Raw genomic sequence first — 288,358 nt, forward strand, 5'->3', positions numbered from 1 at the left:
TAATTTTCATCTCTTAGAGACTTGCACACTAAAATGATGCTAGCTCAGCTCTGTAGTATTTACATTTTTTCTGGTTTTTTACTTTTTAAAGTATTTGTTTTTATCATTTTATCTTAACCTAGTTTACAGTATCATATACAAAATACTTTATATTGGGATTTCAATAAATACTTTAAATATAATAGAACCATAGTATCAATAAGGCTGGAAAGATCATCAAGTCTAACCATTGCCTTAGCACTGCCAAGTCCACAACTAAACCATGTTCCTAAGTGCCACATAGATAGGTCTTTTAAATACCTCCAGTGATGGTGACTTAACCCCTTCCCTGGGAAGCCTGTTCCAGTGCTTGACTGTGCTCAGTGAAGAAATTTTAGTGATATAATGAGAGTCCAAGTTTTGGGGCACAGCCATAAAAATAGATAAAATAAATAGCGTATTTATCAAGGAGAAAGTAACATACTAAGCTTACTTTAAAACACTGACCTAAAATTAAAAAAAAAAAACAAACCAAAATTTAACAAAAGGGAGAAAATAAGTGAGTAATGCTTAATTATATTTACTATATTTTTAACCTATAGACAAAATAGTAACATGTCAGCAACTAGCTTTACAGCTTGGATTCTTCCATTTTTCATAATCAACATTAAATAATCAACTGGCATTACAGTTCATAATAAATGGAGGCCTACTATAGAAACACTGCATGCCTCGGGGCAATGTATTATGTTGTGATCCTGTACCCAAGTTCATAGCAACCTTATACTTTCTAAAGCAACTGTATCTGCCACACTGAAGTTGCATGAAACATTGGACAAGTTAAGGTAAAATCAAAATATCCAAAACCAGCTGCAGTCAAAACTTTATAAAGGCACAAGTGATAGAAATGCAAGAACATTATGCTTCATTTACTAAATACCAAGTTTAAAAGAGCTCATTCCATTTAATCTGAGCACATGTGCACAAACTGCCACCAAAAGCACAGAAAATGAGAGAGTCCCTTGTCAAATAGGGTCTGAACAGGGACTTTTTGAGGTGAGTTTTTCAAGGAATACTGAAGATAGATGGTGAACAGAGCTCTTGTAACCAGGTCACAGTTGCCTGTTATTCCAGTACTAGAATGAAAGATAATTTATGAAAAGCTTAAGGAATATTTCTTCTGACTTGGCATGAATGTGAGGTAAGGAACAACTGACGAACTTGGGATGCTGCTCAAAAGCAAAAGCTTAAGGTCAGCCTTTTTATTAGCTTTTTCTGAAGCAAAAATATTTCTTGACTTTAGTGAGGTTTGTATGAGTAAAGATTACAGAGTTTGTGACAAAACACAGATACCTTTGGCTAATGGTGCCAGAGTTTTTGGGACTGACACATTTTCTAAAAGTTGTCTTTCTTCAGTGTACTGACTATTATTTTAAATTCCCATGTAGCATAATCCTTCAGAAAGGTTCAGTCTCCAGTAGATATCCAGTCTAAGAGATCTAGGCAAACACTTAACATTTACTAACTCCCATTTTCCCTCAGACTAAGTGCTGAGGTTTTGAAAATCTGTGTGCTTCAGGGTACAAATGGGAGCTGCTGGATGCAGACATATTTAGGAAAGAACTTACCCTAATACACTGATCACCTAATTAGCTTTTTACAAGGGAGACAAAGGAATGAGGGGCAACTATTTTGCCTCTCTAAAACTTTGGTGCACCCAAATCTTGAGTACAGTGCAGGTCTGGGCTCTGTGTGTCAAGACCAAAGTAGGATGTGGGATGTATGGAGGGCAACTGAAATTATCAATTGGGTAAAGTGGCAGCTTTATAACAACATGAAAAAGCTGAAACTTCCTAACTGAGAGAGAAGGCTGAGGTGACGATATGATGAAAGCTAATAAACATAAAGGTGGAGGTTTTTAAACAGAACTGGTAATCACCCCCTGCCATACTATTAGAACTACTCTAGAAAGCTACTAGATCCATTCAAAACAGGTAAAAATGTGGCCAGGTTCAGGTGCTCTCCCTCAGCAGCACTCCTACAGCTGCTTTTAGAGATGGTCCATCAGCAGGGTACTTCCCACACCCCCTCACCTTCTGTTGCCTGCTTGCATTTTATGTAGGCTGGAGGATAGGACAACAGGGAAACAGAAATAGAAGCCAGTCTCTCACAGCTGCATTCCTCCATGCAGTAAATTTAAAAATGAAAAATGCAAGAAACATTATATCTTTTTTTCTTGTTTGTGTTGCAACAGAAGTCCAACCATACAATCTTCAGGCACTAAAATTAACTTACAGGAGCTGTCAGTCCATTCCTTACCAAACATTTGAAGGGAATTTCACAGGAGAATCAAATCTGATAGGATAATGAAGCATCTTTGTCCTAGTAACCACAGAATAAATCTGAATGGCTCTTCTTTGAGCCCGTTCACAATAAGGCAAACCAGTACTCTATCAGGAATTACACCTTACTCCTTCATATTTGATTGTCACAAATATGCACGTATTTCTTTGGATTTTGGTGATATTAGTATGTATACATTATTTAAAAATGCAATTTGCATACATGAGAAAGGTGAGCATACAGGTATGCTTCAAAAAAGAAAACCAAACAAGATAGGGGGAAGTTCAAACACAATTCAGCATTTTCAGCATTCTGTAATTTTAATATGTTGACAAATACTGTTAGATGAAGAAATTATTTGTGTTCATTAAGATTTTTATTTATATGGAATGTAAAAGGCACTCAGTATTTTGGAATGCATGCTTGTCTCAAAAAATCTTACCATGTGTACGTGCTTTAGTACTTCCTGCATTACTGATATTTGGCACTCATTTGCATAAACTAATTTCTAAATAAAAAATGGGTGCAAATAGGGAAGAATAAATTGATGTATTTGTTAGTACACAACATGTATTGTGCTCAAGAATACCCTTATTACTAATATTTTTGAAGTCTCACAACTGCTTGGTAGAATTAAGGCATCTATCCGTTAATCTCCATTGTTCAGGGTACACTTGTTTGTGTGTGTGAATGGGGATGACTCCTTTGTGGTAATGATCTTCAATGCATGGAATTCTGATCTCAGAATTTGGAATAACACTAGCATTAAAAATGGCTGATCACAGACAAAGGCCCCATTATTCTGGTTCCTGAACAATGCAGAAAGGATCCTGGGCAGGCCACAGGTACAGCCCCACTACACATATAATTTCAAACTGAGTTAGAACACCGTATGCTCAGCAAGTAACAAGACATGCAACTCAATGGACAACTCTTCACATGAGCATTAAAACATCACCATTCATATCACTATAGTTTATAAAACAACTTGGTATTTTTAAATAAGCCATCTGTGACTACAAAACATTGGGTGTGAGCCTACAGGCAAAAAATGTTCAGTTCACTGCTATCACAAACAAGGACAGTTTAAATAGTCATAGACTAATACAAGATTAAACTGTTACTTTATATTTTAGGTAGATACAAGGTGTGCAAAACTTTTGGATCATGTTATGCAAAGAGAATTCTACGAAGTAGCAATGGAAATACCTATTAGGAAATATAACCTATCTCACAAAAGCAGGGTACTTCTTTGCATAAACACACATTGACTGGGACAATGGCTGTGTGCTAAATTTGAAGTCTCAAACACCTGTGGAAGAAAATTAAGTAAGAAGAGTAACTGGCCAGGTACACTTGCTGTGTCTTCCTTGAACTTAAAAGAAACTGCTGTGCACTTACGTACTGTGCTTGTTTGTACGGAAGTCTACTGGTGCAACTTCCAAGAAAATAAATAGCTTTGACTATTAAAATACCACAGCTTTCTTCTCCTGACTCCTCCCCACTGCCACTATCATGCTGAAAGAAGAATGAAACTGTTCTTCTATCAAACTGCACATCTGATAATTATCTCAAATTTACTAGCTACAATTAAACATATTTTTCCTACAGAGTTGGATGCTGCTGCTTTAAAACTCTTGATGAACTTCTCCTTCAGGGTATTTGCATTTCCCTGCTGAATTACAAATTTTCATTGTATAACTTGCATCTTAACTTCAAATGCATTGGAATCTGTTGGGATGAAAAGGCCTAAATGAGTAATAGCTATTAAAATTTCCAGACCAAAACAAAAACAAAACCCACATCAAGGCAGAGCTAAGGCTGAAAAGGAGTATCAGTTACTTAAGGTAGAGAGCATAATGGCATATTGTATAAAGCATAAATTATCCTAAAAGTAAACATTCCAAAACCCCCAGGAAACTCAGGATTAAGAATGAAAACTTAAAAGAAATCCAAACATCTTGTATTATTAAAATGCAGTATGAAAGCCTCCAAAACAAACTTAGATCAGCCCTGCAGCAGCACCATGTCGTAAGCCAGAAATTATGATTAATGCATTTATTATCTGTGGCCTGAAATTAGCCTAATGCGTATTTCAAAGGTAATTTTTCATTTTGTTCTTTTGTATGCAATAAGTGACAATGAGAAGCAATACAAGGTGAGTAGGAGAAAAATAATGGTATATAACCATATTATGAGTTTCACTGCAGAACTGGTCAATAGTTGATTATGTAGAAATACAAAATGTCCATCATGAGTATGAAGCTGTAAGCAAAATACTGTTGTACCATGCATAAATGTTTCATTACTGTGAAAAGAAACCATTTCTGGCTGGACCAGTAAACCTAAATCAAGAAAAGCTCCACTAGATTTAATAACTAATAAAATTACTAACAAAAGAGAAACAAGTGGGATTTCAATTCTTAAAATTAAGCACATATATTAAAATCTGAGAAACAAACTTCTTACACTGCATAGGTTACCTATCTCATCTGAGTAGACAGAACTTTTCTATGGAACAATAAGAAAAAGAGTAACAGAAGATAAAAGTGTGCCAAAAATATCAAGGCCCAAAATGCACATTTAGTTTCAAAATTCTTTTATTGCAGTTGGATAATAGAGATAAATATCTAAGAGCAAAATCCAGTAAGTCACATTTATTTTCCTTTGGAACAATTCTGCAAACTGGTTTTATGATAAAGAACAAAAAGTTGTACTACATTTTGGAACATTTTGTTCTTTAAAACTGGTCAGACAGGTGGGAAATATTAAAAGTACTACAAATTAGATGAATAATTTTCCACTTCAGCTTCATTTCCCAAATTGAACAAGTCCAAGCAAAAGAAACTATGATATTTTCTGCTTTGGAGATCCATATCAACTGGTGATACACTTCAAGCTATATTAATTTGATTGAAAAGTTTATCCTTAATAACCTGAGACATCAATCCATGTATAGCTTCTATGGTGGTCTTGCAGCTGAAAAACAAGCATAAATTCAATGTTGGACAAAAACTGAACTGAACTGTCGTTTTCCTTGAAGATATCCAGCTGTTTTGGAAGTTCAGGGTGCCCATAACCCCATGAATCTTAAAAACTGTCCAGAAAGGAACAGTCACACGCAGCAGTTTAGCCATTGTTGCCAATACCTTTTTGTAACTTAAAAAGCAAACTGACTATACACACAAAGACCAGTTCCAGAAAACTTCTTTGTCTTGCCATTTAGGACATCTTATATTGACAATAGCAAGCGGGCTCTGGGGTCATCTGAACCAAAAAATAATAAAAAAAAAAATCCTTAGGGGAATGGAGCTATCAGCTAGTGTTATCAATACCTGCAGGCTCTCACTGTTCTCTACCTTATCTCCTTTGCCCACTACCAGAATGGTAGTGCACAGTAATCATGGTCCCCTGAGAAACTTTACTGGGAACATTAAAGGAAGAATTCATAGAATAAATCAGTTATTGGTCAAAATATGTAATGTGCAAAACCCCTGAACAGCTGAGAGGATTCTTATTGATCCAAGTTTTCCCCAGTGTCTGCCTTAGGGTAATGTAGTGTCAAACCAATAAATAAAACCAGAATATACAAATGCAAAAGATGAATCAGGACTGAAGACATGGAAAATAGGGACAAATTACTACTAGACAGATAAAGGAATCCTAGGGAAAGGAAGCTGACTTGGAGCACAATTTGGTGAATGCGTATGTCCCCTCAGAAAATGGCTTAGAGATGTGCATGGACAGTAACAGAAGTTATCACACAGCCCAGTGTAAGCATCTTTATGCTAATGCTTTACAGCACTGTTTTCCTAAACCAGGTATGTCCCACAATCGTTTAGTAAACTTCGCAACCTTATTTCTGCAAAGTACTTTAGCTGACACTAAATTAATTGTCATATGTCTGCATAGGTCTTCTATTGTCTTTTCTCTTAGGCAAGATCACTAAGTGAAGAAAAACATGCATGTGTAGAAGTGTTACAGTCCATTTTGGGAACTACGGGAGCTTTTGTTGCACAGGAAAGCAGAATTCATGACAAAAACAATCCCTTCCAATCCCTTCCAATTTATAAACTAACTACTGATGAAGACTAAATAAAAACAGAAAAGAAAAATACCTAGAACTGCTGCAAGAAATATTATAATAGGATGATCAGAGAAGGAGTTATTTCTTAGAATAACCACAAGCATGTGAGAGTAAGGGGAAAATAAAGTGTGGTCAGTGTTATGGGACTCCAAACAGAGATCAAAATCAATGCAAACTTGTCAGCAACTCTATCCTTCTCATGTCTTTAAAGCATTGCTATTCTGTTGCCCTACAGGAACTGGGAGGTACCACTTAACCTGGCTGCTATGGCCTAGCAACAGCATTAACTCCACTGCAAATGTATTCTGCAATTGAAATAGGCTAAATGAGTATTAATTTTTATAAAGTCAACCCGCCTCCAACTCGATGATGTTTGTTAGAAAACTTGTAAGCTGTTAACTTTCCATAAGAAGGAAACAAACACACAGAAGACACCAGCACAAGAGCAGCTCTGATTCTGTTTAGCAATGACCATATTACATTTGCAGGTATTCCCCCACTGCTTACTGGGGAACAAAGGATTGTCCAAAACAGGCGGACTCCTCTCTTTATTAAGGCAAAGCCTGTGTTCACTGAGTCACAGTGAGCAAGATGTAAGTAGTTATTTCTGTTCACACAAGAGCTCCTTTTTGTCTCTTGATTTTTTTTACCTACATAAGTCACCACTCCTCTGGTATCTCAAAAATCTGTTTCTTAGTCAACTTTGTACTATGGCACAGTATGCTAGCATGGAGGTGTGTCAGGGGGAGAGAATACCAGGAAACTGTTCTATTATCAAGATAAACTGATGGGGAAGAGGGACAGAAAGCCTCAAAATCTGAAAACATACAAATGCAAACATCCCAGATTTTGTTCAATTTTTGCACTCTGTTCCAAGGGATTCTACAGAATTGTTCCTTATTAAATGGAATTACTACATCTCGCTCAGGACACTCCTAAGGTGCATGCAGGTGCCTTCTTCACAGATGGACCTGAGTTTGTACCAGCACATACAGTGCAGTATTTCTTGGTTTTCAAAGTCTTAAATTTGCCAAATACGATGTCTTTGAACAACCCAGCTGTATGACCTGTTGGATACTATTACCCTCTGTTAAAAGATTTTACTTGGAAAAATGGTGACTCTAATATGGTATAGTCTAAGCACACATATAATTCTTAAGACTATTGGGAAAGAGACGTGAGTATTACCAAGAAGCAACTTGTGTACTTCAAAGCTCAAAATTAACAGAGCTGATCGCCAATAAACATACGGAAAACTGAGGGAAAATATTACAACTTCCTTGAAATAATTTTGTAGATCTAGTGGTAAGAAGTTTATTAACTTATAATACCAGCTGTTTGCTGTGAGGGAGGGTGGCTAAATATAAAGGCCAGAATATCTGTAAGCTACTTCTTAAAAACAAAAAACAACAAAACCCCAACCTCTTCTTAAAAAGATACATTAATTAAGAACTATGAAAAAAAGGAGTTCATAATTTTTAAGTTAGTTAAAGTATTAGACAAGTATAAACTAAACTTACTGGACTGTGAACACTAGTTCTTAAAATCATGTTCTATACCATAATTTTATTTACTGTTAATTTTAACCTGATTAACCACAAAAATGTGCTTACTTCTAACAAAGTTACAATTTTGCATGACAGAAAACATTTTTTTTGTTTGCTAGATACTGATGGAATTGTACAGCAATTTTTTGTTTAATAAACTAGAGCTGAATTTATTCCAAACCTAAAAAAAATCATTGTAGGTTTAACAGTGGCAAGATTTTCTTTAACTTTCAAAAATAACTAAAATAACTAGTGACTTCTGGAGTCTCTCATTCCTATCTATAATCTAATAATTCTTATCTCTAATCTTGTCAGGTTCCAATTACAGGCATGATAAAAGTTTAAAACCAAATAATACTTTTTACAGGGAAGAACACATGGATGTGTTATTTTACCTGTCTCTTGTTGCTTTTGCAAGTTTGTCTTCTGATTTCTTGTCATGAGTCTCTAAACCCAGCATGAAACTGCCCCTTCCAAGCTGAGCTTCTGACTGTTCTAATTTTTCAGACAAATCAAAGACTTGGCCGGTGGTGTAGTCAGCATTCTTAGGAGAAAGAAGGTAACAAACATATTGAATTTAAGCTATAAATTCAAGGGTTTATACACAAAATAAACCAAATCTATAAACCAAATCTGAGAAAAGTTTTTAAAAGTGTAGTGCTGCATATTTTAATCTAAATCTGCAACTGAAGTGATATAGAACATGAGTGGTGGTTAAGAGAACAGAAACTGAACATCTGACAAATGCTCAATCCCTAAAGCCTGAATTGGGTACTTTTTATTACTTTCAGCTCATGCCCTAAGTTATGAGAGAGTAAAATTCAGTTGGTTTTGACCAAGAGAAAAAAAATAAAATTGCCTTCTGCACAGGGAAGGTTTTGATGCTCAGCTGTTACACTGAAGGTCTACCTGCAGTATTTCTGCTGTAAGCTTGTTTTAACAGTACCACTGTTTACTTTTTAAAAAGTATTTACTTATTAAACTGAATTATTCATTACAGTGCTCTACAGAGATACAAGGTTAAAAAGTATTTAAGACAAAATCTAAGTGTACGGAGAGAACTCAGTAAAATTAAGCACGTTATTCCCACCTTCTACTTTTACAGAGCAGATATGAGGAACATTTCAGTATTTATGATTAAGAAAACCTTCCTTTCTTGTTTTATCTTACAGATTCTTAATGTGGGATCTGTATCTCCCAGGGTCCTATTAAGCATTTTACAGCAGAGGGCCTGGCTTTCAGCACTCATGAATGAATCAATGCACACAACTGTGGTACTTACAGTAAGCAAACTAGAAGAACTGAGAGTGTTCACCCAGTACTTGTTCCATAAAAGCTCAAGCAATTTACGATCCAAAGATGATTTAAAGTATGAGACTTCTAAAGCATAATACCTTTAAAAACAAACATGAAAACAAAATAAGTTTCCATCTGTCTTGCTTGACTGTCAGAACCAAAGTACATACAACTCAAAAAATCCTTATCAATGGCAAATATCTTCAAAAATTCAAAGCACCTAAAGATACTCCCAGTTCCAAATCTCTGTACAATTTTCCATAAGTAATTCATATATAGATTTAATACATAATCCCTACACATACTGCTGTGCTCTGTTTAATGAGACTGCAAGGCATTTTTAATTATTCTCTTAACAACCTGTTCCATGCTTGGGTTCTTCAATACTGTAATAATTTACACATTATTGTAGTTTTGCATACATCACCTCTAATTCCTTTAGGAACGCTTCGTAGCAGTAAATGTTACAAACAGGCAAACAACCTTACCTTCTACCACACCGATTTTGAAAGCCAGGCTTTAGTGGTGTTATAAATTAACACTCCCAGTAAGGCAAGAAAAGGAGCTGCACAGCACTTGCCCCTAACTCAGAAGAGCAGTGGGATTACAGCCTCCCCGGTCCTGCTGACCAATCGACATCTGACCCTTTCCTTCCTGCCCTAACAAGATATCACTGCTTAAAGGTGTTCAGAAATCAACTGCTAAAGCTTTTAACCAGGTTCCTCTTAATTTTTGCAGCAGTTCTCCCCTAAAACATCTCCTGATAAATGACAGTAACACTTTTTGCACAAAAGCAGGAGTATTAAAGCAACAGTGAACTTCAGGATTTGAAACACTACAAGAAATTTACTTTTCCATACTGAATCACTAACCTAAACATACAAAAAATAAAAAAGTTAGTAGTTTTTATGTTACTTACTGTTTACAATGTACACCAAAGTCTTCTATTTTATTGAGTGGGATAGTCTGGTATTCAGAGGGACCTTCATCTGGAGGTTTATAGCCCTAAAAATGTTACAAATGGCAAAGATGACACAGGAATTCTGAGGCTTTTTAAGATGCCTAAACGTCACAAAAAAAAATTCTAGTTTATGAAATTATAGTTTATTTTTGTCTATAGAAAATGACATTTCCCCTGGTAGCCTGAAATTAGGAATTTTCTGGAATCTCAGGTTTACATTTGGCTTTACTAGCTGTACTAGTCATTACATTTGCAGATTTATGAAAAGGAAACTAGTGGTCATAGTTGAGTTTTTTCACGAGTAACGTGACAAGCTATGATTAGATAATTTCTTAGATCAAAGAAAGGGCGAACTTCTTCTTAGACAGTATTTCTCTACCTATTCTTTGAAATTTTGAGTGAAGATAGGAGACGTGAGAAGAGGGAAGAAATGTCCATGGATATGCCTTAGGGAAACCTAAAACATTCAGTTACTTGTTTAGCCAAGCTGGTGCCACTCACAGCTACTAAGCAAGAACTGCCCACAGTACACTGTGAGAAGCCCCTAAAAATATGCTTTTATCATGCATTTTCCAGATGTGATTTGGTTTTCAGGTGCAGGATTCTTCTCCCTGTTCAAAATTCTCCAAGTATTTATGAAGTGGTTTTGCCCACAGAAGTGAATATTTTCCTGAATCACAAACTGTTCTCTCATGTTTTTGTCAACACAAACCTAATGCTTGGACTTCTCACAAACATTTTTGTTAATTAAAAAAATTGACTTCTATTAAACAATTAATTTTGGTAATTGTTTTACTGGATGGCTGCCTGAAGTTCTTGATGAGTTACTAATAACTGGGTATTTAAAAGATATACCTGAGCTTTATTGGATTGAAATTAAATAGCACAGCCAGAAGTATACTTAAGAGGATGCATTTGGAGACCTAGATCTCCAATACTGATGTGATTTTCTAGTTTTAAGCCGAACCCATACTGTTTAATTAACTTTTTTGTACATTAGTTTGTGAAGATTCATAATATTTATTTGAAAAAGTTAAGTAGGTAGTTTTGAACCTTCCTTTTCTAAAATGAAAAGTGACTTACAACATATTAAACATGCTACTAACATTTGGTTTTAGGTATAAAAAATAAACAGAGAAGAACTAACATAAAATTATTTTGATGAATGCTACCTACAACTATATCTGTTAAAAAATGGCTATATGGAGCTACACAGTTTTGGGACAGCTCCACAATCTGGACAGTGTAATTGATTTAACACTGCCAAAACTTTATGAAAACCAATTTAGAAGTCAACCTTTATAAATGTAATCGACATCCGAAGGCGTGCAGTAACCAGTGTATGGGCACATCTTCCTTTGGAATGAACAATGACATTCAGTACAGCACAGCAGACCAAACTCAAACAATCACTGCAATAATCTTTAGAACCAATCCATTGTTATTTAAAGACAGTTCAGTGATCACACACTAGATAATTTTAACTATTTACCTTAGGATATGTCCTAAAAGCTCCAAGATTTACTTTTCCTGCAGATATTGTTCTTGTTGGATCAATCTGTAGAAATACAGGTAATACTCATTACCTACATTTTATTTATTATTACAGGCTTAAATTAAGTTTATAGTAATTTTATCTCAGAAATGTAATTCACACAAATTGTATTAGTTTTGTCATAAACAGTACTTTTTCTGTTGGTATGAGACTCTCTAAAAAGATGGGAATATCAATAGCCTTCAGTGGATCATTTTTTCAAACTAATTTTCCTTATTTCCAAAATACTTAAAACCCCCTTATTCTTAAGAACTATACCATAAATGAAACAATGCAGTGAAAATGGTCTAGGCAAGCAACACTACCAGTTTGGCCAGTATGTGGCCAGCAAAGCAAAAGGAGTGGCACCCTTTTAAGGTGTGGATCTAACACTTCCTTCATACAAAGTACACACTACCAGAATCCTAATAGACAGAAATCCAAGAAGTATTCCCTGTTCAACGTGATTTGCTATGCAGCACTATCACCCGTCAGCCAGTACTTACAACCACTGCTACGAAGGGTTCCTGAAATTGCTGATTAAGCATCTGGGTGCTGACGTCGATCCCCGAGAGCCAGCAGCCGTAGCCTGGGTGACTGTGGTACCAGCCGATGGCATTTTCCAGGCGTCCGACCTAAGTAAGAGCAGGGAAGGGAAACAGCCCTAGCGTTTAGCACCATTCCCAAAGCACCGGCTGCCCTCCAGCGGCACTTCCAGCACACTGCAAGGCGCGGCAGGATAAACAGGAATTTCCACTCGTGCTAAACTGTTCCCTACGAACACTACAATGAGTAGTACTGGCATTCTCTGCTACCGCTGCTGCCACAGAACGAAGGCCTTCAAGGAGCCTGGAGCTCCTTCTTCAGTGACATCTGAAGTACAGAAGAGGTTCCACAAAGCTGGATGGTGAGCTGGGGCTCCTCAGCAGGGCTGAGAAATTTCTTAGGAATATAACACAAGTATATATAATCTCATATAACGCAGGGAATATCAGTAGAGAATGAATTATTTAGTATGGTAACGTATCTTACAGGCATTTACTATTATATTAGTGATAGGTTTAAAAAATGACTTCAAAGGCACGTTTTCAAACACCAGAAGTGACAGAAATTACTGCCTGAAGCCAGGTTTAAAAGCCAAAAGATGAATTTTTGGCAACTTGTCATCAGATAAAACCTCAAAATAGGTGTTTCCAAATAATACACCTGGCTATCTCTAAAAACACTGGAAGAGAAAGGAGCAAAGCCAAAAAAACCCAAGACAATAAACACCTAATGGATCTATCTAATTTTTGTGATCCTCTCTAAGGAATCGTTTACTGGCTGCTCTGGTTATGATGAGACAGAACACACAGACTGCCTACTTTATTTTTTAACTGGTGAATAATAATTGTATTTTCTCTAAAACTCACATGGGAGAGACCAACGAAACACTAAAGGATGTGTGTTATTTTTCAAAGCCAAATAACACGTTTGGCTACATTAAGACCAGATCCTGTCCATGGAGAATCAAGTAACTGGAACATCAGCACGTATGAAGCACTTATATACAGAGATATATTAACAAGCAACCTAATGATAAAAAGAGCTATTCCAGGAACAAGTGCTTGCCAAAATCAAATATGAAACAGCCAGCATGAAAACTCCTCCAGCGCACCAGGAAAGCTGAGATTTTTTATTTCCACACAAGTTCAGTTTCAAAATTGTGAAACCAACTACAGACAAAACTGAACAGTATGAACTATGGGGAAAAACTATTTCCTATCACATAAGAACTCCTACAGAAACCTGGACTGTTTTAAACATAAGACAAGCTGTTTATAATTTTATGCTATATACTTACTATTTTGAAATTCAGTAGTTCTACCTAAGAATGGGATTGTATGAATATATCTTTATTGAAAGATATGATGACTGTATCTTTAGGCAAAGATATCTCTTTAAGTTACCTACGGACAAAGACATCCCTTCAAGTTACCTACTTTTTGCAATAAGAGAATTAGCACCATGACATTGTTTTCAGATAAACTAGATTAAATGAATTATTTCTAAATTTTCTCACAGAGATGAATTATTAAAAAAAAGTCCCAGAATGTAACTGTGTCTGCATTATGTTTACTCTTTGCTGATGTTACGATTCAGCCTAATGCACATCCATTTCTGTATCTCCAGCTGTATGTAAGGCTGTGAATATAGGTACAACTCTGCAAAATAACCCAAATACTCCTGTTACATCCACTTAGTAGGTAAGGGGCTTTTAATTTTAGCTGGTTTAAATATCAAAGGGTCAACAGGGTCTCAAAACTGTTTGAGCTTGAAGAGTTAAAGTTATTTCAGCTCTTATTTGTAGTATAAGATTGTCCTGTATTGGAAGAAGCACATCAGCAAGTGCTCTGATGTGCTGTTATGATTTCCACATCAGCCACAGAGCAGAGTTGTATTTCTGTTATCCTTCTGCATATGAGAACTTTATTGTATAGTTAGCTTTAATATGACATAGATCTCTGAATAGAAAGTGACAAAGACGAGAAACAGACAAGTGAGTCTCTCCATCTAATTTTCCAAATGGTAAATATGAATAATTAAGTTGCACTGAAACTTACTGATTCCTTCATTAGCATTTTCTTCACAAATATGTCTTTTATATTTTATGGAAAAGAGCAGCATACAATATAGAAAGACCTCAGAAGAAAGTAAGAATAAATGTCATAATACTGATCTACAAATACTAAATATGTCCAATACACACATATGTTTAATTTTGCATATTGTTTTTACAAAGATGTATCAGTTATTTTAGAAACACACTCCCTCACACAGCCAGCAGCCTCAGCCATAAAAACACTTCCTCAGCAATGACAATAGTTTACAAAGGGAAGGAGAATGCACTACTTTTCATAGAATCATTAAGGTCGGAAAAGACCTCCAAGATCATCGTGTCCAACCTTTGATGATCTACTGTAAGTCAGGAAAATATGTATGTGAAGATGTTTACATGGTCCTGCGTTCCCTACTGCTGACAGTTCTACTGTCATGTTTGAGTAGAGACAGGACAATCGGGTAGGCGCCAGAGGGACGGGGGAAGCCTGCAACCCCCCGAGATGTTTTGTAGCTCACAAGAGGCACAGGACCTCCACGGAGGCGGTCAGACACCCCCTGCCACTTCTCCTTACCTGCTTGGCGTTCTCGATGTAGGCAGCCATGTACTCGTAGGCGGCGGCCTGCGCGTTGACGCGGGTCTCGGTGCCCTCCACAGGCAGGGCGAAGCTGTCCATGATGATCATGGTCTCCCCGTCCACTTTGCCCAGCATGAGCCCCATCACCTCCAGGTTACCGCCGGACCTGGCGTGCATCACCATCTTCAGCAGCGCCAGGGCAGAGATCTTGCAGTACTTGAAGTAATGGTGGCTGCAACATCGCAGAGGCCGCGGAAGGGAAGGCAGAGCCATCAGATCAGGCCGGTCCTCACCGCCCGCCCGCCCGCCCGGCCCGCCGCCCCTCTCCCACTCACTCCTTGGTCCAGGGCTTGGCCGCCAGGATCTCCTGCTGCTGCTTGCGGTCGTACTTGTAGATCTCGTCGATGCTCTGCGCCTCCTGCATGTTATTCGCCAGCTCCCACGTCTTCTGCGCCATCCCGCTCCCGGAGGCGCCGCTCCCCGCCGCCGCCATGGCCCCCGCTCCCCGCCCCGGCCCCGCACCGCCTCACCGGGCCGCCGGCGGAACCAAGCGCCGGGCAGAGGGTACGGACGGAGGGTGGTACGGTCCGCGCAGGCCCGGGGCGGGCGGCGCTGCGCCCCCAGCGGCTGCGCTCGGCTCTGCACGCGGCCGGCCTCGACCCGATGGCGCCGTGAAGCGGCACCGCAGGAACCCGACCCCGGCCGGGCCGAGGCCTTTCTCACTATTTGCCCATTTATTTATTTACTTATACTTTTTAAATTACTGTAACCAGTCCTGGGCTGCTCAGTACGAGAGAGACACGGAACTTCTGCAGCGGGCCCAGCTGAGGGCAACAAAGATGTTTAAGGGACTGGAGCATCTCTTTCATGAGGAAAGGTTGAGAGAGCTGGACCTGTTCAGCCTCGAGAAGAGACGACTGAGAGGGGGCCTTATCAATGTGTATAAGTATCTAAAGTGGGAGGCGTCAAGAGGATGGAGCCAGGCTCTGCTCGGAGGTGCCAAGCAATAGGACAAGAGGCAAGAAAACTGATGCACAGGAATTTCCCCCTGAAATTGAGGAAGAACTTCTTTACTGTGCAGGTGACCGACCACTGGAATAGATTGCCCAGAAAGGTTGTGGAGTCTCAAGAGCCGTCTGGATGCGATCCTGTGCCATGTGCTCCAGGGTGACCCTGCTCGAGCAGGGAGGTTGGACCAGGTGACCGACTGTGGTCCTTTCCAACCTGCCCCATTCCGTGATGCTGGGAAGCCCGCCCGCCGCCGCCTCCCCTCCCGCTCCGTTTCCCCGCCCGGGAGGAGGTGGCGGCCGGCTCGCACCGCCCTCCGGGGCAGCGGGGGGCGCTGCGCGGCGCCGCCCGCTGGGTTCCGGGGCGGTGGTAGCGCGCGGGGCGCGGACGGAGCCGCGGCCGCCGGTACCGGTGAGCGGGCGGCGGGGGCGGCGCGGCACCCGGGGACCCTCCTCGCAGCCCCGCCGGGCGGTTCCATCGCCCGCATCGCTCACAGCCCGGAGCAGGCGGCGGCAGGAGAGGGGGGGTTCGCTGGGCAGCGGGACGGGCTCCAGAGCGGGACGGGGCGGGGGCGCACCCGGGGCGTACCGCTGGGTCTGGGGGTCCCCGCGGGGGCGGCGGGGCTCGGCTCGGCTTGGCTCGGCTGGCCCCGGCCCTCCTGCGGGGCCGCTTGTTGTGCGGCCGTTGCCAGACAACGGCGCCGCGATCCGGAAAGGGGCCGAGCCCCGAGTGCCGCTTCCCCGCCCCGCAGCTGCTCCCTGAGGGGTCGGAGCCTTGCGGGGTGCCCCAGAGGTGCTGCCATGGAGGGAAGGAGGGAGGCTGGGACGCGGGTGCTGCAGGCCGGGGGAGAGGCGCGTACCCGAGCTATCGCTCTTGGAGAAATAAACCTGATCTCCTGGGTCTGAAAGTTTTTCGAAATTAGTGTCTTTTTGGATCGAATCACGTGCTCTGCAAAGTAGATAGGCCCTGTATTGGAGGGAAGGTAACTCGCGAAACTTGTTGCTTGGTTGTTCAGAGGATGGATTGCCTTCTCAGTTGCGAAAAAGTCGCATTGCTTTAGTCAAGAGTTTATTATTTGTGAGTGGCCAGACCCTAGAACCTGTGCTTTTTAGCAGTGAATTTGAAAGAAAAGTGCAGGGAGCGCATCTCTGGCAGCAGTAGCTTAATCTAAGTGCCATTCACAAGGGTACAGAAGCAGGCAATACTAATTCCTTAGGAAGTTTGGGTTAAACTTTGAACAGTGTTTCTTAATGACACAATTAGTGGCCATGTAACCTGTAAGTACAATTACTAAACGTGGCATATAGCTGCTCTTTCAACTAAACGTGGCATGTAGTTGCATTTCCCTCTTTGACACCCGTGCTGCAGTTCATGTGGATGGGAATTATTATTTTGCTGGTGCTTCTGATGAAATTTTAATACTATGGTAGCATAGAAGAGACAAAATCTTCTTCCACATGCTGGTTTTAAATTTTGTCCATTTTCCTGAACAATTAGGAGGGGAAGGGAAAGATTAAAATGGAATGCAGTAAACATTGCTTTAGGTGATAAAGTAGCTACACAATACGTAGGTAAATATAGTACATACAATACATATGCACATAGATGTTTTGAATACCCTGAATAGAGAGACATGCATTATTAACTCTGTTTGGGCATAGATCCAATAAAAATCTCATGTTCAGACTTGACTTACTGTTCTTGAATACCTATATGCTCTCTATTGCTTGTTATGTTTGCTTAAGCTGAAGTTTACCTGGGTGACTGTAATTATTCAGGGTTGCTTTTGTAAAAACTCTGAATAAGGAAAAGAGGCTATGAAAATCTAACATCATCTTGAAAGAAAAAATGTGTAAAAATATTTTTATGGGACATTTTCAGACAGTACTTGAATTTATAGCAGACGTATGTTTAATTGAATTTTACTTTGAATAATGCATTGTTTTGGGAATGGAAATTATCCAAGATTTAAAGTTGCAAGAGCTAAAGGAAAGCTGATAGATAAGTGCTATCAAACATTTTTTAGAAACAGCATTTGCAAAATACTCTGTTTTACAAAAAGCTTGAAAAATATGTTTATGCCTCATGATTTTTAGGGCCTATGGATGGATTTTTAAGTGTTTACAGCATATTTTGACTTTCCCTTTGCGCTCTGCACGTGCCCATAGAGCAATGTATCCCAGTTTTTGGTTTTGAATCTGCTACTTTTAGTAGTGATTACAAGAATCTAGAAACGCTCAAAAAGAATTCAGATGCATCGCTAAACTGAAAATAAATTCTTTTGTTCTGAACTGGTGTTATAGTGCCAGGCTGTGCCTCAGTGTGTTTGTGCAGCCATGGGAAGCCAGTTTGAAGTTGACAGTTCCCTGTGAGTTCGATGCTGTCACCTCCAATGTAGTTCACTGCATGCTTGTGGGCTGTAGTAGGCCTCATCTCAGATAGAAATGTGTTATTTCTTTATTTTTTTGTGATTAGTCATAATCTCTTCATGAGGTAGATGATAAAATTGATTAATATTCAGTAATATATTTGCTTACATGCTGGTATATTTTTGGAACTTAACAGTGTATGTGTCACATTGAAGTTGTCACTCTTTTGCTTAGAACAACTAAGGAATTTTTCATTTTTGGTATAATATATTCTTTTTGCCTGTCTCATAAAGTTTGCATTCATGTATATTTTAAGAAGATCAACTCAAGTAGAAGGATGTTAAGATGTAAAATGTCTAGATATTTCTAAGAAGGATTTGGCTACTCTTCTGGCAATTATGCTGTGTTAAAGGTATGCTGAATTAGCAGTGCTGTAGCTTAGTGTTCTCCAAGGCCTGGAGTTGGCAGCTTTCTTCACACCAGTTGAAGTGCCTGTGGAGTTCAACTGTTCAACTGTAACTGTTTTGTCTTTGGTTTTTAATTTATTATATTGGCCTTTTGAGCAATATGATAGGAGTGCAGAATGCTGGAATATTCATTGTCTTCCTTGTGCTAGTTAGAAAATACACTGCAAAGACTCCTTTCCTTATGCCAGCTCTCAGAATAAGTTTGGTACCATTCCCATACAGTGATTCGGAAACAGTGCTAGAGTTTATAAATGCTGTTGTTAATAGAGGTAGGAAATATAGATGTTCCAGTCAGTGAGCTTTTAGAAAGGCTTCTCACAGTGCCTCCTACATGTGGTAATTTTCCTCTTGATGACTGTGCAGCACGGGGTAGGTGATGAGACCAACTTCTAAAATCTTTAGTATGACAAGTTGTTTCACCCTTTCTGAACAGTTTTTTCATTATTGTTACGTAACCTAATAGGCTGAATAAAATTTACCATGCTTGGAAACTTATCCTCTTTCAGATTTCTTTTATCCTTTATCAGTGTGCAAAACTAATGAGATTAAAGATTTAGGACAAATCAGATGGGGGTATTTATTTTTGGCATTGATTGTCCTGTGTTACTACTAGGAATTTTAAGTGGGTTGGCCTAGTTCTGCCTCCTTTATAACAATATTACACTTTTATATTATGAATCAAAAAAGAAAAAGTTTAAAGGAGTACGTTCTAAGGAATACATCAAGCAAATGTATTCTTTAAATTAAGTTATCATGCAGTTACTTCACATTAGAATTTGTGCATTTATTATTTCCATTTTGCTTCTACTGAGAATTTATCTCAGTCTCTCTGGACACATTATTTTTATTTTTACCTGTGTGCTCCCTTATTGTCTTTGAGATGATGGTTTGGGGTTTTTTGTTGCTGTTGTTTTTGAGTTCTTTGATCCTCTTCCTGAAACTGTTTTCTAAAATATCTTTATCATTGGCCTATTGTTTACTTCATACAATCTTACAAAGATGCTGAATTAGCCTCAAAAAAACTGCTGTCTTAGTTTAGATACTGGATCTGATGGCATTTTTCAGGAACCTGCATAAGCAATCCTTTTGCTTATGCTGCATGGAGTGATTTGAGGGTCATAATATTCTTCTCAGTTTCATGCTTCTTTTAAGCATGGAATATAACTTAAGGATTTTTTTTTTATTGATAGGCTTGGTTTTGTAAAACTCCTCCTCCAGTGGAGTTGGTGAAGATGCTGAGTGGAGATTAGAATGTGTAGGCTTGTATGCAGTTATTCTTTTTGGTTTTGTCTTTTTTTTTCCAAAAGTAGTTAATACGCAGCTTTGCAGTATTTTCAGTTCTGATAGGACTATTCTAACTCAACTTCAGTACAGTTCCATTGATAGGAACTTGATTGGTTTTAGTTTTCATTATGAGGTTGTTGAAAGCAGCAATATATGCTAAATTTTACAAATAAGATGCTAAAATTTCTGCTCTGAAGGACTTTCAGTTAAATATGCAAGGCACACAACTAATGGAAGAGAGGTAATTAGCTCTTCCTCAGATCTGTTTTCTTACAGATCAGTGTCTGATTCTCAGTCAATGCTTTCTCGTATCCCTGATTTTAGGATTATTGCAGACTTGTAGCTGTTCTTATTGCCTCTACTATTTTAGTGGTCCAGGAGGTAGGTACTGTTGTCTCCGACTCCAGAAACACTATGCATGTATTTTGTGAGGGTTTTTTTTAAAAAATAATGTTTTATAAGCTCAATTATTTTCAAGACTTCTCATGGTAGTAAGTTAAGCACAAAATTAATTGTATGATTTGGTCTTTATTTTAGACTGTGCATATCTTTTGCATCTTTTGTACTTTTTTCCTAATGATTCCTTCATCCTGTTTACTTTTCTATGTTTTCTAATTTTGATTTTATAGTTCACTAAGAGTAAGCTTGTGCTAGTGTGTAGTGAAGGTAGACTTGCAGTTTAAAAAAACAACCCCAAAACCCTTCAGCCGTGTTAGGAAAAAAAAATAGGGAAGTATCTTCAGTCTTGTAATCTGAAATCTTTGAATTTTCTTTCTGGTGAAGCCTCAAGTAGACTCCCCCATGGATGGGTTTCCCAAGTCAGTTGTTTTGTTGACCCAGCAAACATCTTAAGACTTGTCATTCTGAGGGAGAAATTTGATTATTTTTAACTGCTGTCTTAAGCAACAGTAATTGAGCTTTACATTTTTGAGGTTCTAATGTAAATGCCATGTTCTACATCTTTTCTGTAACTTTAGAAATGATGGCGGATGATTTAGAAAAATTTATTGAAGACCAGAAGGCCAAGTTGGCACAAGATAAGGCAGAACTTGAAAATGATCCACCTTACATGGAAATGAGGGTAAGAGTATTAAAAAGCTTTCCTGAATTTAAATAATTCTGTTGCCAAAGTCTTGATTGAAGCTTGCTTTTACTACACTCTTAAAACTGTATTTGTTGTTAAAGAGTATGTTAAAGATTTATCTATTCCAAGTAATTTCCAACTTCAGTGCTTCATATCTATATGTAGATTTTTAAAAACTTGTTTGCCACCAGGCATACGCAGTAAGATTTATGTTTTACAAGTGAGAAAAGTCTTGTACCTGGCTTTTCTTACTCCTTTGGCCCTCCCTAGGGAAGCTGATTAGCAGGGATCTGTCCTCTGTCCACTCCAGAGCTTGGGTGTTGGGGTGGGGACGGAAGGTATAAATATCCTCAAAATTTCAGTTCCAGAAACGATGAAATATAAAAGGCAAATAACAATTAAAAAACATCTGTTCCTGTCACAGTTTTCCTATTAGTAATTTTAATGTGTTAGTCCAGCATTACTTTCAATCCCTCTGTTCTCCAGTGCTAATAATTACATTACTAACGTTGTTCTTTCATGTGGTATTTCCTTTACTTTGTGATGCAGTAAGGCATTTTGTTTTGTTTTCAGAATAAGGAATCAGAGAAGCGTTCTGAAACTAGCAAGATGTTAATCTCCATGGCTAAAGAAAATATACCTCCAAATAGTCAACAGAACTATCCTTTAGGTATAGTATATATTTTTTAATGTCTTCTAGATTTAAGTACCATTTCATTATCTTTGACAATTTTTGGAAGGGAATTACTGCTTTGTATTTTTAATCATTAGGGTGATCATTGTAATTCAAGTGCATAATAATTCCCCAGTCTTCCAAAAGTCTTGGGATTGTATGCAATTTTTTTTTGTAGTTAGGTTTTCTTTTTTTGTTTTGTTTTAATCAGGAAAATATGCCAAAAGCTTTTTCTTTCTTCTTGCAAGGTAGTGCCATTAAAAATACCCCAAATGAACCAAACAAAAAAAGAACAACCCAAAAAACCTGCTTGCCAGTCCTTGATAGGTGATGTGTCCTTTCCTATTCTATTGGGGTGCAGCAAAATCTTCAAATTTCATCTTTCATCTGAACTTTATTGCAAAAGAGTACATTCCCTGTATGTGGGAAGTAGGGCTTCTTTCCTTCAGCCTCTTAGCTTAGGAGTCCTGGTCCAGCTTGGCTAAGATGCACACAGTTAAACTAATTTTTCTTTATTAAATAGTGTCTTTCAAACGTTTAGACAGTTTAAACTGTTTTTATTCCTTTTGTAATTTTATTTCAATGTAGTCATTTGTTGTACAAGGAAAGAACAAGAACTTCATTTTGGTTGAAATCTTAACCAAGTGAAATGGTTAGATTTATTTTGGTGTGGCTACCAAAAGCTTAATATCTGTTTTCTTTATATATTGTCCTTTTTCTTCTTTTCTCTGTGTTCTTTGTGATGTTTGATTGAAAATGTGTGATCGTGTTCTTTTCTCCATTTTCCTGTTTCTGCAATGTGCCACCTTTCCTTAGTTGTTGTATCATCTCCCTTCTGTAGGCACTACTGTTTTTTCTCAGCTACATTTGTGCAGCTCAGGTTTGTCCTGAGAGCTTTAGAGCTTTTCTGTGTCCTGTTTCTTTTTGATAGGTAACTCTTTTCTTTGATGTGTAGACACTGGGTTTGTACATCATTAATTTTCGTACTGTGCCTACTCTTTCTGGTGTCATTCTGCAGCTTCCAGTGGGATGGAGCCCGAGCTTGTGAATCTGTATGTCTGAACTGATCTTAGCTGCATAAGTAAAAACATGGTTTTTATAGGGATGTTGTATAAACTTCCAGCCATCAGCAAGGCAAGCTCCTCAAAGACCTTTAGAGGAAAACTTCACAGAAAAATACTCGAAATGATAATTGAATATTCCTTGCTTCCAGAAGTCATAATGGATAAGCTTGGTTAGAGGGCTGCACTTGAATCAGTATTTGTCACACATTTTTGGCAGTTTTATTTGGTGCCACAGGTTACTCCTGGTGCTGGTAATTCTTTGCTTAACTGAGGAAACATATGATACAAAAACCAGAACACAATAGGTAGTACCCCACTGGCTGTGACAGACCATTACCAAACAGTTAAACTTTATTAATATTAAAATAGTTTTATCTCTTGTTGGAGAGCTATAAAAGCATGTAATGTTGTGTTTGTTACTGTAAATTTGACTTAACTGTTGACACCTGAATATAGTAACAATGAAGTATTACAGATGAGGGGCATTCAGCTGAGCTTAAATGAAAAGAAAAAGGAGCAATTGCCATGTTGTGGTTTAACCCCATCTGGCAACTCAGGACAGCCACTCACTCACTCCCTCCCTCCACACTAGGGGGGTGGGGGCAGAGAACTGGAAGAGTGAAAGTGAAAAAATTCATGGGCTGAAATAAAAACTCAGTAATAATTGAAAAAAAAAAAAGTAATGAAAATGAAAATAACAAAGAGAAAAAAGTAAAACTCAAGAAGAACCAAGTGGTGCAAATGTAAAACAATTTTCAACACTGCTTCCAGCACAAATCCAAAACACAGCCCCACACCAGCTACTATGAAGAAAATTAACTCTATCCCAGCCAAACTCAGCACTTTCTATAATAATCATTTGGGTGCTGAAATGGGTGGTTGCTGATATTAATGGCTTGATCTGCTTTAAAGCACTGTAATTTCCTGTGGATTAAGTCAGATGGGGACTTGTTCCTTGGTAGCTTTTGAGTATATTCTATAGTTCTAGCAGTAATGTTGAGATTCAGACTGAATAAAGTTGCAGTTATTTCTCAACATTGCATACATGGAAATATTTATGTAAAAATGCATTTAAAATCTTAACATTTTTTTAAAAATCATTGTCAGTGTGATTCTATGTGGTTAATAGAATGTGAAATGGCAAATAAATACAGAAAATACAGAATAAACATAAGTGACAAAACCAAAAGGTTATCTCTTATTCTGTCAGAAGAATTCGGACAAATTTTGCATGACACTAGGTTGAACATATGTTGACTGGAGTAATTTTACTCTGCTAGGCTCTCCTAGAGTAGGTTTTTGAAATGGGTAGTTTTCAAATATCCCCCAGATCACTACCCATAATTGTTATCTCAGTGCTTTTTTGGTGGCCAAAAAAAGTCCTCTGTAACAAAATTAATTTTAAACCATCTTTTGTTTGAATACTTCACGTATTTGAATCAAAGCACTAGATTCTCACTTTTCTCTCTTTTTTTGATACTGAATTTCAGTAGCACCTGTGAAATTACTAAATGAATCTTTCCTTCAACTTTTTAGTTGCTTTTGATCTTTTTCTTGATTTTCTAGAATTAATTCAACAGTACTTAGGCATAAAATAAAAGGCAAGAGCAAGCAGCTGAAACAAAGCATTTCTTCTTCTGTATTCTATTCCATTTTATAACCCCTTTTCTGAAGTTTGAAATGGTACATTATTTTTTTAATGAAACTCACACTTACCTTATGTGCAAAATTAGGAGAAAAGTGAGCTGGAGAAGAAGTCCTCGTGCAGATTTTGGCTAGTAGTTGAACCCTGCAGGCTGTTTCAGAATAGCATAGGAGACACTTAATCAGGTATTGGGTCCTTTGGTTCTGCAGAGGGTCAGGCTGACTCTTGTTTGCTACTTCTTCCCTGTTACACTGTTTCCCTGGCTCATGGGGATAGGATAAGTCCGAATGTATCTCGAGCCAGGCCAAACAAACTACCCTAAAACAAATTTGGACTGATCTAAGAGTAAGTCTTGAATATCCCTCTCTTTCCTCTTACTCCTTGCTGCTAATTTTACATAGATCACAAGATGTAGAAATGCTTTTAGAGAAACAATATGAAATAGTAATAATACACACACACAGAGTTGTAATCTTTATCACTAGTTGTGTGATTTTGTGGAATTAGCTGGTCTGTGGAGAGTGGTGAAAGTGACTACAGAGATGGGCTTCTTGGGTAGAGGATGTTTCTTATAAAGTACTTTGAAATGTATTTTGGGAACAGCAAACAGCTTGCATAGCATAATATTTTCTTATAGTTTAAGGGTGCAGCTGTTATGAGACCTGATAGTAATCTCAGAAAGGTACTAATGTGTTTTGGGTCCACTACGATTAAAAACACTGAGGTGGAAAGAAAAATGATTATTATTTTTATCATATAGTCAGATTCCCTCTAGTTGTGTAGGAACAAACAAGTGTTTCACATGCTAAACAAATAGCTTGCTGCTTTCATTTGGAAAGTATGTTTTCTATTGTGTGGTAAACACAGCTTAAAATATCAGAATAATTTAGAAGCTCACATGTCAAAGGAGATTTCTTTGGAAACATACATTGACAAAAGAAATACGTAAAAGATTCAATTAAATTCAGCTTATGTTGCTTTTTTTTTATATGGGAAGAAAAAGTCAAAGGATGAGAGGAAAACTACTATCCAAATACCAGTCTATTTTCCTATGCTTTTCACCCAACTACTCATACAGAGAAGGTGGTTATTTTATTACTGGTTGCATAGTTAATTTTTTTTTTTTTTATTGCTTGTGTCTAATAAGAATCCAGATGTAGCTTTTGCTTTGTATTGATGCAAAGTAGTAAATAATGATATTTAGTGGTGTTAAACTTTCAGGTGACTATGGCTTGAGTTTACCTCTTGGAGAAGAATATGAACGAAAAAAACATAAACTCAAAGAGGAACTTCGACAAGATTACAGGCGCTATCTTTCTCAGGTAAAGCTGCTTGTCTGGTTGCTTGACTTTAGTGAGTCTCTTAAAATTATTCTCTCATTTAATTGAATGAAAATTAATATCTGTAGACAATTTTTTAAGGAGGCATTCATTATAAGCAATGGCTGTTTTTGAAGACTTGAGTGAAAGTAGTTTCAAAATATTTCCTAGGAAGGGTTATATATTTTAGGCTTCTGCAGATCTTGTTGCCCTGTGACTTAGTACACTTCATTCTGAATATTTTAATTATTTGTTTTTGCTTCTTCCTTAGTTTTTTTCTTAAGAATTTAAAAGCTGTTACTTCCTGAAGTACTTATGTGTTCTATGGTCTGTAATTGGGGTAAGAATATCCGTATACTTACTGTGATTCCATTTGACAGCTTCTTTTCAATTTTAGAAAGAAAAAACCTTTGATGTTCTGCTTAACATGATTTACTAAATGTCACAGTAAATTTAAAATTGAAACGATATGTATGAAATGTCATCATCTTGGGGATATTCTGTAGCTGCTCTTTATGAGTCAGAAAAAAATGAGAAATCAAATAATTTTTGTTTTATGAAAATACTATTTAACAGTGTCTTTAATTCTTAAAACGTATTAATGGATTTGCTTTAAGAAAGGAAGTATTTTTTGTTAAGTCAAATATTTTTGACTCGAATCCTTTTGAATAGTATCTTTTCCCTGATTTTTAGGGTATTTCACAGGCAAAAAGAAAGGTAGGGTGCCTTCAATATTATTTTTTTTCTTTCAAATCAGTTGCTTTTTGCTTTGTTTGAAAACTTTATGCTCTTGGAATTTAAAAAATCATTACTTTTTTTTTTGTGCTTTGTGCATTTATGCATGCTGTAGTGATTAGTTGTGACTAACAGCATTGCTTGCTTTGTGCAAAATGATTACTTATATATATATTATTTTCCATTTGTAAGTTTTTAAAACACTTGCTGATTTCCTTTTCCCTTTGCAGTTGCCATTGTTGCTGTTCAATGCTGGCTCTACAGTAGTTTTTATTTTAGTAGACATTTGCTTCACGGATTATCAGTTCTGTAGATATGAAGAGTTCACATACTTTTTTTCTTGCTATACATTCTTTATAAAGCTGGAATAAAATACTAACCTATGTAAATATTATAATATATCATCACAACCAGAGTCAGGGCTTTTTTCTTTCCTGTCTCTATGAAGTCTCATCAGTGGTGCTTAGGGAAGCAGTAGAGCCAGTTATTTAGCACCTACTGGCCAGAATGCAAGAATACAAAGAAGTATTGTGAGGACAAAATAACACCTCTGGTGTTATTTTTGCAAGCTTTTTAAAATTAATTTTAATTTAAAAAATATTTTTATACTTTTGTGAATCTGTAATTTTGAAATTTAGCTCTCCATCCAAATTGTTCAGATTGAGCAACTTCAGTAAAGGACCAGGAGGTAATGTGGTAGAAACACAGTCTGCTGGGGTTTTTTTTGGGGCTTTTGAATAACATGCATATGATACAAATTGTCTATATTAGCATGCACTAGAATTCTTGAATAGCAATAGCAACAGCAGAATAAACTGCCTTCTTAACCTCTAACCAAAATTATCCTTATATAATTTTTGTTTCTTGTTTAATTTAAGACTCCAGATTATTTTCAATTAGAATATTGTGTTAAAATTTACTGTTTCATAATTATCACTGAAGTACCCAAATAATATAATCTTTACATTAACTTCTAGTGTTTTTTCTCAACTGGGCTTCAGTTTTACAAATTTAGGTTTACAAGGCTTTTTGTTTGTTTGTGTGTTTGGTCTAGTACATGTTAGCTGTATTAAGCTGGTAAGGACTGAGGAAGAGCTAAGATAACAATCTCTAATTTCTTCTTCCCACCTAAAGAGATGGTGGAACTTTTAGCAGTTCTCACTGTCATAACTTTTTGTTAATAACTTGCTTAGTCTTGCTTATCTAGAAAAATGCAGCTTCCATATCAGATTCTGATTTTGGAAAATAAGTTTTTAAGATCAGAGGTAACCTCTAGAGATGTCTTCAAAACATGTGTAAAGAATTTCTTAATAATGAGGATTACAATTTATTTACCTTTTCTAGTAGAAATAACTTGGTTTTCCATATAAATCTAGTTGTTGTGGTGCTTGAATATTTGCGTGATTATTAAATGCATTAAATCTTTTAATGTCTGGTTTGAAATATCATTTATAATGATGGGGGTGTTTCTAATGATGTGGCTTTGTACTGGAACAGGTGGAGCTCTTACTTTTTGACTTTCCTCTAAGCTTTTAGGCTACATTGCAATATAGATAATGAAAGGAAACAATGCTAGTGAAATACTGTATTTCACCCATTCCCCTCTTCAGCCCATGACACACAAATAGATGATCTTTTTATTAAAGATAATCAGGTTTATAAAACATATGATTGACTGAGAATGGCCTGGGGATGCTTTTAATAAAGGAGTGATGTATGACACATCTAGACCTGGAATCTAAGGACCTGCTCCAGCACTGGTGTTTGGTTTGAAGAGCAGGTACTTTGATTTGTTGCACTGCCCAGTTCCCAAGCTGTGGCCCAGGGATCTATATGGAACAAAAGATACTGGTTTGATGGGAAGTTCTGTTCTGAAAGTGACTGACGTTCACAAGGAATTACAAGTTTTGGTGATGGGTCATTATCCTGAAAAATTTGGGTACTGCTGGTATGGAAAACATTGTTGAGATAAAGAGGTGTGCTACTGTTAGCATGAATTCCGTCTGTTAAAATAAGAGGTAAACATATGTTTTCTGCTGTTAGAAAAAGCAATTTTTCATCTTAAGTAAGGAAGCGTCTTGGAAAACTCCTTGTATGCTTGTACAGATGCTTATGCTTTTGCTACAGAAGAACTGAGTGGGGTTTCTTTGAATAAAAATAGGGGTTTTTTAATATCGAGACTAACATATGTAATACTGGAAATAGTGTAACATGGAAGAAGTGACAAATACTTTCAAACTCAAGCTTAAAACTTGACAAAGACATTTACTTCCTGCATTCCTTCACTTCATTCATGTGTTTCAAGAACATCTGATGTTTTCAAAATGTGAAGGTTGTCTTCAGTCTTTAGTTCATTAAATTGCTCAAATTAATTTCAGAAAATATAATTCCTAACGGCTCTTTAGTGAGTAAGGTTTGGTATTTTAAAATGTATTGAATGGTTTTAAATTTTCTTTTGATGTAGAAAAATTATCTGACTACTGGTGAAGTAGATCCATATACTCAGGGATTATCTCTTCCTATTGATGAGCGAAGATCTGCCAAGGTAAATATATGAAGTAAATTAAGTAAATGGAGTCTAACTTGAAAATGTACCTGGGTGTTGAAACTGCTATGGAAAAAATATTACCACTTAAGTTTTTTTGTTTGGTTGTGTTTTTTTCTTTTTTTTTCTTACACAAATGAATGTTTTTTGAGGTGGTAATTAGTAATCATTTTCAGAAAAGTCTGGTCCTCGAATTTTTTTTTTTTTAATTTTTAATCCTAGATTACCTGTACTCTTAAATTTTAGATATTTGGTTTTTATTATATAGATATAATTCTGTACTGATATTAGTTTGTGGTTTGCTACCTCTGATCCACACATTTAGAGCACTTGGTCTGTTCAAGACCTCTAGTGGTTGTGCTTGGGTTTTGTTCAGCAATTAATATTGATCTGATCTCCTGCCCTCATGCTGTTGGCCTTATAGTCCCACTTTCTTTCTTGTGTTTGCTTGTAAATTGATCCATGAAGTTGAATCAGCAGAAACATTGTAATTTATCAGTAATTTATCAATATTTTTTCTGATCAACACCACTGGTTGGTTGTTAAGATTGGTCAAAGCACAGCAGAGATTCAAGGCAAAAAGATAACGTGTTGCTGGAAGAGGAGCAGACATTTGCAATCCTGGGAGTTTTGTTTGGTTTTGATTTTATTTTTAACCTTTGTTGCCTTCAAGTTGCACTGTTGATCTGTGTTTGTGGCTATGCTATCACTGCAATCTGATGCAAGGCTTCTGCTGTTGCATGGGTTGGCTTTGCCTTTGTGCTTACCTTAAACTTTCTGCCCCTCCTGTGCTCTTGGTTTGGATGTAGGAGGAGCCAGGTGAGAACTCAAAGTGAAAATTGCTTTTATGAAAAAGCCCTATACTCCAAGTTATACAAGTGTAAAAAGGAGGCAGAAAGAATGAAACACCCAGAAAGGGGGAGAGGACTCCTCAGGAGCACCATGCACTTGTACTGAGTTTATGTTTGCTTCAGGTTCTTGTGAACTTTGTATTAACCTTTGCAAGTATGTGTGCTGAAACAGTGAAAAATAAAGTATGTTTGATTAATTCTGTGGAAATTAAAGATGTATTTGTACTGGAAACATGTCTTATCATTGATGGATTTATATTGTGTCAGCTCTGTATAGGTGTGTTGTATCCTTTTTACCCATCTATTTGTTGCTCTTGCAGAACCCAAAAGCTGCCAGGAGATGTCACACTGTGCCCTGTTAATCAGTTGGCCTCTGGGCAGAATAATGAGAGGTTAACATTTGCATTTTGGTTTCCTTTATTAGGTCAAATGTGCAGTCACATAGCATATTGAATTTCCTGCTGAGTGTTTTGCCACCTGTTAAAGATAATGCTGGTTTCTCAGCTTTGCAAAATGCATCTCAGGCAGCTTTCATGGCTGTCTGCATGTTTTAAATTGTCGCTGTTAGAAAACCTATAGGAAACTTTTTTGGGGGGGAAAAAAACCAAAAACTGAAACCGTTTTGGAGAGCATTAGTCTAATCTGCTAAACTTTTAGTAATCTGGTATTTATGTGGTGGTTGATGTATAAATTATTTTTGTTTGAAATTTGCTCATGAGAAAGTAAATTTATGTAATGTTCAGAATTTTTTAATACTTTTACTTTTTAATTGGAAAATGCTGCAGCGGAAAAGAGCCTGATTCATAACACTGTAGTATAATTCTCTTTTTTTCCTGTTTATGATTGTTGGAATTGGATATTGTAAGAGATATCTCATGCTCTAAACGTAAGGGACTGATATCAAGAAATAATGCAAATTAGAGTTTGCTTTATCTGGAGACTTTTGTATTTCATATTATGTTATTAAACTATTGAAGTACAATTCATGTATATTTTTAGACCTGAGAAAGCTGGTTATAAATGTTATCTCCTTGTAAAAGCAGCTAGGACAACAAGCATAGATCCTGTTTTTCTTGGTTTTCCTTGCATTCATTGCACTTTGGACTTTTTGCAGTCAGTTTAACTGTTTGTTTGAATTTAAAAGTTCAAGTTATACCCTAAGCTGTAATTGATACATCTTGTCTACAATTGTATTTCTTCTCCTGTTTTAATTGTGAGAGGGGCAAGTCACAACTAGCCTTAACACAAAGAAAGAAATTGTATGTTTGAAAATCAACTGTAAATACGTTCAGATTGGAAATGAGAAGGCAATTCCTAATTGTTGGAGAGCGGCTTTGGTAAATTTTGGAAAAAGCTTAGCAGAAGGAAACCTACCTGTTTTTATAGATGGACCTTGATATACTGTAGTGTCTCTGGGGACTAGACTTCATGCCCAAGAAGCTGACTTCTGCTTACAGATTTCAGAGTAAGAGAAAGTGCTATGCTAAGAGAAAATGAACTAAAACCTCAAAGTAATTCAAGCCTTATCACAAAAAATGAGAAGGGGGAGGGGGGGCAAACACACAGTTTGCATTTATTCATTTAGTACTGCTGTTCTATGAAGTTAAAAGCTACAAAAAATGCAAAATTATGATGCCTTTTTCAATGCCTATTTTAGGAGAGATTACGGCTTGAAAGAAACAAGGAGTACAATCAATATCTCAGGGATAAAGAAGAATGGAATGAAAGGCTAAGGAAATTAGGGAAGAAAAACAGAGAGGTAATACAGTTTTACAGTCTTATTATTGACTCAGACATACAAAGTAAGACAAAATATACAAATAAGGTTGTTCAATTAGGCCACAGTTTTATTAATGCATCTAAGCAAGTCCTGGTTACGACTCTCACACAGTGCAGTTCTTGATTCCTGCTTCTGTCATGTCTGTCTGGTAGAAGGATGCTTTAATTCATCTATGTGCCTGAAGCAATTCTGTGGGTTGTTCTTGGTAATAAAAGTGGTATCCAAAAAAACTGTCTATTTGAACAAAATGTTGAACTCCACATAGGGTTCCTTAGCTTTTATTTGTAGATGCTTTTTTCCTCTCTCGTGTAGAAAGCCAGGCAAGTGTAGCAGCCATGCAGAATATGGTGCTGTGCATTTGTGAATAAAGATCAAAAAGTCTTTACTGCTGAATGTGAACTAGACATATGCATAATTGAGTTCCAGTTCTGAGCTGAGGCCTTTGATTTGTATGGCAGTAAGCAGCTGGGACCACATACACACTCACCTCTGTTGGATGGGGGAGAGAATCAGAAGGGTGAAAGTAAGAAAAAGTGTAGGTTGAGTTAAAGACTGTTTAATAGGTAAAGCACAAGCTGCTGACACTAGCAAAGCCAACTGAGGAATTCATTCACGTCTCATGGGCAGGCTGGTGTTCAGCCATCCTCAGGAAAGCTGGGCTCTGCCACATGTAACTGTGACTTGGGAAGACAAATGCCATCACTCAGAATGTCCCCCGTCCTTCATGTTGAGCATGACCCTCTCTAGTGTGGAATATTGCTTTGGTCAGTTGGGATCATCTATCCTGGCTGTGTCCCCTCCCAGCTTCCCATGTACCCACAGCCTCCTTGGTGGTGGGGCAGTGTAAGAAGCAGAAAAGCCCTTGACATTGTGTTAGTGCTGTTCAGTAGGAATTAAATTATCCTGGTATTATCAACACTGTTTTCATCACATATCTAAAACATAGCCTCATACAAGCTACTATGAAGAAATTTGTCCCAACCAAAACTAGTGCAACAGCCAATCGGATTTTTAGGTTTGATTAGCATTGTTGGGAGACTCTTAGTTTGAGTAATCTGGAAGCAGTATATTGATCCATAAACTCTTTTCAACTTTAAAATCTTGTCTAGAATAGGTAGATTTCCTTTTTAAAATATTTTTGCCTCAGTTTAGTGATGGACTGTAATAATTTGGAACTTTCATCTAATGAAAGTTTCATTTCAGAAGTCCTTCCACTTCTTTTTAATAGGGAAATTTTAAAGTGTACAGTAGTGTGAGAGCTAGATTGTTCTATGAAGGACCTTGTATTTGTACCTAAAACAGCTGAAAGTTTATTGTCTTCCTTATAGCAGCTGGCAAGTGCAAATCCCCCTGTATTTGTAATTTCTGTCTAGAAGAATGTTTCTTGTCTGTCTCTAGAAAGATTGTTTGCTTATGAGAAACATCTTTTCCTTCAAGTGCATTGGAGTGTCAAATAGTTGAAAACTATTTTAATCTGCGAAGGCATCTATAAGGCAGCATTCAGGCTTCCTGTAGATGTTGAAATTGAGTATCTCATTCTTACTGCCTTCTTCAAGGTTTGGAGTGCTACACAGCAGTGACCTCTAGGAAATACTGGCAAAAATGCAGCTTGTTTTTTGTGCAACTGAACTAAGTCTCTAAAATTTTTCTAAGTGTTTGGGCACTTAAGTTTCCTAAGCTGACTTACATAATGAAATCTATTTAGGGACTCAAGGGATTTTCTTTTTGCTTTATTTGTCAGCCACTTGGACCTTTAAGTAGTATTTTTATTACTCTTGTGTAGAAACAATTTTGCTGTCAGAAAAGAACAAACAGGAAAAAAAACCTGGTCAGGATTTGTTGAGGTTATGCGATCTCTGAGGGATATTTAACTTGGAGTGAGAGTCAAATTACATGTGACCTCCAAAGTCTGATCCAACAGTTTAGATAGTCACAGGATAAATCCTGCTCAGAGTAGTGTTAACTTCACAATTTAGGTTAGGTTGGTCTGGCTTTATTTGGTTGAGGTTAGAAAGGGTGGAGAATCCACAGTTCCTCTGGGCAACCCATTCCACCGCTTTAACTGCTTGATCTGACTTCTGTCCTTCTGTATCCCATTGGAATTTTCCTTTGCTGCAATTCTTTGAAAACCATGAATACTGGTGTCTCTGTAACCACCTTTTACATAGGGACTGCAATTATTAGTTCCTCCTGCCCCATACATACCCTCCTTAATCATTTTCCAGGCTGAATAAACCCAGCTCTGTCAGCTTCTCCTTGAGGAGCTCAAATACCTTAACCATCTCAGTAGCCACCCTCTGCTCTTCCTTCAGTTTATCAGTATCTGTGGGGAGGGGAGGCAGAGATTGGGCACACTACACCAGAACCTAAATACTGAATAAATACGGAGCAGAGAAGGGTCACTTACCTTGACCTGCACAGATACTGCAGCCCAGGGTGTGGTTAGCATTCATCACTGCAAGAGTGCTCTGCTGCCTCATGTTCAGCTCCTCGCCCACAACTAACCCAGGCGTTTTTCTGCAGAACTGCTCTCTAGGTGGTCAGTGCCCAGCCTGTCCTGGTGCATGGCACTGTTCTCTCTGAGATACAGAGTTTTGCCTTTGCCTTTGTTGATCTTCATGAGCTTTTTGTCAGCATGTTTCTCCAGCTTGTCAAGATCCTTCTGAGTGGCAGTCATACCCTCTAGTGTATTGATCCTTCTTCCCAGTTTTGTGTCATTTACATCCTTAATTTATTTTTTCATTAAATTTTGTAAAGTATGAGTTACTGTTATCTTTATTCCATTGAGGAAAGATTAGATCAAAGATAAGTACACAGAAATACTACAGGATTTATGCAAAACCATGGTTTTTATTAGGACTTCGTATTGAACACTAGTCCAGAGTGTCATAGGGTTTTTTATCTACTTAACTATCCTTTCTGATAATGACATTTCCTGAGGAGCAGAGACATTGAGTAAGAAATGCTCAGGTTAAAAGGTTGTGCTCATAGGTAAGAAGTATTGCAGACTTGCCTGAATCTGGATAGAATGAAGATACCCAGTCTCTTGAGGAAGTAAAGTTTGAAGTGTTTTTTTGATTCTTTGCACCTAAAAAACTGGAGGTCATATTGGAGTTCATAAAAGACCTGTCCAGTATTGATAGCCATTCTTCTGAAAGACATTAGATAAGAGGAACAGTACTCTCTTTTTCCTCAAGAAAAATGAATAAACTCCTAGTTTTTAAGCACTTCTTGAGGTATTTTCCTTGCTCACCTCTTACCTTTCTTCTTGATGAGGGTTTATTCGAAGAAATACAGAACTAAGGTTTTACTCAATGTGATTTGTTTATATTCAACCCTTTCAATATTGTTTCCATTAAACAGAATGAGATGCACAGGAATAAAACACCTATTGCTGTTACCAGGCTCCAGCCAGAACTACATAGAGAAGTCCAGCCCTGTAACACAGGTGCAGAACCTCCCAAGAAGGATGCCTTTACTTCCACAGAAGGTTGCGAAGAGGTGCTAAGTAAGAGATGGTTGGAGGAAGACAGGTACCACAGGTTAGATGATGAGGTTGAATTAAGAAGTCGACTATTAAATAAAAGACTTGATGAAGAAGTTCACAATCAAAGACATCGTGGATTTGCTAGCCAATCTGTAATGTCTACTAGGAAGCATCACAGACTTGATGAAGATGGTGATTTTGGGAGAAGATACTACAGAGGGGAATATGATCCTGAGACAAATGCAGAAATGGACCATAGATTTAGATGTGAAAGCACCTATGACAGAAAAACTCCCCGGAGTTTTTATTCTGAAAGGTATTCTTAGCTCCATTTTCTCCTTTATTTCTGTAGTGCTTGTTGACAGCCATGGTTTACTCTCTTTCAATATTAGAGAAAATTCCCTTGTGAAAGCAGGATTGTTGTACTTACTTACAAAAAGGACCTTTGCAATAATTTATAGAAAAAGTGTTGAAAAATTGGACCAGTACCTTTATACATCATACATTAAGAAACATTTTATATATTATAGCAAACCAAGGGTACTAGAAAAATTACCCCAGAAGCAGCAGTTCACAATTCATTTTTATGAAGAATGGTTTGCCAGAAAACATATTTGAGAGCAAACCCCTGCACTGGGAACCCAGTGTTACCTGTGTTTCCTTTCTCTGTAATAGTTCCCACAAGTCAGTTTTCAGTTCAGATTCCAAAACTGGTTTGAGCTTCAATTTTTTATACATGTGACTATGTGTATAAAATGTAAAAGTCTATGTTTTAAAAATCCTCTTTTTTACTCCATGTCTTCCTAAATGACAGGCTTTAAACATCTGTGTAGTTGATGGTTTTAATAGGTGCTAATCTCTCTAATAACTACACAGATTGAATAAACATTTGCGAAAGCCCAAACCGAACAAAAGAGGGTGTCTTATATAAATCATTCACCAGGAAAACTAATATTATGTACTGTTCAGTATTAAGTAGTCTTTACTGTGTTAACTGATACATCAGTTGGGTTACTTTGACATAAATTGTTAATCTTTCTCTTCTAGCTTACCTGTTTAAAAGAAAATAAAAATAAGTACAGCCTTCTTAATCATTCAGGGTTTGGCATTCTGGACACCTTTAGTGATTCCATTGCAAGAACTGGTTGCTTTCAAAACCAGATGGGTTGTGGTGGGAGACAGTACCAAACTTGAAACTGATTTGTTTATATAGGTAAATAAAGCGGTGAAGTTTATTGTAAATAAATTTTCAAATGATACTTTAAAGGTGTTAATTTGTTCCCTTTCCAGGTCTTGGGAACATGAGTGTTGTAATTATTTTTATTTGTGTTAAGCCTGTTGCCAGAATTATTTTCCTGCAGTTGCTTCAATGAAGGAACCACCAGTGTTCTTCCTTTGCAAGGCAAAATAAACACTTTTTCTTTTTTCTAGAAATAATACTTCTATGAAAAACAAAGGCATATTGTACTGCTCTGAACAGTGTTAAATATTACTATTCTTTTTTGTTGGTAGTGGCTGGTGGATGGGTTACATGATCTTTTGAGTCATTGTTTACAGGGATAACTTTCTGGATAGCAAATTAATAACTGGGGTGAGAGGAAATGCTCTTCTACTGTAAAAGCATTTTCTGAATTCAATGAACTCATATTTCTTTTCCAGTTTCAAATGCCAAGAGAGTTATAAAATTTTTTCTCCAAAAATAGCTCTTGATATTCTTTCTCAGCCTTAAAAAAAAGTAGAGGAAGTAAGTCTGTGGAAAAAATGAAATGTCTGGAAGTATTTGGGAGAGGCAGACTCTAATAAATGGGTTATTACAAAGTTTCAGACTGTGTGTTCTGGTGTGCTTCTAAAAAGTGTGTATTTATTCATACAGTGTTTCTGAAAAAGACTAGCAATGGAAACAGTGGTTAAATAGATGAGAGGAACAAGATTGCCCGTTTTCTGCTGAGATTCAGAGAAGAGAATGCAAAATTCAAAATCTGTTCCATTCTGTGGTATATTATTGGTAGAAATGAGCAAATGAGGTTGTAGGATAAAGTGGACTTGTCCTATAGCTTTTCAGAAAGAAAATTATTAGAAGCTGAATTTGATGTCTAAGAAAGACAACCAAAATATTTTTCAAACTAACAGCAATGTTTAATTCTGTCAGAGAATTAAAGTGAGTCAGTTAATGCTCAGGATGAGTGTCCTCTTTTTATTAGGTAGCTGTTTGCCACTGTCCAATGCAGCTGGACACAGAGTCTAATATTTAAATAAAAGTAACCATTTGATAATGTTTGAGGGTTTACTTTGTTTCTCAAAGAATTTATACAGAATTATATAGATAAACTACCAGCAAGTATGGTGTTTGAACCAACCGTAGACATCATGTTGAATATTAGTATACTAGTTTTTAGTTATTCCAGAAAATGTGGATGGTGCTTATATGAATATCTGTGACTAATATATCACCAGGCAATTCATGGGTTATTTGGAGAGACCTCTGAAACTGGTTTAGCACCAGTTTTCTTTTAAAAGAGAATAGAGATGAGAGTCTTACCTTTGCTGTTGGCAGACGTGGTGCATCTTCTTAAAATAATCTTCTGGACCATCACCTGAATTACCTGAACTTAATTTTGTACATAAGATTGTTTATGGGTTTTTGTGTATATTTTCTACTAATGAATTTTTATTGAGAATTAATTTTCAGTATATCTTTATTAAATGTGTTTTTTAATCTGGTACTTTTTTCTCCTTTGCAAGGAGCTCCACTTAACCTCCTATGAAGTGCATTCAGTCTCTTCAAGGAGAAATACATCTCTTAGTTAGTTACAGATCAGCTTCTGAAGAGTTAGCATTTTTTTTCTACATTTCGGGCAAAGTCAACTTTTCCCAAATACATTTGATTCATGATGGAAGCTAAGTTTGAAAGGAGACATGTTTTTATTTGCTCTACTAAAGTTCTTAGGTTTTTATATGGGGGTTATTAGTTTGGAGAGGCAGATGGTCGTAACAGGACTTTCCAGAAGGGTTTCTGTTTTGATGGAGTCACAAGGTCTGTGGCATATTTCAGCAAACAGAAATTGTGACCGGGAAGTGAGAAGAATTGCAAAATGTTTTAGTTCTTAGGAGTGGAATGACCCAGCTGTCACGTCTGTCCTGTAAACAGGAGACAACAGCTTCTTGATTGAATTGGGCCAACATGTCTGGCCCTGCTGTGCTAAGCTGGCTGCTTTTTACAAAAAAAGGCTGCTTCTTGAATTCCAAGGTTTGTTTCTTTGCTTCCTTCCTGCATCGTTTCATTACACTGGGGACTTGGCTTTCTGTTTCCTGACTGTGTTTCAGTCTTACGTGACCAGCCTTGTAAGGAGCAGATTGATTGTTGTCATAAAGATGATCTTGATCATGAAAGGAGATCATGTTATACCAAGAGGGTGAATGTTCTTTCATGTTGTTCTGGTGGGTTGTTAAGATGCAGATCAATGTTTAATAAACTGCTTGCATCCTTTTGCCTTTGGTTATTGACTTCTATTTAAATTAGAGATAGGCAGAGCTGTGGTTCTTTTTATGTAAAAGAATGAGGTTTTTTCCCACATTTACCTTGGTTTTGAGGTTTTTTTTGTTTGCTTAATAGGAATTCCATGCCTCTGTTCAGCTCTGGAAAATATATAACTTTGTTAGCATTTGTTGGGTACTTTATTTTTCATTGAATACCTATTTTTGCCCTGTTTTGTCATGATAACTTGAAGTCCTCATTAAAGAGTTGTTACTTTGCAAGTCAAGAAAACCTTGTAAATTCTACCACCCCAGATCTTTTCAGGAATAGTTCCCTTGTGTCCATACAGTATTTGGCATCTTTGAAGTTACTTGAAGTTTCAATGATATGATTTCACTTCTTATGTAGATGACTCAAATTTTAGCTCCTGAATTTTTGTATTTATGGTTTTGCCTGTCTCTTGTCTTGATGAAAAGTCACTTTACCCTTTCAAATTCTATTGGGTGGGCAGTGAAGTGTAGATTGTCTTTAAAGAAGCTTTTCATATCTGAATTGGCTGTTTCACCAGCCTTACCCAATAGCTGTGTGCCAAAACCTGCTGAAGACTTTGCTGGCTCCTGGGGATTAGGAGCAGCAAGATCTGTTTCAATTAATACAGTGTGAGTGTCAGAAGCCCTTTAATGCTCAAAACTCTTAACCAGGCTCATTATATAAAGGCTGCAGGAAAGCAAGCTTGGGAATTCACACTCCAGACAAATAGCTGCCCTGACAGTGCTAGCAAAGTGAATTATTTCTAGAAAATTGGGGTGATATTTTCAGAACTGGTTCTGCTGTCCAGTGTGCATTCAGGCAGCAGATCCATTTGCATGAAACTGCTGAACCTTCCATTTCAGATTGGCTGTTTCTAGGCAAGCATAGCTGAGTATTTTCTATTTCTTTAAGGCCCTATCTGAATGGAATGGTAAGAGATGTACCTGCAGATTATGAAGCTGAATTAAAGGAGAGAGCACGTGTGCGGCCGATCTCAAGAACTGCAGATTCTAGGTGCGGTATACTGTGTATTTTTCTGATAATTGCACTGCAAAATTGTGGTGAGAGGAAAATGTTGCTTGAAATCCCAAAACATCGTCTGAAATGCCTGGTAGTTTTTTTCCTGCAGCTACAATATAGTATAACAAGAAAAACATGTTTCCTCTGAAAACTGCCATTGAAGCTTGCATGCCAGTTTTCCTATTGAATTAATAGAGCACCTATTCTCCAACTGATGACTTTTATTGAGTCAAATAGTGTGGAATCCTGTTCTGATAGTAGTTTTAAAATTCCTTTTCTTCCTCTTGTCTTGGTTTTGCACGTCCTGACGTGATCGAAGTGGGTGAGGCAGAAGCAGAACACTTGTAAAGTCCTTACGTAAACTCTTGACTGGCACCATTCAGTCTGTCAGCATGGTTGAAGTGCTCAACTGAGTCAGTTTTTCTGATGGCTTCAGAAACCACAGGCAAATGGGAATTGTGAGAAATGCCTTTTTGCCAGGCAGTTTCTTCTTTTGCTTGGGATATTTCTTTGGATTGTAGGAAAACTGTTTGTCATAAATGTGTCACATAGTGATGTAAGTGAATCTGTCATGTTTCCCACAGACTGTGCAGGAGTTTGAGTTTGATCATTCCATTTTCTTTTTCTGTCTTTGCCAGAAATCAGGTACAGATTAGTTCTTCAGCTAATGAACAGGCCAAGTCTGCAGCTGAAATGCGGTATGCAACAGGCCTTGTTCTTGGTATGTATAAAAACCTAACTAAAAACACCAAGTTAGACTTCCTTTGCATATATTATTTCTCCATGTGAATGGTTAAAAACTAGAAAAATGAGCTTTTCTTTTTCCTTGTGCTAGTTGTCTCCAAGATTGGTAAATGAGTATTATTTACATAGAGAAACTAAAGCAAAACATATTCCTTTTCCCCCTTAATGTTACAGGACTTACTAATTAATTTTGAAGAGCCCGAGTTTCTTCTTAGATTTCATTAACTTTTTAAGGCTCAGATAAACAATTAAATTATTTTTACAAAATGAAATATGGGAGAAATCTTAACCTCTGTATTGTTAAAGACACAGCTTTATAGTGAATTTTAATTGCAGAAATATGGAAAATGGTACTGTTCACAACCCTGGGCGAGAACAAATTATTCTTATTATCTCTCCTGTAGTCATAAATTTTAGCAGGAAACACTAGTATTGAGTGTAATAGAGAGAAATACTGGTGAAGACATAGACATTCTTAGCTGAATTCAGGAAACTATAAGGTAAGAATAAAAACTCTAGTAGTTCTTCAGATGGGAGCTTTTGAAGGCAAGCTAGCTTTGAAATGTGGAAAAATAGATTAACAGTTGTCAGAATAATATCTGTTTATTTTTTCATTTGAATTTACCTGATCTTCAATGCTATATGTGGCAGGTCAGGTTTTTGGAACTGTTTAAAGGCAGCAATGAACCATTGGTGTTGTAGCAGTCAGTCTCTGGTCTGCCCAGTCATCTCATTTATAGTAACCTGAGGACACAGAGGTGTGAATTTGTACTCCTAGCAGTCCTAGTTAGAAGAGTATTGTAAACTATGTTGTGAAAAGATTAAGTAAATGGAAACTTGAATTTTTTGAAAATGAGAAGTGATTTCAGACTCCCCTAAACTCACAAACCATGAGGTTATCTTGAGCATTTTGGTCAATTTGTAGTCCCAGCACAACAGTTAAATAAAAAAAATCAATCAGTCATGCATCAGATTTTGTTGCTGTTGATTATTTGGCTTTTGTTTTAGTTTCCAGCTTCCTTCTCTTTATTATTCAGGTCTGCTTCACCAGAAGTCCACAGTTGCTTTGTGTACAGAGTATGTTAGGAGTCTTTGTGTCCCATAGTCATACTATAGAAAGTGCTGCTGATGTTTTTTGGGGGTTGTTTTTAAAATAAGAGAAGACCTCTGCACATATTGTGGGGGAACCACCACAAACAAAGTTTTTGGTGTTCCTTAAGGTCTACATGAGCTGTTACCATTATTTCCTTTTACATACATCCTTTTACATCTGTCGGTACTTTGCTAATTCTTAGTAGTCATGGGAACCATCCTAAAAGTGGAGCAACTTGCTTTCCTCCCCATGGGTTTGACTCCCTTCAGTTTTAATTTTCATTTTTATCCAGAGCAGTGCTTCATAATTTTGGAGTGCTGTAGTGTATCTTCCTTAGGTGAACATTAGAAAAAAAAAAAAAAAAAGTTACTTTTTTTAGTTGCTTTTGTATCAAATAGCTTTGAAACTATAGAAAACCAGGCAAACTAGAAAAGTAATAATGAAAATTCTAGTAATTTTGATCATCATACTCCAAACAAATTGTCTGTTAAAACCAGAGATCTATTTTTTTAAAGTCAGTAAAGATCCAGTGTTCGTACAGTCTGCTGTGCTTCAGTTTTTAAATTGACTGAAAGACAATGTTTTTGTCCAGTACCTTTTGTGTATTTTGTGGAGCATTTACACAAATGTGTGGTCATTTCCTTTAGGTGGTCAGGACCAAGAACTTCTCCAGAGGAGAAAGGAGAAATACAGACAAGAACTGATGGAACAGATGGCTGAGCAGCAGCGAAATAAGAGACGGTAATGGAAAGTTACTGTATTTTTTAAAGACAATGGCTGAAATTTAAAGGCATTCCATTAATTCAGTGCAGTAAGAAGTAATTTCATAACTAAGGGATTCCAGGAAGCTGAGTAATACTGCATTTAATTAAACTCATTGTCATGAGAGATTTAGTTTATAATGAACATATTTACAAGCTTTCAGTGAAACAAAGAAAAGCCAAATACTTTTTCATTTTTAAAACTGATTTTTAGTTTCTTAAGGGTAAAGAAGATTTAACTAAAGTTATCTTTTTTTGCTGGTACAGGAGTGCTTAACTAGTTGGCAAAGTTGAAAATTCGTTTTGTTTTTGCCCTCCAATTTAGGAAAGTAACCTTTCATTTTTAAAGCATTTGATCATCTGGCTTATGCAGAATAATAAAAAATTAATTTCTTCCTTACCTATTAGTAGGTATCTACTGAATAATAGTATGGATACATAAAAACACACAGCAATATTAGAGAAGGGATAAGGAATTAAAAATTGCTCACTATTGACAGTCCCACTGTGACAAAAATTGTACATGCAGGACAAGACTGAGCCCAGAAATTACCAAACAGTATTTATTGCTGCACTTTCAAATCATTCATTTCAATGTGTTTAATATTAACTTCTTGAATGTGAATAAAGACAAATTTTTTAGAAATGTCCTGAAAAGTTGTAGTAAAAAAGAATTGTGGTGGTTTCTCCTTTTATGGCAGTTGGATCTTTACTAGGTGAAATAGCTGATAGCCAGATACTTCTTGAGAGTTCTGTTTATTTACCAGTATTATATTACTTCCTTCCCTGACTCCAGAAGAAATCAAGTGGAATCATTGTCTTCTGTTATCCTGTATTTTCAGAGCTCTTTGAGCTACAGAGTTGTGAATTTGTGTTTTGAAAGAATGAATATAGTTGTTATTGCTTTCTGATTTGATCCTTTTTTTAAAAAAAACCAAAACAGTGAGAAGGAACTTGAGCTCTCAGTTGCTGCTTCTGGAGCTCGAGACCCAGAAAAGAAGGTAAGAAACTTGGATTTTCTTTCATCTATGTAGCCTCTTCTTTTTTTCTTACATGCACACTGTGATTGTTCAGTCACAAAACTCTGTAAAGTTGTGACTGAGCTGCTATAAAATGATAAATGTTGGGCTATTTTCTTTTTAATAGGGCATCAGTATATAAGAAAATTGAAGTCAAGGATGATGAGGCTGTGTGGTGGTTTAACCCCATCCAGCAGCTGAGCCCCACAAGCAGCCGCTTGCTCACTTCCCCACCAGTGGGATCAGGGAGGGAATAGGAAGGGTAGAAGCTGCAAAACTCATGGGTTGAGATAAAGACAGTTTAATAGGGAAAGCAAAAGCTGCACACACCAGCAAAGCAAAACAAGGAATTAATTCAGTGCTTCCCATTGGTAGCCAGGTGTTCAGCTATCACATGTCTTGGGAAGACAAACATCCCTCCAAACATCCCCCTCTTTCTCCTTCTTCCCCCCACTTTATCTACTGAGCATGATGAGCATGGTCTGGAATATCCCTTTGGTCAGCTGGGGTCATCTGTCCCAGCTGTGTCTCCTCCCACCCTCCCAGGCACCTCCAGTTCCCTCACCAGCATGGCAGCACGAAAAGCAGAAAAGGCCTTGGCCCTGCTCAGCAATAACAAAACCATCTCTGTATTACCAGTCCTGTGTTCAGCACAAATCCAAAGCACAGCCTCATACAGCCACTGTGAAGAAAATTCACTCTTCCCCAGCCAAAAGCAGCACAGGCTGTAAGTCATTACACATGCTTTCAGTTTAAGAGGAAAATACTTTCATGGAAGTTACTGAACATTTTCTTTTGCTGTGTCCAAATGGAAATTTGTACCAACAGTGGGTATCATGGAAAGAATACTTAGTGTCCAATGGTAGCCTCTTCCTCTTCCATACACACAGTAGTAAACTTTCTTTGGGAATGCAAAGTATGCTTTTGTCTTTCTCAGTTAAAAAAATGTTGTTTTGCAGATGAGTTGATCGCATTATAGCAGTTTTTAATTTAAAATTTGTAAATTTTTAAAAGTGATCCCATATAGTATTTAGGATTACAAGCATTTTTACAGGATTTTGTAAAAAGCAAGATGTTTAGTATTGTGTTGTTCATAAAGACTTAATGCAGAGTTACTACTGTCTTCAATTCCTTAGTAAGGTGATGATTACATTAAGAATTTTGATTAATATGTATCCAGGAGTAGGTCATCAGCACAAGTAACGTCAGGAGACTGACAGTCTTGCAGAGGCTGACAGAACTTGTATGATTTGCATGTACATGCTAAGTGCCCAAAGGCATTACAGGTTGGGTATGGTGGAGATGTGCTGTTTAAGATGTAGGGTGGTAACTTTTGTGCAAGAATAGACTGGTTATTCATTTAACTGGTTACTGGTTTAAATTATCAATAGTGCTGGTTTGGGGGATGCTACGACACTGAATGAAACTTGGGCCATTTCTGGGAGTTCAGTAGAGGAGAAAGAAGGCCCTATTTGCTAGAAAATGTAGATGAATGAATAGCTGTAAAATGCTATTAGTCACGTCCTTGTGGGTCCCTTCCAACTCTGAATATTCTGTGAAAGCATTTCTTTCTTTCTGTGAAGCTTGTGAGACAGGAGACTAAGAACGCACAAAGACAAGCAATGAAGCTGAATCAAAATTCTTACTCCTAAATGGGGAGAGTGAATACCTGTCTGGTTGCATGTTCCTGCCCTCCCTGCTTAAAGTGTCTGTCATGCTTGTTCGGTCTCAAACTGATTCAGCTTGGTTATCTGACAAAAATCTGAATCTTTTTTGCTGCTTAGTTTGTATGGAGAGGTCAGCTGGTTGATCAGGGATTCAGATGATGAAAGGGAGAGGGATGGAGTTTACAGCTGGGAGGCAGGCAGGAGAGGAGGCAGAACTGAGCAGAGGATGCCGGCTCTTCTGGCTCAGCAGGCTGCAAGGTCAGTATAAACAGTACTGTGTAATCAAAGCTGACTGTGCAGAAGCCTGCTGTGCTGCAGCACTCAATATACCATACACATCTCAGTCAGAGTCTGCAAAGTGCCTGTCGTAGGAGCAAAATTATATCTAGAGTAAGTATAGGGCATGCATAGTGTTTTAAAAGCACTAATTTAGCTGAAAGCCTTCAATTAAGTTGAATTGCTACATTCATTAAGCATCAGTCACTGTTAGCTTTAAATTGGCTCTCAGGGAGAGATTCTAATTAGGTGGATTTCTTGATTAATTACAGGTTGGTTAAATAGCAATGCCTAATTAAGAATCTATAAATGTAGACTGTTGTATATGCTGCTTGTTTAAAGTGAAACGATCCGTAGGATGAACTGAGTACTGAAGTCACATCTGAAATCAGCTCTAGAGCTGAAATCTGGGGCACTTTGGGAACAGTTCAGATTAAAGTGTTTAGTGAGAAAGGCTGTTTTAAATGTTCTGCTGCTCAAGACACTGGATTTGAAAAGACAACAAGTCTGTAGACCGCTTTATGAAGTTCAGTTGCTTTAGCTAATATCTGTTATCTGATTCTGTATTCACATCTAGAAATTTGAAGTTGAATGTTATAAACAAATATTCATGTCTAGTAGATTTTGAGAATTTTTATCCAAACGCTGTAGTCCATGATTGGTGAGTACTAACTGCCTTGCATACACTGTCTTGCAGCTAAGAGATGCGGAGGTAAAGATTTAATATTTTGTTGAAATATTTCCATATTGTAGGGTATATGATTTTCTGATAGATATTTAATATGTAGCTTATTTCAGGTCTTACTTTCTCCAAATGCATGTTAGTTGAAGAACTTCAATATTAGGACCAATAAATTCAGAACAAAATCTCTTCTACTTGTACACTGTATGATTCGTTTCAATTTTCCTATTATATTGCCTTATTTAAACAAACATTAGAATAGTTATGCAGAGCAGTTGCTATAATGGCTTTCTGGGTGTGATAGGATAATTCTGAAACTAACTGACTTGCATGCCTTCACATTATTTGCATGTTGCTTTTGACTCTCTTCTGAGGCTGCCAGTTATCAATAAACATTTGCTACTTCTGTTTTAAAAGGAACTCCCCCCAAAAATTCATAATTGTTGTGGTTGAAAAAATCATTAAGATCAAAGGAATTTAAAAAATAAAATAATGGTATTGCAAGGAAATGTTTATTGGAAAAAGTCTCAGTGTGTATTTGATTTTAGTTTTAACTGACTATGAGCTATTTCAATCTTGGGGTGGAGGGGAGGGATTTCAGAAAATTCTCCTATGCATTATATGAGAATACTATCACTGTAGAAAATTGGCAGCTGTAGATAAACTGTTCTACAGACAGCTGTGGAAATGTTCTTTTTTCTGGACATTAACTAGATTTCTGAAACCTGTGATAAGGTTGCTTTTTGTAAATCTCTGATAAAAGTTCATCAGAGATTGACAGAGATTTCCTTGTAGGGTTAGACTCCCAGTAGATCACTGGGAGGAAAAAATGCAGTTTCTAGAAATTTGAACAGCTAGTTGTGATCCTGTGTTTAACCCAACATAAATGGAGGTTCAGAATATTTCCTAGTAATAAGGTAACTGTTTTGGTTTGTTTTTTTCCCTCTCTCTTTTTCTCTTACTTCTTTTTTTTTCCTTCAGCCAAATAGATTGAAGCAATTTGGCTTCACAGCAAGAGCTTTTGAAGAGAAAGTACCTCCTGAAAGGCCCAGGGTGGCTTTCCAAACTCCAATGCCTGCCCGTTCAGCCTCTCCAGTGAATGAAGACTCTCAGAGTGATAAAGACTTTCAGAGGAGTCTAGTCAGCAGTCTTGGGGAAATGGCAGCTCCCAGGTGCTTCATCATCATGTTCATTTTGCATGTTAAAGGAGATTGTTGTTTAGCATGTTATAACTGCTGAGGTAGAGCTCAGTGGCGCTGCTGATCATTCTCCAAGGAACTGATGAAGGTAGAAATAGTATTTTGACAAGTAACGGAAAACTAACTGCTTTGAACTGGAATAAACTTTTAATGTCAGTTTCTTTACAGTTTATTTGAAAAAATCCATGGAGGCTGGATTATCTCTGCAGGCAGCTCTCTTCTAGCGGATGTTTGTGTAGATAAGGATTGTAGAAATTATGTCCATGCCTGTAATATTGAATCACGTTGTGAGGATGCTTGGGCACATGCCCAGCAGAGTCCGTGTTTTCAGAAGGCTGGTATGGCATGAGTTTGGCCCCTGCTAATTAAGCAATCTCCCAGGGCTGAGCTCAGGAATGCACTGTAGGCAAGGACAGTTTACACTAGATGGTGTGATTGTGACTAAACTATTCAGGGAGAGAAGGAGATTCAGGCATGTGGCTGAAGCTGTGCTGTGCTACTCACCCTTTGACCAGATTTTGCCTTGTTTTCTTTATTAATGTAGCCAGGAAGTACCATTAACTGAGCCACTTAAAGAAGGTGTGCTTGTTTTCTGTTCCTTAGATCCCTGGAATAGTCTGAGATCATGTACTACTCCCTCAGGGAAGATTAATTCCCTACTGAAACTTACTGCATCTTGTTCCTGCATGCCACTAATGAGAGGTCTTCAGCTGAACTGAATCTGGAATTTTTCCATAATTACTTTTCTTTCTATTCCTGTCCCCACTCCATTCTCTTTCTCTCCTTCTCTCCTCCACCCACTTCTTTTGATGACATCTTTTCAGTTGTACAACAAACCAAGGAATTGTGTTCCTTTTTTCTTTAAGGCTTGCACCGTTGCCACCGCCTCCACCACCAGTTTTGACAGACAACTATAAAACACCTTATGATGATGCTTATTACTTTTATGGGGCTAGGAATCCTTTGGATCCTGCTCTTGCATATTGTAAGTTGATGATTTTAGGTGGATTGGTTGTTACAGTGATTCATATGACTGCTTTTAATCTAGTTAAATGATGGGTAGTGTAGAACTTGTAACAGCAAATTAAACCCATTTTTTAGATGCATATTGAATGAAAAGGGCTTTTTTTCAAATACTGTTTTTGAATGAAGTAATTCTCTCCAGCAACAAAAAGGGCTGTGACTTCCAGAAATCTTGTTCATCACTTGGACAAGATCTAATCTCAGATTCTTTGCTGTTACTCCTTCCAGATTATTTTCTTTATAATTTTGATAATTAAAACATTATTTCCTAAAATCACTTAAATAATGATTAATTACATGCTTAGGCATTGTTACGATTTCAGATATAATTGTCAATATTTTAAAGATATTTATTAATACATTAAAATATTAAAATAATGTCTGAAGTAATCTACTTTTATATTTTAAGAACTTCTTTTTTGTCTGTCCTTTGACTGCTTCATGATGATCTCATGATTGAAACAATTGTGATGTGTGTAGGGAGGGACTGGATTATGTGGTGTTTGCTTTTCTCTTTTTTTCTTCTTCTTTCTTTTTTAGAGAAAAATCCAGAAATACTTAAAAAAATTTTTTGTGCTACCTTCATAGCAAAGGTAAAAAATAAGGAGAAAAAAACCTTAGAAAAATAACTCTTTTACTAATTTATTTGAATGACATTTGGAAAGAATGAGGACGAGTGTCACCATTAAGCGAGTAATTTAATTTTAGAATATTTTAATGAAGTAATTTGTAAAATTTAAAGAGGTTAAAGTTGAATTTAAGAAATGGACTTGTACCTTGGCATTGTATTTCTTGCTTTAGAGGGCATTCAGGATTAGCTAAGTTTGTTACAGAAGCTGAGAATTCTGTTTGTTCTGCACTCACAGAGTTTGAGCAGTGAACTCTGTTCTTTTAAATAATGAAAAATATTTATATCTGAGCATTCAAAATTTAAAATAGGGTTTATTTTTTCACTTGCAGATGGTACAGGTATGATGGGAGTGCAACCCACACCTAGTCTGGATCCTCCTTTAGGCCAAGCCCCAGTAGAGCAGTCCATGTAAGTATTATCTGTATCATATTCTTTGTGTGTATTTTTCTGTATTGATATACTTTTTGTGTTGGTAATATTTTGCTGAGAACAGATATGCCTTTGAAATAAAATGTGTTAAAGACAACTCTTCAAACTTCTAATAAAAGATTTTTATCTAGACAGTAGAAGAGTTATTCAGTGAACTGCTATTTTCATATGGATATAAGAAAATGTTTGGGATTATAAACTGCCAGACTGTGGGAAAGAACAGCTCTTAACTTCAGGAAGGGATTTTTTTTAATTACCCCACTTTGGATCCTGTGATGTTTTCCTTTTATATGTGTGATTTTTCGATTTAGAAATAACATTGGACAGAGGAATACAGGAGACAGACAAAGAAGCATGGGAGTGTATTCTGAAGAAAAAACAAAGCCTTCCAAAGAGGCAACATTATCTTATCAACAAGAATTACAACAGCAGGTACTGAGTGATAAAGTTTCTGACTCTTTATTCTTCTATTTTTTGACATAAAATGGTGGCAACTCTAGTACTCTTTAAGACAATTTTATTTAGCTTACAAGTAAAAAGCTTTCTAAACTCTTCTTCCGTTCATGACTTTCTTCCTCTGACGCTGCTTTAGCTCATTTTAGCTCTTCAGGTGGACAGTAAGCTCTTCAAATTTTTTGTCAGAGGTAGAGAGAATGTTAAGAATGTTACAGCAAACACATTAGTTCCAGCCATGTAGCTTTATATTATTATTTTCATGAGCATAAGCACCTGCATCTTAAAAGGAATGGCTTGTATTGCTCTGATATTCCATTATTGCTACAATAATTAGGAACAGTCTAATTTCAGTAAGTTCTTCATGATCATTTGGGCACTAATTTAAAGGCTTGCCTCATGTTATTTCCAGTGTGTTTGTAGGTGGTGTCTTAATTCTTTTCAGCTTCTTTTTTGAAAGACTAAACAAAATATTCAGGTCTCCTGTTCCAGTAGACATCCAAGTCCTATATTCATTTTAGTGGCCTTTTGCTGCTGTACCTTGTGGGAGTTTATAGTTATAAAATGTATTTGACCATGATGAGACATGTCTCTTTGGAAGAAATTTTGCTAGAACCCAGTTCAGTGGCACTTAACATTTTCTTGTTTTATTTTTTCTGTATTTCTTTGGTAGCGGTGAATAATAGGTATAAAAATATTGTAGTTCTAATTACGATTGTGCATAAGGAATAAATGAGAGGCTGCCAACCAAGGTCGAATAAAGAATAGAATAACCATTTAGGAATAGTGTCAGATACTGTACATGTGGTCCTCTGAAGGCATTTTCTCACTATAGTCTCAAGTAAGTTTTACCTCCCTGTATGAGAGACTGCACAGATCTAATAAATGTGGCATGATACAGTCTTTCAAAGTTATTATGGTTCAAAGCAAACAGAGGGTATTCTTTTTTTTCCTATAGACAAACCTGACTGATGATTTTTATAAACACTTGAAGGGGCTAGATGGGTCTTTGTTGACTCATTATATCTCTTACAAAATTGTGATTACGTGGTAAATGGAAATTATAGAATCATAGAATGGCCTAGGTTGGAAGGAAGCTTAAAAATCATCCTGTTCCAATCCCCCTGCCATGGACACCTTCCACTAGACCAGGCAGTGTGAAGCCCCATCCAACCTGGCCTTGAACACTTCCAGGGATGGGGCATCCACAGCTTCTCTGGGCAACCTGTTCTAAAGCCTCACCACCCTCATAGTGTTTTATTTAATTATATTTATCTAATGAAACGTTTATCTGATGCACATGAGAAATAAACTTAAGAAAATTACAGCAATGTATTTCAACTACATAAATAATGTTTTAAAAGCTTTGAGTAGAAGATGGACTTTTTAACGGCTGTTCACGTTATAAATGCTACAGTTTTTAGGAGACTTAGTTCCATAGGTGATTTTGAAGAAAAAGAAGAGCAAAGCATATGAACATTCCTGTGTTATATACATGGATCATAATGTATTACTGCTGAAAACTATTTTATGAATGATTATAGAATTGTGGAACATTCTGTTAAAGCATTTATTATTAGGAGTCATCTCCAGTCTAAGTTTTGGTTAAACAAAACATACCAGATTGAGAGAAGCAAGTGCAGTAATATTGTAGAATTTTGCCTTTTTAATTTTCAGGCAGTATAAAAATTTGTATCAAAGATCCAAAGATAAGGAACTTTTGATCTAGTGCAAATGTCAGATGTGAACATTTCTGGAACTTGGAAGTCTGTAGTGGTTTGGTTCAAAATATCTATTACTTACTTATTTTATTTCTGTGAGATAAGAATTCGGAGAAAGCAAAGCAGGCACAAAACTTAAAAGAATATAAAGAAGTTTTTTAACAGACCTAAAAGAAAGAAAAATAGTCAGACTAAACCTTCAGGCTACTTCTCCTCCCCCCACCTTTCTCCCTTCTCCCACTGACAGTGTAAAAAGACAATCCTTGAGATTTCCAGTCAGTTTACCACTTCTATAATAACCTTTTTTCAGTTCACTTAGGGAGAGGAGTCTCTCTTGCTCATGCTATGGAGACATCTCCACAAGAAACAGTTATCTCTTGGCTTCAATATCACAGCGAGACAGCCACCCGGGTTGGTTCTCTGCTCGCATGTGGAAGTCCCTTCCCTCGACTTCCAGCTTTCCCCACAGCTGCTTTTGAGGGTTCAGTCTTGAGCTACTGGGGTACCATTTTAAGGATGAGCTGTTCAGAAGCAAAGGTTCTCTTCACCTATCTCTGGGAGCATCTTCATCTCTAGGAATAGAGGCCCTCCTCCTCCCTGGGAGCAAGGGTCCTCATCACTTTCATCTCTAGGAACAGAGGTATTCTCCTTCCCTGGGAGCAAGGGTCCTCATCAAATTACGCTACTGTCATTTGCTTATTTCAGCACAAGTACTTTTGCTCACAATTACAGCTACAGTCATTTGCTTATTTCAGCACAGATACTTTTGCTCACAATTACAGCTACTGTCATTTGCTTATTTCAGTACAGGTACTTTTGCTCTGAATTGCAGTTTGAACTCTTCACCCCCCCATGCTTTCATGAAATTACAATGGGTACTCTGATGTATCATAGTCCATCACCACCATAGCTTTACAACAGAATTTCAGCTTCTAAGCTTGAAGCATCTCCTCTTTCTCCTCTCTCAGGGTTTCAGCTCTTCCTTCTTTACTGACTTTGGTGTCTCTATGGTGTTTTCTTCACTTGCCTCCACCTTTCCTCTTCCTCTGGCTCAGGAGAGGATTGATGTCTGCGGCTTCATCTGTTCTGGAGGAAACTTACAGCCCTAAAGGTTTACTCTCACCCGGCCCCACAGCTGGAATTCGCTTATCGCTGTTGGTCACATGATCTTTGCCGGGCAGGGGGCAGCAGTCCCAGATGAGCCCCGACTGCACCAGGGGCTGCCCGCACGGAGCAGGGGCAGGGGCTGCCGCATGGAGCAGGGGCTGCCCGCACGGAGCAGGGGCTGCCGCACGGAGCAGGGGCAGGGGCTGCCCGCACGGAGCAGGGGCAGGGGCTGCCCGCACGGAGCAGGGGCTGCCCGCACGGAGCAGGAGCAGGGGCTGCCGCACGGAGCAGGGCCGTGGGGGGGCCGCAGGTGGAACAGGGCTGTGCCTCGGCCCGGCCCCACTGGGCCGCCTGTAGGGCCCCCCACTACCTGTTCGAAAGCCAGAAGACAAGAGAGCTTTCCCGGGGTTGGTTCGTTCTTTAATGTGGATCACAGAGGTGTGTCAAGCTGCTTAAGTGGCTTAAAAAGTGGCCAATATTCAAACTAGCCAATTGATTGGTTCTGTCAGGTCATAGAGGAAGCTGTAAGCACCTCTTTGCAAGAGAATCACTTCCATGGCTGATGCCCTCTTTACTAAAAACCCAATCTATACTAAACCATGACTAAGTCTTATAATGTGTAGTATGTTTCTCTGATTATGCACAACTGGACATGCATGTTTTGACAACAGAATTCAATGCACTGTCTGGAGTATAGGCAGCGAACTGTTTGGATTTGCTTGATGTAGAAGAGGGAAATAGATAATGAGAGCATTCAGTTTGCTCTGTTAACTTTTTATGAAATTTCTACTTAATGTGATACTATTGTGGAACTAACTTTGGTTGGTTTGTTTTTAGATAAGAGAGAGAGAAGAGCGACGCAGACAAGAGAGAGAGGAGAAGGAGAAGTTAGAAGCAGAAATGAGGAATTACAATCCCTGGGGAAGAGGTGGTGGTGGTGCTCCTCTCAGAGATGCAGAAGGAAATCTTATAAGTATGTTTGTGAGAATTATGGGTTTTCTTTTCAAGGCTGATGTTTCCTTGCTCTCGTAAGGGCTCTATTCAGCCATATTATTGCTTGTTTTGTAACACTGGTAGCCCTTGACAAATAAGACTTATTTGTTTCAAGGAGATGCACTCTAGGAGTAGTTATTATTTTGATTTCTGTAGAATCATTCAAAGAATGCAATCCGAACAAAATGGGAAACACAGGATATGTCAACTGTAAGTGAAGACACAATGCAGTTGTAAAGGGAGAAGGAGGAAAACAAGCTGTCAGAATCATCTGCAATACAAATATGCTAAAGTCTGTTGTGAAGACTTTTATTTAAACATGTACTAGGAACAGGTTTAAAATTCTTTTTCATTTTAAAAATAATTTCTAGGCTTAGAAATCTCTACTTGTGATATGAAAAATGGAAGCATGTTTATATAAATATACAAAGCTAAGTGGAATATTTAGATTTCCCAAATTAACACTGCTGGTAAATGGCTATATAAAGAGCGCTCAGCAGTAATGGTTTTTAAGTCTTACTTTTTCCAAGTGCTGTTTTGTACAAGATGGGAGCACTGAGCTGGAAGATAGCTATGATCACGATCCAGGTTGTTCATCTGCCTTTCCAGTAAATCATGAAATACTTACTGGATAACAGTTTATGTATAAAAGTAATTAGTTTCAGTTGTATGACAGCTGAGCAACATGTGCCAAAATTAGTAGTATATTTTGAGAGTAGTGAGTAAAGTTTAAATGCTTTTTAAAGATTTTGTGGCCAAATTACAAGTTTAGAAGCTTGTATTAAGGATCTAAGCTTCTGTTTATCCTCAGCCAGATAGAGGTGTTCATACTGCCTGACTTCAGGCACTGTATTTATATGTTTGGCTTCTTCCTCTAGGCTTTAACAGTGGTGTGACTGGAAATGTAAAGGTCTCACACTGACCTGAGCTCTGCATGTAACTGCTGAGAAGTTTATCTCCGTCTGTAAATGAGAAACCAAGAGAAAGAAGCTTCTTACCCTGTTTTCCTGGATTACATATGTAAAATACTTTTCCCACCATAGCTTGGCAGCATGATGGATAAGCTATGAGTCAAGTGTCGTGAAACAGAACATGCTTTCTGACGTCTCTTTTTTATGCAGTGTGACTTGTCCTTTTATCCTCTTAAAAATGTCTGTAAATAGCATTTGAGACTCTGATATATGCAAAGGCGGCTTTACAGAGAGGCATGTAATTTAAAGTTCTTGGAATCTGTGTGCTTAAATGACTACAGTAATTAATAATTATCAGAAACACTATTTTAGAAGGTAATCTGAAAACTATGCAGTACTTTTTTGCTTTGAAATGAGCCTTCTAAGTGTAGTACAGTAACGCTTCAAAATGAGCTGAAATTAACATCTTTGATCAAGCACCATGTAAATTTTGATGAAAATGTTGGATCATGTTGCTTTGCTTACATATAGAAATCTGCTCCTGGATTATTACTCAAGACATGAAGGCCAAAATATGCTTCAGTGCTTCAATTTCACTCATTTCCCTCAACAGTAATTAAAGAGAGATTCAGCACTTAAAATATCAATACTAAACTCAAAAGTATTTTACAGCTTTAGGGAGATAGAAGAAAGGGTGGTTTCTAAATATGTGCTTATCAACACAAACTTGTGAGTCAATTTTGTCTTTGAGTTCTTTATCTTTCCATTTAATAGCATTTTGAGGCAGGGGAGAAGGGAGGTTTGTTGCGAATAATTGTTCCTGACAAAAGAAAAGCAACAAAATAAATCTTTTAATCTGTTAATTAATAGGACGTAATTATTAGTATTTCACCCTTAGCCTCTATATTCTTGTCTTTGCCTGAATTTTTTGTTCCCATGGCTGATATGCCCAGGAAAAGTGGAATCTGATCAAAACTCTCTGTGTTTTGGAGAATCTACAGTGAACATGCCTTTATGAGATTAAAACACTATAAACAGTTATTTCCCCTTTCCTTTAGCGGACTTGAATATCATGCACAAGCGAAATGAAGAGGTATATCATAATCCAGAGGCAAGACTATATGAAGATAAAAGGGGTATTGTTGACCTATCTTTGGCCTCCTCAAGACCTGAGAACTCAGAAGCATCTACAAATAAAATAGCAGGTTTTTAAGAATACTGTATTGCTCCTCTAACTATCCATAAGTCTTAGCGATCAAAATTCCATAGTTCTTTACCTCTTTCTGGCAGTCCTATGGTAGTGTTAGTGCTATCTGCCTGTGAAGTCAGTATCATGCTTCTTTCCCAAATTTCTTCATTGCTGTCACTGTGTGCTCTTAAAATCTTATCTGTCTTGTCAGTAATAACTAAAGCTGTTTTAGCCCTGAAGAGTCAAGATCAGTATATTAGTTTTCCAGATTTGGTGTTTTCTAATCCAGTCTTCATACACGTTTGTCTTATTTTTAAATGACATAGTAAAAATACAGCTGTGTGGTAGGTGAGAATATGGAATAAAAGGAAATGGAAGGTCTTTAGGTGTATGATGTTAGAGGTTAAGGTGAAATTGGCACAGTAACTAGGTTAACAAGTTCTAAAAAGTTACAGGTAAATTGGGTACATATGGAGCCCTGTGCACTGCCTCCGAGTTTTAGGGATTTTGTTTTATTTTCATATTTTAAAACTAAGGCATCTTTATCTCCTTATGTTTTGTGAGACATCTGAATGAGAGCACTGTGTTACTCCAGACCTGTCCTTAGTTTAGGATGGGCAAAGGCCAGGATTAGTGATGATCTTCTCAACTCAGATTAGATGCTACTTTTCCTTCTCCTGGTTGAATTGTTGCACTTCTGAATAAAGAATTACATGGTATTTGGGGCATGAATCTGTTTTGCACTATTGCAATTCAGCATCCTTACCACTGACTTTTGTTCCTTCTGTCCCACCTCTCTTTATCCCCAACAGAGTGTATATTTAACCATTCAGTAAGAAGTGAAACAGGAAGGCTGATAAAGTAATAATGTAAAACAGCCAAGAGCCCCCTGGTTAGCTCACTTACTTTGGATTAGGAGGTGGTGAACGTCAGTGATGGGAACATTATAGTCTTGCACCGTGAATTTGATCAGCCACGCAGTAGAGTGGCTTTGTGTATGTTTTGGTGGATTTGCTCACTTGGTTTTGTGGGTTTTTTTTTGTACACTGCCCTATTAAAAGAGGAACTTGCAGGATAGTAGCTGGTACACAGCAAGTGTTTTCCTTGATACTTTCCATAGTAACTTGCCTGTCTTGTACCCATGCCTTCTAAATGGTATATAAAACTTATTCTGCTTTTTTATATGGAAGTAACTCCATCATGAAAGAGCCACATGTAAATTCAGTTATATTTTGGAAGGATTCAAGCACTGCTTCCATGTAAGGAAAAATAATCTCAAAGTGTACTCCTTGGTATGCAAACACATGTTCCTAAGGCTAGGCTGTAGCAGTAAACATGTGCATTCCTCTGGGAATACTTTTATGTGTTATTTATGCTTTCATCTGACTTGGGTGTTACCTCACCATGTAGGGAAATGTAATGTTCGTCTCAGCTCAGCGGAGCTATTGCTCTTGCACTTGCTTGAGGCACTGTCCTTCAGAGCAGACATGATATGAGTGAAGAACATGCTGCATGAGCTGGAAAGTTAAAACAACTTACTCTACTTTCCTTTACTTCCTTTCTTTTTCCTCTGCTTCTTGTAGGGATTCTGTTCTGCAAAACTTGCTCTGTGTGGTATCTGAATTAATCCTCCTGTCTAGAGCTTTGGGGTCTGTATGGTTATGTCATGGTCATAACTCAGGGCTAAAGGAAACCTGACACTTCAAACTTCATAGTACAGAAAGCACTTTATACTGGCAGAATTCAGTTCTCTGACTGCTTAGAATTTTATGTGCCAGTCTGGGGCTTTGCTTTTTGTAGCATCCTTTGCTCTTTTGTGTAAATATTTTTTCTGTTAGGATGCTCTGTTTTTAAAGAGTGAATAAACCTAAGGAACAGAACTGTATGTTCTAAGTCAGAGGAATTGCAAGCAGTAAAGTTATGAGGCGTAAAGTATTTGCTATTCTAATTAACTTGTAGGTAATGTTCTTACATACTAAGCTGCAAATTGGACAGTAGAATATGTGACTTTAGTAGGTGTTGTTTTGTAGAAATACAACTTGCTTGGATGGTATTAAACAGTTAAAACCTGGCAGTTATTCCAGGCAGACAATGTAAGAACTTTTAAGCTCAGCTATTGCCTTGAGTTACGACTGTCATAAGCTTCCTTTTGAAACAAGTGTCTTGGATTCCCCCTTCTTCACTCTGGCTTGCTATTATAAGTTCTGTTTGATTTTTATCTGTAACCTTTTCCCTCCCTTAGGTGTTACATTTACACAGGCCTCTCCTTTTGCTCGAGGTAATGTGTTTGGTGAACCTCCATCTCCAGAGCAGCTTAAGCGACAGGAATCCTACAAGAACTTCCTCCGTCTACAGGTGAATGCTCATGCCAGATATCATCTGGTGAAATAAATTGTAAAAAAGGGTTTACAATCAGAGTAAATAATCACTGCCAACCAAAGATCTTACTTGTGCTATCATAGCCAATTCTGTACACAAGAGGTGGACTAAAAGCTATATACTATTGAGTTTCTTAGATTTTGGCTTACGTAATAGCATCACTTATACAAGCATTTCTTAATAGTTGGCTTCTTTAATCTAGACTCTTTCTTTTTTTTTGAAGTACAGCTCTCTAAATACAGTATTGAGTTCTGAAGCTGTACATATAGTACAGGTTTGCATACATAAATGACTGCAGAAGCAAAGATGTTTGCCCTTGGAAGTCTACATTATAAAAATGCACATTCATCAAAATGAAATGGTGATCAGTCATAGTGTAGTTATTTATTGATGGGTACATAAAACCTGATTGTTCTTCAACCAGCGTATGTCTTCTGTCCATAATACTTCACATTTAATCTTATGCTGCATGACTTAAATATCAATGTAATTAAATACCATTATCAAGGAAATCAAAGATAATTTAAGAGACTACTAAAGTCATACAGTTAGTTTGATGTGGATCTGCTGAAAAGAAAAGAGCAAGGTTTTTTTTCCATGCATAGGGCTGCCAAAAAGACTAAAGAATGGGCAGACCTTTTGCTTCACTAAGTCAGCACTTCATCTAATAATACTGTAATTGTGGAATGGAAAAAGTTAATTATTGTATCTTTTTGGTTTCCCATCTTCCACTATTTAATCAGTGAATAAAAGTGTTACTGCAGCACATCTGGAATAGAGCAAGTGTTAGGAAATACTCTGGTTTTATTAGTAGTGTTTATAAGTAGTTTTCCTGTTGGGGGCTGGCTCCAATGGCCAAAAAGAAATAGTAAAATAGAATCTCATTTTAACGGAATCCTGCAGCTGAAATATAGGACAGGCTCTAGGATTCTTTCAGTCGCACCATACAGCTTTTGATCTTGCAAGTAGTTACTGCAAAAGTGGTGGTAAATGTTGTTAATCAGATTACAATTGACAGTTGAATACTTCTTTGTTTTATTTTTAAGATTGAAGAAAAGAGACGTAGGGAAGAAGCAGAGCGAGAAAAACTTAGAATGGAAGAAGAAAAAGAGGAAAAACGACTCGCAGAACAGAGGATGAGAATTCAAAAAGCATATGAAGAGGAACTAGAGGAGAGAAGGAGAAAAGAGGAGGAGGTGTAGTATTTTGATACTTTGACTTCTTTCCATGCTAAACTAACCCTTTGTAGTATTTGTTGTCTAGGATGGTAAGCTGAGAATTGTCCTGTGAATTGGTCTTTGCTTGTAAATGGGTCTGCAGGCAGAGGAGAGGTAGAAGATTGTCAGCATTAACTAGCACATTCTTCTCACTCTTTATGGTGTACTACAATCTTGAAGTACTATTAATTCTTTAAAGAAAAAGTCTGTAGTTTTATAAATGACAGTGGTGCTCTCCTTTCTAAAAGAAATTGGTGCTGAGGCCAATAAAAAGCTTTGTCAAATTGGTGAATTAAAAAAATATCATCCCAGTTTTTTTCTTAAATTTAGCTCTCATGGAATTATTTGTAAAATGTAACTGTACAGGAATATTTTGTAAAGCCTTTTTTTGAATTGCCAAGGAGATATCTTTGAGATAAGAATACTGCTTGTTTTGGAAGAATGCCAAACAAATCTAGTGAATACTTTCCATGAAGGTAAATTCAACCCTAAATCAATACCTATTGATTTAGTTCAAACCCCAAACTTTTATTTCTTGGGTTTGCATTTTAAAATAAATTTGCATAATTTAGACTATAATAAATAATTGTAGGAAGAGGACACAAGGACATCAGAGAAGGAGGAGTCTTTCAGTACCCTATGGGATTATGAAAGATGAGTTTAGGATGTAGGACTTGAAAATTTCTAAGACAGAACATTTAGTTTATATTCTAAATTCTCCTTCCCTGGTATGAACAGATTAGTTGGATGAGCCTTGTCTTCTGGATACTAGAGCTGGTCTAGCAGAGAGTAGGGAGCTAACTGGTGTCACTGCTATTCACAGTCACAAGACTAAAACTGAGACCAGATGATAATTTCTTTGTGGTCTTGTGATAGTGTGGTGCATGTCTGCAGTATGTTTTGATTGAATCTGAATTTTTGGAAATGACTCCTACAGTTTAGCCTTAGCTGATGGCAGATCTGGGGTCACAGACTGGTGTTTAAAGAAGTTATTAGGAATTCTGTTTAATGATGTTAGCAAAGCCAGGGCTGGTGATGTTTAATAGTTGAAGGAGATATATTTTAATTTGAATATTTGAAGTCAGACTAATGAAATATGCTTTTTTATTTCATACTACATCACTTTGATGTGTAATTTTAACTTCTCAAAAAAAAAGAAAAAACTTCAGTAATTGAGTCTTTTTTAATTATTAAGTATTAATTATGTTATAGAGAAGATTGAAAAATAAGGAAGTAATTCAATTAGATGAAGAAAGAAAAAAAGAGGCAGAAAAACAAAGAAAAGAAAAAGAAGAAAAGCAAGAGGAACAACTTCGACAATATTTTGAGAAAGAAAAGATGGAAGAGGAAAAGAAGATGGTATGTTTAAATGACTTTGTAAGATAACTTTTAAAAATAACTGGATTTTAAGGAAATCACATGATTTCTTAGACCTCTGCCTTCAGTGTTGTTCCCCTCTCAGTGTATCAAACTGCAGTATACTTCATGCACAAACAAGAACAGCTGATGGAAAAATCAGACATACTGCAGTAGAAGTTTATCTTGTTGATCAAATTTGCATTAAAAAATAGTAAAAGCAAGATTAATCTGCACTCAATAGTTGATTTTTATGTCTGCTGTGAAATACTGTGACCTGCATTTGCTGAGGTGTAAATACAAATAAAATTGTTTACTAGAGGTCTGGTGGGACTGTTCATCTTGAACAATGGTGTTTTTGGCAATTTAATTATTTTCCTTTGACCTGGATGATGTAAGATGTCCATCACATAGAATTCTGATGGGCAAAATCTAAGTAAATTATAAAACTGTCTCTTTCATAAAATTTCTACTAAATTTCTGTCATTTCTCTAAAATGGACAGATGGAAAGGAAGTGTCTAGAGGAAAAGGATACATAACTGAAATATAAGTTAAGGAAAAAAGCACCACAGCATAGAAAAAAAGTATCAAAATTCCTATAGGTGGAAAACAAAAATCACATGAAATAATTTTTTGCAGTTGTTTTATGTACTTAAGAACATTTTTTTTCTGTCAAAGGGAAAACACTAACTAAACTTTCCCTGTCCAAAATAACACTTTATTCAGAAACTGCAGGAATGTAATTTCAGTCTTGGTTTCTTCCCTGCAGTTGTCACAACAAGCTTCACCTGTCATTCCTGCTCTTCAAAACAAATCAGTAAGGAGAGAAGAAAGGATTCCCTCTGCTGAGAGCCGTCTATCTTACTATGCCCAAGTATGATATAGCAAACTTCTACTGGTTTATTTAAAACAATACAGTGTATGAAATCATGCCAGATTTTTAAAGTTTGCCAGTTATTACTGGAATACCATGGATAATGAGACAGTCTTTACATTAATCAGCCTTGTAGCTCTGAAATTGAAGGTTAGATTTTATTCCAAGTACTGAAAAATTTGTTTTGGCAGAGTGTTATTTTAATTTTTTTTCTGCATGCGCGTTTTCTGTAGGAATGAGTACCTCATTTTGGAGAGGACATACGCTGTCCAGACCCATACCGGGGGTCTCCAATGATCTCAAGATATAGGATAAGAAAGTTTACATATAATCTAGCAGCTCACCATGTTCACTCTCAGGCACGAAGTTTAATGTTGATTCATAGCTACTGACATTGTGTAATCTTTATGTTTTTGAAGGTACAAGAAGATATTACAAGAACTAGTAATATGCTTTGCTTTCTTCTCTGCATCACTAATGAGTTACAGTAGTGGTTCTGAGACCACTCATTTGTTTACTTGATAATCTTCTCTGGGGGTTTTTTGGCTTTTTAAAGAAACTTCTAGAAGAGAGTAGATTAAATAATTGTTTATGATATTTGAATCTCAGGCTACACTTCTGTCTTTTTATTGAAAAAGTGTTTGTTTGTTTTTTACCAACTCTCTGTCTGAACTGTGCTAAACAATTTATAGTGCAGTTTCAGAGAATATTTTATGTCACACTTTAAAACTTATTAAAACCATTGCTTTCCCTAAATGTGAAGCATGCTCTGGAGGTAGGTCATTTTATTTCTTTAGCTGTACTTGTTACAGGTTTGTTTAGATTTCTGAATAGTGCATTATAGGTATTGTCACAGTGATTTGGATTACACATTTAAAGACCAGATTTAAAAAACCTTATGCATTCACAACCTGTAAGGTTACTGTTCTGTCTTCCAACTGTTAATGTAAATTGGATGTAAAGTAAGGAAATAAAATGTACTGTAATTCCTTCCTTTTACAAATCAACATTTCATGTTCATGATGATCACCAGGATCCTGCACAGCCGAGAGCTCCCTCTCCACCTGTCCCTGCTAGAAGGAATCAGTTGCGTTCATTAGGTGGGTATTTCCCACTATTGCAAGCTCGCTTTCTATTGCAACAAAACCGTTCTCAGTCCCAGTTCTTTTCTTGCCTGCAAAAGAATAGTCTTTTGAAGTTTGCATTTCTATCTAGGTGTTTTCTCTCTCTTAGTACTATCAGTGTATTAACATGGTATGTCTGAAGTTTTAAGACAAAATAAAAATGCATTTATTATGTGTCATCATAAGGAAATATTTTTTTGTAAAAACTCTGGTAATGCAATAGTCTGCATGGGAAGTTCTGGATGTCTTGGAATAGTGACCAGAATATTGCAACATGGGAGAGTTTTGGATTGGCTGAGTTAGGGATTAGAGTGTAGAGCACTGCAGTCCTAACTCTTAAAATTCAAGCTACCTTTGTTAATCTGCCTAATCCTTTCCTCATTCCTCATACCTTTCATTGGTGGTTCTGAAATTCAAATGTGCTGGAAGGATCTCCTTTGCTTTTTTTATATTAGTTATCCTGGCAATATGTGGGTGGAAAGCAGTAATTTTTCTGCTGATACTTTTTTTTACAAGTATATAAGAAACAACACATGGAATGTAGCAGTAAATGATGTCCTACAAATGCTAGCCTGCAGCAGAAAGTACCTGGGGCCATTCTGGGGAGTTGTGGATTTTCCACTAAATGGAAGGCAGTGTGGTTCTTAATGCAGCCATTGGAAATTGACTCAGACCATCTTTGAGGAGAGAAATAAAGACAAAAACTAGTAAGACTTGCTTGCCTGGTAAGTTCTGGACACTAAAATCTAATAGTCAGTAAAAGATCTAATTATAAGTATATTATTTGGAAAATGAGGAATTTCTTAAACTGGTTTAACATGTGGAGGAATGCTGTCCTGACCACAAAAAACCAGCGTAGTCAGATAACCCTAACCCTATCCCACTTTTGAGTCAGGAAAAAAAATTATATTGAGTGCTTGCAGATACTACTTCAGTTCCTGTTATCTGAGAACTGTGTAGGCTTGCATATTTCAAAATAAGGCTATTTACTGGCAACACCCACTTGTATTCCATAGCCTTTACTTTTTTAAGTATAGTGAAACATTTCCAGTGACATTTGTGTGTTTTCTGCTGTTCAGGGGTTCTGGTCCTTGTGCTGTCTCAAAATAAAAACTCTGATCTAATTTCTAGTGTATGAAATGTTGCAATTCTTGTGTTTGGACACAATGTTAATTAAAACAATCCTTGTTTTAATTAACATTTAATTATATCTGTTTTTCCCTTTATTTTTTACTTATGTTTATAAGTAGGCAGCAACATTGCTCTGACACTCCTTATTTTTGAATTATTTGTGCTAAATTCCAGAGGAAAGGAAGAATGTGATAAATGAATTATCAGAGATGAGGAAACAGCTTCGAAGTGAGGAGAGGCGACTGCAGGAACAGTTACTAAATGTGTCCAGTCATGATAATGCACCAATTACATGGTAGGAATTTAATCTTCTGTTTAGAAGCTAGATTTTTCAGAGGAACTTAGAGTTACTTTGTATTATTAGCTAGTATTAGTTGGCCAATATACATGAGTGGAATGAAAATGTAAAGGTAGAACTGTTATATAAAATATTTTCTTTTTTTTTTTTTTCCAAGACTCTTGCTGAAATTTGTTGTAAGAATGGCTGTACTGGTGAGATAGGAAGTTGCAATGCTCTGTCTTGAAGAGTGGTCTAAAACAGATGTCTAAGGCAGAATTTTATCTCATTACTTTTTTTCCTAGGGCATAATTTGTGCCTGTAAACTGCAGTACTAGTATATAGAATATAGCTAGTATATAGCTGCCAAATATGCTTATGAATACCATACTGTTGTGGAAGTACTTTCTTTCTTAGTGAAAAATCATATTCTCTTTATTTAATAAATTTGGGTTGCTTCCAAAATGTATTAGTTGATCATACCAATTAGCTGGGAAAGACTCATCTAATTACCAGTCTTAGTTCCACTCTGTAAAGTATGAGGGTTTGTTTTATTTTAAGTAGGTTATCTCTTTTTATAACACAATATGCAGTGTTATTACTCTCAAATTTATTTTCCTGTTTTGATAGCTTTAGTTAAAGATAAAAGATCTGAACTTTATCAATATTATATTTCCATCCAACTCATTAATATTATGGTGTTAAATTGTGTTCTGCTTGTTTGACAAACCTTTCAAGCTGGAGGAGAGAGAAGAATCCGAGGGACATATTTGAGATGGCCAGGCTTCGTCTGCAGGCTCCAGTTCGGCGACCTTCCTTAAAGGAGGCACAAGATCCCGTCAATATACAGAATATCTGGGAATTTAATGAACTTAAATACAAAGGCAGGTAGATCTTCTTATTACTGATAAAGAAGGATAGGGAAACATCTGTCCTTTTCATCCATCTTCCATTCCACACAGGATTTAAAGACAAAACTAAAAATCAGGCTCTTCATGAACTACTGACCATGCAACACACTTTGTGGTCAGTACTTTGTGTGTGTGTGTGTATCTCTCTGTGGGGCTGCTCCTGCAGTTCCGCGGAATTCTTGGCATCACAACGCTCCATCATCACTTGGTGCACTCACCTATCTTCTAGTCCCTGCTGCTTAAGCTTGTTGTGCATTTGATATCATGGTGTTACTGAAAATAGATTGAATTGGACTTTTTTACCCACCAACAAATTATCTTTCTGTGTAACTTTCTGTTTCTTCTTTACCAGAAAATATATATTTTTAATATAGTAAAATAGTAAAATCTTTGCTAAGTTGCTCATCCTCTTGGTCACTGTCACTATTGTTTTTTAATGACTTTGTAGCTATTTCTTTAAAAATGCTTTTCAGAAATGTTGATTTAGAGAAAAAATGTAAATTTCCTATCTTTGCTCTAGATCCTGAAACACGTATGGGCTTGAGGCACATGTATCCTGATCCTCCAAAAGATGACCAGACTCTAGAGATTCAACAGCAGGCACTGTTGAGGGAGCAACAGAAGAAACTTGACAGAATGAGAATGAGGAGAGAAACAGAAGGTAAGGAATGAATGTTCTGAGATAAACAAAAATCCTTGAAACAATGTGTTTTGTATTTGATAAGAATTAAAACCCGCTAGCTCTAGTTTTACTTCTTTCAAGTGCACTGTCAGCACTGCAGTACAAAACAGTAAAACACCAGAATACTAAAATTCTATCATAATGTAAGCATAAAAAAATCGAGTGTTTGGAGGAGCTTTTGTGGTTTTGTACTTAGTTTTGTGATTTTGTTCAGTATGTGTTTTGTTCAGTATCCTGTTGAGTGTTAAAGATGATTCCTGTTCTATCTTGGACAGATGTGCTGGTGTTCAAGCAATGTGTGCGATGCTGCTTATGGATAATAGAACATCACAGTTGCAAATAAGCATATCTATACCACGTTCTGTGTTAATTATATGGTTGTGACTATAATTTAATGTCTAAATGGAATGTATAGGGTTGACTTCAGTGTTCCTCTTCATGAGATTGACTGAAATGCTGAAAAATAATGCACCGGCTTCAGCTGAGATCTCTCTGGGGCTTGGTTCTGGTTTTCTGCCATTAGAATATTTTTGAATAGACCCGTCTGAGAAAGTTTTCATTTAATGTTTTCTGCAGAGAAACCTCCACCATCTAGAAAGCAAATTTGCCCTTCCCATTAATTTCAAGCATAAGCAGTCATTTAGACTTCTGCTAATGGATAATGTAGGCTCATGATGACGTCCAAGGAAAGGCCTCTTCAGGGTAACTTAGATTAATTGATAGACAGGCAGCTGATTTTTATAAGTATTTTCTACTGATGCTTCTAGAGGATGCTTGAACAGCTTTTCCTCTTTCTCCTACTGCTTTACAATATCATTTAACTTTATAGTCTGTCACTGAGTACTGAGCAAGAGAATTAGTTGCCATCTCTCTGTTTCCAGTTTATTTTCCTCAGAGACAAGTTCATCATATTCTGAAAATAGAGGAGTGGTTTTAGTGTCTGATTTAAGGCAGAAAGAAAGATGAATTAAAGCAGTATTTTGTACTTTTGTTCTGTGGGTGAAATAATGTGTTACGGGGCTGCTGTGGCAAGGGGATACCTTTTTTCCCACTCTGTGTGTAAGTGTTCTTTGCCTTACATGCTTTTCATACAGTTTTCCCTCTGATACGTTTGTTTTTCTCTTTATGTGAAAGAGGAGTATGTTGGCTGTTAATAGAACTATAAACTGAGAAATCAGTGTTTTAAATGTCCCAAGTTTTTAAGTGCTAGCTGTGTCCCTATAAATGAGGCAGTCTTGTACAGACTTTTGGATGACTATTCTGGGGGATGGGAGGGAAAGCCCCAAGCGCAGGTTTGATGTTGCTGTGCTGCAGTGCTGGGTGCTGCTGGGTGCTGGAGCAGTGTCAGGAATGGGCTGGGTGTCAGCCCAGCAGGACTGACAGCCCATGTGCTCTGATGCTGGACACAAGGTCAGCTACACACTGAGTAAGGTTTTGTTTCTTGCATTTCTGCCTCAAAAACAATCTCATTAAATAATTTATTTGAAAACTTAAACTAAATAAGAAAAGTAACTTCAGTTCTGCTTCTTTGCATTTCCAGCACGCATTCGGTCATTGTTAGCTTAACTTTCAAGATGGTTCTCTGTGCTCTTCAGAACGGAGTTTTTTATCCCTAGATAAAAGCATATATATTCTTATCACTTTCCTCTGTGAAATGATCTCTGTCTAGTTCAGCCTCTCTTTGAAAGCTGGAAATGGGGTGTGCTCAGCATGTTGAATGTGCATTTACTCTTGGGGCTTTCTGCAGTCCCTGTTGTGGTTGTTACTCCCTTCCAGGAGCCAAAAAACAGATTAGAAATAATACACTACAGATTACTGTTTGATTTCTCTGATTCTACTTAGATTTACATAAGGAAACTGGAATAATTGTTGTGTTCAAATGTTTTAAAAACTCATTCATTCATTACAATTTATGTATATTTAAAGATGTAATGCATACTGGTCTATTTTTGCAACAATAAGCTGATAAAATATGTTTTGTTATTAGCTGTTTTTATGTCAACCCTGTTGTTTTGTCTCTTGTCTATGTAGCTTTTGTTGATCAAGATGATTCTGCTTTGGACAGCTACCCACAAACCATGGGCCTGGTAAGAATAAAAGTGGTTTTTTTATATTAATTTTTCAAGTGTGAGAAATATTGTGTCTTTCACTGATTTGGAGAAATAAATGACACTTAACAAGGCAGCAAGCTCATTTACTTCTTTTTCTTGTCCACACAAGCGACAGCTTCTTTCAACTTGACATACAAGTTGCTTATCTTTGTATACAGAGATGGCCTGATTTTTTAACTCTCTTCGCTTTATATTCATTGGTACTTATTTTATATTCATATGTTAAATTGCTGCTAGGTTTAAGTGATGCGCTTAGCAGTCAAGAATTGGATCTGTTCTCAGATGGGACATTTATTTTCTGACTCAGTGAAAGAGCAAAATAAAGTGCTATCAAATTAGAATTCTGCACTAACCCAAAATACTGAATAACAGAGTTCAATTGTGTTTCATGGTTGCGTGATGAAAAACAAGAGACTGTGCAACAGCAAAGACATTACAGGATACTACTGTAACTAAATGCAGAAATGAAACAGTATTTATTTTTAAAAAAATCACATTTATGCACTTCATAGTTGTAATTTAATGCCTGAAATTGTCATTCAGAGCAATGCTTTACAGTAAAAGATTTGTTTCCTCTTATTCTGTTTCCTCTGATAGTTTCTACTGCTTTGATTTTAGAGTGGTTTTAAACATAAATTATTCCACAGTAGGATTTCTGTAACAAATGGTTGCAACTATGCAGTGAACTTCAAGTATTGGTCTTAGTGCTTGATATTGTGATGTAGAAATTTGTTATTTTAATGCTTTAATGTCAAAGATTGTATGTGGTGGGATAACTGAAACATAAGGAATCATTCTTCATTTGATCAATACTTCATACAAACCTTAAGTGCAAAGCTCACTTCAAGCACTGACTGTTCTGAACCTCCTGCAGAGTGACAAGGATCAATTTCTTGATGAAAATGTCTGTGTTACACAAATCACTACAACAGATGCCATATCTAGGCAATTTCAGCGACTGGGACTTCTACAGAAAAATAAAAAAAAATCCCTAATGCTTAAAAAGAGTATGAGTTATTTAAAAATGTGTTGGGTTTTTAGAACCACAGAGTCAGGGATAGTAGAATATTAACACTGTAGAGCTGCTCTTTACTTTGCAAAAGTTTGGCAATTAATTTACATTAATTATAATTTGGCCCCAGAAATATATAGAGGCCTCTGAATTTCCATTTTTTCTGTTTCACTTTTGTAGTTCAGAAATGAATCTAATGAATTCCAGAAAAATTCACTGTTGGAATCGGATAGCGCTTTTATTGGTGAGTTTATACCTCCCCTTACTAACCATGTTGTGAGTGCACAGACACATGGTTTAGTCTAATGCTGTCTCTCTAAAATGTTTATTACTGTTTTAAAAGTTGCAGTGGTTGTAGCTATGGTGACTTGTTTGAAGTATTAGGAAGTTATGTCTCCAAATTAAAATGAAATTTTACTGTAATAAATCGGTGTAGATCATACCTGAATTTAATGATGCTGCTCAGTTGCCCTTTACCACCTTACATCTTTTCATGAGAAAGCATCTTTCTGTGCTCTTCATGCTTCTTCTGGGATGTTAATCTTGTTAAGGGGCTTTTTTTGCCATCTTCCCAGCTTTGGATAAGGAAAAGCTAATGATTATTCAGGAAATGTGTTACAATGGTAGCACAGGCAATGCTTTTCTATTGTTCTGCTGCAAATAATATAATTTATTGGCAATCACAGCTTACAATTGCAATCTGTCCACAGTGAAATGTACAAGTCTTAGACAGTCAGCGATTCTTTTCATGGTTATTCTTCTGATTTACAAGCATGCTTGATTTTAAGTATGATTATATGGGTATAAAATAGCAATTCATTCTAAATTAGTCACTTTTCTAGTGTTCACATATTATTTAATTTCACTTGCAACATCATACTTACAGATGTTGTCACTTATTCATCATCTGAAGTCAATGATTTTTAGTTTTCTAAAGATTTTTGTTATGGACTGCCTCATGTAATGTCTCTTTATTCAACCTTTATATGCATGGATATAAAAGTGCTGTTTTATTTCCAGTCACTCGAAATAACAAGGCTAGAAAAACCCAACCAGCTCGGGCCTCTACATGTTATTTTCCATTTGCAGGCATTGCTGAATGTATATTGAAATTTCTTTCAGTGATCTATGGGGAATCATCTTGGAAGGTTTTTATTCTGTGCTGTAGGGGAGATGCAGTAGAGTCCTGCAGGTACTTTTAAATGAAACAATGTTTCTATAAACTGATGAGTGTTATCTCTGGATTTGGTTAAAAGCAGAATTTTCCATTTGAAATGTATTCAAGCCTATTCTGTTAACGTGCAAGTCCTGGAGTACAGGATAGAGCCTGGCATGTGGAAGAGCACAGCTGGGGCTTTCAGCCTTGTTCAGTGCACTTGGTTCTCTCTGTAGTCTGCAATACCTTCCTTTTCAGGTTAGGGATTACTGTGTAGTAGTACAGCCCAATGGTGAAAGGATGCTTCAGGAGAGCCCATCAGTCTAGGATGGGGCCAAATCTGCCACCTCAGCCAGGACAGGCTCATGGAGAAGAACACAAGATGCAGGCAGACATGCAGGACTCTTCCAGCTTCCAGTGACCTGCAGCTGGTTGCATTTCATGAGTCTTGCTAAGCTGGGCCTTTTCATGTCTTTCATGAATGGGAATCAGCATTTTTGAATCTCTGTTTACCATCAGCTGTATTGTGTGGATTAATATCCAACCTGTGCCTTCTGTGAACTATGTCCTTTCATCTGCTCTGAATCTGCGAACTCTGTAATGGGGTGCTCTTGGTTTTATTCACCACTTTCATGAGGTTCAGGATATTTATAGTCCTCTCACCCTTTTCCTTCTTCTCCCCCTCCAGCTGGTACTTGCAGTTTAGTGAGGTGTTGCAGTTAACCTAGCATATTATTTATTCCCCCCCCCCCCACTTTTTTTCCCTTCCCCTCCCCCCCCCAATCATTTATGACTGATGAAAACCATGTTCTTCAATAGTGAGCTGTATGCATTACCTAAAAATGTGTTATCCTTTGCATTAGTTGGGCTTTATAAATAGCTACTAACATTCTGGATATGCATCTGGTGACTTCCATCCCTGAAGTGAGAATTAAAAACTATCATTATCTGTGGGCTGCCTTCTCTGGAGTTGTGCTGCTTACATTGTCTGAGGGTCTTTTGTGAAATACAGGGGATGTATTTTAACAGTGTGTGCCATTTCCTAAGAAGAGTGTAACACTACCCTCTGTTTTGGTTGAGATTTTTTTGACATGAGTTTGAAATCCAACTCAATTTTGGCATCTATTATGTTAGCATTACAAATGAATTCATCTCCTAGGGCTCAGAAATTTGAGGCAGTTAGAAATAAAGTGGTTTATCAGTTTCTTTTTTCCATTTTTTTGCCTCACTGAAAACCTTAGAATCCATTAGTGTTAATGTAGTGATTTGAAAGCATCTCTGTGCAGCAGGATGTGAATGATAGATGCTTACAGGAAAAAGGTAGCATCTGATACTGATGATACACTAATGATACAAATAAATTCTTAAGCTTGTTCTTTGTTGTGACAAATTCACACTGTTAAACCATGTTCTATATTCCAAGTAATAGCACTATTTTGAATCTAGTGAAGTTCAGCTGGTCTTGTAGCTGGAATTCTGATGCATGAATTGTTAGCATTACACCATTTTAAAATTATGCTTTGATTTTTTTTACTTAAAATATTTGTGATAAGAGCATGAGTACCTTTGGTGAAACTCGGGAGAGAAGAGACAAGAAGAGAATAAAAAATATATTTTTAGGGAAAAAAACAACTGACAATATAAAAGAATTTTTTAAAATATCTTTTTGTTAATCTGAACTTGTTTGATATCAATCAAATTTATTTTCAAACCTAAGTATCAATTTTCAATCAAAATAACTGTTTGTTTAATTGTTACATTTAGAATTTACACACATTTATTTTAATTTTTTTTTTTTTTTTTACTTTATGTGATATACTGGACTAAGCACTTTCCCAAAATGTGACTTCATTGTCACAAAGAGTAGTTGGTGGTAACGGATTCTGTAGGGGTTTTGTTGAGCAGAGTCCTTCCTTTTCCTGGGAGTCTCTGTTCTGAAGATGCCAGAGGGACAGCAGTAGGAAACAGAGCCCACTGTCTGCACCAAGCAGCAGAAAAGCCATGAACCAGCCCCAGGCAGTGGTTACTGGTCCTGGGGGGGGGAAAAAAAAAAAAGTACCTGTTTGAAAGAGTTTCCAGAGTCAGCTAAAGAAGAGTAAATAGACAAGTGTGAAGCAGAGATGTGACCTTAGGGTCCATGTATATTATAAAATAGATTAAACCCCCCTGCTGTAATGTGATAAAGTATGATCAAAAAGTGTAGTTATTTATTTTTGTATTAACAGATTCTAACATTTTATTTCATGAAAAGGCTGAGATACAACCAAGGATGTGTGGTTAATGCATAGATTTTGTGTTATCATATTCCAGGTAACGTTGTCAGTCCATGTAATGTTATTACATATTCCATGTAACATATTTACAAACATAATTTGTTACATGATTGTATCTCTTTATGACACTGATTTTCCAAGTGTTCTCTCTTTCAAGCAGAGGTACTGTGCTCATTTGAGTACTCATTTTCTTTAAAGGTCTAGGCATAAACAAGATCTGTAATGAATACTTTCCTCTGATTCCTGTGATGGAGTCAAGTACAATGTATTGGCTTCTTTCAAAACATAAACGGGTTTGAGCATTCTCTGGTATTTTGATTTATTTGAAAATTATTTCACCTGTTTTTCCAGGTGCTAATGGGGAAACGTTTTCTGCCTTAGAAGTTAATTTATTACCACAGCATCCATCTTCTGCAAGGGAGAGGAGACGACTAAAGCAGAGAGCTTTGGAAAGTGCTGTACGTATGAGAACTGACAGAAGTAATGTCAGACTTCCTGTGGTTCCTCAGTGACTCCATGTTATGGCTCCTGAGAGAGTACGTGTGTAGCTATTTGCCCTTTTGAAAAGGATGCTGTTTAACTGAAGGATTTGTGCATTTTTGGAATCCCTACAGGAGGAAGTTCCACCAGGCCAGACACCGTTGCTGCAGCCTGACAGCTTCTCTTTGCACTCAAACTTCAGCCTTGACGTTGATCAGGTGAAAGGCAAGAATGAGGAGCGATTGCACAGACTGACTGAGCCCCAGCAGAAATCTCCTTCCTTAGGTATGCTCCCTGTAGCAGAGATGATGTAGTGAACATCAAGTAATTACAATAATTAAAGGAGCAAATAGTAATAGGCTTCATGTAGCAGAACAGCAAGCAAGCAGATCAAACACAGGCGTTATTTATAGAGCTCTGTAGCTGGTACACCTCGACACAGCTCCTTTAGAGTAAGTTTAGAGCAGGAGAGTAGGAGAAGATTCTCATATTCCTGTCTGATCAGCCACTCATACTTGTCCTGCCTGCACCACTGCAGTGTGTGACTGGGCAGCAGCATGGGGATATCCAGCTGCACAGCTGAACTGACAGTGGGAAGAAATGAAACGCCCAAGTGATGAATGATGATGAGGTGCCTGTGTGAGCTTATTGGCATTCCTGGGAATCAGATGTCTGTGGTCCAGCCAGCATGAAGATATGCCAGAGAATTGTGTATGATGAAGTACTTCAGTTTCTAGTTAATTTGATTTTCTAGTGGTTTGTTAATATTAATGATCATTCAGTATTTGAGTATGTGAGTATTTGAGTATCCCTTTCACTGCACACACACTTGAATTCATTCCATGTTTCTTACATCAGGCGCTGGGAGCTGTCTTGGAGCATCTCCAAATGCTGGCTGCCTGATCTAGACCCCTGTTGTGTGTGAAGTACCAGTCATGGCAACCATTAATGGCCTCTAATTTCTCACATGGATTGTGACCCAGTTCATACACTTTGTGCTAATGATTCTTTCATACAAGTCTGAATACAAGTCTGAAGTCTCCCTTTTTTTGGAGGTAGTTGCTATGCTGTCTAGGCAATTACAGTATCAGTATCCTTTTTATAAACTTAATGAGAGTACAGATGCTGGCAGTATTTTTGATTCTGTTGCTATGGGCACTCTTACAAGCACTTCATCCTTGTGTTTTTTTCTGTTTTAACCACCTCACTGTGGTTTTAAGTCACTAAAAAAAACACCCCTACTCATACTATTTTCTTCTATAATCTAAATAAACTCTTTACTGATTTTACTCTACCCAGATATTTTTGCTATATGAACTACTTTCACTTCTGTATCCTTGTTTTATCTCACCTCTTTTAGAATTCCACCTATCATATGCACTACACTTTTTATTTTGCTTTCCTTCTGTTTGTCACAGTCGCCAGAGTTTCAGCCTTTAGCTAAATATAATTTTGATCTGTGTGTATACATATACACACACACACACATATATATATTTATATATATGTCTGTATGTAGCTTGTTCTCTGGAGCACATGGGGATCCATCACTCATGGTTAGCATTTGTGCCTCTTGGAAAGGGAGCAAGAGATCCTCTTGCTCAGCTGTGGTCGTTCAGGCTGCACTGCTGCCTGCCCTCCTGTTCTTGTGCTCAGGGATGTTACAGAAAAAATGAGTGAAGCCAAGTTTTTTTCAAAGAACCCTGGTGGCATCCTCTTGCTTTCTGAGCAGCCAGGACTGTAATTTCTCCTCTGCCCTCAAAGACACTGCTGAGAGAAAACAAATCTCTCAAATATATAACCAAGGAACCTGGTTATCTTCCCTTGAAATGACGAGAGATGGCAATTCACAGGCTTTGATAAATTCTAAGAGCTGATCCGGTTCAATAAGGAGGCTCTGTCTGCAGCAGTTCACTTTCTCCTGTGGGGCTGATGTGGGAATCCTAAAGGCGTCCTAGTATTGTTTTCTTAATTGGAAAATGAGAGAAAAGGAGCCAGGCTTTCTCCATTTTCACCATCCAGAAGAATTCCTATCAGTGTAGACTTGGTGAATATTTGGGTGATGGAGTCTCTGCAAGCCTGAGATGCCTTCTCTGTCAGGCAAGGTATGTGTGTTCCTAAGGGCATAAACAAGAGCAGGCTCATATACAGAAGAGGGAATGCTCAGAGATTTGCGCACACAGGATGTGCTGCCATTGGTGTTTTGCAGGAATCCAGATACCATTCAATTTCCTAACCAGGATTTCACGCTAAGGAAAGTTCTCCTTACACCCAGCCTCCACATGCAGACTGAATTATCAAGAGTCTTGATATGTGTCCCAATTAAAGACAGTTTTTTATGGCATGTGCAAAGTGTTGAAATTCACAATGAAGTTGTGCAGTGCAGCTAATCTGCTGTGCTTTCTAAAAGCAGCACCAAGTGAGTCTGATCCAGTGATGTGCACCGTGATCTTACCTCTCGTAGAAGAGCTGATCTTACCTCTGCCATTTGCAAGATCTAAAGGCTTTGCTTTAAAGGAAGAAGTAGTTAAGTGTGGGGAAATGCAGCCCTCCGGCCTGGACATTCACTATTTGTCTCTAAACAACCTTATTTTTACTGTTGCTAAATATAATCTCTTAAAGCAGCAAAGAGAAAATTAATTTTGTTTAGGTAACGACTTTTCCTGCTGTGGCTGTTAACCCCACTATAACCTATGTCTTCAAAAAACTGTGGGCTCCAACCCACAGGAGAGTTCATCTGACCCAGGATTGAGGAGACAAAGAGGTTCACTCTGCCAGCTTCCAGCACAGGAGATGACAGGCCCTAGAGAGAGGGAGGTCTGCTCTCACTTCTAGTGTTACAGACAAGTTTTAACCAGACTGGGAAGGCTTGGAGGATGATCAGATCACTGTCTGTATTATGTGACAGAACTAGTGATTCGTGCCAAGTTCTTTCAGAACAAAAAGTATTTGGCATTTTGTTTTAGAACCTGCAATCCCACCTAACACACAAAGAGGAAAACGGAGCCCTTGCTCCCAGTGTATTTGGGGCTGTGCATTTCCTGTTCCTCCCTTCACCCCTGCACACCTGGCTGCTGCTTCTCCAGGCCTTGGGCTCTCACACCCATGGTCAGAACATCAACTTTCAGTTTTTAATGAGAATCGTCAAAGAAGCTTTGGTTTAAGTTCTCATTTTTAAAAAGTCATCGTTTTCCAGAATAAACCCCTGAAATCTGTAAAAATCATCCAAATACTTAAATTACATGATATTTATCAATTACTTAGGTGAATTATTTTATCACTAAAGAATATACAATTCTGTTTTGCTTGAATTAGGATGTTTCTGCAAAAATGTTGATTTTTTTTTTCCTAATCCAGAGTCTTTAAATATTTTTCTGCCCACCCTAAATACCAAGAAACCAGAACCTCCTCATTGACGTGACTCAGTTTTAAGAGGAAAACATTGCAATTTTCAATCATTACAGCTAGAGGGGAATTGCACAATTTTGGTTTAAGTATGTAAAATATAAATGTTGTAAAGCCTGGAAATGAACAGCACAGAGGAACTTATACCTTTATACCCCTTCATTTATAGTAAAAATGTATGTTGTTTGATAATCCACACTAAGAACTACTTGTTTAAGGTATTAGGTGTATGTACAAGTAATAGTAGAGGTACAGAGTGATAATGACCCCAAGTTCAAAGGCAAGGCAGTTCTGGTTTTTATTTGCTGGGGTTTGTTTTGTAGCTGGAAGATCCCAACTTAGCCAGTTTCAGCATGAGACTGCATTGAGGTTTTGAGCTGTAGCTGGGCTGTGATGCACAGGCTCACCTGCATTTGCACTGTTAAACGAAGTTAAAACAATTCTTCCTCAGTAGGAGACTGTCTATACAAGTGTTCAGCCAGGCCCCTGTAATTGAATGGCTTTATTTTTACATGCATTTTAATGCATATATGCATGGACAGATTTGACTAAATGGAAACTTTTTGGAAAGCAAGAACCCTCTGCTGAGTCCACCCACCTTTGCCTGTATCCTTATCCCTCGCTGAGCTGGTGGTGGGGAGCTGTTGGGGCCCAGTTCCCAGAACAGCAGCAACCATGTGCTAAGTAGAAACAAATGTCATTTAAAAGTGTAATTGATGCATTCACTGCAGCCAAGCCTGGCCAGTGCTGTGATGGGAAGAGCTTCTGTCCCCTCTCACAGGAGCGTTGCTCTCCTCCTCTCTCAGGTGATGACATTTCCTTGGGGGATGTGGATGACCTTTTGAAGCGCCCTCAGTCCCACGCCGGCAGACGCCCCAGCTCCACGGACACTGAGGCCACAGAGCCCTGGCTGCGACCGGGAACGTCGGCCACGCTCCGGAGATTCCTGGCGGAGCAGCCGGGCTCAGCAAAGCTCTCCCCGGAGAACGCGCTCCCGCTGGGCTGGCAGGGCCTCTCCACCGCGCACGGCTGACGCAGCCCAGGAACCGCCGCGGCCGAGGAGGCAGCGCCCAGCACCGCTGCACCGGCCAGAATCCTGCAGGGAGAGTTCTCCTCCGTGTACAGAGTGTGGAGCTGTGTGTGCAATTTAAAATAGCAATAATAAAGGATCAGACACTGCAGTGGAACAGAGATGTAGCACAGGGATGTTTTCTATTCCGTGACGTGGGAAATGGAGGAATAGCTTGGCCGCTTTTGCACTTTTTATACAACTTAAGTTTCAGCCTCAGAAACAGAGTGTGGTGTGTGTGTGTGAATTTGATATTAAATCAAAGATGTTTTTTAGCTTTATAGTCAAAGTCCAAAACTGTCTGGTATTAGCGTAGCCCAACAGCAGAAGGGCATTAGGTTTTTATCCAAAGAGTGAATAACTTGAAGAAGGATGCTTACTTTTCATACAGGATAAATGCTATCCTGCATGAAAAGTGCAGCTAACACTTTCATGGGGAAAAAAATTACTATTAGCAATGTGTCTTACATTCCCTAACTTGTCATGTGATGAAAATACAGATATTGTTGCATATATTTATGTTTCTGATTGAAGAGTTAATAAAGTATTTTGTTACTAAAATTATTTTTGTTACAAAAACTGTGAAAGCCGACTTCAATTTTCTTATTATTTGCTTCAGCTTTCATTTACTCATGAACAAACTGTTAAGGCTGTCTGCAAAGAAACAAAAACACATGGAAAATCTGTTGATTAAGAGTACAGAGCTTTAGCAAAGACATGTAGATGGAAGCGAGATTTTAGGAGTGCAGTGAACTAGATGACCAAGGTGAAGCAGGGTAATGCCACAGCTTTCCTCTTGGTTAGGAAATTCCCACCCAGAGGCCTAAACATGATCAACAGAGGAAAAAAAAGATCCCAACAAACTACCGATGAAAACAAGAAGTTTTTACAAAGGTCTTTTATTTTTACTAAAATGCCATCTTCAAGCTTTTGTAAACATGGTTGAAGGCTACAGGAGTTCCATGATGATGGCAGGCAATGTTTGCTGACAGATGCACTTCAAACCTGGGTGGTGTTCAGCTTCTTCATGGGCTTAGCCCATTCCTATCCAGAGAGGATTTGCCAAATCAGGATAATTCTTGCCCTGAATTTCTGGCTCAGCAGTGAGAAGGCTTGTGTTCATCAGCGTGGCTGTGACAGTGGTGGCCACTCAAGCAGGGGCAGTGGTGTAATCCCCAGCCTGGGCTGGAGCAGGTACTGCAGCCTGCATGGCTGCTTCAGTCTGGATTTACCAGAGGCAGCGGAAATAATTTTAAGCAGCTGAGATGAAAATGCTTTGTAGTAATACACTGACCACCCTCTCACACCAAATCCCACCTTACGCCTTTTATGTTTTTGTCACCTGCCCCGATGGCTCTCTCCAGTTACTTCACAAGTTGAACTTTGTAACACGCCCACTGCCCTAACTCCAGGCTAGAGGCAGAATTTCTCTTCTTCCTCATCTAGTTGCCTACCGAATTTTAATTATTCTTTATTTCTTTAATTTTAGTCAGCGTTTTACCCCTGGCAGAAGCATGAAGTGTTGCCCTAAAAAGCCACCCTCATTTCACTGCAGTAAGTTTTGTAAATGCCACAGACCACCACAGGCTGGCATTCTGTTCTCTCATGTTTATCCAGTTGTTTTCAATGTTAAGTTTTAAATCTCTTTTTGTTAAAAATAAACTGGTGAAATGTTGGGGCCCTCCCCCTGCCATGTAGCCCTGGGAGAGGGGCCCTGAGGGGACACACGGTGTTTCCCTGCCCCTGCTCAGCCTCGTTCCCATTGGTTGTTTTGTGTTCCCCTGCGCAGGCAGGGACCCTCGGGTCCCCTGATTGCCTCAGTTCCTCGGCAGAGCCCCGGCCATGCGGCTGGAGAAATAAACATCTCTGAAACAGCTATCAAGAATCAGTCCATAGGTATTTCTTTCCACGGGCCTCATTGTTTGATACGCGTGTTGCAACATCCCCACTGTAACAGCATTCCTTTACTCCAGCTCATGGCCAGGCACAGCCCCTCTGTGCTGTGGCCAGCAACCACTGAAATGACTTTAACCTCACTGCTCAGCAGCCCTTAGCACCACGAATTCCGCTCTTCCGGACAGCCACCCTCTCTTGGGCCCTGAGGCTTCCCTTTCCAGACGTTTCCTTCAGCTTTCTCTGCGTCTCCGAAGTTCAGCTTTTGGCAGGGCCCTTCTGCCTAACTTTTTAAAACTTTTTATCATGACAGCCTCACCTGCAAAATAAATATATATGCAGTCCACAGCCCTGATGGATACTGAGATTACTAAAACAGAACCTACTCCCTGCCCCTGACCCCCGATTCTTGATAATTATCACAAATGTGAATGTTAAGAGAGCTGCACGTTGAGTAAGATGCTCAGAGTACACCTGGTGCTGCTCTGGCATTGCAAGAATCAAAGAGATGCACAGAGAAGAGTTACGATGACACTGAAGTTCAGTTCCCAATGAATCAAAATTTAACAGCTATTGGGCCTTTTCCACATAAGCAATAAATAAGACATGAGAAGGCCAGGCTGTAAAAGAAAAACGTCATTAGTAAAGGGGAGTACACTAAGACAATGAAGCAATGAGGTTTAAAACCAAAAAGAGCCCCACAACCCCAACTGCCCAAGTTTTTAGATAATTCATTGTACTCACTGTTCTATCCTGAACACAGATGATTAGAAAGCAAGTGGGCAGACACAAGGAACAGTGGCTGTTTAAATAGTGCTCAGGGCAGCAGTGTCAGGAACACGCTGGTAATGGTCTCAGAACAGTTTGCTAAAGTCATGGGGGAAGAGAATGACAATGAATAGGGATGCAATACATTATACTCTAAAAATTATTACTGATCACTGTCAAACAAAGAAAGACCTCAGATCTGGCCTAGCACAGCAGTTTAAGATTTAAACACAGCACAACAAACTGAAGAAGTAAAATACAGCCCAAGAGGCAAGGCTACAATTAATTCAAATAACCTCAGTTCTCCCCCTTCCGACACTGGTAATTGCTATTTGGTTTTGCTCCACCCCAATTAACTTTGTGAGCAAACTCTGAATCACAGGTCACAGCATTTTAATTCCCTTTTCTGGCTTTTCCATAGTTATTTCATTGAACTGCTTATGCTTATTTCTGGAGCCTGCTGTGAATGTCTATGGCAGATTCATTGCCCTGTAAGAGAGAGCAGTGTCCTTCACACACCTTCTTGGTCTTCACACTGCTCTCCTGTACCAGTCAGGAGCTTTGTGGGAACACACTGAAGTACAATCCAATTCCACTTTTACTCACAAAATCGAAGACACTGGCACAGCTGAGCTTGCTGATGTGCTCCAAGTCAGCAGAACTGCAATCTCAGACCTTCCCTTCCCCCCTTCTCCATCAGATGTTTGGTGTTTATATTTTAATCCCCAGAGAGCAAAGTGCAGTACTTGAGTTTCTATCTGTGCAGCACTACAGGGTTCATCTGACCACTTCATGCAGTGCTTTTATTCTCCTCCAGCCCTGCCCACCTTTTTTTTAAATTTACCATTCTTTTTCCCTCTGTATTTGTCTCTAAAAGTGAGAAGACACATCCCAGTCAACCAAAGGGCATCCACCTTTCTGCTCCTGGGGTCTGGGGTTTGCTCCTTTGAAACAAAAGCGTGAGAGGCAAAGCAAACTGTAAGACAAGTAGCTGTGGATTAGACTGGTTTTGATTGCACTGATGAAAGAGTTCAAAAACTTTATTGACCTATAACCTGATTAGAATATGCCAGATGAGAACCAAATATTGTACAGAAAGTTGTACAGAATTTTTTTACATAGAAAACTTTACATATCTGTACCATATACATTTTGTCCATCTGAAAAAAATTTCTACATCCATTGTAATACAGAATGCTTGACAATCTCGTCTGTTAACCATCAGAGCACAATTCACAGTATGAATACATTTCCAATAAATTTAACCATCCCCAAACCATGCCAGATTTGTTACTTGAATATATCCAACATTAAATTCTGTACATAAGAGTGAAATCTACATCAAACAAAAAACATCTGACAGCAGACACAACCTAGACTTGTTTGCAGTGATTCAAGTTCCAGTCCTTGAAGGATCATCATTTCAATGGCTCGTTATATTTAAAAGCCCTAAAACAAGTATATTACAGGTAGTTATGTCAGTCGTGATATTTCTACCGCTGTTCTTGACAAAAGTCAGCAACAATAACTTCTGGGCTACAATGAAACAAAACAAAACAAACAAACAAAAAAAAAAAGAAAAAAAAAATCACAACCCAAAAAAAGAACCCCAAACTTCTAGTGCATTTGGTAAACAAGGAAGAGTTATGGGCTTTCAACAAATCAGTAATACAGAAATAAAATAATTCAGGAAGAACTGTATAGTGTTAAAGAGTTTATATTACAGACCTGCATCTCTGTACATTTTCACAGAAGGATGATTACCAATGTCTCAGACAGCCTGAGTGTGCAAAAAACTTAGAATATCAGACATAGTTGCTAAATATTTTTTTCCATGAACAATAATCTCCATTTTCTTTTCACTATAAACATTTTATCCTTCAAAATACAGCTCTCCTGAGTTGTACTTCTCGCAGAAGCTCAAACCTTTACATATATATGTTTCTTTGGGTACATTTTACTTTCACACCCGCCATAAACATCTGTTGCTATACTGCTGTCTAGGACAGTAAAGGACACTGCAGCCCGTGCTGACAAGGGGACCGTGCTAAAAACTGGCTCTGTGCTCAGCACCAGCCAGGCAAGAGAAACCGACGAGAGAGAATCCGCCAGGAAAGAGAGGGACTGGAGTGTTGCAAGCCTTAATTACAGTGTAAGCGTCTGTACCGTTAACCCTTGGATACACGTGGCCAGAGAAAGAAATCATTTATATGGATATCCAGACAGAATGGCCCAGCTACCTGGTCCTTTTATTTAGCTGAGGAATATAAACCTTGAAACACAGCGTCACTATCTGCTAATGCTTGCTTATTCCAGACTCTTGTTCTGGTGGTTGGGATATTTGGAAAACCACACCAATCCGCAGGAAAAACCTTCGCAAAACAGCTCGAAGCTCAGGGATAAGGTCAAACTGCATGATTTCACACAACAAAGGATAGTAGAACGAGGCATGGGCCTTGAACTGAGGAGAAAACAAACAAGAAATTACTCTATTACATATCGGTACACCTCAGAAAGCACACTGCAAAATATGAATATTAAATGCTCTACCAAATGAGGGTGAGAAACCCACAAAGTAACAAGCAGAAGCATCTTTACAACTGAAGTTAGCAGGGCTAGAATAAGGCTAAGACAGCTGTGATATACTCTGACAGATGCTCAGCAGCTACACAAAGCTCTTTACTAATGCTTATTCCCCAAGAGGAAGTATTTTTCTATTATGAGTTTTTTCTTGCAGTTGGCCTTTTTCACTTAATTATTTCAGCCAAGTTTTCTTAGAAACAGAGGGAGATCTAAACAGGGATTTATTTACTGCAGAATTGCTTTGGAGGAGGTCAAGGTGTACATGTACCCGCAGCACTGGAGGCAGAAACAAGAGTTAATTCTTTGAATAAAATATCATCACTAATTCCCTTCCTCAGCAGGAGAGGGGTGAAAACAACACACACTTCTAAAGGATTCCAGCATCTTTAAACTTCTCTGACACGTTTTATTTTATCACTCACTGCACCTTCACACTGAATTATTAGTGTCAGTATCTGTCAAGTGCAGTTTGAACGTACATTCCCTCAACACAAGGAGCGTCTCCAGAGCAGCAGGAGCTTTTAAAGTCGAGTCTGTAACTGTGTGTGACAAACCAGTCCGGAACTCCTTCTTACCTGTACATGTCATCTGAAACATCCTTCCAAATAGTTACTTACCCTCTCATCACTTATCTTCAGGACTTTAGTCAAAAATAAGAGTAAAAGGTTAGTCCAGGCTTCCCGATGACTTTCTGATGTAAGAGTGAGGAAGTAGCTCAGAGCCTCGCTGCAGACACTGGAGACAAAAGACACAAAAAAATAGCAACTCACATTTCTTTCTGAGCTCTTCTGAAGAGAGGGAGCTTTGGCTTTGCAACCTCTGGCAGTCTAGAGCCCTAGTGTAGAACAGCATTGTTTTATGAAAGCTGCTCTAAGATTAATGACAGAAAGCAGTGACTTTGTTAAACCCAAAGTCCCAGGACTTCAGTAATAAATAAGCTGAAAAAATGTGATTATGCTGTTTGTGCATGTATTTGAAATGTATCGAGTGCTCTGTGAGAGGTATGTGACAAAATGCTATGTGCACTTTAGGAACATCTCATGTTGATGGAACCAGGCAGTTTTCAGCTCTGCTTCCTGGTCTGTGAACCTTAAAGCCCCAGCCTTAAGTGTTGCTGTTGTGGTTTTAAGCCCTCTCTTATTCCAAGAGTTGCTTGAAAAACTTTGTAAACAAAAAACATTCAGATGAATAACCACAGAGCCAAAAAGCCTCTATATCCTCACAAGGCTGCTCAAGCCCAGTGTCCATTTCTGCAGATGAGAACAAACAGTGCCAGCTCCACTGCAGTTTCACTGAGGCTAGTGAAAGAAAAAGCAGGGTTTAGATGATAGTTGCTTTCCTTTTTAAAGAGGAGCTATAACAAGCCTCCACCTACCCAGATGATACAAAAAAAGGTGACAAAACCTTTGTTCTCTTTGCAAAACATGTGATGAGAACAAAAAGGAGAGACAGCATCAGTAGCTGGAGGCAGAGCACTCCCCACAAAACATAAAACTCTTAATATTAGCTGCGACTGCCATCACACACATTAGCTCTAGAAGTTCACTGCAAACAGAGAAGGTATATCCTTCCAAATAAAAACCCCCTTCTTTAACATCAGAAATAACATGAACAGGTTCAGCTCCATGGACCTTACTTCAGCAGCCTTTGCTGGACCTCCTCCCAGGCGTTGGTGCGGCTCTCGTCCATGTACATGCGGAACAGGATGCGCAGCCCGCAGGCCAGGCTGCTCGTCTCCTGCTTCAGCAGGTTGGGCTTTGATTTGCCTTTGAAACCTACAGGAATTCCAAGTATCCATTCAGATTTTTCTTTCAACTGACATTCTTTCTTACAGTCCCCCACTTCTCTTTCTAAGCATCTTCTGCACACAGACAGAAGAACCACCTCAGTAATTAATTTCTCGTAACATTTAGTACAATGGAGCATTGCTAAAAATTAATCTATTTATATGTGCCATGATTGTGTTTGGCACCCATTTTTAATCTCAGCTTCCAGGTAGCTGTGAAACCTGTGTTTGTGCCTGCAGCTTTCAAGCATGGGACTCACACCTACAGCCAAGAATCAGCTTGGCAGCTGTACCTCAGTGAAACCTTAAATTTTAGGAAACCAGACATATTTGCAACTGCACAGATGACATCCCCTCCCTTTAGGAATCCTGCAGTTATAAAGCTAAATCTTCAACTTTTACATTCAGCATCAAAATACTTTTGACCTATTTTTGGGTCAATTCACACCGTCACAAAAATATTTCTCCAAGGGGACTGACTCACCTGCTTTCCAGAGAGCAGTTCTTTGTTCATTGTTTGAATTAAATGCTTTAGCAAATCTGTGAGATTCCAGCAGACAATCGAGAAGTTTGAAAAGCTGCTGTGATGTTAGGAAACGATACATCCCTTGATCCTGTGTATCCACATGGACATCAAAGTCTACTGCATCTCTCTATTAAAAAAAAAAGAAAAAAAAAAGTATTTGAAGTAAAAATTCGCAACTGTCTTCAGCAAGCTCCTGTGATAACTCCATCCTAACCTGTTTACATCTGTACTTGTACTTAAACTTAACACTGTAGTAAAGGTTATATCCATATCCCAGTTACATAAATCCCTTTGAGCAATACATGTTTTAATCTCCACAGTGCTGCCCTGGCACAGCAAATGCAATTTAATGGAAGTTGTAAAAGATCTCAACAGTCCAATGGAAATTCTCAAACCTATGTAAAAATTGTAAATTAGCAGCTGTTACGGGAGTTTAAGAAACTTTATCTTAAAACCATTGGAAGAAAAGGTGTTAAAAAGAGAGATATCTATCAGTTCCACTTACTTGTGCTGCTGCTAGATTCTCTGCATCCTCTTTTTTGCTAGTTGCTGGGAAGAACACAATGTTGTCGATCGTCTGAATGAGTTCCAGCTGTACAACACACTTGATCAAAAGAGCAGCAAATAACTTCTGTTCTGGAAATTCTTTAAAGGAAAGAAAATTACTTGTTAACTAAAGAACTTTTCTGAGCTATTTTGAGGGCAAGTTGAAGAACAGTTTAACTTCAAGCACATGTGTAAACCAAAGCTGGAATCCACCTGTCTGAATTACTAACACCAGGACAGATCACCATGTTACCAACTGAAACATCTTAAAAAACTGTTTCCGGAAGTTGTCTGTGATACATTGGATCAACCTGGTTCAATGTTACCTAGAAATCACCAAAATGAGTGACTTGGACCTTCAGTGCAATAGCAAGAGGCAGAGGCTGAGGCTGTTCCCAGGCAGGAGGCTTAGCACAGCATTGGCCTCATAGCTTGTCTGCAGCTGTGGCAAGTGCTGATGTCACCACATGACCATTTTAAGCACCAACACATAACTGCAAAAGGCTCTTAAATAAGGGTTTGATATACTCTCTTCAAATCACAGACAGAATTCTTTTTCAGCTACTGCTTCTGTTGCATTTTGCACTGAAAAATCTCTGCTCCTAAGGAAAAAAAAATACACAGCACTGTAAGGAGACTACTATTTTTAATATTTTGCTTTGGGTAAAAAGCCTAGAAGCTTGCAGTTGAAATCTTTGATTTTTAAAACACAACCCAAAAATGTGGACCCACAGGAGCCCAAGAGAATTCTGTCATACTGCATGAAGACAAAAAGTTTGAAAATGTGATCTTTTCACATCATGTTTCTGAAGTCATAGCTGGGGCTATAACTAATATATCAAACATCTACTAAATACTACTCTTAAGAGATATCAAGTGCCAAATCACTGCAGAGCACGCACTTGCTGCTGGCCTGGCTTTACTCGTTTCTTCAGCTACTGTGGCCCCTGTGCTGGGTTGATATGGGCGTCCATCTGAAGATCGAGGCTGAATGGAATCATGGATATCTACTGACTTCTGGGAGATTGTATCCTGAAAAGAAAGCAAAAAAAATTAAGTAATTAACTTATATAAAACTTCTGCAACCTAACTGATAATAGTGCTGGGATCTTCAGAGCTCAAGACATTTGCTGTTTCAACACTGCACTTCCATTCACGTCTATTCATATTTGCTATGAGCATTCATGAAAAATGCACCAAACAGATGAGCTACTAAGAAACAACTGAAAATTTATCAAGTAACAAATACTTAAGTGCACAGAAAAGTAGATGAGTAGCATTTTTCAGATAGGTTTTTGTATGCCCTCCAAGCACTTCTTCTGTCAGCCAAGAGTTACTATGGCTTTTATCAGATCAAGAGTAGGAGATTTGCTGCAAGGTTCCTGTAAAGAACATCTCAGCTCCTCATATCACTAGATAACCAAGGATTTCATCTCTATTAAGTAAAAATATATAGTTTAGTAAGTATAATGTCTATAGATACCAAAACGCTCCATCATATTTGAGCTACCTAAAGAAAAATGAGATGAAAATATCCAAAGCCTGCAAAGATTCTATCCTACTAAATGAGAAAGCCAAAATATTTTTCCTTTAGTATAATTTATTATGCAAGTTCTGTTAATTTTGAAGTTGCAAAATATTTTTTTATGCTGAAGACAAAAACAGTTTTTAAAAACATTCATGTTAAACTATTTCAAAGGGAAAAGATCTTTCAATTTACTCAAGACTTTGAATTTATTTGCCATTTATGCATGCTATTATATTTGACATAAATGGATAAAAAATATAGCCAATATATATATAAATGAGTCATAATACAGCATGAAAGTATAATATCCATATAATGAGAACTAGCCATCACAAACATTTACTTTCTGTTTTAACTGAACGTATTGGTTTGGCACAGCCTGGTTTTAGGTAGCAGGGGAGCCACAAAGACGGCTCCTATGAGGAAGCTGCTGGAAGCTTCCCACCATGTCCAGCAGAGCCAATGGCTGATGGCTCTGAAGATGGACATGCTGCTGTCCAAAACTGGGCCAATGAGAGAGGTTGGTAACGCCTCTGTGATGACACATTTAAGAAGAAAATCAAAACAAAGTCACAAGATTTTGGATTCTAGTCAGAGAAAGGAGGAGGTGAGAACATGTGAGGGAAAACAACATGGTGACACCAAGGTCGGGGAGAAGGAGGGGGAGGAGGTGCTCCACGTTCCAGAGCTGAGGTTCCTCTGCAGGCCGTGGTGAGGACCATGGTGAAGCAGCTGTGCCCCTGCAGCCCATGGGGATCCATGGGGGATGCAGAGATCCACCCGCAGCCCGTGGGGGAGGTGCCCGTGCTGGAGAGGGTGGATGCCTGGAGGAGGCTGTGATCCCGTGGGAGACCTAGTGGAGAGAGAGGGCCCTGCTTCCAGGCTGGAGCAGCCTGTCCTTGGAGGGCTGCACCCCGTGGAAAGAGAAACCCACATTGCAGCAGTTTTGGGAGGGCTGTGTGCCCGTGGGAGGGGCTCACGCTGCAGCAGGGGCGGTGGGGTTGCTGCTCCTGAGAGGGGACCCAAGCCGGGGAAGTTCAGAACTGTCTCCGGTGGGAGGGACCCCACGGCCTCGCAGGGGAAGACTCCTGTCCTGGAGCAGCGGAAGGAAATCTTGGTGATGAACAGACCAAACCCCCCTGCCCTGTCCGTGGGAAGGGGCTGGGGGGGGAAGGTGTTCTAAGGGTTTATTTTACTTCTCATTATCCCCCTCTGATTCTGTTAATAATAAATTCACTTCGCAACTGAAGTTGAGCTTGTTTCCCCCTTGAAGTGTTTCTCCCAGTCCTTATCTCACTCATGGAGCCTTGGTTAATTTTTTTTCCTTTTCCCTCCTCTGCCCAGCTGTGGCAGGGGAGGGCGAGTGAGCGGCTCTCGTGGGTGCCTGGCATTGGGCCAATGTCAAACCAGGACACTGAATCATGTTCACACTCCATAAAGATAAATGGAGGGAGTCGGTCTCTCTTAGTCAAGCTCATTTGGGACCATTATCCTTGAGCAACTGTTACCAAGTGCCTTCACTAATCTATAAAGAACTTCATGCAGCAATCTTGTGAGAACGTCCAAAAGCTAAACTCATTCTCATCAGTAGCAAAGCAGCTACAGGACTGTCACTTGCAGGCAAATCCAGACTTCACATCAGTTTATGCAATCAATGCTAAGAAATCTGATGGTTATATCCATTTTCTATCTTAAATAGATATTTAAGATATTACAAGAGAAAATTTGGAGGGGAAAAAAAAAAGAAAAAGTCGATCTAACTGTCAATCTATCCCTCTTTAGCAGTTTATCTTCTTGCCAGTACATCAAAATGAAAGAAAAACCATGACCCAAACCAGAAAACAACTCAAAGCTCAAATACAGTATTAGAGAAACCTACCAAACACAGGACATTACTTAAAACAAACACAGGTAACTACCTACAGCCAATTTCTGGAAGTCAACTTTGCTGCAAACAAATACGTACTTCTGTATCAGTTAATTCCTTGCCATTTTTAAACATTAAATAGCACTTGAGCTGGAAAAAAAAAATCACATAAATCAAAACTGAAAAATGTATTTAAACCAAGTATACTTTTCACCTATTCTACATCACAACACACTTGGACTGAGCTCTTGCTATCAAATTATTTTTTTATTTCAGCAGCTTACCAGTTTTTCTTTTGCATCAGAGGGAGAGCCAGAGCAAAACTCCCCACCAACTGGTCGCCAAGTCAGCAGCCTTGAAAACACAAAACCAATCCCAAATTTACTAAGTTTGAAATATAAATCAGAACCAGCACTCTAAAGAGTCCCCTTCAACATGGTGTGGATTTTTTGCATTAACTTCAATTCTAAGTACATTTTATTCTTTCACACATATTTAAACATGTAAGTACTGTGTTTTTTGAACTTCAACATTTCTGCCAACTACCTTGGATGGACAAGTGGACTGTGCAGAGGTGGATTAATTTTTCTCAGAAATACTGGATTTGTTTTAAGGCAGTGCTTTAGTGCCATTGGTGGGCCTCTTCTCCCACACTGCCTCATCTAGAATAAGGAATGAATCTACTCCAGAACAAATCACATGAACATTTGGAGATGTTTTGCATTCTCTCTCTGGGGTATGTTCCAGCATTATGTTTCTATTTCCACTTAAGATTCACCACTTCCACTCAGGATTCATTGCTGTTATGAGGTATCAAGTTGCTGGCAATACTTCTGACCTCTTCCCTGCTGATTTCCTACAGGGCACTGCTGTCTTGAGGATCTTTGCCTTAGCACTAAAAAATTTCTGCACTAATTATAACTCACTGAAACTGTCTGTGCCTGCCAAGAATTGAGGGAAACTGGATTAAATAACGTAAATTGTCCCATCACTTCTTGTTCTATCCAGTCTACTGCTACAAAGTAAGATTGAAGTTACTTGTCATTGTCATGATCTCAAACTCTTTAGTCTCAATCTGTGTGAGGTAACACATATTGGACATTTATGTCTGCATATCCTAAGGGAGAGCTTTCCCCAACAAGCTAAGCATCGTAAATGAATACACCACTGATCTCCAGAAAACTAAATACTGGATAACTAAAAAAACAAATTGGAGTTAAGAAAAGATAAAGTCTTGAGGCATGTAATAAGACAAATAAAGCAGAACAGAGAACTGAACTGATTCTTAAAAGCTGCAAGGACACAAATTGAGGTATTAGAATTATGAGCCATTGTGAACCAGTAGAGGCCAGACCATCATAATTTATGCAAGGAACCAATTCTAACTCTTGAAATTTTGGAGGACTAGAGGGCATTCACACTGTACTTCTGAGCACCAGAAAGCCAAGATTTGCTCTCAGGAAGCTTCAGAAAATTTAAACTAACAAAAATTATAAACAGAATAGAAATTAAACTGAAAGAAAAATTGAAGAAACTATTAAAATAAACTAACAAACAAGGGGCTAGACAAGCAAACAGTGAGATGGACTGAAAACTGACTGAAGAGTCAAGCCAAGAGAATGGTGATTAGGTGCACAGAATCTAGTTGGAGGCCAGTATCTAGTGGTACACCCCACGGGTCAATACTGGGTCCCATTCTGTCCTGTATCTTAATGATCTGGGTGATGGGGCAGAGCAGACTCTCAGAAAGCTGGATGACAAAAGTAGGAGGAGTGGCTGATACACCAGGGGGTCATGCTGCTATCCAGAGGGACCTCCACAGGCTGGAGAAATGGGCTGATGGGAACCTTGTGCAGTTCAGTGAGGGGAAGAACGAAGTGCCTCACCTGGGGAGGAATGAGCCCACACCCCAGGATGTACTGGGGGCTGTCCAGCTGGGAAGCAGCTTGGCCCCCAGAGAAGGCCCTGGGGATCCTGATAGACAACAGGCTGGACAGGAGTGAGCAGGGTGCCCTTGCTGCAGAGAAAGCAAACGTTACCCTGGGCTGTGTGAGGAGAGCTGCCAGCAGGTGGGAAGGGGATCCTGCCCCTCTGCTCAGCACAGTGGCCAGTCCTGGGCTCTCCAGTATGAGAGACATGGACCTACTGGAGAAAGCTCAGCGAAAGCCACAAAGGTGAGGAAGCAACTAGAGCATCTCTCCTATGAGAAGAGTCTCAGACAATGGGGATTGTCCAGCCTGGAGAAGAAAAGGCTCAGCACATCTCATCAACATGCTATAAATATCTGAAATGTGGGTGCAAAGAGAACAGAGCCAGGCTTTTTCCCAGTGATTCACAATGCCAGGACCAGAGGCAATGGCACAAAGAAACACAGGAGGTTCCATATGACCATTAGGAAACACTTTTTCACTGTGAGGGTGATCAAGCACAGGCAGAGGTTGCCCAGAAAGGCTGTAGAGCTTCCCTCCTTGGAGATATTCAAAAGTCAGGACATGATCCTGGGAAAACTGCTTTGGGTGGCCATGCCTAAGCACAGGGGCTGGACCACAAAATTGCCAGAGCCCTTTCCAACTTTAGCCACTCTGTCATTCTGCATTAGTATCTTCAGCTATCAACACCTCAGTGATCTGTAGATGCTTGGCAGCAGCCTGATTTGTGGCTTTCTAGCAAGTGGTCCTTGCAGAAATTGGTAGCTGAATAAATGTTATAGTACATTTTCCAAACAAGGAAATATGATCATCTCTCTTTGCAAAAAAGTAACTTGCCAAGAACCAGGAGAGGCTGATACTGCAATTAAGAACTCCTGCAGCCAATGCTGCAGCTCTTAAATTACAGAAGTTAGTTTCACAACAGCTGGAAGATGTTTTACATGAATGCTAAAAAAAAACATACGTAACCCTACCTGATCAGCCTAATAAGAACTTCTGCCAGAAGATACTTTACACTCTAGAGATTCGTATCCTCTGACTACTTGAAGACAACTGGCAATAAAGCACTTGCCCATAAAATTTTCATATATACCACTGTGTTATTTGTCTGTCTTCATTTCAACATTAACTATTGTGTTACTTCCCGGCATGGAAAAACAAAGGTAAAAAGATTATTTGCCTTCTCTAAGCACTGAGACAGCCTCCACAACAAGCTGAGTATTAAAACTGCATTGTCTAAAAAGAAAGTAAGAAGAAACTAAGGATGGGAGGGTTGGAAAAGCTCCATTGCAAAAATAAGGCTAATAGAGGGACTAAGAAATAAATATGTAAAATGTCAGCCAAACCAGAAGTCTCAGAAAAAGAACCAGATCCCATAAAAAGAGAGGAAAAAAGAAGTATCAGGACTCAGAAAGAGAAGAAAAATAGATGAGTACCCTAATATAAAATCAAAATAAGACTGCAAAACCTGGGAACCTCCCAGAAATTTAAGAAGGAATAATATAATGAAGTTCTCAAAAGAGAGTCTAGAAAGATTAAAAGAGAAAGAAAGAGAAAGAGAAAGATTAAGGAAGAAGTCGGATACTCTCCTAGGAAAAATAACCCATTTGAGAAACAGAAGTGCCTCAACGTCAAAGCGAATAATGCACGTATTTCAAATTAGATGTAACGAAAGGCAAAAGGAATATTTCGAGTATGTCTAAATATTAAGATATCCAAAATGGTGCTCTAGAAAGATTTCTAATATTCAACTCTAAGAATACTCAGAAACCTAAGTTTTGATCATATGCTGAAACCAAGGCAAATGTTCTTGTAGTGAATATTAACTTCAAAATCTTTCCAAGTACAGGCCATTAGTAAGTTAGGATTAATTCAGCTGGACATTTACATCCAGAGATTCATGTTTCAATTTTATTTGTGGCAGTTACCAAAATGCAGAAGTATCTTGCTAGCTCCCAAATCTTTCACCTTCGTTTTATAATTATTTTTGATAGTATTAATTTATACATAGTTATATAAAAAAATAGGTGAGGTAGTGACAGATTTTATCTTTTAATGAATGCATGAAGCTCTCTTACAGTGCTATCTGATACACAACTCTAAAATTAAAGAAAAGACTAAAATGAAGAAGGTTCCTTTTGCTTTAGCTTTCTTCAGGCCCAAAGAAAGTCCCAGAAGCAAACAATATGAACTGGATGACAGACACAGGACAAGTAATAATACAGCAGTTCACCATGAAGACTATCAGATTTGAAAACAAGTAGTGTTTCATCTCAGTGTTTGTTGGTAGTGCAGGGCAAAAATCCCTCACCTTTGGTATAATGCCATGATTTCTCATTACTCTGCTCTAGGATGTATAAAACATAGCACTTAGAATGGTATGGCCTTACTCCAAGAAACCTCACACCGAGTTATTATATGAAGGGAAAGAGTTACCAAGTATCTAAGATCATTTTCACAAAAATATTAAGATTCATATAAACATATGATGGAAATTAATCATCAACCACAGGGACTTGAGTATGTAGGACTGTTGCAGTATTTTAGTATTTTGTGGAAAAAGCTTCACAAGTAATTACAAATAGCAAAGCCTGCATCTTCTATTACAAAAAAGAAAATAACCAAAAAAATCAGACAGTACTTCTCCAAAAATCCAAAACCTTAAAACTGAATCATGTTACATTCTCAGGGTTGTTGGGGTTTTTTTTTCCTATCTCCTATACAGTATTTCAGTTTTTAAGACTTTATCATTTACAATACAAAAGAATACCTACACCTAATTTATCATTACGTTTCAAGTAAGTCTGTTTCTCTTTAGTCCACAGGTAACAGCTTTTTGTTCACCCCACCTATGAGACATCCAAGAGTTTGAAATGGGTACATCATCTAGTTAAACTATTTTACAAGTGTAAGTATTAACAGTTGTCTTACGCATGAGGGATTGTAGTTTTGAAAATATCCAGCATGCAAGTGCAAGTTTTATCCCAGATTTCTAGGGTAAACTTTTCACCATTAAGGATGACAACATTCTCCAAACAGTTTGTACCAGATCGTGCCAGTTGTTCATTGTCTGTAAAAGACAAACAGTGTATTTGTTTATTCACATACAACAGAGCAAAATGTTAACATTGTTTTAACATAATTTGTACAGCTCCTACCTTGCTGCACACACCAGTAGAGCTGTGCAAATATATCATCCAAAAGAACATCACTAAGTACTTCTAAATACTGTGTAAATACATCACATATTGCATAAAGTGCATGGTTACAAGTAGTTGTCATCCATTCAGCTTTCTAGAAGTCAAAAAAAGAGAAGAGTTACAACCTTAAGGTGAAACTTCAGTATACAGATATAAACATTCGTATTTATTCAATTTGCTTTACAGTGAAACGGAATTCATTTCTGTATCTCAAAACTTCAAAATTTGGAGCCTTAACTTCTGCTTTGCTAGCTAGCAGGTTTAAAAAGAACTACAGGAACAGACAAACAAACGACTGTCTAAGTGTCCAATCCTAGCTCAACAATTTAACACCAAGCTAAAGCTGTGTTTCTTTTAAGTGTTTTCCAGGGAATAAAAATTTACAGAGTAAGACATGTCCTATTACAAATAGCCAGACAAAGCCTCCCAAACAATTGACAGTTTTAATCTAACTTCTAATATTAATAATTTACACATTATTTACATTTTAAAGCTCATTTCTGTTCAGTTGTTTGTCAGAACAGTACCCAGTTCTGATTTGCAAATCAAAACCCAGATTGCTGGTCAAAACAGCACAGTGCTGTTTTGGGTGGCTTTTGTTTGTTTGTTTGTGGGCTGGTTATGGGGTTTTTTGGTTTCTGTTCGGCTGAGGGGTTTTTTTTGGCCTTGTCATCAAAAAATTTTGAACTAACAGAACTTATTTCTTCTAATTGTGATTTCACTGCTGATTACAAGCCTCACTTTTCAGAGAGTGAAATATTATAGTTTATGACTTAAACATTTTCTTGAAGGACTTTTAAAACTGTATTACAAAAGCTGCAGTGAAGACTACCACACCCTGAATGGGGCCCTGTCTGAGGCCATAAACCGCTCACTGATGAAGATAAGATAAAGTAACAGCCCAGGCCTGGGGACATTCACAAAGCACACGCTTAACACCTCCAAGGGGGAGACCACAGCCCCAGGGCTATCAGCTGCCAGGCTCACACAGACCCTCGAACCAAAGGGTGGGGGGAGGAGAGGCTTTGGGTGTCTTGGAAAAGCCTGTGGTCAGAGGTGCAGAGACTGCCCATCCTCCACTGTGCAGAGGAGCCCAGCTGAGGGTGCTCACCAGGGGGGAGAAGCTTATCCACAGCAGAAGGGGGTGCCATGGCCCATCACAGGGGCCCCCCTCAAAGGGGTGCCCAGACCCTGCCCCAGAGCACCAGAGATGATGCAACAGAGCCTCAGTGTTGCAGGGGACAGTGTCAAGCTGGCCCCTGCAAGGGGAGACACGTGGGCGTTCCCACCTGGCCCAAAGTGTGCATTAATCCACGGGATTCTGCACTCTCTGGCGTGTGGCGCCGTGTGGCAGCGTGGCCACGGTGGCAATGGGGGACCCTCACCACCAGCAGAGCAGATGGAGGGGAGCAACGAGACATCATTGGGGCCCTCGGATGGGTGATATGGTTCCACCTAACCCCTGTCACCTCTCCCAATTCCCACACACACTTCTTTTTCTATTTCTTTCTTTCTTTTCTCTTCTCTTTGCCTCTCTCCTATTAAATAAAATACATCAATTTTTTTAGGTATCAAAACATTTAATCTCGTTTGGTTTTAATCTCATTTCTGAATATTTTTGAACCTTTTAAGTTCTTTCCTGTTTATGCACAGAGACTTAGCTTACTTTGCTTTTCTGGGTTTAAACCGGATCATAACATCACTTAGGTGAGCATGTTGTGTATCTCAGATTCCAAACATCACATGTAAAAGCTACAGTTCTTCTTATAAACCCTAGATACATTGCATTTTATGCTATTCTTCTGTTGTTCCTAGTGTAAACTAGTAGGCCTTTTACATACATGGTTTTAAAAAATTAAAAAAGGGATAACACCTGCCAACAGAATGCCATTAAAACAAAACAAGGATACTAGAAGCACAGGTCTACTGTCCAAAATTTGAGGTTTACCCTACATTACTTGACAAACCTATATTACAGGTTTTCTACTGTAAATCTATTTCTCATGTAAATTATCTTCCTCCACTTTTTTTCACCTCAGTCTGCTGTTCTGGCAGTTTCATGTTGTCAAATATCCTGAAGACAATCCGAAACAAATCCTGCCACCAGTGTTTTTCGTAAGTATGGCCATATGTCTTCATTATTTCAAACATTACTGTTAAGCCCCTGAAAAGAAGAGAGAACAACTTTTACCAATAGTTACAGAAAGACACGAACGAGACCAAGTAAGTACAACTACAGCAGCAATAACTAACTCAAATACCATTGAGAACATTATACGTGCACATGAGTACACAAAAAATAAGTAGAAAATCAGCTTGTAAAAAAAGCACTTTATAGACACAGGCAATAGCCAAAAAATATTTTTGAGAAGTGGGGTAATTTAAAATGAAAATAATAAACCAACTTCTTTACCAAGGGCCACAAAAATTAATAAACAAATATTTCCAGTTAAAAAATATGAAGGTTTAGAAACAACTACTAACCCTCACCAGCTATAAAGGGAGTCCAGATGCACAGCCTGAATGCCAACGTGTAAATATAAAGTTATTTGTACACTACCCCTCATATTTCACATCAGAACTGCAACTGAATACACTTTACAAGGGAAAATCATATTCCAGGAAATTAAGCAAGTTTTACAAGAGATTAGAGTACACCTTTGCTTTTTTAACCATTTCTGCAATCCTCAACCACTTAATGAATCATGCTATAAAACCCCAGGGTAAATTTTAAAATCCCCAGGGTAAGCAGGGTGGGCTAGTCACAGAATGCAATAACAGCTACATAACTTTGTTATTTATTGTAACAGAAAACAAAAATTTCAAATGTACAGAACACAGACTTCATTTTTGTATTCCAGTGTCTATTTAAAAGGTGTTTGTTGTTTCCACAGTGGTATCACCCAAATTACATATTTAAGTCATTTTACAGTGATTACATTTATCAAGAGGTATTTCTATTTTAGAAGTGTAAAGTAAGTCTTTTAAAATTTGAATTACAAATACTGATTGTTACCTGGTTCTTACATCTAATTTGCATCTATTGATGATACAGGACAACTCAAAGAGAATTGGGAACCATCCTCGTACCCACACTCTGTCTTCAGGAGCTACATTCATATCATCACTTGTGTATTCCTTGAATGCCTTTAGAAGGAAACACAGTTACACAGTCATAGAAGTTAGATCTTCAAAATAAAGCACAGTTTGGACTGTAAACAATGATCTCTCCTGCAACAGTATCATCCCTGATACCTCAGATGAGTTGGCAGTCAAAACTGTAACACTGAGAAAGCGTTTTTCAAAGTAACGCTTAGTATATTATCAAGAATAAACTTAAAAAACCAAACAAGCTTATACATTCAAGCACCAGTTTTTGCTTGCAGTTCAGTGTGAGTCTCTTGCTCTCATTTTTACAGAGACAGCTCTGAAAGTGAGGATCTAACCATAACATTTTGAGGATATCAAGCATTTTTGGCTACGCCATTATCCATTTCTTCAGATTTCTCGGTAGAGAGCAGATCCTGAGATATGCTGATTTCCAGCAGCTCTCAGGAATACTAGTCACCAGCTGAACTGGGTGGATAGGAATTGGCAAAGGGGAATAAAAGGAGAAAAAAAAAAAATCGCTGATACTTTCAAAGCCTGTGGCATTTTATAATCCTATTGTTTCCGAATAAAGTATATTTCTCATTAATCCATGAAACTTGAAGGGAAGACAATAAGTTTAGCATAATTTTTTTTTTTAATAAAAGCACTTATAATTTAGTTAACACAGACTATACCTGAGGTCTGTCAGACACGTATTTTGCACAGTGGCGAATGAGGCGGATCGCTTCCATACTGGTATCTGGAAATGCTGCATTGCAGGCAAATTCAGACAAGCACTTGACTGCATCCTGGAAAGAATCTATGGTTGCTGGGAAGTGTTTTTCAAACACGATTGCTGAGAGAAAAGTGTGAAAAGGAGAAAAAAAAGTGTCATGCTTTAAAATCTATTAATTCTAATATGAACTGTCTGTAACAGAAGTCATGAGAAGCTGGTTCATTGACCGGTGTTGTCAAATGTCTGAGTAGTAATAAAAACTAAAGAAAAAAAAAAGGAATACAAAAAAAAAGTACCCAGAGGGCATTTCATTTTGACAGTGAGTGTTTAAAGTAAATTAGAGTAGCATCTAGACTAAAGCAGGTAAATGTAACAGTTAAGCAAGACTAGAGCAATAGGCTTACTGTTTAACACTAGTCTGTGTCACCAGAGCTTAAGAGGGATGCATGAAGCATGGAATTACATCTACTGATGGACCTCCTCCTCAGCAACATGTTGCCTTGTTTTTAAATAGCTACTTTTGAAGAAAAAAAAAGTCCTTCATCGATGCTGAAATAGTTTTATAAACTTGCAGAGGTTCAGACAGAATAAAGAAATCCCTTAAAACCTAGGATCTAGATTAGAATAGAGAGAGAGAGAGAAAAAAAAAATTATCATAGTGCCCCCTAGCTCAGCACTTTCTCCTAAACAGGCCTTACACAAGCACAAGTCAGAAACACAGAAGAAGATAGGCAAACAACATATTAGTAAAATGGCTAAATTTTTATTTTTCCTAGGGGAAACCCCGGAATACTTCACTTAAATAAAAATGTACACATTAAATAGAATTACTTAAGGCCTGACTTGTTTTACTACAGAATGCTACAAAGAGGTAAGTTTTGCCAAAAGGCATGAAGAAAGCCAGTTAACTCTAATCTTATTGAAAGACTTTTGTAAGTATTTTCTCAGAGGAGTGATTGGAAAGTGTAAATCATTGGTTCCAAGACATGCAGCGGGCTCTACTATGCAGGCTGTGGAGTCCACAGACAAACAAAGCTTCTTGGGCTCTTGGAGTGACACACTTGCATGACGTCTGAATATCGTCCATACTCACTGACAATGTGTCCTGTAGTCTGGAATGCCAGTTCCACTATACTTTCATCCTGATCTGAAGCTGCCAGATGGAACACTGAAAAAATGTTTTTCCAGCCAGAACGAATGTTAGCAGCCTGGGAATTCACCATCTGTGCAATACACCGTACAACCATGTCTCGAATAGTAGGAGACCTAAATTAGGATAATAAACAGTAATTTTTAAAATTAAATTACATAATCAATTAGAATAGTACAATTCTCTAACGACTGATTTTACAAAGGCTATTTGAAACATTAATTGCAAAAGTTGATGCTTGTGATCCCAGGCAGTTCAGTTAATTCTGTGTGATTACCTGTTCCTCTTCATGATATGTTCAAATGGTCTTAGGAAGTCCTTCTGGAATCGGAAATTAGCAAGTTCACCTTTTTCCAAGAACTTCATTGACAATTGCCTTAATGAGTCTACTGCAAAAATAGCTACATCTTCATTGGGATTGCAGCCAACCTGAGAATGTAGAATAGAAATGCAGAGTAAGCTTGCATCGGAATTCTTATGGATTCAACACAAGCTGCCTTTACAGTTGATAACAGAGAACTAAGCAGTACTGGAAAATTAATGAAATTAAACAGCAGTCAGTTCCAGAAACCACACTGTTTATGCAATTCAGTAATCCCTAACTACTTCCAGCTATCTTCTATGTTAAATAACCTGGCATTTAAAACCCCCTAAAAATAAGCAAGCTGTCTAAAAAAGACTTTGACAGCTGTATTAAAAATGTATGTCAAACATTCATTTGATAAACAGTCAATTTAGACTTGAAGACAACCTCTTTATCCAAGTGTCATGAAACACCCCCCAAAATTATAACACAAAACTAACAGCAGCCAGTTCTAGACTCAGGTTATGATAAATAACTTAATGTATACTTCTGTTTTTACATTTATTATACTGTGTACCTCTGCCTTCTCGCAGGTCTTTCCAGCTTTACAGTTTTTGTTGGTTCGAGCTTACAGAAAAGGACATAAAAACCACTATGACTCAGATAAGCACATGCTTTTCCAATAAATCTCAAAATAAAATTAATGTATACCAGTAAGTGAAGGAGTATGCACTATAATCATGAACATACCTTATTAAAATGATCACCAATAACTTCCCAGATCCTAGACCACTGTAACCTTATCCGGCCCATGTTGTAATAAGAAATCTCTACTATCTTCTGCAGACTAAACATTCGAGGGTGGGTAGCAGACAGCAGTTCATCCATAGACACAGCACAAAGCCAGCGAACGAAATCCACTGTTAAATGACCACAGATTTTAATGCAGTGTTTTTCCAAGATTTCGTTTACACGGGTGGGGAGGGGTAGGGAAGAGATAAAACCTACCAATAGCATTTCCATCCAACCTTGTAGATCCCGTAAATATTCTGTAAAGTGCAGTTAAAGACACTGTTAAAATTTCTTAAGAAAAGCATCTATTAAATGTATTCAAACTTCCTTGTCTTGTTTTTCTTAACAATATATAGATAGCCTCTAATTACCTTTAGTTATTAAAATCGATTAGTAATTGCAAAGACATATGGATAATACTGTCAGTTTTTATTATCCCTGATCCAAATACAGAAGTCAAATGTCTCCAGAGTGCCTAATTTCCATTTGTCATGACAAGCAGATATTTGAAACACTTCCCATGTTTGCAGGGACACTGCAAACCTAAACACCTATTATGTGTTTGGCATCAAGCTTCTAGTGCACTTGATGTGATTTTACTGCAAGACAACCTTTCATTGAACTGACATCGATCTTGCTGCCTGTACTTCAACCACAACAATGTTTGTAAGCCTTCAAAATGATACCTCTTCATCAATTTTGACAACCATAAAAAAAATTGTATGTTCTGATTTCTTACATGCTGAGCAAGCAAGATCCATGAACACTTCTACTCTATGATATTAACAGGGAATGTTCATAATATGTATTCTGCCTAGCCAAATCCAGTTAAAATAAATGTGATTCATAGAAAGGAAGACTGGAATAATAATTTTGGTCATTTCAGAGAACATCTACATAACCTAGAGGAAAGCAGGGAGTCAGTAATAACATTTAGGAGAAAAAGGGTCTGACAATAAGGCCCTCAGTACTAAGGCAAAATGAGATTTGCTATCTGTTACTATACACAGCAAATCAAGATTCAACAGACACTGCAGCAGACTTCATTCTGCAAGTCTTCTGTAGTAATTTTATCAGTAAAAAAGCTTCTTGCCTAATCTTTGCTCTGCTCCTTCCTGCAAAAATATCTATGATCCTAAAAACACCCCCAAACTGAAAAGCACTTCTCTAGGTTAGTTTTTATGTATTTCTTCCTAATAAATGAATAAATTAGTAAGATCCTTTTCTTAGCACAGGATATTCAAATACTGCTTAAGAAACTTCAGGTGGCAACAACAGATTTAATACAGTACCTGTCTACAGCAACAACAACGCTTTGGGAGCTAGTTTCACCAATGGATTCCTGAATACTTGCTATCTGCTTCCAATCCACATTTCCACCAACTACAGCAAAAAAAAAATTGAAAAATGGGTAAGAGAGAATACAGACTGGATTGGGGAGAAAGAAGAATAAAAGTTGTGCCACTACCAGTATAATTAAATATATTTTTAATTCACAAATAAGAGAAGTACATTATTTATTTCCCTTGCATGAGCTGGCCACCTCAGTGAAGAGCTGCATGTTGGTGTAATCCTAATTATCTGGATTTCCTATCCATGCATAAACTACATTAGTCCCAGAAGACTATCCCCATTTGGAGCAATAGATACAAGTGAAAAAAATAAAACCCAGAAGAATCACCTTTTTCGCTCCATCTTTCAATGAATCTTTGGTGAACTTGCTACTTAAAATACATAACATATGATTGAGAATACAGCTTAGAGGAGAATTTTTCACGCTTAATTAGCATCAAGTGAGTAAATCCATCCCGAAAGATTTTGTTTATCATTCACAAAGAAGAGCTTCCACCAAAACTCCATCTTAAAGCTACATCTCAATTACAACGAAATTATCACCCAGAAACAGTGAGAAATATCTACAAATAAAAATAGCAATTATTTATTTTAGAGGCTGGAAACTGTAACCCACATCTGGGAAAGCTCATATGAAGAAACTGCTAACTTAGGCAGCGAGAAAAATTCTGAAATTTTTAGCAATCTCCAAACTCCCCTTGTACCACCATGAAAAAAAAAGAGCAGGATTCTTGCCATCACTCTGGGTAATTCCACATACCCTTTATTCAGGGCTTTTCTTTTTTCAGAAATACAGAGAAGAACAGGAGACTGAAAGAAGGCAAGCAGTTCTGTTCTCAGAGGTTTGCTGAGAGAAAAACTCCTCGTGTTTCAGCCTGCCTCAAAGTCTTGATGTGCTCCTTCCACATTTGGAGGCGGCTGGAGATGACTATCTGTCAAATCTATATAACCTGACCTATCTGAAGTACTTTTCTAGGGCATTTATGGAACAATTTTTCTGTACATACATATGTAACCTCATACTAATATTTCAGCAACTTATAACACCACTGGGTTTGATCAAGACTTCTCTTGTAAGCACACAAGCTGCCAGTGTCAATTAGCTTGAATCTTGGTAACGAGTCAGCGAAGAAATTTATCAAATGAGCAGCAGAGTGTGAAGAGAATTTGAAGGGCAATTTCCAAGGAGTCAGAACCTTAACCAACTCTACCAGCTTACATGAGAATTCCTTATTATCGCAGGACTTGTAATTCAATGCCTGAAAACCTAAACAGACAGCAGACTTACACTCCAACAGTTGTGAAATCTTTTAGAATGAAACATGGGAGTCAGCTATGTAACTCTGATTTATGAAAAAGAGATTCCTCAGATTCCCAGTGTCCAAAGAGGATTTCTGGTTACCTAGGAAGTACACTTCAGCTGTGACCTACTCACAGCAGCAGCTTTTGTCTTCCAACTTTGTGAACAGAAACTGAAGTAGAAGAAATGCGAATTGCACAATTACAGCTCCAAGTAAGGCAACATTCCTACCAAAGAAGCAATAGAACAGATGCTTGTGCATTTACTTCTACAACCCACATGCTTGTGATGTTTTGAATTTCCAAGTACAACAAAAAAAAGGGCCACAACAGTAGGATAGTACAAGAGATGAAAACATTTGAATGCAGATGCCTGAAGAGCCACACCTGAACCTTGCTGAGGCAGTAAATGAGCAAAGGAGCTTTTGGGTTTGGTTTTGCCATCACTGTTATTTCAAAACCACATTAACTTCAGCAAGAAAAGTGAGTGCTGCTGCTTATCCACATCTGATTTTGCAAGCAGGTCTCAAAGATGGATTTTCTGTGTCACCAGACTGCAACTTCACTCAAACAACTATTTTCCTGTAAAATGTGTGTCTGTATATATGGACATATGCACTATGTGTTCTTCGCAGGAATCCAGGTTTATAGAAAGCTTGCTTGAAACCCATAGTTCCAATGCATACCTTGGAGTAATCATAGAAAATTAAACTTTCTGCAAAAAAGGATTTATGGAAAGAAGCGAAATAACTAGAACAGTTGAGAAAATGTTCTAACAGCCCTTTAGTGCATGAAAACCAAGTTAAGCATTTTCCTATAAGATTGAAGCAACATTATTAAAAAAAAAAAAAAAAAAGAAAATGGTGAAATTTCCATATGTGCACTGTAATAAGCATTCCAGAAATTCAATTCAGAGAGAAACATTTTATGTATTTGGGCATAAACTATTTTCCCTAGAGAAGTAACTGACAGCAGCAAAAGGTCTTTAGAAGCTGGACCTATACCAATTACTAGCAAGTATGATTTTGAGACACCTGAATACAGTTTACATTCTTGAGTTATTAGACCTTAAAACCTTTAAAGGCCAGTCACTGCAGTGTAGAGAAACTGCCAGCACTTGAAAGTAGCCAAGTTGCACAGGTCATCAGGGAACACTGAACTGAAGGATGCATATTGGCAGGGCAGGAAGAAGCTCAGTATATGAGAGTGTTGGCAGACTCATTGATTTCCAGGCCTAAGTCTTCCCTTCATCAACGCTTGGCAAGGTGAGGGGAGTACACAGAGGCAGGCCAAAGGGGAGCAGACAGGAAAAAAAAGGACTGACTATAGAAGAAGAACAACTGTCTGAGGAGAACACAAAGCTGGATGATTAGGACTAGTTTGGGGGCTAAGATCAGGGAAAATAGAAAAATTATCACTACTCAAAAAAAAAAAAAAAAAAACGTGAAAAAATGAGGGGACAAAGCTTTTGTCTGGCTGTGGGTGAAGTTCAAACAGCAGGAGATACTGAGCACCGCACTACAACTGAAACTCTCTCATAGTCAAATAGACTTTTATATACACTTTGGCACTTCCAGTGTTTTCTAATACCCTGTACCTCAATATCTTTAACTGTGTTCCCATTTAAAACAGACAAATAAACAAAAGCCCCAACCTTCTAAAGATAATTTAAGGTAAGACTTAGGCTTTTCTAGGAAGATAAGAGACATCATCTCATGTTTGGAGTATATCTTGGTGCTCAAGCCTAGAAAAGGCACTTACTCAGTAGCAAAGTAACCAAAATAGGAAAAAAAATGGAATTTCAGAATTTAAGCTAAATTAATCTCCCACTTGGTTTGAATTATGTGTATTTCTCGCAAAGCTCCACAACAGATGCTTAACCTACACATACTGACTTGCTTGCTTGGTAAAATACTTGGCACACTAATGTTGCAATATTATTAAATCAGGTCATACCATCTGCAACCCATTCTTAGTTGGAAAGCTATATTTTAATAGAAATGAATAATATATATAATCTTCTTACACTTCCCACCCTAGCAATAATAACAGAGCAAACTAAATATTCCAGAAATTGGAATCAGCCTACTCAAAGCCTAAGTTTTGTAAGGACTAACTTCTTGGTCTTTTGTCAGAACCTCACACAAAACACAGAACAAATTTAAATCTCTGAACAAAACCAGTTAAATGAAATACTTCTTATCTGCATTACTTACCCAGTCCCAGCCCCACAAATTCATCAGGTGCCTGATCTTTTGTTCCAGTAAAAGAACCTTCCCTGCCACGCACTGTCCCTGAGATGTAGCGAGGTTTTACTCCAGTTCCTATTAACTGTGCCAGTTCAAGTTGACTGATGCATTTCAGAATCTGTTCCAGAGAATAAAGAAGTTGTTTATCAACAAAAAGCAGCTTGAAATAGTAAAAAACAAGCAAAGATCTTTAGAAGAAAAGAATTCTAAACACTTGAGGTCAGACAATCTGTTCTTCTGTCTAAAATGAGTATTAATTTAATTAGTACTGGATTAATCTCTCACAATTTTATTTCTCACTTGGACATGTTCTGCTACTTTAATTGGCTGCATAATGTATGCAACAAAAGTATATACACGGCACTTACCTAAACCCCACTGTATTTATGCACAAACAAGCACACTACTGTGTTTAAAATTAGTAAATATGCTTTCTTACAGTTTAAGTACAAATGACTTGTACCTCATGCCAGGAATTTCCTAAATAGTTTCCATCTGTATGAGCCACTGTGATGAGAGTTTTAATGGTGTCAATATTCTTCTGCTTCATTTCAGTAATACCAGAACTCACTGTAAGCAATGTAAATCTTGCTAATGCTTGAACATAGGCATCTCTTTCAAGCTACAAATGGGAGGGAAAGAAACAAAAGTCTCATAAATGTTTTTGCCATTTCTTGTTCTTAGTAAAATCTCTGTGATTTCATCAATGATACCATTTACCTTTCTCTTCCTAGAACTGAATTTCCAAAGCACAGTGAAAATATTCATGTTCTTCACCAGGAAGAAGATATCTGTGGGGTGAAATCAGGTTCCTTCTATTCAGGAACATGAAGTGCTATGTCTGACAGCATAGAACACACAGGCTGTGTTTAGGTTTCTGGTTTGGTCTTTTTGGGGAAATCAGGATGCTGTTTCAGAAGAAATGTTGCTACTTAGCTAAGCTTTCAATACTCTGGTACTCTACTCAGACCTACTCTGAAAATTCTGCCTTAGCAGACTCACTCAAGTTGTAGCATTTTTTGTCAACAAAATCTAAAAAATGTATCTCAAAGGTATGTTATGACAATTCCATGGAATTGCTCAAAACTTATTTGATTTAATCTGCATCATTTGAAGCACCTCAGAAGCTTCTGAAGCAAGTGTCATGGGTAAACAGCAAGTGACCATAATCTAGACAGATCTCACCAAAAAAATTTTACAGTTACCCAATTTTTATGTGTATGGTATCTAGAAACAATAAAGGAAACTCCTCAGATGTCACATGAACCAATTACAATGGTAAAAAGGGGATTACAGTTGAGCCCACAAGTGCATTTTATTCTCCTGTTATGTATAAACTGAAGGCCATGGAGTGAAATGGCTGTACACCAGATAAACAAATGGCAAATATGAAATATATTTAACTGTTTGTATATTTAGGGCTATTTTTAAATAAAAAAATCATTGAGCACAGAAAACAACCAAATACAAAATATTAAAAAAAAATCCCAGAAAGAATGGGATTCCAGAGAGAGAACACAAACACCCCAACAGTGGGCTATGGCAGAAGGGACAGATTGCCACTGAGCCACGGACCACATTCAAACTCAACCACTACTGCAGGGTATGCTGGCAAAGGCACAGAAAGTCATGTAAAAGCACAGAAAAATGGAAGTCCTAAAGAAAGTGTACAAAGCAATGAAGCTTTGGAGCCTACAAACTGTGCATCTTCAGTAAAAACAAAACGTTTTCAGTCCTACTTATCCATACAGGTAGTCCCCCCTCCCGCCTTTTTCTAAGCCAGCAACGTAGAAGACAAACAACTAAACAATGTGTCCATCACCTAGAAAATAAAACCTGATGATACAAGCAGATTAAGTACATCCTTTTGATGCATATCTGGTCTCAAATGCTTAAAGACAAAAGACAGACTGTGTGACAAGTCTAAGATTAAAAGCATAAATAATTAAAACCAGAAACTATAATTGAGGTTTTAGAGGTGAATATGAATAACTTAAACTATATTGTGTACTTTGGAAATTTTCTTAAAGGCAACCAGGTTCCTCCATTATCTCTCAAGGTGTGTAAAGTAATGTTAATTCTTAATAGGCACCAATCTTAATTTCTGTACTTTTACATGATGAAAACTGAAAACTTGCCATCACTGGTTAAGCACATGAGGAAAAACTTGATTCCAACAAAAAAGATCCTTAAATCAGCTCAAGTACAAATGTGCCAGTCTCCTTCAAACCACCAGAGCTATCTGGTGTCTGACATCAGATAATATCCCATCTAATCAAGATCTTGTGAATTGGAATCATCCTGTAATACTGAAATCACCAACAAATAGTACAAACAGTATAGTTTTTAACTACACCAACAATACACAATTTCCATAGAAAACCAAGAAGGAATATTGCTTATAATGAAAATTCAAAAGCAACACTTCCCATTTTCTGCAATTTAAAACCTTTTTTTTGGGAACACCTCCAGTTCAATCATGTCCCAAGCCAATGGACAGGTACAACTGAGTCATAGGGATCTTAGAGCAAACACGTCCTTGCCCTCCCCATGCAAGGCTGACCACTGCAGGACTGAGAGCTAAACTCTGCAGCTGCTGAAACTGGTATTTGTACCAGTTCCACCTCTGCAGCTTAGAAACAAAAGTAACCAGAGTGTGAATTTCACTGAACATCTGCAGGCTCCAGGGAAGGCTTTGTTAATCAAATTTTTAAGTCTGTTCAGCTCAGGGACAGGTGGTGGTGCAGAAATTAGGTGGAAAAACAGAGGAAGGAAACCTCACATGATCTCAATTGGGCTTTTTTAAGCAGCTGAATCACAGGTCCCGATGTGCCTTTCCACATTAGTGATAGAAAGTTATCTAACTAGCCAAATACAAGTGCAAGGGGGAAGGAAGGAAAGCATTCACTATTGTATCATAGTTCAGCATTTTCTACTTAGTCTTATACAGTTGGTTTTGGGGTTGGTGTGTGTTTTCTTGTTTGGGTTTTTTCGTTTGGTTGGTTTCTGTTTGGTTTTTTTTGTTTGTTTGTTTGTTTTTTAAAGTGTTTTCAATGTACACATGAAATACAATGCCAAACACATGAATTTTGCCTGACCCTCTCTTCAGCTATCCCTATAATGGGCTTATGGCAGACTAGTACTCCATTTATTAACTAATAATCTACAATAACATAATTGTACCTTCCCTACCAATGGTTTTAAAATAGCAAAACCAAAGCCAAAAAAAGCCCAAGTTTAATCACCATTACCCTCTGGAACCTGAGAGTCTGGCATTCTTGGCGTTGCGCTTACTGCAAGATCCATTCATTCACTACATCAGGAATGCCATTTCCAGTGCCATAACCTTTTAACAAGGGTATCCATTTATAGGCATTTTGGATTAGTATAATCTCTCTGAAGTTGAGAACAATATTTCAAATACAGTTCACAGAGATACTATTTTACAGGACAGAGAGACTAATTTTATAAAACAACACAACACATCTGAACAGCTTTGTAACAAAGCTAGAAATAAAATACTTTGACATAAAATGAGTCAATTTCTAGGGAAACAAACATTTCAGTGCAGAGGCATGGAAGCACTTACCACAAAACACCAGGAAAAACTTTATAAAGGTCACCTCATTTACACTTCCAGTCTAATATCAGATGAAACTGCAATGTCAGAAGCAGGCAGCCTCCAGGTATTGAAGTGCACAGCTTCTGCAGCAAGGACTCTTAGAACCCCACTAACATTTTTGCTGGTACATAAATCAAAGTATTGTCTCAATCTTACATTTTTTACCTGTATGTTGAAAATGCAAGCAATCCGGATTGCACAACGTATACCCTCCAAACAAAGAGAGGCAACTTCGGTGTCATCACAGTCCTGTAGACCCACGCTGAACGCAGCGAGAAAAGGTGTCCATGCCAACTGGAATGTATGCAAAATAAGTGTTAAATCAGCAATTGTTGGTACTTGAAGGGAATGTTACCATTTCAATATCTTGCTGAAGTGTAAATTCCACCCTTAACTTACATCATTAACCTTGAAGTTGTCTTTTGCCAAAAAGGAAATAGAATATACAGACACGAGACACAGGATAGTATAAAGCGTGGTTAGAAGAGACCTGAGACACAGAATGGGACAGAAGTAATGCAGAGTGGAGCTCTCTTCAAAAGCACTTGTCCTCTCCCTCAGTAACTAACACACAACCATCCTCAGACAGTTGTAAAAACCAAAGCCTAAAGCTACATTAATTAGATGTCCGTTAAAGTTTTAGCACCAGGATGACTTTCATCTTTGCACACTGGAAAGTAGAGTCTGCAGTTATTGTAATAACCAACACACCATGTTAACAGATTTCTTTACGATGAAAAGTACATACTTAAATAAGACTAGGTTGTCCTGATAACCCCAGAAAAAAACAACAAAAAAAAGGAAGGTAGGGAAAAAAAGGCAAACTTTATTAATTACACTAAAATTATGGTAAGACAACAACAAAAAAACCCAGGATATGACTCTTGCCTTATCTCTCTACTACTAATATTGTTGCTCTTATCCCTCCATCTTTTTGTACCTAAGCCACTGTTATGTTTCGCATTCCTCTTGCCTTAGGTGGCACTGAGGATGAAACAGATGCAATAAAAATTACTGCAAGAGAGTCTACACTCTCCTTGTGGTCAAGGCTCCCTCTCCCAAAGGCAGAAAAAACAGTGAGAAAATGCAAAGGATCTTACCATAACTACATGGGGTTATGGAGAGGAACCCAGAATGATTTTAGAAATAATTTTACCTGAAGGCACCCCAGATGAATACAGAGTCAATGGGCACAGCAAGGAGCAACAGATTTCACACTTACTTTCATAACAAAATGATGCACCACCGAGCTTTGGTTTCATTTAAGCCAGCAATTCCAAAAGCACTACCTCTGAAAAGCATTTAATGCTTGCACATACCAAACTGTAACTCCAGGACAGTATTAAAGGCATCAGATGAATTAATAGATTCAGGATTTAATTCCCTATTGTATGACCTTTAAAGGTCACTTCCAACCCAAACTATTCTATGATTTCATGTTCAGAAATATATGTTTCTTCCCACTGCCTTCCTAATTTTCATTACTATTGAAACCAAAACTAATCTAAAAAAAAACCAAAACCACAAGACTGAAATAATTTCTTAAGAACCATCTAATGGTCTGTATACTGTGCTTTGTAATTAGATATAGCTGTTATTTGTAAACTGTTTTGTTATTAAAGGTGAAAATTAAGCCTCGAAACCAGACAATACATTTTGAACTGCTTAGATGGGTACATAAAGTGAATTTCTGCTCTGTTTTAAAGATTTAGCCAGTGTATCTCTAAATACAGTTATAAGAATCCATTTAATGTGGAAATCAATGGGTGAGATTCACAGAAATTTGTGAAGTTTTGCTGAAAATTTACATCTAAACAAAAAATGTGAAATTAACTATTTAAATTCCACAGTTCTCTTTTTTTTTTTGGTAAGAGGGTCCTCTGCTCAATACATCACACTGTCCTCAGTACTTTAGCTCATGAACATCCTCAAGTAACTTCAAGTAACAACTTCTAATTCTTAGCACCTTCATGAAAGATGTTTAGGGTATTAATTTACCCCAGTGCTTCATATTTTGCTCCAGTGAAAATGAACTTTAGAAATACACTTTTCAGATCCTAAAGGGTAGGAAGTATTAGGGCTGGTATCTTAAAGAAAATCACACTATGAATTTTACAGATGCCTGCATGTGAATTATTTCAGTCTTAAGGAAGTCAACAGAAAGTACGTACACATCTGCTACGTCCAACCTTGAACAGCCTAGAAGTAAATTTTTAACAAGGTCTGTCCTTAGTGTTCCTCTGTACACATGGAATACTATGCTAGTTTTTTTAATAAGGTGACAGAGAACTCGTAAGTTTGCCTCACAGACAGCAATCTTACAGCTAGATCCTCATTGAGCTGAGGTGGCCAAGAAGGCCAATGGCATCCTGGCTTGTATGAGGAATAGTGTGGCCAGCAGGACCAGGGCAGTGATCCTCCCTCTGTACTCAGCACTGGTGAGGCTGCACTTTGAAACCTGTGTTCAGTTTTGGGCCCCTCACTGCAAGGAAGACATGGAGGTGCTGGAGTGAGTCCAGAGAACGACAACAGAGCTGGTGAAAGAGGTGGGATTTGTCTCTTCTCCCGAGTAACAAGGGAAAGGATGAGAGCAAGCCGCCTCAAGTTGCACCAGGAGAGGTTTAGATTGAATATTAGGAAAAATTCCTTCACAGATGCAGTTGACAAAAGTTGGAACAAGCTGCCCAAGGAAGGAGTGCAGGCACCAACCCTGAAGTATTTAACAGACATGTAGATGTGGCACTTCAGGTCATGGTTTAGTGGTGGACTTGGCAGCACTGGGTTAACAGTGGGACTCAAAGCTTTTAAGAGTCTATTTCAACCTAAATGTTTCTGTGATTCCTGGGCCTGGAGCTCCACCTGACCTCACAGCACATCCCTCCAGGGAACCATTTGTTTATTTAGTGGTAGTAGTCTGAGACCTTACTTCCCTGGAGCAGTTCACACAGGGGTCATGTGAGGACCATGACTTGAACAAGGGCACAAATGAGAGCATGGTAAGGGCGTAACAATTCATCTCACTGGCAGATGACTGCTGTGAGTTAGCTGTGTCAGAGACAACATCCAAGAGCACACTGAGGCATTGGACACTACTGGACATACTCTATCTATGAATCTGAATCCACCACTATGGCAAAGGCATTTGGGATGCACACAACTTTGCACTTACAAAATAGCAGACAGAAGTTTAGAATAAAAGATTAATACAGGTCCAGCTTCCTCCCCTACACTGGATGAGAGTCCTAGGTTTTCTATAGTACTCATTTGCAACAGGCAACATCAGATTAAAGTTTTTCCTGATAACTGCTCTCCCAAAATGCAATGACGTAATCTCCATTAGAAACATTAGGGGGGACTCAAAACAATGACCTGAAATTAGTGATTGCTCACGTTTATGAATCTGTTTTTTGACTACACCTCTATATCTGAAATAAAAAGTTTTTAACTACTTTTTATACTTTTTTCTCCTTGAACACATTCATCGTAACATCTCCATTGCCTCAAGATGCTTCTTCTATCAGCACAGAAACTTCTTAAATTCCAGGGTAAATGAAACTAGATTAGATGGCTCAAAATCCTCTTTCCTGTAGCAAGTTAAATAACTCACAAAATGAGCAAAACATAGCAGATACAAATCTTTAGTATTTCCAATAAATCCTGTCAGTCAGCATTTGTATTAAGAACCGGTGATATTCTACATGATTATCTAAACATGTATCTCACCTTAAACATGGGTCTCACATGCTCCAGGTGTGTTGCACTAGTAAAAGGGGCCTGAACATGGCTCACTGCCTCCATGAGAGCTTTAGCTGTTTTAGCCATTTGTTCCATTTCCAAGTTATAGAGGAGTCTTCTCTGCTTTTCACTAGCAACACCTGCAAACACATTTTTTCTCTCATTTGTGCATCTTTAGCAATGGTGTCTTTAGGAATACAATTTTAGGTTTTTCATTAAGTACAATACTCAGATGCATTTTTGTCTTACCTTTACTTTCTGAAATTATCACACCAACTTTCTTGTATTTTTTTCACAATATGTGTATGAAATGTAAACTATTTTTAAATCTCAACAGAATTTTAAGATTTGAACAACAGAGATACTGACACGGTTAAGTATCACACCCATTAAGCCAAATTCAAAATGAAGAGATATTTCATAGCAATCCATTAGCAGACATCCTTTTTCAGAGCAAGAACTATGTTAAATCTTTTATTTTCTGTAACAGAACCTCCATCTCATCAAGAGAGTGAAATCCAAGTAGTATGTAATAATCATCTTTTTAAAAATGACAATAAAATATTATGCTAAGTGAATGAACACTGAAAACAAGAGTATCTCTTTTTTCCAGATGCAAATTTCCTGCAAGCAATCCATTCATAAGGCTAACCTTAGGACTTAAATTATATAAATATGTTGGGGGAAAGTTAAGTTTCTCAATGTTCTCTGTAGAAAAGCTAGAATGAGTAACATCTCAATCTTCACACTGTGCAAAACACAAGAAGTTCTTCTGGTATCTGAGAGAGGAAAAGATAATTAATAAAGTGCACAAATTAGGGCCCTAAGAACCAAATACTGCAAAATTTTTGAAGATGACATTGGTTACTGCAGGAAATAACAACAGCTACTTTAGAAACAGAAGATAGACCCAGTGTGTGAGCTCTGCTCTGTACATAATTGGCAACACTGTAACTTCACAGAGCCCTCCAATTTCCCTGTGTTGCCGCTCAGCAGCAAAACCTGCCTCCTTCATGGTCAATGCACCGACTGCCAGGAATTCAAATGCAAAAGGAAGTGAAAAAAAGCAGTTGCATTTAATGCAGTGAGGTTAGCATCATGCATTTATGTTAAAAAGAAAAGGATATGAAATTAGAAGCTAGGACCCGCTGTGAGTTAAGTGAGTGGTGTTTGCTTCATTCAACTCTTATTTTACAAAGGAGAACTTCATGAAACTGAAGAGCCAACCCTTGAAAAAAGCTAACACTGCAACTACTTACTTTGTTTACTGGATTTTGTGGGTATTGTTAATTCTTTTGTTTCTTTCATTGAAATCTTCTTTCCAGCTATTTCATTATAGATAGCAGACAAATATTCTTCAGGGAGATCTTTACTGTCATTGATACCTCTATTCATTTTAATATACTGTTCTTTTGTCATTTTATTCTTAACCTGAAATGCAGAAAGTAGCTGTAAATATCAACAAATGAGGTAAGCTCATCACAGTTATAATGCTCCCTATAAAACTGCCCAGCACGTGAAAAGTTACCATCAAGGATAAACCTGCTGATTCAGAAGACATTTTGAAGTATTCAACATATCCAAGACTACACTGTCAAATCTACAATATACCACAAAGCCATGTGGACATTCATGGACACTCAAGCATTTGGTAGGATCCACAGATCAAATGTATGTCAAATTAGACATACATTTAAAAACAAAAAAGGAAAAAAAATGCTTTATCTTGTCATACAGACCAAACGATCTCTTACAGAAATCTACCTTACAGAAAGGCCTACCAAAAAAACTTCAAAACCTCAACACCCATGGAACATAATACTGTTACTAAAAGATGCACAAATTTACGTTTCCTTACTTCTTACACACATACTGGTGTTAAATTGGACATCAAGCTTTTACAACCACATTGTCACAAAGCCTGGAAGTTACATGCCTATGAATTACACAGATATTTATTCCAGCAACATACCTGTGGACTGTGAAGATCTGTTGTCAACATGATAATTGAGTAAGCTAAAACATATGCAGTATCTGCACTAGCAAAAAGAGTTTGCCTGAAGGCAAAAAGGAGAGAAAGAACAGCAAATTTAATTTATTAGGATTTTTTACTAATTATTCAACTTCCCAAAGTTCTGAAGAAGTATATCTCACCCTTGGTTACATTCTAAGTATCTAGCAGCAAATTTCTCCATTAAGCGATCAATTTTTTGAGCTTCTCCTGGTAGACGAAATCCTTCTAGAAACATGCGCAGAGCTGAAACAAAATCCTTTCCTGAAAAGTCGTGTTGGTCTACATATGCATACATGACTTCTTTGTTAAATTTATCATTGTCTCCCAGGAACTCCCCAACCTGAGTCTAGAATAAGAATAGAAAAGACAAACTAGTATATTTATATTTGGAAAAAAAATAACAACAGAGTCAAATGTCTTACAAAAAGAGAGGCATCTATTGCAGCTAACTAAGACATACTCTGGCTTCTCCTCTACTGTCTAAAGCAAAGTACTTTGGTCATCTATTCCATCATAATGCTCTTATATGCTCATACATATCTGCCTACATTCTTCCTTCTCTGCTTTTACTCACATGCCGTATTTTCATTAGATGAATTCCACATGTGTACAAGACAAAGTTAATACTACTAATGGTTGTTCTCTGCTATAATGATTTTTGTAGCTAAGAAACTTATTACAGGAATGAAAAGCATAACAAACTCAACTTTATCCCCTAGAGTACTGATCTCAAATAGATGCAAGGGATGCTCAAATATAAATAGCTGGTACTCAAATACATCTGAGTTGGTCTCTGTCAGTGCAACACAGTACAGTGAAAAAGAGCATGCATTCAGATAAAGATGCTTGTATATGTAAACTGAGGTTAAAAAAATGTTTTGATGTCTGATTCTAAGCATTAAGACTGAAATTTGTGACTTCAGCCACAGATGCAAACATGGGAACCAATGAGTGCGGCTTTTATGCACAATGAGAAGTGCTGTTTCAGAAAGTTAGGTTTTTCATGATAATATTAACACAAGATATTCCCACCCTCCCTAGCCAGATATTGAAGGACCTTTCCAAGTCCAGCAACAGCTGCTAACTGTAAATAAAATCAAAGAACTAATCTAGATTAAACAAGTTTCCTTTGGGGGCAGAAAAACTTCCTTTCAGTGTTGTTGCACCAGATTATTTTTTTAACTATCTCTGAAGGACAGATACTTCTGGCAGTTCCTTACTAAAGTATATACAGTTAACTAAGTTGTTTCAAGCTATACTAGCAACTAAGTACAAGTTTTGAGTCAGCTCAAGTAGGTCAGCTTCCTGCTTTACACCTCGCTGAACCACAGGAGGCATAGAGCACAGGGTATAGCTCTAATGCACCCTCCAACTCAAATTCCTTGAGCTTACAAATTTTAGGAGAGACGTGTCCTTTTCTTCATTCCACAATAATGTGTTACACACTCTAAACACTATCAGCTGATGTGCAATTAGTATTAACACATCAGCATGAGCACAGACAACCATTAGGAAAACAGTTTCCTTACTGAATCTAGTCTTTCCTCTTGATGCAAGAATTGAGCAATATCTTCAGGGGTAGTGCCAAGCATTCCTTGTTCTTGCAGGTACTGAATCCCCCTCTTTGGTTTCTTATTGAATCTGTACAATGAAGAGCAAGATGAAACAAGAGTTAACCCTTTTACCCATGCACAAAGCTGTACCAGCTTAAGTGAAAAGATTCAGAAATTTCAGATGAGATGCTGAAAAATCTACATATGAAATGTTTTTCCTTTATCAAACTGCACATTAGATAGGAATGAGCTATTCCCATTTACTCTGGCACTCATGAAGAAAAAGATATTCCACAAAGACAGCAAAATCTTGAATTGGAAAGAACAATTACGCTCTGCTGATTTTTATCTTAATCTGTATGAACCAATCAACAAATCCATTAGTTGCCTGTAAGAATGGAAACAAACAAGAGATAAAACCAGGAAACTGAAAGAAACTGAAGCCCTAAAGGACTAAGGCGTTTTTGTGCAGGGTCCCAGAACGGTATGACAGGAAACTTTTATTTTTGCATAAAACTGACCTCACTGAGGAGATTAAGGTGATGAAAATGAAATCACACAGAAGATTCACGTCAGACTGCACTGAGAAATTACACTATCCTCCAGTTCTAATTATGACAAATTAATCATAAGGACTCATCAGCATAAGCATTATAGGCATTTTCATCAGTCCATTAAAACGGGTCATATTCAAATGATCACGAGTTTGATGTTCTTTTTATCCAAATATAAAAACCTTATTTTTAGACAAGCAGGTCTGGAGAAAAAAGAACAAACATTCAGAGTACTCATCTTCTAGCTGTGAGGAATTAGGTTAACACAAAACACTGTTGACAGGCTCCAAAGGGGACACCATTCAGCACTCTTTCACCAGAGGAAGTGCTGTTACATCCAGAGTTTTTTTCCTAACACAAGATGAGTATCTATGAGGAGAAGGAAGAAACACCCAGGAATCTTCATAGCTCCAAAAGAATCCACCCTCCCATGGGTGATAAAAGGGCACTCACAAGTCAATTCCTTGTTCTATTATTTCCTTTTGTTGCTTTAGGACCTCAAACTGCTCTGGGTTGTCAGTGCCAGACATCTGTGTGCTGTAACTGCCAATTCCTGATGAAGCAGTAGAATCCAAAGAATTTAAGCTTCCATATCTGTTAATTGTCTCAGGGTGTTTGGTTTCACTGCTGTCCTGTTCTGTGGGTTTTTCTTGGCCTACAAATTGGAAAGGGTTACATATATCCAAAATACATACAGTGAAAAGAAATAAAAATCACATGTCAAATCCTCAATGAAGGCTTCTAAAACTCAGGGTTCTCTTCAATTATGTATTTATTTATATATAGACATATTCTGCTTTTATTTTGGTTGGGAAAGTAAATAATAACTAAAAAATCACTACAACCTATCAAGGAGAATTCTTTCAGTTCAACACGTACTGAAATTTAAGCCTTAAATTACAACTGTAATTTCAAGCACCTGGGAAAAAACCTCCACCATCTTAGAAAACCAACTACAGCGTTAATATTTTATTTTCAGATCCAGTGTCACTTTTAACCTGGAGCAGCTATTTTAAGTTTTTGAAACACAGTGTCTAAAAGAATTTAGGCATGCCAAGGAGATGGTGCTCTCAGTTCACAAAGACAGCCATGCAAACCACCCTTGGAAAGTTTATTACCTCACCTACCAACTTTAAAAGCTTAATCTGAAAACTCTGGCATAACCTTAGTACTTCCCATCTCAGGACAGATGAGTACACAAGTACTTAAAACAAGTAATGATTTAGTTACTTCACAGCTTACAACATTCAAACTTCTACAGCTATATAAAGCATAAGTAAATAATCAGCAAATAAGTAATTTTTAAAACAGTCACTAAATAAGTAAAAAATGCTCTATATTCAGCTTCCTTTAGTAGTTATTTAATCAATATGAAATTAGATAAAATTCGGGAATCTTCAAAGCAAGTTCTGCGACACTTTTAAAATCAGAAACACAGAAAATATCAGGATTTAGACATTTTCAATCCAGTAGCATTCTAGGAATTCATACAATTAGGAAAAGACAGCTAAGACAACTTGCTTAAATGACACCAAACTTATCAATATTTCTACCAAAGGAAAAATAGTCTGGACACTAACAGCATCAAAATACTGGAAGAACACACTCAGCTCCAGCAGGATGTCATTACTAAAGCCAGAAGAAACGCATTGTGTGTCTTACCAAGTGTGGTCTGGGAATTGGGATTTACATATTGATCCTTACTCCACTCCACCATGCATTTCAAGATCGATACTAAGCATTCCAATCCTTTTTTCCTTAAACTTAATTCCTAGAAAAGGTTTCATAAATAATTAATTAGTGGACTGGAGACTTTAGTCTCAAACTATTATGACAAGAAACATGAAACTTCATAAAGTTTGGTGCAATTTTTACCTGAACATTGGACATGCCAAGTTCTTGGCTACCCCTTCCTTGAGCAATCTTTGATAAGTCATTAACCAGCCTTTCAAATATATTTGCTGCATTTAAATCACAATCATAGTTCACATAGATGTCCACCACGCTCTGGGCATCTATAAATAAAGTGACATTGTCAAACTTGAACAAAAACTATGTAACTCAACGAAAGGCAAGTATAGCTTTGTTCTTAAAGATAAAAAACAACATCTAGAACACAACAGTCCTTAATACCTGCACATATCCTTGTCAGCGTTTGTATAACCATCCACTTATGATCAAATGAGCTAGTAGAAGTTTCCAAGATATACAGGAAAATTTCTTTGAAAAAAACCTAAAAAATATTCCAGGAAGAAGGAGAAAAAAAAAATCTATTACAAACACAGTCATTAACTTTGATGGTCCAAATTCTGACATAAGTCTGAAAGCAGCACTTTAGTGGTATGGGAAATAACAAAAAGGCAAAAAACAGGAGGAAAGGAAGAAATACAACTTATGATTGATACATGCAAATTATGAATTTGAATTATTTACTTATGTACTTCTGCAGTGTTGTCCAGGTTTATTTTCTGAGCATTCAGAACCAGAAGAACTGGGAATAATGTCAAATCCTGAAGGACAATTCAGCCTAACAAGAAGCCTAAACTGCTGTTAAGAGTTCATTTGGGATTTTGAAAGAAGAAGTATCACCTCATCACAAAAATATTTTCTCTACAAGATGATGATATTATGGCACAAACATAACAAACAGCTACTTATGCAAATTTGAAGTACTGGACCTTCATTAAAAGGGAAACATCTTGACACAAAAGAATCACTCACAGTACTAGATTATTGGAAGAAGAGTAACAGTCAGGCACAACATGCAGCAATTCCATTAATAGGAAAGCTACTCTTCACTAGAACAGAGATGAGTTTGCCCCGAAATTACTTTAGTACAGACGCTGTTGTTTGGAATAGAAACTATTTTATCCCCTCTCAATTAGTTCCTCACCAGATCCATCAGCACCATAGGCTGACTAATTCAGCCAAGCTTGCTTAGCAGCTACGATAAGGCTTCTTCTCACTTCTTCTCTGAGCAGCAGCAACTGCTGTAACAGCACATGAACTCAAAACTGAACTGCTACAGGGCATTACATCACTGTTCTGTACTTCTGAGAGCTCAGCTCTTCACAGCCACTCGTGGCTTCCAAATCCACAGTACACAGTTTTACTAGAGTGCTGCAAAGTCCCAAACCACTCAACTTCTCTTCTCCAACAGCATCACATGAATATCCAAATATATAACTACCCTTGTTTATTTTAATATTGACTATTCCTTCATAGCACAGAATTTTTACAGAGATTTTTATGCTATTAGCCAGGTAGAGATAAACATAAGGCTAATTCCACTTTAAGTCATATATCTGAGGAAAAACAGCAACATTGACTTTTAGGCAACTTTGGTGGTAAGCTATTTCCTCAAGCAAAACGTGCTCACAATAGTTATATTTTATGGATCTCTTTAGAGAAAGAGAGGCACACAGCACAGTGCCAGCTGACTGTCTTAATATGGAAAGCATCCCTATGAAACCTAAGGAGTTCAACACACAATAATTCAAAGACTTGCAAGTGCTTAAACATACTTAAGAGTACTCGGCTGATTTTACCCACAATTTCATGTAACCAGAGAAAGACAAAAATTTAATAAATGTCATGCTGTGAGAAAACCTCAGTTACACATTTGGTGTTTTCTGATTTTTTTACTGAAAGACAGTAGTTTTATATGCTTTCTAGAATCAGCAAAATTATTACTTTTCTGGTAGAAAATTTTATAAAGAAGTCACTGATGAAGCAGAGAAAAAAGTTTCAGGGACAAAAACTAAACCCAAATCTAAGCTAGAAGAGAAAACAGCTGGAAGGTCTGCATACTATCAAGGCACTTCAGATCTCTATGCCTCCAATGATGCCTTGAAGTGGCTACCTGAAAACAAGAGGCTAGATAAGATTAAGACAATAAAAGTAGGTATTTGAAAGGCCTTCAAAGGTACACCTTGGGCAGACATGAGGCTGCACCCAAGATGGAGGATTAGTCACGGCTTTTTCACACTTTTGTAAGTTTGGTCCATTTGCATATCAGGGTTAATTCCCCAACTATGATTTCAGTTAATGATGTAATTATCCCAAGTTTGTCCCTCCTCTCAAAGGCTTTAGTTTACATATTTTGGGGTCTGGGATGTGAACTCAATGTGTCCTTGAGCTCAGGTTCAAACCAGTTTAGGCTGGTTTGTTATGCCTAATCAGCATGTGAGAACAGTAGCTAACAGGCTGTATGAAGTTTCAGAGTAGGCAGTACAGGATCTGAAAAATATAGAAGTTAAAACCTAAGGCATCACCGAGACCAAGCTGACTTCTTGCTTCTGGTGTCACCTTTGGACAAGCGTATCCTGGAATGAAGAACTTCTCAAAACCATAGTGGTGGTTTACATCTCAGCTACATAAAAATGCTGTTTATCACTATATAGCTTATTCCAATTCACATCATGGAGCTGAGACTTTGTTCCTAATATACTGGAAAACTAAACCAGGAAAGAGCTAATTATTTATTATGTTTGGTCAACTGAAGTATAAGTTTTAAGGCAGCTTATTCAGTTATGAAAGGGTGGTAATGGTAAATACAGCTAAATGACATTCCAGCTCCTCTGATATCTAGGATTTGATTTGCTCAAATATATTCATTAACCCATTCAGAAATACAGTTACAATACAACTAAGGTACAATTCAAAACTATTTTACTGTCAGAGGGCAGTGTTAGCTAAATAGGTAAGTCAACAGGCCATGGGAGAGTCACTTTCAGCAGAATCTGAAACTATTCTTTTCAAACACGCCAGAAAATTCTCACACAGATGAAAAATGCAGCCTCAATCCCAAAATATATAGATTTTGCATATTATAAATCAGAGCATATGGCTCTCCTTACAGCTCCAAGACACAAACGGCATGTGAAGTTATCTACATGTCTACCCACATCTTCAGGATAACCTTTAGGATCAGTAGCTGAAAGAAGAATTCTTAGCTCACAACTAGGAAAAAAAAGAAGTTTCTAGAAACTGCTGTACCCCAAAGATGGGTATCTCAGCAGTATCAAGTTTTTGGTTTTCCTATTCACAAGGAGGAAATGTAGCCCTGGTATGTGGTGATGGTCCTAATTCAGCATACTCTACAACCTGCTACAATAGTGTAGGGCATCCTATATCCAGTTTGCCTCATGTCTCTACCATTTTCTGTTTGGAATTTGTAAAAGGCTGGCAGTGATGGAAACCTATCAAATTTCTGTCAGGGAAGCCGACTGCAATGCATTCACCACCTACATGCTCACTTGTAAGCTCTGAACACTTGTAAGCAAGTCCAACACTTTCTGGGAAGCAGGCTGTGGGACTGAGAATGGCTCCACCCAGTCTGTCTGATGTGCCAAACACCGCACATGCACTACATTCTTGTTGAGCGCACAGTTGGTCTTGAAACTCTTCAAAATTCATCATGTTTTCAAGGCACATTCAATCATTTCTATCCAATCTATGCTCAGCCATATACTGGAAATCTTATTGTTTCTTCCCCAAAGAAGAATAACCTGGTAAGTGATCAGAACACAATTGTTTTCTGACATGCTACTGTCAAAATTAGGTTCTTCCTCCAAAGCTGCCATAACATATCAACTTGTACAATGACATCCACAGATAAAGATATCCCTGAATTCAAGGTCCTTATAACAGAAAGATTATCAACATTTCTAAGCATCTTTTCACATACTTAAGCTCCACATGGATGGGGCAATCTGTTGGCTTCAGTTTTCACACCTGACTCCCCAAACATTAAAATTACTAAAATAAACAACAGGGACACACTGCACACAGCACTACTTTATTCACCACAGAATTAAGATCTTTAACACATGGGACACCACAGGACAGTCATTCTGAGAAGCTGCTTGTATCTTATGCACAAAGAGCAGATCTCAAGAACAAACTCCACATATTGAATTACAGAATATTCTGAGCTGGAAGGGATCTGCAAGGATCATTGAATCCAACTCTTATGTGAATGGCCCGTATGGGGATACATCTTCCTTTTCCCTATGACTTACTGAAAATTCCCTGACCCACTGAAAATTCACAACATCTGCCAGGACTCAGACAATTTATTGCAAAGAATATGTACTTATCTCCTTTTATAGTCAACGGAGTTAAATTGTGCACACACCTTTAGAGGAAATGAGATAATCTTATTCAGGACATATATTGACTGAGGCCCTGATAAGCCTTCAGGGAAGTGGCTACAATAATGCAGCAGGTGGGACTTCCCCAGAGAAAGCAATCTGTCCAAGTGACCTCAAAGAGAATCCACAATGCTTTTCATGTCATTAGCTTTTATTCTAAAAATCTTTTGCAAAACCATATATTACACAGTCTTTTCCTAAGTGTATTCATTTTCTTAATTTATAATATGCAGTGCTGGGCTAAGCTTTATTAATTGCAGTATTGAACACTGGTTGAACTTAGGCATAAACCTACTCAATTCTGAGTTTCAGCAACATTCTGTGCCAATACCATGCCACACCCAACAGAAAACTTTAAAATAAGGAAGATCTGGCAAGTCTTACAGAAAAGCTGTGAGTCACAAAGGAAAACAAATTTATTTAACCAAGACCAAGCTACACAAATATAAACAAATGTTCACTTAACACCTCCCACATATTTAATTAGACATTAATGTAACATACCTCAATCTGCATCTTTAGATGAGTCTTAAAGTTTGACAGGAGGGTAAGAAATATGGAAAGTGAAAGTTCAAAAACTTCTGGAACTGATGAGACTCCATTTTTTGACAGTGCAACACAAAGGTACTGCTTTATAGCATTAATGAACATCTCATTTGTCCTGAAGACTGGTCCTGCATTTTGCAGAATGGACAGAAGCAACTGCAATGAAAGAATCTTTGATCGCAGTTCATGAGACCTAGAACAAAACAATGCAGCACATCATCCCAGTGTAAGTCATAAAAAATAAAAAACATTCTCTTGAAAAGTCAAAACACACCACAATCATTTTGGAAGTGGAATGTAAATGAGAGAAACTCAAATTTGACATAACCTGTTGCAGAAACGGTCATAAAAAGATGTTGGTATTTTTTTGTTGAACTGGTCATTTTTCAACCAAGAATGCAAGCAAGACCTTTTTCCAGAAAAGGAAAAATTACTGTTGAACCACTCTCTCTTCTGCACCACAGAACAGCAGCAACAAGAGGCAATGCTGCCCTTTTAGCCAGAGGATGAAGGAGCATTCTGTCCTGTTAAGAGATTTGGAAGATCCCATCTAAAATCCAGCCCATCTACCAAAGCCTGACTAGTAAAAGGTGGAAATTCCTCCTCCTCCTCAATTTCCACTCGCATGGAGAGAGAGTTGAAGGGTCTATAAAGACAATAGCTGTACTGCCTGACCTACTTCCTGCCAACATTAGAATCTCTTTTAGCAAATACAGCTTTAATTGGTCACTGGGCCCATCCCACTCTGAGAGCAGGTAAGACACATAATGTGCCTATTTTAAGCATGGCAATCACCAAGACACACAACCACAGTGTTGTCAAGTGCTCCACAGCAACATTCTTACAGACTCAAGTAAACTAGAATTCATGTCAGAACAGTGCTACTATATCTGCTCTAAAAACCCCGTAACAAACACAACAAAACAGCCAAAAACCCCTCAAACCCCACACAAAAGAAACATAAAGGAGATCTGCACCTATTAAAATCCAGTGCAATAAATAGCATTCCAGGTGAAACCATTCTCTCCTAAGACTCTGGATGCTCCTTCCCACCCCTGCTCATTTCAAAAAAGGCTGTATCTCTTCTCAAGAGCAGGTATAGACACAATTGGCTTTCCCAACAGGAGAGTCCACAGCTTTTATTAAACAACCACCCCTGACAGAGGACAGTTATGAAACACAGGAAACAATGACAGGAAATTTTTCATCCAGTACAGCCCAGACCGAGTAAGGAGTGCTTCAAGTCAATCTGTGACACACAGAGTAGTTGGATATTTGCAATATATCGCAAATACATAAGTTTAATGAAAAAAAAATGCAATTCCAGACTAGCTAAAACCTAAAGTGCTAATTAATATTAAGTATGTTGCAAATAAACTCAATTATTTCTGCCCAACAAAGTGGGACAGGAAAATCAATCTGCAAACATTTCAAACTCAAAATATAATTTCAACAGTAGACTTCTTTTCTGAAGATGCTTTTGAGAAGAAAACAGCCTGTCAAATTGAGTGAGGAACTTGTCCCTCACATTTTTCCTAATGGGCTGCAGGTCAAAGTCAATCCAAAACTGCTCTCTGTAGGAGTTCTTCAAGAACATGCTTGGTGCTGGCACTGCATGGAAGCTGACATAACAATCTCTTTTAATGCAGAAAGCTTGATTTTGTATCACATGGTACCAGCTGTGCAGACAGCACATGACCAGAACACACTTTGCTATGGAATGTAAGAATTTAAATATGAAGAGAATTTCAGTCATAAATAAGATATTAAATACTGCCTACTTCCAGCAAGTGTCAGCTCCTACCTGAAATCCTGACATGCTGACCTCAATTTTTATGATGTGTAAAGCTCACTTAATTTAGAACAGGCTCAAGGTAAAAACAAAAACCAGCAAGCAAATCTTCGAGCTATTTTCCACTCCCAGCTTATTTTATTCCAGAGAAAAAGGAAACAAAGACATTAACCAGGTTCCCGGGAAGCCAAATGCTCATCTGAACACCCAGACTTGTGATTTTAAGCTAAAGCTTCATGTTCAGTTACCTAAAGTTTAAAAATATTTTCATTACAGACTTCATAACAAATTTCATTGAAAATAAGATTTTTAAAGAGGCAGATAAGACTCTTGAAATGCCATAGATATCCTACGCCTCCTCTTCGAATTACAGCATGTTTGTAGTAGTTCAAAAAGCCATCAATGCCTCAGAACCACTGATAAATTCTAGGCACTTCTCCAAATATGGGATATCTTCAAATATATTTGCGGTGACTTTTTGTTGCCCTAAATGCCTTTTTCTCCAATTTGTTTTGTATGAAGAACTTCACCAGTTCTAAAACAAATATCAAGGACTCCGTGGATTCAGATGAGATTCTCCAAGTGCCTCAATTGCTATTACTGCTCTTGCAAAGGGAGTTAATCCATTAAAGCCTTTAATAAATGGACAGCTTTAGTCTCAGAGTACTAACTAAAACCACAGGATTTTCATTGCATTTCCTGGAAGACAATTCTCAGACACAGTGAGGAAAACCCTCATGCTTCAGTCTTCATTCTCTAATGTCCTGACTTTCCATAGCGCATCACTAGATAATTTAAAAACATTTCTAGACTAGAACTTCAAACCCTTTTGACTATATTATATCATTTTCAGCTTAATAAATCTATACCACACATCACTGATTAAACTAAATTGTCTCAAAGTTACCTGCTTTAAAAGCCAGACTTGGACCATTAAAGCTGATTTTATTTTGAAGAATACCAGGTCTTTCACTGTCATCTGAAATCACACTACAGTTTTAATTTAATCTCTTGGCACTCTTTAGAACAAAAAAGCATTCCTCTTGAAAATTATTAGCAACTGTTACTAACGTGCAAAAAAATGCATATAAATTATACGCATATAAATCCAAGATCAGAAAGCAAACCTTTCTGCTGGCACTCAATATTAGCATCTATAGAGAAGAATTTTTATTTGCTTTACAACAATTCTATAAATGCAACTGAAAATGGGGAATCTTCAGTCAGGAAAAACAGCCAAATAAAGACTTTGTTATCAAACATTTGTGTTTTGATTAAATAGGCTGATAAGAGAGTCCAACCTGAACAAAAGAATGAAACACTATAACATGAAGTTATCATAACCAGTTATCAGCTCCAGGTGAGTAGCTTATATGAAGATGAAGTAGGGCTGAGTATGTGTACTGGATACACGAATGTGCTGGTTTCAGCTGGTGTAGAGTTAATTTTCTTCCAAGTGGCCAGTACAGGGTTACGTTTCGGATGGTGAGAAATATGCGAGATATGAAAGAAATTATGGGGCACAACCAGCAACGGTTATGAACCTAGAAGGTATCAAAAGCAGAGCAACATGAGCAAGACCAGAAATACCTGAAGATCTTCTATACAATCCCTTCTGAAAGGCATTATAAACAGCAACTAGGAAGAAAATGCTGTACTTACAGAAGGATAGGTGTTAAGAAACCTCTTAACAGGTATACAAAAGATACATTAAAACATAAAAGTACTTTTCCAGAGTTTCTAGGTTCTTTTCACCATACCATTAGTTTCTCAGTAACAGGACTTACAAAAATATTTAAATAACTTATTTTTATTTTCAGATTCATTAGGAAAACTCTTAAATTCTACTTACTTTGGATCTGGTGGTCCATCTGACAGGGGCTTCATGGAGAGTTTACACAGTGACCTGAATACAAGGAAGGCATCCTTTTGTAAAATGTGGGAAAACTTAGCACCAGGGGTAGGTCCTGAAGAATTTCCAGATTCCTAAGGAAGTTAACATATTTCAGTATTCCATTTTGCATCAGCAGCATGTGTAGGGAAATCCCCACCTCTGAGCAATAAGAAGTTAATATATTAAACAAATATAACCAATTCACTTTAGCTTTATGGTCTTAAGACTAAAACAAAACATTCTGCAGTCCAGTTGAAATGAAAGTCACTACTAAAAATTGCCTACTCAGTAAAAAGTCAGAATTAATTAAAGAGTGTCATGAAATTAGGTCAAGTTTAAGTAGAGTAATCTGCAGTGAATTGCTGCCAGGCACTTTTAGTAGATAATTAGTTTAAAAAGACCCTAACACTTGACATTTTAATAGCACATGAATCGTTAACTATCTGTCGCCAGATACATTTGATAAAATTTCTATGGTACAGTAAACACCCTTATTACTAAGTTCTTGCATTCTGTATTACTGTTCCATACTTAAGAAACATGTTTAACGTTAAGTGTTCTATTTGTATGGTCTATGTGACTGTAACTTTTTGAACTTACAATTATTATTCTCAAACCTAATTACTCAGTACACTCTGACAGAAGATACTCTTGGTCAGGTGACAAGTGCATACATGTCACATACAACAGAGGGAGTGTATTTTCACATCTGTTTTGTTAAGGAAAATCAAATCCTCTCAGACATGAAACTCTGGATCTGAAATCACTGCATTAAGATCATGCTATCAGCTTGAAATTTCTATTTATTGCTTGAAAAGAGCACACTGAAATTACACAGGCATGTGTATAATTGGCTATATGCTTCACTATGTATATTGAATACTAGCTGAATACTAGGAGCACTTCAAGAAACAGGAAACTGAGTTCTCTTGGAACAGTGAACTCCATGGGGCTACTAAAAACATGCTGGGATAAAAAAAGACATCACATGAAAAATTTATTCAGAAAAATTTCATTTAAATAGTGCATTGAAGTAGAGTAACATGACTTAATACTTGAAATTCATCTCAGTGACTTTTTAAATGGAGTTATACAAATCACTCTGCACAAGTGTTGGGCAACATTTAAAACATAATACTTTTTTTCAGTATTTGCTAATTTATATCTGCCTTTACCTGAGTATCGTTGGAAGAGACAGATAATCTGTCATCAGGTAAAGATGGTGTATAAGCAACAGAAATTGGAGTCCCTGGAATTCCATTTGCCTGAATGTTTTCACTATCACTGCCATCCTCTAATGATACAGTTGTGCCATCGCCGCCTGCAGTCCCTTCCACATCTATCAGAAAAGATGTAAAAATTACTAACAAACGTTACATGACATTAAAAATTAAAAAGAGCTTTTAAAACCAACATTTAAATACTAAAATAATCATAAGGAGGAGCTTAAGGCCGAATTTACATGGCATTTCAGAACTATAAAAATTGTAAATACTCAATTCCCACTAACAAAAATTACAGTAAAAAATTTACTTATAACTTCACATTGCCAGGGTCACCACTCTACCAAGTTTCCAAGAAGTATTGGTATGGGACATCACTCACTAGTCTGAACAGACAATTTCCATCAAACTGAAAAATACAGTGATACACTGCTCCTACAGAGAGAAACCCATTTCTGAAGAGTGTTTATATAGAAACAAAATAAAATAATAATAGAAATTTTAAAAAAACAAAAAGAAAAAACCACCAAGAACTTGTATTTTAAGAGAACATTAGTCTCCAATATAAAGTGTAAATCAGTGTATGAAATCCTGTCCATTTTGCTGTTAAATAATGCACAGCCAAAGTCTGACAGTTGAAACTGTCTTCTTCAGCATGTAAGTCATATTTAATGATAATAAATTTTAGTTAAATACTTTAGAGTGGTAAAATAATTCTTAAGGTCAAGAATCACACCGCAGTTGCTATTGACTAGACAGATATTAATGTAATACCTCCAACCACTATGTTCACCATTTCCTGCACAATACTTTCTACAATTTCTTGTGCCTTCTCTTCGCACTCATTGCTTTCACCATCATACGTTCCTCCATCAGCTTTAGAAAGATCTTTATGAAGAAAAACAAACACAAACAAGTATTAATGAGAAACTCCGAAATTAAGAAGGCATTTTGCTTGCACTTAGTATTTCAGAATTCAATTACAAGTCTCTTAACAAATGTTTGGATGCTTCAAAAATAGGTATTTGTGGAATGTAAGAATTCCAGCATTTAACCTGTAAACAGCAATTATTCTACAGGCCTGTGCCAACAATAGACATCAATTTTGTAACTACACATACATTAAAAGACTGAAAACTTGAGGGTTTTGAGATGTTATTCTCAAAAACTTTCACAACATTACACAGATGCAAAAAGGAATTTTTGATACAGGCTCCTACAGAGTGCAGGACTAAAGGATGCTTTTGATGGACAGTGGTAACAAGGACAAATGGGCATTTTGCATTAGTCAACTACTTGAAAACTTATGCCTGACTCCAGATTTGGGAGAGAAAAAAAAGACAATCCTCAAGTCTCACTTTTTACAGACTTTTTCCCTCCCTCCGTGAAACAGAAATACACACTGATTACTTTCTGCTGCTGTGGCTTGGTCAGCTTCTGTCTGTTCATTTTCAGCACTAGAAATATCAGATCCATTTTCTGCCTCAATATCTTCTTGAAGGTTCTTGTCCACATCATTTGTGCTGTGGTCAAGCTCTCTCTCATGGTCTTTGGACAGCTGATCAGCCTGTGCTGGAATATGTCTCAACTGAGGTGATTCCGGCTCATGATGGCTTACTGGAGACTGCTGGAGATGGTGTTGCTGTCTGTGTCTTTCCTTTTCCATCTGTTTGGCTTCCTGAAGCTACAAAAGCATTTCAAACACACAAGAACTTGACTATCAAAATAAAACAGTAAGATATATGCATTATTTTATAAAGATGACATCTCTATTGTCTCTGCTTATACAGTGCCTTTCTAAAGCTGTAACAGTTTAAGAAAATGCATCTTTGTTTAATTAAAAATAACTTCAGTATCATGGGATAATCCATTGCAAAAGGGCTGCTTCCCAACTACGCACATAGTTCATACCTTCACTGTCAAAAAAGGGACAACTACACTACATAAACCATACAACAAAGAATTGTCTGCCCCGCCATAAGGAAGTTCAGGGAGTAGATGTGACAATAAACAAGGAGTGCCTGGAAAAACATCAAGGCAGACTTTTTTTTGTTGTCTCTTGATCTGGAATCCCCAGAAGGGAAGAATTTCTGTGACTTTTCTAATGGATTATGACAACATGCAAAGTCAAACCAAAGCAAGATGTTCTTTGAGGTAAACACATCTATTAAATATAGCAGACCACTATAAGAAGTTTAAAACCTGTACACCACCCCCACCCCCAAACTCCACATTTTCCACCTCTGTCAGTGTAAAACACAAGAAGAAAAATATCAGATACCAGATTCTTACTTTTCCCCAAAGTGCTCAAGTTAGAAAAGCCAAAAAGCTTTAATAATGATAAAACAAATCTCTCAAGCTGGTTCGCTTTCAAGAGGTAGTTTCTAGATAAAGATACCGAGATACTCACTGCTTGATTTTCCATACGTGCAAAAATGACATTCAGCATTTGTGTTAAAGTGGCCTTGGCTGTAGTTTGATTTATAAGATTTTTGCTTGCTAGGTAGATATTGTAACATGTTCTTACAGCCTGTAGTACTGTTCCTTCGTGGATTTCTATGTGTTGAGATGTTACTGCAGTGAGCAAAGCCTAAATAAACACACACACATATACATTTACCAGTCAAAACATTTATCAACCAAAATGTTTGCAAATTAATAAATACCAAAACTGGATTCCTTCTAAAATATACCTAAATACATATATTGAACTGCAATTATGTTTTCCTACATACTCTTGTAGCCATAGTGGAAAATCATATTTACCAGTTACATTAAACTGAGAGTTTTTAATCAACATAGCTGAGAATTACGTGTTTCATAGCATGTAACAGCAAGAAGTAACCAATGGAGCCATCAGAGAGGTAGCTAATAGAAGTTATCCTCAAGTTTTCTAGACACAAAACAGGAACAGACTACCTGTTAAAGCCTGGAAGGGAAGCCAAAGGATCCAAAAGCTGTTTTAGAAAAAAATGTAAATGTGATGAACAAAGACTGAGATTAGACAGCTACAGTAAGACAACTTCCCTTTATAAAAGCTTTTTTTTTTTGGTAGATGCTAGAATATTGTGTTGCCCCCTATGTAGAAATTAACTTATTTCTTCCTGTTTGTGCTAATATCGGCTTCTCTTTAACAAAAAAAGCACATAAATCTCTGAAAGATCAGATAACAGAAGTAAGGAACAAATTATCTCTATGTGAGGCAGAGGCAGGCTGGATTAAAAGGCAGAAATAGAGGCAGATGAAACCTGAGGACAGGGTTTGAAAACATTGTCAGAGATTGTGCTGGAGAATGGAAAGAAAGGCAAAGAGCCTGGTTTGCCACTGTTTATATTCATGTAATCCAGTAGAAGTAATGAGGGAATTTTGAGCATTAAAAACTTTGTCAAAGTTATCATTTAATGGGATGTTTAGGGTAAGAAAAAAAGAACTGGAAGCACTAGAAAGCTCCTACTTTTTAAAATTTATCACAGTTAAAAGTTATTTCAAGTGTTGGGTAATTTACTCATCAAACCACACCTCACATCTCTTACTGACATTGTCAGAACTTCTATACACACGAGGTACCAAGAAGTGGAGAAGTAGTATCCATCACTCACTCAAACCCCTTAAAAAGTAAAGTCAGTCACTCTTGAAAACAAGCTGAACAAGTGGATCCCAGGCATAAACAGCTATTTTTCCCAAACCACTACTGTCTGGACCCAATACAGTACATATTTAGATTTAATTAATATTTCTTTCACTCATTTACAAGTTATACAACTGACACATGTACACAAACACTTAATACACCAGCTTAAGAACCACCTACAGCTTCTCTCTTGGAAGACAGGGTCTCCTGCAGCCTAGCTCTTAGGACACCAGTGAAAAGGTGTAGGGGGATCAAGTCTCCATCTCTGGTTCTAGAGATGTCATTCATGAAGTTACTCCTTTGTGTCACCTTCTCTCTCCTTCTGAGAGAAGCTGACAAGAAGCTGATACTTGAAAATCCAATTTTAACTTCCACCTCAGTTCAGTGAAGTCTTACAACGTTTTTTCCCCAACTTTTAGTAATAGAAAGGAGAGCCAGCTAGTAGAGAAAGGTGACAAGACTACAGGTAGACTATCTGCTCTTTTGTTTTAATTGGCTTAACAGCTTTAATTTCCTAAGTTTTTTTCAGTATGCTTGTTATGAATACTAGAGCCTGGTTCTCTTCACACCACCTAATTATTAGTGTGGAGGCAAAGAAACACTTCAAACACACACAGAGACAGATCTCCTTAATATATTAATCCAAATTCACTGAATAACGTTTCCCGTGCAGACTGAGGAATCAGGCTTTCTACAGGGCATCTCCCTGCAGATATCAAACTATAGAAGAGTTTACAGAGCTCTTGACAGTCAATTTGGGTTTCTTTCCTTCCCAGGCACTAGATACTAATCTTAATGACTACCATACACATTTGCAAACTGATAAGCATTTTTAGCTTTGATCTCTTGCTAATATCTTCCCTCTTCCCTACCCTTTAGAGCCATCCTCAGGCTATTAGTCATTCTAACTTCAAATCTCAGTGCCATTTCTCTTCCACTACTATGACAATCCAGTAGAAATACAAGAATGAACACAAGACAGAAAGTATTTTACAACTGCTTTCTGAACATCCTTCCCTCCTGACAGCTTCTATTTAGGGCTCGATTTGATGATATACCCTAAACAACATCACCTGATTCTCTATCATAAAAGAGTATATAATTATCGCAATGGCATGACAACTAACCCTGAGAAACCACAGCTTATGATCAGGAGTGGCAGTACTGCTCCTCTGAAAGCCTTGTGAATTCATACATTAGAAAAATAAACCCTTCCTTTCTCATTTTAGTACTTCTCTTCATGTTGCTCCCCAGCCTTACTCTGTGACCAAAGAGCTACTATGTCCAACACAAGGAAGAAGAGAGGGGTGACAGCTGAATAGAGGACAATCACCTCAGCCCCCAGTGAAGCAGGGTTACACAAAATCTGAAACTGCTACACAACATTTGTCCTTGAGAGGTGGAGTAACAAAAGCTCTGCCTTCCTCCCAACCACACACTCTTACTGCTTACTTTGCAACAGGTCCAGGGCATGAAGCCACCTGTGCTATTTTAACAGCAACTCATCAGTACAAAAGCTTGAGAACAAAAGCACCCACTGGTGGTTCTCTGGTGTTTAGTTTTGGGATTTTGTTTTGTTTTAAAAGCGATTTCAGTAGATGCAGAGTAGTAAATACTTGCTAGGACAAGGGATGGGGTAAGGGCAAAAATACCAACAGCCAACAAGCCTTCCTTGCCCTAAAACTACTGGCTACCATCCTGACTGTGAGTTTGTTTCCTTATGCTTTCCCTCCAGTCCTTTATACCTATTGTTCTGTGTTTGAGAAAGACCCTACCGTTCTGTGTTGCCACCTACTTACTATAAATAAAGCTCATTCATTTTTATGAACAACCACTGGATGGCTTTGGGAAAGGAAAAGAATCTCCAGGATAACTTCCTGAGTTACAGATTATCTTATCTTTGTGTGACACCCACAATACTTTTTCTTTTAGCCTGAAGCATGTTTGCCAAGTGAATTTTCTATTATTTAAAACAAATGTATTAGAACAGTTCTGGAAGTATTATGCCTTGTGAGACAAAACGAATGTAATTTTAAAAGTAAACTAAATTAACAATAATCCTCTACTAAAAACATCCAGCATCCAACTTAACTCTAAACTTTTGATTCCTCTCACACTGAATATTCTATAAGAACAGCACGGTTGCAGCAAAATAATGTGACTACAACCAGGAGAACAATTTTCAGCTCAGGGTCAGTTTTGTCTTCCTCTCAGCCAACTCTGACCATCTTATCTTTGGAAGATTTATGACACAGTACAGCTGTCATCTGATCAGCACAGGCTTACTTTGTCTTAATTTCGTAATTCAGTTGCCTGGAAACTCTCGAGTACTTGGAACAGCACATAAAACAGAGTAGCCCTAGCTCCTCTCTCTAGTGTTAATTAGCTACTGGAACCACATAATTCTGTTTCCTTTGAGAGGGTCTACAGGGTTATTTTCAATAATAATTTTTGTTTTAACTTAACTTGAAGTCCAAACATTTCCTTATCACAAAATAATGTGTTAGTATGGACTGACTTTTGAAAAAACACGGGAAACTGAACTTAAACCACAAAACAACAAATACATCAAATAACCTTCATAGATAAATAATTTTTGAATTTAAGTGACACTAAAAAAAAGTCACTAATTAACATTCAGCTTTTCAGACTACAGCTATTGAGCACACGTAATAATCTTTCTCTGCCAAACATTAGGAAGTTAAGCTGTAAAAGTACCTAGATAGTAGCCAATACTTTCCATATGACAAACCAAGGAAAGAAAACACGTGAGTGTCAACAGCTGATATCATGTCCCATCCTGCATCCTCATCCCTGTTCCTTCTTTACAGATTAAAAAAAAAAATACAAGTTTTGTCATAATTTTAGTTCTTCAGGCACCAAAAGGCCAGAAAAAATGTAAACAGAACTTCAAGACCTCTGCAGCCGCCAGTGCAAGTCTGCACTCACACCACAAATGCCACAGCAGCTGTAGGAAAGCAAGCCTGGAGGCAGAAAGATTCAATCAAGCGATGTTATTTCAAACAATTTGAATAAACCACTTTCAATTGCATCAGCAGTCTAATTACTTGCATTGTTTCTGCCACAACAATCCCCACTACAACAGCTACACAAGAAAGTTGCATGGCTTCACATCAGAATTACACTAAATCAAACTAAACCACAAGGCAAAGGAAGGAAAGGCCAATGTCCCAGTCTGATTCATCACGGAGTCTGCAGATGAAGAACAAGGGCATTACAGAGAACATGCAAGCGAAAATAGGAGCAGAAAAATTTAACTGGCCTCCATCAAAACTACTGCAGAACATGACTCTAGAGCTTAGATAATGAAAAAAAGACAAATTATACTCCTCGGTGTCACCAAGATTATTTCCCTGGCAGTCAGGAGAAAGGGATTTTCAGAATGCCTAAGTGGCTCTGGTAGTTGGGAACCGGCTTAAGATGACTCCACCCCTGGAAAGCCACCCAGTAACTAGGAAACAGCACTGCATGTTAACTCTTACCCCATGATGGCTCCCAGATCCCAGAGTGAGGGCAGCACGCTATGCAAGGGCCACCTATTCTGCATGCAGAACCAAGACAATCCTCCAGAGAGGGAGGTGTCCAAGTGACCAAAGTTGTTATCTTTCACTGTGGTCTTGGTGAAGCAGCTGCCCTGTGGGAGTGCCACTTATGTTGTGGGTAACAGCCTGGGAACACCAGCACAAAAAAGCAGGAGATCCAGGTCCGCTACCTTCTATCTCCCTGATGGCATTAAAATTCTTCAGACACCATACTAATCATCAGAACCACAGAAGAGTCTAAGAAGATATATGATCCATCCTTCAAAACATACTGGAGAAGCAGGGTCCACATTCATCTCAGAACTGAAGGGTTATGAAGCCTAAGAGAAGAATATGACTGACTTAGCAGTTTCATTGTTCTTCAAAAGCCAAAACTTCTGGTCTTTGCCAAGGTTATTTAAAATTTTCAAGCTTTTTATAGTGTTCAGTGTATTGGACAAAGATGGAGTCAAAGTCAAAACAGTACTCTCCACTTTCCCAGTTGCTCTAACATGGAAATCAGCTAAATTTAAACAGGGAAAAAATTAAGGCACTACATTTTACAAGCATTTTACAATTGTTGAATAATTTACTTTCTCAACTGTTCTACTGGACAGAAGGAGTATTATCTCTTAAAGCCCCTTCAGGGGGGGAGGACTGGAATAAGAAAGCATTCAGAGAGATGGTATTACAGTGAGAGAGAGAGTTATAATAGTTTCAGCCACTGAAAGTTTAAATCAATGAAAACTTTGGTTTGCAGGATGAAAAACATCTTAAACGCTTGGGCAAAACAAAACAACAAATCTAGAAAACGGCAGCATGAACCAACATTTGTAACAACCATTTGCTGGAGAAGTGGAGTGCAAAAAAGGAACAGGGAAGGTTTGAGCTATAAAAGGAAGAGAAGAACAAACTACATTCTTTGCACTAAAACAAGTAAATACAGTCTGCAAGAAAACCCAATGCCTCAGGATACGTATGCACAAGATTATGAGGTAACAAACACTCCATTTCTCTTAATTAACTTCAATTGCATTCTTCACTGCCGCTCACCATTGCAGCCATTCAAAGACTGCTGTTACAGGAGCAGGGTACCACATTTCCACTAGGCAGCTAAATTCTAGTACTTGGCAATTTCCTGAAACAAATACCCATAATTAATGTCTGCAATCAGGAAACAGGTTCCCCAGAAACATTTGTACAAACTCCACATGCAACAGTTATATAGCCTGTGGAAAGAAACCCTGGACCTCCTTCAAGCAAAAGTGTATGACACAGCAGCACAAAGCTACCATGGTAATGTCCAACTGCCAGGTCTAATTGCATTTTATCAACCAATTCCAAAACGGATTTTAAAATCTGCTGCTTAATTAACATTTCCCCCACTGGGAGTGCAGGACTGTTTGACAGTAATTCCTCACAATTAGAGGCTCCAAAGGTCTACTGTGAATGAATTTCAGCCAGTAGTCTATGTACAAGACTTGAGGCCATAACCATGAGCTTGCCCAAAATGCAGTGGGCGAAATTAGGGGAAGGGCACAGGATAGGGAGTTTCCACCTCCAAGAAACAGGATCAAGAAAATATTTTAAAACTACCACGACATTTACAAATTAAGCGCTTCTACTTTTGAACTCTGAGATCATTAATATCTTCCTGCTGCCACAACTATAAATATAGGAAGTATTAAACATGTTACCTTTATTATTTGTAGCTGAACCCCTTCGTCTGTTTGAGGGCCTTGAAAACAGCCACATATTGTCTCGATAATTCTATCAATTAGTTTTTTTCCTGGAGCTGTACTGTCTGGAGCATTGCCTGTCAAGTGCCCATATGCTATAAGTTTCTGGAGAGAAGAGAAAAACCCATGTAAATAAGAGCTTAAAAAATTAAGCCAGCTTTTTGTTATAATAAATAAATTCACTTGATATTTCTAACTTGCACAGAATAATTAAAACAGTACATTTTACCCCATGTATCATAAAACATCAAGGATTTTTTTACATATCCTTCAGATTTATTAAATTTCCACTCAGCAACTGCTATAAGTTTGTCAGGAAGTTTAACATTAAAGGTTTTGTTTATCAGTTAACAACATTTTAAAACAATCAGGATTCTAAAAACTAACTCACATCACACAAGTCTTCATATGTAGTCAACACACAAATGTTTTTCATACCAGATAAACCAGCTGCAAATACTTTCTATTTGAGCTAGTAGCTAGTGTTCTATTTGTGTTTCTTCTGTTTTTAAGTGTTCTAGTATCCTTTGCTTTCCCTAGGTCTTCAACACTTAGAAGTGGAATTTATTACAAAATTAGTAGAATCCTTTTCTGAACGCTTTAGGCACAAGAGTATTTGTAAATCCCGATGCTTCACAAAGCAGCATCATGGTATGAGAGCAGGCCAGGCACGCATGTGCCTGTGATTGTAAATGGAGTTCACTGTTGGGCTACTCTGGCGGAATGAATGGCTAAATACAACGCTGCAGAATTTCTTCTGAAAACATTACAGGAGCCACAGAGTTTTGAGAGACTAGAGTCAAACTGAAAATAATTTATTGCAGTTATAAATAGCATAAAATGAATTTGCTAATGCTATACCTGCTTTGCTAGCTCAACACATACTTAAACACACGAAAATAGGTAGCTGTACATAATAATCCTGACAGGTAACTGTGGTAAAACATATATACACAAAGAAACACACACATAAACTACATAATAAATAAGGCATATATTCATCTTTTGTGAGAAATACATTCTGTTTGGCTGTGTGTGCAATCAAGTAAAATAATAAAAATCCCATTATGTTAATTATCACATATAACTGTACTCCCCCTCCAAAGCAACAGGATTTCACAGTTGATAGTTAAAGCTCATCTTCATACAGACCTGTAAACAATCTAGAGATGTACTGACAATCCTGGGGCACTTGGACTGGCATGCCAGTTCAAATGGTAGGAAGTATTTGTCCGCTTCAATGAAGCTTGTCTTTGATTTCACAGGTGGAAGAGTGCTTGAACCAGACTTTGCTTCTCCATGAGGGGGACTAAACAGAGTGACTGTATTAGAATACTGTAAAGTGATCACATGAATAGTTCTCACCACCATAATGTTTATGAGTGAAATAAAATATCAAGAAAATTAATGTTAGGAAAGACTAACTTCTAACAGCAGTAATACATAAAGTATTGTTAACACCTTTTATACTTCATGGCTCCTTTGTGGAGCAGGCAAATTGACCCATATGCACTCTATAGGGATATTCAGCGGTACCTACTGGTTTGGAGGCATAGACCTGTTTCCTGTCAAATACCAAAGGACTCCCCTTACTAGACTTGCAAAAGCAACACACTAACAAAACAAAACAAAGCAAAACAAGCTGAACCTTTATCTTAATCTCAGCTTCAGGTAACACCACTTAATTTAAGAGTTCAGTGGTTACCAATGTATCGCACTTGGGTAAATTATCTGAAATTACTAACTGTACAAAAGCAAGAAAATTATGAGCTGTTCAAGTTTTATTGATTACAGCACTTTTAGAAAGGTTGTGCTCAGTAATACTTACCACAAAAGGATAATTAAGAATGGGTCATTTTTCACTAATTTCAGTGCATCAATGCAGTTTGATTTTGGCTCAAAGCCAGATGTTCTAATTTTTCATTTCACAGAATAACTCATCACCTTTACATAAAGCATTCCTAACCTTTTTTGTGCACACATAGGTATCTTTAGATAAAAGGTAAACTATGCTATCTTACACAGACTTGATAAGCAGTACTAAAAAAAGTGAAAAACGTCATAGTCTGCAGTGAAGGCTTACAGAATTCTTGCAGTAGTTCAAATAGATCTTTATAGAACAACTTCATTCAAATACAGCTCCTATGTATGTTCCAAATTAAATCAGATGCTTCAAGGAATGCATTCAATTTCATGTTCCTGAAGTAGAAGAATGAACTGCTAAGAGTTTATTATAAATCCAAATCATGATTGCAGTCCCATGCATTATGGAGTGGGCCTTAAACTAATCAATATAAATTAGTTTCAGCTTTTCAAGAAGCAGGCTGGATTGTGCTGGAGATGGTATCTGTCACCACATTCAAACAGATCTTGTTTAGGCTGCTTAAAAAGGGCACCCAAATTCTAAGTCTTAAGAGTAAATAATTAGTATTAAGACGCTACTTTTTACTGACTAAATCTCTTTTGAAGGTTTAAGAATTTATCCCTACACGTTTTTTCCTGAAAAAAAGCAGAGGTTTGTTTTTCTGTTGGATGCACAACTTTATTTACTGCCCTGTACTGTTTTGCTGGAAGCAGAGCTCTTTTGAACAACACCCTAATCAGATAAGTTGCAGAGGAAGTACATGACTCTTCTGTGTTCTTAAACCTCTCTGATATTCCTATAAAAGCTTTACTCTGAGGAATGAAAGGGCAGTTATCTGTTTCTTATGTCTTATGACAAGACTGTTCCTCATCTAGTGATTATGTCCATTGAAACCATTAAAATTAAGTTAAAAAGAGCACTCCGGAAATAAACCTAGAATTGTTCAAAACAAGGAGCAGGCCACGATGAGATTCCAAAAATGAAGAACCCATACCACAGGAAGCTACTGCATAAGCCTGGAGTGCCTCTTAATTCTCTTAATTGAAAGCTATTTTAAAATGGGCAAGATATTAAATATGGAAGATGATGCACATTTGTCTCTGGACAAGCAACTCAGTAAGCTCATCACACTGCTGATAATGTAAGGGAAGGGGATAGCAGGGAGGAGAGAAGAGAAACTCAAAAGGACTTTTCTTCTTAATGTCAGTGAATTGCTTTGAAACCCAGAAATTATCCCCAAAACCTTCTTCCACCAAGGCATCTACAAAGCATGGGAATTATGAAATATGCTGATATTTATGCATTAGCCATAGAGAAAGGTTAAGGTATGTATCAAACAATGGATTTGGAAAATTATTTTGGCAGCATTTGCTGTGTAATGGTTACATAAATCAGCTCGTCCTTTTCTATTCCCTTCCCCTCCACCCCACTACCAAATACCAGTTCTGTTTAAAAAACAAATAGCAGAACAAAAGGAGCTGTTGTCCATGCAAAATTTCTAGAAAGTGGAAATGTGGATCTGTTCTTCAGTCCATTCCAGGTTAACTGAGATCAGTTACCTTGAATAGGGACTGAAAAAATTTAAAGACTCATCATTAGAAATCCCTTATTAGGGTATTTGAATCTCAATTACAGAAGTAAGAACCTGAAAATAATGTAATAGACTAAGAAGTTTCTCTATTCTAGGGCCTAGAAAAACAGTACATTCTACTGCACCTAAAAAATTTGACTCTACAGTAAGAATAGAGAAGTCCATTAAGGGTTTCCAAGTCCAGCAAAGCCTTCACAGCAGCAAAATGGTATTGTCAAAATAAAGACAGCACTGAAGAAATCAAAATCTATTTAAAAAATGCATATAGGAAGATAAGACATACACATTCTACCCTCCAAGAAATCACAACTTCAGACATTAATAGGGCAGAAATTATGCACCTGAAGTTCAGAAATGGCTCAACCATATTTGTAGAAATGATTTTAATTCTGTGGTCTCATTAGTTTTAGCATGGTATTTAACTACAGGACCGGATATTACTTTTCCATATTCAGTGCCCAGAACAAATATCTCTCACTGAATATTTAATGTAAAGCATTTTTTCTTATCATGCTTCACAATGTGGACTTCTGCTTTATTTATACCACTCTAAGAAAAACCTATTATAAATTCACATTATTATTTTCTGAGACAATCTTGTAGTGCTGGATGCAACATTTTCTAAGCACTACATAAATATTCAATTTATTTTTACAATCTTACTATGAGCTCATTGTCTTGACTTTATTTTGCTGGTGGAAAGCAAATCACAGTCTCAATCAGATGCACCCACTAAGTTTTAGGTGCCCAATTCGATAAGATGGAAGACTAAATTTTTCAGCATATTTGATACTAAGTTTTCCTTTACATCTTCTGAAACAAAGTTCCCGCTGACTTTATTCCAGCTAGAAGTGATTCTATTTTCCAAACCAAAATTGTAGATTTCTGCTCAAATATGCAGGAGATGAAGGAGAAATCATTAACATCCAACTCTGACAGCTGTGGTTTAAATGATTTGCCCAAACCCAAAATCCAGTTACAGGGCAGAACAGAGATCCCCAAGCAGTACCCATCTGCCTAAGAACATTTTCATCCTCAGTTTCACCCACTGATCCAATTCTTTCAATAAGTGGTGTGAGCAGTCCTCACCACACGGCCCTGACTCAGAGTTAGCAATGTACACTGCATGAAGAAGACAATCCTGTGGACCATGTAATGAAATACCAGTATGAGATTCCACAGCTTAGCAATACTTAAAAGTTTGTTGGCAGCAAAGGACTGCTGAATGTCCATTTTTGGTTTTACCTTCACATGCAGAGGAACTGCTTCACAAATCTACACCTATTCCCTAGCAAGGTCCTTTCCAGACACTATCTTTTCCAGTTACATTACTTTTCTCTGCTCATTCCCACTTCCTCACCCCAGTCTCCTCCCACTGATCACTCACTTCAAGTCTTAGCGGCAATCTTCCCCCTTCTCTGAATCTACTTCAAGGCTCTTCCACCGATACACTGAAAGAAATTTCTGTGCCATCGACAAAGATATTTTCCAACTTTGATCCCCATTTCCTATGCGGCCTGGCCAGACAGTACCACCCTGCTCCCTCTAAGCTACCTTCTGCTGCTTCTCCCAAGCCCCATGCCTTGCACCAGAACAGCCAGCCACATAAAGGAACACTACCTGTACATTTCCAGATACCACCAACTACCCAAAATATGTTGAAAATGTTTTTCCAAGTAAGCCCATACTCCCCGTGCAGAATAAGTATGGTACACATTTTAAGATGTTAAAAGCACTATCACTTAATACAATGAACTATCACATACCTTTGCTTTTCTGTTTCAGCCTTTATTTCCTCTGTAAAACGAAACAAAGGCATAGTTATAGAAATGGTATCATAAGAACATAGATTAAATTAAATCACAGAAAACTACTGGAAAACAAAACTATTTAGGCAAACATTTGAAACCAGGATTATTAGAAAACAGAAAATACATGCTTACAGTTTCCTAAGTACCTCTACTTTCCACCTGCATTGATTGCAAACTGTATCGTAAGTACTTCGCAAATCTGTATTCAAAACTGGATGCTGAGATTTGCATCCAGTCATGCCAGCTAAACATCACATCCCTGGAATGCTTCAATGAAGACACTGGCCAGCTCTTTTCACAGTTGACGTATATGTTAATAATACGGAAAACACAAGCATTATTAGAACTATCAATTTACCCATAAAGTATATAAGGTATATACTACTTGATAAACACAGATTATACACAAACATAACCAAACAATCCATCACTGCTAGTTCTTATATGAAATCTTAATGACCAATTATCACCCTTGGTTTTAAACAGTGTTAGATACCACAGTAATGACTAAGGGAGAGGATAAAAGTCTGTAGGCGCCTCTATTTCATACTATTTCAAGCAAATTTTTAACAATACATTTTCAAAATAATTTTAAATTACTGGAACTTATTTTAGGAAGCATCTTTGATTCAAGACTAGTCTTGTCTATTCTCTAGTCATTTTGCATGCTTAAATCATGAGAAATTTCATAAAGCCTAGGTTTTCCAGTGCTGAAGCAATACATAACTTGAAATAAACTGTACAGGATCATGAATGAATATATATTTGTGTGTGTGTGTTTTTAAGAAATCCTCTCAGGAGATCTATTCCAGTATCAAGTCCTGCTCAAACATGCAAAACCATAATCAACTAAACCAAACACTTTACTTTGCTTTTTGTATATAAGCCTTAAACTAGTGGCATGGACTGATTCTGACAAAAACCACACCAACTTAATATTTCTAACTAAGCTCCCACATAGGAAAAACACACTTTGTCTGCATCCTACCCTTCAATTATCATTTCACATGGTCATACTGATTCACTTACCTAACACAGCTTCTCATGCTTGGTATTTTATCACAGATCACTAGCAACAAATACATTTACTAACTGACTTTCCCAACATCAAGAAAACTAAACATATGGAATGCACATCAACTTAAAATCTACATCTTATTTCTGGTAAGACTGATGTTCATATTTACCCCCAGTAAGCCCCAGAGGTTAGGTTCAGCAGTTCATCCCAGGAACAGCTACTCCAGAAGCTGATCAAATCTGAGCTGCTACCCAGGACTAGAGAAAACACGAAAATAATTCCATATTCCAGACACTATGCATTCCTCAGTAAGTAACAATAAAACTCACAGTCAGCAATGTTTCAGTAAAATATAACTTCCTCCCAGATTATGACATTCAATCCTTTTACCTGCTTGAAGACAAACTCCTGACCAACAGAAAGGAGAAGAAACTCTCTTCCTCCCTTCCAGCATCTTCATACCTTCCATTATTTTACCTCTCACTTTAGCATTCACACCCAGGAACTCTGCTCCCTGAGATACTCTGAAGTCTGCCCATCAGACAACATTATCAACCAAAAGATAAAACTGAACTGCTTCTGAGTTTAAATTTTCCAACAAAACTGACCAGAAGTAAAAAACTTATAGAAGTCTCAATCTAATGAAATGTTACTACCATTTCAAGCAGCATTGCCTCAGTCTATTAACGTGAAACTACTGATTTTATAACCTTTGTTAGATAAAAAGAAAGGTTCTTACAGTGGCCGATGTAAATTATTTTTACAAGACTAAAATATTTGTAATTGCAGAGAAGGATGATATGACACTATTAGTATGAATGAGGTAAACCAGCAGACTTGAACCTTACTTTTACCCTTGAGAACAGAGGAAACCTAATTTCTTTCACTGTCTGATTCCTCCCTCTGCTCTCCAAGCCAGAACACAAGTTAATCACAGTACAATTTCACGGTCATGTATCAACCACATCCAGTAGGAAGCACACAAAAATTCAAGAAGCATTATCAGCAGAAAACCAGATCATAATAAAGGTAACTAACAATTCTCATGCTAGATAAATAATCTGTTAAAGACAATGAACCAGAACACCAACCAATGCATTCTTTTAAATGGGAAAAAGTAATCCCTGCAGAACTAAAAATTAGCTAGAAAAGAATGATTAAGCCAGGCTTGAAAACATTCCTTATTTTGCTCTCCCTCTCTCCAAACACACAACTGAAACTGCAACAGAGAGGATCTAAGAGCTGGAAAAGCTTATCATCTCAGAATCACCATTCATTCTGGAAGGGAAGAAATAAAGACGATGTAAGATGCTGAAACAAGGGATGAAAACTGTAGGGAAGGACAACAGCTTCCTGTGTATTATCTGTGATGTAAACACAGATTACTACAAAAAATAGTTCCGATTATTCTATGGCAGAGAAAAAATCCCATGTGCTAAAACGGAACTAACTGCAATTATTTAAAAGTGCAGCAGAAATGACAAAATAAAACCCCTCTGAATCTCCCATTGACACACAGCTCCAGAAGATCTCTTTATACATCTCTATCACAGAATTAATGGAAATACATGAAGCTTTTGCACACAGAAGCTAGAGATGATCACAGAGATAAATTATTTTCCAGTTTTCCAATGGTATGCATCAACTTTTTCACCAAGCAGGTAAAATGAGTCACGTACATGAGTTTCAACATCATTTTCCATTTCATCTACACTTCTACAGGCCATTGTAATTTCAAAGAAATCACTGAAAATGTCTAAGACCTTTGTTGTTGGTTTTGGCTGGGTTAGAGCTAATTTTCTTCACAGTAGGTTGTATATGGTGCTGTGTTTTGGATTTGTGCTGGAAACACTGTTGATAATTCAGGAATGTTTTAGTTATTGCTGAGCAGCGCTTACAGAGAGTCAAGGCCTTTTTCAGTTTCTCACTCCACCTCACCAGCGAGCAGGTTGGGGATACCCAAAGACTTGGGAGAGGACAGACCCACAATAGCCAACCCCTACAGACCACAGGGATATTCCATTCCACAGGGTGTCACACTCAGAAATAAAAAACTGGGGCATGAGGTGTGTGTGCAGCTTGCCTGCTGCTGCTTGGGGACTGGCTGATAATTGGTCACCTGCTGGTGAGCTCCTGCTTTTTTTTTTGCATCACACATGTTTCTTGGGTTTGATTTTCATTGTCATTTCTCCCTCTTTTCTTTTTTCTTTTTTTTTAAATTAACCTATCTTTATCTCAACCCAAAGTTTTTGCACTTTTACCTTTTCACTTCTCTCTTTGATACAAGCCAGTGAGAGGCTGTGTAGGGCTTAGTTGCTGGCCAGAGATAAACCATCACAACAGGCATCCATAATTTCATTCTCACCTCTCCAGCTTTAATTCACTCCTTTAACATGTCATTTGAACTTCAGACTGCTCGTAGTTTTTATTAAAAACCAAGCTAGTTTCCAGTTTTCTCCTTCTTCCTTTGACACCTTATAACCAGCTAATCTCATTTACAACTATAAAATCAACAAATCTCTCTGTAATGACAGTGAGTACCACCAAAAAGCAACATCAAAATGGCCAAGTAGGTCAGGCAGGTGTTGTGGGCAATACTGGATTATAACACTGAACAAAACTCCAACTTAAGACTAATTCATTGTTTACCCTTCTGTTTCCAATTCAAAGTATGATTTAAACCTTAACTGCATTGAAGGGCATCTCTAATAACCTAAATTTCAAGCGGGTATCTTTAGGTATTATTTCCTTCTGATTACCTAAATATGCTGTCATACTAAGTGAAGTATAAATATTCTAGAGTTATACTTTGGCAGAAATCAAGGATTACATTCTCATCAGGTAAGGAATAATTAAATTGTTACCTTTAGGAACACTACAGAGAGCTAAGTTCTATGATATCAACATCAAACTGTACATTAGATTACTGGAGAAAGAATTCTTATGGAACTTGCTATTGGGGAAAATGCAAACTATTTACCATAAAGTGGAAAAATACTTTACAAGTTCATTAAAAAATATTATGCTAGGTAAACCCCACACACCTAAAAGTATTTAATACATCTCTCATTCTGTTTTTCCATTCTTGCATCAGAATTGTATTCAAGAACAAGTACATATTGCATTCCCATTATACTGTATTCTAAACAACTGATGTTACCTGCCAGAAAAGCACATACATAATTCTCAATTCCACAAGGATCTGCACATCTAAAGGCTAATATTCACTGTAAGCATTAAAATAAACGTTTATTAAATATATAATGAATTCAAGGCAGTAAGCAGGGGCATTTTAAAAAACTGTAACCATCCTGGCTAATCAGAATGTAGAACCATCCAAAGCAGCACAGGCTGCAATACTTCAAGGAAATGAGTCAATATTTGGAGTTCACATGACTTACACCATAGAAGATTACCATGAGAAGGAAGCAATTTGCATTCAATTCTTTCAAGTCAAAGCAGGTGGATAAGATCCAAGGAACACGCAGTGAAAATGAATTTAAAGCGCCATCTATATTTAAAAAAAGGTGAAATCCAATTAAAACATTAAAGCCTTGCTTGAATTTACTTTGCTTGCATTCTTCCATCCAAGTATTCTAGTGACTGTCTCCAGTATCATACAAAATATTGTGGCAACTAAATGATTAAAAGACCCCGAATTGTCCCTCTTTAACAATACTGACAATGTCCTTCTCCATGTCAAGGTATACAAAAACTCTGTAATATAAAACTAGAAATTCCATATTTATTTGAAGATAACTTTAAGTAACTACACTCCCAACTATGTAGCAAGATTATTACACATACGGTAACAGTTTAATTTTTAAAAAGTACCAAGTTTGAACTTACAGTAGTAAAGCCACATAAATTTGGAACAGGAACAAAAAAACCAATTTCTCCCTCAATGAGATGAAATTCCAAACAGATCATGCTGAGTACATTTTTCCCCTAACTGGGTTATTAGAATATATTTCTTAGAAAATATCTGAAACTTACTTATTTTCTTGATATCTGTTAGCTTCAAGCAGTGGCAAAAAGTCTTGTCTATTCAGCTAAAGTAAGGAAGTACTGACACCCACAAGCCACTAACAGACTTCATAAAAAACTAAAATAACTATGTCTAAGGAGTCCAAATAATGGAACCGGAGAAACACACAGCAGTTTTTACTTCAAGCTCCACTGCACTAAAAAAATTATGGTCCAGAGAAGCTCTCTGTGGGCAATTTCTGCTAATTTAATACATCCATGAAAAACCAGTAAGTTTATGTAAAAATACATGCTGCAAATTTAGGACTTGCTTTTACCCAGACATTGTCCCTAACATCTAAACCACTTACAGATCTTCCACAAAGCTTAAGATTTGCCAAGAGACAAGTGTCCAGAAAACAGAGAGATTTTCTTGATGCTTCCAGCTGAACCACTCTTCTTGCTCCCACAGAACCTTGGTCTCACTGCATCTGAACTATGAACTACTCCAGTTTCAGTATGTTTCCTTGCGCTGAGGAGGTATGAAGAACTGTCAAACTCAGATTATGGTATTTTCCTCTCCTATTTCTTTTTTAACTGTAGCAGTTAAATTAACTATTAAGTTAGAAGTGTAATTAACTTCAGTAACTTTTAATACATTTATCTGCAATGTCAATGGGTATCAGTGTATGCAATACCTAACAGACAAAAAATGAAAGCTTTATAAAAAGCCTCACTGGGATCTCAAATCAGCACAGAATAATTAAACAGTTTAATATAACACTGTATGAATCTATTCCCCTAGATTATCAAATCAGGTTGACCTGCCTAAAACTGGTAACAGTGTATGCAAATTCATGATAGGAAGATAGTACTGAAATGACCAGTATTTTGGGTAGCCTGCAGAAAAACCACTCATTATGAAAGCTGAAATTGTATCTTAAATGGAATTCCCAAGATACATATGACACCACTATGTCTTCCTCTAAATCCTGTAAACAGCTTTTTCCATCGTACCTTCCATGATGCACTGAAATCTCTCCTCCCTTCCCTCAAACCCTCTTCAACACAGTGTCTAGAAGATGGACAAAAAAAGCCTATTTGTGGGAGTCCAAGAGGCTGACAGCGGCACTGGGCCTTTAGGGTGCAGTTTTTGTTCTGTTTCAATCCAGGAAGCTAACCTAAAGAAAAATGGGATTGGAAGATATGCAGATGCAAGTGCAAGCACAATACAGCATCAAAGTGTGAATTTTTCCTGTGTCCCTATTGTAAAATATCACAAGTGTTTCTTCTCTCTCAGAAGTTCTTCCCTCTCCTGAGTCCAGACTTTAGCCAGACAGGCCTTTGGTTATAGTTTATTTACACATCTGTACAACTGCTGGTTCTTGCTGGGGTTAATTAACTTTTCATTATACCTAGTCTCCTCTGTCTGTAAAATTATAGCTCACACAGGTATGGCACAGGGACAGGAAATAGCAAAGTTCTGTACAGATTTAAGAAAATCACTGCTGTGGTTTTCATTTAGCATTTATATAATAAGAAATAATTCTTGTACAGACAAATAAAAGAACCTCAGGAGTATATCTGAACACTTTCACTTGCTTTCCATTCCAACATATTATACTGTTCCAACTTCATGTTTGCAGGTATCGAAGGAGTAACCAAGCAAGCAGATTAATCACTATTTAAGCAGCAGCATTCCAAACAAACAGCCGTTATATTTTGAGTCTAATAACTCTTGATGAAATTCTGTGTAAATCCTTCTTGTACTCTACAAAATCCTGAAACCCTCTAATCAAGTGAAATGCTAAGTCATCTCATTATTTTGGAAAAACATGGAGTAGTAACCTTTCAATCATGTAGAGAAATATTTACATGTACATACACACAAAGTAAAAACTCAAAAGTCACAAATACAGACTTTGGTAAGGTGCTTCAACTTTAGATGACACTAATTCCTCTGAAGAGTGCTAATACAGGAAAGGAATAGTATCTGTTGTTACCTCCCATGCCATATTTTCTGCTATGCTACAGATTTGCAGCAAATCCTGTCAAAGTGTTTCTCTACTTTTATACCTGCACTTCAAAAGTCATTATGTCTTATGGTCCTTATTGGTTTTTTAATCTTTCAAGCTGTCTTCTCCTTTATTCTCGGTCTTCTTTTTAGCCATTTTTAGACACTAATACAGAACTACAGGTTCTCCCTAGACCTGCTCACAATACACCATTCAGGAATATGCAACTCTGGTGTAAATTTAGAAACCTGAATGTACAACCTGTCTCGATTCAGTCAAACTCCTTCAGTTTATTAGATATGACATTTTAAAATACAGAATCACCGGCCAATCTATACAAAAGCAGAAACTACTCTAGTGGCCTCATTCTGTTGAAAATTAATTCAGAATAATTCAATCCGGTGGGGCTTTATAACTAGATTTCCTGTAATAATCCTTCTATTTGCTAAAACAAGTTGAGACTACTGTCAAGTTGCTTCACTACTTGAGGAGTGGTGACACACTTACAGGTCACACATTACCAAGGATAACTAACTGCAGTCATTCTTAGTAGCATTTATTTTCTAACATGTGGCTGAAAAGCTCATTTCCTACAGCAGTAAATCCCTCTGCTTCCCCTCATTACTATATGGGTCCTCATCCTTTATTAAATCTACATCGAACTCGAGCCACACCCAAATTTGTGTCTTTTCTTAAATCAGTATCAAAGAGCGGAAATAGACTTTTTATTTACATATTTAAACAATTACAAGAGGATAGCCATGTGTATTTAGTTTAATCAAGCACGGCATACCTTTCAAATACCTTGTGCCAGCCTTTTGGCACCTCTTCTCACAGCCTCTGAATCAGTTTCATGCTCAGAATTGGTGGCACATGTCGCTGAAAAGGTCCATTAACATAAAAGCAGTTTGGTTGCTTACCAAATACACAGTGACCTAACCAGACTGTAAAAAGGATCTTGCCTACAGAGACAGTTTTCCAATGTGCTTTAATCCAGTCTATCTGAGGGCGACCACCAAAAAAAAAGTGGTTCCTCCTATTCCACTGTCTGTTTGTGTGTATTTGCAAACTCCTTACACAATAGCTATCCAGGCACTGTGTTTAAACAGCCTGACAATTTTAGTTTTCATTGGGTCAGAGAGCTATTTCAACTCACTGTAGACCTGCATGACCCTGAGTTGCCATACCTCATGTGCATCACATGTTTCGGGAAGGAAAAGCTGGAACACAATTGCCCATGGCAGTGTACACCAAAAAACGAACTGTAACAAATATACTGCAAACCCCTATGAAGTTTGCACTCTATGTCTCATCATTACTGCTATTTGGGTAATGAAGTTTTGACAGGACAATAATGTTTCTTTATCACATAAGTGGGGGACGGAAGCCTGCAGCTGTATATTCTTCTTCATATTCACAATGTGTAGAGTTTTTCTGACTCTTCTCTCTCATGTCATGTATTAAAACATTTGTGAGTTGTGTAAATTCTGATTCTATAGGCTACAACCCCAGCAACACAGCAACAGCTATTCAAATCGGTAGCACATTTTGAAAACAGCATAAACTAACTTCACTCAGGTATTTTTACCACTTTTTTGTATTTTTTGCTGCTTAAAGAAAGAAGGTAGCACATGTGTGCTATGCACACAAGTGAGTCAACTACGACTCAGAACAAAGAAAGACTATTCAGCAAAAAGAATTTACAATGCTGTTCAATATGTTGAACAGCAAAATATCAGTTGCTACTTAACATCCCTTTCCTCCTGGCTACATCATCTATCTGTATTAAGCCAGTACAACTGTCTTGCACACCTGCTATAAAATTGCAGAGGGACTTTACTAGTTAAAAAGTAACAAATTAAAACTGGATTAAGAACATAAATGTTGACATTTTTTACTTAGTTTTTAACAGACTTTTTTTTAAAAAAAGTCCACAATTTGATGAGCTCCTACACCTGGTTTTACCGTGTGGTAAAGGGTAGGATGGGGAAGAAAACAAATGCTTTACCCAGGATTACTGCTACTGCTGGGGAATATGGGTTGTTAAGTTAAACAGATTGGAATAACAGAACAGAAAATGAAATTCAACATGGAAACATGAAAATGTGCATAGAGGTAGGTAATTTATTTCTTTAGTAAAGAATATGAGAGGATGAAATACTGCAGAGAAACACCAAAATGAGACAGACCTCCTACAAGAGTTTGATCAAAGGGTACGCTACAGTTTTAAAGTAAAAGCCATTTCACCAAGTACAACAGTATACAGAGCAGTATACAAAAAGTCTCTTACCAATGTCTCTCATGAAAATAGCACATGATGGACTAAGAAAAGCATTGCAAGTCTTTGGAAACGAGCAGACAAAACAAAACCTAAACAAACCATAAAAAGCAGCTTCTTTGCTTCAGGAACTGATTTTTCAAATATTCTTGCAAAGAACCATAACTGCCATCTAAGTAGCACGTAACAAGGTAAAAGAAACTGACCACCAATTATACATTTCCTAACATAGTGATTATAATCAGCAGAATTCTTGTCGGAAGTAAGACTTTATTTATATCACCTCTGTCACTGCAACCCAACATTACAAAGCACTCTGTGTGAATTCCTGCACACTTTTAAGCCCTCTAAAAGGAGCTGTGAATCTACTGATCGAATTAAGTTTCAAGTTTAAGGGAGGAGGGCAAGGTTAAGCCTCAAAGGATGATAGAATTTAATGGTCTGTATTAATATGTAACTCCACCATTCTCTCTAGAATAGTTCATGCAAGATCAGGGGACTCAACCCAACTCTTGTTTACCTGAGTCAACTGATGGCACACATTAGTTTGTCAGCATACTCAACAAAGAGAAAACAGAGTGAAAAATCAGGAGACAGAAATTCTCAACGGTGTATCCTGCAGAGAGACTCAGTACATTCAGTCCTCCTATCAATTTTCTCAAACATTCATTACTTTACTTGATTATTTGTTCCAGTCAGCAGAACTGTAGCTTGCACTGCATGCAAGAGCCGTGCTGCAGACACTCTCAAGGCATGGCGGGCTTATGCTTCCTCCAAGCCACAAGGAGACCAGGAGCTCTGCTGTTTAAAATTGTGAAGCATGTTTGCCTATTTCTAAAGCATGTGAATCATCAATAATTCTTGATTTGCCACAGCAGCTTGATATGTTGCCCTCTGAAAATTGGAAAAGTCAAAAGCAGCCTCAGTTCTTCTGCAAACTTAAAGCAACGTAACTGATTATGTGTAACATTTCTGGTGAAAGCCATTAGATATGAAATGTAGTATCATGTCTTACGAAGAAAACAATCTTGTGGTAATGCATGTTGTGACTTTTCATATCAAGTCTGGCTTCCCTTCTTTCTGCTCCTTTAACTGAACAGCTTAGCTTCCCTCATTCTTAAAAATCAGAAACTCAAACACATTCCTCTGCTTGGAAAATGTGGGTTTTTGTCAAAAAATAATAGTAATAAATGAAAAAAAAATTATATATATACATATATATGTCAAAAGTGGAAATAAATTTTGCAGACACAAGATTACATTTGAAATAGGGAAAGCATTTTTAATCAATTTGTTTCCACCTGCCTGAAAAAGCTTATCTGAAATGAAATATATCCAGAACAAAATCCTGTGATTTGTATCTCATCTGAAGGGATACAATGAGCTTTTCTCTGAAGATCATCTTTAAGTCTGACCTTTAAGTTCAGAGCAAACATGAGTCTGACTCTAAAAAAATCAAATCAAAGACTTGACAGTATGAAATTCTCTCACCCCTCTGCAATGCCAGCTGCTGAATTCTTCCACCATATCCATCCATCCCTGTAACAGACAAATTTCTGCACACTCGAAGTCAAGCAATGCAACAAACAGAAGGCTTAACAGAAACAAGTCTCTTAAGTATCTCACTAACTCTTAAAATGTAATTACCATTTTAATTGTTTGCATTTACAACTGAAAAAGTATCCCAAACGTTCAATAGAACATACATTTAGAAACACAAAATGCTGCATTCCAGCTACGATTCAGTTTGATATATATGCTGTTTCTCCCTGCATGTTTTCATGCATGCCCTCTGCCTGACACCTTGTAAATGCAAGTTGTCACTGCAATCATCAGCAGAGGAAGCTGTGAAGATGGACCAGGATGTCTGCTTCAGAATTTGCCCAAGCATTCTCCAAAGCCAGCGGAGAGCTGAACAATAGTTACGGAACACAGGAGATCAGATAAATATCAAGGCCCCTAATCTTAGGCATCTTACTCTTTAACTGCGTCCTGTTTCAGGAGTGTACCCTCCTCTCATGACAGCATGAACAATGTAACAGAAGTAGCATATAACATGAATTTAAGTCACAAAGCCAGTTTCTCAATTTCTCCTCAGCACCAATACTGTCATATTTTAATAAGAGTATTACAGTCGTATACATGAAGTGTTGCAGTGACATAAACTATCACAAAAACTCAAAGGAAACAAAAGCTATTTTCACTTACGTACGTGGGTTCTTTATGAATCAAAATTTTAAGGCCTAACCAAACATAACCTGGAAAAATCAAGCTACAGTGTATTTTGCAACAGTCAAGCTCTCCTTGTGTTACACAAGCATTCTGTTCTTCCTACTTCAGATACAACACAGCTTTTTACACCTACATGCAAAATTTAATTCTAGAATTAGTGTATCTTCAGTTCATGATGCCATTCCCAGAACAGCAGTATTTTCAATAATTTCATGTCAAGACACGGATTTATATGCAGTAGTTCTAGTCCATTTAATTAAGAAGAAATTTTTTTTCTTTGCAGCTAACCATGCATTTTTATACATAAATTAAAAAAAAGAATATAGTTTTGAACTTTTGTACTACCCAGCTCAAAAGCTATTTCACTATGAAGCGCAGACACAGTAGAAAAATAAATTTCAAACAAGAGGAATGAAGGCATCTAATAAAGTTTGATGGACAATGAATGTTTCATGAAATACATAAGCAGATCAGTGTCCAAAGATGCAAACACAGCAACCCTATCCCATATTTTTAAATAAGGTTTGTGAGAGCTTTGAGAACTGGGGAACAAACCCAGAAATTAAATCTAAAAATATGTGACCACATTGGACAGAAAGACACAAGAATAGCAAGTTTTTCTTAAACCCTTTATATCCAGTCTTCATTTTGCTTCCAGGAATGGCCAACAGCATATGCTCAAGTAAATGCAGATTACAAAAGCAGGGCAGGAATGCTGCAATAGTTCCCTCCTACCACTATTTAGCCATCTGTGGCTTATGCTCTTCCTGTACAGAGACTGTTCCTACAGGTTTGACAACCCTTGTTAAATTTTCGCTTAATCACTTTTCAAACCATTTTAACTTTTGGGATGAATGTAATTACAAGCTGCAGGAAAGAACTTTTTGCTTTACTTAAATAAGATGGGTTCTTTACAGGATCTCTGTATCTGCATTACAAGAAATTACAATCAATTATTCTCTGTTCGTGTCTATGCCACTTACAATTTTACAAACTTCCTTTACTTCCATCTCTCATTTTTTTTCCTCTCCAGGGAACAAGAAGCACAGTCTGCTTGATCACCTCTGGAAGACATTCCACACTTTCAATCATCCTTGTTGACTTCTGCATCAAGAAGGCAGCAGAGAGCAAAACTGCACGTGGAACATGTGGTATCTTTATAAAGCAGCCTAACAGCTTCATTTTGTTTTCTCTAATGTTTTTCATATTTGTCTTTTTGACAAAGGAATCAATATTTTGATGGAATCATTCTCAGCAATTCAAATGTCATGCGCCCTCCTGACAGATATAAGTATTATTTAGTGACCGTATTTGTGCACCCACAATTTCAACCAGTCTCCTCCTCCAATCATATAGGTCAGTTTGCATTTAGCAGCACCCAACCAGCGCCCTTTGATCAAGGAGTGGGTCAGCACAGCACAACTGCTGCCTCTGGCAGGTTGTTTTTACTCTTCACTTGTTAAGTATTTTCCTTAATTAACCTTTGTCACCCCAAAATACCACAAACCTCTAAAGAACTGAAATGCCTCTTTGTAGGGAAAACAGAACATGTAATCCTTGAGAGCTCGGTACCTTCAGGAACCTTGGGTGAGCAACCTGGTTGAGGTTCACTGTAAAACTGGATTGATTATTTACACTTACCTATACACTCAATGACTATGCCCTGCAGATTTGGGATGGTAAATTTCCCCTCAGAAAAGTCCACACTGATTCTTCCTCACCACAGCGCACGCATCCATTCTGTTCTCCACTAGCTTTATTCCTTGCTACAGTTCAGACTTGCCAGGCTGAAGTTCTGAACATTTCTTCAACCCTCACACCCTTGGCACTTTTTAAAAAAAAACAACAAACCACTGTCTCTAGTCACATTTAGTACCTTGCATTCCTTTATTAGCAATTAATAAAATTAAAATCTTACATGCTCTATTAAACAGTCCAGCAATTTCAGATTTGAGGCCCTTTAAAAGCTCCTAGCAAGTTAATAGGATCTTTAGTTTAAACTTCAAATTGGCTTTTTTTTCCCCAAGTCATTAACTTTAATTCCTCTGTAGAAAACTTCCTCAGCAAAAAAAGCAAAATAAACAGCAAAAAGGTAAATAATGTATTTTCATCCTCTTCAATATCTGTGTATTCCCCAAATACTTTTGTGACCATTATCACTTACAAGCCATATGGATATGGGTGTGTTTTCTTTACTATTTGCTCACACTGGCTTTATCACAAAGCTTTGACAAGCTTTTATTGATAGTTGATATCCTCTGTTAACAAAACACCCGACAAACAATCAGCTCTAAGCATTTTGCGCCCCTTTTTGATCCCTCGATCTTGTGTTACTCTTTTTTGAAACAAAAACCCAAGGTCTTCAGTGAGTTTTTTTCATGACTGCTATGAAGCTGAATTTGAGACTATGTTTGAGCATACAATTATGAGATTGCTCACTCTTACAAAGGAGCTCTTCAACTGCTACATCTTAAACCAATTCCTAGGTACTGCTCAAGGACACAAGAGCTGCTCAATACATCTTAATTGAATGTTACCTGTCAATGCAGTTGAATGATCTACCTACCATGACTAAGCTCTATGTCAAGCAAATTACACATTCATACCTTTATAATTAATGCTATGGAATGAAGAATTTTCCACAAATTATCCCTTCTCATTCCTGGCCTAAGACAGGATGCTCATTTTAAAACAACTGATACTTTCTCAGCTGACTATTTTTAAAGATGTCTGGCATTCATATGTAAGCAAGCATACATTCCTTTTTGACCGAGTTACCTACTGATGAAACTATTTATTGAGACTTCTGTTATTTTCTACTATGCTCTATTTGACATTTGCTCAGTTGGTGACAAATGAAGACTGAAATAAATGTTTTACTAATGCTCTGTATTTATTCTGGCAAAGACAGGCTGCTGCTGCAGAACAAGACTCTCATTATGTTTCTCAGTCTTGTTTCTGGATCATCTGGCAGTACGAACAAAAGCTACGCGTCCCCTCTTCACACAGCCCACCTCTTCAGTAGACTCTGTCATGTAACACGACCCTTCAAACATTCCTTTTTCTTTTAAATTTTCTTTTCAGGAGTAAGCACACATCCAAAGCAGTGATGATACATCCTTATTCCATACTTTTTTAAGGAATAGTCAGCTACCACAAAATACTATCATATGCAAGTTTCACAGATTACTCAAGGTACTAAAAGTAATTACACCTCTGCTGTGCCCTCCATAAACACAAGTATACAACATCTTAAATCATTGTAATATACACACAGAATAGATTCATGGAATAAAAAAAAACCTGGAATAAAATGATTATTTTAAGCCAGTCATGTGAACATCTTAATCTCAAAGTATTTATTCTGACTGCGAGAATATTTTTTAGTAAAATCCAGAGTTAAAGCTGATCAAACTATAGGTAGCAACCCTTTCTACATCCTGCAAAAAGGGAACCTTCAGGCTTTTAAATTATCCTCGTGACAACATGCACAATCATTTGCTATAACATTTTCAATGTGTATGAGGTCCATTTCTATTCTGTCGAATGACCAGAATTGTGATTTGTAAAAAACAAGATACAACCAAGGACACTAAGGTCTTGTGCAGTGTCAAGTTTTAAGAATCAAATTAAAAGATCCCTTTGTAATATTGGGAAAATCTGCATTTCATTTTTAACCTTGCTGTAGATATTCGAGTGCAATTATTTTTTCCTTTGGAAATGGGTATTTAAATGGTAATTTAAAAGCTGACGATTACTAAACTTTATTTTAGACTTAAATAGAAGATAACCTTAAGTCCATGATACCTGGAGAAATTGCAACAAAAACCCCTCAAAACAAACCCCCAACATACACCCATTAAGCAGCCTGCTCACTACAGTAACTTCAAAAGCAACAAAACACATGACACTGTAAGACTCTTATTCATTTCAGACACTAAAACTTTAAAGGTCACATGTAAGTCTATACATGAATTATACTTCTGGTAACCATCAATTAAAAGAGCAATAAGCCAATTCATTCCTACTGTAGGTCTGAATTATAAGGAAACCATTATCTTTTCCAGCTACAAGACGATGGCCAGAAGACTACAATTTAATGATTGTCTAAGAAAGTCACTACTCAAAGTTGTATTTGATAGAGGAAACATAAAAGGGTAACAATAAAGTATGGACTTAAGTTTATTTTTATGTCTGTGGTATGCCCCCCAAAAAGGTTACAACCATATCAAGTTTGCAATTTTCACCCCCAAAAATTTCAACTTGAAAGCTCGAACTTTAAATCAGAAGTCCCGATGTGAGCTCTTTCAAATGAAGCATTCAAGGTGATCACTGTTGCTGAACTCCTGATTTCTCCATGAAGCGCTGTTATAGGAAGGTCAGACTAAGATATTTGAAAGAACACAAGAAGTAAGAATATGAGTATTATTGAAAGATCCAGTGTGACTGCCTTCAGTACAGCACATATGCATTAATTATTAGTATGATGAAATCTTAATTTTCTATGTTCTTTTATTTACATCCAATAATTTTCTTTAAAAGTTCAGACCGCATAAATTAAGACATTTACTCTTATGACAACTGTTCTTCCTTTTCTCAGATGCCCCTAAGAAGGCAAGTTGAAGGCTACTTAAAAAGAACACCACTACACAGTATTATTAACCCTATTCATGTTGCCAACCATGCTACAAGAAAGTGCTTCTTTTACCGCTGCTTATCAAGCTGTGAAGAATTTCAGGCACTCAGTTACGTATTTACTGGATGCACTGGATCAAAAGTTCATAATGCAGTATTATGATAAAATGTACTTGCATTGATTACACAAGTTCTTTTTATTTAACAACACAATTAAATTTATAGTTTATTTAACTGTATGTCCTAAAATGCTCCTAAAGAACACGTAGGAGACACACAAGATCAGTGAAGTAGAAAATATAAGTAATTACTGCTAAAAGGCTGTTAATAATTTGAACATAGATTTTGTTCTGAGCAAGACTCATGGATGGAGGTCAAACTTAGGTGCAGAGAGGAAGAGAAAAGGAGCTAAGATACAAACCTGAGGCTTCTCCAAACATTGGTAACCACCACAGACTATATATCCCACAGTGTTAGGTACAATTTTAAAGAAGGAAACTATTTCTCTTTACAGCAAAATTTCTAGGCATTTAAGATCTATTTATATGCATAATCACACAACATCAGGTTTCATGTCTTAAATCACAAGTGGAGAATATCCAAGTGTCTCATTTTGATGCAGGTAAAGAAAATTTTAAGCACACTTCTCAGACAGTTTTAATCCAGCTTTCAAACTCCCATGCAAATGCAGCTGTTCTATTCTAGCAATCTTACTTAAGGTTGTAAAGGTCTGTTTACATTTCAGAATAATGAAAACAAAGGTTAATTCATTCCTATTCACTTTCCTGCACTCCACAGAAGAGCCAGGACGGCATTCTTGCAAAACATCACAGTCCATCAGCCAAATTAAGCAAGCCAAGTTAAGACTCTGCCTTTCCAGCTTACCTGAGCTGCAGAAAGAACTCTGTGACTTTGTGTTGGCTGCTGCACTCTCAGTTCAGGTAACAGTACCACCCAGATCTTTATACACACTGTTAATAGCTGCAAGGTCACTTCCCAGGCATGCAGCAGTGTGTTAGTTTTACACACAACAGAACCATACCTGTGCAAAAAGTATCTTCACTTGGAAGGGCATTCCCATTAGTTTATGCTTACAACCTGCATTAAAAGTACACTGCTCTGTGCAAGTATATCTGTGCCAATTTTGTAGCACAGTTTGAAAACTAAAATATGATGGGAGCTACCAAAGAAATCATACCAGTGGCACACTACTTATTTTTAATTTACAGATTTGAAACTTTGGAAGTCTACCTCATACTATTCCACTGGACAGCTTAGACTGTAGTATAAAATGCTATCTAATATCTTCAGTAAACCTCAGTATTTTAATCTCAACTTCAAAGTCTAAAAATATCTCCTCCCTCATTTCTCTCTAACTGCAAAACTGCACACTGCAATGTCGAAGCACGATGGTCATTCAAACCAACTGCAATGCAAATTGACACCTGGGAGTCACTTCAAGTGACTTCAAGTGAAAAAAAAAAAAAAAAAAAAAAGGAGTAAAACACTCCTGGATCCAGCACTGGCTAAAATCTCTTCACATGAAATATTTACAAACCTAATAACACTTTTATTTTTAACTGAAAAGTAGGAATAACATTACAAAACCTGTTGAGATTATTAGAACAGGAAGTGCTAAGGGCAGTACGTGCAGAATTCGTATTATTAATGGATCATTTTTTTGAAATTTATCTCCCTCTGTATTTGAGTAGACAAACAAGAGAGCTTGAATAAGCCCATTTATCACAAGGGCATGTAACTTCAATTATCTTTAAAATATAATTTTTCTTACATAAGAAATACATGAAATGAAAAAAACCCTAGAGAGCACTGGACAGCAGACATAAACCATTTGAATGAAAACAAGTAATAAATAGTGCAACATCAATAACCACACAATCTCGTACCACATGAGTATACATGGTAGAGTACCAGAAATAGGGGGACAGGAAAAAAATAATCAAATCTTCTGAACTAAAGTAATAATAATAAAAAAAAAAGAAAAAAAAGTCCAAAGCATTCATGCCCTAGATTTCTTACTAAAAGACACCCTTGACTTTGGAAAAATCTAGTTATGCTATTAAAGTGTTACAATTCTAAAATAAAAAGCCTGGATTAAAGACAAAACCCCCATCTATGCATGACAGAACAGCTCTAAGTTGTGTAAGGTACAGAGTCTGTACAACCTCCTCATTCTCTACCCAAGCTTTTAAGCTGTTCTTGACCACAGCACCGCAACAAGAGCTCAGCCTCCTCAAGACTTCAAGACTTTTACAAAAATTCCTGCTTCCCAACTGAAATCTCATCATCTACTAACACATTTAAAACCTCAAATTAAAAAAAAACCAGCAAGCACCACCAAATTCAGAAATCCCGGAAGAAACCCAAGCAAAATCTCCAACACCAAGAATAATACCCAAAAGCTAAGACCAAGGGTAGACTGGAAAGAAGGAACATGAAAAATGGGGTAGGAAAAAAAAAAAAAATCAACCAATCAAAAATCACAAAAAAACCCCTCACACCAAAATTTGTTAATATTTATCAATTCAAATGAAATGTTATTAACCCTTTTTCTCTGAGTTTGGCAATTTTTAATTCTAATCACGTAAAATTAGGAACTGAAGAACATAAGAGTTACAGAAGACTAAGATGCAGAAAGATGCCTTATAATCTATCCCAAACCTTAAAACTGGTAGAGGACCTCCCTTTTTAAAAAATTATTTTTCAATCTTTCTCAAATCCTTGCTGATTGCCAATTTTGTTCTCACTTGACAGTCACGCCACTACTTTGCCCGGGATCAACATTAACCCAATACACCAGCAATTACCTAGGTCATCCTATCCATCCTTGTAACAATGCTGGCACAGTAGCAGATGTCTTCCAGCCCTTTGGAATTTTCTCAGTGTCCCAACATTGATTAGAAATCACTAAGGGAACGGTGCCAGGTATTTCAAACTCTTGGGTCTTGACAGACCTATTTTTAGTGTCTCTACATTTATACTGAAAATGGAAAGCATCGTATAACAAGTATCATCTACCTTATCCCTCAAAACAGATTTTTTTTTTTTTTAACACTCCCCTGCATTCCATTACGGTATCTATAAATTATATATGCTGGGGGTGGGGGTGGTGGTGCTGTCTGGTAGATTTGGAGTTTTGTGTTTTCTTCTTCATTTTAGGTTAAAAAAGCACATTAAGCGCTTTTCATAGAAACACCAGCTACCATTTGTTCAATTATCCTTGTACAATATTCTCTTTCTATAAAATCCCACAGAAGCACATTATGTTTTCCCTGGCTGTTTGGAGACCTCCTGTATGTGATTTTTCTTAAAGGCCTGTTTTGCCTAGGTATAACCTATAGTTTCTTCTACTACTTATTTATGGAAAAGAACTACAGGCTAACTGTCAACTATGCACAGAATCCTCCTTGGTCTGTATGCATCTGACTAGCACAGCTACTCCACATTATTTTTGGCTTTTAAACACACAGAGTAAAGGTCTGCCTCATTTACAGATAAAAATTACCAAACTTCTTACTCAGCTGTATTTCCATGATACCTCCTCTCCTTCCTCAAAATCTGCAGAGCTGTTTCTCAAGTCCCTTTGGCCTACAATGCTCCACTGACAGTAGCTGTCTTTCACAGACCAGGGTATCTTCTCCCTGCAAACCACCAATTTATACATCACACAGGAAGGCTTTCCAGCTGGGTGCAGAAAACACAAAACTCTTTTCCCCTGCCTATTCGAGTCACTGATCTACCACTGGCTGCTGCAGAATAGAATGAGAGTTGTACAAGTTTGCAGGTCTTGCTTCCCAGGCTCCTGGCCATGTTCATTTAAAGCACAAACTAATCAGCAACCTGATCAAAATATCAACACCAATACAACCCCCAAACTGACAGCTAGGTGCTCCCCCAAAAGATAAGCTTTACTCATCTTTGTAAGTCCATGATTTCAGCTAGGATGTTTGCCAAGAACAGGAGAGACTGACTAGAACACCAATGGTTGATGCTTCCCTCTCTATAAACACCCATAAACACCAAAATCCTTCCTGACAACTGTGGAAGTTAACATATTTAGAACACATAATCAAAAGACTATCTCAATACCAATTGCTCTCTGAAGGATTCTAGAAAAAGTCTGGAATGTACAACTGCTGTCAACAGTTAATTTTTTTCATTTGTATATGAAGAATATGCATAAGAATGGACACGGTTGTCATCCTGAATGAATGACACAGTGGTTAAATGGAGACAAGAACCAAGAACAAAAGGAAAAAATGACAGTTACAGCAGCAAAACACTGGAAAAGGGTATAGGAAAAAAAAATAACTAGACCAAAACCCCACAAGACAGTAAAGATAGTTCTTACAAGAAATAGGTATATTCTGGTCACAAGGCAATAACTTCTCGTTTTAAGCTTCAAAATTCTAATTAAGGCTCTAAAATATGCAGCAGAACAGAGGTATTTAAAAGCTGTCCTGTGTCATAAAGATATTTGAAGTCCTTCAAGATTAAATTTTAAAAGACAGTGAAAATCAATGTTCAAACTTTCAAAACGTTAAAGGTATTAATTGAACACATATTTCAGGATAAAGTCAAAATCATCTAAAAGAAATACCATTTTTAACTTCCAAGACAAAAGCCAAGTATTTGATACTCATTCTCCATACACATTTTTCTGACCCAGATACGATCCACCCTGTTTTCTTGAAGTGTTTTTACATATACCCTGCCAAACATCCCCTTTCTCAAAAGAGATTAAATCTCATCAGCACTGCCATTCTGCACAGCCAAGATATGATTACATTTGAAACAATAAAGTATCTCAACACACACAACTTTCCTTAAATGAGCCCCATAAATTCTACATAAATAGCACCTTACATATCAAATGCTGAAGGCAACCTAGAAAACAGTTTATGGGGCCAACCAAACCTAACTGTTACCAAGCCAGGTTTTTAATCTTCGCAAAAGCAGATGAGATCTTAACCACACCGAAAGCCTGCTAGTTAGAGCCCAAGCTCAGTAAAGCAAGCAAAAGCAGGGAAGGGCAACTGCAATTTTCAGTTTGGTTTTTTTTTTTTAAATATACATCTTGGTTTTTACTAGCATGAAATCTCCATTTATACTCTTTGCTTAAAAGTAAGTGTTTCAGAAGAACAATTACAACTAGAAAATAAATTTTTATGGACAATAGTGACTTGTATGTTGTGAAAATAAATGCCTATAGCTCATGAAGACAACAGACAATATTGCAATACCAGTCTCTTTGTATTCAGCATAGAAAAGACTCCAAAAATTCTGACCTTCAGTTTCCAAAAAAGGACAACCAGTTTTCATGAAAAATAGAAGGCAGCCTAACAAGAACAGCACTATCCAAAATACAAAGAGGAATTTGGCTCATCCACAACTTCTCCAGTAAAATTAAAATCAGTGCAGTAACATGATAAGGGTCTTCAAAATACATTTTTGACTGTTCATGATAGTGTAGGAAGGTATTTTGTAATACACCCAGACTTTCCAATATGTACACACATTTCTGTACTGACTGCTAACCTAACTCATTCTAATGTATCACCATTGTTTGTATAAGCAAAGGACACAAGAAGATGAAATGAGGAAAGGTAAAAAGGGAGACAGAAAAATGTAAGTAGGTGAGAGGTCATTTGCAGATCGGTGCAGGTAAGGACGCAGATGAACCTTCACACCTCTGGGTTAGTTCTACTCCAAGCATTACCTGTTTTCAGAGAAACTAAGTGCTTAATTATAGTCCACTGCTTCATCATCCTCCACGTACACATAACGGCAGGACAAACTGAACAGAGCTGCTACTTTCACACTGCATGAGACCTACATCATCCAGCAGGATCCTTGCATGACAGACTAAAGTGAACAATACAAGGAGCCCTAGAGAACCTTTTAAAACTAAGTTTCAGCTCCCTTCAGTTGGTAGTTCCAGAACTCTAGGCAGCACATGCACACTATTCTTTAAAGTACATACTAGGTACATACCAACATCATTTTATATTACTTGTGACTTGGAGTTTTATGGAAGAGTTGTTTGATTCCTGATTTGCAGTTGAACTAGCAGACTTTATATGAGGGCATTCTGGTTTGCTCAGCTTGGTCCTAGGAAACCACCTTTACAGGCAGACAAATCCACACTCCAGATTTTGACACGAAGCACTAACGGTTTTTGTAGAGTCTATTAAAAACTTTATGTTCAGATAAGGATTTTTTTCTCCCCAAGATCTTTCATCGTTTGTGCAAACACAGTATGTTTACAGTAAAGTTTTCTAGACTGTAACATGGCTAAAAAGCAATACAGAAACAACAGTGGAAGTAACTCACTGGAAAAAGAGCTTCTAAATCTAATCCTTCTGACAGCTTGCTGCCTGATGCTTTCTGCAAGTGGACAGTTTTAAGGATAAACTCATTCCTTACACAGATTAAGAGTTGTTGCTATGAAAGTAAACAATACAAAGTTCTATACTAGCTGTACTTCATTAGGTGAGTAAAGAAATGTTATGTTTTCCACATAGAGAGAAAACCTTTCAGAAAGGACAATGTTAAATTAAACTCAACTGTTCTATATAAAACCAGACACAACCTGGTGAATCATCAAATATAGGAAGCTACAAGTACCAGGCTTAATTTCATCCCTGTTTAAAAGCCAAAGAACATCTATAATTCAGGTTGCAATACTTAATTTATATTTTGCTTTCTTATCTTCTAATCAACACAAAAATGGTCATACTAGAAGAACCTCAACACCTATTCAGAGGTCAGACTGCCACAGTCTAGAATGTTGCAAGGTTTTTCTGCCCAAGAATCCAAAAATTAAAAATAGATGATGTATAATCTTAAAGGAATGCAACAGCACAGATTTATAAGAAAATATATGGGGATTAAAAACGACCAACAGAGATTATTAAAGATTCTTAAAACACTGCTTGTTAAACTCAATCTAAAAAGCAGAGCTACAATTTGTTTGCCTGTTGTCAAGGGATACTGTAATTCTGACAACTGCTTTGTTTATCAACTACTTCAATAGCACATCATTTTATACAAACAAAATAAAACAATTTAAATAGTGGCTTTAGAAAATGAAACAAAGCCTGAATTAGTAACAACTACCAGTTAGAATATCTGACCTATTATTAGTATTAAATAAAAAGCAACACTTTACTACGGTCATGCAGTTGGAAAAAAAGATCTTAATGGATCTTAGTGGAGCACAGAGATCACTTCAGTGAAGACTAATCAACTAAATATTCAGACTGAAAAAAAACCCAAACCCCGCTGATTTGAAGATATGGAAGTACTGCCATGATTTTTAAAAGCTACTTCTTATTTAATTACCATTTTAAAAAAATCCAACGTAACTCTAAAGTTAGACTTTGCCAGAGTTAGCACCAAATTAAATTCAATTTTAAATCACTATTTTACTCATGTTTTATCCTTAATGTTGCTGCTCTCCAAAATAAAACAGTATCTCAGGAATAAGAAGTCCATACTCGTTAAGGTGGCAAAGAAGCGTCCAGCTGAAGAGTAGTCTCAACAGATGAGGAGTTAAATGGACAGAGCACAACATGTGCATCCTATTTCAAATACTACAAAAATCATAGCTCAGCTTTAAAAGCCAATGGCACCAAATGTGAAATATGGATGATATGTACTCTTCCCCAAAAATTTTCTTTTAGACAGACATGAGCTCTACTCCGGAGTTACATATGGCCACTTCTGGATTAGGAGCCTATCACACACAAAACCAGACAACAGACCATGCTAAATTGACAACCAACAACTGTATTTTGTTGTGCTGTAACCAGAAAAAAATAATTCAATAAGACTCCATAATAGTTAACATCATGTCTGACACTTTTCAAGTTCATGAAACCTCTGTATATACATAAGGTACACACAACCTTGTATTTCTTCTTTCCTGCCTTAATGGTTTTCATACCCACATCATATCGTTTTCATATTTAAGCCCAAATCACATAATCAGATCTACAGGAGAAGGTTTCAATGAAGCTGTAGGATAGAAACCACTGGGATGTGTGATTGAGGGTCTCCTTGCACAAATCAGTTTACATGACACAAGAGGCAGACCGTACAGTCTAGAGGGCTTGCTTTATAATCTGTGTAACACAGTGGAGCCATGCTTGGAGAGATATGGATGATACTTCAGACAGACCAAGCTATTGAAATAAAGTATGGCAGAAAGAGAAGATTAAAGTGTCTAATTCTACGGATGACATACAGACTGGCTATAAATTCAGTTTAACAATAAAAAAACATTTCTCTGTTTTATTTCTAGCTTGAATGCACAGTCTGAACAGAAGGGCCAAAGGGTTATCGATTTAATCTCACTTGCATAAATCATAAAATTGTTGTTAATCACTCTAGCGATACATGAAAAATGTAAGAAAAAACTGTTTCTCATCGATTTTAATTAAGAAGAAATAAATAGCTGAAGTACAGTTATTTCTGCCCCTCCCTTTGTCAGGATCTTTCAGACAAAGAAATCAAGAAAAGGATTGTTCTTTTTTTTTAAAACAGTAAGGACTAACATACGAATTATAAGAATGACAAAAGAACAGCTTCGAATTACTTACACTCATTTTTAAAACAAGCAAGTTTCAATTTAATGTTATCTCTTCAAACAAATCCATTTAAACAGACATTATCACTGTACAAAATCACGATAACTATCTTCAGAACAGAAAGAATTACACTAGGAAGAGAGGGACATAATAAATTTACATATTACTTAGATAAAACAGGTCTTTCTCTAGAAGCCCTTCAGTAAATACATATTTTGTCACATAGGTTCAAGCCCCGCCTGTATTCATGTCAGAATTGCAAAGCCCAAGTTGTCCTTTCAAGCTGCCTGTAATTGGATGCCTGCATGTGCTTTGTGCTATCCAGCACCGGTACTTCCCTCACGCTTCCAGACGAGGTGGTGCTGACACAGCTGCACTACAAACCCAACACCCGTCCTTCGGCCCGAAGCAGGCAAACGGTCCCACATCCTGGGAATCCAACAACATGGGGGTTGGACTAGATAATCTGCAGAGGTCCCTTCTAACCCTAACAACTCTGTGATTCTGTTATCTTTCGTGGCCGCTCCAGCTCTCTTCCCCATCAGCTGTTTCTCCACCAGGAACGACTCGCTTAAGGCTCTCCCTCGCACATCTCCCGGACTATCCTCTCCCTCTCCAGCCCTCCTCCTGGCTCCGAAGGGCCACCAGCTCCAGACATGGCCTGGTGTCATTGTCTCTCGCTCTCCGCCACCTCTTCCTCACTCGTCCCTCCTCCCTCACCGCCGCCTGTCACCTGCTCCCTCCCCGCCGGCCGTCTGCTTCCAGGTCAGCTCAGCTCAGCTCCGTGTCTGCCTATTCATCCTGCGAGCGGGGAGGAGGAGGAGGAGGAGGAGAAGGAGGAGAGCCCGGCGGGCGCCGCAGCGCCCTCGCCGCTGCTGTCAGCACGGGGCCGCTCCCGGCGAGGGGCGATGCTCGCCCGCAGCCCAGGGCACCCTCACCTCCGGGGGCTGTGCTGCACGACCCAAACCCGTGCCACGGCTCAGTCCGCAGCCGCACCTCTCCCGACCCTTCCCTGCCAGGCAGCCCCTCTCCCTCATTCCCCCAGAAGCCGCACAGCCCCCCCCCCCCCCCCGCAACGCAAACACGCACTGGCAAAGAGGGCCCCGAAACGCACCCCGACCTCTGGCCGCCCCTTCCCTTGCCGCCCGGGCTGCTCCTCACCTAGTGCCACCTCGCAGGCTTTGCGCAGCTGGGAGTGATGCGCCTTCTTCACCTCCTTGTCGGCCAGGATCTTCTCCAGGGCCCGGGTCAGAAACATGTTTTTCGTCTTCTTCCCTTCATACATGGGCGCGATCGAGCCGTGAGAGGAGGAGGAGGGTGGAGAGGGGAAGTGAGAACGGGGCACCGGCCTCTCCCGTCGGGAGCGCTGCCAGGGACGGCGGCGGGCGCGGGGGAAGGGCCCCCTCGCAGGGCGTCCCGACACCCGCTTGGCGGCTCCCCCAGGGGAGGCTGGGGTGGGCCCGGGCGGCGCCGACAGCCAACTCCCGAGGCTGAGGGAGAACGAAGCCTTCTCCTCCCTTCTCCTCCCACCCCCGATGCGTGTGTGCGCGGACGGCGCCCGTCAGTCCCCGAGCCGCCCCCGGCCCGCGCCCGCCTCCATCAGCACCGGCGGCGGCGGCCGCAGCAACAACCTGCCCTCGCCATGTTGGAAGGAAGCGACGTCAGGGCCGGAGCGGGAGGAAGCGGCGGCCGTGTCCCGGGAGGTAGGGCGGGCGGAGGGAAGTGGGAAGGCGGGGGGCACTCGCCTTCTGCCCGCCCCGCGGCCACGCCACAGGTGGAGCGGAGCCGCGGGAGGCAGTGAAGAGGGATGCACAGAGATGGCCGCTGCCACCTGGTAGATAGATGAGGAGGAGGGGCCGGGCTTCCCTTCCGGGCCACCAGCGCTAGGAGGTGGAGGAGGAGACGGAGGAGAAGGAAGAGGAAGAAGAGGAGGAGGAGGAAAGCTCCCCCGAGATGCGCCACCTGCCCCTGAAAGGGTGGGCTCCGCCGGGGCTGGGGCAAGAACCCTCTCTGGGAGAGGAGCTGCCCTCCGCCGTTCCTGATGAGAAACGCCCGGATCTCCGGCTCACGAGGGAGCGAGCGGAGAGCAGCCCCTGGCACCGAGGGAGGGAGAAAGGGAAGAAGCGCGTTGGGGTGTGGGAGGTGTCCGGGCTTCCCGGGGCGCTCCCTCAACCCTTCCCCGCCCCGCTTGGTCCTGCAGCCGCATGCCCGGAGCTCCCCTGAGGCGCGGAGGAGCGCTGCACCTGTGAGTTTGTATGGTGCCCTTCCTCTCTCGCCTGCATCTTCTCACTGAAGCGCTGTCGTCCCGAGTTTCTTCCCACTGCACGTGCACTAAGAGTATAGAGCACTGAAAAAAATAATAAAATTTGCACCTTCGCTTGCAACTGAACAGTGCCTTTTATGATTTGTTACTTTATTAAATTGTTGCAAATTTTTGTAAAATTGTAGGGGGGGGGGTGTTTGTTTTTGGTTGGTTGGGGTTTTTTTGTTTGGTTGGTTTTGGTTTTGGGGGTTTTTTTGCTTACGTTGTCTGGTCCTTTTCCGTCCCAGAAAGCAAAAGGGTCATTTCCTACTTGGTTCAGAGCCAAGAAAAGCTCAGGTCGAGCCTGCCTAACTGGTAAGCATCAAAAACATAACAGAGCCAGCTTTTGCACTCAGACGTGATACAGCAGTATTTAAATGTAGAATTTGGTGCTAACTGAAGGCAGGTCTGGTTTAGAAAATTTTTACCTGATTAAAAAAATTTTTTTTTTCTTAGAAGTTAATCTGGAAGTGAAAGAGCAGAAGTTCTAGCTGTACCTTTCAGGAAGAGTAGGACAAAGCTACAGCATCAGCATGCAGAAAGCAGGGATGGTTGTGGAAACCAGGGGCCATCTCTGACCTCTGAGGACAGAGCCAGCACACAGGAAGGAGGTTATCCCCAGCAAGCCTTTCCAGTCTTTTCTCTGTTCCTGTGGTCCTGCTGTATCAGTCAGGAACACAGCCTTCCGAAGTTAATCCTGACACCTTCATCATGGAGCATTTGAGAGATTCTGCCCGGGCTGTCATGCCACTGTGCTAAGGCCTTGTAAGCAGTTTCTTTGAGCACCTGTTTCCTTATCTACAATGGAGCCATTGTAGCTGCATTAGTAAAGGTACAGTGATCTCAGCCCCCCCAGTGAAGAGGCAGGTAATGCTGCCCAGTGTTGCTTAACCCAGTTTCCCAAATGAGAAATTATTTGTGCCAAAATGATTTGTTGCCTTACAGGTATCTGTATTTGACTTTTTAAGGAACACACTGGCCCAGGGAATTCTCCTAAAGCTATAGGTGAATGTAAGGCCTGAGTGTTAGAGCAAAACACTTGTCCTGCTGAAATGACTTTATTTGTACCAGTGGCTTTTTCTGGTTATTGGCTATTTTGCCACCCAACTGATAAACAATGCAGAAAATATGAAAAGGGTGCATCTGATTTTAGAATTATGACAACTTCGTGAGAGAGTTAGAAGTCATGTCACCAAGCACATTGATTCCTGAAAAAAGATGGTATTCAGATTGTGTTGATTTATTCAAAAGGCTGTGTCTTCAGCAGCAAAATTGCTAAGCATGCTTGAATTATTTCTAGTAGTTTATTTAGGGAAAACCATTTGCCTGTTGGCTAAATCTTTTTTTTTTTTTTTTTTTAAAATGCATAGGTGCAAGTTCAGAAATGCAGATGTCAAAATCACTTTGGTCTTTCAAAGCTGCCTGCTAGTGACCACATGGCAAAATGTAAGAATTTCCATGGAGTTCTTGCTGGTAGGTTTGCACAAACCATTTGAGTCCAGATTCCCTTGGCCAAGTCAGAGCTTACAAGTGTTATTTAGCAAATGGAGTTTGCTATTGATTCTCACAGTCCATTTAGCAGAAATAGACTTGCGATATGAAGGAAAAGGGTATCTGTACGTAATGAGCACTGAGCACTGCAGTTATCTGTTTTGTTCTTATTAATGTCTATTTTCATGTTCTGTACACAAGATGATTTTACATGTAAAATTGTGTTTTAGTTGAGCGTATAGAATTGCTGCTGAAGCGTCTGGGGAAAAAGATCTGTCAAAAAGAGACTCAGTTCTATGTCTTTCATTCTTGCTCTAATATGAGTGCTTGTTTTGGTTTGGGTATTTTTTAATGTGGTTTGAATCTTCAAATTCTGTTCTCAGTTTCAAACAACTGGTGCTCTGTTGACTCAATTTGTAGCTTGGCACAGCTGGTTATCTACATCTACATTCTAGTCACAAGGCAAACACTATCTAAACTCTGCAACAGTGTAGAGCCTGCTTCTGAAGTTGCACAGGGAGATCTTATTGTGAATCACCTGTCCAGTAGGTTAATATTCAGTTTCCTTCCCAGAGCTGAGTCAATAAGGGTGGAAATCACCGTGGAACTATTGTATAAGCATTGGAGAGAAAAAGTCCCATGCCCTCATTTAGGGACAAGATACAAATGGTAATCAGCTTGTGTGCTGGGTCCCAGTGCTTTGAATAAAGTTAGTTGTTATGACAGCTTCATTTACTAGGTGAGCCAGCTATTAAAATAATGTTTGGTCAATCATAAAAAAGTTACAGACTTTGAGGAAGCTTTTTTAGGGAAGATTTTGTTAGAGACTACAGACCATAAGGAACGTGTTTAACTCCTTCCTGATTACTTTAAAAGGTAGTGGTTTATTTCTAGTGAAAGGAGAATGAGAAAACTCGTAAGAATTAAAAGGTGAAGATTTAGACGATTTGTCTTACATGGATTCCTAACTAGAATCATTTAGGTTGGGAAAGACCTTTAAGGTCATTGAACCTAACTGTAAACACAGCCCTACCAAGTCCACCACTAAACCATGTCCCTAAGTGCCACATCTACATGCCTTACCTTCAGGAATGGTGACTTAACAACTTCCCTGGGCAGCCTATTCCAAAGCTTGACAACCCTTTTGCTGCAGAGATTTCTATTAATATCCAATCTAAACTTCCCTTGGTGCAACTTGAGGCCATTTCCTCTTGTCCTGGGAGAAAAGGCTGACACCCGCCTGACCACAACCTCCTTTCAGGTCGTTGTAGAGAGTGATAAAGGCCCTACTGACCCTCCTTTTCTCCAGGCTGAACAATCCCAGTTCTCTCAGCTGCTCCTCATGAGACTGGTGTTCCAGACCTTTCACCAGCTCTCTTGTCTTTCTGTGGCCATGCTCCAGCACCCCAATGCCTCTCTTTGGTGAGGGGCCCAGAACTGAACACAGGACTCGAGGTGCAGCCTCACCAGTGCCAAGAACAGGGGGACAATCACAGCCCTGGTCCTGCTGGTCACACTATTCCTGATACTAATTAGGATGCCATGGGCCTTCCTGGCGACCCAGGCAGATGCTGGCTTGTGTTCAGTTGCTGTCAACCAGCACCCCAAGGTCCTTTTCCAATGCGCATCTTTCCAGCCATGCTTCCCCAAACCTGTAGCACTGCATGGGATTGTTGTGACCCAAGGGCAGGACCTGGCAATTGGCTTTGTTGCTTTGTTAAACCTCATACAATTTGCCTTGGCCTGTCGATTCAGCCTGTCCAGATGCCTCTGCAGAGCCTTCCTGCCCTCTACGAGATCAACGCTCCCACCCAACTTGGTGTCGTCTGCAAAGTGACTGAGGGTGCACTCAATCCCCTTGTCCAGATTGTTGATAAAGTTATTAAAAAGGACTGGCCCCAATACAGAGCCCTGAGGAACAGCTTGTGCCATACGACAGCAGTGCCTTGCAAAGAATTCCAAAATGCTTGTTGCATGCAGTAATTCTAATGCCTATATTGTTTTGGTTTCAGCATGCAGATCTTTGCTTTACTAGTAATTTGTTTTACTAGTAAATGTCTGACCCAAGAACTGTAGTCCTCATAGCTGTAGAGGTCTCTATCTGGTTGTTGGTGAAGTCCTGAAGATGTGGAAAAGGACTGTTAGTTGTTTTTTCTTCTTCAACTGCTAAGCCTGCTGGCAACATGATGTATGAAATAATATAGTTCTCTAATCAAACCTGAGGAATGTTTGCTGTCCAGCCTAAAAGAAGCATGTAGTATATATGCCCTAAAGCACAAAAGCATCACTGCTTTCTTGGAGCCTTAACATTTAAACATAGAGCAACACAAGAGAAAAAAGTGTATTTGAGAAACACTGCAAAAATTACTGTCCAGTACATTTTTATTTACCAGTTAATTGGAATAGTCCAAAAGCCATTTGTATTGTTTCATATATTTAAACTGTTTTGAGTGTTAGATATTTGTTTAGTAAAAAACTGTGGAGAACTTTTCACACGAGAGGGAACAATTAGCACCTGCTTCTGCTGGCTTTATGTACCACAATCGTATGTAGTGCTTGTTTGAAAATGCTGATGAGCTAGGACTAGAAAGCTTTGCTTAAAAGTGAGATGAGCAGTAAAAGGGAATAGTAAAAGTGCAGTTTCATGCTTAGAAAAAGCTGATGATTTTCAGCTGTTCTGCCTCCCAAAGGGAATTCTTCCACCTATATGAGCTCCCATCCACTTTCTTGTGTTGGTCCAGTTGTGTAACTGTGCCATCAGTTAGTTCATCTGTGGTTCAGCCAAAAATCAGTCTTATAAGAAAGTTAGTTTTCAGTGGGATCAGTGAATTGATCAGACTTGCCTGCATATTCAGTAAATCTTACAAGAAAGGGAGTGGGGAATGTGGGTGATGAGGAGGACTGCTTCTCATGGTGGCAGTGTCTTCTTAAATCATCTTGATGAGCTTTAAAACAGCACAGTGATAATAACACAGTGATCACTTCAAGCTAGAATAAGACAGAACTACTACTAGAAGATGCAATCCTTCCTGCTTCTACCTATATGTTTCGTACTTCCTTCGTCAGTGTAAGCATTTGCATTACTATGTTATGAATTTTGTGCTGAATTATATTCAGAATTTAATTAGATTGAAATTAACCTGACAAGAAACTATTTTTAATCCAGATGTATTCCATATCCCAATTCAGCAGGCAGCATCAGAGATGTTTGTGTTAGCTCAGGGTAATGGATAACACAAGAACAGGAACAAGAAAATAGGTAAGAAGAGGTCAGGCTTGCTTTTTAAAAAAATTTCAGCAGTGTTGGTTTATTCCAACTTAAAGTATTGTTTAAGTGACTACTTTTAATATAAGTTTTCTTGATTATTTCCATGGTGCAAGAGAGCACTCAGCCCTGTGTCTGTATGTAACCCCTTGTATAGGATGGATGGGTCAATAGATAGGACTAGTGTATTCCTGCTACTGCATATGAACCTTTGACCATGGTGGCTCACTTGTCACCTTCTTTAGCTCCAATATAATACTTTGCATCTGTTCCCATCCTGTTTTCATGTACCAGATGCAGATAATCAGTGCGTGATGGATCAGAGTCCAGATGGATGTGACAGATGGGAACCTGGAACAGGAGAGAAGCTGTGATTATGTTCTCAACTGCAGGCCCCTTGGTGGAGAAGTTTCCAAGATTCTTATGGAATGCATAAGATTTAACAGGTCTTCTGGTGGTGCTTGGTCATATAATATTGAGGTACAAACCAAGCATTGCTCTCTGTCTCTTTATGGACTCAAAGGGCTGCCACCCTTGTAAAAATAGGTGAAGCATAATCCAGAACATTTGGTGTATCCATTATGCAAAGGATCACAGTCTGTCAACCAAACTGCAAGAGGTACACTCACCACAAATGTACTTTAATATTTTTAAGAGTTTTTTTGTTGTTTGGGGCTTTTTTTTTACATAAATTCTGTAACTGAAGAGGCCAGTTAGTTCAGAGAGTGAGTATTCTAACAGGTTGCAGTATATCCACTGTTGCACTGAATGAGAAAAAAAAGCAAATGTTTGTTAGCAGAGGGAATATGCACCAGTTGGTATGTTTGTTCCAGACATTTGTACAAAAGCATGTAACACCCTGGAGTGACCAGTAAAGAAGTAAACATCCATCACTGCAAGGAGGCTCTTTCAAGGTGACAAATTCATACCTTAAAGCTAAAAAGTACAGACTTTGAAATACATCAATACATATTGAAATACATTCCTGACACTACAGTTAAGTGAGGAAACATACTCCTAGCAAAGCATGCCATTTGTCTGTGACATGTAGGAAAAATGTCGGAGAGCAGTGAAGAAAAAATTCCACCTCTTGTGGTTGATGGAATAAAGTTTCGAATTGTGGCTGAAAACTGTGAGAGGATATCAAAGGCTCCTGGCTGTAGCTTGAATTTATGTGCTGGAAGTTATACCAGTGCATTTGAGGGAATATGATTCCTTTTTCTAGTTCTTTTTCTGTGGGAATACATTTTCTTCTAGCCTACCTATAGGAGTTTTCAACTTGTTCTTTCTTCTGCATGTTGCTCCTGCTAACAGATGAATAATTCAGTTCCCAGCTTCCATGGTACCTCAGCATACTGTCCCCTAATACTCTGCATGAATAAGCAATATAAGTATCAGTCTTAAACATAGAAGGAAATGCATTTAAAAAAAATTGGTCATACAGGGTTTTTTAAAATGTTTCTTCAGTAGTTTTTCAAACTTAAGGGCCTGATTATGGATGTACCAGACCTAACTGTCGGAAAAGGTAATTTTCTGGAACATTCTGTTGAAGAAGAGAGGGTGTTTTGGGGAACATAGTAATGAGTAGCCCATACTCACCCTGAACCAGGAACCTACTATACACTTACTGTTGTATGTGAGACTATGCAAATACAAAGGTAAATCCAAGCCAGTATTATGACTCCTTCATGATGGCAAATATTTCTGTCTCTAAATGCTAGGAATATAAAGCTCTGGCACTTTCCTGAGAGCCTTTGCACTGTAAAAGAAGATATTTGGAGAATGTATGGCAAAGCTAGCAATAAGATCCACTGATTTATTGCTTCTCCCAGCCAACTCCAGAAGATAAAATTGCTAAGCAGAACTAAAATTGCAAAGGAGAAACTATTTAAGAGGAGGAAGCCGCAACACGATTGCCCTTTTTCCTGGGAGCTGCTGTCACTACCATTACAGATTTCCTGGATTGCTCTGTGGGTGAGCCTGGTTAATTAGTTACCTCCCTAAACACCTGTAATAGGAAGGACTGCTATAGTGTATAGTTTGTCCCACATTCTTAATCTCCAGTGTCAATTCAAAAAACGGGAATAATCTGACAGATGAGAAAAGTAACAAATTTACTGAAAATTGTAACTGTTCCACCTTTACATCCTGGCTTCAGTCTCCTGCGGGTCTTTGTGACTGATGTGACATGATCAGTGTAATGCATGCTGAGGTTGTCCTACAGATTAGTAATTAAATAGCCTAGATATTGGGTGCATGAAGCATTAGTCTGAACCTAGTTTTTGTATGCTGAGTAACTCTTTTCCCCTTGATCTGAGGTGAATTCAGCGTAGCACTTTAGAACTTAAGTGCTTTCAAAGGTTTATGCAGATCTCTTTCAATAAGCTGCTAATACCAAAAGAACAGTTAAAAATGAAAATCAGCTGAGAAAAGCTGAATGGATTTCAGCTGGAGAAAAATATCCCTTTAATCTCTGGGCAGGGTAAGTCAAATGAATAACAAGGGTGGTTTCCAAGTGTTTTAATATCCGTGTTGAGAGGCTTAGATAGAGAGGTCATAAAAGTCATGTGAATTAAGGTGTGAAACAATGAGACTGAAGCAATAACCACTTTTAAATACCATGAAATGATCTTTGAATCTGCCTGATTGTTTCCTCCAGAAACTGTAGTTGGTCATTTTCTGTCAAAAATGCAATAACTGATGTTTGAGCATATACTTTATATGTGGACTTCATGACATGAATGAAAGATTTTTAATATGAATAACTTGAAAGATAAAATTGAATGGGAGATATGGATACTTTTGCCTAAAAGGAAGACATTAAAGAAGCATTGCAGTGATTCATTCTAATATGCCAGTTAGCTAACTGTTTACTAGATGTGTATTCACTCAAATATTTTTATAAGACATTTTGAAACACCTGCAACGATTTTGATTAGACTTCTGATATGTTTCTAGTTTCAAGTCAAGTGTCACAGCTGATGTGCAATCTGGATCATGAAAAACTGAGCTGACTGGTTCACAGCATGTACGATGGATGGTTTATCATGACATGGAAAGCTGCTGCTGTCTGGGTTTTGATCCAGGCAGACCTGAGTGTTAAGTTTTGATATCTGGAGGTTTGTACTGTGTGCTGTTTCTTTGTTTTATAATTTTAAGTCTTCCCATACAGAAGTAGGGACAGTGGCTATCAGAAAATTTTGCTGTGCCACTGGTACTGTTGAAGTTCAATTTATAATTGGCTGTAGCTAAGAAAGTCAAAGAAACATTTTTGGGCTGGTACAAATCTCACATATCATAGTTCATGAGGCATGCAGGAGATAATTCTACAGGGTCCTTGTAATAGATACATAACTATGTAAATCAACACTAACAATAATCTTTATGGCGTTTTATGTATACCTGGATCAAACTTACTTCCTTGGCTAGCTCTGGGACTAGATACATTTTGCAATAAAGGCTTAGCTATGTTTATTTAATAGCAGGTTATAGCAGTGGAAGATGAATTGGTCTACTTGGTCGACATGGGATGGGGGCCATGCCTCTGGATTGCTGCAGGTGTCATCCTTAGAATGCTCACCTGACAAACCACTTCTATTCCTTAGTTTCTTCTTCCTTAACTTTTCCTGGTTTAAACTCTTGTCAGCATATTGCTTCTCCTTTGCTCACCATTCTAGAACAGAAATAATATATTATTGTGCACAAGGATATAATAACAAGAATATTAATGTGCACAAATGGCATGAACACAGATCTAAGAAGGATGCAATGTGGTGCAGTTTTTCAAAATGAAGCATGCTGGCAGTGAGCTCTCTCACATGCATGAGGTCAGTACAGGTGTGGATGCTTAGAAACCAGAACATTTAGCACAGGCACAGGCACAGCAGTATGTGTGGCACCTTCAAGATAGCTTCTTTAATCCTAAGGCCTAATAGTTAATGGAGAAATATGTAAAGAAGGGTACACAATCATGCATCACTTAATAATAGGAATTAGAGGCATTCATGTCACATAATATGAGACCCCATCAGAATTTTCCCTGAGTTTGTGGAGGTTTAAGTTCACATTTTCACTTTCTACTGTAGTGCTGTATCAAAGGAAGAAGATTAAAATGCAAATTGGCTTTAAATTCACAGTGTACTGTATAAGAATGAGGTTGTGTCCTTTGAAATAGGTGTGAGCTCTCTATGGAAGCTGACTGTGCTCTGGTTTAAAAATCCAAGAGATAACAGCAAAGTTTTATAGGCAAGCTTTGCATATCGTGCACATTTGGTAAATGTGGTCACTCTGTGAAATATAGTATTAAAACAGTCTGGTGCATTTGCAAACCTAAATTTTATTGCAATAATTGCAAAAACATTAATTAAAAAACAAATCACAGAACACAAAAATCTGTAGTCACCAGTTCTGCACAAAAATTCTGAGGTTGTTTTTACTGCATCATTTACTAGAAAGGATTTATTTCACACATACAATTCTGATAAATGTTGTACCATGAACCTGTGACTGCATTTTATTTTTCTTGCTCATAAAACACTCAGAGTGAGTTTTCTTTCTAATGAAGGTATTGACTTTTACAAGAAAAAGATTGGTTTTGCAGTGGGAAGCTAAGGAGGTTATAGCTTACTTTGAATATTTGTTTACTAGTCTCCGTTACTGATAATTTGCATCAAACATTGAGTTCTTATACATTCTTATAAAAATAACATTTTCACTTTAAACTCAGTAGCTTTTATATATCAGAAGCAAGAAAAAGAGATAATTAACAGAGGAGACTGACTGTTTATAGGGGCATCTACTGTGGATTCAGCAGGCAGCTGACAGCCAGGCAGCTGCTGGGGTAAAATCCACAAGGTTTTAACAACCCTGGAATTTGCTATTTTCAGTGCCAGATTTGGAACTGCCCTATGATAGAATCTGAATACTCTGCATTGCTTGATTATTCATGTACTATGTGTCTTTGGCATTTTCTGTATTCTGTATCATAGCATTTGTTTAACTTCTAAAAAATCTGTCCAGGAGAAAAAGAAGAAGAATTCACCAAGCAGCTAACTTGTTAGATTAGTGTTAGACAGCTAATTGTTATTTATGGCGGCTCTTACATTTTTGGCTTTCTCTCCAGCAAAATAAAAGGACAAGAAAGGAAATGTAAATGTAGAGTCACAAAAATAGCAGGTGGGATTAAAAGAGACATGGGAGACAGAAAAGGGGAAGCATTCATGGTCCACAGTACCTGAAAGATGCCAGGCTTCACTTGTGGTGGCTTATTAAACTAGGTCTGCTTGAGTTAAAGTTATGTGACAGAAATACATGTAGACAGTTTGCTGATTACGTGGACATTATTTTCTATTAGACAAATATTTATAGCTAAAATAAGTAACATTTATTTTTGAGAATCATAGGCTGGCTCTTACTATGCAAAAAGTCTGACATCTAATGAGTAACTTGCGCAGTACCAATGGCACCAAGTCTAAGGTAGATGTGACCTGTCATCGTCTACATCCTTTATTTTTCTCTACCAACTACAGAGGGAACCAAGTCGACTTAGTTTAGATAAATAGCTTTGACGCAGAAGTCAGATGAGTTAAATCCCACCTTCAGAGAAGAAAGAACATGAAATTTTTCTCCCAGACAGGTGAAAGTTGAGGCCTGCCACCGCAGAGGATGAATACAGAAAAACGGAAGGTGAATGGCAGCACTGGTAGCACCTCTTTGGTGTTACCAAATTGGTAAGGTTGGTGTTACTCTTAGAGGTAACACCTCTAACACCTCTTTGTTCCTCAGTATCCTGCATCACCGTGCCCCAGCAGGAGGTACAAGGGTGCCTGGTTTTTTTATCCAACACCTAATAATGGGTGGATTTACTATGATACCTCAGAAATCTGAAGTAAAGGTTTTGGCTGTAGGATTATTGCCAGCTTTTGTCAATGTGCTGAAATATACTGACTGGGCTGTTAAAGGTTTGGACCTTTCTCATGGTGATGTATGTAATTTTCAGGGAACACCTAATGTGAAGTAGAGAGAGAGAGTCATGATATAAATGTGTGAGCCTTGATATGTAATACTCTTTTGTATAACAAATTTGCAGAGTTTAAAGATTATTTATTTATTGTTCCTTTTTAAGATAGGTATATACTAGTGTTGGGGTTTTAGGAGCTCTCCTGGGTTTTTTTTTCTGTTAAAGGAATTTTGCCCATACGTGTTGCCAGGGGGACAAATGGCCGGGTACTTTAGGAAAACAAAAGAGCTGGCTGCTCTTTTTGTTTCACCTGGGTGGGTGGGCAGTTCGGTCTCCAGCGTTCGGACAGAGAGGGAGTCTGCTTTCTTTGGCTGCTTTTCCTTCTGCTGGAGAAGCCCCGGGATCCCAAGCCCGCCTTCCCTGCCCCGCTGGAGGCCGGGCTGTGGCTGCCCTGCCCCCGCCGCTGCTTCGAGCCTTCGCTGCATTGTAGCCCTGCTCACCCTGCCTGCCCAGACCTCCGGGGGATTCCCCGTTTGGATACATCTCATCTGCCACCCGGGATTTGTGCTCCTCCCTGCCGGTCCAGCCTGCTGTTCCTGAGAGTCCAGCCGGACACTGGGATCGGCTGCCCAGGGGTTTGTGAAGCCTTTGTCCCATCCCTTCCCGGGATCCCAGGGCACCGGTGCCGCGTGCTCCCCGAGCTCGCTCCGGAGCGCCCCCTGCAGCCGCGGGGGAACCATCGCACCTGCCCTGCTCACCGGGAGCCGCCAGCGCCCCTGCCGGCTGCGATCGGAACTGCACCCGAGGGGAAAGGGCCCGACAGCCGAGAAGGCTGGCACTGGGCTTGGGATTGTTTGCTGGTACTGCCATAGTTATTGCTGTTTGTTTGACTGGTTATACACATATAGATATATAATAGTAAAGAACTGTTATTCCTATTTCCCACATCTTTGCCTAAAAGCCCCTTGATTTCAAAATTATAGTAACTTGGAGGGAAGGGGGGTCGCATCTGCCATTCCAAGGGAGGCTTCTGCCTTCCTTAGCAGACACCTGTCTTTCAAACCAAGACAACTAGGCAAATAGATTGACTCTGGCTGTGTTAAACTAATGGCAAGTAAAATGATACATATCCAATAGTTTTTGCTTTCCTTGCAGCCTTGGCTTCTTTACTCCAGTGAATCTGAGCATGAAGTGTGATTTAAATAGATACACATTGTCAAGATTTAGGGAAGCCTAAGAAAGGCTTCCTTGGAAACATTCCTGTATAAATCTCATGTCCTGGGTTGCAGTGCTGCTTTTTGCTTGGAATTTATTAGGTCTTTAATTTAATACTGTATATTGGTTGTGCTGCAACTTTATCCTGTTCAGCTATGGTATCAATCTGTTCTTGAAAAGCTGTGTACTTATGAAAGTGCATTGACATGCAGGAGAATTGAGAAAAATCATCATTGTGTGGCATTATGGGTGTTTAATAAAAAGTGGCAGAAGAAATGCACATCTACTATGCAGTGGGATCAATATTTTGATGAATTTTTTGACAAGCGAGGTTTTCTACAGAGGAAGCTGATCTTAACCCTCTTTTAGTTTCCAGTATCTTATAGTAGCTATGTGGTTCTTTTTACACTTGTGCCTGTTCCCTTGTGGAAATACCCCCCGAATATAATGCAGACAACTTCTGTTACTTCTGTTTGGAATCCACTGCTCTGCTTCTTCACACAGCAGCTAGCAATCTGGCTTGCCTGTGTTGGGCTTTATCCACATGTACAGCTGAAGAGGTAAAGTGCAAACTTGCATGAAGTGGGAAACACTGGTATTGCCAGGTAAGGTAGTAAGCAATATTTGATAGATACCTTTTGCCTCTTTCTAATATCCACGTACACCAAAAATTAATTGTGTTGCAAGGTTGCTGAATATTAATTAACATTGTCCCCATGGGTATACACTGAAGGCAGGTAATTTTTTTTTGGTAAAAGAAGCTTGATTATAGGCTTTGACACCATCAGATGAACAGAGAAATGATTATCTTCATTTTAGTGTCCATCTTGTCTTCTCTGCTTGTTACTTTTAGAAGTAATCCCAGCAGTATCTATTTACTTTACTTATTCAGGATGAAGTTATTTTTATACTCCTCACAGAGTGTCATTCAATCTAAAATGATTAGCCTTTGCCTGTTTGCCAATTTTTTTCTAAATTTTGTTCTTCTACCTGTGTGATTAGTCACTGATAGGTGTTCACTCTCCCAGTGTGTCATCTGACCCAGCAGCTCTGGGTTTTTCAAACATCAGCATTATTCAACATTATTTTCTTTCATCTTTCTAATGTATTGTTTGGTGCTTTGGTGTTTTTATTCCTGGTTAAAAATAAAAATGCCTTTTTATACTAGTTACAGTAATCTCTGCTGCTCTTAGGGCATAATCTTGCTACTTAATTTGGACTTCTCTATTCCGTGTTATAGACTTCTGTCATTTGCCCTTATTTTTAGTCCTGATACCAAGTGAAAATAGAAAACATACTCCAAATGTCCCACCTTTTCTCTGTGCATTCAGAATTAAGCCATGAAGATGATACATACTGTACTTGGTATGGTTTTGGATAAAAGTTTCCATTAATCATTTGTCTTCTGGGATTATTCTTTTCCCCCATGTACATAAAAACTGTTAGTTTTCAACAGAATGGAAATTTCTGAATCCAAAAAGGAATTTTTAAGAAATGAGGTTTTGTGTGACCTTCAACAGACACCTAAACAGGAGAGAGTTATTCTTGTGCATATTCAGGCTTTAGCACTGTTGGGTTGTTTGTGATTTTCATAAAGGGAAAAGGAAAACAAGACAGTGATTCCATCAATTTCAAACAACACTGTTTCTGATGGGCTGGGTGCCAATGGATCTGCAGCCAGGCACACCAGCAAAGGAGCCCTTCGCTGGTGCTGCGCAGACGAGTGTGAAATGAATGGGGACCTTCCTTTCTCTGTTAAAACTCTGACACAGACTAATGTTTTTTGGAAAAGTGCAGTCCTGAGAGCTGTGAAAACATAATGTTCCTACTCTCAGCTCCAGAGGAGAGAGTGGTAGAAGGGCTTCTCAACATTCATTAGTCAGTCTGCCTCAAAACTGCTACCTGCAGAATATCCCGGTCTTCAGACATGTTTGCAGCTGAAGGTTGCACTTATTATCTGCAGTGTTGGGAAGTGTGTTTTTGACAGGTAGTGGACTGCATCCACTGGCTTCCTAAACAGCCTTCAGCATGAGAGCAACTTCACATTATTTCTACTTTAGCTTCTCAGAAGGGACTTCATTTCTCAGAAAAGAAACCTCAATAAAATAAATACAAAAACGTCAAAAGAAAATCTCTAACTTGTGTAAGATAAGGGTTTTTTTGTCTAAAATTACTATTTTAAAAATGTATTCCTGCAAATGCTTAATATGGGCTGAAGCAGTTCCAAAAACCCTGGTGGAAGTTGGTATGGGCTTGTAGGTTCTCCAGTGTTCTCCTTAACACTTCAGACATTCCAGGCACAATCTCAGACACCCCTTTGTTCACTCTGGGCAATGATATAGGACTTTCTTCATTATGCACAAGGTAAGAAAGCTTTCTGGGATGCAATCCACATTTGGAGTAGGGGTCATAACACCCTCTCACAGCCTCTGCCCTAATATTCACAATAGGGAAACTCGACCTCTGAGCTCTGTAGGGTGCAGCACACAAAGGGCTTGGCCTGACAGGGAAGCTCATAGGTGGCGTGTCAACAGTAGTGGCAGGTAACCCACGGAGACACGCTGCAGCAGAAGTGAGAACTTCCTGTGTTGCACCAGGGAAATAGTGTCAAAGGGCTTTTGGGGAGCTGGCCGGACGAGCTGAAGTTGTGTGTGCTTCCAGCAGGCAGAGGAGAGATGCTGAACACATGCTGCCTGCCATCAGCAGCCCTGCAGTTGCCAAGAATTGCAGCTACACCATTACATAAACCATTACACAGTACACATTGTGCAGCCAGACAGAGTGTTTGTGTGTGACTGGCTCTGCGTAGGTATGTGGGGAAGTTCACACATGTTAACAGGTTCATGTTTTAAATTTAGTACCAAAAGTTAGGCTCTTTTATAGCCCAAAGTCATCATCAACAGACAGTATTCACTTCTTTTTTGAAATGGAAGGAGAAAAATGGAGGTGCATGCAGCATGATGGAGCAAATTTGTTCTGTTAGAGAAGGCTCAAGTACAGATTCTGTGCTGTCAAGGCCAAAGAGCAGCTCTGGTTCTTCTACAACAGTAGTAGACATTTCACTATTTTAACCCTTAGAAAACTGGCTGGGTCACAACAAAATAACAATAGATCTGTCCAAACCGTCTATGTGAATGTGATCATTTATTTCAAACAGCATAAAGCAATTAGTCTGTATAAAGAACTTAAAATAGATGAAGCTACTTTTCTTTTTTTTTAAGTAGCTATTTCTAGCTCATTAGACACAGAAAAACCCTTTACACTCAGCTTTTTGACTGCACTCCATCAATTCAGCCCAATCAACAGATTTTCTCAATCTAGAAACAAAGCAAAATGAAACAAGGGAAATTAAACAGTGAGTAGATCAGCATCTCTGCTCAGCTTTCAAGGCTGCTATAGCTGGGTTTTTTTTCAGTTATGACATGCTGAAAACAATAAACCACCTGAAAACTATGGCTGTGATTTTAACAGCTGCATTATTTTCAAGAAAATTGAAAATCCTGTTTTTAAAATCCAACTTTATCAGACTCTTTTGTGTGTATGTAGTTTCAGGCCTAATTTGATATTCTGCTCAGAAGTGGGAAAAAAGTTTCATTAATTGGTTAATAAAACACACACTCCTCCCAGCATTGATCCATCCTGGTATGCAGAGGAATAGCCTGGCACATCACAGTCAGCAAAGTAGACTAAAACACCTGCTCCCAGTAATACCACAATATTTATTTCAGAAACGGTTACCTATTCTTTTATATAAAGTATATGCTCCTACGGGCCTGGGGGTAGTTTAAAATATTTCATTGTTATGGTTATTCTGCCACATGTCTTTTTCAAAAAGGCCAAGCAGTGTTAAAGTGGCTGGACTTTCAGAGCAGGCCAGACTGATGGAATAGATTACCCCATGTTTTTATGGCAATGGATAAATTTTCCTTGTCACAGGCAAAGTATGCTGTCTGCATGGCTGGGGACAGTGGCAGATTTTTTAAATTAACATTTGAATCTATTATTTATGAGTGCATTCCCTGATGTCTGAATCCAAGGGTAAGCCCTGCTGTGCTTGATGTGTTCTCTTACAAGATGGCTTGAAAGGACCTCCACCTCAAAAGTGGAGAGACCTGAGACTTTCTGCTTGACTGCTCCTGCCTGTCAGGCAAGGACAAGCATTCAGTGGCTAAAGATTTCCCAATTCTCAATGCCCTTGCCCCAAACATCTTTTTCTAAGGAGAACTGTGTGTTAGCTCACTGCTCGTTCCCAAACTTGCGGATGTTAACAGAAGACCTTGTTGTTAGGGCAGGCCCTTTTGACACCAGGAGCAGCCTAAGGCTGTAAATTTCTGACAAGCTGCTCAACCGGCGCATCATGCTTGTGGCAACAGGCGCATTCAGCCAGGAAGAGTGAAAACCACTCTGGAGTTGTTTCACTTCCCCCAAGACAGACCCATCAACAGCATCAGTACTCCCAGCTTGGTGCTGCTGACAGGGCTGGAAAATCTATCGATGCAGTCACTAAGAAGGCAGCTCTCTCCACACCCAGCTTCCCTCCTACACAATGAAGGAGAAGGGAATTACAGCTGTTTGGACCTCAATTTTTTATGCTAAATAATTATGAGAGTCAGGCAAACATTAAGCACATGGCAAATAATCTACCTTTTCTGTGGACAGAATAATTTTAAATTTCCAACAAATTTACAAATTATTTTGTGTTGTGAGCATTTAAAAATGTTTTTTAAGAAGTATACCTAATGCCGCAGGGTTTGTTTTTAAGATGTCTTTCTGTAATTTATTTAAATTTCTGTTCTCTTATTCTGTTTTCTAGAGCAGACTGATAGTTGTATCTCTATGCATCTGAGATATTGTTCTGGTGTTTTACCATCACTTAAGAACGGCTTAAAGATGGTAATAGCTGGCTTGTGGGCACAGAATTCAAAAACATGAATGCATGTGTGAGACTGAATGTGACTGCTACAAAACAGTGAACTATGGAAATGATAAAGTAATTTTGGACAACCAAAGGAAAGGTTAAAGTGCTAACAAAAGTACTTATTACCCTACCCATGCTACTGAGTATCTTATTCTTTGACTGGTACCATTAAAATGAATGTAAATATAAAAAGTGAAGGGATTGTTTAACAGAAATAAACTGGAGCAGTTGAATATTGACTTATTTTTCATAAGAAATACAAAGCTTTCTTCCCAGCCTTAAGAATTAGACGCAATCTTGTCCACCAATGGCTATTTTATGCAGTCCTTGAGTAGGCAGCTCAATCTGCACAATGCTGTTTCCTACAGACTGGCTCTGGATATAAATGCATGTTGGCATTCAAGGTAATTTGGACTCTTCCGATTCAAATTTCGGAAAAGGTATTGCAGTTCTCAAAAAGGAACTGCAGTTTTCCATAGGCTTTATATATTATGAGCAACCAAATACGCTGACCTTTTTGAAGCAACTTCTGGAAAATACAGAAGAAGCTTCACCCATCAGCAGTGCTCTTTTTTCAAGGTTTGCAACAAAGCTCAATACCTTTTCTGATCTCTAAAGGGGATTTTTAAATCAATTTAGGAATGATGATTTAATGTAATTTGTAATACTTGTTTTTTGGAATGGTGACTTGAAGAGGCACGGACCTGTTTCCTTCCTATTAATTAATCTCAGAGGTTTGTTTATAAAAATTAAAAGCTATTAAAAAATAACAGATGTTGTTTTCCAGGTTACAGAAGTGCTTATAATTATTCTATCAATAATCAATGGAAATCTAACTTCTGGATTTCACATAATCACTATATATATGATTTTGACTGCTGGGTTACTAAACAGTGTTTTGCTGTTCATGTACTTTTTATTGTGTTGAATGACAAACTGTACCTATGATCATAAAATAAATTCACTTTTCTCGAAATCAGCTTTCAATCTGTTGTCCTGTAGTCAATAAAAATTGCTGAAAATTACAAAGGAAAGAGAAGTAAGCAATTATAGGGATAAAAAAGAGCTGTTCTTGAGAATAAACATTTATAAGTCACAAAAACGATATGATTTCATATGCAAATAGCTGGTTGCCATTAGTCCTCTCCTTAGGGTAAACTACTCCAGTTAGAATCATTCTTCTGCTGAAAAATTATTTTACTAAATTTTAGTTCAGGAAACAGGGCTTGTTCTTTACCAGCAACTGTGTTTCCACCAGCTTTAATGACCCTGAAACTAGAGGGTTCAGAGACTGTTTACACTTGTATTCAGCTATGGGGCATTATGTTACCCTGCATAGGTCTTCAAAACTCAGCTCAGAGTTCTCAGTTGTGCATCATACATAGTAATCAAGTGAAGTCCATCCATTAACTAGTGTGTAGCTTTACACATGGAAAGGGTTTGATATCAAGTACTTTTACTGTCAAAGTTTCTTAGATAAATCTAAGAATACTTGCAGCTTTTCTGTCCAAGAAGGTCAACTAGGTCTACAATGTTAGGTCCTTTTGGTAATTAAAAGAGGACATTTGTTTCTTTCAAGAGTTGAATTACTTGTCATTACCAGTGGAGTTGTAATGGTATGAACATAAAGCTGAAATATTTCATATGATGAACTTTTGGACTGCAAGCAGGAATCAAACCATCACATAAGAATCTGGTTTCTCCTGGTCCATGCTTGTACTGTAGCAATTCAGAGGTGAATTTGCCTCATGCTAATTAGACATCCCTCATTCATCCTCTTTTTCAGTCTCTTACATCCTTATAGTAGTTCAATCTTATCACCTAAATTCAGAATAACTCATAACAATTAGTGCTAAGCATTTGTACCACTACCAAGGATATTCTTCAGGAATCTGTGCATAGAAAAAGACAGTTACTGCTGTCTTCAAAATATTTAATGGTTATGCTCATAAGCAATTGGAAATTACTATTTTGAGGGCTTCTGTCCCCTAGACTTTTAATAAACCAGAATAGAAACTTACAGTACTCAAACAAGACTGAATTAAACAAGTCTGAACAGGCCTTCAGAAAACTTGTGTAAAATAAACACATTTATTAACAAAATGTTAGACAAATAGAATGCAATTCTGTCATCTTTGCTCACTGATCGCCTTTTGGAGTCCTGAAAACAATGATATTCTTTATTAAATACAGTGCTACCCTTATAAGACTTATAAAGATTGCTTGTTTGCTAAATTCAAGTGCTTATTTAGAGAGGATTTTTTTTTAGTTTTTTTAAATTCCCCATCCTTATTGTCAGGAATGTTTTACAGATAGGTAAAACTGTTACATCCTTGAACTAAAGATTTAACACTGAAGTGAAATATGAAGAATACTTCAAAAGTCTTTGACAATTTTATTAACAAATATGTTTTAGTTAACATGTAGTGGCATAAGATTAAATTCAAAATTTGTAAAGTAAAATATATGCTTCTGCAGATATAATAAGATTAAAAAAATAGTATTTTAAAAGTACGAAAAATCTCTCAACATGTTGGTACCTTCTTTGTGCTTTCATTATTCTTTCAAACACAGTGCTTATTCACTTTATTTCAGCTGTAAGGCTTCTACCTTCACCTCTGGCTCACTTAAGAATCTATTAAAAATTTATTAATTCCTTTAAAACATGCATAAAAATACAACTTCCAAGAAGAAGAGCCACATAGCCAAAGAGCTACAGAACTCACTGCAAGAATACTGATAAATAAAACATCAGTTAATTACAGTTTAAGGCTAAATCCTTGGCTGGTGGAAACGAGCAGTCCCTGACTACAGCAGAGCCCAGATGCATCAGTCGACTGCCAGCTTCAAGTTCCAGGTCATGGCAAGTTGCTTTGTCTCTCCATAAAGCAGAGTATTGTCTATCTCAATAGTATTTCATTATAATTCTTACACATCACTAGGAAAGTTACGTTTTCAAAGACAATATGTTGATTTTGAGTCCACTCCAATTATATACATTTGAAAGTAGATTTCTCAGAACAGTTCAAAGAAACCTTGGTTCAAATTATTGCATAATATAAAAAAAAAAAATCACAAAAGTGCATATATGTATGTATGTACGTATACACGCAGAAGGAAGCCACACTGCCACTTGCAGTGCAGCCAGCTACCTCTATAAGGCATTTATTGCAGTAGATACAGGCCTGTGTTGAGTCACAGGGTATATTTACATGAATGTAAACTTTATCCCTTGGTTCGAGAGACCCCACAGGAAGTCTTCATCTTAGGGAAAGGAGTAAGGCCAGGAACTGCCTGGAAGTGGCGCTTTATTTTAGGACCGGCCTCACTGAAGTTGCAGAATTAAAGTTTTATTGCAAAAAGAAGAAACTATTTTGCACCAAACTGGTAACTAAGTTAGTATATCAACTTTATGGACTTTAGAAGAGCAGATATTAAATGATTTTTTTCCATTTTCCACTAAGTAAATTTGGCAGAAACAATACTGTATTTCCCATTAGCTTCTAGAATTCTGAAGTGGCCAAACTTAGAATGGCAACTGAACACACTGAAAGGCATCAGCACTAGGAGTAAAATGTTCACTTCCAGCTCCTAGAAATCCATTTCAATGACATTTCTTCAGCAAGTGAAGAGTTATATTTTTAACTGCAAGCATGGTCTCTGTGCAGGTTGGTTTGATCAGTGTCTCGGGAAGTAAAAAACCAAAATGGCCAGTGTCACGCAGCTCGAATGCAAATGCGTATGGGATGCCATTTTTGTAGGCCCAGTCCATAGAGCTGCCAGAACTCACATCTGAAACAGGCAATTCAGAGAAAGCATTAAAAAATGTTAAATCCAAGTCATGCTGAAATCACCAGAGGGCTCCTGTGGCATTTTGTCTCTGGGGCTCAGTGAGTATACTTGCAACTCCAGGTGTTGCTTGCCCTGATCCTGAACACCCTTCAGAAATAGTATGAGAACCCAGCACCTGATGAAATGTGCTCAGCACAATATAGATTAGACACTTCAGTTTCATAGGAAAAGATATTCTAATTGTTTTGTGTAAAGCAAAATTTTATTAAAAGAAAATATCTAGAATAAAGCCTCAAATTGTTCTTGTCCCCATGTGAGCGCAGTCTAAAGCTTTCCTTCCACAAAGATCTCCCAGCTGGACTGGAGAACTCTGCATGCTCCTAGGTTTAAATTGGGTTTTTTAGGCAATTCATTTGTGGTGAGAAGGGGGGAAGTTGATAAAGTAATCTACCATCTTCTTTTGAAAGTGCTTTTAAAATTCTTTTCATTTGTCTTACTTTCTCACCATTTCCTCACAGCATGAGAGCATTTGCATAGGTGGTGTCTAATATTAACAAACCTTCCTGAGGAAGTGTGCTGCTTATGCTTTCGTTATCTCCATATGTTGATTACCCAAGACACATTTTTTTATACAGATACATCTCTCATGTGGCCTGCTGTAATCTGTGCAATTCTGGCATTAATTCACACTGCTTTTCCTTTGACATAGTGACTGACTGCAGTGTAATGAGCACAAGATGATGACTGTGCTGGGAGATGGAGGCCCAAGATAAGTGCAACTGTAGCTGAAACGCAGCAATGACAGATGAGATGCAGGAAGTTACTAGCAAATAGTCTTTAGCTTTTCACTTTTTCAATGTCTGTTATCATTAGCCACAGCATTCAGGCCTCAAGGATTCAGTAAAGAAAAAAAAGTGTCTTGTTGAAACCTGTTGAACTTCTTTTTCTCTTACCTGTCTACAGAGAGCTTGCCTGACAAATGCTGTTACAACTTAGTAGTGCATTTGCAGTATCTGATAAAGATATGAGTTTTAAGATCTTAATTTTTCTTTTTAAAGAATCCACAGTTTTATATGGTATGTTATTTGCTGGCTTTTGACTCTCATATGCATTGCATTTTAATCTCTGTTATTGCATCAGTTGAGTTAATCTTACTGCAATCAATTGACTGAATCAGTTGCAAAACTTTCTTCTGCCTTCCTCACAACCAAAACCAGAACAAAGTTCACTTTAAATAGTGTTTGCATTCTTTGTTATAATAAGGGTATTCTCCTTCTTACTGTAGGAAGGTCAAAGTCACAAACCTGCAGAGGGAAACTTACACAAAGTGCTGGATGCAGGGCCATATCTGTATCTTACACCGTAGGCTGACTGAAGAGCGTTAACAGCATTATAGGCTGCTGATTCCTGGGGAGGAGAAAAAACCAAATACATAAATTAGACTTTGAATTAAGTACTGTATTGTGATTGGAACCTGAGTCAATGGATCATTGACTTCCAGTGCAATGCTGTGTTCCATGAGTCCATGGCAGCTAAGTTAAGATTATAGTAAAGGATAAATGCATCATTTATTTTTAATAACATCAATTCCCCGAAAAACTTGTTTTGGTGTTTTCATGACATAAAAGAGCTCACTGCACCGTGAATGATCAGACATTAATTATTTGTAATTATAGGCATATATGTCAATTTAGCAACACGACAAATTTAGATGACCATGAGATGAAATCATATCTTCTTTATGCAGTTTAAAAGCCATGCTTACATTTTCTGAGGATGTATTTCCCAGTTCACTAAACCTTGTCCCTGCTGGACTTTTGAAGGAGAAATGATGTCTTGTTGACACTCACAGTGGTTCAGTGAGCAGAGTGGGAAGAAGGAAGGAGGCAAGTTCCACTCCTGAATCTCTGATCCAGCAGGTAGATGTTCACTGCTGGTCCAACTTTCTCTGTGGCCTGATGATGTAGTCTTGGAGAGCTCTTTCCACTGTTACGGAAATGTGATTTCAGTACTGTATGGGGAAAATGAGCGCCTACATTGCAAAAACTTGGGGCTGAAAGGCTGTTTAGGAGGCTCATGGTTCACCCTGTGAAACTGGGTGCAGAAGGCCTGACCCATGGAAATTTCTGAGAGTCACATATGGATAGTGCATCGAAACGCACAGAAAGGATGCACATATTCAAAAGGAAAAGGAATATTATTACCCCAAAGAAAAGTATATTGGCAAATATACAATGAAGGCCAGGAAAACACAGTCATGTCCCTACAGACAACAGGAAATTATTATATTTGGAGCTAGAAACTGCTGGACTTTGAACCACTGGGTAAAGTTGCAATGGTTGTTTTAGTTGTTTTACTTCCTTGAACAGAAGAGCTGTAGGTTTTGGTTTATGCAAGTCTTCATGAACTCAGTCCTTACCTTGTTATTCATCAGGCACTAAATGAATACACTGAGGAAGGATTACCCTATACTTGCCTTTTCATTTAAATGTTTTTCCTAACCTTCCACTTGTTTGCCCTTGTCAGGAGTTTGGATTCTGACTTAGTCCTCAGTCTGACCCATGCAGGCTTTGTCTGTCCAAGTAGAGAAGCCAGAGAAAACTGCTTTAAAATGTCATTCTGGAAACAACTTACCTGCAGGTAGGGCTTTGGAGAGCTTATTTTACTCTCCTCTCAGCAAATGAAAGAGCACATTTTTATTCCATTACAAAAATTTGTTAGGCACAACCAGAATTATTGTTTGTTTAGCAGAAGGATGATGGTGCTGGAGACTGACATTTTCAGCTTGGCCTCTTGCCACCTCCATGAGAGAGTGTGTGGAGGCTGAACCCAGTGTTGCTGGAACTTCTGCTGGTCTGGGATGTAGCTGTCAGTCACTGTAAGGGGTAACCTCTGACTCACCCAAACACTAAAGATGAGAAGGGCCTGTCCTGTGGGAGAAATGCTGTCACTTGGAACTCTTCCTCCATATGCCTTGACTTCTGAGTTCTGACATGCAAGACCCATGATGGGGTTGGAGTTGTTGGACCCTGTGAGGGTGGTGGGGTGGCAGAGTGATGTCACCGTGGTGGCTGTGGCTGCACAGGGCCCAGGAAGGGGGAACTCCAGCTGCAGCCAGGGGCACTGTCCCAAGTCCAAGACTCTGTTGCTCAACCAAAATTTGCAAGCAGCTGTGCTTACCATCCCAGGGTCTTGGTGTGGAACTGGGATGGCCTGACAACAGGCCTGATGCCAAGGGAACAGGAGACAGGGCTCAGCTGAGGGAGCTCAGAGGGGTGGAGAACAAAGTCCCAATAAATGCGCCATGGCAATGAGAATATAGCCACAAATGAAAAGACTTCCTGTGCATTATGTGAATTGTGCACTGTACAGCAATGAGACAACAGAAAATTCTGTTGGAATCTTTTGAAGAAATAGTTTAGCAATGCCCATGTAAAATCAGCACAACAGTAATGGGTTCTGTACGGAGGAAGCACAGAAGGAGGTCAGACCGGGAGCATCCCAAGTCCATGGCACATGGGCACGCATCCCTGGGCACTGTGAACTTGAAGTTCTTAGCCTTGAGGACTGCAGCTGACTTCCACTGTTAGAGCCATGTGCCCAAAGAAAGGGACAGTTCTCAACTGTATGATACTGAGCAGGTTGGATCCTGAGTAAATCCAGGCAACCAGTCTTTGAACGCCCTCAAGGAGAAAATGCCACATAAAATTATCAGATTTTTGCAAAGGTGTACACAAACTCAGTCATGCCATGTAAGTTCACTGCAAACACTAAGGCAAATGACAGTACAGGAAGAAAAGGGATGAAAATCAGGTGAAATTTAAAACTCTTGAGATGGATGTATGTTTCTGTTGGTGTTTTTTTCAATCTAAAAGAACACTTTCATTTTAAGCATCTTAAAAGAGCAGATTTCAGGAGAGTGTTAATAAGACGGTTGTGCCTAAATGAGAACAGAATATACACGTTGTGATCGGTACACTGCTCTCCAGTTTAAAGGCAGCTCTGAATAATTGAACGCTGTAATTGAAATGGTAACTGACAGCTTACTAGAATGATCCAACTCAGGCACAAACAGCCTTTCTTCTGCTCAGAATTACTTGTAGCCCACTGTTAGCACCAAAAGCTATTTATCTGCTATTCATGTGGGGTCCTACAGTTTTCCACTGTACACAGCCCATGTAGACCAACAATGCTTGTTCCATCAGTGTCAGGAAACAGAGATCTATCACCTTCCAGCTCACTGCAATTTCCAAGAGAGCTGGAGAATCTGAAACCTCAGCCTAAGTCACCATTTTAGAAACTTCAAATATTAAAAACTCTGCATTTATGAGCCACCAGGTGATGGAGCCTTTGGCTGTAGGCAAGTATTAAAACAGACAAATAAATAACCAACAGGTATTCCCTTGATTTTCACTATGATCCCTATAATGAGCTTTATAAATAACAGGAAATTACTTCAGTTTCTTATTTCAACCTCCCTCTTCTTTTTGACCAACTGCAATGAAAAGAAGTATGAAGTTCAAATACTGACAAGATATTTAGAATTGGTATTTGGCTTCCATTTATCCATGGATGTTGTTTAAAATAGTGTCTTTTTTTGTTCATTTAGGTCTGTGATCCACCTCCTCTGATGAGAAGCCTGATCCAAGGTTTTTCAAACCTGAGGAACACCTGCTAAACATCAAAAACTGGGATCCTTTGTTCTAAAAGCAATGGATGGAAAGGCAGAGTTACGCCCCATCTCAGAATGGAATTATTCCTTAAGAAGCAAGAACAACGTGTAAAATATACTGGTGTGTGTGAAAACTCTCAGTTAAATCTTCCTTCTCCTTACAATGAATTTCCCATCTATAGCATCTGCTATTGCCTTACATTACTCTGGACATTTTAGTCAGATACCCAATAATCATATACTTGCAGAGAAGTGCTGATTCTTCCTAACACTACATCTTTACCTTCTTTTCTGTTGTCTGTTCTTAAAAATATATGCTCGCACCTGCTGATCCTCAAAGGAATGAGAACCTATGATTTTAAATTCCCAGTCCATGTTTTTTTGCTAACTGAATAGTCATCAATTCACTTGGGGAACTCCTTTTTCCTTGTCATTCCCCAAAAGAGAGTGAAGGTAGCATAAAAATTTTTTCATAAATTTATTCACAGCCAGTACAGGGCTGGGTGGTCAGTCTCCACAAGTTTCATATTTTAGCTCCTCTGGCTGCTTAGTTAACTTTTAGTTTGCTCTGTTTCACAGGAATAACATCAGATAGAAGAATGTTTAGTAGGTACTAAAATTAGTTGTCTCAACAGAAATAAACTTACAAAGAGAGTTTAGTTTGCGGAGTGCTGGCTGTGCAGCCTCCTGAGAGAACAGCTGAGTGAAACTTCAGCGAAGCTCCAGGGACTGACAACATAATTTATTCTGCACAGGATAAATCTAAGGTGCAGTTAAGCTCCTTCAGAGAAAACCAGCAAGTTAAAAGTCACTGCAGCTTTCAAGGTCAAAATGGAAGATAAATGGAAAATGTAATTTTACTCAGGACTGAGGGTAAGAGAAAGAGGCTTGCAACTGGTTTGTGCAATGTGGGTCTGAGAGCAGGAGGAAACAGAGAGCAAACCTTAGCCATGTGTCCTTCGGAGAATAAGACATAAGGGGGGGGTTTATCAACAGGGGGCTGGCTAAAACAGACCTCAGACTGCAAGCAAAGGGAATAGCTATGCATTTGGATGAGCATGGAATACACGAAATGTACTCATCTGTGAATCAATAGGCTTACATCAAAAAATGTGTTCTTGTTAATTATTTTTTCTAATATACAGAAGCTCCTGGTTTTTTGTAGCTGCTTTTCTGAAAGGGTTAAAAACACTGTGTCTGACCGAATGATATGTAGTGCAATGGAATTTTGGTGAAATCTAAGAGATTTCTCTTTGAATTGATAAACATAAAAAATTTCAGTTTTATTTTGTTCATAACATTGAAGATGATCTTTTTTGTGCTCTTAGTGTTTAAGTTCTGAGCATGAAGAGACAGAATTTCAACTAGAAGCCCAAGGACCTAACTATGTAATTCCCATTACAGTTAATTAAATAAAATGGTAATAACTATAATTAAAATTTAGGAATTTATCCTATAAAGTAATTTAAAGGGACTGATGGATGAAAGGCACTATACCATTTTAATCAAATTGCCACTGACTCATGGTGTGTGAAGGTTATATAACCAGAAATGTGATTGCAAGTAGATCCAGAATAAATACTGCTCAATATTAAATGTGCAAATTATTGAAGAAACAAGTCTCCTCTCAAAACAAAATGTACCAAAAAATATACAGACAAGCACATTCTCCCAAGTTTTAATGTACTTACCACACAGTTGAAGTTTGGAATGGTTGCATATTTGTAAGAGTAAGGGTACAGCAGCATCTGTGCATATGCATGGAAGGACAAATAGGCTTTTATTTGTTTCCGGTGTTTGCGGAGAAAATGAGCAACAGCCTTTACCTCAGGTTCTGACTCGGGAAAAGGACCACAGTAAGTATCATCACATGGGTGTAACGAAGCTCCTTCATCTAGAGGTTGAAAGAGAAAGTTGGTGTTGAACAATCACAGAGAAGTTCCAAGGGTCAACTTCTGGCTCAACCTTTTTTGGCCCATGTGCAAAAGCATGAAAAGCAACAAACAAATTGCTTTCTTGTGCCTGATGGGAATGAGCCTATGGGACCTCAGCGCAGCAATCTGCTCGCTCATCTAGTAGACACACCAAGCTCCCAGTTTGCCAACTACACACAGTTCTCCCCAGAGGATACATTCTTTCCAACTGAAAAAGGAGAACCTGACTTCATTGTATTCTCTTCCCTGGCTTTTCATATCAGTGGCACATTTTATGACAGCATTCCAGTATTAAAACTGTTGATGGGTCTCAGTTGGTCTATTTGAAATCAGAGAGCTATACCTCTTTCATGAGTCACTCCCAGGACAAATCTAGCCTTTTAGAGCTTTTAATGTACTATCTACTACAGTGGTGGTTACAATGGCAGGTAGACAACCTCAACAGGGATTATCTTAGAACCATGATAACAACTCCTAAGTACTGCCTATTTTCACCCCTGAAAACCTCATGGAAAAAAAAAAGTCACATGGGATGATTGTTCAGTCAGCTAAAATAGAAATCACCTCAGTTTGCATAGGGCCTAACTTTCCTTCAAGTTTGGGGCAGGGGTTCAGTTTTGAGGATATCTTTATGTCAATCTGCTCAGGCAGCAGCAAGCTGCTCAAGAGTAGCCTTACTGTGATATCCCATGAGGTACTGAAAGATGAAACTTAGAAAAGGAGATGTGGCAGTAGCTCCTTTATACTTTAGCAATTCTGGATCTAAGCCATCGTCTTATTTACAGCTTTGGGCCTGGGCCTAAAAGAACAATATTTATGCAAATCTACGCTGCTCTTTTATCCACTGTAATTTCAAAATACCACACATTTTACACTGACCTGCAGAATAATAATTGTTTGCAAACTTCCCTGGTGCCATCAGGGACTTACAACAGCAGTGTTTTATTAGCTTTCCTTTGTATAGCAAGTACTGCCACCTTCAATTAATAAGAAAAGAGCAGTGTGTGAGAAGGCATAATGATATCAACTAAAACAGGGTTATGCAATCATGCCAAAAAAATAAAAAGAAGTGGAAGATCATTTGTAAGATGAAAATCGAGGCTACCATTCAATGGCCACAGGTGGGGATTTCAAAAGGTATTAGTGCTTGGATTGCAGTGGATATGGAAGGGTTATATAGAGGGCAGATGGTCTTCTCTGTGCAGAACAGATGGACACCAAGTCATTCAAATCCTAAGAGCACTCTGCCTCGATTTCTTTTCAGATAATATAGCTAAAGGAGAGCTATTTTACCAAGTCCCCAGAGCCTTTGCTTTTTTTTCTTATAGATACTTCATCTCCTGTAACAGTGTTGTATACTGAATCATGGCAATGGATAACACTGTTAATAAACAGTGGATTCCTACAAGCTAATGGTAAAACGGCCCAATGGTAAAATATGACTCAGTTTAGTGACTTCCAGTGAAGGAAAAACCCTGTAAGCTGTCCAGCCTATTATGGTGACTGTTCAACCTATTACGGTGAGTCATGTGCTATCCCAGCTGTAGTTAATACTTTACCTTAAGTGAAACTGGCTGGTAGTAAAAAGAGGAGGTTTCCATGGTAGCCTTGGATAATGTAAGGATATTCTCAATTTTCGTACTGGAAATTCTTTTAAAGTAACTCAAGAATGAAAAAAGAATTGCTACAGCATGTATCAACTCCTGTGACATTTCTAAATTACAGGGATGAGAAGCAAATGGAATTGTGTAAAATGTTACTGTGCTGCTATATTACTGTACCTAATAGCATACCCGGGGAGGACAAGTATCCTCCAACATCCATCATGAGACCCACTGAACAAAGGAAATGCGTACTGAGAGTGATAAAACCAGCACTTTGATACAGAGGGAGGACTAAGAGTATGAATGAGCTGGAGCATGATATTCAAATTTCCTTGCAGCCACTTCTGCCAGTATGGGATACTGTCCTCAGTGAGCACTGGGGTGCATTGAAAATTGGGATGTACTGGGAATTTTAACTCCCACTGTTGCTTGCTTGGGGACTTGGATGCAAGCATTTTATCTAGATTTGCCCTATGACTTTAATTAATTCTAAGTACCTCATTATTTTGCTTTAAAGTTGCTATTATTTGATTATCATTAAACCATCATAGTTATTGCAATATATGTGCATTACAAGGAGCGGTTCTACCCAGAGTTCTTACTGCCAGTATTCACACGGGTCTGTGTGCAATTTCTGTGCACTGTTTTGAGTACAGGGCACTGCAACATGAAATCTAGCAATGATACGGCCCTTTGCTTGGTCCCTAAGAAACCTTGCATCAAAGTCCTACACTACAAAGGAAAGCAGATGGGATGCTGTGCTATCAGCACTGACTAGCTCACTGCTGATAGCATTTAGTGGCTTTGCTGAGGCTGGAGTCTGCCACAGCACACCTGCGTGGAAGCCCCACAGTTAAGTTCAAGCCTGTCTGAAAACTCTAAGTGCAACTGAGCTGAATAAAAAGGTTTTTACAAGCACATGCAGTTTTAAATGTTAAACACACCATGATTACACAAGCCTCAAAGTGTGATATGATCCAGATTCTTCTCTGACTCATCTAGTGTCAGATATTAATGAGAATACCAGGTGACTGGTTAGGGTCATATGAGCACCAGTCAGCCCAGTTGATGAAAGAGCTTTTTATTCTCCATCAAAACAGACCATCAGACAGACTTTGGGGTCCAATGCAGGAAGCAGAGCATGTGCTTGTTGGGATGATGAGCAGCCTTGAAGGAATTTTTATTTTTTGAACTTGGGGTGGGGACCTGTCTTTCATGTTCAGTGCAGGGGAGAAATGCAACAAGTAGGGGATTACAACATGCAACACATGGGTATTGTTACAGTTTCACTAAGCCTAGAAAAAATAGTGTTTTGAATGAAAACTAAGCAAGCATTTTTAGGACTGAATAAAAGAAGTGCTTTAATACAGTGGCTAGGGAGCAGGAAGAGGGAGGAGGAACCCAAGAAAGATTAATTAGAACTAGAAAGAAAATTCATTGAATATTAATGTTGCATTGATAGGTACCTAAGATATATCTCTCAACACACTGTAAGAGAACTGATCATTCCAGTTATGCCACTGGCTGTCTTCTGAACAGTAAATGGGTGTCCCCACAATATCTGCAGTTGTGGCTTACACACTTAAGTAAAGATGGTAACAGTGATGTAGGACTGGTTTGTCTTTATGTTATTTTTGCATGATAAAATTGCCTTAAAGATTGTGATAGCACTCCTGGGCCTGTCTTCTTTAACAGAGGGTTTCTCAGCTAACACAGGCTTTCTTTTCTGCTTCTGTCTCAGTCCTCTCCTTATAGTGGGTAGCCTTGAAAACAATTTGAAGCATATTTCACAGGTCCATACTGGATTGAATGTATACATCTGTTCACATTCACTTTTATCCTTAAAATTCTCACAACTCTACTTAAAGAATCCAGCTGTTGCAAGCCAGACTGTACAGTGCTCACTCCTACTACACACAATCAGAGTATTGTGGAAACATCTAGAGTCTTCCAGTGGAAGAGGAATGGGCTGAAGGCAGGGTCCTTGCACTATGCAAACACAATTTCTTGTCTTTAGAAGCTTGTAATATAAGGAAGGTGGACTAATGCTGGATGAGAAAATAGCTGCACAGAGATCTGAAGGAAGTTCCTTGAGATGGGAGAGCAGGTCAGCAGGTATATATGGCTGTATTTCAGTGTTCTTACTTTCTTACACCAGAACTTTTAGGGGCTGCTTACCCCTGTGTGAGTTGCACTATTTTTTGGTAAGATTTAATAAATACCATTTGTTCTTTGGTGGACCCATTCCAAATCTTCTGGTTGTTATTTCATTGCTGCTGCTTTCTCTATGCAAAATTGAGTCCAATTATTATGAAGTACTTACAGAAGTGCTGGGAGTTTAAAATTGTATCTCCATGCATTTAGAAGCACCTTCTTTCTTTATTAAATCACTAATAATAATGGCCTTAAGGACACTGAGGCCAACAAAGTAAGTTTGACATTTACAAAACTAAAATAATTTCAGAGAAATGGCAAATTGAATAAAATTAAGCTTGAAGTATTTCCTAGAGCTGCAGTTAGGTAAATCTTGAAAAGTCATGGTTCATTCTTAATGCTATGCTTCAAATTATTTATATGATTGCCAAAATACAGAATAGCTGTATGTGTGATTTTTAAAATTTTGCCACATTTGCCATGACAACTTTTTATTTATGAGAAGGTCTGTTTTTCTGAAGTTGGGGACTTTCATTTTTTTAGAAGTTAGTAGGAAGATTTGAGCCTTGGCTTATGGCTTTATGGGAAAAAAATCTTCAACTTTAACTACAGGAAAGAGAACACTTCACAACAGATGTGACCTAACCTACTTGGATAATTACCTCTGTTGGATAATTAAATACAGGGTAGTCTAAACTGGGGGACCAAAGTATCTCCATACTTACCACACCATTTCACTTTCCAGTTGCGATTAGCATCAACACCATAACAGTGAAACCTCACGTTCTTTGATCTTGTTTTTCTCCAAAATCGATCCTAGCATAAGTTACAAAACTTGTAAATCACAATATTACTCTATTTTGGCAAAAATCTGCTTGTACACATAACAAATCAACACTGGTAAATATATTCAGTATTCTGTTTTAAGTGGAGTAATTTACTTCCATTTTGCAAGGCACAAAGTGATGGACTGGATTTATACAGTCAGCTTTGAATAATGTAACAACCATTCTATCTTTCCTGTCTGAATAATTTTTTGAGTAATACTACTGACATTACTTACATTTGTCCAGCTGAAATAGTATCCATCCACATTAAATACAGGCATGATATAGAAATACAGATGAGTTAGCATCTTTCTCATGTCAGGATCAGTCTGGTATGTCTGAAGAGCCTAAAGCAGAAAAGACAAAGAAAATAGTTTCCATTAAAAAAATAATTTCCCAATTAAATATTGTGATGGACTAAGTCACAAGGCATTTGGCAGCACAGAGGTCTGTTCTCATGGCAGCACAGACATTCTTCTAGCTGGGCCCAAAAGGCTGACATCTTCCTGCAAATGTGATTCAGACAGCATGTGAACATGTGAAAAAGGTGTTGTAAAGGCCCTATTCTCTCTGCTTCTCAGTGGCTTTCAACACTCAAGAAAATACAACTCATATTACAGAGAAGCAAATGCATACAAAGTTTTTCTTGAAGTAAGAGCTGAAAGTCAGTGGAATAGATTGTTAGTTGAGTAAATGAGTTTAGCTCCTGTAAGACAATGGAGTCCTGTTGTTTCCACCAGGTGATTTGATAAGGTCTTGAAGTATTTAAGGCTCACATTAACAACACAGCTTTTGTTGTATTCAAAGTAGTTTACTATATGCACAATTTTCAATACAGGCAGTTTATTCCTTTATCATTTAGACTCCTCTCTATTTTTGGAGGACCTCTAGTATAAAGGTTAATAGAGGAAGTCTAGGTAGGGAAAGTTTTTGGGTTTTATCCATTCTGCATCTTAGAAAAATGCAGCAAAACCAGAGGCTCCTCAGTGGTTCTATTTGCTAGTGCCAGAGATGCTCCTTTACCAGCTCCAGGAAGCTTATACTCCACATGCTCTTGCAAATACTGTCCCTTGTCATAGCTGGGCATCAATTTTGCATCCTTCAAAGTGTAAGTCTTGATTCTGTAAGGTGAGGAATCCAGTGTTTCATGTGGCAGGTGGAAAGCATATCACACTAATGCTGGGTTCAGGGGGATGCCTGAGCCTGGCTCCTCTCCTGCTGCTACTGTGATTACAGGCTTCTGCTCTGCAGTGTTTCTGGCCCTTCAGATCTGAAGAGTAGCATGTGTTTGGGGAGCAAAGGGAAACATTTACTCTGAAATAAACTAATTAAATGCTTTTCAATTGACAAATGCTTGGGAGCAGTGTGAAGTACAGGAATTCAATACTTCTGGGCTCCTAACTATGCAGCTGGTTGAATTACTGAAGCTGCTATGGGAGCTGATGGATGCTTTGTATGGAATACCTATAAGAAATAACCATACATCTGGACATGTCTGGGGCTGAAATTTACTCATGAGGACTATGACTTTTTTTTTCTTTACTGAGGGGATTAGTGAGACTTCTAAATACTTCTTCTATATGGTTCATTATTCGTCCCTCTGTTGTGCAGTGCTTTATCCTTACCCAGCTTCATCTCACCCTCCCAGAAGTGCTGTGCACATGCAAGTCCTTCAGCCTCACTATCAGATCCAAAGCAGCACTTCATCCCTGTGAAAAGCCAAGTCACCTGGTGCTACTCCACACCGAGCTCTTCTGTTTCAGCCAGGCAAGAGGAGAGGAAAGTGAGAAATAGAAGGCAAATGGGCAAAGCACAGAATGAAATGAGACTTAGGCAGCAGCTGGGACAGGGTGGTGTGGAGCACAGCATGCAGGGATGAGATCTTGAAAGAGGCATTCATAGGGGAGAAGGAAATGACAGTTGAGCTTTTGAGGGGAAGCTTGATGGACTGCCCTGGAGAAAGTCCCTGGCCAGTGAGGAGGTGATGAGTTCCCTGGCCCATGTACCAGAAAATCCCCCAAAATTCTTAGGTGGTATTGCATTTAAATTTGATTTACTTGTATTAAAAAACCATATCAAGTCTTCAAATAGATTTGGATAAAAATATTGGTGTTCAGGGACCTGGGGAAAAAAAAAATTGTCAAAACATTGATTTGTCAAATCAATGGTTACTCAAAAACAATGACCATGAAAATAAGGACTCTGTGTCATTGCTATTTCACATGCAGAGAACACATATTGTAGTAAACAGGGCTACTATGTGCATTAGGCTGGCCCTGTACTTAAATCTGCACAGGATTAAGAGCCTGTATGGTAAGTATGGATGTTAAATTGGTAAAACTGTTCTTACAGTTGGAAACAGAACCAACCCATGCTCCAAAGTGTGAGTCAAGGAAAATGAACATTTTCATCAAGCTTATTTCAGGGAAAAGTAGTTTAGCTGGGGAGGAAATAAGGCACCACACACCACTTTCTTGATTTTTTACTGCTTTTCTCTTTATAGACAGTATTAGCAAATTAAGCTCAGGTTATGTCCCCATGGTGGGTATTTACATACCAGTGATGATGAGATTGGCATATGTGCTTGTATCTGTATTTTGTATGCCATCCTTTTGCTGTCAGTTACATCTGTGATTATGCATTTTGTTACACTGGGCTATATATTATGTTTTAAACTGCAATGCTGTAAGACTAAACTCTTTAAAACACTTTTAAAATCATCTCCTAAAAATAACTACAGATAATTAATTAATTTAAGGTAATACACTGCTTAAAATTGCATGAATGAACTTTGCATATTTTTCAGTACCTTTCCAAATTTGCAAAAAGTGGCATAATGAAAATATTTGAATTAAGACTGTTTAATATACAATATGTTTTAAATCCTGTGAAAAATATATTTTCCTTGCTAGGTAAAAGGACCACCATTAAAAAAACCTAAACAAAATATAGGCAGCAAAATGCTGAGGTTTTATAGTGACTAAGTTATTTTAATGCCTGTTATCGTTGACAAAATACTAGAAGAGACTTTAGAAAGCATTATAGTCCCCAGTAATAATCCTCAAAATTGAAAGTCTTAACATTGGTTTAGAGCCAAACATGTCATTCAGTTCTGTTCTTTAAAGAATATATGGGGTTTAAAATAACTTGGTTACCCTTTTAAAGCAGTATTTAATTAAAAACATAGTGGATCTAGAGTGGCTTTCTTCTTGGAAAGTAAGTAGGTAGTGTAAGTAAGATCATACTCACTCTTTCTGCTGAAAATACTTTGTCTTTTGTCCTGCTTTTATCTGGCAATTTTATTTGATGTATGTCATCAGGCAACACAGACTGGATAATCTTTGGCAATGAGCCTTACAGTTGCCAAGGTACGTCCTTCCTGGAGCAAAGCCCACAACTTGCCTTTTGTGACGTGACTCTCGAGTCCTCCCAACAATGGTTGTGTGAACCACCTCCCCCACCCACGCCAGCAGTGCTGAAACATTTTCCCTCTGCTGTGACATGAGCAAGGCAAATATAAAGCATTAGTGAATTAACTGCATTGTAGTTTGCAGAGAGCTCTCAGAATATGGGTTGATTCTGCTTCCCCATCATGCAATCAATAGCAGCTTTGCTGCTGAATGTGCAGAGAGCCAGACCAGCCCAATAAATGCTGAATCGTGTTATTAGTGAGTGAACAGATGATAGAGGAACACTGCCAACACCGTGCAAGCAATCTGCCTGGGGGATGGGGAGAGGACCAGTGATTAATAGGAGGGGGCTTGATCATCTGGATCAGCTGAGTGATGGTTGTTGATAGAGCTATACTGGCTTAGGCAGGCTGAGGATCTGGTCCATAGGAAATTTAATTTAGGGGACGAAGTAAACAAAAGAGCTATATTGTAAACTGCCAAGGCAATAAAAGGCAAGAGTGTAAAATGGATTTAGGATGCAGTTAGGCTTTTTTATAAAATCAGGGGATTGACTGAGAAGGACACAACGAGGAGACAGGGTTGGGAGAAATTCTGAAATCCCAGTAGAGCTTAATAAGGATTTGCTATCTCACAATTAATTATTATTAAATTTAAGGTAACAATCAGCTTTTGCTATTTCTGATTTTGAATTAAACAATCATACTGAATTAAACAGTTACTATTTTAGCACAAGGAATAGACTACATTTACTGTTCTGCCAGAAATCGCAAAAAACCTGCTTCTGGCAAAACAGGATTAACTCTTCTGTGCCATTATTAAGATATCAGTTAAAACATCCTTTTTGACAGTAACACACAATATTTTACTTTTATCTGTACATGTTATGCTTTAGCACTATGATCTGCCATTCAGGCCTTCATTGCCCCTTTATCAGTTTGGCAAGCTAGTAATTAGCTCTGTCTCTACTCTTGGAAGCAGTACAGCTTTTTATCTCTGTTTTCCCTTTTACTGCTAGTGTCCTGCTTTGGCATTCAAATCACAAGCAGAGTGGTAAACCCATTATTAAGGCTAAGATACAACTGAGTATTTAAAAACAAATGGCTTAAAACAAAGGGTCAAATTTTCAAGGCTGAAGCTTGAACTGTGTCTGATTCATCTTTTTTGATAAATTCCAAGCAAAACCTTCCTTCCTCTTTGAAGGCATTTACTGCAGGAGAAACCCAGAAACAACTGAGAAAGAGGACTGTGCTGCAACTATTCTTCAACACCCATAAAAAGAGTCTGACAAGAAGAATCTGCAGAATCCCAAAGACTTGATTATGTAGCTCCTTAAGGATGCAAGTGGAGAAGATGCTGAGGGGAGAAGAGGCAGAGGGACGATGGTGTGACGGACATGTTAGGGAAGCAAACAGCCATTCCAGGAATCTTGGGTAAGGCTGGGACCACTCAAGCAAAGGCAGGATCTTGTGGGAAAGAAGATGCATAATTACACAGATCTTAGTAGAAATTGGAGACACAGCTTCTTGGTTCCACTCAGAGAGTAGTACAAAAAGAAAAAAGAAAAACCTCTTAGATGCCAAACAAGTCAGGGACTGCCTATCCAGGAAAAGAAAGGCCTGAGTTGTTCTGAAGCACTGTGAATGCTTTGAAAGGAGTAACACAGATTTGTTTACTAGTAATTGTATGAAATTAGTGCCCACCAACTTGGTGGAGACCCACCAAGGTATAGGTCTCTAAAAAATGTAATTATTGAATTTTACATCCTAATTGTGTTGGTCCATGGTAGTACATATTGAGGGAAACTCAATAGAACTCACTTGAATACAAGGCTTAATTAAATTTTTGAGACACGATTAAATACTTAAGATACAAATAATTGCTTGTAATTCCAGTTCTGGAACAACTAAATTGTCCAACATATGGAATTTTCTTTCACAGTCCTGTCTCATGCTCAGTAGTGTTTTTGTATATCAGCAGTTTTACTGATGCCCTAATTACTCAGTGCCATCATACTGGAGTGGACTGCTAAAATACAGAGCAGACTTCCTCCCTTAGGGCAAGTAATGTGTTGGAACAACAATGTGAATTCTTTTCATGCCTTGAAGAAGAACATACCCAACAGCTTAAAAGCCTTCAGGGGGTAGAATCTGAATGTCCTAGTGATGAATACCTAAATAGGAATATACAGGAGCAAGTGTCATTGAAGAATTCCTATTACAGGCACAACACAGCTGCAGTGTTACTTTTCTTTTATCAAGATCTACTCACATTATGAAAAATTAATAGCTGCAAGCAAAATGAAAGCACTTTTTACCTTCTTAAGGTCATGCGTAGGCAGGAAGATGCAGCTGAGTAGTGCACACAAAAATCAGTGCAGTACTTCCTTTTGGAAAACTGAAAGCAATTTTAACTGTTTTTTTAAATTTTATTTGCTATTGTGAAGGTGTAAAAGCAAAGGAAAGAACCTTCCCTAAACTGTCTTATTGTTGAATAAAACCTGTGAAATTCCACCGCGGATTAAAAGAGAGGGAGATACCTCACAGTATAAAAATGGTTTGCCACAGCTGCCTTTAGAACAATGCATCACATGCCTCGTTGTGGTGATACCGTGGTACTGCACTCTATCTTTCTGGCATTGGCTTAGATTTTTTTTTTTTAAAAAAAAAGCATCGCAACTGGGGCCCTAGATCAGGAAACTCTTGTTGATAGTGTTCACTGCTACTTTGTTTTCCTTCCCCTCAGAAGTGGTGCACATTTTCAGTAGCAAGCATGTGCTAGAGAAATGCAGATACTCAGAGAGAAGTGGTATGTAGGATGGCTGCCAAAAAAAGGGAACATATTCAGAACTGAAACAGCTGTGGAATGGAAGGGAGACGTTGAGTAGAAGCAAAAACTACTACACATAGGTGTGAATACTGCACATGAACTTCAAACGGCAGGAACAGCATTTGCAGTATGGAAAAATAATCATGAGGATAAAACAAATTCTGCATTGGTACCAGTGCCTCTTGCTGCTGAAAGGCTGATAAATGAAGTGCTAAGTGAAGAGGCTGGAAGAGGTGATGTCTCTGATGGAGAAAAAACAAATAAGGTTTCAGGCAGAAGCTTCTGACAGAGAAGAATGAATTAGCTAAAGACAAGTAAGGCTGAGTGTTTCAAATATAGATACTGCAGGATGAAACAGATGGATTTTTTCCTCCAGATAATGAATATACAGGGAGCACTCAGAGAAGTCCATTTTTTTTTTTCTGAAGTTAGGCAGCTAAAAAGACAGCTGGGGAGACTAGATTCCAGTAAACAATAAAAATTAAGCTCCAAGGATTGTACCGTGTTTGCTGAAAGAGCTGCAGACATTTGTGGAGAGATTGTAGCCAGATGACTGGTTCTTCAAGGTGAAAAAAGCCCAGTTTTTATGGTGACATCACCACTGACAGCTGTGAAGGAGGCTGCAGGGGGGTAAGACACAGCCCTGGGAGGCATCTGACTCTCCTAAACCAAGGGTAAACTAAAAATGGATCAACTGCAGGAAAACCCAGATAGGAAGATTTCATAGAGTAAGAAGATGCAATGATTTAAAGAGCAACAAAAATTTCATGTCAAGCCAACATCAGCGAAAGAGCTTTAGCTGAAGGGAACAGACTTTGTCAAGAAAGAACACTCAGCTAAAAGAGTGAAAGGAAAAACCTACAGCTAAAATATTTGTTTTGGCCTTGCATGCCTCTCATTCACTTTGGAATATTTCAAGTTATTTCAAAAGCTCTTCAGATTTTTGAGGACCATCAAAGATACTTTAGGAACTGTGGCATACTTGTACCTAGGAAAGTACTGGCATAAATGTCTGATTTATATGGAAAGGCAGTCAGGTTCTTGCTTTCTTTCCTCTCTGGTCCAAAACTTCCACTTGGAGAACTCCAAAAAATGGAGATGGAAAGCCTATCACAGCGGGTGGAACACATTGTCTCAAAGAATAACTAAATATAGGTGTAACAAATATCCTTTGAGTTAATCTTTGTCTGAAACCCTGGGCTGTGGGAACACAGCATTTCAGCTGTACCCGTTCAAAAGACTTTAGTGGGTTGACAAGTGATAGATCAAATGTATAATCTTTAAGAAACATTATTGTGTTGCTTCACATAACTATCTTACACACCCCCAAGATCAGACTATTTCTGAAGTGGGTGAAAAAACTGGTATCTGAATTTGATAATTAGCCAGTATTTCAAGACTCTGGTAGTTATGGAAAACACAGGAAAGAAATTTTCTAAATCCTAAAGGATTACTGGTTTTGATGGAGCTCAGTAAGACCCAGCAATGATACAGAATGTGAAGCTGTTTTCCTGGCAGTGTGGGCTTCAGCACTGGAATGAATGACTGAGTGCTGCTCTGACTATCAATGCAGGATTTTGCAGATGGTTTGTCCATCAGGACACGGACTGTGAATTTTGTACAATGAGTATAAGTGCTACACTGGCTTTCAGCAGATCTTAAAGTAAGAATACTTACAGCTTCACTGCCCTCTGCCCACATGGCCTGAACAGAGCAGAAAAGAGCCAACCCTTTTTAACATTGTCTGGGTCTCCTGCTTGGCCCTGCATCTGAGTGCGCTGTTGTCCTGACTGAGCTCTGTGTATATACTGTTCCTTTAGCTGGCTGCACTCAAGCACTTCATAAACATTCTTAAGGAAAAATCGGAGGTCTTGAATGCTGCAAAATTCCTGGTAAAGACTGCTCTCTGGGGCCTGGTCCACAATCCTAATGGCTGGCTAATTGGCAGTATGCATCCCATATGCATCCCATGAGGTGACTCATAAATCAGTCTCAAGCTGAGAATAGTGGGGGCAGATGTTGCCACTTTGCTTCTTGGACAGTCTGTCTGTCTCTCTTGGCTCATTATTATGGAATGAAAAGACAGGATTCTAGCCTGGTTTTGGAATAAATCAATACCAATGTCAGCATGAAAAAAACCCCCAACAAACAACAAAATACCTCTGAGAACTGCCCTCAGCCTTTAATTTCTTTTTTCTGGGGCTATATGTTTGCTGCCTGGGAGCATGATGAAGTCCAAACACATAGTCTTGAATAATTTGGGAACTCAAATAATTGAGATCACTGTTGAGGATGGGAGAAGAAGGTGGTGGAGGTTACTGCATTTCCAAAGTGTGAGGCTATTTTCACCTTCATTTGAGGCCCTGATGAGGTCACTCCTTTAGGGAGATGCATTTGTCTCAATGGACATTTCCCTTACAGTTGACATTGGACTCTTAGGATATTTTGTCAAGAAGAACAATCAGTACATGCTTCTTGAGGATTTTTAATTACATTCTAGAATTTCTAATCTTGAAATACAAATTCCTGCACCAGAAATAAAGAATAACACATATCAAAGTCACATCTCAACTATGCTGTTTACTGAAAATACTGCGTGAAAGACATCTCAAGGTTATACATCACTGAAATGGATCAAATGGCAGCATTTATTAGAGGGAAGAAAGTCAAACCAGATGTAATGGGAATCCTCATCTGCTTTCACTAAAACTGAAACAGAATCTAGTTTTGATGTTAATTTGAATAGCAGCCTGTGAACCATATTTAAGATTTTTAAAGAAATGGTAAAATCCTAAATTTGAGGTCTGGATAATTTGATACCTGAATTCTGCTTCTCCGCTCTCAATGAGTAGGAGTTAAATGTTCTTACTTACCATATGTACATATATAATTGTATTTTTGCAAAATGGCTATAGGTATTGCATCTTTGTGTCTGTAAGAACTATTTAATTTTGGATAAATACATGATATATCTGAATTTTGTTTCTAAAGTCTACTGCTTCCTACAAAGTAATTATACATAATAGAGTATCTTTCAGTTTGTAATATTTACTAACACATAATAATGTATTAGATCCCATGTAGCCTCTTTAAATTTCTAGGCTAAAAAACCTTTTTTCTTTTTCATTTTTTCTTTCTAAATCTCTTGCTGTGGACACAAGTTCTGGGTTCATTTATCTTTGCAGGTTGCCTTCAAATAAGCCCACATGTAATCAGTTCTGTTTCCTTTTACAGCTTGTCTTGCTTCCCTGCTCCACCACAGGTCTCATAATATTTCCACTATCAAAGTCCTTTTTCCATCCCTTTCCAGCTGAGTAAGGCTGGAATTGGGTGGGACTCCACTGTCACCTGACTGCTATTTCACTACAGTACAGGTGCAGACACATCTCTGTGGCTCATTAGCTGGTACCTAAAGCTCTGGTGCTCTGTATGCAAGGTGACCCCTTTCTTGACTTGAAATTCAGTGACCATGAGGTGGGGATTGTCAGAGGCCACCAGTACAGCTAATCCTGACAGAACATCTGATTATGTTTAGGCGAGAGACTACAGACATTCGGGGCGCCTTCCACTGAAACAGTGACGTTGTTATTAACATCAGATCTATGGAACACAGAGCCAAAGCTAGAGCTCATTCTGGAGTAGATTATAAGGAAATAAAAAACAAACCAACACACAGAAAACCAAAAAACCCCCACAATTCCTCAAACCATAGTCTTTGCTCTCCTTTTGTTTGTTTCAAAATGAGAGTAGGCTGCTTTTGTACTTTGAGTTACATCATCACATAATATCCTGTGCATTTTCTTTCTGCTGTTAAATCTTTAACTTCTGTATCTTTTTTTTTTCTCTAGCTATTATTTTCCTTTCCTCTAATTATTGTAATTGCCCAAATATAGAACAAGCCTGCACAGCAGGCAGCCTCTTGCCTTCCCATGCTCCAGCCTTACATCCTCACTTCCCAAGTCTGATCTGCTTTAGTCTGTTTTGCATTTCTAAATAGGTGGGAGCCAGGTCCAGTTTAGCTGAACAATTCCAGACTCTGTAGAAAGTGGGGAGCTGCTGCCATACCCTGGCAAACCGCATGAGCAGCTGCTCAGTGGCACCTCCACCCTTCGGAGGGGGTCTCCCAGTGCTTGCAGCAAATCCACTGTCACTCAGAAGCTGCCACTTCCAGAGGTGCAAGCAAGATACTGAGAGTTCCCAAACTGGGTAGGAGTATCTGGTAAAGTTTGCAGCACCCAGTCTTGAGCTTGAATGTTAAGTGACATTCATGCATAGAGGGTTTTCTTCCTAAGCTAAATTGCTTGAAAAGCCTTCTTGTACACAGGAACATGGATCTAGTTCATTAAAAATAAGTGTCAGAAATCACAGGGTGAAGTGAAAACTTGGTGAAACATTTCAGGCTGCCTGCATGGTAAAGGAATGCATGTATGCTGTTCCTGGTAGAAAAGAAGCCAACACCATGTAAATCCAGCATTTCTTTTTGCTTGCCTTAAATCGATGGACTTGTGGTGCTATTCCTGAGAGTCAGCAAACATGCCAGGAAAGATCTGTTTCCAAGATGACAGCCCTTTCTCAGAACTGCCCGTAAGTGCCAGGGAGGATGGAAAACTGGGCTGCCAGGCTGCAGAGGTGCTTAAGGGAGGAGTTTGCCAGCAAAAGAGAATTGCAGAGTTTGAAGCACAGAAAGACCTTCAGTTTTCCTAGAGTTCTTACTAAAATTTTCTAATTCATACAATGAGAAAAGTAATATCCTAAACCAAGCAGTCTAATCATCTTGTCTCTCCTCCTTTGCCAGTCATTTTTAATATGATGATGGAGACTATGAGCATAATGTATTCTCTTCCTGATGGTTTTTGCTTTAATGCTGGATTGAAATACTGCTCTAAGAAGGGATGGGCAGACAAGGGTGGTACATTCTTGTAGTATGAAGGAACTCCGCGGAGACTACTTTTAATCTAGGAAAACTTTTTTACATAATTAGAGAAGCAGCCTTACAAGCTACTCTCTGAAAATCTCATATAACAACCAGGAGGTTTTTGTATACACACCCACAGCCTATATTCTGCTATAAGGTCTACAGAGAAACCTTGTGATTTTTACCCTACTGCCACATTCTACTGCTTTATGGGAAAACCTTGGTAAGGAAGAGGTACTTAAGCAACAGGCTTCCCACCAGTGCCTTTCTGTCCCAGCTTCTTTCCTTACTGCACATGTTCTCCTGTAGGAAAGCTACTCAGAAATTGCAAGTTAGTTCATCTTTACATTAACAGGAGTCTTAATGAGAAGACACACCATCATTGCACGCTGAACTTTGGAGATTGGCTCCTGGATCTCATTTAGCCTATCCATGGTCATAGGTGCATCCAAACTGTAGTGGCCTCATTATTTCTATACTTCCCCTGTTCAACTTCACTGTTGTGATGCTCGAGGGAAGGCCACACATGATTACCTGATCATCTCAGCATTAGGGTGTTGGTGATGCAGAAGTTTACTCTCACAAAATCAGAGGAGGTAATAATACATTGTAGAATTACACAGTGATGGGTGGGAAGACAGGTGAGAAAATTGTGTGTTTATAGGAAGAAGCTTGTAAAAGCATATTGCAACCCTTATTTTTGTGCAAAAAACAGTATGCAAAATACTCAAAGCAACTCTGTGGGGGTATTTTAAAGCCACTTTTGACTTCTGCCAATTGCGTTGCAAGGTAGTCTGCATTGTGCAGCTAATGTCTCATCTTGAACAAAAGTTTGTTGGCTAAGGGGAGATGGCAAAATCCTATAAACATATAATGCATCTGTAATGTATCCCAAATTAGAAGAGTTTAAGTGCTGATACTTATAAAAAGCCAAAACCAAACCAGAACCAGACAATTTGGAAGCAAAATTCCAATTCCATTTGATTTCACCTCTCATTTGAAAACTGCAAATGGATAAATATGAAGACTAAATACTAGACCTCAAAAATAAAGGGAGAATAAACGAAATAAGATAGAATCAAAGAAACATAGGATTCACTTGTTCTTCAGACAGTATGAAATCCATTGTTTCAGATGAAATCCATGCATGAAGAAGAACAGCCAGCAGATCAATCACTGGCTCTGAGACTGGTGTCACTGGCAGAATTTTGTGGGTTTGATTATGGGTTGGGTTACACAACAGCAGGATTCCCAGTGAGATAGGCTATACATGTCTCAAAGGGGGAAAAGGATCTTTGATCACAAGTTAAGAGGTCTCACTGGAAGAGCTTTAAACTGGATTTGAAGGCAGAAGAGGATAAAACCAGGCTCGATAGAGATGAGCTTGGGGGCACCACACCGATGTTTGAGGGATGTTGTTCTAGATAGGTCCTTCAGTCTGCCATCCCAGCGGAGGCTGGGGATGAAGATCCAGGAGGCAGCAAAGACAGAAGGGTTATTGATGTGTCAGAAACCACAGAAGTGCCAAAGAACAGTCATTTAGGAATTAGGGCTTCTTCCCTGTAGAAGGCAGCAGGATCAATAGCCCAGATGAAGTACATCTACACCAATACACACAGGATGGGCAATCAACAGGAGCTGGAAGCCACTGAACAGCAGAAAAAACTTTGATAATTGCCATCATGGGAAAATGGCAGATGAATTCTTGACAGATTTAGACCAACTGTTCAGAAAGGCCAAGTGCCAGATCCTGCACTTGAATTACAGAGACCCCAGGCAGTGCTACAGGCTGAGGGAAGAATGGTTGGAAAGAAGCCCATTGGAAAAGGACCTGGGGGTGCTGGTCAACAGCTGGTTGAACACGAACTCGTGTGTGCCCAGGTGACCAAGAAGGCCAATGGCATCCTGGCCTGTATCAGCAATAGTGTGGTCAGCAGGACCAGGGCAGTGACTGCCCCCCTGTGCTCAGCACTGGTGAGGCCTCACCTTGAATCCTGTGTTCAGTTTTGGGCCCTCACTGCAAGAGTGACATTGAGGTGCTGGAGTGAGTCCAGAGAAGGGCAATGAAGCTGGTGAAAGTCTGGAGCACAAATGTGATGAGGAGCAGCTGAGGGATCTGAGGGTCTTTAGAGAAAAGGAAGCTCAGGAGGACCCTTACTGCTCTCTACAACTACCAGAGAGGAGGCTGTAGCTAGGTGGGAGTCAGCCTCTTCTCTCAAGTAACAAGTGATATGACAAGAGGAAATGGCCTCAAGTTGAGTCAGGGGAGGCTTAGATTGGATACTGGGAAAAATTTCTTCACTGACAGGGTTGTCAAACATTGGAGAAGGCTGCCCAGTTAAATGCTTGTCACCATCCCTGGAGGTATTTAAAAGATGTGTAGATGTGGTACTTGGGGTGATAACTCAGTGGTGGACTTGGCAGTGTTAGGTTAACTGCTGGACTTGATGAGCTTTAAGGTCTTTTCAAACCCAAACAATTCTGTGATTCTATTGCATGATTCTGTGACTTTAGCTTCCTATTCCTATGGAATGACACAAAAGAGAAATGTCTCTTTTAAACTAAGTCCTTAAAGCAAAGATGCTGCTGAACTGATCTGAAGCAGTACACACTGGCACTGATTTACCTGCGCCGTTACCAGAATCACAATCTTCACATTTTTAGGTCTTGGAATAAAATCCTACTTCATACCTCTGCCAGTATGTGTCTGGCATATTTTTTCCTGTGCCTAGCTGTGTCTGGCTGTCATTAACAGCTTTGTTTATTAAGCACTTAAGTATTCCACAAATTATTTTTAAAAAGAGAGGTATAATAGCTAGTTATTTTCCATATTAGTAGTGTGTTAGAACTGCTACAGAAAAAATGCAAAGTTTATTTAACAGAAGGAACTGTATGACTGTAAATTTTGAACACTTACTTCTTTCACAAACCACTGGCAGAAGGCAGGGCCAATCCACTCTCTTGCATGAATCCCACAGTCTATCCAGACAGCTTTCTTGTAGGGCCGTGATCTTTTACCTAACTTGAAGTGTGAATATTCACAAAATACCAATGGATCTCATCACATTAGTGAAAACACAATAATGGGAAAATAATAGAATATGAGAGAGACGAAACCATTTTGAATTTCCTCATATAAAGGAACACAAATTTATTGTTTTAAAAGGTATGGCCAAGATAGTGCTAGGCAGGTGTGCCAAGATAATGAGGCTGACCTATGGAAAAAACCTGTAGGAAAAGTGAGATCTGTCAGTTCCTCTTTTACAAGGAATGAATATCACATGGAGTAGGGTGAGGAACAATGACACTATGTGAATAGCCTCATAAAGAATCAAATTTTCAGAACTTTTCAACAGGAGATGGAAAGAAAATACATTGAAAGATTTTTTGCATCTTACCGACACACTCTAATTTGTGGTCCTAATCATGTGAGTTGAGAGCACACAGCCCTGAAATTTTGTCACTAGCTAAAGAAAAGGCGTATGTGGCACATGCTGAGAAGGGCTCCAGAGTCCTCTGGGGTCCCTCTCCAGCATAACTGCTCTCCTAGTTGTCTATAAAAAAAAAGCTTTGCAATCCCCTTAAATCCAAATCCTGCTAATTGAACTTGTCCTGTTATCTTTCTCCATGCATGTCCAAACCAGGTAAATAGGATTTGGCTATTAGTTTTCCAGCTTTCTTTTCCCTTTTTTTCATTAAAGATGACACTCAGAGAGATGCTTAGATTTAAGCAACTCATCCTTAGGAAACACTGTTAAGCTGTGTCTCTGGTGTATGTGCAGTAACATAAATAACAGGGTCTGTCCCTGATTCCAGATTTTAGTCTCATTAATGACTGTTTAATCTTTACCTTGAGTACATACAGTGGTCTCCCTTCATAGGATTTTCCAACAGAGAACATGTGAACAAGATCTGAATAAGTTCTATTCAGATAATGCATCCAGTCCTCAATCTGCAAATACAGAAATAAAATCATTTCTTCAGTCTTCGCATTTCCTGGGAAGAAACTGTAATATATTTATTTTTCTCAGCTCTCAGTCCTCTCTCTACTTTTTGATTTTCCTGTAGTTTTTATTTTTGTCTTGTTTGTTTGTTTTTGTTTTCACACTTCAAGCATTATTTGGCTCTCATAGCTCTATTGCCAGAGGCTGGATGCAGCTTTCACATGTTTTTTTTTTTTTCCATTTAATTGTTGGGTATTACTGGAATGCATAAGCTGTCCATTGAAAATAGGGGGACGTGGCTAATCCACCATTGCCACTAAATATTAATGGAATGAAGAAAGAGAGTCCCTGATTCTGCCTGCCAGAACACAATGACAAACAGATTGACATGCATGTCTCAATGCTACCTGCAATACTTGTTTCACAGGCACCAGATCTTCTTGTGGTGCAGCAGTCTGCATGCTCAACCCAGTGACTTTGATTTGGTGCAGACTGAAATTGTGTATGTGAGCACAGTAAAATCAACAGAAATTGTTTACCCAGCCATAATCCAGGATAGTATTCCTTATACATGAGTTTGTATCTAGGTGTTTTAAAGTATTTGTACCTCCCGTGCAAATACTTAAGCATTTACTCATATTGCTTAATTAAATGACTTAGTGTGACCAATCACTCACTGAAATCTCTTATTCCACCAGAGTAAAAGACCTACTTTTTAAAATAAAAACTCAGGTGCTCTGAAAGATAGTTACATGTAAAGATGAGCCTTGAATACAAATATTAAATATACTCCTTTTTTTTCAAGGAAGTGCCTATTTTTGAAGAAGCAGGACTTAGAACATTTCTGAAGATGAACAGGTAACCAGAACTTGTAGAGAGAATGAAATCTTAGCCTTATTAAATACAACACTGTAGTAGATAAGAGGAACAATATGGATTTTAATGCACCTCTTCCAGGGAGTGGTACACTTCGTAGTTATACCCAGAGAGGGACCTTCGATTCCTATGGGACCTCACTCCAGTCTGGTTTTCTATTGCTTGCTGTAGGTCTGATATGAGAATCCTAGGTAAAAAAAGATAGCAGTATTACTGAAAAACTAGTAGAACACACAAGCTAAATCAGAATAACAATCATGTTTAGAGGAAATATAGCAGAATTTAAACCATCCTGACTTTACTTCATCTGTTACATTTTGACAATAGAGTGCTTCAGGCTCACTTGAATATAAGCTGCCAAATAAATACTCCAGCTGCTTTGAAATGTAACAGTGCCTTCAAAAACACAATAAGCTAGTTAAGTGACTAAAACAGAATGATGTAAATAATGTAGCCAATGTGAAGAAGCACCCACTTTAATTTTTTATGGAGCAACATTTGCTGTCTTCTTTTATAATCCAGGTATACTATGTGATCATGGATCTTTGAAAACTGATTTCAAACCATTTGAAAAATCTTTTTAAGCTTAGAAAAACATGGACATACTTTCTCTTGGGAGTGGAATGCGATGTTACATATAGCTACAAGTTGTAGAGGCAAAACAAAAAATTAAGAACTTGGCAGCATTATCGTTCTGTCTGAAACATGTAAAAACAGGAAACAAAAAAATCTGAAGTGTGCTTTGTTGTTTACCTTATCTACTCTGCTGTAGTTGTTTGCCAGTTTTGTTAAAATAACTCAGGAAAAATATGAAAAATATGAAGTGAAAATTAAATATACTTGCATAAAAAGTGAGAGATTCTTTGCATTAAGAGCAAAATGCAGAGAGGGCTATGTAAGCTGAAAACTTTCCTGTTTTATGGCAAAAAAAAAAAGAATATTAAATTATAATACAGAAAACATCTGAAAATAGCTATAATAAGGAAATTGAGGCATCCATCCATCCCATCAGACAGTAGCAGGAGCAGGGAATATTGTCATGGATATCTGTAACAACATTTCTGTAAAACTGAGAGTCATCCTTGTAATGCTCCCTTCTCCTAAAGCATGGCAATGTGTAATCACCATGCCACTAATTCACCATTCCCAGAAAATGACAGTCACATTCAACCTTCGAAATTTTTATAGGCATTAGCTGTTGTGATTGGAAAAAGATGGAGAGAAATGGCATTTACTCTCCTCGTAACTCAGCTGTGCAGCAGATGCCTCAAAGGTAATAGGCCTATCTACATACAGAATCAAAGTAAAGGTTATTCTCATCTTTCAAAGCATTAGTGAAGTAGTTGTATAATTAGGAATTACATTGTTCTACATCAGCAACATTCATTAAGCAAACTAAAGGATTATAGTCCTGACTTGCAAGGTGTTGTATGTACTGTAAGAGCAGTACTGTAAAGCTGATCAAAGGAGTGATTTTATTCAAGTCATTAGGGCATCTAATATTTAAAAAAAATACTGGACTGCTTTGCAGAATTCTGATTAGTATAAGCACCTATCAGGATCAAGCTCACTCTGTTAACTTAGCATCTGTACTCTAAATGGGATTTGATAATCTTTCTTTATTCTTAAATGACTGTCTACTGTGTGTGCTTATAACACAAAGGCTCTTAAGTCCCTTAGGTCTGAGTGCAACGTAAGTGGCTTCTTTGCCAGAAAACTTACAACCAAGGCAACTGGGTGCAGAGAGTTTATCTGATGCCTGGCTTGTTTCCATGGCCATCTTGTCATGAAGTCAAATCCTAAGAGAAATAAGCCTGTTTTAAAGGCAAGTGCTGGTCATTATTAGGGATGCTTAAATGCTTCCTGCCTTTGTAAATATGTCATAATTTAGGTAAGCATCACTGTATTGAGCTGAAATTTTACCTGGCATTTGCCTCAGATTTTCCAGTTCCAAAAGAGATGTAGAAATTTAACTCCATTGCAGTGTGTGGAAAAAAATAATTTTAAAAACTGTGAAAAACAGTCATCTGAAAAGGAGTTGTACAAAATCCTGGCTTGTGGAGCAGCACTTCAGCTCAGGGCTGTGGTCCCCACCCTGTGGGCGTGACTGTGCTTGGCCAGCCTGCTCCTGCTTCTCCCTGATTATGGATGTTGTTGCTCTCATGGTGAATCCTCCTAGCTCTTGTGGAGTTACAGATCTCAGGAGGCTTGTCAGGACAAGCACGATTGTCGAGGCTTTGCAGGGTTTTGCTTCTGATGGCTGGGACCATCCAAAATGCGCAGCAGGGAGATGAAGAGGGAGAGCAAAGGACAAGTATGGACCTGGTAAAATGCTGCCCAATTTCCTTCTAAGTGCACACAACTTTTGTGCCAAAAGTCAGATTTTCCCTGTGGAAGATTAATGCACTGTTATCCTAGCATGTTTTTTGGGGTAAACTGCAGAGACCCTTTGCTCTGGCAGTTCTTGCCCTGGCACATTGCTCTGCAACCCAAGCAGAGGTCTTCAAGTACAGAGAGTGTTTATAACAGATATCATTAAAGGTGATTACTGTGAGCAGGAACAGCAGTAGACATGAATACAACTGCTGGGTCACAGTAATTAGGGAACATTTCTTTATAAGCACAGGAAAACAATTACAGAAATCCCCATCTCAGTTTTAAACATAAACAAAGACAAAGCAGTGCTGAACCCACATGAAAGTCACTCTGAACTGCAGCTATGGAGCTTGTGTACTTAATTGCCTTATATTTGTTTCTGTATTTTTAGAACAACAAATTAAGAAGAGACCATTGTTATAATAAAAATGGGATTGTGATGAGTACTATACATATGTATACATAAATACATCTACAGTATGATTTATACCATTCTGAGATGATGTGCGGAGAAATAAGTATAAATAACTTCATATAGGTCTTTACTCAGCAAATTTTTGAAAATTCAAATAACCCATCAGTTGATTATTCAGATACTTAGGCATGTCATTGAAAAAGCTTTAATGACAAGATCATTTCTCTTGTCCAGTATATCATATGGATAAATATGAAAGGATAACTATACTCCAAAATTGTCTTGAATTTTTTTAAGGAGCACTATAAATGGTTTGTGAACTTAAGTGTGCATTTGTACTGTATGACTTGCATTGGTCACTAGGAATGGAGAATAAAGAAGTAGCATGTTCCTGTATAACTGATGAAGAACTTTTGCCTCTGCATTTGCAGCTTGCTTGTAAATAAACCTTGCTCCTACTAAACAAAGAAAGAGGCAAAGCAGGCTACAGAATTAGTAATTACCAACCCTCTCTTAACAGATGTGATTTCACATATACTGAAAACATTTCAGCTTGACTCCAAAGGAGGACATTTAATTAAAGCTGCCTGCCTGTGGGAGATTGTCTGCTCTGCCATTAAAGTGGTTGTTTTCTTGGCAATGCCTAGCTGTCTGCCAGCCTAACTGCTGTGATGTGGAACGCATTTTTGAGAGCACTTGGCGTGGTAGGTGCAGACCTGCTCCGAAGGCCAGGCCTCTGGAGTGAGGCATGGGAAGTGAAGCATGGGCTTACGTGTACTGGATGTTTGCTTGCTGGAGGTAGGGCAGCAGGCTCCGGCTCGTGTTCTGCGGTACTCGCACGTCAGCGACTGTACCTTCGACGATGTGGAAGGGGCTGCTGGGCTGCCACAAGTCCACCTGTAGTGCAGGAACCAACCTGTAATTCACATGCATTCAGTGGAGGTGGGGAAGTCCAGGAGACAGCATGCTTGAAGGTAGGTAGGCAAACCCTCTAGGCTTGGTAGAGACAATAAAACTGCATCGGCTGGTCCAGCTCGGCATCTGTGCTAACGGAGCAGATTTTGAGGATTCACTGTGCCCAGCTCACCACAACTCCCCTGGGAGATTTGCCAGTGGGAACAGAGAACAGTCTTTAGAACATGCCTCCTCAAACAGCTCAAAACAAAAGCTAGTTCCAGCTTCATGCACCTCCTCAGACTACTATACATTCCCAATGTATTAGCTCCTATGGAGTCCATGAGTCTTTTTAATTTTGCAAGGCATTTTCTCTGCTCATTAGGGCAGCCAAAGAATGCTAAAGAGATATAGGAAGCATAGCATATACCAGTGTTGTTTGTAAAACGTACTCAAGTTTTATTCTTGATAATAAGCAGATCAGAGGTCAGTAACAGGTCACCAAGACCATGAATACACAATAACTTTATATTAAATGTCAAAATAACAGGATTAAGATAATCAGATTATTTCAATCTTGTAAAAAATGATAGCTACTGAACAATGCCACTATTATTATTGTGCTATCTGTATCTGCTCATACCTAAGGGATGTTTCTTGTCCATTTTTACTTCCTTTTGTTGCCAAATCTGAGATAAATTTGGAAATTTTAGCCCAGAACATGAATTTTCAAGAAAGCAAGAAAATTTGCAAAGAAGGATTTGAAACTCAGTGTTCTGCACCCTGTAGTAAAATACTGTACTTGCACTCTTCAACAGTGGCGAGCACAGTTCCTCCTCAACCAGTGTGAGGACAGTGGAAAGAACACAAGTCAACAAAACTCTTTCCAGAGCTTCTGGATGTTCATAGGAGATTATAAATGGGAGTTTTAGGAGCAGTCTCTGTATCAACATGACAAAGAGGCATGCCAAGATCCACAGGCCTTAAAAATATGTTTGTGAGCTGAATACAAGGAAGGAAACTGATATGGAGTACATGTTCACACATTTCTTAAAGAGAATTTTAAAAGGATTGATACTTGATAAATGTCTTTTGAAGTTTATTGCAATCAGCTGTGTCAGGCTGCACTTATGAAGCCGTTGATACAGCTCATGAGTGTCCACTGCTTTCCAGGCATCTAAAAAGATTTTTATAATCTATACCTTAAAAGGTCCTCACTTCTTTTATGCCATAGAAGCTATTTGGGAAACATCAAATGCATTTACCTGGTCTTGCTATGGACCTCATTTGTGAGAGGAGTACAATCTTGCAACAGGGGTTTAGTTCTCAACATTTCTCAAATGGCCCTGAGTAAAAATATTCTGATTACTAAGAGGGCATCTAATGCTGAATCTGGTGTTACCTCTTTAAACAAGAGTGACCTCAACCCAGTTAATCCAATTAAATGCCTGCTACTTTGGAAGGAGCAGAACTGAAACACAGGGCCAGCCTCTTCTTGTTCCTGCCAAAGCCACTCTTTGTTTCAAGCTGCCACAATATGGTATCGGCATCCAAGTCATAGTGGTGGGTGGGTGCAGCATCTTTTGAAGTCTAACACCAGGACTGGCAAAGTTCACGAGGCTTGTGAAGCTGACAGCAGCTATGACAGATGGCCAGTAGAAACGAAAGTCGTGAATTAAATGGTGATAAATGCTGCTTACAAATAAAGATTGTCTCACTGTGCTAACACCTTATGTTTGTTAGTTTATCTGCCTTTCGTATTTTGATAAATTACAGGCACCCAGTGAAATTCCCCCCTAACTCAACATGGTTAATTTCACACATGTTTAATTAGAAATGTGTATTTGACTTTTAAGATTTATTCCAAAAAATATACATCAGTAAGGGTAAATGTGTTGTTCTTAGAGTAACAGTCTATCAATGAGCTCAGACAGAGCCATCTTTATAAAAATAACAACATATTGTTACATACAAGCTAAGAGCAACTGAAGTGAAGTGTCTCCTGGCCAACTGCAATATCTAAGCACACAGAATTGGAATAGAAGAAAAAACCCCAACTAATCACAACTGATATACACCTGAAACTTGTCTTTGTTCTTGACAGTTACTCAGGATTTATTCTGGTGAAACTCTCCATTACCATGCAGGAGATAAACCAACAAATATTCACACTATTAGCTATAACATCACCAGACTTTTTAATTTCTGAGGTATTCTAATTGCTCCTCACATTACTGGCTACAAGTGAATATCAAAAGCAGAAGCAATCTTCTTTTAGCTAATGAAATCAGTGGCATATTGCCACTACACTCTTTCAGTGAAAATGCAATATTTCACTCCTGGCATTGTCCTGGAAGTGAGACAAAAAAATCCTATATTTAGAATGCAAATCATTCTGCTTCATCTCAATTCCCTGTTTGGGTAGTTTGGCTTCCTTTGACTCCCACTTCTCATCCTTTGCAATGTAAACGAAGCAGTCAGTGCTCCTCTGGGAGATGTTACCTGTGCTGTCCAGAACAACACTTCAATCACTGGCTGGATTTTGCCTAATAAAGCATATAAAAAGCAACATGTTTCTCCAACAGACATCTTATTTATATTGCAGCTGTCAGCTTGTCCTTGGTGTGACAAGTACATGGAAACTGACAAACAGAAGATGGATTTCAGAGCAAGCATGTTTGGACTGAGCAAGTCCAACTATCCTCTACTCACTGTCATCTTCAGGAGACTTTATCACGGCATCTCCCACAGATACTGAGAGTCTTATTGAAATTATCACTCTTATTTCAACATCATTCCTCTCTCAAATATGCCTTGGATTTCCATGCTGGGCTCTGCTGGCTAGTGAGTGGCAGTGAAAGTAATGACTGTCCTATCCTCTTCACTCTCTGAGACAGGGTGTTGTTACCCCCACACACTACACACGAGCCTTTATACAGTATTATGGAGTACCAGTCAGTGCCAAAAGATATCTGTTTGCTGTATGGGTGGTAGGATTTGCTAGGTGGGAGGAAGATTCTCCAGCTACAAAACAAAGAGATGCAGAAATCCTACAAAACTCCTGGAGCATACAGCCAAATATTTGAACCTCAAAATTCATCTGGTATCTTGAGGCTAGAGGAAAAGAAATATGCTTTAGAGCATGTCTGCAAACCTAAATATTCTCATCTCCTTTGCAGAACACTCTTATTTGCACATCTTTTCCTGTCTTTCAGCATGTTCAGAGTTGGGACCAGGAGACCAATTACTAAGCACCTGTCACTCAATGTGGCCATGAGTGCCTGTTCTCAGGGACAGTGGTGGCTCCCCAGATGCCCAGTGAATGCTCTTTCCCAGAATCTCACTGGAAGCATGGGCATCCTGACTTGCTTTCTCTGAGGAAAAAATGGTATGTAAGAGCATAGAGACTGGTCTCTTTTTCCAAAACATTTAAACACATTATTTCTTTATTTAACAAAGAAAGTGTGAGAGATTATTAATTGTGACTACATAATAAGTAGTCTTTTAAACTGCCTGTTCTTCTTTTTTCAACCTCACTTGTCCCATAAAAGTCCCGGTGGTTCAATTTGTGCTTAGGAAAGCCAGGTTTCTTTGCAGGCAATTTTCCTTTAAACTGAGGTGTTAAAGACAGCTCAAATAAATCTATCAGCTCTTACCTGGACACCTTCCAAGGTACAGCAACACTGAACTCACTAGTCATGTCTCTAGGTTTTGATCAGTACAGTGATGAAAAGTCAGGACAAGGCAAAGGGACAAATATTTTAAACAGATTTGGGTGCTGAACTAATAGAATTCAGAATTTCTTCCAAAGTTAAAATTATGCAAATAATTTTCCAAGAATACAAACATTTTGTTAGTATAATCCTACATATCACAAATGGTGTACAGAAAACTCTTTTGCTCTGCCTAGACAGAAAACAGAACAGGCAGTTTTTAATTCACTAGTTCAGTTTTTCCTCCTGCTCATTCCATGCCATGGAAAGGAAGCCTGGGAAGAAAAGTCTCCCTGCTTTTCCCCACAAACACTCTCATGGATGCATAAATCTCACAGTCTTTTTTTAAAAATTCAAGTCACTGAAATAAATCCCCATCTTCTTTAGACCATGGGGCTTAGTCCAGCGTTTGTAATTAAAGCCATTTTCTTGGGCAGTAGCTTCCAGTTGTCCCTCATTACCTTTTCTTAAGCAGATGTTTCATTTCTTCTTCCATTTAACCTAAAAGGAAGATGCTTAGTGCTCTCATCAGGTCGGCAATTATGAATCAATCAAATGATTGATGCTTGTCACGAAAATAACTAGAATAACTTTGTCATAACTTACATTTAGTATCTGGAGAAAATAGTTTATGATTTATCTGTGTTATTCGCCATGAAGACAGCCATTTTGTTATATGTTTTATTACCTAGCAATTGGAGTTTTTATTCCTACTGAGTTGTATCCAGCAATACATGTGCCAAAGCTGGACTTGTCCTTAACATCACTATGAATGGATTTCTTTGAGAAATGCTGTCAACTGAAAAGTTCAGAATATAACTATTGTTATGATGCTGTCAGTAGAAATGGCTTGGCATTTCTGACCCTCTTGTAAAAGGGAATGTGCAGTCAGTAATGAAAGCAGGGGTACTGTTTGCTCGCGGGCTCTTTCAGGAAACGTGGGTTTCCCATTTACATCCATATGCTTATGTATAGACACATAAACACCCTTAGCAGTGCTGAAAGTTATTAGATATGTCTTCAATTAGAAATCCAATAGTAGAAGACAGAGTGTAGAAGTAGAAACCACTTTAGTCTTATTGGTGTTGTCAGGGGTCTGACTGCCTGAGGTTTTATCACATAATACATGGGCAACACAGTGACTTACACGTATGTACAAACACCCCTCACATGCACATGTACAGAGTGCAACAGAATTTTAGACCTCTGTTGGTACTTCTGAAGAGAAAGAAGCAAGGAAGAATGACTCTTGTTCACTCTGACACTGTTGCATAACTACAGCAGTGCTGTGGTTCACCTGGAAAGAGCAGAACTGCTAATCTCTAATGTCTTCAGCCTTGCAAATATTTCAGGACCAGGACTGATTTCATTCTCACTTGCTTCTGACAATTAAGGAACTTAACTGGCAGTCCTAATTGCCAATCTGCTTCAGCTGCCCTTTATGTGCTGCAAAATTGTCCAGTGGAAATCCAATGTGGAATTCCCTTGCTTTCTAAAAGGACTTACAATGCAGTCCTAGTGCAAAGTAATTTAGCTTTCTGACTGAGTGCACTAGACATTTTACTGGCTCTAACTTTTCAGCATTTATTTGCTTTTCAGCGAGGCTGGTAAGAGTAATTGTGCCAATAAATGGGGAATGATTCATGGGATTGCAGCAACCATAACACTGACAGGAGCAGAATATGAACAACACACAGCTTGAAGTTTTGAGTTTTGCAGATCTTTGTGGAACTATAATGAAGTAATGGTCTTCCCATTCTATTTGCACTGGTATAATTTTACACAGGGCTCTACACTGAAAAGAACCTGTCGGCTATTCCTCAAGAGAGTCACTGAGATAAAACTCGTACTCAATTTTATGGTAACTGAATATCTGTTCTTAGAAGTACAGATGCCACTGGGCTAAGTATATTTTAAAGATGTGAAAAAGTCTTTAACAGACTCATTAAAAAAAAAAAAAAGGCCAAACCCTTATTTTGTTTATTATTAAACTATTTATAGCTTGGTTCAAATTGCAGTTGCTGCTGCACTGCATGGGAAATGGAATAGTAAGCCCTGGATCTGATTCTACTCCCACTGAGGCTGTGCTGATGACTTTGTTGAGCTCAGGCTCAGACTTCCTCAGAGGAAGCAGATTCCTTCCATCTCAGAAAGTCCATGCTTTCTGCATCTTGTGAGAGCAATACTCTTACTACCTGGGTTATTCTGTTCTATCTTGTATTTTCCCACTAAAGATTTTCTGCAACAACATTTTCCTTCTGATCCTGGCAAGTGGTTTCCAAACATGTATTTTGATATATCTATGAATACCCTCTGTTGTCACCTGATGTTCCTTGTGTATCTGAAATATGCTAATATCTGAATGGAACCCTAACCATGAGCTAGGGTAAAATTTAGACTGAAAACTAAAGCATCTGGCTATATAGATATATTTGCTGTAGGTGCAAAGTAAAATGCATGCAGCCTTGGCTGCTGAGCTAGTTCTTTCCTTCTGCAAATAAGAATAGCTCCACTTGGGCTTACAGACTTTCTTACTGCATTTTCAGATGGGCTTTTGTCCTCTGAAGGCTTTTTAAGCATTTTCCTATGGAGGTGTAAACTATCAGATTTATAGCCAAGTGATCCTTTTCCCCATGAGACATTTTTTCTGATTCCCTGAACTGCAATGACAGGATCAATTCAGGGATTACAATGGATAAGCAGCTGCTGTAAGGACTAGAGAACAAACAAAAGGGAATGGAGTTCTGGCTTCAAGGCCTGCTAGGCTGGCTTCTCCCAAAGCTGAAGAAGTGCCTGGCTGTGCCCAGGAATTTCTTTTATAAAAACTGCTGAAGAATGAGTGGTCTAACTCTATTATGCCAGGAATGTCCACAGAGCAGTGGCTTCTTTGCTACCTATACAAACAGTCCTGATCCCAGTCAGACGTTATGTGATAAAAAGTGCTTGTAGACCACCGATGGAGTAGAAGTTATCAGTCAAGGCTCAAAGGAAGTGCTGCTTCAAAAATAACCCTTACAAAGGAAAATTCCAGAGCAGATAAACAGAATCTGCTGGGTCTGAGGACCCACGAAAATCCCCGTTTCTTTGCAAAGCACTTGGGAATGTGACATTTGTTTCTGTCAGTCAGGTCCAACAGAATTAAAACCATGAAAGGGCTCATAAATCAGCAACAGGCTCCTCAAATTGTCTTCTGACCAAGAAAGAGCAGGAGAAAATAGCCAGTCATTGGAGAGGTGTACAAAGCAGAGAGACAGCAGATGGACAAGAAGAGTCTTGGGGGACAGAGTGTGGGCAGTAATATTCATGTCACTGTGGTACTATCATCCTAAGTATTTCTTTTTGATTTATTGATTACTGTAATAATTTGCAAATGATTAGTGTGGAATGGTGTACGTGCAAAAAGATATTTCTGGTCTTAAACACTAAGTCAGGATTAAAATTTTTTACCATATCTCTAAAGAGAAATTATTTGTAAGAGCAAAGGACTGCAACAGAAAATCTAAAATTTAAGACTGGCACCTGTGATGGCATTACAGCAGCAGCCAATCTAATAGCTGGACAGTATATACTGTCTATAGACAGATCTATAGCTAGAAAAATAAATAATTCCACGAGCAATAAAGAAATATTTAAAAATTAAAAAATTTTCACTTGAATTGTCAAAGAATTTGCTGCATTTTAGTCCGTCACAACCATACGAAAATGTTCCTCAGCACTGCTATGCAATATACTTGCCATGCATGTATAGTATACTTGCATACTATCATCTTACATGAACGTCAGAGGAGGAGCTCCACCATCATTTATCCCTGTCATACTCCCTGTTGCATCTACCCCGGTGGGCTTTGGCACAAGGTCTGTGCCAAAAGTGTCTAAGGGTGTGGGGTGGTGCTGCTGGTAGGATAGTTACCAGGGTCTTATTTTTCTTCCCCACGGAGACTGAAAGAAAAATGGAGGAACTTGCTGGAGACAAGAGATACTGCTGTATACATACTGATGGCATCTGTCAGCTGCTACTTCGTCTGTCACTTAGTGAAACCCAGCCTCAAAAAAGAGCATGACTCTGTTCCCCACCTGCCACATTTCTTCTGACCTCACACACATACTGCCCTAAGAAACAGTTGCATACACAGCAGTGCATGGTGCACAGGAGTTTCCTGAGAACTTGTTCTGGAGAGATGTAGTCCTAGAGTGGGGGGCTGGTGGGGAGGCACAGGGAACTCTGCTCAGCCTGGCTGAGTCAAGAGTGGTCAGGGCCAGAGCCCCCTCCTGCTGCTTTGAGGCTGGAATGCAGCTGATCTGACTCAGTATATTTACCTTCTATATTTCTTCTTTACTGTAGCTGAGTTTATTGGTTAAATACATGCACATTCAGGCAATTTTACAGAACTTACTGCAGAAAAATTTTAATCTGTAGGGCTGGCTATTTTTACTGGCAGTGCAGATCTACATGCTATGTCCACCCCAACAGGGGAAAAAAAGCAATATTCTGTCACCTAAAAGTTAACAAAACCAGCCTGTGAAGGAATCAATTTATAAAAATGATTAATAACAAAGGACTGTGGGCAATGGAGCTACAGACCAAAACTAATTTGTGGAAATTACTCAGCAAGTGATTATGACTAATGTGATTTGCCACTGGGCAATTCAGGAACAAAAGTGAAATGTGTGGAATGAAACATTCATTATCCATTATTCACTCAGTATAGGCAACGGCATTCATACTGTACAGAGCCTAGACACTTCTGGTAGAATTCAGGGATTATTTACACCAAGTATTATATGGACTTTCCCCTTAAAAAAAGGGGGGCAAATATCCCTCCTAAGGAGCTCCAGATACTAGGTCTATAAAGTTCTTAGAGATTACACCTTCTGTAATAGTGTGTGAATTAACCTTTCAGCCCAGGTATTGGTAGAAGAGCAGTCCTGTTTGAGATCAAGAGGTTTCCATGTGGATGAAAACCCCTAAGTAGTCCTTCAAACTCTTACATGAGTTTTGTTGTTATATTTTAGCTCGGCTGCCACTGCCCAAGTTAATCACTGGGGACATATTCTAAGAGACTTCAAATACATCAAGACATAGAGACAATTCCAAGATGATCTTTCAAGGATGACTCAGTGTAGGTTTCTGTAAATGCACATTCAGGAGAGTATTCCTTTTGTGTCTGGTGCTTTTCCCAAAAGGGATGGACCTTGCTGACCTCTGTGGCATTGGCTTCAGCGTGGCAAAAGGCAGAGCTCTCACCACTTACTTCCCCACTGCCCTGGTGTTTCTTTCTGAAAGAAAAAAGCTAGAGTAGACTGTAAATGACAAAATCTACTCAAGAAGATCAGTGGTAAGGACAATAATTAAGAAACTGGCATATAAAACAAAATGAGGGAAACAATACATTGCTGTTCTTTCCGCTGCCCATTTATTTTCTTCTTGATTCTTTTCTCTTTGTCCAAATCAGTAGGCAATAAGGAAGGGTATCTTTGCATTTGCTTTATTCTCTGCCTGACATCAAAATACATTGCCTTTGCAGTAGGATCATCAGGATCATTTTTTCAAGCTTCTTTGTGATAACACCCTTCAGAAGGATAGGGTCATTTGAACTGAACAGAGAGGAGTTTTTCTTATAATTCTTTGGATTATGAGAGGTAGGTCAGAAGAAAAAGCTAAGTCACTCTGCCTTACAAGTGTGAGTTTAAGGGCAGAAGGAAATGGCTGGAATGAACACAAAACACCCCAAGTCTTTAGAAAACCTCCCTCCACCAGACCCGGTGAGGAGGAAGCCTGTGACAGGAGGGATTATCTTCCCTTTGCCTTATTACCACTGTCTGTTCTATGCAAGGACATTCTGCACCAAGCACACAATCCATTTTTGCAGAATCTACTCTGTGCTTGCACTGTCCAGGGAATTTATTCAAAATAATTATGTTGTGCATGGATGACACCAGGAGTAAACTGGGCTCCCCAAATGACTTTTGCACTGCAATTCCTGCTTTACTAATGGGGACTAATCCTGACATCCCTAGAGAGTGTAACTTTTGGTCCTCTGAAATATACCTCATCTCTAGTAGACCAGTTTTCCAGGGTAGAGAAACGTGTCTGAATTGAAACCCAAGTGCATGTACTCTTCTCAATTTAACAACAGAAGTGATATAAGTTTTATTTTTATTGACTTTTCTTGTTATAATACTGACAATGGTAGAGAATACTATCAGGCCATATCATAACTCAGGTTGAAAACAGAGTTTTGCACAACACTGAGTAACATAACCAAACTGTCTCAAAAGGATCCTGGTTCCATCTTGATTTCCCCCTTGAGGGACAGAATGTGTGAGTAATGTAACAGGTTGCTATTCATTTACTGTTCAAACCAAAATAGATTCAAAGGAGATGTGTCTCAAACCAGTTCTGCTTTTCTGACTCAAAAATGAAAAAATCTGAAATGCAGTCTTTGTAATTACAGCAATTTGTACGTCTGTTGACACTCCTGCTCATATTCCTGTCGTTTGTCAGGCATACTGTGTTAAGATGGCATCAGGACTATATCTGGGGTTTGTTTGCAGCTTATTTTGCACTACAGAGGGGTTTTTTTTGTGCACCGTCTTGCATTTTCTCCTGAGCACATAATCAACATCGTGCTTAAAGGGTCATATTTAAAAAATAGAGCATAAATCCACTGTCCATTGAATTTCAGCTCTGGAAGTCTGGGGGGTGGGGGGCAGGGAGAAGGACAGGGGAGACTTGACTTGGAGACTTAAAAATTGCACAACTCTAAATACGTGGTTCTCCAGAGGGGCTGATGACTTGCAGCCACTACTGACTTTTGCTGGTATTGTAAGGACTGGGCACTTCTGAAGCGTGTCATTATTGATCCACTTCTTCATGAGGGAATAACTTGAGATTCTTATTTCAAACCGGGACAGGGGACAAAATATGATAAGTTAATGTTAAACATATCTGTTACTTGTTATCCACTGAGGTGTCTCTTCCACCCCATGCAGATGGGCAGTGAAGCTGCTGCAGATGGAAGAGCCCTAAGACCTGACACGCAGCCAAACCCAGCCTGTCTTCATGAAACTGGGTGACACGATACTTTCTCTTTTTTCAGTCTTCATTTCAACCTCCTCAGCTTAGTTTCTCATCAGAATCAATCATTCTCTAATTAACTAGTCAGATTCCGATGCAGTTTGCCAAAATTTTATTATCCTGCTCTCAGAGCTACAGCATGCAATTATTTATTCAAGTTTCTACTGCTCCCACTTTGATGGAATTGAGTGAAGGGATTTCTTTCTGGGAGCCTAAGGGAGCTCTGTAATGAGAAACAGTTACAGGAAGGTGAGTAACCCTTTTGCTTTGCAGGGTTTACAATATGAGGAGAAAGGAAAAAACACATGTGCTCCCTCTTTATGTTCCAACATCCAGGGGGGAGAAATTAATGTAAAACCCAGCTTCCACATGTATTGCTTGGTTTTTTGGTTAGGTTTTTTTCCTAATTGGGAGTAAAACAAGTATCCTTTTTGGTGTGTTACAGTAACATTCACAGTGAGGGTCAGGTCCTTAATAAGCAGTGCAGAAACAAACATAAGACAATATTCTTTAGGAGAGTCGGGCATTACAGTGTGAAGTGTGGTAATCCATGGCATCATGACACGGCCTCTGTTGAACATTGAAGTTTTCATGCAACACGTGCACAGGCTGGATGTCTTGAGAACGGGGTTTACAAAATATAGCATCTTGAATGGGAAACTAACCAAACATAGCATTAAGAAATGTAGATGTGATGGAGACAGCCTCAGCTTTCTTACTTAAGACTAGTGAGGTGTCAATGTCTTGACTGCTGGAGTATTCACAGCAGTAAGCCCTCTCCTGGGCTGAGGTACCTAAGGTAGCTCAGTCCTCTTTCTTTAAAAAAAAGTAGCAAGAAAGCTTTGTCATAATTGAAAGATAGAATGTTTTTCAGGAGGGTGTAAGACCTCTTCTAACATCTTCGTTCTGTTTTGTTTTATTTGGTATGCAGACAGAGGTTTGATTTACTTATATCACAGATGTTAACTATTGGACTAGAAAATTAGATGCACCTTCATTTTTTTGTCACAGAGAAAACAATCATTTATGTAAGATTTCAACAATAGAGACAGAATTACACCACAGACTGCCTAATAGTTTGCTGGAGTTGAAGGCAGTGAGCAGCCCAAAGCTTTTGCACATGTTCCAAACACTGTGGTACTTAACAGTGATCAAGTTGTTACTTCCCTGATTCTGCTCTAGTTAGGCTGTGTTTTGTTGACTGTTAATGAGGCTTATCCCTTTCCCATAGTGCTTGGGGGCAGTGCATGCTCATGGTACAGTCCTTTTTTTGGGACCATAGACCTGGCTTACAGGTACTGCCCATCCTCTGAGACAGTGGGCCAGACTGCTGTGGAAAGACTGCCTCTGCCTTCACAAGCTGTGCCAGCAAAGCAGCATGATGCAGAGTGCTCCTGTGCTGCCCTGCTGCAGTGGCACCACTGCTTTTCATTTATATTTGCAGGGAAAAGCCAGGAAAGAAAGATTTTAGCTTTCTAGTGAGTATCATAAACACTATCTCAACTGCTACTAGAAAGTTATTTTGCCAGAGAGATTCTCAAACTGAAGCCACTTCCTTTTTCATATTCCTCTGTTTGTTCACAACATTAAATTTCTCAGTGTTTTAAATAACACCATTGGGCAGATAATGAAGCAACTATGGATGCTAGCAAGAAGTGGAAGAGCAAAGAAAGCAAATTTACAAGTGTGGCACCTCCATTACTTTAAGGCAATAAGTGTTGTTAAATTTGTCAGGCATGATGAATCTAATTCATATGCTATTTTATTGGTAAATTAGGAATTTATTGGGGAAAGACTGCTTTCCAAATAATAAAATAATTTGAAGTGCCAAATGAAAGGTAAGTTTGTTAACCCACTACAGTCTTCAAAAAAGATCAGAAAAAGTAGATGAAAATAATGAAACTCACCTTAAGCCTGTTGAACGCAGCCCTCAGGATCTGTGTTTCCCTGTCGCTCTCAGGAACAACTCGTATGACTTTATCACTGCCAATAACAGAAAATTGAATTGGCACTTTAGGACTCTTTGCAGCAGTACAATGGGACAGTAATTAGGTTCAGATAGATACTGCAACTGTGCTCTTTTTCAGCATCTGCGAAATGTTGGGTGAGCTGAAGCTCTGCTTCTGAGCTTGCTGCTGGATTATGCACTTCCACAGAAATTATTTGCTCTTTACAGATCAGTGTCAGCTTGACCTTCCATTTCTATGTAAATGCTTTGTTCATTCCTTCTAAGTTAAACCATTCAAGCTGACATCTTCCATACTGAACAAATGCCTCAGAACAAAGCAATTATTTTTTTTCCAAAGTAATTAATCTCTTTCCGAGGATGAGATTAAGTAAAATACATTGCTTTTTCATGTTTAAACCCTCAAATGACTTTGAAAAGTTCATTGTTCTCATGCATTAAAGAGAGGAGTTGATGTGAGAAAAGAGGTGATCTTCATATTAGGGCATGCCTTTTGCTTTACCCATTAAAACTTGCACAAATTTTGTGAAGTAAATAGCTGCTCATACATGCTCAGGAGGTTCTAAAAAAATAGTAGCTAATTTTATTAACTTTCTTTAACAGAAACTGAAGTAGAGTAAGTTTAGGTAAGATACGAGGAAGAAATTCTTTGCTGTGAGGAGCACTAGAACTTATTGCCCAGAGAAGTTGTGGATGCCTCATCCCTGGAAGTGTTTAAGGCTGGGTTGGATGAGGCTCTGAACAACCTGCTCTAGTGAAAGGTACCCCTGCAGGCAGGGGGGGCTGGAACTAGATGACCTTTAAGGTCCCTTCCAACTCAAGCCTTTCTATGATTCCATGATCTCAACACAATTATGCAAACAGGAAGCAAGAAACTGAATGACCCTTCAACGACCACCATCTATGTCATGACCAATGGGATGCTGGAGACCACAGAAAATAGAGGGCACAATCATGTAACTAAAATATTAGCCATACACAAGAAGGATGAAATAACTTTATGTGCCCCATGTGAATTCTGCCATTTTACTACATTTTGAGTTTTTTATTTGTACTTTTGATAACCAGTACTTCTCTTCCAAGAGACCTTGGAGGTCATACATATCTGTATTTCTACAGTTCCATCCACTAGCCAGAATGCCTTTTAAACAATTTATTGACCTACAATTTCTATATCATCTGGGAATTTCACACAGTAGAATTTCCCTTGACATTGAGAGGTTTGTCCCTTAAATATCTCATGAGCTCTCCTACTTTGCTGAAGGTTCTGAGTCTGCTGAGAAGATATTTGGCCAACTAGAAACAGCATTGCTGAGTGTGCCCTTGCTGGCTCACCGTTTTAGGAAGGATCCCAAGCTGCTGCTGTTCCAAAGCACTAGGTCTTGCCTTTGGTGAACTGCAGCTACAGCTCTGGTAGGACTCACCTTTGTTGCAAAAATCCTTAATGCATATGTAGGTAAGCATTAAATATTGCCAGTAAGTGTTTCAGAAGAAAGCACTGCTAATAAATTCTGAATTCTGAAATAGCTTACCTCTTTCTGGAAATAATTTTCCCTTACACCCTCTTCTTTCTTAGTCTTTTCTCTACAGTCAACATTTGCTCCCCTTGGTCAGCCTCTAATCCTTCGTTCTGTCTTAGCTCTCCAGTTTCGGTTCTCACCCCTGCTGAGTTTTCCCTGTAGATAGGTCCCAAGCCTTCCAACTGCTTCATGGCATTAAGTCTTTGGTCCAATTAGACTCCAGGTTCCTGCTGCAATAACACTGATGTGCCCAGAGGTGTGGACCTCAGTCCATTCTCCTCGGCTGCTGTTGACTTTACTGGACAAATAGTTCATGCCTAAGAAAGATTACTGAAAGCTCTCCCATTATAATTTGGCAGCCCAAAAAATTTAGGGGAAGTTACTTTGCTTCAAAGACAAGTTTAACCTCCTGTAAAGGAGCTTGCACAGAAAGGAATAAATCTCTTAGAGTACTACAACTGCTGCATCTTTTAAAAGAAAATAGATGCTTTGAATTTATCATACATACAACAGTAATATTCTTTTCCATTACTCACTTCTTTCTAAGCACTAAATTGCTGTTAAGAAGAAAATAATAAAGAAGTAATAAAGAAGTAATTATTGCCCAGGAAGTTGATGTAGCTAATAAAGATTCATCAGACATTTCTGGAAGGATTGGTACAACCAACATATAAAAACCAGATTTTAATGAAATAAGTAGCTAAGCATGTGTTACACAGCTGTAATGGAATTTTGAAGGAATGGATATCACTTAGGTATGGTCTTGAATTAATACACATCACTGTAAACTGTCTTCAATTAGCTCAGCAACTCTGTCATTTCCAATGTGATGAAAAACCTGCCCTAAAGAGGAAAATACTGGTGCTGTGACAGATTGATCACTTGACACATTGTTGGGAAATGCCTCAAGCTGTGGCTGGGTCTGCTGCTAGAGAGCTCATAGCAAGCAGTCTAGCATACCTGGTAATTTTAGTATTTTATTAAAAGATGGTGAAGCCATTATGGCAAGGCTCTTTCAATTTTTGTGCATGCAAGATGTGAGAATATGCTGGATTCCTGAGAACTATCTGCTAACACCCACTTCTGCAGGCTGGCTAGCCAGTGGATAATCATGATGCGTTCTTCAACAAAGCACAGATTGCAAATCTAGCTTTACTACAGATGTCTACCAGTCAAAAACCATAGTCCTAAGGTAATTTTTTTAGCTTTATAGTTTTTCTGGTTACAGTGCACATTAAAAAAATCGAACGATTACCTTGAACACTATGCAATACCCATGGAATTCAGGGTAGAAATTCAGCAACCTACCCACTATTTAAAAGCCAACAACAAAATCTACCAGATCATGGACTGATATGGTTGATAAATGGCAGCTGCACCCCAAACACTCAGGACCATCCCCTGGTGAGGTTGCCTGCCATCCTTCCTGTTGAGCTGTTGAGGAGAAAGAAGCAAGTAATCGTGTCTGTCTAGGGAAAGTTTTGTTGCCTGCAGACATATGTCAGCAGTCTGCTGATTTATGCAGGTAAGGTTATTTTTCTAACCATGATGCCTCTAAATCTTTTTTTTTAAAGCCTATTTCTAAAACCTTCTAAACAAACAGCAAGATGGGATATATTTTGTATAAATTAATGTAGAAATTTATATCCACCATGACAAACTTTCAATTTACCCCTAGCAATTAGGCTAATGGAATTTAAAGCTAGGACTTAGAGAGATCTTTTGAATTTTGTGTAAACACAGTTGAAAGCCTTTGCCAAGAGCAAAACACAAGCTTTAGTAAAAGTACTGACTGAATGAGCGTGGTGAGCAAAGAGTAGAAGCCAGACAGCTGATGTCCCCAGGGACAGCCTCATGTCTGAGCAAAATGGGTGACCAGCTGTTGGCCAGCACTGACATGCAATGACACTTTTTTTTCCCTTCATCACCCCCTTATATTTTCCAGGAACAGTATGAGAAATGACACACCTGCTTTCGAAACACAGAATATTCTACATGGCCCTGGAAAGGGTGATACTCCCTGACGCCAATAGGGACTAAAACCTCTTGGTTTACTTCTTTGGCTTTTTCATCGAGGTTTTTTTTCCATTTACTTCATAGTTTTACTCATCTCTGAACAGACCAGATGGATCCAAAGAAACTATTCTGCAGCACATATACAACTTCTTTACTGATGGAATTAGCAGTTCTCTCTCATGAAACTTTCCTGATGAACTCACATGGCATGAACTGCATTTATGTAAATTCCTCATTTCCTTCAGGAAAATCCTTCTTATTGTTTTACTCTCCTGACTAATGGGAACCTTAATCAGATCTCTGCTCTCCCATGGAATTTAATAAAAGTATGTTTACAAAGGCTTTACAAGTATTTTAAACACAGTTTAAGAAGTGATTTGCTATAAATCAAATACCTATGCTAAAAAATAGGAAAGAAAATAAATCCCCACTTACAGGCAACCATTCCTAATGGTAGAGGAGGGATTACAGTTCTTGAGAGCAAGCTGCCATAGTTGCTGCACTTTAGTGGTTCATTAAGGCTGAATGACACATCTGAAAATATCTACAGTTTGAAAGCCTCTCGTCAACTCCCAATATGCCACCAGATATCATTTGTGATGAAAGATCAATTGCTTCATTCCCTTTTCTCCCCTAAACTCTGATAGTCAAAAGGTTAAGAAATAATAAAACATTAGTGTTTTACTCTCTCTCTGTTACTGGGATGAAGAGTTTAAACTGTGACTCAATACTGTTACAAAATCAAGATAGATAAATAAGGCTGGGCTTCTTCCTGAGACCTGGTGGGGACATCTGGAAAGGGAACTTTACAAAACTTCCTGAGCCCTTCATTATGGCTTTTTGTATTACAGCAGATGATGATCCAAACAGAAGAGAACACCATTTGTATTGTCCAGATAGCAATGTATATATTTTCTGCCTTTTAGCTATTAAGGCAGGAAAACTGATACCATTCCTCGTATAAGAAAGAGCTAGCTAGTTTATAACTTTGAATGAAAAATAGTTGCTTGGGTAATGTAGGCAGAAATGCTGAGAAGGCAAAGTATGTTACTGCATTGTATTTATCAGGATAGCACAAACGACTTCTTGGGAAGCTGAGCTTACATCCTAACTCCTGGACACGGAATATCTGAGTTTCAGGGATGTTTTTCAGGTGCAAAAAGGGTTTCTTTACCAAGTAGGAAACTTTACAGACTAAAGCTGTGCTATATTACTAGCCATCTTCCTTTGAACAGCTTCTTTTCACAGACACATGGTATGGAAATGTTGATAACTGCAAAAATTCCCATTTTCATTCCGACTAAGGAGCAATGTTTTTCCAATAAAAGCTGTCCCTCAGTGTCTCATAAACACTGCCTATAGGGACATCTTGCTTAAACACAAGTAGTGGGAACCAATTGCTTCAGTGCATGTCTCTGTCTCAGAAAAGAAAAACCAGCTGTGTATGGTAATGAATGCTGTCTTGCTTCATCAAGTGTCATCTAGTCATGTGCAAACAGAAGAGAGAAAGAGGGCAGTGATTCAGGGCAGAAAATAAAATAAGAAGTAACAAGACCAATACACACTTAAGACAAACAAATAGACCAAATTAAGCAACCAGATGACAAGGAAATACTGTGCTAACTGTGCAGGGTTAAGATCCACGGGAGAGGCTGCATTAATCTGCTTAAATGAAACAGCATGTATACTCAGTTGTATTAACTTCCTAAGAAACATATTGTAATAACATATTTGCATGAAACAGCTGATGATTTTTTAACTTGGATGTGATCCTTCCAATGACACATTATATGAGCTACTGCTACTTTTAAAGAAAGGATCACCATCATCCTGGTAACATATTATTGAACAGAGCTTCCGCTATAACCTCATCTATTTCTTTATTGCCATGGCTCATGGCAATAAGGTGAGTTGCTCCGTGCTTTGTAAGGAAGCGATGAGTAGATGGTGATGCTGTCAGGCCTGGCATAGGCCTGGCAGTACCAGGGTGTTTATCTATCCATCTGGGTGCTCCTCTGCCCAAACAGGAAATCTTCCCCTTATATTCCCTCTTCATCCTGACTGCAGAGGCATGTTGAACTTGTGTGGTGTGGCCAGACAAGATCAGTGTAATGTCCTGATTAGGCTGTAGCAAATGATTACTACCCAGTCAGTGCCCTGAACAGATCTGATTACATCAGCTGCATGTATTTTATCCCTTTTCCTGTTCTTGACTCTCCCTTTTTTCACCACACTTGTACCTTGCTTCCTCTCTCCATCTCCTCTCAAATAAACAACTTAGCCCTAATTACTTTTCCCCAACTGGTCCCAGCTTTGCTATATCTGTACCCAAATCTGATATTTCTAGGTAATCTCAGCTTCATACATATCACTGATAGGGTTACTTAGGTATTGTTGCCCACAAAATGTCCCCAGTACTCCCTTTCAATTACCTGTGAAATTCAACCATTTCTCAAGTACCTCCTCCTTTACCTCCTGCAAGATCTAGCTGTCCTTCACAGTGCTATCTGATTTTTTTGTCAGCTTCTCACATTGTCATAGCCAACAATTTCTCATGTCATGTGCCATCATTTATCCATGTCTGGATCACTTAGCTCAACTTCAGGCCAGAGTCCAGTCCATGGCCTGCACATTCCTGCAGGTCCTGTCATGTTGGAAGTCCACACAGAAGCTCACTGGCTTTTCTGAGCTTCAGAGTTTCTTCAATTCATTCTAAGCCCTGTGTACATTTTGAGACAACTGCAGCAGCTATATCCAAACTAAGTATCTCAGGACTCTGTGCAGCAGATTTGCTCTTGGCCTCAGTGAAAGAAAGAACACCAAATCTGAAAGAAAGTTGTTACAGAATTTAGATACCAAGAGCAGAAGGCTGAAGGGGGAAATGGTTCAGTGGTAGAGGGCTGCATTAAACTTTTTGTGCTCCAACTTCCTTTAAGACCTTGAACAAACAATCACAGGTCATCTGCCTGTGAGATTCAGTGCAGGCTTGGCAGAAGGTTCCTTATACTGAGATCCATATACTCTATATCCATTCACGTGTGAAAACCACACACTCTGTATTTGGTTAGAGACATTTGATGGTGGATTGGTTTGTCTGGTCCCTCTCTTCCCCATCTGTTCTAATGGCCTGAGCAAGACTCTGGGCTCTGTCGTGGTGGGTGTGCTTGAAGCACAGGTACTTGCCAAAGCCTGGCACTCAGCCTGAGTCCGAGACTGGGCGCAAATCTCAGACCTGCCCGCAAAGCCTGATGGACAGGCTGGGGTGCAGAGCTATGCTCGGCTGACAGTGCAGCACGGTTCAGCTCCCCGCCCCTATAAACAGGGATGATCTCATCCTTTAAACTTGTGAGAGTATGGAGATACAAATAAACTCACAGCTTTTAAGCTTCTTGATGGCTATGGTAATGGGAGCAAGGCAGGGACCACAGATGGAAAGTGCTAAATACAGCTTTCACAGAACGAAATTCTACAACTCTTCTTAAGTCTTGAAACATTCTGCATTTACTCTACAGCCTTCAATGATGTTGAAAAAAACCCTTTTCTTTTTCAAATAATCTAGTATTTTCCACATTTCCAATTTTTTCAATGTATTGATATTTGTAAAATAACAGCAAAGAGTCCAAACAAGAGATGTCCACGCTCTCTTATTCTGAAGACAGCTATGAAATTGTGAGATATGCTCAAAGGTTGGAAAACCCCCCTTTTTTGGTTGTTCAGGCAAGCTACAAACCTGGAAAACGCAAAGTATATTTTCAATGAAAGCAGTCTTCTACAGTCTTTCATGAAAATTTTAAACTGGTGGTATTCTGATAAAATTGCCCATGTTTAGTATGTGTGACCATGAGGAAAACATGGTAAAATTGATTTGCCATATTTTTAAAAGTGTGTTTATATTAAAAGTCCCAAATACCCAGAAGTAAGTAAAATAGCTATTTTTCTGAAACTAATAAATAGCTTACCACACACAAGTGTAAACCCTTCCTTTTGAATGTTTGAAGTTCACAGAAAATCCTTAATTTATAGAACAAAAACTACCTGTACTCCACTTTTTATGAATTATGGTTTTACTTGACCTTGACTTGCCACTGCAGTCAAATACCTGCACATTTCCAACTGTGTGACAACCACTGAATGGGGCATGTAATTTATCTGCCTTGATGGCTTCTTTTCAAGGAGCAGATAATAGTATTATCTTTGAAAAACTGAAAAGAAGAAATTTTTACTTTTATTTTCATAAGTCATGTTCTTCACTTAAATCTGTGTTTATTTTAAATTTCTTTTTCCTCCCCTCTAATTTCAACAGAATGTCTATAGGCAGCCCAGAAAAAAACTTGCCAAATTTATTACATAGTTTTCTTTAACAGCAAAGAGGAAGATCTTATGACCATCAGGTCTTCTCTAACAGTACTCTGTTCCTCTCATTATAATACATGTAATTCTTGTACTGTATTCATTCCAAAATGATTTCCATCTTTGGAGAAATAATTCAAGAGAATAATTTTGGTTCATGAGATATCTGGAGATCATTTCATCAGATGTCTTTGTAGCTCTTCTCTGCACTTCTTCCCGGTTTTCTGCTTCTGAATGTGGACCAAAAGCACTGTGCAAGCTTTGTTACTCCTTTGAAAAATCTCATACAAACTCAATTTTATGGTCCTAACACACTGAAAATCAGAGTCATCCTGTGGCTGAATACTACATTGCTGATTTTTTTCCTCCTTGATCCAACCCAACGATTTGCAGTAACAGGGAGAATTCCTGTATGCATGATCTTAAACTTAAATTATTGCATTTCACCCTAGTTCTTTTAATTCAGTCATTAAGTCCATCAAGTTTTTCTAACATGTCTTGAACCTTTCTTGAATGAATAGTTTCAGAAAATAACTGGAAATAGAGAAAAACTGTATTTTTTGCAGGTAATGATAATTCAAAGCATAGAGAATGAGGGTTAAAGGCATGTAGCAATTCCTGCTGCTGAATGGGACCAAGTTTGGAAGCATTTGGTTATTCCTGATAGGCAATCTCTTGAGCTCAATTTAAGACCTTGATCCTCAAGCCCTCACGACTTTACAAAGTCTTTCAGCAATAGGAGGAGGAAGCCTTTACTCATTATTGTACTTGGCCCTGAAACACAAATAACTTGTAAGCATGTGTTTGTAAGTGTATTAAAAAGAGATCAGAGGAATTGCCTCATACATATTTTAAAAAGTAAATGTCAAGATGGTGAGCTTAGATTTAATTTAGGACTTATCATTAGTGTTTTCTATGCATTTATTCATTTATGCGAGTTACTGCAAGAAAGATGAAAATATTTATGGAGTAAAAAACTGTTATGGTGTGAAATACTGCTGCATGAGATGTCTGTAGCATGTTAAGTTTCCCCAAACCCTTCCATCATCATTTATTGCCTAGTTCGTTTCTACATAATGATTATATATTTTAATTCATGGGAAGTACACATTTAGTGTCACTATTCAAATAAAGGACAAAGAGGACATGCCTCTCCACAGTTTTGCAGAAGGACAGGATCCATATATTTCAAAGCTGGGGAATATACCAAATTCACTGAATAAAGTGAGGAAAATCTTGTAAGGAAATTCTCTTTTTGCTGGTGTTACTGCAATAGGCTGGTGCAATTCCATTGATTTCCATGGAGTCTTGCTACGTTAAGCTAGAGAAAAACAGCAGGATTGTTTTTTTCATTACAGCACAATTAGCTATTCCTGTGTTTCAGATAAGCATAACAGAGATCTGGGTGCTGAACTGTTCATCAATTTAGGATGCTATTTTGAAGAAGAAATTGTAAATCTGCAAGCGCTAAGCCCAGAAACAATTACACATGATGCTAGCTGCTAAATACTGCCACAACCGAGAGTCTCACAAGAAGCCCTCTAATTTTCCCCACAGGAACATGAGCAAGGTGACAGTGTTGACCTGAGGTGCAATATTTTGTGTCCAGGTAGAGTGTCCCTGTCATGAGTTAGCGAGCATAGTCCCAGAAGTGATGTTCTTGCAAAGAGGTGCTTACAACTCCTCTATGACCTGACAGAACCTATCAGCTGGCTAGTTGGAATATGGACAATTTTTTAAGCCATCTAAAATTTTGACTGCCTCTGTGGTCCACATTTTAGAATGGACAAAGCCCGGGGGAGGACTGTCTCGTTTCCGGTGCTGGGACAGGCGGCTGAAGGGCCCCTACAGGGCCTGGCGGGCCCAGGCCAGCCATCCTGGAGCCAATGGGCCCTGTTCCACCCGCAGGTTCCCCCTCCACAAGTCCTGCTATGTGCAGACAGAGCAGCCCGGCTCCCCCTCTCCAGTGCGGCCAAGATTCAGCTAAAGCTGCGCCTCTGTCCAGCAAAAGATCATGTGACCAACAGCGATAAGCAAAATTCCAGCTGCAAGGCCCAGGTGAGATTAACCCTTTAGTGCTGTAAGTGCTGCAGACATTAAGTAAAGAAAGAAGAGCTGAAATCCTGAGGGAGGAGAAAGAGGAGATGCTTAAAGCTGAAATTCTGTTGTAAAGCTATGGTGGTGATGGACTATGATATATCAGAGTACCCATTGTAACTTCATGAAAGCATGGGGGGTGGAGCGTTCAACTTGTACTTGTGAGCAAAAGCACCTGTGCTGGAATAAGCAAATGCTGAAGCAGCTGTAATTTGATGAGAAGTTTGAGCAGGGAGAGATGGAAGCGATGAGGACTCTTGCTCCAATCGGAAGGAGAAAACCTCTGTTCCTAGAGATACTCCCAGAGATAGTCCTAAAGATGAAGATGATGAGGACCCTTGTCTCCCAGGAAAGGAGGAGAGCCTCTACTCTTAGAGATTAAATGCTCCCAGAGATGGGTGAAGAGAACTTTTGTTTCTGAACAGCTCAACCTTAAAATGGTACCCCAGTAGCTCCAGACTGGACTCTCAAAACCAACCCAGGCGGCTGCCTTCTTGTGATACTTGAAGCCATGAGAGAATTTCTTGTGGAGATGGTCTCCATAGCATGAGCAAGAGAAACTCCTTTTCCTAAATGAACTGAACAAGGCTATTACGGAATTGGTAAACAGACTGAACATCTCAAGGGCTGTCTTTTACATTGTCAGTGGCAGAAGGGAGGAAGGTGGGGGGAGTAGAAGTGTTCTGAAGGTGTGGTATGTTTTTTTTTTCCCCTTCTTTTAGGTCTATTAATAAACTTCTTTATATTCTTTCAAGTTTTGTGCCTGCTTTGCTTTTGTCCTAATTCTTATGTCACAGAAGGTAAACAGTAATGAGTATTTTGGACCAAACCACTACAGTCCGCGACAACAGGAATGAGGAGAGTCCCTCAGCAAAGGGACACCTTGTACACCCAGACTGAGGTCAAATGGTATTTACAAATTTTTCTCCAAACAGGCCGTACTGAAGAATATCTTCCCAGGGGAAATGATACTGCAGGAAAGGAACACATTCAATATATATAAAGCAGAGATGTATGGTAAATTCTTTGAATTAAAAATGCTGGATGGTTGGTCTCCATGACCCCTGGTACATTGTGTCATTTTTGCTTTCTACCAACTGCCTTGAATAAAGAGACCAGTGAGACAAACCTAGCAGTAAGACTGCAAAGGTACAGATGCACCTGGGAGTATCGCCCAGTTTAATGCACAGCCCAGATGTATCCTGGCTTCCAGCTGAATCTTGTGTGACCATAATGCACTGAGTTCAACCATCTTTGCCCTGTGAAAGGGTGCAAGGTGCACACTGCTGAGGAGTGTCTGAGTGTGCCCTGGAAGCAGCCTACACCGTTGGGTAGCCAATATAAACAAATGTACTTTGCATTTAGCACTGTCAGGTGTTGTTCAGTAAAATGTATTGAAAAAATTGGAAGTGTTTTTGGGTGCTCAGTAATGCAATGGGTTGTCTTTATATCAACTCTCAAAAAAATTTTTTAAATAAATCTGAAAATAAAAATGTTTAATTACATTTTCAGTGAACATGGAAACCAAATGTGTGAAGCAGAAGGAGAGAAAAATAATTTCCATGAAAAATTTTTTGTTTCACTTTAAAGAATTATGCACTGAAAAGTACAGCTACAATTCTGTACCACATATACTTCAAATTGCAGTGTATTTACTGACCCATCTTTCCTTACGGGTATCAATCCGATTTCCTGTTAAGTATAAACAAATTAAGTGTACATGTGCCTGCAATAAGAAGTGTTATTTTACTAAATATAACAGATTTGTAATGTTCACATTTTTATAAGTTTTGGATAAAGGCCAGATTTTTTTTTTTTTTTTAATATGAGAGTTCAAAACAACCCTTTGGAACTAGATGTAGTACTACAAAGAGAAAGCTCATGATGACTCACAGAATGTTCTTTCCTAAGGACCACTTTTCCATGGTGATGAATTTACAGACAAGGTTTAGAAACCTTCTGTGGTGGGACAATTTTAGCCCAGAAAAAGAAAAACACTTCTCCAGCTGCTCCAAGCAGCTTTATGGATGTTATTTATAATCTTTTTGCTTATACATGCATTTAAGCTGTTTTTAGGCTCTGAAACTTTTTTTTTTTTGAGCCTTTTTGTTTGGAAGTGCAGAGGTTACATCCATTTGTTTCTTATACCATGTGAGTTACTTGATAATCTGCCCAAAGGGAGGACCCAGCCCCTCTGGAGAGCCCATGCTGCCAGCCCTCCCTGAGACACTCAGCTCACAGGCCAGCAGCTCTTCAGATGACTGCTTGCAGCACTTCTATCAATGTTTTGCCAAAAGAATAGATAAGAGAGATAAGAATAAAGACAGAAAATATATGTGGAACCACATCTAGGACCCACATGTGAATAAACAAGTCACCTTATATGTCAGTAAAATTAACAGTACACTAATTGCCTGCAGGATCTGAATATGGGGAGGCATTTGTATATATCAGTAGATTAAAAAAAAGCATCCAAAAAGTGTTTGATGTGATCAACATAATTATCTTCTTCATTACTTATTTTAAATGTTGTGAACATCAGCACAACAACTATGTAGAAGTGCCTTTCCTTTGATAATCTCTATCTTGAACATAATGGATTTTGTTCAGTTATTTTTTAGGGAAGTGAAAAAGTTAGGGGGTTGTTGTTGTTGGGGTTCCCCATTATTTTAAAAGCAAAGTGGCTTTATGTATTATCAGGGGCCTCTCAGACACACCCAGGTCAGCTGTATTTAGGAGCTGGGGTGTGAAAGACAACCAAACTCACTTTGTTGGACATGGAGCTCTCTTTCTAAAGGCTGTGGAAGGCTCCCAATGCCTTTGCATTGGTCTAGCCCATCAGGATACTACATTTTATCCTTCTGCATTTTTATAGCCATAAATTTAGGTTCCAACCTGGCACAAGGTTTCTCAGGGGTAGACTACCCGTGCAGCACTGCAATCAGCAGGACTGACATTTGTGCTGGCCAATTACTTGTTAAGACAGGCTGCCATATATTTTATATTTTGCTATATTTAGATGGTCCAGACTGTTTTGGTTTTTGGTGTCAAAAGTGAAAGCTTAAAAAAATCTCAAACCACACAAAAATGATGAATAATGTGGTGGGAAAGAATTAGAGTGGAGGGTCCTCCTGCCCTGGCTCCCCAGAAAATGAAAGGTGACCCAAGAGAGCTCTGCTCATGATGTGACTGCAGCTGCTTCTTAGGGCAGTGCATTTCTTAAGTGGTATTTAGTCTTTTCTTGTGAGAGGCATTGTGTAGGCACATAAGACATCCTTAATCCCTAATGATGTTGTAATACATACATCACAGTTCTTGCACTCACTCAGCTACACATCTTGATAAAAAAGATGTCAGCATACTACATTTAAACAGGTTTATACTAGATGGCAAGTTTGTAGTCTCACTTAACAGCAAGGAATGGATGGGAAGGAAGACTGTAACACATCCACACATACAAACAAGATAGCTGTGCATAATTTGATGGATCTGAATCTTTGAACTTAGTCTTGATATGCATATATGCAATCTGACTCTCCTTTGATCTAGATTTTCTAAAACAAATTCTTTTCCTCTTGTTCCTCAAACCAGTCCTGAGTATCTTACAGAAAACTGACCTGCTATCCTATCATTGAAAAATGATACCTATAGTGCCAAAGAAAACAAAAGCACACCAAATGCAGAATAACATTTGAAAAACAAAATCAAATGGAAGGCTTGGGGAGGGATATAAATATTTTAGTGGCAATGAAATTATTTATTCTCTGAAGACAGCTCCTGTAAGGCAGCTGCACCAGCCATTAACACAATTATATTTTGCCATTTTTATAAGCTGCTTGAGAAATAACTTTTCTCCACTAGATTAAAGCTGTGTCAGTTGTCTACAAAATCACTTCTGACTGAAGGGAATACTAGAGATACATGTTGCATAAATCTGGAATTGAAAGCTTGGGATTTACTTCTTTATTGTGTTAATAGTTATTTGTGTGGGAGAACTTGGAATTCTACAGAAACTTCTGTGCCTCTTAGTTTGCTAATACCCTGACCTCAGAGGATGCCACAGTAAGAATTCTCTAAGCAAAAAAGTGGAAATTCTGCGTGTGGTTAAGAGAATAGTTCAGCTTAACTGCACCTATTGAGTTTGTCACAATTTCAACACAATTGAAAAGGAGGCCAATTCCACAGGTCTTCCCTGAGCAGTGCTGTAACCCTCCCACACCTTCTACCAGGGTGCTGTGAATAGACAGAGTGATTTTATTGTATTATGGCAGTCTGAAGACACATGGGAGATGATGTTTGTAGGCACACCAGAAAACATTGCCCTTTCTACCAACATGAGTTCATTAATAGACCAGCCACAAAATCAAATTCTGAACTGCTGAGAGGGAGCACTTTGTAAAAACAACAGCCTTAGGCAGGTGTCTTGGCAAAGCACATCATGAGTAGCTGTCTTCCAGCAGGTGCTTGTGATGCCATGATGATTTTTTGCCTTTTCTTTTATACCCCTGTTATACCTTTTTTACAACTTCTGTATTCTTAATGTTTTTTGCCTGCATTCTTAGACTTGTTTGTTCAGCTAGGAGACTTAACATTTTAGAAGCTTTGTAGGTAGGGGTTAATGTGCGCCAGACCCCAAGGTCCTCTCCAGAACACATTCTGTAAACTAAGATAGAGCCATCCAGGGGAAGGCTCCTTGAGGAGGGGGGCTCATTCAAGCCTCTCATTGGGGAATTTTTGATAGATATGCTAATTAGTAAGACCTATAATGTTACACCAGATCTTTTGGGGGTGCATTGCAGTGTGCATTTCGGTGCGTTTGATCTGGAAGTGGTGCACCTAAGGATCCTTAAAATAAATACCAAGTTAAAATCCCTTTTTCCCTTCTAAACGTATTTGACTCTTGATTTTACGACCAGGAAAAGGCATCACTTGCATCACCTGTGTTACAGGCCCAGGTCCGTTCCATGTCATGCCAGGCCACCCGACCCGACACAGCTCATAGTGAGGGATGGGCATCTCAAGATTATCCAGACTGATAAAGACACAGATCACCTTCTAAAAGTCCTCTCTTCATCATCTACACAGTGAATTATTTCCATAAGGACCAATGCAGTATAGAGCACAATGCAGTTAAGCTATTTTATATTTTATATATATTGAATATATATTCTATTTTTTATTCTATTATTTATATTTCATATTAATATCTTCTATATATTAAGGCTCTCTGTTTTCTTGCCTTTTTCCTCTTTTTTTCCTCCTAAACTTGCTGTTCTCTGATGCCAGGGCTATGACTGCTTTGAGCACTTTATTTTGAGCTTTGTGCACTAATCTAACCACTCTGCACATTCTGACGCTTCCCGGAACCATCCGAGAATGACTTTTATTCCTGTTTCTCATTAGCAGAAGATAAATGTATATTTTAAAAATAAGGGTGACAAATAAGGATTAAAAGGCAATGTATAAATTAACAGGTCTTGGTGAGGTTATTTATGTAACTGAAGAGAGGTAAAATACTTCACCAAGGAATAAGTGCAGTTCATATGTTATAGCCGTGTTGTGAGGCTGATATTTAACTTCAAGGTAATCTATGTTTACGACTGGAAGGAGAAAGATTTATATTAAATATTTAAATAATAAACTGTGTCTTAAAATACCTTTCAAAAGCACCTGGTGTTCTTTTCTTTTTTGTTGGTGTTAATACACATTGTTTTATTCAAGTCAATGGAGTTACACCTGCTTGCATAAACTGGTCATGAATTTTCCTATCTTCTGACATTTGGGATCTGCAGATGTTGGGGCAAAATGTTCATTGCAGGATGTTTACTGCCCTCAAATACAAAGACCATTATTGGTATTTGTTTAAAATATACCTACCTTGCATGGGCACACGGGAAAATAAATCATTCTGCAGTACAACCCTCGCAGCAACATTTTTTATCCGGATGGCTTTCATTTTATTTTGTTCTACTTAAAAATATCCTGATTGTAGGGTGAGTTGGTGTAGTACCCAACAAAGCTGCCAGCATCAAAATTCTCCCCATTATACCAGAAGGCTTACCCAGCTGGAGCACTTCACAATAAAAGTCTACACCTGAAACACATCTTGACAATGACAAAGGAGGTAAGTGAGAAATTACGTGCCATTCTGAAAACTTTCCCATTCTGCATGGAGAGAAAAGGAAAACTTTCCTGGTGAGAACTAGATCTTCCTTAAGGTCCCTTCCACTGCAAACCACACAATTGTAAATCCAACAGACTCAGTAGCCCAGATTAGCATGGAGATAACACAGGCAGCATGTGAAATCTCCTGTCTGGTCTTAATGGCAGAGTGAAGGGAGTCTACTGCATCACAGGAAAATCCCTCGTATAGTGTATTATAAGGATTCTTTTTTGTTTTCACTCTTCTGTTTTACTTAGAAACTTCTCTTCCTCTGTGGCAGAAAGGGGCTCTAGAATTGGGAATCAATCATACTAATGTGGTCTGCATGAAATGAGTTATGGTGTTCTGACTTCTCAAAGAAGAGGCTGTAGCAAGATCAGTGATGGTTAGCAACTATTAGGTTGTACTCTGTCTGTTGGAATAATCCAAATTTGTAGCCTATTCCTAACAGATCCATATGGCTGTGCTTAACATGGGAATTATGTAGGTTATGTAGACTGTAAGTACAGGCATAAACTACTTGAAGTGAGTGCTACAATTAAAGCTGCTCAGGTCTGCCTGTTTGCTGGAAAAAAAACAAGTTCACTTTCAGACCTCATCATTCATACTTAGCTCATCTATCACATTTAGCATTTTGATTTTGTGAAAATGGTGGAAGTTAAGCTAGTCTTTTCTAGGTGTACAGGAAAAGCTAGTCTTTTCTAGGTGTACAGGTGTTTCTTTACTAGGTGTACAGGAAAATAAATTACATAGGTATGTAAGATCATCTGCTTTAAATTATTTTTTACAGGAGCAGAAAGAGAGTGTTAATAAATCTTACTAATATTGTAATTAGAGACAATATAAATATAAAATAAATACTAATTAAATATTTTTCTAGTAGTAGATTTCCAAACTTTTTAATACTACTCAACTGGGAAACAGCACAGTAAAAGTCAACAATGCATCCAAGTAGCAGATTTAAATATTCACACCAAAATGGTGTCAAGTAGAAGCTTGGGTAAGGCAGTTCCAGCATAACAAGGAACCACTGAAGGATGTGAAAGAGAAAGGAGAAAACCAGTGCATTTTTTGTTTGCTTTTGTAAACAGAAAACTCTGAGGTAGCATGTTAGCTCAAGAAGTACAGTCTTGAACAGTGAGAAACACATAGTACAAATAAGTATTAAAAGAACAGCTGCATTATGGATCTAGAAAAGTGTCCAGTGGTGCTGTATGAAGGGCTGTACTGCAGGAGCCTCAGATATCTGCAGTAATCCCACCAGAGGCAGTTTCCTGCCTGCAGCAACTGTTTCTGTTGTGATGCCTAGAGCAAGACACTTCCCTCTGCCTTCCCCTCTTGCTTCAAGCAATTTAAATTCCTTAAATACCTTTTGATGTGCTTCCAGAAAGCATATGCAATATAAAATTGCTTTGAGATTCTCTGAATGTTAGTATGGGTCAAAAGGTGGTTATCTTTATCAAAGCATTTTTATCAGAGCACTTCTAATTTGGAGCAGTCGTCTCGCCCCGAGTTAGCCAGACATACCTGTGGTAGGTGACAGCCAGCTGAATACTCGGTTGGACAGTGTCACCTGCACAAAGAAGAGCAGTGTGATGCTGAAACATTTTAAATTGCGCTCACTGATTCTGTTCACTTTTTTTCAGTAAACAAAAACCCAAGGTAGTGTGGAGATTAACACAGTGTGGTGTGTAAGGGGATGTTAACCCCCTGCCCTCAAGCAAGAAGCTGTGACAGCTGTGCTTAGTTTACTACAAGGGAAGCTGCCATGAAGCTTGCAGACAAGCTGGTGTCTTCTCTTAAATCTTCAGCCCAGTCTCAGAAATCTCTCCAGGGGAGCTGGGACTTGCCCTACATTTCTTAGGCCCATTCAGGGTAATATGACTCCATTTATAGTAACTCAAAAGTGAAAGCCTGGTATTAACCACTCTTGTTATTGGAGAATTTGTATTTCTTGTTATTGATATCTTGGTTTCCATAAAGGAGGGGTTCAAAAGACACCTTTGCAAATGAATTAAAGGAAGAAATGGATAGTGAGAGTTCCTGCTTTGCTATTTTTGTGTTGGGTGTGGTGTAAGCATAGCTAACATGTGTGGGGCTGGTTTGTGGGGGATGTGCAGCTGTCCCACAGCAGGAGCTGAGAAGGCAGAGAGCACCCAGCGAGATGGTGACAAATGGGTGTCACAGCTCAGTCACAGCTGTGGGGTTGAGCTGACCACATGGTACCACCCAGGCCAAGGGTGACAGGGCCTTCACCCAAGTCCACTCAGATGGGTGCCTCAGGTACACACAGGTAAACGTTTTGCTTCCCCGATATGATTTTTTTACTGAAGGACAAATAGTGTTCTCTAAATATGACTCATTTCAGTCCTCAGCTAACAAAAGAAAAGGTGTCAGTGATCTGAATTGCTTCAGTAGTCAGTCAGCTGATTCCTAATCTCCAAGGTCTGTGATTTGAAGTGATCTGGATACTTGCTGACACAACAGCCTTCAATACGGAAGTCCCAACATACAGATGTGTATGTTCTACAGGTGTAAGGCAATGCTTTAAAGAAACTACATTTGTTCTACAGTTACTATGTTGGGTCACAAAGCAAAGAAGTGGAAAAGTTTTGCTAGTTTAAATACATTCCTGGTACAGAGCAGGTAATTACTTCATTTTTAGGCAGTACAAATCTGATTACAATGTGAAAGTATTCTTCTGAAAAAGGAGCCAATGGCTGAGTAAAGCTTTTTAAAATATACACAAGAATCTTGGATCGTTCTAGATGGAATTACTCCCTATTATACCCACAAATTACAAAACCAAGAGAACACAAATACAGTAGTTCCATATTCTCTTGCAAGACACTTCAGAGATCTCAGTATCTTTATCAATGATAAGTGATAGAGATTAGGAAGAATCCTTTGCTGCAGATATGCTGTTCAACAGCTGCAGTATTTCAGACACCTTATTCTTTAGATGCTAGTGTTGGGAGAAGGATAGAAGTTACATAAACATTTTAATTTATATCAGAAGTGCACTTCTGAACTGAACCTGCGTGTCCCTTCCTACACACATATGGTTCTTGCTGTGACGCAGCCTCTGGGTTTGTGGCACGTATTGGACCAGTCTGAGAGTGCATGAATTTGATTGAACATAAACTGAGGGATGCTCTTGGGATACATGCAATGTGCCCCAACCACAAATCAGCTTTTAGTCCATGAGATGAGATCAGCCAGTCCAAAGCCAAACCCAATCATATCCATACACTGTAGAGAAGATCTGGTCCTCAGCACCGGCTACCTGCTCACACAGAACCTGAAAGGGTGGTTATTTTGACTCAAAATGCCAAGACTTAAAAGTAGACCTCTGCTTAGATTTAAATTTAACCAAAACTACTTCAAATTTACCAAAGGTAGGATAACTCCTGGAGGGCCATTTTTCCTACAGAAGACCATGCATTTGAGAGGGTGGATGTATATTCTCCACCACTGCTTGTGGAAAACACTTTTTCCCCACTCAAATACATGTCATTAACACATGAGCTACAAGTCATCCTGTCTTCTGGTGAGAGAAATTTCACCCTCAAAATTTTGTCATAATTGAGATAAATTCTAATTTGTTGATAACTACTCACGAAATTTATTTATTCCCAGAGAAATAGTAAGAAGAAAGTTAATGTATTTAGCTTTCATAAAAAAAAATTAAAATATATTTTAAATTCCCCTAATGGCTCTTTTTTTTTTGCATCAGCACAAGCACGAAAAAAGCCTCACAGAAATTTCTATTCTGTCAAAGGTCAATTTAATCAAAAAACACCCCAAGTAACTTTTGTTTTTACCAGCTCTACTTTCTACAGAAAACACATGTTTTCTGCCTACAAGGGCACCACGTTACACAAGTGTCGATGTCTGAATGCTATCAAAGTCGGTACATATTTAAATGTGTAAAATAAGCTTTCTCAGTTCCACATTAGGCTCTTATGTGAAATATTACAGTTTTAAGTAAGTGTCAATGAAACCAAAGCACTCTTCTTCAAAACTTCTCCATAAAATATTTTAACGATCCAGTAATGCATGTACATAGCTTTCTAAAGGTCTTTTGCAAACCCATAAATCCCGTTCTTACAGATTTTAGAATCTCATGCCATTAACCAAACTTTTAAAATTAAGTGATGTAGAAATTTAACTACTAATTCTGATGTTTCTAACTTCTTTCCTCTCTTCAGTATTCATGTTTAGCTATTTTAGAGTAACATAAACATCAGCCTTAAATTAGGAAGCATTCTGTCTGAGCCAATAGTGATGGATTTTACTAAGTGATTTGATATATTTTAGGGGCTCTTTTTATGCTGTGAGGTTTGCATTTCACATTTATTTTGAAGGTCAGTTGCCAAGAGAATGAACTGTGTAACAAAGAAGCTATCAAGTAAGTTAACAGATGCCTAATTCCCTGGGTAGATGAGTATTTTGGGTGCTCTTTGTATACAGGAAGCCTGGTAATCTGCTAGAGTTTGATATAGCTGCCACAGCAGTAAGTGGCATCCTGGTGCTATGTTGGTACTGTTGTAAATGACCACACTGTCACACATGACCAGATAAATACAGTATGATACAGAAATACACCAGATCCATGGCTGGTTTAGGGAGCAGAGCAGGGTGGCTGCTAGCTTGCCATTTGCTTTCACTTTGGATATGAAAGTGAAGAGGTTCCTGATTCTGTAAGTCTCCTTAATGCTCACACTTAATGAGCAACACCTAAAAAGAAAACAAGGGAAGAAACAGAACTCTTTTATTTATGCTCTCTGATATCAGTGTCATAAGTGAAACTATTTTATTGATTTTCATATTAGTTTAACAGCATACTTAGTAATACCACACTACAATGGCTTTTTATATTAGATAATTTAAGATTGATAATCCATTCTGTGGCCCATTGCTGGTCTGAGGTTTGATGGCAGTAGCAATTTCTAAATAAGCCCTAAATTGGAAGAGAAGTGAGAGCACCATTGTCACAAGTACAGGGAGTGCAATGAAGAAGATGCAGGCAGTGAGGGGAAAGGCTGCTTAGCAGATATTTGCATGAAAGCACTTGACTGTCACTCAGCATAATACACTGGTGCAGTCAGTGGCACCTGTGACAAATAGCACACAGAGCCAGAGTGGGGCAACATCTGCAATCCTCTGGCCTGATACTTCTCTGCTTTCCCAGTCACTGCTGACTTTGAGTATTCAAACAGTTTGTGCAGACTCTAAGAGAAGCTTAAGAAATTATGGATAAGGGAAAACAAAAGCATTAGTCCATTTTCCTGCTTTGAGTATATAGGTTCACAGTGGAAACTTGTTTTCCATGATATTTCAGTTATTTTTGATTGCATAGTCTGAGCAGGAAAAAAAAAAAGTTAATTCTTAAGATCAGCATGAATATACCTGAATCCATAACTTCAGAAGTACGTTGTATACAGATTGAAGTGTCAGATGTAGGGGCAAGAGTACTAGAATCCAGAAATGGAATAGATCGAGAATAAACTACTTTATTTCCTCTATTTCCTATATCACTTAATTTGGAAACTACTGATACTCCTTTTAAGCAACTTTATGTTTTATTAGAGCTTAACATCCAGGAGATAATCAAGACTCTTTTTTCCCTAACAGCAGCTTCCTTCTACTTCTAAAAGCAGTAAGGTGCTTCTTTGCAGAACACCTTAAATCAAGATATACACAAATGTACATTCATTTACAATCTATGATGGCATACCCAGTTGATTCTAGATTCATTTTCATAACAGACAAATACAGTTTACAACTGACTTCCTCTAGTAATAGATTTGTGATAATAGAGCCTTAGTTTAGTAAAGAAAGCAATTGAGAAGTTTCTGACCAGTCAATGGATGCATTAAGAGTCTTGTACAGATGGGAAATCTTTTAATTGCTCATTTTGAATATCTACAAGTGTAGAACTGTGGGTGATGCAGGAACACAATTCATGTAGTACTGTAAATGTGTCCCAGTTCCAATTAGAAATGCATATTTCGAGGCTTAGAAGTGCAAGGCCATAAGCCCTAAGCACGAGGACTGAGTATGAAGGTTTGTGTGCATGGAGATCCTCTGAAGAGAGAGAAGGGAGGGGAATAAACCTAAATATTAAATGTTAGAGCTGCTGCAACCAGGAACACATGGCAGTCCAGACAGCCCATTGCCAGACAAAGCATGTGGCAAACTCAAAGGCCCAATTTAAAGCTGGCAATATAAAGTCTGTTTAAGCTTCCAAAGAACCAGATGTGTCATGCCTGGAAGAGTCTCTTGCCTTTGCTGACTCTTTGCTTATGGGTCCTGTGATTGATATCCCAAAAGTACATCATAAAACATTCACAATTTTATGGGAGGTATCATGATCACCAGCATACCTAAAAGTTCCTTGGTTTTTTCCTTTATTTAAAAACCAAAACAAAACAAAACCAAAACAACAAAAGGTTGAAGTAATTTCTTGCCAATTTAAAACACACCAAAAAATGACCCTTTAAATAGTTCATCTTACTATTTCTAGTGTTTTGGACTTAGCTGGGCTCAAAATCTGTTACCAATATGATGTAATTTACGGAAAAATGTTTGTAAAATGGAGTACAGAGTGTCTTATTTCATTTAATAAACTCACTTTATGGCTAGATAATACAAATATTTGTGTTGAGATGTGGGGTGAGGTTGGGAAATTCTCATCACGGCATGAATTAAGATGAATTAACATGCATTACAATTTCATTCAGTTTGGAGAATTTAGTAACTGCTGGAGAAAACATTTCGTTTACTATCATCTGTTCAACACATGAACTTTCTTAGCCAATATTGCCCAGAATTATGCAGGTTCCTGAATCAATGTTTGTGTTTTTCCCCAGTATTCAATAGGTAAATAAAAAAATCAGAAAATCTGATGGCAGTGTTATTTATTTTATCTAAAGGAACAACCAAGCTATAAGCTTGAAAGGAAAGTGTGACTTGAAAAATATTCTTTAAGCAGAGAAATAATGCAGTAGGGTTTGGGAATCCCTTATGATACCAAGAACAGAAATATAATCGACTTTTGGGAAGCTCTGCTAAACAAAATGGCAGAGCTGTTATTAGATGGTAAGGTTTTTACTTCCACAGAGATAGAAAAAGTTTAATGTCCTGAACTGAAATCTGCGAAAATTTCACTTATTTGCCTGGTAAACACTTTTTCCTCAAATTAAGGAGCATTCGTGTTTGGCCAGATTCTGATTTCATTGTTGTAATGCCATCAAAACCTCCCCAGACTACCTTGGCTGCTCTCCCAAAACTCTTAACTGGCAAAGCAGTGATTCTGTGTTTTCAAAGTTCAAGGTGTGGCTACAACTGAGTCATGGCTCAGAATAGTCAATGAGTAGTCACTGAATATGACATGATGATTTTGGCTCTTCTACTGGAAGAAGGCAGGGTGGTGAAGGGGCTACTTGGAAAGACTCAGGGCACTGACAACACACAGCAAGTCCCATTAGTGCCACTCTCCACGCTAGAGCCGTGTGACATCTGTAATAATAAGCAGATGTTTTATGCATTGTTAAAACAACTTACAATTGATTTCTTGAGACGTGCCACTACATTTGTTTATTACTTGATTGTTGAAAAGCATTACCACACTGATTATTTGCTAAACATCAATCTGGAATCTAATTTGCTAAACTACGACAAACCACAAATGCAGAGATCTCCTTTAAGTATTGTGCCTTTGTCACTGAAATATCAAACTTGCCATTTGAGGTTTTACAGCATTCATTTTGTTTAGACAATTCACTGCTGTGCTCTTAGAATAAACCACTCCATGCTGCAGAAGTTGGATTTATGAAACATGGTGTAAACACGTTCTGCCTGAGAGCAGGCAGACAGCGAACGCCTAGGGCATTCTGTAATTGTCCTGGGAACACAGTTTCTAAATCATCTCAGATTTATTGCTGTAATTTTCATCAGATACCTGATACAGTAAATGTTTCTAAAGGTTTTATAGTTTTTTATCTAAAAAAGACAGTTTGTTTAGTCTACCTGACTGCATGACATCATGCTGTTCACACTTTCTGTATGAGAGACAGTTACCTTTTTGTGTGTTGCTTTGACTTACCAGCTTCGGAGGTATAATGGATAATGATGCACATAATTGTGTGAAGGTATAAAAATATACTCGTAACTTCTAGTGAAAAGGGACATTGCTATCAAATTCACTCAGGATGTGTTACATTGGACTGAAATGACATGGGTAGATGTCTCTTAGAGTTGTTGTTTATGACCTCTTGCTTACTCCTCTTTTTTGATTCCTATTTCCAACTCCCACACAGATAAAACTACTAAACCCAAGCAAATACACCAAGAAAATCCAAGGGGATCCAGGAGAACAGGATACCAAGTTCAGAGGGTGTCAGAGTCTTGCACTCAGGTATCAATTATTTCTCAGCATTGCTCACATCTACTCAACATATTACAAAACAGACCCTTTGTCTGTTGATACTTGTTGTAAATTTCCTAAGTATGATATAAGATCTCTCTTGATAAAATAACTCACAAAAATTAATGAAATGCTGAAGAGAGCTGCTAGCTCCTTAAACAAATCATCCCATCATCTTGCCTTCTGTCTAACTGAAACCAAATCCCTAAATTGGAAACATTCATAATAATAAAAACTTGTTGAGCTTATTTTCATCTGGATAAGATGGCTATTTATCATACTGTCTGGGCCCACTGTCCAAAAGACCTGTTTTAGAGCTGAAACTGCTATTGCCTGATTATACTGCAGTCACACAACAAAGATCTGGAATTACGTGCTGAGCCAGCGGGTAGTAAAATGCCTCGGTCCCTACCCAGAATGGCTCTGCAGGCTGTTTATGAGGAGACATGAGGACAATGAAGTAGAAAGGGGCTGAGAACTGAGAGGCAGGTATGAGGAAAAGGGGCAGGTTTTTACACAGCAGGCTGTAATCTCAGTTTAGCACCTGCACAGCCAGCAAAAGGAAAGGTTCTTTGAAAAAGACAACCAAGAAACTATGTACATAGGCCTTCTGTGAGAGAACTTTTGATGCCAAATGCTATTTCCATCAGGGAGCTGCTGCTTGCCAAGATATGTCCCCTAAGCAGCATTTTCTCCAAAATCTCCTGCTGCTGCTGTAGCACCCAGTGTTTTTATGAAACAGCTTCTAACGTACTTACTCCCATCTAAAGGTGAAATGCTGAGCTAGGGAAGGTTGGTTGGTCTATTTGATTTTGCTGAGTTTTTGGCAGGTAAATAGGATGTAGCTCAATTTGTCTGAAATGGTCTCGAAGCGTGAGATGAAACTTCAGATGAAAAAATACATAATGTTTGTATTTTTTTATGCTATCTTGAATACACAAATTATGAAAGCTGTGATCAATATTGAACCTCAGCTTTGCTCTACATTTTCTCCTAGAAAAGGACAGTTGTTTTGATATGCCTGAAAGAACGTGATTTATCAAAAGTGCAAACAAGGGTTTTTTTTTAAAATTAGCAGCAACAGTACATGCCCACTACATACTAAATTCAGAACCCAGATACAGAGTTGTGTTTATTTTTTATTTTATTTTTAAAAATCCAGCTAATATCACATTCTCTGCTTTTATACACTTACAATTTAAATTATATTTTTTACATTATACACTGGGATAAATTCATAAGGTGAATTCATTACCATTTGCAATTATTGCAGTCTATAAGGCTGCAATGGGCAAAATACGTGCATTTTGAGCTACACTTGATATGCTATGTCAATTAATACCACACAAATGTAGAGCTTTACAAAACCACTAAATTGTTGGCTCCACATTTCTGCAGCTTCTTTCTTATTAGACTCTTTTTGTGACCAGCTATCATTACATCAAGGTTCATGGAAAATGGAGTTGGCATGCTCCATGACTAAGAGCAAGCTGCCAAAACTTCTATTACGCAAGAAGCAGCACGATATATGAGGTGATACTTTGCCTTTATATTGGAATTTTGTTTTTTTCCATCTCAAATGAAAAATATATCCTTTTGTTGATCTTTCATTTTTGCTTTTGTAAAATAGAGAGGAGTGACCTAAGCCATACATCAGGACAATGTGTGGCCAAAAGAGTAAAGGCCTCTTTGGCTGCCAAGCTCAACCAAGAGGCACCATTTCCTTCAGTTAATCCTTAACATAACATAAGACAACTCTTACTTCTCTCTTCATAAACTGTAACTTAAAACTCTCCCTTCCTTGTTTCACATGAGTAATTATTAAGCTTAAAACAACAAAATCCCACACGCAATGGGGACACAAGTTCTGAATGCAGTGAAGAGTGTTTGGTGTTCCTGTTTTATGAGCAAGACGTCACTGCTGAAAGCAAGCATCTGCGTGTTCCTCGCAGACAACAGATTCCAGCCTTGCTCTGAGATTACTTCATTGTATGGCATCTGGTGTTTTATAGCCATGCAGTTTAGAAATAAATAGTCTCTCTGCAATTTTATAACTTTAAAAATACTACCTTAAATTCACCCATGTATTTATTCTTGTAAGAAGCAAGGTTCTTCATGCAACAACTAATTTAAAAATTCCTCCTTTGTTTGCTTGAAGTTTGTGTTGTTTTTTTCCTCCTGAAAAAAAGTAATGTTTTCCAGTGAGCCAGGGGGACTTTTGTTGCTACATACGCCCTAACAATCAATTTTTCCATTGGGTGCTGTAAAACTGGTCCTCCCAGTAAGATCCCTGAATTTCCCTTCTGCATAAAGTCTTTTTCTGTTTGTTCTAATTATTTTATGTTTTAACAGAATTATTATTTTGCATTTTTATTGGCCAGCTATTAGCTACTCCATTAAGACTGCATTTCATTAGCTCTAACAAGATAACTTAAATCTGGTAGATCCCTCACCTGTAGAATAAACATTTAAAATGTATGTCTCTTCCCTCAGTTAATGTCACTTCACAGTAAATACACTTGAATATTAGAAACCTCTTTCCTCAGATCTAGTTTTCACAGATCTGCCCCTTTAACCACCCAGGACAAGGCTTTTCCTCTCCTGTCTGCTTCTTTTTTCCCAGTGTAACTGCAGGCTGCACTGGCATGACTTGCTGCAGGCTCTGCGACCAAATGCCTTCTAATTCAAAGACCACCCCGAGTGCAGTTGCCACACACAAAAGCTCACATGTATTTTTTCAGTAGAGATAATGGTTGCTGGATTAAAGGCAAACAATGCAGAAAGACCAGCTTTCACAGAGCACAGTGTGCATCCCTTATTCTCTACTATACTGTACCCTAAAATGTTTCATGGCACTGTCTCACTGTCTGCAAATTGGTAGGACTGATCTCATCTGACAAGGTAAAATCTGTGGGTTTTGCCCTCACTCTAACAGTTTCATTCAGCAGAAGCAAAAGATCAGATTTTCCTGGTCCGTGGAGCCCTTCACTCACCATTCCTCCATGGATTTTTCATAGGATTTGGAGAGGTTGCCCCTCATAAAAAAAGACATAAGCTTTAACTCATCCTGAGCACTACTCCATACTGACTCCTTAACATGTAGGACAATGACTTGACTCCACTTTTCCATAATCTCCCAGAGGCTTAAGCTAACTAATCTTTCTATGGCTCTATACTGTTTTCTCATGTTTGTGGGTGATACATGCTAATCATTACAAATTGCCCTGCACCTTGCAGGGGCAGCCTGTGCTGACTACCAGACTTTTGAGGTGCCTTTTTTTCCACCACTCATGATATAGTAAAAAGCCACCAGTTATCTTATGAAGAAGAGGTGACAGCTGCAAGGAAGAGGGATGAACATAGGAAAAATAACACTCTGGAGGGTTGCATGCCACCCACTAGCTAAGGACTAAGAATAGGGGGAGTGGATGCTAGCAGGGGCACTGATGGTCCTGTAGTCTCCAGGTGTGTTACACCTGTTAATTTGCTTCTGGACTGCAAAGGCACCTGCACTCACTGGACACCTACTTTCTAATTTGATACAGATTTTTTGGCAGGTGAGGCTAGATGTAAGGCCTTGAAAGATATAACTACTTCATGTGACAAACAACATACGCTGTAGACAGGAGGAAAGGCTGAAGCCCCTGAGTCCTCCCTCACCCAGTTTGAACCTGAAATATCCACATTTCTGTCTCTGTGTTGGCCTAGAAGTACCTGGCAAGAGTAGATCAGCATCTTTGTCATGCATCTGTCTGACAGAGGTTAATAAAAAAATTTCTTCACTGAGAGGGTGGTCAAGCATTGGAACAGGCTGTCCAGGGAAGTGGTTGAGTCACCATTCTAAACCATTCCTGAGGGTCTTTAAAAGACATATGGATCTGATGCTTAGGAACATGGTTCAGTAGTGGACTCTGCAGTGTTAGGTTACCAGTTGGACTCAGTGACCTTCAAGGTCTTTTATAAAACAAATAATTCTATGGTTCTGTGATTCTATGACCAGATGATGTTCCTTTGCCTGGGGCCTCTGAGATATGATACACCAAATGTGCTCAGACACTGCACAGCCCATGGCAAGTAGGCAGGGTTCCTCACAAGACCTGTCTGGACACAGGAGCCCTCGCTTCCTGTGTTTCCCGCTCCTCGCAGCTGCTTTGGAGGGAGAACCACCACTCCCAGGACAACTTAGTGGTGAACAGAAAAACCCTTGCAGTAGTGATCAAAACCTGCATAATTAGATATTTCACTGCAATTAATATTTTAGGCTAGGCCTCAGAAAATACATCAGTAATTATTTTTATGCTGCTGGATAGTGAATACAAAAGATTTTACCCTTTAAACACAAATGCTATGATTTCCTCTGAAGCCTTTTTGTTGGCCATATCAAAACATGACTACATGTTTGACTATTTCAAAACTAAGAGAGATGCTTCTGGTAAAAGCAAAATAAAAGAACCTCAGCTAAACACACTGAAGGTGAAACTATTGGATTTTTCATGAAGAAAAGCAAATTACTTAGATTTTATGTTCGATTAATCATCTCCATTTACATTTTTTACCATTGTTGCTACCAAAGTCAGATGGACCAGGGATCCAGCCTGTTGATAAGGGAGCAGGGTAAGGACACACTGTGCTGTCTTTGTGCTGCTGGGTATGTTTACACTGTGTGTTGCTGGCAAGGACACAAGCCCACTCTACAGAGAGGTCTGACTTACCAGCCCAGACTTGGCATTGTGCTTGCACGGTGACTCCTGTTATTTGGTGTAAATTTTGGGCAGCGTGTGTTTTTGGCTGCCTGTGCTACACAGTTCAAGTGAACCCAAGGTTTATTTCCCTGAAAATATGAAACTGTGCTGTGACAAAAAATACAGAGCTCTTAATAAAACATCCTTAATTAAATGTCTTCCCTGCTTTCTTGACATGTAATAGCTATTGTTTGCCTAACACAAACCTACTTAATAAATAGAGGCTATTTTTTCTGTAGGCCCTATCACATCAGTCTTGTTCATTATGTAAAGGACTTACAGCTTCTTCAGACATTAAGCATAATGAAGTTCCTTTGCTTCAAAAACCCACAGGATGGTTAGTATTGAGGTTAAAGTTTTCTTTGGTTTTTCACTTTCAGGAAAGTACTTATTTGAAAATAAGCATCCTACTATTCTCTCTTTGAGTCTGAAACATTCATTTGTGATCGTTCCATTGGCATAGGTCTGGAGAGGAATCTGGCAGTCAGGACTGATCAAGAAGCCAAATTCTGCTGAGGTAAACCCATGGTGTGCTCCTTGGAATACACATCTGGAATTAACTGGTTTCAGACAACCATCCCCAGTGCACAGGGAGACTAACAGGCTGAAGGTACACAGGCAGGTACCAAAAAACCAGCCACTCCTGCCCCTTCCCTGTGCCAACACAAACACAGAGCCTCTGCAGCAGCCAGATCACAACCTGATAAGCTGTCAATTAGTCCTGGGAGAAAAAAAGAATGAGGAAGTTGGGTTTTTTTTCACTCTCTGTGCTCCTGGAATTGTCTTTCTGTAGGCAGAGAAGTGCCAGTCCCTGAGCGGAGGCTGCACATCTGGAAGAGCAGAAGCACAACTGACTGCCCTGGCAGCAGGTGGCCACTAGTGTGGGTTTGTAGGGTTTGGCTGTATGACTGCACTGCAGCCTCGGAGTGGCATCTGGTGGTAATCTTGGTAGGAGTAGGGTGGAATTAATCAAGAGTTTTTCATCAGGCCTGCTAAAGTAATTCAGAATAGTTTGAGTTAGAAGGAACCTTTAAAGCCATCTACTTTGATGCCTCCAGAGGGACATCTTTCACTAGTTCAGGTTGGCCAGAGAGATGGTAGATGATCCATCCCTGGAAACCTTCTAGGTCAGGTTGGATGGAGCTCTGGGCAACCAGACCTGTTCCAGTACACTGTTCCAGGGTTTCAATATTCTCATTGTAGAAGATTTCTTTCATCTATCTAGCCTAAATCAACCCTCTTTTAGTTTAAAACCATTACCCATTGTCCTATTGCTACAGGCCCTGCTAAATAGTTTGTCCCCATCTTTCTTATAAGCTCTCTACAAGTACTGAGAGGTGGCAATGAGGTCTCCCTGGAGTCTTCTCTTCTCCAGGCTGAACAACCCCAACTCTCACAGCCTTTCCTCGCAGGAGAGGTGCTCCAGTCCTCTGACCATATTCGTGACCCTCCTCTGGACTTGCTCCAAGGTCCATGTCCTTCTTATATGAGGGTCCCTAGAGCAGGATGCACTGGAGCACTCCAGCTGGGGTCTCATGAGACTGGAGCAGATGGGCAGAATCACCTCCCTCGACCTACTGGCCATACTTCTGTCGGTGCAGTCCAGGATATGATTGGCTCTCTGGGCTGTGAACACCCAGAATTTAGTTTTAATCTCAGCTAAAAAGAGCTTCTTTTTTTATCCCTGAGTCAACCATGAGGTGTATCACTACTGTTCTGAAGATATTTGAAATACAATATGATAAAGAAACAGTAAATTTTTCTTAGAATAATTTTACTATAATAAACCCCCTAAAAACTCATTTTCAAGGTCCTGCTGTGGTAGTCTCCCCTGTATCACAGCCTTAACTGTGGCGCAGACCGTAAAGAAAAACTGTTTTGATTTGATAAGGTACTTCTGGTTTTTTCCATGGCTGTATTTAAGCAATCTAGAGCATCTTCTCTTTAGAAAATGCTGTTCTGTGTATTGTTTTGTCTGGTAACTTTATGGTGTGGATTCTCTTTAAATAAATACACTGTAAGTCTCATTGTTTCCCAGAGGAAGAGGAGGCTCAGCAAGGCATTGTCCTCCAGAGCATTCAGCCTGCACAGGCAGACACAGAAGGAAAGGGTTTGTCATACATGAAATCCCTATTTGTGCTTGGTCTTTGCATATTAAGTGCTTTAATTAATTAATTTTGAGTTAATTATTTTTAAATTTAATCTTAAAATTAACCCATCAGCCCAGGTACAAAAATTCAGTTCCATTATCAGTGTTTTCATTTGTTTAAAGTAGTTTATTAAGAGAGTTGCACCCTTCCCAGTTAAAATTTTCCCAGTTAAAAATCACAAACTTGCCCCTTCTCAAACTTCAAACCACCTATACACCATAAGAGTTACCTTTCCTGTGTTTACTGTATACTTTTACAAGTGTTTTGAGATGTGTTGGATGTATTTTAATACTTTTTTGTAGGTGTTTTCACTGGCATTCTGATTCCAAGGCCAAAAAAAACCCCACCCAGTCTAATAGCCAGCAGCTATTTTTAGCTACAGAGCCATTACTCTGCAGGCAAGCTCCATGGCAACCTGAATACCTGAATTTTAATGAAGGCATTGTATCTCCCTTATCTCAACTACTACCACCCCCCCCCCCCCCCGACAGCGATGAGCCATTGGTGAACAGAGATGATCCATCAAAGGGAAAGCACCAATTGCTTTGGACCGAAGGGGCGGGCTGGGGGCGGACTGGGGGCGGAGCAAAAACTATAAAAAGGACGAAGCCGAAAGGCAGGGTCTCTTTTCCCCTCTTGCTCTCTCCAGACTAGCTGTGGGAGATGTTGGTGCTGGGTGTTAAAAGCCTACTCCTATTAAGGAGCCATTAGTAATTTTTTTTTGACTTTGGACCAGCTAAAAGTCAGCCCAGCACTGCAAGTTTTTTTTCTCTACGTGAGGTCTAGTGCTGTCTCAGCCAGAAGATCTCAAATCCCTGCGCTCCTGGGGCATACCATCTACTGAGCCATAGGATCCCAAATTTTTATATTTTTCTAATTTCTGTAATTTTTCAATTTTTCTGTTTTCAATAAATTAATATTTTTAAGAGTTGTCTCATTTCTCACAGGGTTCATGCTCCCTGTCCACTGCTGGATTCCAGCTCCCATCCCATCCTCCTCATCTGGCAAGTTCAAGATGCAAAATAATAGAAAAAATGGAATTTATTGTCCCCATACATTTGTTGGTCTGAGTATATTTTCAGTTCAGAGTACTGTGGTTTATCTACCCTTAGGTGCCTTGCAGTTTTGGAGCTTTCTTTGCAGATAATCTTCCTGAAAATCACAGTCTATTTAAGGTCTGATTCTGATCTGATATACTGAGGTGCAAATTAGTAGCACCCTTGAAATTCATGCACATTTTGCTGTAACACCAACATCAAATCAGAACCATAACTTCGTACCCACATGTACAGTCATGTAAATGAAGCCTTTAAATCGGAATCAAAATTAACTGGAAAAAAATTAGAATTTGGCTTGTCTCCAGAATTTTGCTGACTGTGGATTTGTTCCTGCAGATCTGAGACCAGCAAAAGTCCTCTTTTACCCACAGTAGAGTTTTCAGAGAGAGGTTTAATGTGTAACTGTAATTATTAGTTCTCATTTTCCAACTAAACCTGCTTACCGTAAATAGAACAGAGAGTATGGGTTTCACTTGTTTTCTGCTTGAAAAACAATACTGATAACATAAAGATGTAAGCTAGGAGGACAGAGGACAGTAACAATGCTGTTTATTTAAAATTATTTTCTATTTTTATTTTGTATTGAGAAAAATTCTTTTAATCTCTTGCCTGAGAGCAAAACAAATCGTACTGCCTGACCAGTAGAAGTACTGACTGTTGACCTACACTGCTGTTCTCAGTTTTGAGAGCTATATGCATGCTCACAGCAGGCTTTGCTTGCAGGAGAACTGAAGAGATGCCCAATATATGATCAATAGAACTGCTTATTTCTTGACTTTCTCCTGACCATTATGCACACAATGCCCTCTTAAATACTATGTTCTACCACAGAAGAGGGAGTACAGTTTCTGTTATGTATTCAGAAGTAAAATTAAGGAGAAAACATAAGTGAAGAGCCATGCTGCAAGACAGAGATGACAGAGTTTACCTCCAGGAGATAGTGAGAGATGATTGATGGTGTCCATTCACCTTCAACTGGATACAACAATAAATGTTTCCTACAGTGTTTTGACCATGTAAGGCCATTTCAGACATAATGAATGACATTTTTACAGATACTAGAATTTCAGGAGATGAGACTTTGGGATCCTGTTTATTGTGCAGTGTGGGATACAGTGCTGTACAGCATATGAAATTAAGGGTTCCCTGTAAAATATTAGCAGTGTATTCAGAAAAGCAGATTTTTAACCTCTCTTTTTCAAATTTGCTCCTTTCAGAACTGTGAGATTCTTTCTAAACTAAAAGTAGGTTATGCTGTCTTTTATATGAATTGCTCACATATTTTAGATTTCTTTTTTCTTTAGTGAAAAGAATCAATATGTATGTAATTTATACAGTGTCTGTCCCCTGTTAAGTGTTTGTTAAGCCTTGTACAAAACATTCAGATTTGAGAACTTCATTTTAAGAAGCCTGTGAATGACTCTGGCAGTGTGAACTCACAGCAGCAGCATATGGTGAACATAGTGTAGAAGTGGGAGCTTTGGAATTCACTGCAACTACTACCAGAGGCTCTGGGAAAAGCTGTATTTCTTGCCTGCTTAATTTCATGAGACAGTGAAGCTGGCATATTCAAAGTGGATGTTTTAGACTGAGGGTCCAGGCAGATTTTATTTGTGAATTTTTTATTTTTAAAAGTGTCTTTTTCTAAGTACATCTTAGATGTATCCTAGGTTTTTTTTGCATACATAATTGTTGGATTTAACCCTGAACATGAATTTTCTTTAATAATAGACTACATTCCCATTTGTAACATATGCACTTTTTAAAACTAGGGAAGTGTAAGTGTTTACTGGAATTGCTTTTACACTTCTAAAAGAATCATTCTTACTGAAAGGCCATAGGTTGCATAAAAGCTAGGAAATCTAGGACAGGTTCATAGGTCCTAAGCAGGGGTGCAAGCTTTGCCCATGTCTTGATTTTTTGTTTCTTCCCTTACTTCCCATGCTTTTTCCCCCATCTTTTCTACCTGCAGAGGTCAGAAGCCACAACACCAGGCAATGGTGTCCCAGTCTGGATAAGTGTATGGGCACCAGGCTCACATGGTGACCTGAATCTGCAGTTCCAACACAGGCATAATAAACTGGGACCCTCCTTGCCTGGCATGCACTTCACCTAGGTAGTGTGGATGTGTACTGTTGTTCCAATTATTTTTAGAAAGAAAGTAAAAGAGGGAAAGGAAGAGCAACTGAAACACTTTGTATTTCTCATTTATTATGAGGAGGGCAGAGAAGCTTTAAAAGGGAAATTTATGATGCTTGGGCATAGAGGAGAAAAATAACCAAAACTCGGCAGTACTTTTTTTTCCTGTTGGAGAACATAAATGTTATTGTACAGGTGGAGTATCAGGTAATGAGAAAACACATAATTAGAGCTGTGGTGTTGGGACAATAATAGGTAAGTGGTCCCAGAGCTGTTGTGGATTTCACTGATCTGTGCTGCTTTTAGGAATCAGTGGTGATTTGACTACATAATTACTGGTTATCTGAAAAAAAGAATACTCAAAATGGTTTTTGCTATAGAGCTCACAGCTTTTCACTTCTGAGAAGCTCCCTGACACCATCCAGAGAAGCACTAAGTTTGGTTTTCATTTGAATTAATATGATTACCTTCCATCTCATGCTGGTGGTGTGCTTTCCAAATGCTTTTTTTGTCAGTGTTCATGACATTTTTAACTTTGACTTGGGGATGGAGAGCTGAGCAGCAGGGAGAAAGAACTTTTTTTACATAGCAGAGCTTTTAGTCCCTGATCAAAGCATTTGGAAAAAATCTGCAAAGGGAATAGCACAGGAGGAGTTCCTTTCCACTTCTCAATTCCCTCAGCAACTCATTTTCATCACACTCCCATGTGTTTTTTCCATGAGACAGAACAATTGCTAGCCATTGTGTGTAAGGTACTGTGGGATCAGAGGTACTTAGTTATGGTATGTAGGGGTATTAATGGGCATTAAAATACCTGAAATTTGCTGAACGCTCTCAGATTTGATATCTGTCCTTATCTCCATGAACAGTTGGTTTATGCAATTTGCCGGATGTCATATCCCAGTAGCTACAGCACATTATATCTTGGATTACAGAACATCTCTTTACTCTTCTGTTTCCTTGCTATCCACCTCCGCATGACTCCCAGTTTATTTTATGCAGTTGTTACACAGTATCATGGCCTTCATCTGACCAAGAGAAATGACAATTATCTGCAGTGCTGCAACTCATTGAGGAATAACATTTTGGAGGACTTATCATCTTGATCCAATATTTAAAAAGACTTCAAATCTTGCAACAAATACCTTAGAGAAAAACTGGACAAGTTATTTCAGCCTTTGCCTGCACTTGGTCATTAACATGTGAGAGAAAAGGTGAGATGAGGAACACTTCTGAGAAGGCTTTGGAAGAACAAAAAGTAGGGGAGAAATCAGAGGCAACATGCTGAGCCACCATTTACAGGTGGAGGTAGATGAACTGAAGTAAAAAGATCACAGTAGTGATTTTTAAAGAATAAATGAGAGAGATTTTCTATTCTAAGATAACTTGACCTGCTAATGGGAAGTCATCTCCTTCATAGGATTCCCAAGAGTAGGAAGATTGCTGCATTTGGTAAAAAACCCTCACAAAACTCCGTCTGCTCCAGCACCCTATTCTGTAAAGCTATCAAAAGCTTCCTACTAGATTCATTTTATGTCTCCTGCTTCCCGTAACTGGAAGAAACAGTGAACAACTGATCTTTACTGGGTCCACGTGGCTCTAAGTTTGAAGACATCTCTTAGAGCCTAAATTGTTTCTATTGGACACTGAAGAGTTCTAGTCCACTTGGTTATTTCAGGAACTTCAACTATTCCCATGCATTTGGTTATCACTGTTCCCCTGTTTGAATTTCTGGCAATGGCCTCCTGAAAAATCCTCTTAAAAATTCCACATCTCCTCTGTCCAAACCCTGATGTGTGTGTGTGCATCTCCCACTCATCCACTTCCCCTGGAACCTTTGGACAGAACATACAAATGCAGGAAGGAAAAATGTATGTGTCAGTATAATTTTGAATTTGCTGTCGGGTGGCCGATTAGCAGTGTCTTCTAGACAGCTCCTCTTGAGTTCCTTCAGGCACAAGAACACAGAGGCAGGTTGAACTTCTGAGTATTGTGTGAGGCAGAAGGCAAATATAACTGTCCCTCAGTCTTTCCAAGAGCTCTGTGGGCATGAATGCTTCTTCTTCTTTGCTGAGACTCCCCAAATACTTGCTGAGTTCCCAAAGGTATCTGGAACACATTTACCTAAAGATGTGCCCATATGGCATACCTGGCCTGCTTGACATAGTTTGGAGAAACATGTGCAGTACCAGTAAATTGTCTTAGGTCTGAGTCCTCAACTAAAGAGTTACAATTGCATGTACCTCCTAGTGCTGACATAAGTTTATAAGAAATGTTTCCATTACTTTTTTGGTTCTTTTTTCCTCTCATTCTTTTGCCCTAATTATACTTATGCCTTTTCCCTTTATGGTACAGCTTCTGACACAATAGAAATTACTAAGATTCACAGATGTTTCTCAGCACAAAAAGAAGTCAGTTTGTTGGGACACCCCTTCTAATGGTGAACATTAGCAAAATATTCACCTCCTAATTGGCTTTCTCAAAAGAAACACATCAAAATTTTTTCCCCTTGAGTGACAGCCAGGTTCAGCAGTAATGGCAGTACTTGTTCAACTGTTTCTAATCAATGGCACACACAGAAGAAATTAAATGATCCTGCTCAGGACACTGGGATGATGACAGACAGACAAGATATATTCATAATCCTGTGGAAACCTTCATCCCATTTCAAAATAACTTTCCATCATCTTTTATTGACAAAATTAATGCCAGGATGGTAGAAATGGAAAATATTAGTAGAGTGGGGAAAATATTAGTAGAGTGGGAAAAATATTAGCTTGTTTTTCCAGTTTGTGTTACACATGTGGTACACATTCTGGTTTCTGTTTCAAATATTGACCACATTTTCAGCAAGGCTTGTAAATGTATCTTGGCCCCCTACTACAATTGCCTATTGACCAGGAGTTTTTATAATTAACTCTAGCTTTTTTTTTTTTTTTTTTTTTTGAGCAGTGATTTTCTTGCCCAATTTCTGGAAGCTGCTGAGAAGTCTCATTTTTTTGAACTAGAGTCTATGCAAAAGCTTCAAAACCAGGGATCAACAAAGGAGAGTTTGGGCAGGTCTTTCACATGTCACCTTGGGAATATGAGATTCTGAAACAAGAAAATAATTTTAAAAACTTTGAACAAAATTGTTGAGTTGCATAAATGAGCAGAGGTTTTTATGCATATTATTTTTATGCATATTATTCTATTTGAACCAACTTGATTATAGTTGACGATGTCACTTAAACCTAGAGGATAGTAAAATGTGTATTTTGACATTTTACACATCAATTAGTAGATAACTCATGTAATTAATATTCAGAAAAAGTTAGGCACCAGCACTGTCAATGTGTTATTCATCTCAATGTCACCTGGAAACAAAATGAATGCTATCTTGAATTTTAAAAAATTCAAGACCCTGGAGACCATGCCTGTGCTATGGACTTCAGACAGAGAGAAAAGTGCTGTGGCACAAAACTTACAGTGGGACCTGGCTTTAAAGAACAGTTTAGTTTTCTGTCCTGCTGCTTTCTGGCACTGTCAGGAGGACTCTTGACTGTGGTGGCCTGTTTGATTTCACAGTGCAGATACTGGGACCTGAGGAACTGAACAGAGATGGTGAAACAGCTGTCAAGTGTTTAACTACTTTTTGTCACTAATAGTGACCCAGGGGTAAATGGCTTCATATCACATTACCAAATCCTTGAAGCTTAGGGAATGTTTTTTTTAAACTTCATTTTAGTAGGGGAATTTCTATGCCTGGCTTGGCTACTCCAACAAAACGAAAAGAATAATACAGCTTTTACTTCCACAGAGAGGGATGCTTATCCTGACGAATTTGCTGGTCACTTCGAAAGAATTTTATACTGTACATTGACACACGCCACTGGCTTCTAATGCTCCTGTATTTGACTGCCTTTTCATTTGCATCATAAACCTATTATGTTAAATACTTACTAAAAACAAAGTTTTTAAACCGGGCAAAGGACATACACTTTGGAGGCAAATTCACCTTTTACTACTACCTAGTTCAATCTTTCCCTTTCTAACACAAATTTGAACTCCCGCTGAAAAAAAGAAAAAGTCTAGTTTGAAATACACGTGAAAGTTTTAGTCTTCACTTGCTTACAGTAGAGTTCCCCTATTGCTTGAACTTCTTATGCATTCCCTAATAAGACTGCACGCTGTTCAACGTTTGAAAAACGATTTTAAGTTCCAGTACAATTGTATCCTAAAGGAAAATACAAACCTTCATTCATTTCAGAGCACGGTGGAGCCTCGAAACATATTATTTCCCCCCAGTATAATCGCAATTTCCTTTTTCACACGGACACTCAAACTTTTTTTTCTTTTCCCCCAATGTAGCATCCTACCTTTGGCTAACAGAGACTAGCAGCACCTCTTTCAAGAACTACATGCTACAACTGCCAGCAAACAAGCTCACGACCAGGTCGGCGGCGGGAGGGATGCCCGAACATGCAGACACCAGCCGGTTCTGGCCAGCGGAGCGGAGGGAGCACGGCCGCGGTGCTGCGCCCCGGGCGGAGCGGGGCGGCGGGCGGACTTACCCGGCGTAGCGGCCGCGGTGGCCGCGGAGCGGTAGCGCAGCCTGGAGGCAGAGCAGACAAAGGGGCAGGAGCCTGCGGAGCGGCATCGTGCGCGGCCGCGCCGTCACCGCCGGCACCGTCACCGTCGGCACCGCCACCCCCGGCACCGCCACCGCCGCCGCGCCCGCCCCAGGTGGCGGCTGGTGCCGCGCACACAAAGCCGGGGCCGGGGCCGCAGCCGGGAGGAGCGGGGCTCTCGGAGGTGTCGCTGGTCGCCAGCGGCGAGGGCAGAAAGTCGGGGTAGGACGCCCGTCGGCCGCAGCCCCGCCGCGCCTGGGCACGGGGATGGGGACGGGACGGGGACGGGACTGGGCGGGGAGGAGCCCGCCCGCCCGCCGGGGAGGGCCGGGGGTGCGGGGGGTGCGCGGCCCCGCCGCCGCCCTGGCCCGGGGGGAGCCCGGGGGCCGGCAAGGGCCGGACGGGGGCGAGCAGACCCCCGCGGGCACGGCGGCTCCGTCGGGGCTGGCGGGACGAGGGCTGCGGCGGGGTGGGCTTCGGCTGCAGGTGCGGCGAGGCAGCCGGCCAAGGGCCGCTTAACGCGCAGTCAGTGGCATCGGGGGATTATCGACGAGGTTTCCCAGGCTGGGCAAGAGGCGAGGCTGATGAGAGGGCAGAGACACACTTCCATGAAACAAAGAGTGGTAGAACGTCCACTAGGAACCATAAAGGGAGGAGAACGTGGGATTTCAAGCTACCGGTGTGGTCAAAAATCTTGGGTCTGAGCAGTGAGAATGGAAGAGACACTGATACGATAGAGTGAATTAAAAGCCCAGCATGATTTTAAAACTGGACTTTTACTATCTCTTCCACACTGGTGAGGATGAAAGATCCATGTAAAGATAAGTCATTGGCGCACTGAGAATAACAAGGAAAATGGGAAGAATTTTGCTGCAAATAGTTGTAGTTTATAGAAAGCCCATGGAGTACCTGTTAAAGAGAATGTAGGTAAAATTGTAATGTCAGTATGGAATAAATGGTAGCCCCTTTGATACATTTATGTTGAATTTACTAAAAAGGAGCAAAAATTGTTTCAAACCCAACTGATTCTCAGCCTCTCTGACAGCAAAATGAACGAGTGGGCTGTAGAAAAATAAAACCAGCTGACATTTGAACGTGTGAGAACTACTGTAAATCCCTGTTAATGTTTCAGAAACACAGGGAGCCTTTTGAAAAAGGACTGTATTAAACCACACACACTTTGTATTCTCTGGCCGAAAGGCAAACAAGCATTTTCCTTTGTCTCTTTTTCATACTGGCACCAAATCTGACACTAGTTGTATGATAGAGTCTGGAGGTGGAAAAGGCTTTGTCCAAGGCAGGATTATTCTCTTCTGTCTGGTTATTGGTGTTCTCACCCTTGAGCTTCCCATCCCCCCATAACATGCCCTGCTTAAAATCTTAAATTTATTTCTGGTGAGAATATGCAGAGGTGAATGTGTGTGTGTGTGTGCTTAAATGCTGTACATCTCTTGTTGGAAACACTTTCTATTAACTACAGGCAAGCCTCCAAATCTGTTCTGTGAATCTTCAGTCTTATAATAAATGCAACTTCAACTTTACAAACACCTATTTAATAAAAGCTCTACTCTCTGTTCAGAAGTGACTTCAAAGGTAAAGTCGAGTAAGTGACTTTTGAAGGGGGTGAGTATGATATTAAAGCAAAGCCCACTGCTTTATTACACATTTACTTTTCTTACTGTTATCCTTGCTACACCTGAAGTGCATTGGGTAATACACTAATTTATTTAAATATTTTTAAAATGTAGTTTGGCTATTATACGAAAGTATTAGCTTTCCAGATGAAAACCTGGCTCTATTTGAGTTAGTAAGAACTTTACTTTTGGCATCTCTTTGTAGAATAATTTAGCTGTTATTCTAAAAATTTTGCTTTCAAGAGGAAAACTTGGCTTCATTTGAGTTAGGAAGAATGTAATTATGGGGGGCTTCTGTGGCTCTAGGTTTCAGTCTTAAATCCTGCCTTCCTGCAACATTCCTTGAAAGTAAAATGCAAGAAGGTATGAGATAGAAAGGAAACTCATGCACCAAAACTAAATAGTGAAGGAAAGTAACAAAATAGGGAATCAATACTCAAAAAAAAGCTGTCACCACCTTTGTTAATAGGTACTACTTCAGGCAGTTTAAAATACATTTTAAATATAATTTTAAAGTACACTTTTAAAGCTATGGGGAAGCTGGAGAAGGAAACAGCTCAAAAGTACCAAAAAGGGCTTTGACGAGGTAGGGATAGTGAGGCGGATACAGGTCCATTGATGCCTCCTTGATCCATCAGTTTAAATTTTACTATGTTGCAGGGCATACTGGAGGGAGGGCTGGAACTCTGTCATGCTGGCAGCTAGGAAAGTATTAAAAAGCTGTAGCTGAGCCTGGAAGTTACACATGTGGCAAGTCTACTTTCTCGACAAGAAGGGGCTATCTAACTTGCACCCAGCCAAACAAAGGATTTGAGACAGAGCTTCTATTCCCTCTCTTCTTGGAACAGAAAAGAGAAATTGCCAGCAGCAAGGACTGCTTGGTAGTAATAACAGCTTTGGATGGAACAGAAGAGAGCAAACTGAGATACGGTTTCCCTCTCAATGAATCAAGTTGTGGGATTTTTCACAGCGTCCTACACTTTACAAGGAGCGCATACTGCCAAAACAGAGGCAATTCTACACGGCGTGGAAAGAGGAAAGGCTTCATTAAAGTGAGTGGGCAGGCAGCCTACATCTGGTACCTGGACTTTAGAACATGCCACTTATTGGGAAGAGCAGAAAAAAGGGCATTAGCTTCTTATGAGCATATTTTATAGCTTTGAGTTTGCCCAACTCTGACCTTCATGAGAAGGTTGCATGGCTTGAATGAGCAATCCTTGCTGCACATTTGTTAGAGACAAAGCAGTTCAGAAACAGGAGCTTAAAAAGGGTTTGCATTTCCTAGTTTAAATCATACCCATTAATGATAAATTAGACTAAGTGTGTTCATGCTGGCATTTTCTCCACTGTAACTCATTAAAAAAGATTGAAGTTGATTGAGTGCAATGTCCTTTTCAAGATCTGGTCTCCATTTCTTTTAACTCCCACAGAGACCTTGTCAGATGAAGGAAAGTGAAAGTAGCCCTGCTGGTAATGTTCTAGGGTAGGTTTGTGGTCTAAAAGAATGAATGTGATATAATCCATGCATGAGTGCCATGGCTAGTTAGCCTTAACTAACCACTGTGTAGTCAGAAATGTTACTGTAGCAACAGAGATCTGATAACCTGAGAATTCCCCACTCTTAGGGCTTGGTTATTTAGGTTGTGCTGGGATTTGCACTATCAGAGACAGGCTGCTGTTGGTACCTGAGACAGTTTCCTTACAATGAACCAGGGCTTGACATTGCCTTGGAGGGTATTCAGATGTCATTTTCTTACTAAAACGAAGTACAAGTATCTTTAGAAGGAAGGAGTTTTGCAATTTAGAATTTGACATTCTGTCTTCAACTTACTTTGGGATGCTGCATTACCATAACTGAAAAATTTTATCTGAATTTGTGTCAATGGCACTGAACTTTCATTAAATGGTTAAATGAAGTGGAAGAATGGAACAATTGCACTTAGAGAATTTCTGTCTTCTGCCATTATTCTGTTATTCTGCAGGAGGACAGGAATACAGGTTAAATATTCTTTTCTGTTTTGTAGAATCAAGGGACATTTAAATATGGGTATGCTTTAGGAGCAGCTAAAGAAAAATAGATGTATAATAGACAATTCATCAACAGATCAACCCTCCATACAAGCCTTTAGGAATCATACTGATAGATAACATCAGAGCACAGTATTACAAACCTGATGAGTCCATTCCTTAGTATAGTTTTAGTCTTGGAAAGACTTGTATACTTTTGTTCATAGGTGTCTTTATACGTACAGAGTTCTTAGAATTAACCATAGGAGAAAAAAAGTCTTTAAAGGCTCTGCTGCAGGCACCATTGTGAAGAAAAGTTTGTTCTGTCTTGAGATTCTGCCTTAAGACACATGTGGCAACTTGGTTTCAGACTTTTGGCCGAGTCTTCTGAAAAAAAAGCATTGCTCATGACAAATAAGAGGTGTACATAACTGGATAAACAAATTGCATTGAATATAGACTTTGTCTCAGATGTCTCTATCCCTGCTAACACATAAAAATACAATATAAAAATATTCCCTATATCTGAACCTCCATGATATTTTTTTCTGAGTGAAAATACAGCCTTTTATTAGGCAAGAGTTTCCCTTATCTTTTCTGTTCTGCTGAAAAATTCATGGTGGGGAAATATGAGGATGGCCATTAAAAATTTTCTTGCATCTCCTACACAAGTCATGTGTATTTACTTTCTGTACAAATGATTTGTGTGTAGTAACACATTGCACTTGTATTTCACATTTCTCCATCCTTCTCTGAATTTCTGTAATTTATAGTAGTTAAAGATCTCAGACTTCTTCTAACTTCATGTAACCAGTATTTTGGAGTTGTTTTGCAGGTGGACATACTAAGATATGTGGAGGCTGAATAATTTGTCCCAAGAATTAAGAGCAAGTCTGTAGCAACTTTAAGTCTAGCATTTGGATTTCATGACTATAACCACTCAAACATATGGAATTTGTGATTTTGTATTAGATTGTACTTCTAATTTAAAAGGCAAACATTTTAGCTCCCAGAGTTTCAAACTTGTCTGAGGGTACTTGGGCTTAGATACAGTCTTGCTTCTTTTGCTCCAAGGGTAGTGACATATTCCCAATGAAAGATTTTATGCCATAAAATCAAAGAATCATAGAATCATTGAGGTTGGAAAAGACCTCTAAGATCAGTAAGTCCAACCATTAACTGAGCACTGCCAACTGCATTGTATGTTCAGTATCTAGTTCTAAAACACATTGTTTGCAATCACTGGAGACCCAGTTACAATGTTGAGAAGAAAGGAAAATTATAACAATGTTGAGAAGAAAGGAAAATTATAACAATGTTATTTTGAAACACCGCTAGAAATCTTCTGAATCAGCACTGCTCTATAGCTGCTACTGCCCACAAAAGATGGCAGGTGCCCAATATTTATTTATATCAATTGGCATTTGCCATACATACATGTGTGAAAATATTGAGAAGGAAAAGGTACTTCTGAAAGAGTACATTCAGTACAATGGTGTTCTGTGTGACTCTCCAGACAACTCCTGGCTGCAGACATTCTGCAGTGAACTATTATTATATCTTCTGGGAGGAAAGGGAACATTACGTAGAATATCGTACTGGAGGTAGGTGAAGCAGAAACTACGGAGTTGTTAATTTATCTGTCAGCTGCACTGGTATGAGAAGTGTCTTTCCTCCTCCTCTCTTTCTCACCCTTAACATTGCCTCATAATTATCAGGTCATTTTACCATCTGTGCCTGAAGTGATATTTTGATTGTCCTCCTTCAAATTCAGATGCCTCAATAGCTTGAAACTATATAATTAGGTAGCATGTGCTTCAGAGCTTTATGCAACTTGAATGCTGAAAAATGCTGAAAAGACTGGAAAATATGAATAGTGAAAAGTACTGGTATTACAGAATTCTGTCAATCCTGAAACATTAAAAAGGCAAGGAATAAAGTCTAGATCTGGTGAAATATGTCAGAGGAGGAAAACAAGGAGAACCCCGCAAGCATACTTAATGCAAACATCCTTGGGTCTTAAAAGCAGGCAGCACTACGGCGAGATCACACCACCTATCTGTCAACAACTCCTAAAAAAAGTGGATGCATGTGAGCTGGGCTATGACAGGGAACTGTTTCAGTTGGGAAATGGAGAACTGCCAGATCCCCAAGGGCACTGCTGGGCCTGCCTGCATCTGCCCAGGGCTCCCCAGCCCTGCCCACAGCCCAGGGCCCCAGGTCAGACCCTGCCTCAGTGATGCCACAGCAGAACTGGTCCCCAGCTCCCCACAGCCCTGCCTGGCCATGGGCCCCAACAAGCCAGGCCCACATCCTGGGGCTGGGGCTGCCCTGGGAGACCCTAATACTCCCAGCTCACAGGGAGCTGCCTTTTTCTGCTCCCTGACATGTCTGTTCATCCTCTCCAGTTGGGTGGCTGACCCAGTGAAGGCACACATAGCGTGGCAGCTCAAACCAGAGGCAAGTGGCTACAAAGCCAGAAGAGGCAGGGTGGCAGGAGCTTGCAGGTACCTGAAGTTGAACTGTAGCTATAAATATGGAAATATAATGCCAAAAAATAATCTGAACTCAACCCCCCTTTTTGTGATGAACACCCTACTTCAATTTTACAGCCACTGAGTTATTTTGACCAATATTCTACTAATTTAACAAGAGGTGACTTTACAAAATTTGATTCAGGAAAGAACTTCATAAAGAGAATTTCATAATTCCATCATCTGCTGGAAGTTGTGGGATCCATATAGTTTCACTGAAAGGTCATCTCTTACAATCTTCTGTTGGGGGGTCCTTCCTTTAAATGTGATCCTTTGAACTTACTCATTTAATGAAAAAATTTTAAAGAACAACCTGTAAAACTGTTTATGAAGAGAAAATATGGAAAATAGTTTGTTTAAAGAAAGAAAAATTTGCTGAAGATGTCCATTAATGTTTTCATCCAGGGCTTGTCAAGTATTTTTTTCAGCTCACATCCGTGTTGGTAATGCTGTTTCACAGAGCATGACAGTGCAGGAAGGACACGTGATACAGTTAAAGAACATTTTAGATTACAGTTTAGCTTTTTCTCTTTCTCGTTGGTAGGCAGAGTGATCTGAATGTGGTGTCTAAGCTAGTCCTTGCAGTACATGATCTGAATGCAGTATCTCTTTTCCTTCATTAGAACAAGTACTAGTGTTTTATAACTCAGGTAGCACGTAGTCTTCACTTGTTGCTCTCTTAAATGTGGTGATTTCAGGCATGAGAGCAGTGGCTGAGACACAGATGTGCAATTTTTCCACTTCATATTTCCTTGGATTGATTGAAATTCCCCTCATAAGCAAATGAACCCGTCACCCCCAGCCAATGTAAAAATATACTTCTCTTGATAGGCTGTTCCACTGTTGGAGAAACAAAAAACCTCAACCTGGAAGCAATATATTAGGAAAAAAAAAAGGTTTTGAGCTGCTGTGTTACTGTCCAAAGAGGTAAGCACATGAAAATACAGAACAGGAGCAGACAAGCTTACCCCTTAGGAGCCTGTTAAACTGTTTTTCTTTCCTGAGTAGTCAGTCAGAAGATGTCAACTTGTTAACCAAGTGATTACTTTCTCTGTTGTTTCTTAACACTATTAAAAGTGTTTCACATACCCAATCTCTGTGTGACTGTAGAAGTGGGATAATCCTTCGTGGTAACATTTAGCTCAGGTATATGTGCAGCTGAAGTATAGTAGGTAAGTTCTCCAGGTAAAAAAACTCAATTCAAGTTCCTTATCAGCTCAATTATTCTATTCTCAGTTCAACCATCTTGCTAAACTTTAAATATTTGTTTGTTTGTTTGTTTGCTTTTCCAGCCCAGATTGTGTCCTGCTTTCCTGCCCACAACTTGTGCCTGATACACCAGACAACCAATGAACATTTTTGAATCTGGACTCCATAGAGTGAAAACTCTGCTTATGCTAAGACATTGAAAAAAGAGCTGTGGGACCTTTTTCCTGGAAATGAATTACAGTTTTCTGCCTTCTATTAGTGCAAAACTTAGTAGTGAAGATCCATACGAAATGTCAAGGATAGTTTTTCCAAGTAACATCTTCATTAACATGGAAGTATTTGGGTGTAGTATCATTTTGCATTCTGTCACACAGCTATCACTGGATATAAACAAGTGACTGCATCTGAGAATATTGTTGTTTCAAAGAAAATATAAAATTATTATGCAATACTTCAGTCAAATTTTGTCAGATTGGTTGATATATCTGATAGAATTAGACCATCCATGCACCATGGAAACTGTTTCCATAGCAAAAAATCTCTTAGCTCAGAGACTGTTCGCCTGGATTAAATCCAAGGATTTAAACTGATAATCCAGAGCTTTCTCTAACAGCTAGAAAGGTCAATACTTATGAGGAAATTGCCACACAGCTCTCTGAAGGTTGTACCATCCCATTGCTGGAATATATTCTTACCCTCAAGAACAAGAGAAGTGTCATGATGTTTCCTTTCATTTCACATATCTTTGATGTTCCAAATGCCAACAGGTGGTTTAGAGGCAGTGGCACATCCTGCCAGTATTTTCAGCTACCTGCCAGAAATACAGTTAATTGATGTCATAACAGAGTCTTCCTCTGTAATGCCTCAAAAAACCCCAGTTACTCTACTGCAGAGAAGCTACTTTTTGAGCCGTCTAGTGAGGGTAGAGAGAGTAAAAAGCATAAAACAATAAGGTCTTTCACAATAGACACACCATTACCTGTTTGAAAGCTGATTAAGAATGAATCATGGGGTCTTGAATTTGTGGATCGGCATATTAATACAGCACAGGAAGGACACTGATTAGGATTTGTTAAGGGCCAAATGAAAAATATATGTTATTTCCTAAATATCTCTCTAATAAACAAAAATAAAAACTGTATTGAATTGAATAACCTTTGAGAATAATTTATTTTATGGCCTGAAGACATCATTCAATGATTACTATTTTCCAGGAAATAGGACAGTACTGCCTAAAAGTTCATCCTGGTTCAGTAGCGAAACAGTCCAGTGATTAAAAAGGAAAAAGCAATATGTAACAAGAAAAAAAGAGAAATATATACCAGTGGATACACACATTCTACACTTTACAAATTCTGAGTTATAAGAGGATTTAAAGGCATCAGGAAGAAATTCATGACTGACAAGCCTAAGAACAAAGGGGCTTAAATACATCGAGTAGAGTGTAAATCCTCGCTGTGGCAAAGAGGCACTGCTTGATGGTTAAATTATTAATAATAATGCAGAATTAACGTAAGTGTTCAATAGCAAAATCTGTTCCGTATTTGTAAAGAAGCAAGAATCAACATTATAATCTAATACTTCAAGAGAACTGGGAATCATTTGAGAAGTGATCAAGGAGGATCATGAGGAATTTCTAATAAGGGATAAAGAAAATATTAATCATCATTGCCAGAGAGCTGTATCCTGACCTTTCACGATTTTAGATAAATAATGGATCTCTGAAAAGTTTATGCAAAAGTCAAATACTGTTCCATATTATGTATTACAGAGACAGAGTAGCTGATCCAGGTAAGGTTGTTGGTCTGAAGTCCCAGGGAAGACAGAGGAGTGGCTTACACAGGGTGCAGTTAAAAGAAAAATCTGAGGATTGGAGTGGAAGTAATGTTAGTCAATATGGATGGTGAAAAAAGGTACATCAAAAGATTTAAATCAAATATATTTGACACTTATTCACAAACATAAGCTACCCCTCTGGGAGCTGGGTTTATTGCCATGTGGGTGCAGTATATTCCAACTTTTTAGAAGTACAATACACGATTTCATATTGCTCAATGTTCTGAATAGCACAAATCAAGAATAGCTGTATGCCATACAAATAAAGTGCAAATTCACAGATTAAGAGACAAGTTAACAGGTGAACAAAGGAAATGGGGGTTAATAGGAAATTGTAATTAATGGGAACCATCTAAGCAAGGCTCCATAGAGATATGTTACAAATCTGATCTACTAAATTGAACCAGTGCAAAAAGCACAGGAACAGTGAATTAGAATAATTTGAGTGGTTTAAATTCAATATGATACCTGTAAATGGATAATTTATAACATCTAAGAAAAGTATTCTCCATTTGCTAGGATCCATAATAAATGTGGAAGGGACCATCAGCTGAAGTGGTTTAGTAGGAGACTGGGACTAGTCCTGTTCCCATTACCAGAGGCTGCTTGAACTCCCAATCAGAGAATCAGGTGTTGAAACTGATCTTAGAGATCATCTAGTCCCAACCACTCCTGCCATGTGCAGGGACACCTCCCAGTAGACCAAGTTGCTCAAGGCCTTATCCAACCTGACTTTGAACACCACCAGGGTTTGGGTATCCACCACCTTCATGGGCAATCTGTTCCAGTGTAACCACCCTCACAGTAAAAAATTTCTTCCTAATATCTAACTTAAATTTCCTGCCTTTCAATTTGTACTCATTGCTCCCTGTCCTGTCACTACCATTCCTGATGAAAAGTCCCTCTCCAGCTTCCCTGTACGCCCTCTTCAGATACTGGAAGCTTAAAATTATCACCCATTGCATATAAAATATCAATATGAAAGAAAAATTACAAGATGACAAAAGATGCAGAATCTTTTCTTCGTAGGTATTTACTATGCTGTTGGAAGGCAGTGGCTAGAACCTGAGGCCCAGAATCTGAGGGATTTAAGTTTTTGACTTGCTGCTAGCCTGATGATGATCCTGCACAGATTGCACCATTTTCCTCAGCTTAAGTTTCCCCAACTAGAAAAGAGGTATAATGATACTCACCATTTTCAAAGAGCAATTAATGAATAATGAAAAGTGCCAGCGAGTCTGGCACTGTACTGCATTACTGGCTCTGTATCATCGTAACCACAGCCCTGTGTGATGGATGCAGCTGGTAACTGCTCTAAAATATAATTCTGATAAAGAAACAGACCAACAAAACACTAGATGAATGTAAAAGTAAGACTCAACCAGCTTCTAACCACACCTGGAAGAACTTCATTGGGGTTAGAAATTTGTAGAATCAGTTCCACCTGATTTTTTTAACCCTTTGTGAACTCCATTTAATTACTGAGATTTTATATGTGTTTGAACAGTCATTCTCTGAGAAATATTTTAGCTTTGAAAACTTAAAAATCTATTCTGCTTTATTTCAGAAACATCTCGATATCTCTCAATTTGATTTGATCACCTTATAAACAAAATGTCAGGCATTTGTTTTATAAGCCGATTTATTAAGAAGGCTACTCTGACCCACTGAAACAATTTACTTCAATCTCCTGCCATCTAGCGTCAGAAGTAACACATTTGCACTTCCTACAGCGGATGTGAGCTCTAGCAACTTTAAATTGTACATTCCAAAACCTACAAAATATCTCGGAGTCATTCTTTGTCAGTGTTTAGCATGCTAGCATGATAAAAATACGTGTATGTTTATATATACATATATTTGCATATATGACAAAATATCTTTTCTCTATTTATTGATTCCAAATTATGCACTAAACCCATGCTTTCAGTCTTTGGGATCTGTTTGTCATTGAAACAAGACGCAGGTTTGTGCCTGAGGAAAGCATAGTTTAAGAAAATCCTATATGGTCAATAAAGTAAGCATGCATATTTTTGTTTGTATTTTGGAGGTTAATATGAAATACATTAACCAGAGCTCAGTTAAATTTATTTTTCCAGCTTCTTCACTGATTTGATGGTGTCTTGAGACATTCAGTTGTTGCAGCAGCCTCGATGAAGGTTTTGGACAACCACATCAGCTCCTAGCAGACTGACTTCCTCACTGAAAGACTGGCCTGCCAGAAAGAAAGGGAGGCAGGCAGGAAATTCCTGAGGCACTTCACTGTGGCCAGTGCTTCCTTTAATGTGAAGTGCATCCTGTTAGAATTTCCCATCCCTCATTGTATTCAGTCACTCTAATTGCCCATTAGTTCTCAGGTCTTCTAGTAATCTATGACTACATCTCTCTCTTTCTCTTTTTCCTCACTCTTTGCAGTGACTGAATCCTTTGCAGATTCCTTTCAAGTTCCTCTCTCTTTTATCCTAGCTGGCTTTCCAATTGCCTCCTGAACTCTCACCTCCAGGTGATTACATTCCATGCAACATAGCAGTTTCTTATTTCTTTTATTTCTTAAACAATTAGCTGGATGCTTTTTATGTTAGCATTTAATATAATAGTGTAACATACTGACATTAATTAATATGAATACAATTTAATATAATAGGCTTTAAACACATTGTTAAGTGCAGATATTTTTTCAGGTATGCACCCACACCTTACTTGGCATTATAAATGAAACCAGAGAAGATACCTGAGATTAGGAAAAAGATTTGTCAGTGTACCCAAGAACACTGGTAAAATTGCTCAAACTACCCTTTGATCTTAGCAAATAAAGGTTAGCACTTACTGCTTTCAAAATGCTGTATCTTAGTGTCCAATGTCTCAGTGATAAATGGCAATTCAGCTGTCTTATTCCTTTTCTTGGAGAGGAGGGGTTTTTTGTTCAATTTAAGGCTCCATCTAGATCTGTTAATGTCTGTTCAAGGAAGTTACTAACTGGGAGTGTGTGTGTGGGGTGTTCAACATAAGACTTTGTAATGGGGAGCAATTTGGAGAAAACAATGTAGGAATGATAATGTTTTCCACTCTTTTCCTCACCCAGCCTTCTTTATTTTAACATTTGTTGATACAGTTGCTAGTGTAATGGGTATTCCTTGTGTCTGGGACCATTTGTGCAAATGTAAGTACAGTAAAGCGAGTCAGATGGAACACTGATGAATTGTATAAGGAAATAGGTTATATTAAGAAACTTGTTGGAAAAAAAGTCATCCATGGAGCCATCTGAGTTATCCCCATTATAATTGTGTGTAAAGTTATTGTCTTGTTACCATCTTGTTTTCAAACCTTGTGTTTTCAAAACTCCCTATTCTGACTGCCAGCTCTGGGAGTTAGATTTGAGCCAGAGTGTGACTATTACCTGAAACAGTTGATTTAAATTACTGGTAGTACTTCTATGCAGCACTAAAATCTCTGTAGTATGATCATTGTAGTAGTATCTGTGATAACATGTTCATACCCCTCAGTAAAGAAACTGATTAATGACATGAAATTTGGCAGCAAAAAAATTAATGTCCTGAGTAAGAGCATACAGATCAATCCCCCTTCTCTTAAGAGTATTGCGTAGGATCATGAGAAAGGGTTGGGAGGGATTGCAGGAGGTTCGTAACCCAACCTTCTCCTCAAAAGAGGCATACATATGAGGCGAGACCAGGGCTTTATTCAGTCACGTCTTGAAAATCTTTAAGAACAGGTATTGTACTTCCTCTCTGGCCAACCTCTTTCACTGTCACTGTTCCAACAGTGAGAAAGATTTAATTCATATGTTTGAACTTCTCTTGTGTCCATCTATCTGTTGTTTCTTTCATTCCCACCATCCACTCCTATATTAGTCTGTCTCTGTCTTTTCAGTGATCTCCTCATAGTTACTGGCAGGGGATTATTCAATCTCCTCCAAATCTGTCCTTCTCCAGGCTGAAGGTCTAGATTTCTCAGTCTCTTCTCATAGGAGTGCTCCAGCCCTTCAGCATTGTGCTGGCTCTTCACTGGATGTGCACTGGTTTAATTATTGCATTATCTGTATCAGGGCCCTAAAAAATGGACACCGTATTCTAGACCTCGTATAGCAAATGCCAAGGGGAATAATGACTGCCCTCAATCTACTAGCTACATGCCTGCTAACATAGTCCAGGATGCTCCTTCCTTATGTACTTACTAAACTTTGGATTGACAATCCTTTCAAGTTTGTTGCCACTGTTTCATTCTTATTTTAAGTCAGAGAGACTGAGGTCGAAACATGAAATAATATTGACCTGAAGAATTTTAATTTTGGGGCAAGGTGACCTGGCATAATGGTGAGACAAACTCCCACGAAGTTTTGACAGACTCCCATTGACACAGTATTATGGCACTGATGAGCTCCTCTAACCCTAGATATTTGGAAAATAACATATAGTTTACTTCCCTTAAAAATTTATCTCCCTTTTAACTTTGCAGGTTTATACGTACAAACAGGTACGCATCTATATTAAGACTACATTGTAACACTTATTCCAGTCTGCAAGACTCTTGTGATGAGTAGGCACATGTCAACGTGCTTTTGTGTCAAGGAGGCTTTGTGGGAAGGAAATTACAGAATTAATAGAGTCACGAATCTTCCCAACACTTGTGATGGAAGGAACATATAACAGGCAAAGATCCTCAAATTATTCCTTCCCCTTCAGCAAGAGGAAACTGGAAGAAGTTTCTGTCTAGACTAAGCCACAGCATCTTTTCCAGACCGCCGTTGGACAATGTATTTCACATTCATCACATTTCTCAAGACTGTCTGAAGACTGACTAGGAGCAGCACTGTAGAAAAAACCAACATCACTGCTGAGTGGTATTTCTAGCCTGTGACTCTTTAAATTGCTCTTTATTCTCCACTTGCCACACAGATTTTCTTTGAACTGAGATGCAAAATGGATAAACATTAGTGTTCAAACTAAACTTCAAAATCACAGAGTCCATTGAAAATGGAGGTAGGATGAGCTCTCCCTTAGTACATTCCCTCAGTCTGGCAGCAGGCAGACTGATACCTTTTACGTTCTGCCCAACTTTACTCAAACTAAAACTTGCAGTGCCCTGTTAGTTATGCAAATAATGTCTGAAATTCAGGAACAGGATACACCTCTTGGATTCCATGGAAAAGGCATAGTGACCTTTTGACAAGGCACCGCGGAATCTTTGATTAATTTCCAAGCACATGCAGATAAACCTATTTCCATTAAACTAAAATGATGGCAAAGGAGAATAGTTAGCACCTTATTTAGCCTGTTTATAAATAAGTCCTTGGTTAATTTTAAGAACACTTATTGCAATTCTATATATATACACACAATTTATTTGCTACAGTCACATTTTAGCACATGAGAAATAAGTTGGTAAGAAGTTTTTCTGGAACTGCAATAATTGTCAGTGGCAACCATTCTTTATTCAAGAGTATTTAGAAGTCCTGTGACACTTCAAGGAAAATCCTCAAAACCAAAAGAAACAAAATATCAAAATTACTTTGGAGACCACATTGTCAGCTGCTGTAGAAACCTAAGATAATGTGCTGAGGTGGGAGCAGCATGATGCTGCTTTTATACCTGTTGGGGTTTTAGGAGCTCTCCTGGTTTGTTTTTTTTTTTTTTTTCTGTTAAAGGAATTTTCCCCATACGGGACAAATTGCTGGGTATTTACGAAAAACAAAGACCTAGCCACTGCGGGTGGGGTGCACCTGGCTACTCTTTTGTTTCACCTGGGTGTGCGGTCAGTCGGTCCCTGGCGTTTGGACGGAGAGGGAGGCTGCTTTCTTTGGCTGCTTTTCCTTCTGCCTGAGAAACCCTGGGATCCCAAGCCCGCCTTCCCTGCTGCGCTCAGAGCCAGGCCGTGGCCTCCCTGCCCCTGCCGTTGCTTCGAGCCTTCACTGCGTTGTAGCTCTGCTCGCTCTGCCTGCCCGGACCTCCGGGGGGTTCCCACCACAGCTCCAGAGTTTGGATACATCTCGTCTGCCACCCGGGATTTGTGCTCCTCCCTGCCATTCCAGCCTGCTGTTCCTGAGAGTCCAGCCGGACACTGGGATCGGCTGCCCAGGGATTTGTGAAGCCTTTGTCCCATCCCTTCCCGGGATCCCAGGCCGCCAGTGCCGCGTGCTCCCCGAGCTCGCTCCGGAGCGCCCCCTGCAGCCGCGGGGGAACCATCGCACCTGCCCTGCTCACCGGGAGCCGCCAGCGCCCCTGCCGGCTGCGAGCGGAACTGCACCCGAGGGGAAAGGGCCCGACAGCCGAGAAGGCTGGCACTGGGTTTGTGATTGTTTGCTGTTACTGCCATAGTTATTGCTGTTTGTTTGACTTGTTATACACATATAGATATATAATAGTAAAGAACTGTTATTCCTATTTCCCACATCTTTGCCTAAAAGCCCCTTGATTTCAAAATTATAATAACTTGGAGGGAAGGGGGGTCGCATTTGCCATTCCAAGGGAGGCTCCTGCCTTCCTTAGCAGACACCTGTCTTTCAAACCAAGACAATACCTCATGGATATCTGTCAAATTAATTTATTTTTTCTTCTTAAAAA

At 38.6% G+C, this 288,358-nt stretch overlaps 4 protein-coding genes across 8 annotated transcripts; 1 reads left to right on the forward strand and 3 right to left on the reverse strand.

Annotated features, from left to right (window-relative positions):
* Positions 1-4,917: 4,917 nt before the first annotated feature.
* Positions 4,918-15,462, reverse strand: COPS5 (COP9 signalosome subunit 5). Its single transcript, XM_082285418.1, has 8 exons — positions 15,259-15,462; positions 14,921-15,155; positions 12,254-12,382; positions 11,706-11,771; positions 10,172-10,257; positions 9,239-9,350; positions 8,352-8,500; positions 4,918-5,301 (listed from the first exon to the last, which is right to left on the reverse strand). Exons 1-8 carry the CDS (start codon positions 15,414-15,416, stop codon positions 5,217-5,219), a joined length of 1,020 nt encoding a protein of 339 aa, XP_082141544.1. The 5' UTR covers positions 15,417-15,462; the 3' UTR covers positions 4,918-5,216.
* An 824-nt stretch (positions 15,463-16,286) lies between these two features.
* On the forward strand, positions 16,287-77,587 carry CSPP1 (centrosome and spindle pole associated protein 1). 5 transcript variants are annotated; one of them, XM_082296563.1, is made up of 31 exons: positions 16,287-16,342; positions 21,029-21,132; positions 21,709-21,805; positions 25,739-25,839; positions 26,530-26,553; positions 29,036-29,116; positions 31,625-31,726; positions 35,111-35,550; positions 39,652-39,753; positions 40,398-40,480; positions 42,244-42,337; positions 43,301-43,358; positions 46,983-47,173; positions 48,067-48,185; positions 49,184-49,262; positions 49,595-49,715; positions 53,402-53,537; positions 55,527-55,673; positions 57,900-58,012; positions 59,083-59,232; positions 60,466-60,612; positions 61,380-61,484; positions 62,518-62,584; positions 63,914-64,034; positions 64,755-64,900; positions 65,448-65,588; positions 67,641-67,696; positions 68,913-68,976; positions 72,513-72,619; positions 72,776-72,926; positions 76,853-77,587. In XM_082296563.1, exons 2-31 carry the CDS (start codon positions 21,031-21,033, stop codon positions 77,077-77,079), a joined length of 3,672 nt encoding a protein of 1,223 aa, XP_082152689.1. In that variant the 5' UTR covers positions 16,287-16,342; positions 21,029-21,030; the 3' UTR covers positions 77,080-77,587. The 5 variants fall into 5 exon arrangements, with proteins under 5 accessions (XP_082152689.1, XP_082152693.1, XP_082152691.1 ...); XM_082296567.1 differs by lacking the exon at positions 55,527-55,673; XM_082296565.1 differs by lacking the exon at positions 39,652-39,753.
* Positions 77,588-80,829: 3,242 nt separating this feature from the next.
* ARFGEF1 (ARF guanine nucleotide exchange factor 1) lies at positions 80,830-168,358 on the reverse strand. The gene is made up of 39 exons (XM_082303196.1): positions 167,897-168,358; positions 141,935-141,965; positions 137,866-138,022; positions 136,672-136,818; positions 130,212-130,391; positions 129,212-129,485; positions 128,576-128,689; positions 127,754-127,917; positions 126,537-126,670; positions 122,851-123,085; positions 118,325-118,424; positions 118,067-118,206; positions 117,854-117,962; positions 116,645-116,846; positions 115,614-115,725; positions 114,225-114,430; positions 114,043-114,127; positions 113,330-113,501; positions 112,059-112,210; positions 108,501-108,629; positions 105,177-105,335; positions 104,681-104,831; positions 101,105-101,195; positions 100,029-100,069; positions 99,771-99,940; positions 98,994-99,145; positions 98,660-98,832; positions 97,526-97,686; positions 96,757-96,887; positions 95,775-95,904; positions 93,699-93,834; positions 93,472-93,610; positions 88,897-88,966; positions 86,120-86,249; positions 85,177-85,316; positions 84,630-84,798; positions 83,996-84,134; positions 82,977-83,094; positions 80,830-82,237 (listed from the first exon to the last, which is right to left on the reverse strand). Exons 1-39 carry the CDS (start codon positions 168,018-168,020, stop codon positions 82,073-82,075), a joined length of 5,532 nt encoding a protein of 1,843 aa, XP_082159322.1. The 5' UTR covers positions 168,021-168,358; the 3' UTR covers positions 80,830-82,072.
* Positions 168,359-189,489: 21,131 nt separating this feature from the next.
* CPA6 (carboxypeptidase A6) lies at positions 189,490-274,810 on the reverse strand (the record flags this gene model as incomplete). Its single annotated transcript, XM_082285666.1, has 12 exons — positions 189,490-189,677; positions 191,000-191,084; positions 196,041-196,243; positions 200,767-200,857; positions 201,105-201,215; positions 214,940-215,044; positions 215,873-215,974; positions 216,915-217,029; positions 220,406-220,530; positions 233,226-233,301; positions 272,504-273,074; positions 274,762-274,810. The coding sequence occupies 12 exons, from the start codon at positions 274,808-274,810 to the stop codon at positions 189,490-189,492; spliced, it is 1,821 nt and encodes a 606-aa protein (XP_082141792.1).
* Between the last annotated feature and the right edge of the window lie 13,548 nt (positions 274,811-288,358).

This window comes from Coloeus monedula (genome assembly GCF_965178545.1).
Source record: "Coloeus monedula genome assembly, chromosome: 1".
NCBI classification, from domain to species: Eukaryota; Metazoa; Chordata; class Aves; order Passeriformes; family Corvidae; genus Coloeus; species Coloeus monedula.

What these genes read in the sequence shown, in the direction of transcription:
- COPS5 (XM_082285418.1), bottom strand. Translation starts at nt 15,416, where the DNA reads ATGGCGGCGGCGGGGAGCGGCGCCTCCGGGAGCGGGATGGCGCAGAAG. An exon ending in AACCCTTCGTAGCAGTGGTT is followed by an intron (nt 11,772 to 12,253) that starts GTAAGTACTGGC and finishes GTATTTCTACAG; the next exon opens with ATTGATCCAACAAGAACAAT. An exon ending in GTTCTTCTAGTTTGCTTACT is followed by an intron (nt 8,501 to 9,238) that starts GTAAGTACCACA and finishes CTTTCTCCTAAG; the next exon opens with AATGCTGACTACACCACCGG.
- CSPP1 (XM_082296563.1), top strand. Translation starts at nt 21,031, where the DNA reads ATGATGGCGGATGATTTAGAAAAATTTATTGAAGACCAGAAGGCCAAG. An exon ending in TCAAGAACTGCAGATTCTAG is followed by an intron (nt 39,754 to 40,397) that starts GTGCGGTATACT and finishes TGTCTTTGCCAG; the next exon opens with AAATCAGGTACAGATTAGTT. An exon ending in GAATCAGTTGCGTTCATTAG is followed by an intron (nt 62,585 to 63,913) that starts GTGGGTATTTCC and finishes GCTAAATTCCAG; the next exon opens with AGGAAAGGAAGAATGTGATA.
- ARFGEF1 (XM_082303196.1), bottom strand. Translation starts at nt 168,020, where the DNA reads ATGTATGAAGGGAAGAAGACGAAAAACATGTTTCTGACCCGGGCCCTG. An exon ending in ATAGAACAAGGAATTGACTT is followed by an intron (nt 115,726 to 116,644) that starts GTGAGTGCCCTT and finishes TTCATTGTACAG; the next exon opens with ATTCAATAAGAAACCAAAGA. An exon ending in AGAATCTAGCAGCAGCACAA is followed by an intron (nt 84,799 to 85,176) that starts GTAAGTGGAACT and finishes TTTTTTTAATAG; the next exon opens with AGAGATGCAGTAGACTTTGA.